Below are 242,500 nucleotides of genomic sequence, written 5' to 3'. Positions count from 1 at the left end.
ACCTAGACCATACAAACCAGAGCGCTCTGGGCCAGAGGGAGATGGGATGATAGTAACCAGACAGTGAGCTATCCTTTATAGGAATACAGGCAAATACTCATGTTTCAACGCTCAATCATGCCCGCCCCAAAGGATGGCATACCACAAGTTATTTATGGTTGCTCTATATGAATAGCATTTACATAGCTTTGATCACAAATACAGTATATGGCCTACTAATTGTGGAGGAATTTATAATAACCCTCTAGGTAGGCAGAGGATCAGTTATTCTATAGTTAAAAGAAAATATTGTTCGGTGTATAATTACATCCTGCACACCCTGGTGTGAATGTATTGATTGATTGACTTATGTAGTCGAACCATGTGGTGGCAGCACTCAGATGTATGAGATAAAGCTGTGAATGCTGGGCATAGTTGCAGTCATACTGTATGTGGATGACACTGTTTCTTATGTCCATAAATATATCCATTTTAGAGTATGGGCTTGTAAAGTACTTTGACATTGCATTCAACATTTCAATAATCAACAGAGTGGAGTTTAGCACCCAGATGTTAGAATTGATAAGTCACAGAATTTGTTCATCAACTGTTGGTACAATAGGCTTTAGTGACATTTTGAAAAGAGGCCCATGGCATGGTGGCAAAATATCAACTGGAAGCAGGTGTGAATGTAGTCTTCTCTTGGTTTTATACTGGACCATAGCCAGCTCTACAATACCTTACCCTACAGAGAACAGATCCTTGACAGACTCAATTCAAAACGCAATGGTTAATCAATACATTCGACAGAATGGCTTTGGAATAGAGCAATTTCTCCCAGGCCTGCACTACCAGGTCCTCAGAAGCAGGATTGATCAAGTGTCTATGGAGCAGCCTTAGAATAGAGAGCATAATTCATCATGCTTGATACAAGACACCCCTAATTGTGCATTGATTTTAGGCCCTTCCCCGAAACTATTTGGCTGAGCTATAATGTCAGCCGGGTAAACTGTGTATTCAGAGGCAGACAATGAAGAATTAATAATTTAGCTCTTCTTTTCAAGTCAGTCCAACAGTGAGGATTGTTTCCCCCTCCCTGCGTTGCTGGTTAATGCATGTTTACCATACCCATTTGCTGGGGTCTTACATTGCAATACACTGCATTATATTTGATTAAAATGATTGAGATGTTGGTTTTGAAAGTGTCAGTATTGATACTATGTATCTGCATCTGTCTGACACATACAGTCACTTGTTCGATGTACAGTAGAAGGCAGAAAGATAAGCCAAGGGCGAATGATGGAAATATAATAAATGAGATGGGAAGAATTTGTATTTCATTTATTTATTTTATCGTGAGAGACTATCAGCATAATATTCTGTATTCATATCATACAGTCTGTGCCAACAGGAGTTGACATGCAGAGTAACAGCTGGATTATGGCTTAAATCCCTCTTTGCCCTTTACAACATAGCCTGTTTGAGTCTTATATTTCCTAAAAATTGTTAACCCGTAATCTACAAGGACGCTCACTTCTCATGGGCAAAGTTAATGTTGTGACTCTTTTAGGCACCAGTAGTTTGCCATGTCTACAGCTAATGAGCTTATCGACAGCATGTTAGGCAGTACTGAAGCAGAATAAGGCTTTGAGAACACAAACATGCTTCACACCATTGCGCATGCTTCAGACGTCAACCGAACATGATGTTTTCCTCGGGTCAGTAAAGGATAAACCTGACATACTGTACAGGTTGGTTCATGGAGAACTATGCAGCGAGGCAGACACAGTAGGAGCTAGATAGATAGATAGATAGATACTGTAGATAGATAGATAGATAGATAGATAGATAGATAGATGGACTGATTGACGGATGGATGGATGGATTGGTTGATTTTGTTCTCACATGTCATTCATTTACTGTACATATTTAAAGCAGCAGTTTGGGAAAAGATGCAGCTTGCTTGGCTTTAGTGTGCTTTAGTCATGCCCACCTCCTTGCTGTAACCACAGATGGTGTCTTGTCAATCACTCACCCTATGAATGCAAGCGTCTGGCTAATTAGCAGTGTTGCTCAATTCACCAATTGAGCATCACAGCATGAAACAGGGTGGCATAAAAACAAGCAACACAATGGAGGAATCTCGCCCACTATGCCTCCTTTAGTCATTAAGTCGCCCACCTCACATCACCAACATAGAGAGAGCCCCATTACTTGGCCTTTCTGAATCAACAACCCACGCCTTGGTATTTTCCTTGTCAATCAAGTAGGGGGTAAATATTGGTGCTGCTGCTGAGGACTGTAAACTTGGAAAAACTTGCCTTTCGCTTGCTACAGCATCAACTAATGTTTTTTATTGTTTTATTATTTTGCATTGATTTTTTTTATCCAGGTATGAGGGGGTAGGGACTCTGTTTAGATGAAGCCACTAAGGCAGAATATAGTAAGTGTCTTATTAGCCTACTATTTTTGCAGGTTGTACTACATGGCAAGGCTGTGTGATGGGGCAAGGCTAACACGCACACATGCATTGAATGTTAATGGAAATGTCATTTTGATTAATCTGGAAATTAATAACGTATGAGTCCAATGCGCTACATTAGTGTGAGGACGTCTTAAGTCTAATTGACACTTTTGTCGCATGGTGATGTCGCTTGCCAAAAAAATATTTGGATGATTGGGTGAGCAATACCATCATGCGACAACATATAAATCAGGCTTAAATTAGGTTTCACCCACGTCTCTCTCTCTCTCTCTCTCTCTCTCTCTCTCTCTCTCTCTCTCTCTCTCTCTCTCTCTCTCTCTCTCTCTCTAGCTCTGTATCTCTCTCTCTCTCTCTTTTGCTGTTGTTAGTTCCTGCCATTCCTGTCCTTCTGCTCTTTTTTAATGGAGACAACATGCCCGAGTACATCAGTTATGCCCTGCCACTCTCCTTTATGCCAGGGTTGCCCAACAACTGTTGCAGTGTGTGTGTGTGTGTGTGTGTGTGTGTGTGTGTGTGTGTGTGTGTGTGTGTGTGTATGTGCGCGCGTGTACGTGCGTGCGTGCATGCGTGCGTGCGTCAGTGCGCGTGTGTCACTGTGTGTGTATGTTCTAGCCTACAGTGCATGTGTGTGTATGTGTATTCTGTGACATTTTCAGGGCAGTCATTTTGGTTTTGTTCAACCCCAGACCTCAGTTTCTTCTCCTTGCTACTGTATGTATTACTGTGTGTTTTAAGCATCTTGTCAATGGAACCACATACTGTAGGATATAGTCACTGAACAGATGAACTAAACATTTGTCTTCCACCCATTATGTTTTTGTTTCTTCTCTGTGCTGTCAAGTGATGATTAAGCCTCTTTTGATTAATTCAATTGCCAATCTGTCTGACATTTATTTTTTTCTCTTATTTTCTTTTTGGGAATGTGTATTTTATTTATGTCTTCTTTCTTTTATTTCTTTGTCTTTTTTCAAAATCCATTAAGTGGAGTTAAAATGATATCAAATGGAGGGAGAGAAAAAAAATAAAATAAAAAATCAATTTCGTTTTTAACTGAAGTTGTTGTGTGTGGTCTGCTGCTGTTTTCTGGAAGCTTCTTGACCTCTGTGGTTAAACCTGAGGTAGATTGCATCAGTTTGTCTTGCACTTCCTGCTGAGAAAGTTCTTGTATGCTTTTGTGGTGTTTGCAGTTTTGTCTTTGAGACGTTTTCCTTTGCACTAGACTGGCTGCTGTCTGTTTAATGCTATGTCATCAAAAATGCTACTATGCAATGTCAGGTAACACTCTAGGGTCACCACGTAATTGTTCTTTTTAAAATTATTATAAACTATTATTCTAATAATTAAGGAACAGCTAATTGCTTATTCTTCAGTTGGTGCCAGGGATTGAACATGCAAGGGTATAGGTCAGCCTCCCTACCTCTTGCCCACTGCTCATTGTTTTAACAGCGTGGGCATGGCCATGGCATCTCCAATCCAGTGGAGCTTCCTTGTCGCCTGTGTATGGTATATAACATCTAATATAAATAAAGTAAATAAATACAAACTTTTATTTCGATAGAAAATAGGAAGAATTCTACTTCTTTCATTTACCAATTAACCAATCATCATCATCATCATCATCATCATCATCATCATCATCATCATCATCATCATCACCACCACAAACATACTGTTATAGAATATTCATAAGTATGTTTTGGGAGTGGCTCAGGAGGTAGAGTGGCCGCCTGGGAAATGGATGGTCCCCTGTTCTATCCTGGGCTCCCCGAGTTAGAGTCGAAGTACCCTTGAGCAAGACACTAACTGCTCCCAATGAGCAAGTTAGTGCCTTGCATGGTTTCCTCTGCCGTTGATGTTGTGTGTGTGTGTGTGTGTGTGTGTGTGTGTGTGTGTGTGTGTGTGTGTGTGTGTGTGTGTGTGTGTGTGTGTGTGTGTGTGTGTGTGTGTGTGTGTGTGTGTGTTTTTGTGCATGCGTGCGTGCGTGTGTATACGTGTAAGGCGCATTGTAAAGCGATTTGGATAAAAGCACTATAAAAAACAAACATAGCCCCAGGCACAACAAAGGGTTAATCCTGCCCTGCCTGTACCGTTCTCTCTTGGTGTACACACCACACATGCACTCGCCCACTTGTGAAGAATATGGTGGAAGAAGACTCAACGGAGTCTCTGATTCGAAACATAACATGTTAGTATCATGTTGAGTATCATGTAATTAGGCCACCATAGTATTACCATAAGTAATCATAGTTAGTAACATAGTCAGTACTATAGTCTAGTCAGTACCATAGTCAGCACCATAATACTAACATTGTACTGACATTATACTGACATACTAGCATGATACTTTAGTATTATGTTAGTATAAGTATCGATACTGACATGACACTGATCATGATACATGATACTGACTATGATACACATGATACTGACCATGATACACATGATACTGACCATGATACTGACCGATACACATGATACTGACCATGATACTGACTATGATACTGACATGATGCTGACCTACACATGATACTGACATGATACAGACCATGATACAGACCATGATAGAGGATACAGTGTTGTACACAGTAAATAAATTGTTACCGTTGCTGTTGTTGTTGCAAATAAAGTAAATAAATATAAACGTTTATTTAGATAGAAAAGGAGAAGAATTCTACTTCTTTCATTTACCTATTTAACCAATCATCATCATCATCATCATCATCATCATCACCACAAACAGCACCATAGTCAGTACCATAGTACTGACTACAGTATGGTACACACAAATAAACAATCTGTGATGGTATTGTACACTGTACAATGTTATCAAACCCTTAACACTGATTTGCTCACAGTGGACAGTTGTCAACATTGAATATTCTTTTTAAAGCTCATAGCAGACATGTGCCTAATTATTTTATGTACGCATCTACAGTATATATGACACCCACACTCAGCCTATAGAATAATTGAAAACGCTTTTGCTTTGTGTTGCATTGCTGTTGCTGTCAGCATGCAGACATGGAACCTATTTTTCTGCCAAGGCTGTGTAGCTTTTTCACTTAACAGGCTCTGAGATTTGGGTTTGTGTTGAAGCATGACCTATTAATGAACCATCACCCCGAGCCACAGAGTGAACTTGGTGAAGAAAAAAATGTAAAAGCTGACATCAGACTTTTAAAGCAGAGAGGACTTCAATCCCCAGACGGGCTGAGAAATTATTTCATCACTCAAGCTTGATTTGAGGAACAGCACCATGACAAAATTGCTTTACCAGTGTTGCTTTCTTTTGATGGCAGGACCATTATCAGGTCAGTGTGACGTTTATTCCATCTTGTGAAGAGTTGCGTTCCAAAATTGCCCTTTTTCAACAAAGATATTAAATATTTTACACAAAGATCGTATAGTCACCATGAGCATTCATTCATTCATTCATTCAATCAATCTTTATAATGATGCCAAGATTACACTGTGGAAAATACAAACAAGATCAACAAATAATATCAATATCAATTAGATCAAATACAAATGCAAGCCAAAACAAAACAGTCAAAACAAACAAACAAACACACACAACACACACACACACACACACATATACATACATACATACATACATACATACATACAGTACATACAGTACACACACACATACACAGAGTAATCAGTATGAAACTTTGCTGTATGATGACAAGAAATAACAGTAAAACAAAAACAGTAGAGTGAGCGTACAGATTTAGTCATAACTACGGTTACCTACTGTGGCCAAAGATTGTACATTCTTTTGAATATCTACATGTATTTTCTTCTTTCTGGCCAAGAAGGACTGAGGTGTTTTAAATTTCTTCTTCAGGTCGAAAAATACTGACATTACAAAAATGAGAAATGTATTGTTGGGATGAAAGACATAGTTATTTTAGAAATGTCTATCTATATTGGGTAAAAAATATATACTACATTGTTTAACAAATTAAAGGTCTATTTTTGGGTAAGTTTTTGTCTGTAAGATTTAAAATGTTCCATGATATTGTTTCAGTGGTGACGGCTCCTGCCCCGACAGTGACCTCGGAGGGGTTGCGGGTGAGAGAGTCCCCCCCTTCCCTGAATGTGATGCGGGGTGACACAGCAACCTTGACGTGTCATTTCACAGTTGATTCCCCCAAGTACGGGGTGCAGTGGTTCAAAAAACTGGAACCGGAAAGGCCAATCTCGAACTCATCCAGACGGTTCCTTGTGGAGAAGAACCAAACTTCGTCCTTGGTTATCCATGCGGTCACACTGGAAGACGCTGGGTGGTACTACTGTCAGGTCAACGTCCTGAAGAGAGATCCAGAGATGGGGAATGGCACAGAGCTCTCAGTCCTGGGTGAGAAACAAATGACTCGGATAACAAATGAAGGCGCCGGGTGTTACGACTACATGGTTTATTGTAATTCATTAGTATCGCTCAGTGTTGTTTTTGTTTGTGGGTTGACGTTGCGCCGCTTGTAATTATCTCTCATTTGTATCCTTTGAAGAGTAGAGCAAGGATGTTTAGTGTGCTGCAATTCGATTTAAGTGCTCGTGTGGGCTATGCATCTCCATAAAGAGACTGGCTGGGCTCTAATCTATAAAAATTCAAGCCATGTGAAATTCCCTGTGAGTTCATCTTTTTGCCTGAGCAGTTTCATGACAGATCTAGGAATAATCACCCCGGTGCCATGCACTGCGGCTTGTATTGATCTTTCTCTGGGAATTGAAACTCGGCACAAAACAAGGCAGGGAGGGATGGCCAAATTATTATGTGGAAATCCCTCATGCGGAAGAGAGGCTTCCTTTTAGATGTTCTACGGTTGCTACGTTGGCTCTACCTCTAATATATAGAGATATACAGTATAGAGAAAACCATTTACATCTACAGTGTATGCAGTGCTGTAAATCATAGCACTGCCGTATATTTACATTTTCATTAACTTTCCTTTCTTGTTATTCTGTTTAATGTCATTATTTTGGCTTTGATTTATTATTTTGCTATCTACAGCCACCATTGTACATCTGATTATTAATTAATATTGTTAGTTGTTATTGTTGCTGCTGCCATTATTCACAGAGCTCTGACACTCTCTGACTGCACACACTCACTTTCTCCCTTATATACACTGCTAGCATCACCTTCAGCCCCCAGAATCTTCCTCCAGATTCCTGCTAACCCACAGGAGGATCAGTGGGCCCTCCTGTGTATCACTGGGGGATTCCACCCGAGCCAGCTGACGCTCACCTGGACCTACCAAACCGATGCAGATATCGATCACCTGTCAGTCGGCAACTGCACACTTCCATCTATCAATCATCCCATTGACCTCTTTGTGGGGCTGCTCCCAGGAGCCCCCGCTTCAGACCGGCAGGCAGCCTCTGTGCTGAACTCCACATCTCAATATCCACCCGAGTGTTTCCAGCTGATGGACAAACACAGTCAGGAAGTGTACCTTGTCAGTGTTCTGTCCCTCCCACTGAGACAGTCCCTGGATGCTGGGATCACCTTTATCTGTGGCGTACACGACCACCCAGCTCTGAACACCACGCTGTCTGCTCCCTTCACCTGGGGTGAGAATCTGAAGTAGAATATCTGTATTTGATGGGTAAATTGTGCGGGTACAGTACTGTATGTCACTGAAGCAAGCCCTGGTGTGATAGGCTCACTGACACTCCAACGAGTCACGATGAGAGCTTGTAGACCGGTTATTTTCGGCACAGCACACCATCATACAAGCAGGTATAAATCAGGCTAGAATGAGTGCATCGTGGAGGTGCAGATCACTGTGCTATCACAGAGTTCATCGTTTATGTCAATTATTATGTGCTGTTCTTTATCATACTCGGCAGAAACAATCACAAGGAACAACATTCACATTTTGTCCTTTAACGTAAAATGTATGTACAAATAAATAAATGTGTCTTTGCGATATTAGATATGGTCACACAAATCAAACTGAGACATAGTTATGCACTGAGTCTCGGCCGGCCCTCCCGCCCTCCCATTAGCCAATTTCAGTATAGGATTCATTGCGTCTGCATAATCATGATCAGTATCAGTATCATGTCAGTATCATGGTCCGTATCATGATACTGGCCATGATACTTACATGATATTGAGACACAATGACCCGTACCTTATTGACACAATGACCAGTACCATGGAGACACAATAAGTCAATGAAAAAAAGTCTAGGATGAAATCTAAAATAAATAACGCATAACGACATAACGACAAAAAACATTGACTTAAGTACAGTACTCAAGTAAATGTACTTAATTACTTTCCACCACTGAACAGGACCACATACCATGAGTCACTGGCACAGTATTTTCCCCGCTGCGTTAATGTGGGTCAGACATTGATCATTCCAAGGCAACGCATTGCCTGCAATATTGCATACTTGAGTGAATTAACGATTTCCCCCAATCGATGTTTAAACACCTCTTCTCCCTGGGAGGAAGCAAATGTCCATCAAGTAAAGCCAGTTCAACCTTCCTGATTTAATTCTGTCTCGCTCAATACAACGAGAAGTCTGTACTAATCAGTGTAATTTTGTTGTTGCTGTTGTTGTTGTTATTTGTCACCCCAAAACGCCAGATGCTTTCCCTAATGAGGTGATTGCATACCTGAATATTCTGAAGATGTGTATCTTGTCCGCAGTAACCATGGTGTTTTTACTTGAAGGTAAGCAATACATTTATCAGATCAAATCTTACACCAAGTAGTCAAGAAAAACTAAGAGAATATGTGTGATTTTGTCCTCACAGCACTCAAACATTGTTGCATGCGAAAGAAGAGGTCTCTGCTGTGTGAGTATACCCCGAGTCACGTCTACCTTTGGCAAACTTGCTCGCGCATGCACGCACACACACACGCACGCACACGCACACACGCACGCACGCACGCACGCACATGCACACGCAGATTATTTTTCTTTAAAGTCATATCTCGTTATCTCCATAACTGTTAAACAAAAAGTCAGTCAACAAAATGTTGCAATCCATATTTGACCGTCTACTGTCTTCCAGATAAGACATGAAACACATGAGACAACAAAAAGGAGGACTGCGCTGCTTTGTCTGGCTCATCTCAGCAGACCAGCCCTTGACAAACAGCATTGTACAAATTCAGATCCTGCATCACCTCCAGAGAAGAATGAGAAATGAGCACAACTACCACTTAATGTCATGTCAGACTGAGTGTGCCATCAGCTCTGTCCTATATTATCGAAGTTGCTGTCACGTTCAAAATACCCTGCTCTAAAAATGTTGCTGGTTTCACATACTGTGCTCTCTACCAAGTGACGCAATGGCAATTCTTTCCCGTACATTGTAAGTGTTTTAACTTTGTGTCATGCTGAGTGGAATCTTTGCTTGGTGAATACATAGGACCTTACAGTAGGACCTTTTTGTAATCATTTTAGCATCATTGTATAATTGTACCATTGTACTATTCTGCAAACTGTTAATAAAGTATTCAATCAATCAATCAATGAGGATTCGCTAATTGTGTGTGTGTGTGTGTGTGTGTGTGTGTGTGTGTGTGTGTGTGTGTGTGTGTGTGTGTGTGTGTGTGTGTGTGTGTGTGTGTGTGTGTGTGTGAGAGAGAGAGAGAGAGAGAGAGAGAGAGAGAGAGAGGGAGAGAGAGAAGAGAGTTGCTGGTACTATACTGTAAGTAACTGCATGAATATATTAGTCATTCACTCAGGTCCGTAGCGTACGTCAAAATGAATGCTTCATGCACGATCTGCCTGTCAAATAGATGCAGTAATCAGCTCAACCTTATAGCTGAAGTCTAATCCCCTAGATAACAGGATTAGAGGTGATGTGAGTGTTTCCTGGTGTGATAGGATTGTTTATGTTTGCGATATGTGGGGTGTGTTCTCAATTCACATATTTGATAAAGAGGGGTTTACTGTATATTTTCTCCCACTCACACTGACAACGATACACATGTAGGAACAATAACTGTACTGTATATAAATGGTTAGCACAGTATTACATTCAGGGTATGCAGATGTATAAATACATAAACAATTATTGACAGGCACTCAAAGCTGTAACCATTTATTTTGCAATAAATGTGTTTATATTTACTTACCGGCCCAGAAAGAAAGCTTTTGTTATAGGCTACATGTCTTTTTATAGGGATAACAGAAACCATATCCCGCTCAGTTCACCATGTTCTGATATCTATTGATAAAACAAACATGACTCATTTCATAAATTCATACAGTATGACGCAATGGATCTTTACTCATTACCTTCACATTTAGTTAAACCTTCTTTTTTTTTTTGCTTTAAATCTCTCTCTCACACACACACACTCACACTCACACACACACACACACACACACACACACACACACACACACACACACACACACACACACACACACACACAGACAAACAGAATTACCTTCTACATAAATACAGTACATTGGTGATATTTGTGTGAACTGCTTATCTCTTATTTCTAAGAGATGACGTTTGAAGGTGTTGCTTAAATAGTCCATTTGTTGGCCTCTAGCCAAGCTCCCGAGAATGTCTGTTTGGATAAAGGAACCATAACATTTCACCATCTTGCAAAGTCTAATTGTCATTTAAGTCATTTTTCATTTGAATCTGGCAATCCACAACATCGCCTACACATCTGTATGGGCGAAGCATAACTGAATGGCAGCATTAATGTTAATCATTTCAGGAAACTGTTGCAGCCTGTTCTTTTTTTTTGCTCCTCAGACAAAGGTCCACATATCCTGTCTCTAATCTGAGTAGGAAGTTCACCAATGGATGATCAAACATCGCAAATGACACCTTCTCACGTGTAAAGGTAGACATTTCCTGCTTCCAGGAACAGTGAAATAACAAATTAGTGAAGTCAGCCACTCACGACTCCCATTCAGTCAGGTCAGATAGCATTGATCTCCTCTTGTTTGGGTGCCTTATCTTTTGCTGTCTTGGTAACTCCCTTCCAAAGGGACTGGAGCATGTGACAAGACGTGCACATTCGACTCTTCACCCCCTTCAACACGCTTCCCACAGTCCCTCTCACAGCAGCGGAGGAGAAGTAGAAAATAAGGGGGTCCAAGCAAGCGTTAAAGGTGCTACACAGCAGGGCCTTGTCTCTCCAATCAGGACTCTTCCATGTAATAAAACCCACAACGTGGGTCATATTGTAGGGGCCGAAACACAGGGCGAAGACCACTAGCGTTCCCAGCGCCATGCCTATTGCCCGGAGACGCCTGCGTCTGCCGATGTGTTGCAGCCTTAAGAGAATCCTGATGAAGTTGATGTAGCAGAAGCTGCATATCAGGAAGGGAATACAGAAGAGCACCACGCAGAGCTCCAACCTGACAGGCAGGAGGACCTTCAGCTGTGCCTGCGTGAAATTCTCATAACACACCTCTACCGTGACGTGGTGCAGCAAGCTTTCATGGGCCGAAACATTAACCCCTCCGTTCAAAGGGGGGCTTTCAGAGCCGATTAGCGGCATGATGAAGACGATGCTCAAGTTAATGATGGAGAACATCCAGAAGAAGACGCTGGCGGCCACGGCGTACCTCGGCCGCCGCTTCAGGGTGTGCTGGATGGGGAAGGCCACGCCCAGGTAGCGCTCCACGCTGACGGCGGTGAGGAAGAAGGTGCTGGTGTAAATGCACATGTAGAAGACAAAGCCGGACATGGGGCAGAGCACGAAGGGCATGTCCCACAACATGTTGTTCATCACCTCCTGCATCTTGAAGGGCAAGAAGAGGAGGAAGAGGAGGTCGGAGATGGTCAGGTTGAGGAGTAGTATGTCGATGGGCGTGGCTTTTTGCCTCACCTTCCTGCTGAACGTGTAGAAGGCGAGGGCGTTGGCCGGGAAGCCCGTCAAGAAGGTGATGAGGTACACCGACAGGCACAGGCCGGTGTGGCACTCCTGCATGGTGGCCTTGATGCTGGACAGCCAGTCAGTGCTGAGGCGGGGATGTGTCACATCACGTCTTGGACTCACGGGGGAGATGAAAGCACTCCACCAAAGGGGGGTTGATCTGTCAGACGGTTTGAGCCTTGGGAGTCCAAAGAGTATTATAGGTTGGCGGGCCTGGAACAAACCCAGTAGACAGTGTGGGTTTCCTGTCCTCTCATCGTCTCCTCAAGGGCTTTGAACTCTGCAGATAAGGGAGAATGGGAAAAGATTAGCACGCTCACGCTGACACTTGCACTTAGAGTTCACTGCAGTCATTTATTTTTTGTATTTTTTCATAGTATTCTTAAGCAGATTTGCTGATGTTTCTTCCAAAATTTGATAGAAAAACAAACAAACAAAACGATTGAATATTTAAATTTAAATGGAATAAAACAAGACAAGTTTCAAGGTTTATTTCAGTGGCCCAATTTGATGCTTTGCCAGCAATACTGGAGACATATTAAAAAGGAACCACCAATTCCTGTTACCCAATTGATCCTCACGCACTCTGCCCTCGCATCAAGGGTTGAATTATGTTGAACTCACATGAGGAGCGCAGTGGCACTAGTAGATGTCATGTCACCACACAGAAATAAGATCCAAACAAGAGCTGATAAAACTATAAAAGCTTAAAAGCAGTTCCTGGTGAAACTGCATGGGCTCGCTCGCTAAAAGCAAGTATAAATAGCGTTTTAGAGGAATGTAGAAATTGAATTAGTGACAGAGTAAAATATTGATATAAAAGCGTGTTCAAATAAAGAGCATTTGAGTGTAATGTAACTTGCAAGGTATAAAATGTTTGAACATAATTAGTGCTTGAGTGGATACTTTATAAATATATTGAAGAAATAACGCATTTGAGATGAATTAATCTTTAAAAGTATGAAAAGTTTAACTTTTAGCAGCTTTTTTTTTTTTTTTTGGTAGGCAGTTGCTATCGTGTAACAGGTGGTTGTTAAGGCATTGATAATGCAAAACAGGTGGTTGCTTGGCTATAGCAGGCGGTTGCTAGGACAACATCAGTGAAGGACAGCACTTCACTGTGATTGGTCTAATGGTCTACTCCTTGGGAAATGGAAGATCTACGTCTGTCTGTCTGTCTGTCTGTCTGTCTGTCCATCCATACAGTACCAATGTAAATATTTTAAAAAGAAATCTGCACAGCAGTCCAGTGGTTTGCAAGATTAGCGTACGCGTACACACACGCGCACGCGCACGCGCACACGCACACACACACACACACACACACACACACACACACACACACACACACACACACTTAAGACAGAAAGCCTCTTACAGAACCACATAAGTAAAAAAATCCAAAGTAAAAAATACTATCAATTATACAATATAAAATAGAATACTACTTCAAAGACAGAATCAAGTTCAAATAATGACAAATGACGGAAATAAAGTATGTCTCTTCATTCTTCATTCATGATAGATGAAAGTTGAACTACCACAAAGGTTAACTAAATGAACATGTTCCATAAGGAAGCTGAATGTTAATTATGGCCCACCGGTCTAGCACGTTTTGTAAGCAAAGCATTATGATAGCATAGTGTTATCGCTTTCTCTGTCACAAATACAGTAAAATTATAAATGTCTTATCGTTAACCTACAACCACAAGCAAACACAGGACAGGTTGTAAAATGATGACACTCTTAAGGAAATGAGCACACATACGCACAAGCACACTCACACACAGGTCTTTTGAGGTATTTTTCTGCTGAAGCACCTACTACTGTATTATACCGGCGGTTACCAAACAGTGTGCCGAGGCACACTGGTGTGATGTGAGAGATCCAGATGTGCCTTGGAATTTTGTTACAACCACATTATTATTGTAATATATACAGTACATCTACAATAAGGGGATAACCATACTGCCCTGCCAAGCCAGTAAGTGCAGTAACTACGGGGGTGAAAATCACTGAAAATGGTGTTAAAAGTGATTCAACTGGTCAGCCAAATGAGATATCGGCATATAAGTGATATTACAATAAATGTACATCTGTTCTTGAGGTAATTGTTCATCCCCCAAAATCACGAAGGCTAATTTGACCTTTGGGATACACAAATAAGTTGGTGTGTCCAAAAACGTAGTTACTGCACTTTGGCTTGGCAGGGCAGCATAGCTGAGTGGGTAGAGAGGCCGTCTCTGAATCAGTAGGTCCCCGGTTCGCGTCCCGGCCTCTGTCTGTGTGTCCCTGAGCAAGACACCTAACCCCTAACTGCTCCCCAAACTCTGTACTAATAGTGCTCACTACTCTTAATAGTTAGGAATAGTAGAGGACAAATTTCACATATGTGCAAATATTCAGTGACACAAAATACCCCAAAGGAGCGGAGACCAAATGATTAATTATTGTTACTAAGAAGCTTTTAATTAATGTCAGTACTTTTTGCACACGTATGTCCCAATACAGAGGCAAATTCTATACCCTTAATTTCTTTTTTTTAACCAGTTCAACCTGTTGTCCCTATTTTGGGGAAGTCATTTTGGATAATTGGATTTTTTTAATATATTTTTGGTATTTAATTTCACACAGAAAATTCACAACACATCGCTCATGCATTTTGAGCTCGTAGATATACCATTTTTGCTTCTTTTTAAAAGTATAAAATAGGGCTTAAATTGGTTAAACCTTTTCATTTGAAATATAAGTAAATAAAAATAATCATTTAAAGAGTGAGGCTATTTTGCATGGATATGAATACAGGTGTGCCTTTGAGATTTTTACAGTATTTATAGCCACAATACAGTAAATCGGTAATCAAATTTATTGCAGCATTATAAAATGAGCTTGCCTTATTCCAGCCATTAAATAATCAACGCTATACGGTAAATATAATCACTGTTATAAGAACATTTAAACAAATAAATTAAAAACGACACATGCAAAGAGTACAAAATAAAGTCCTGTACCTTACCCCGTGTAGCCTACAGGCTATACTGTACCAAATAAAAGTCAACAGATAAAAAAAGAAAAAAAATCTCTTTTATTGACCTATATGACTAAATTGGGGAACTTGTCTCTACCACAGTGGTATATGATGAAACTGAAGAATAGCCAACCATTAAAAAAAGATTCCCCATCTTCACTGTTGCGGTTTTGGCGTTATGTTTATTTTACAATATTTTCTTCTCCCTCTGTTTAGTCATTCAACGGCCTATAATTGTATTTATTTATTTTTATTTCAAGAGAAGAGGGAAATTGTAGCTTACCTCATTCCTGTATTTCTTGGCACAGTTAGCTGTAGCTATTGCTCAACTGCTGTACGTGATCCCCTCTATTCTGTTGCCTTGAGCTGCTGCCTGCTGTCGACGGCACGTCCCTCTATTTACAAGATAATCTAAACATCCAGTGCAGATAATGGAAATTATTAGCAGGCAGATACCGCTGCAATTTATCTCCCACGCTCGCCAAACACAGTTTCCGTAGTAACAACTGGCCTCTCAACATGAGCAGCATGGGTGGCCATGGGCTCCACACGACTGTCTGCTCTGTGTTATTAAATCTTGGCAGTTATCTAGGCCCAGCACTTCCACATATACACCTCCTGATTATGTGGAAGGAGAGGTGGAAAGACATGGGACACAAAACGGCCCCTCCTCTCCTCTCATCTGTGATAAAGGCTATAGAGACACCTGCTCTGCTATTCAAACAGCTCTGTTGTTGATCTGCCATGCTGTCTATACTGCACCTATAATAATAACCATGATTTACAGGGGAATGTACATAGAGTGATAAGACTTAATGGGCTTACATTTCATTTTTCATTTACTACCAGGTCAGTTCATTTTGTATCCTATAGCCGGCTGCAGTGGAAAGTCCCATGGGCACTCTCTAAGACATCTAAGAGATCAATGTACTTGTAGGATTTGGGTCAAGTTTCTCTCAAGGAAGTCAAGAATTCCACGCAAGTAGTCATGATACATTTCAAAAGGTTTGAAAGAAGGGCTTTTGCAAATGTGTACAAAGAGTCCTTTTGAAGATGGCTTAATATATGTAAATTGATGTGAGACACTCTGAGCTTGGTTCTCACAGATTGCTTTTAAGTACTTAGTGAATAAGTGTTGGCATTTTTTCGTGACTTACGCCTATCTCTATTCAGTGTTTGTTCAACATGATTTTTCAGTCCTTTATTTGTCCCTTAATACACAGCACATAACCTTTCTGAGTAAAACATATTACTTATATATTATTTGTATTACATATTATAAGATTGTACTTCACTTCAGCGAGTAAAATAATTCCCTTACCGAAGTTTAGTTTACTGCCTAGGTCATCCATTTAGTTGCCCCCTCTACACATGAATTTACATGATCAGCCTGTATTATGCAAGTTTGTGGATTCTATTTTAGGTAGGACTTTTTAAAAGTGACATTGGAGAAGCAGCAGTGTTGTAGCGCGATAGATATCATTACTGCAATTGCAATAGAAAGAAATTGACATACTGTAGTTCAATATTTTCCCTCGTATAGTAGTCACAAATTTGCTTCAACACAGTAGATTTACAGTATTAACAGACAATCATAACACCACAAGAAACAAGGGCAACATACAGTGACAGTTTCAAATGTATTTATAAACAGCTCTCCTGTCCTTTTTCTCAAAACTTCTAAAAAAAAAGCACAGAAACTCACAGATTACCTCTCTTAGACACCAGTGCAGCCTTTGATCACCATATTGGTCTCACTTGTACCTTTCTAGCCTGGTTTAGAGCATATTTAACTGATAGATTTCACTTTTTTCCTTCATAATAACTGTTAATCAGACCACAATATTGTCAGTTATGGTGTACCACAGGGATCTTCACTTGGTCCTATTGTCTTTTCTATTCATATGTTGCCCCATGGTATAACTTAAGACGTCATCAACTAGATTTCTATTCCTATGCCAATCTCTATGAAGCCTGACACATGTCATCTGCTGGTTAAACTTGAACAATGTATCTTAGAAATTAAACAATGGATGTCATCAAACGTTCTACTTTTAAATGCTGGACTGCCTAAATCAACCATTAACAAATTATTAAGTACAGAACACTGCTGCCAGTATTTTAAACAGGACGAGAAAGGTTTACCATATCACCCCTGTGCTCATTTCCATACACTGGCACCCATACACACACCAGTTCCAACTTCAAGATTCTACTGTTATATAAAATAGTACACAACCGTCATAACCATGGCCACAAGTCAACCCGTATACTATTAGACCCCTATAATGACAAAAAGCTGGTCTCTTAACCATTCCCAAAATAAATAAAATATCAGAAGGTGACAGGGCATTCTTTTACCATGGCCCTCCCAATCCATATTTGACTCTAGCTCGGTTGACCTATTTAAGAGCAGACTCAACACACCTGTTCGCATCAGCATTCAATTTGATATAATCTGAACAAGGTACTACATTCCAGTTACCCGGTGTGTCAGTTTTATCTTTTGTTTACAGTGTTTTGTGTGTGCAAGTGAGTATAGTATGTGTATATGGTATGTATGCACATGTGTGAGCGTATATGTATGCAACACTCATGTTTACTTACTGTTATTACTTTATGTATGTATGTATACTTTAACTTTGCACTCCTTGGTTTTAATTATTGTTAATTATTATTATTGTTATATAGTACTAATATTGCTCAGTTTTTATGTGCCGCCCTTTGGGACATTATTTTTGTATATTGGGCTATAATAGAATTTGACTTGATTTGACATTTGACATTTCAATTCATTAAGTCCCTCTCTGAAGCCAAATGTTTTGCAATCAAAAACCAAGGACATTGCATGGAACAGAAACGTACAGAAACATTAAACCTATAAATGGAGAGTTGCCTAGTAGTACATACAGGAAAAGATCAAATCACATGACTTGTAAAAAAGGAATAACGACAACAATGAGACAAGATTATTGCAGCATAGACAATTAAAAAAACATTTTGTTGTCAAATTGTAAAACAGATGTAGACAAGGCATACAATCTGCAATACAGCAATGAATACAAGTAATAAAGCAGAATACTGTCTTCCTCTATCAAAAATCAGTTTGCGTTGTTGCGGCTATGTCCTGAGCTGGACGCACTGGGGCAGTGCGGAGTGGCAGGACAAGGAGCCTTGGCAGGACAAGGAGCCTCTCCAGTCTGCCTGATAGCGTCTTTAGAAGGACTCTAGATGCTCTCCTGAAGGCAGAGGAGGAGAAGTAGATGACAAGGGGGTCCAGGCCGGCATTCAGTGTGCTAGTGAGGAGGGCAATCTCACGCCACCGGATGCTTTCCCACTTTGCAAATCCTAAAACGTGAGACAGGTTGTATGGCACGAAACAGATGCTGAACACCACCAGTGTCGCCAAAGCGAGACCAATTGACCGGTGGAATCGCTTCTTGGTGTTGGTGTTGGACCTTCGGGAAAGTATTCGTACTAAGTTGATGTAGCAGAAACTGCATGTTAGAAATGGCACACAAAATAGAACCAGGAACGTTTCCAGGCGCACAGGCAACAAAACTGCAAGCTGCTGTGGAGAAAACTCCTCATAACAATGCTCTGCTTGATCAATGGTGCGGTTAGGATGAGAAGAGTAATGCATGACATAAGTTATAGAGGCATGTGCTGATGATATGATCCAGGAGAATAAACTGGCCACCACTGCGTACAAAGGCTGTTTATTTAATTTAGTTTTGTACTTGATAGGGTAGGCCACTCCGAGGTACCGTTCAACACTAATAGCGGTTAGAGTTAAGATGCTGTTGTAAATGGTGCTGAAGAACACGTATCTGGACAGTGGACATAGGAATTGTGGCATGTTCCACTCCATGTTGTCTACCGCCTCCTGCATTTTGAAGGGCAGGAAGAAGAGGAAGAGGAGGTCTGACATGGTCAGGCTGAGGAGCAGGACGTCAATGGGCTTGGCTTTATGCATCACCTTCTTGATGAAGATGTAGAAGGCAAAGACATTGCCCGGGAAGCCAATCACAAAGGTGACAATGTAGACAGACAGCACAAGGCTTCTGTTGAGATCAGCTCTCAGCTGCATTCTGAAAAGAGGGATGGAAATATATTAAACATTAAGTATATGTTCAACGAATTCAAGTGAAATAGCAGTGATGCAAACCCAAGCCTGTGCATTTAGTTGCTTGGCAATGTATTGCTGTGAACCATAAGCTTCCATCTATTTGTGCTGGGAAAATCTCAACACAATTGTTCCATCCTGACCCAAGGGCTCAGTTGTTGCTTACTATTTTAAAGTCATACTGTGTAACATTCATTTTAGAAGTCTTTTTGGCGACGCATTTGATCGACTCACCAAGTATGCTCTACAAGCAGTCCTCATTACCAACACCACCAAAACCAGTGATGTCCATCAACACCAACACACATGCATGCATCACCATAAATGATGAGCCGCTTGAAGTCGTTGACGACTTTGTGTACTTGTGAAGTCTGATTAGTAAGGACGATACTGCCCAAAAAGACATCCAGCACAGACTTGGGAAAGCATGCAGCACCTATACAAGACTCCATAACATCTGGAAGATCCACAGACTAAAAACCAACATCCACTTGTGGTGCGCAGGCACTTAAAATGCAGCTCATTATGGAAGCAAAAGAGATTCTACTCAATGGCTAGGTTGAACAGCAGTGACTGGCGGGATATAAAGTGACCCACTTGGAACAGGGCCATGAGACTGAGACATCACAACCATTCATGAAGGTCAAGGAAATTATAAAGTTGCTTTTGATTAAGAATGATAAATCCTATAGCCCTGGGGGAAATAACCCAGTACTAAACAAGTATAATAGAAAGCATTAAGATGTGGGTGATCAAATTACAGTAGAACTGTGTTTTGAATTTAACTAATAGAGCTATATAAGTAATCGGGATATAATAATGCAATATCTAGTAATAGTATCACAGTAATAATATCTTAGTAAGATAACTAATACTAACAGCAATATCCCAGCCCTCAAAGGAATTCATAATTGAATACAACATCAATGAATGATTGGTACATTTCAAAAACGTATTTTCATTGTAAATTCTGTACACAGAATTAATTCAACTTATTTCAATGAGAATTATAGGTAAAAGGAGAGGAAAATGCATAATTCCATACCTTATTCAGAATGGCCTTAAAGCAATAGCTCAAGTATGCCACAAATTGTTTCTCAAATGGAACAGCTTAGAGCTTACACTGCCGTTTTAGATGGCAGTGTAAGACCCGAAAACCAAGACAGGAAAACCAAAACATGATGCAAGTCGCATGACAGCGTTTATCAAGATGATGCACATTTAACTAGAAAAAGTGCTCCTCGGAGCAGAGGTCTCTGCCAGGTTAGGTAGGTTATTGCAGGCCAGAAAAGTTTGGAATTCTCCTATCAGGATGAAATATGAAAAATCGGACGGAACCGTCTTGATCACTTGACTATAGAGATAATGTGTACCGATTTGCATGATGTTTGGACAAGATTTGTAGGAATAACATAAAAAATGTTGGCGCTATAATAGGGCAATGTTAAAAGGGTGGCATTTGTTCCTCAACGTATTGCGAATATCCGTGCAAAGTTCCACCGCAATCGGACACTGCGTTCATGATTTGCGGCATTTTGTTGAAAACGGGCCACTCCTGTAAACTGTACCGATTTGCGTGCAATTTGGATAAAATCTGAAGGCTTAATATTTAAAAAAAAGTTTGACATAAGTCGGCCTCCTGGTGGCGCTATAAAAGGCAGATGTAAGAAATGCAGGAAAAGGTTTTTCCTTGGCCTCTAGGGAGTGTGCATACAAAGTTTTACACAGATCGGTGCAGTTATAGAAAAAAACACAAATCAGATAGCGCCACCATGAGGTTGATTTGAAAGCTTTCAAGTGGCATTTCTTCCTGGGCCTAATGGGAATGTGAGTGCAAAATTTCACGGAAATTGCAGCTGTGTTCATGATTTGAGGCTGAGATTTCATGTTCAAAACGGAGCACTCCTGCAAACTTTGGAAGCCAATCTTAGCCAATCAGGATTGGAATATGAAAAATCTGAAATACCCGTTTTGTTTGATGACCATAGGGATACTGTGTACCGATTTGTGGGATTTTTGGACACAATCTGTAGGAGTACTGTAAACAAATGTGTTTAGCATAAATTGGCGCTATAACAGGCCCATGTGAGAAATTTGGGGCAGAGGTTCTGAATTGGCATCCAGGGAGTGTGTGTGCACAGTTTCGCTGTGATCAAGCCAACAGTGCCGGAGATTAGCTGTACACAGACAGAATGACACACGCACTCACTCACACACACACACGGAAGGACGGACAAACAGGGTGCATACATTTGAAATACAGTTTCAAATGTATTTATAAACAGCTCTCCTGTCCTTTTTCTCAAAACTTCTCAAAAAAGCAGCAGCACAGAAACTCACTGATTACCTCTCTTAGACACCAGTGCAGCCTTTGATCACCATATTGGTCTCACTTGTACCGTTTTAGCCTGGTTTAGAGCATATTTAACTGATAGATTTCACTTTTATTACGAGCGGGCGCGGTACCGTGAAGCTTTCGCACGCGTGCTCGTTTGTGCACGCGCGCGCGGGCCGCAACAGAACCTCAACAGAACCGCTTGCCGTGTGAACGACGTTTACACATGTCATCTGCTGGTTAAACTTGAACAATGTATCTTAGAAATTAAACAATGGATGTCATCAAACTTTCTACTTTTAAATGCTGGACTGCCTAAATCAACCATTAACAAATTACAAATAGTACAGAACACTGCTGCCAGTATTTTAAACAGGACGAGAAAGGTTTACCATATGACCCCTGTGCTCATTTCCATACACTGGCTCCCAATACACACACCAGTTCCTACTTCAAGATTCTACTGTTATATAAAATAGTACCGTCATACCCATTGCCACAAGTCACACCGTATACTATTAGACCCCTATAATGACAAAAAGCTGGTCTCTTAACCATTCCCAAAATATCAGAAGGTGGCAAGGCATTCTTTTACCCTCCCAATCCATATTTGACTCTAGCTCGGTTGACCTATTTAAGAGCAGACTCAACGAGGGACAGCGAGTGCATTTTCCGGCAGCGGCAGCTTCCGCGGAGCTTCCGCGGAGCTGCCGGCGGCGCCAGCTTTGGGAGTGTGCTGCGTTTGTGTAACGCAGTCCCCACCAATATTATTTACGATTCTGTGCCTATCGGTACATAACTCGGACGGCGCTTAGTCGACTAGTAGACCATCGGCCGGTCGTCGCGGGCACTCGCGCCTGGAGGCGCTCGGGCGCGACTCCTTGGCCTCAAGGTCTACTGAGTCGGCGAGCCTCCGTCATGGTCCAAAACTATACTTTATCGGCGGAAAAAATAAGTTGACTGCGGCTCCTCCACCGGCAGTTCCGCGACTGCCGCTCCTCCACCGGCAGTTCCGCGGCAGTTCCGCTGCTCCGCCGGCAGCTGCCGCTCCACCGCCGGCAGTCACTGCCGGGAGCTGCCGCTCCTCCACCGGAAGTTCCGCGGCAGTTCCGCGGCTGCTGCCGCTGCCGGAGAATGCACTCGCTCCTTCTGGACTGAACACACCTGTTCACATCAGCATTCAACATGATGATATAATCTGAACCAGGTACTACATTCCAGTCACCCGGTCAGTTTTATCTTTTGTTTACAGTGTTTCGTGTGTGCAAGTGAGTATAGTATGTGTATATGGTATGTATATGCACGTGTGTGAGCGTATATGTATGCAACACTCATGTTAATTATCATTATTGTTATATAGTACTATATTGCTCAGTTTTTATGTGCCGCCCTTTGGGACATTATTTGTGTATATTGGTCTATAATAGAATTTGACTTGACTTGAGATTTGACATTTCAATTCTTTGGAACAGAAACGTACAAAAAATTAAATCTATAAATGCAGAGTTGCCTAGTAGTACATACGGGAAAAGATCAAATAACATGTCACATTGTAGAAAAGGAATAACAACAACAATGAGACATGATTATTGTAGCATAAACAATAAAAAAATATATTTTGTTATCAAATTGTTATTAACAAATTATTATTTGAACCAAATAGATGTAGGCAAGGCATACAATCTGCAATACAGCAATGGATGCAAGTAATAAAGCAGAATACTGTCTTACTCTATCAAAAATCAGTTTGCGTTGTTGCGGTGATGTCCTGAGCTGGACAGACTGGGCCAGTGCGGAGCCTTAGCAGCACAAGAAGCCTCTCCAGTCTGCCTGATAGCGTCTTTAAAAGGACTCTAGATGCTCTCCTGAAGGCAGAGGAGGAGAAGTAGATGACAAGGGGGTCCAGGACGGCATTCAGTGTGCTAGTGAGGAGGGAAATCTCACGCCACCGGATGCTTTTCCACTTTGCAAATCCTAAAGCGTGAGACAGGTTGTATGGCACGAAACAGATGCTGAACACCACCAGTGTTGCCAAAGCGAGACCAATTGTCCGGCGGAATCGCTTCTTGGTGTTGATGTTGGATCTTTAAATAGAACCAGGAATATTTCCAGGCGCACAGGCAACAAAACTGCAAGCTGCTGTGGAGAAAACTCCTCATAACAATGCTCTGCTTGATCAATGGTGCGGTTAGGATGAGAAGAGTAATGCATGACATAAGTTATAGAGGCATGTGCTGATGATATGATCCAGGAGAATAAACTGGCCACCACTGCGTACAAAGGCTGTTTGTTTATTTAATTTAGTTTTGTACTTGGTAGGGTAGGCCACTCCGCGGTACCGTTCAACACTAATAGCGGTTAGAGTTAAGATGCTGTTGTAAATGGTGCTGAAGAACACATATCTGGACAGTGGACATAGGAATTTTGGCATGTTCCACTCCATGTTGTCTACCGCCTCCTGCATTTTGAAGGGCAGGAAGAAGAGGAAGAGGAGGTCTGACATGGTCAGGCTGAGGAGCAGGACGTCAATGGGCTTGGCTTTATGCATCACCTTCTTGATGAAGATGTAGAAGGCAAAGACATTGCCCGGGAAGCCAATCACAAAGGTGACAATGTAGACAGACAGCACAAGGCTTCTGTTGAGATCAGCTCTCAGTTGCATTCTGAAAAGAAGGATGGAAATATAATAAACATTAAGTATAGGTTCAACGAATTCAAGTGAAATAGCAGTGATGCAAACCCAAGCCTGTGCATTTAGTTGCTTGGGAATGTATTGCTGTGAACCCTAAGCTTCCATCTATTTGTGGTGGGAAAATCTCAACACAATTGTTCCATCCTGACCCAAGGGCTCAGTTGTTGCTTACTATTTTAAAGTCATACTGTGTAACATTCATTTTATAGTCTTTTTGGCGACGCATTTGATCGACTCACCAAGTATGCTACAAGCAGTCCTCATTACCAACACCACCAAAACCAGTGATGTCCATCAACACCAACACACATGCATGCATCACCATAAGTGATGAGCCGCTTGAAGTCGTTGACGACTTTGGGTACTTGTGAAGTCTGATTAGTAAGGACAATACTGCCCAAAAAGACATCCATCCAAAGACATCCACAAGACTCCATAACATCTGGAAGTCCAACATCCACAGACTAAAAACCAAGATCCACTTGCGGCGCACAAGGGACCCTAAGTGTGGCTATGACTCTGTGGGGTCAGACATATTTTATTCCCGGTGACACCATAAAATATAACAGGAAATTATGAGCTTGTACTTTTGGCTGTCTGTTTCCTCAAGAATGAGGTCAGCCTTTCAAAGGGACTATTGGAGACTACAGTAGGCCTATAAACTATAAAGGCTAAATAGACTTTAAACCCTGGGCTCCCCTCCCACGGCAAATAAACACTTTTACATTGCTCACGTCGATGCCTTCTGCACAGCAATACCTGTATAATTCCCCCCCTGTGCCTCTCACCAATAGCAGTGTACATTTTACTCTCATTGTCTTGACACTCTAATCCAATCAATATTGTAAGCCATCAACAAGTAGTAACACTAGCTATGGCAAAGTAAAGTCTGGGCCATGTAAAATTGTTCAGAGAAATTAGATAAACTACCAAGGACGTTAGCTAAAGGAGGAGGACTTTGTTATTGATATTCGAGACCTGTCAGTGGGAATGAGGCCAAATTATACATCTGCACAATGGATCTAGTTAAGGGCTTTTATTGGCTTATCACGTGTTGCTGGGAACTCATGAAGGGGTTGTTTTTGGAGCTCATTAAGGGCTACTGCTACTCTCTCACATAAACTGAACTCTGACGCCTGAGTGTTTGAGGTTCCAATGCACATAATAATACTCTCATGAATCCTGCGTCAGCGAGAAATTGATAATATGCATAACAGGGGGGGAAAAAGCTTATTAATTGTTTACTTGTTCATCTGTGCACAGCCATTACTTGCTATTTATTGTTAAACACAATACCACAGTTAGCTTGACTGTGTATAGAATTACATCTCTGTTTAACTGTGTTGTTGGGCTTGTTGTTGTTTTTTAGTACACACGCAACTTTATTACAACAGCCCATGAAAAGATGTGGTAAAACTGCATAAAAGTACCAAGAGCTACTCCTGATCTTTACACTAGGATAAACTTTGCTGATTGAGATTCTCTTGGATCATGACCAACGCTCTGAGTAAGATCAAAAAGCATAGCACTTAAAATGCAGCTCATTATGGAAGCAAAAGAGATTCTACTCAATGGCTAGGTTGAACAACAGTGACTGGCGGGATATAAAGTGACCCACTTGGAACAGGGCCATGAGACTGAGACATCACACCCATTCATGAAGGTCAAGGGTCCAAGAGGCATGCTACTGCCCCCACTGTCTCTTGGGGGCTTAGGGTGGCTGGTGAGATGCTAGCAGCAGTTGTTGACGACACTGGGAGGCTCTCTAGGCACTGTGGGTTCTTCCACGGAACAGTACACTAAATGACCTGATGACCTATGATGATGTGTCAATGGTATTAGTTACTGGACGGGACGTCAGAGGTCAAGAAAAGGGAGTTAGAATCTCAAGAAGGGGAAATTTACCGGATTGCCTGATTGAGTCATCATTATTAGGAAATGTGCCCATATAATCGCATGTGTCTGCTCACTCATACATAAGATACACATCAGTTAACCTGAGTTTAATAGAATGTTGGATAAAGTAAGAGAATGGAAAAAGGGTAACCGTGGAATAGGAATAGATCAGTGTTTGTTTTAGCTCTGGATCACTCGTGTATTTCAGTTAAATAAAGCCTGGGCTTGATATCATTTGTTGCGTGTAGTATTGTGCAACAAATTTAAATCGGGCCTTATCATTATTTAAGGTCCAGGTCATTATTTAATTTCAGTCATTATTTAATTGTGGACCATTGGTTGAGAAACAGTGGGATGACATAGGATGCGTAGTAACTAATGTGTTCAGCCTGATCTCCCAGAACACGGTGAAATAGCACGGATTGACAATTCCTTAAATAGACAACAAGAAAACCCGAAAACGTGTGCATAGGAGCCGTGAATCCCACGGTGAAATAACATGGGTTGCAACCCGGAAGCAGAGCAGTCCCCACAACATGATTTACGATTCTGTGCATATCGGTACATAACGCGGACGGCGCTGAGTAGGCTCAAGCGAACGTCGCAACGTGCGGCACGCCAACTCGCTTGCTTTAGCTCGCTCGGTGTTGCCTTATGTGGCTCCAGTTCGCTTGAGACTGCGCGCCTCCGACATGGTCCAAAACGTAACAAAGTCAACGGAGGGGATACAAGGCTGCTATGCACAGCTTTTCGGGTTTTCTAGTCGTCTATGTACAGAATGTCAATCCGTGCTATTTCACGGTGTGAGATTGGGTTGAATGTGTTACCAAAGCACTCATATTAGCCCATATCCACACCCAACGCAACAGTGGTCCCCAGGTTGATTGTTAGTCAGGGTGGTAGTCTATTTCTAATGGTGCGTGTGACACTTATATTTTTATGATATCAAAAGTTTCTCTCGAATTATTATCAGTGGCATCAATTACCAGTATTCACTCTCAGTTTCCGGCTGTGGTTGCAAAAGACTCTTTTGCAGAATTGCAAAGAAGAGCTAAATTAGCAGAGAAAAGACACAGAGGCCAACCGGGTGCTCACTGGAGATAAAAAAAGGTGTATTGTGCTTCTAGGATCAGCGGGACATGTAAACTTTAAAAAAGGAGAAGAGATCCAAGCACTCAAAAAATGTGGAGGAGAGGAAGTAAAGTTAAAACAAATTGTATTCTATAATAAATGCCAGCATGTTTCGACCGGTTAAGGTCTTCATCAGGGCAAGAACTGATGAAGACCTTAACCGGTTGAATTTCATTTTTTATAGAATATATATTTATTTATTTTACTTCCTCTCCTCCACATTTTTTGAGTGCTCGGATCTCTTCTTCTGTTTTTAAAGAGCTAAATTAGGTTGAGGTGTTGACCTCGACTTGACTTGACCACTTGGCAAATATACTGTATATGTACAAATATATTTGATCTAGGGTCTGGCTTTTAAAACAGTCCCGTTTAACTCCCAATAGGTCTACTAATCACCATGAACAACGCTGGTGTGATTGTGTGCTCGTCTGCTCTGTCTTCACAGCCCTTTCCCAATCATAGCATAATCAACTGTGTGGTGTGGAGTGTATGATCCATCTAAAAGGTGTCATGTAAATATAAATCAAGATGATGGCAGAGCAGAGCACGCACTTTTATTTAAAGCTACACTGAAGGTGTGATGTTATGGGTGAGCCTAACCCTAACCCTAGGAGAAGTGTGAAACCAGTCCTAGCGGCAGACCACGTCAGATGGAAAGATGCAGTGGTGGAAAGTAAAGTACATTTACTCTTTATTAAGTACTGTACTTAAGTACAATTGAGTTACTTTTACTTTACTCGAGTATTTCAATTTTGTTATGCTTTATTTGTTTTTACTTCACTATACCTCTCAGAGGAAAATAATGCACTTTTTTAACTTCATTACAATTATCAGAAAGTGTGTTACTTTGCATGTTTGAATTATGAATACAAAACATACATTAACCACTTAAGCCCCATTTCATACTTCTGATATTTGAAAATAGCTTGTAGATCTGCTTTTTTTACTTTCTACTTCCTTTTACTTTTAACGGAGTTATTTTATATTGTGGTATTGCTACTTTTACTTTACGTAAATAATCAGAGTACTTCCTCCAACCATAAGAAAGATGCCTGTGGTTTAATCAGGCCTATATACTGTAGCTCAATGATCAGGCCCCTGTAGCGACGTAGCCTACGCCTCCTCCCCAGCGACATTTGTGCTGATACAGTGGGTCCTGCTCGAAATGATAGATGATGAAGCAGGGTGATTGTGTAATTAGGGCGCTCTGTTCTTTATCTACACCAATAAGTATTTGCAAACCTCGATGAACAACGTACGTGGAGCAAGACACATGTGCCATTTATCAAAACTCATCCGACTGGTTTGGCGTCCTCTTGCTGCCATGGCAACAGGGATGTACGTAGCTGTGATGCCAGATTCATCTGATTAATTTCCACTGATTATTTTTTTCCCTTCTTTTTACCTCTGTTTTTTTTTTACCTGTTATACTGCATACAGTATAACAGGAAATCAGGTTTCACACTGCATTCAATCCAATATGTGTTTGGGATTTTAGTGCTGGCAGATCCTCAATGTATATTGCAGGATCTGTCTTGAGAGATTACCTGTCTACTATTGTGTGTTCGCGTGTGAGTGTGCCCGTTCGTGCACTGTCAAGCTTTCAGACGTGGTTCTTAATCTCTACAAGACAGATCAAGACCTTGGGAGTGAGCATGTGTTGTTTGTGCGCATGTGTTTATTGTATGCAGTGACGTTCCACTAGACCTTGGAGATCTGCCATCCATCAAGTGGTTTTCTGAGGAATTGCCTCTGCCACAGCCCTGATTCCTGCTGAGCGTGGTCTAGATGTAGCCTATGTCACACAGTCATTGACTGATATGCCTTTCTTTAAACAGTGGAGCGCTAAAAAGAATCCATTCTTGATTTGCATTTTCATTTTGAAAAATGACATTGTCCCACCGAGCCTTTCTGTTGCTATTGTGAAGGCTATAGTGCTTATCAGTTAGCCTATAGGTGTAGGCTAAACAAACAGGCCAAATGCCGATCCCTTTGGCATATTGAGCGTGGAAGACAGATGTGTAATTAAAGTAGTCAACTAGATCTAATAAGTAGCCTTAATAAGTTCTCATGAAAGAACACTGCAAGGATACGGACTTGCATTCTCCCTCTTGGTTTCGTTGGTTCTTTTTTTAGAATACAGTATAGCATAGCCTATATTTGGGTCATGCATCTGTGTTTTCTACGTTTTCTATAGTCATCTTTCTTTTTTGTGCTGACACTTACCTTCGTTATGAGCAGAACTATCTGCACAGCAATTTGAGGGAACAGCTATTTCTTTGAGATGTCCTGAAAGTTTTCCATATCCTCAAAGTAGCTAACTTTCCTGCACGTGATAACTTGTGTTCAGTGTTCCTGCTTCCTTTCCAGTTGTGTGCATGTTTGCAGTGCTAAGCAGTCCCAGGGTGAATGTTTTTTCTTTATCATAGCAGTTCTCTAAGCACTTACAGTAAGCCTGGCACGTGGCGTGGTAGGATGAAAATAGCCAATCTACAAGCTCACAAGGTATTGTGATGCACATCATTTGAGGCATTGTGAGCTTGTAGATTGGCTATTTTTGTCGCACTGGTGTATGACCTGTATAAAGGGTTAACTGTATAAATTAAGCTATAGGCCCTAGGCTTTTTTTCCGCCTATGACATGCCTAAAATAGGGATGCCAGGGTTAAAGACTAAGGTGGTTAAAATGTAAAAAATACATATGACTAAATGATGTGATGAAGTGTTGGATTTTTACATTGCTTAAACGCAATTTCGGTATGGAGATAAATTATAAATCATAGGGGTCATATTTAAATACATTCAGAATATTGAATAATGCATTGCCTACATATAATGGGAACTTCAGTTCTTCAGAAAACATGTTCTGTATTGAGTTAAAACAAAAAGTTTTAGTTTAAGAGTTAAAGCTCTATATTCTGATCGAATCATTGTTATATAGAGTGTTTGTTCAGCAACAGGGGTCTTCTCATCTCTACAGCTATTTAGTAAACAGAAAATACATTTTCAGGTGGGTTTACCAATTTCATTCACAATTGGTATAGTAGGAGAGAGAACCAATTTATTAGCTTCTATTTTATTGTGTTCCAATTCAAATTCGTCTGCTCTTCTTTTTCTTTTCTTTTTTATCTATTCCAATGTCACTTGTTTATATGATTTCTCTCTCCTGATTGGATGAAACTGGTATCCTGGCCTGAAAATGTATTTTCTGTTTACTAAAGAGCACAGGAGAGATGTGAGACCCCTGTTACTGACCAAACACACTATAAGCAGTGATTGCTATGGGAATATAGAGCTATTTATTTTTGTAAAAGCCACACCACCTCTTAATAGAAACTACTCTGCACAATAAGATTTTAATTCAATCAAAGTGGTATGAGAAATAATTACAGCTCTAGGACCTGTATTGAATTTTAATCACCATATTAATCACCTCACCTGCAGTAATTCAGACGTGACCATCTTTAAATATACCCTGCTGCAAACAACACCATGCTTTTCCACGATTGTTTGACTGGTGGACTTCTGTCAAGGCTACGTTTGCCTACGGCTTGCATTTTGATTTAATGTCATTGAACAAGGAACCAAATTTAATCTACAGTACACAGATGCTGAAGGTCTGAAGGAGGGGCAGTGATCGATTGATAACCTCAAAGCTCAATCCTCTCTCTTGGCTCCCTCTAGTGGGACATAGAGGTGTGGAGTGGAGTCTCCTCCTGTGACTGCACTACATCGGTGATTCTCTACATTTTTATGCCAGTTTGATATGCATTAGGGATTAGGCCACAGAACAGCATTTGATAAGATTTTTATCTCTGGGATCCTAATCTACACTGTAAAATCCCCAGTGTTAATTTAAGCCATTAAATCCGGGAAAGCATCTGTGTGTCATTTTCGATTTTTGCGTTGGCTATTCAAAAATAGCAGATACACAAGCTCACAGATTGTTTTTAAATCGTGAAAATGTGTGCAAATCTTTGAATATATACATCTTTTAAAGCGAACATTTGCTTCTGGGGGTCCCTGGAACAAAATATTTTGAGATGGGGGTCCGCGGCCAAATGCATATCATTTTGGGGGTCCTTGACATGAAAAGGTTTGACCACCACTGATATAGACAGAAACATACGTTTTTCAGAAAACTGTTAGGATTTAGAAGACATTTGCAGAATCGGCCTCAGGTCTTAATGGGTTAAGTCTTAAGAGTGTTCAAATGGACCCGTAATGGTGCATTTGGTTCCATTTTGATACAGGCCCGCAAGGGTCCATTTGGTTCCTAACTATCAATAATTTAGCTGGGGACCCCCTGGGGTTCCCCAGACCCCACTGTGCACTACATAACACTTTAGTTTATTGCAGAAAGGGGCTAAATGGCCTTTCAGTCAAGTTTTTCCCCCACAAACCATTAGGTCACCCAGTCCAATTACTTGTAACATCTTATGCCTAGCTTATCCATGTATGCGGATCTCCAGTTTAAATCAGCGCTTATTACACCCTTAGTCAGAAGGACTGTGTATGGGGGGCAGACACATAGGCCTACACCAGGTCGGGCATTCATCAATAGGAAAATGCAGAATTTGCACACGCCACCGTTGAATTATGTTTAGCTTTAATTTATGCCTCCAAAGGGATGCGTAAACAATTACAATTAGTTGCAGCAGTCACAGTAAATCATAGTGAATCAGGGTACCAAAACAACAAGGGTGGATTTACATGCAAATTGGGTCTGGGGAAGTTGGCCGCATCAGCATTTGAGGTTTACTGTATATTCAGAAATGCACTGTGTCTTGTAATTCTTCTCTAATGGCTGTGCTTTATACAATGTAGTCCATTCACAAAGCACACAGTAGCTACTTGTAAGGCCCTGCCACACCAAAACTGGCTTGTACTTTTAAAATACTATACAGTAGTACAAGGTCTGTTAACAAAAGAGCAAAAATATGTTTTCACCTATTATTTCCAGTGAGTAACATCATATCCTTGACAGTATTAAACCCTCCAGATGCACTTGATACAACGGAGTAGCTTCAGCCAAGAAGTCTTGGCTGCTATGCCAACTCTTGTGGCAATGTGGCAACTAGTGAGAGATCTATTTTCTTGTTTGTTTTGTAATTCATATTAACAAATTATGCTTTAACCACTTACAAATCCTATAGTAGGCCCGACACATTGTGAGCTTGTAGATCTGCTAATGTTGCTGAATGTTCCCCTACCTCAGAATAGGGATGCTATAGGGTTCATGTGGTTAAATAAAGCGATACAAGTCAGTGCAGATGTTTCCAGAAGCTTTGGTAACCATTGTGATTACAGCCACAAGGTGATGAACCCAGGTAGGTAGGCTATGAGGGTGCTCTCATACACCCTCTAGGCATTAGTGCTATATACACAGAGCAGCCATTTTGTTCTTACCTCATATTCTGGGGGTATTGGGAAGTGCTTCCAGTGATAAGAGCATCTTTGGAATTGTTCATCAGGGGTGACACTCAAGTGGAAGCTGGTGATTGCCAACCGGATGGAGTGATCCAAACCCACTGGACCTCCACAGCAAGCTGGGTGAACAGATTGGGCTGAAGAGAATCAATAGCAGGCTAGCAGTACACTACATGGACAGGTGCTTCATATTTAGCACTACAGATCAAAGTAAACGAAAATATGGAATCAAGCTGGAAAAAAAGGTCTATCGATACAATTAAGGCATATATTTTCGATGGGAACTCATCAAGTAATAAGTATTTCAAATAACAAGCAAAAGAAGCAGAAATGAACTCCTTGTAAGGCATTTGAAAGAAATAAGATGTGATTTCTTCTGTCAAGGAAACTTAGAGCTTTTCCCTGAAACATTTGTTCGACCAGTGTATTATAACCTAACCCACCCATTTATGTACACGACTAATACAGTAAAAACGTTTTTTTTTATTAGAAGCAAGCATATTTGGCCCATTAACAACTTATTGCTATTGTATAATCCTGAGAAGATTCATATTTGCAGAGGTAGGCAGAGATTCAAATGTGTTTTACCAATATGGTACAGTATTAACAAATATTTTGTTTTCTTGGCCAATGAAATTAAACTTCAATTAACATAGCAAATGCAAGGTGATATCAAAGGTTTTGCTCTTTAGCATCTGAAGCGCCTGCTGTACAGTACAACTGCCCAAATCACCCCATAAGTTCCCAGTAAGTGCTAAAATATCCTATATGGACTGTAAAGGATGAGGATCAAAGGCTGTTTTGTGGTCCTCACTCCTCAGTAATGTTATCTTAACAAAAATAAGACAAACTAATCAGTTTTCATAAAACTTTTGGTTATATCAAATGATATCAAAACAATACCCACCTCTACATGTACATTCATGTGCTTAGACAAATAAAACAACCAAAATAAGGAATAACAATAAAACACAGTAAATGCATAATCTGTATGGCAACATAATAGAGCTATATGTTGTGTTATCCGTGGCATAAAGAGACCGTCTACTCCCTGAGTGAATTGTTACAATGTGATTTCGTTCAGGGGAAAGACTGGAACACCCGGCCCTTTGTGCTGTGACCTCCTTCATGCACGGGTGTGATTATTTTCCGAGTCATTTAAGTCACATAAAAGGCGCTTAATTAATAAGCGCTCATCCATTTTTAGGGGGTCCCCTTCATAGTCAGCTGAGCATTGCGGTCACGCGTCACTGAGGCAAATCCCCCTAATTGAGAACAGTCAAGAGAAGCATCTGTAAACAGGAGACGTAAAATAAATAATTCAGTATAAATACATGGCCGCTACAGTGGGTTTTCCTTCTTCCCTCATCATTTTCAGTTCCCAAGGGACATAATTCCTCCAATCTGCCGGAATCCATCGACGGCTCTTTCTCCTTTACGCTCACTGTGAAGTCTGCTCTTAACGAGCAAACAAATATATCTGTGCAAACATCTCAAACATGCGTGTGACCTTACATTCGGAGATCTGTCGGTTTCCTCAACTTCCTATGTAATCAATGTACTGCAAAAACAAACACCATTTCATATCTTGCATCTAGTTAAACATTTTCTTTTCAAAGTAAAAAAGACTATATCAAACATTGGATTGAGATAATATCACTTGGTTCGGTATTCAGCCTGTTTCAAGGTTTTTCTGAATAAAGTCACAAACATATGATCAGCTCTATTGTGACCAATTAGTCACAGTATGATATCACTGAATATCATAACATCCTCCCAAATAATGTTTCTGTCAGTGACAAGGGCACTGACAAACTGCACAGTTCGATCAATGCAAGTTTCTTTAATAAAACAGAATGCCACGCTTTTGGTGGTCAGGGCAAAGGTGCTTTGCCCATAAGGTCATCTGACCAAAAGCTTGGCATTTTTATTAAAGAAACTTGAATTGATCCAAGTGTGCAGAACCTCCTCCTATATTATATACTGTTCACTTTTTCTAGCACCATGGACCATTTTATAGTCTGCTGTGAGTGCAATGATTTTCTACTGGTAAGGCATATATAATAAAGAAAATAGATAACTTGCACGTTTCAATATATTGACACTTGTTTCCATGACATTCTAATAATATGTGAGCAGGCCTGGTGTTTCGGGCATCAACTCGCGAGTTGAAAAACAGTAGAAACTAGCTAAATAACTTTTTTTTTTTTTTGGCTGATTTTCGTTTTTTTCCATATTAACACAGTTCGAATGTTGAGGAAGCTTTCGATCCCAACAGATATCCGTTTTAGAATCATTAAGTGGTTTAAATTACATTACAAACACAGCAGTGTTTCTGTGTGTTTCTGTCGGTCTTGTGGGGGCGGAGAGTGGTTTTAACTTGCAGGGACAACATTAGCATGAGTGGTTTTGGTTGGTCGTTGGCCCATTGTTCTCCGGTTACAAGCCTAATCCCCGCCCATCAGTTTCGCTCCTCTCTGTGGTGGTGTAAAGTGACTAAGTACATTTACTCAATTACTGTACTTAAGTACAATTTTGAGGTATTTTACTTTACTGGAGTAATATCCACTGGGTGAATATTCAACCTGAGGCTGAAACTAACTTCACCACGGTGGGAAGCGGCTAGCCCTGGTCCAGAGCGTTAGTCAGTTCCCTCAAGTTCCCTCAAGAGTAGTGAAAATAAACAAAACCATTTCGCTACTCACCGAAACAAAGGCTGTTTTGTGTTGTTGAAAGTCTATTCTCGGAGGTGGGAAGCCTCTCAGCACCCCACCTACTCTGTAAAATACACTTTTTGGGCAGAAAATAAAATATGTCCACGAGACGGAAATTATTTGTATTTACTCCACAGTGCCCTCTACAGATTTGGTTAATGGTTAGTTCAAATTGTCCAGATCTGTAGAGGGCGCAGTGGAGTAAATAAAAATAATCTCACTAACGCTCTGGACCAGGGATAGGAAGCGGCCAGTATTGCGTCTTTTTCGGGACAGAATCTAGTTGTATAAACAATATAACATTGTAGCGAACACAGCAGCTACAGTAGGTGAGGGCAGCCCCAGCTAAACAACAGGCCGTTCGACGTTCGTATGGAAGTATTTCACTGAAGATGTGGCCAAAACAACAGTGGAGTAACGAGGCTAGGAGCTAGCATCGTTAGCTCGGCGCCAAGCGTCATGGCAGAACGTACACCTGCCTGGTGTTTGCATTTCTCCATTTACAACTCGTACATCTACATAAACGTTCATATTTCAAATATAAAGTGCTTATCTCATGGCCACGGGTGTTATAATTATCTACGGGCCCTCATAAGTACCCGTATCTTCCGTATTGTTCAATAAAAAGCATTTTGATCTGATTGATGGCCATCTCCGTTTTTTTTTTCAACTACGCGGCCGTATCGGTTGGGGGGTGTATTGCACTCTTGATACGTTATAACTCTATGAGAAAATGGCCGCCGATCGGATTAAAATGCTTTTTAGTGAACAATATGGAAGATACGGGTACTTAGACCCACCCGAAGTGAATGGTAACATCCGTGGTCATGAGGTAAGCACTTTATATTTGAAATCTGAACGTTTATGTAGATGTACGGGTTGTAAATGGAGTGTGCAAACACCAGGTTGGAGTTAATCCAGGACCTATAGCTGGTGCGTATCTTTATCATTAGTAGGTAAACCTCGACTATAGTCGACTACCAGTGGGTCAAATTTAGTGGTGGAAGAAGCACTTGGTGGTAGCAATACCACAATATAAAAAGTAAAAGGCCTGTGCTCAAAATGTTACGTTCAAGCAAAGTAAAAGTACAAAAGTATTGGCATCAAAATATACTTAAAGTACCTAAAGTAAAAGTACTCAAATGTTTGAAAATAGCTGATCTACAAGCTCACAACACGTTGCAATGCGCATTGTGAGCTTGTAGAGCGGCTATTTTCAAATAGCCTGTGTATAAAATACCTAAAAAAATGTACTTAAGTACAGTAGCCTACTTGAGTAAATGTACTTAGTTACTTTCCACAGTAAAAATCCGAAAATGGGGGAGTGATTAGAGGAGTGGCTAGGTTGAATAAATTACCCATTGTTCACGCCCATTACCTGGAGCTGAGAGGTGCTAGAAAGTGGAAATCCTTTAGAAGGGATTATCTCAGTTCGGACTATTATAGATGACAAGATTCAAATGATCACATCTTCTTCAAATGTGTTCCAATTTCAATGAATGATACATCATATGAAAGCTTATATTCTGTACTTCAACAATCTGTAATAAAATGAAAAATGAAAAATGCCCCGTTGCTGCCTAAAGCACTGTACCCGCTCACATATGTTTTACACTAGAACAAGTGTAATTACCTCATCCCAATGTCAGATGTTTTCTACTTGTTAAAGAGGGGGAAAAAAATATTTTAGGACTTGTGGGATATGTGGGATATTGCAAAGTCAATCTTGCTGGCTTTATAGTGAATCCAGTCTGTCAGCTGTTGCTTTTGTTAGAGGCTATAGGAAGATACAACGTGGGATGTCGACATCTCATCATTTTGGCCTCCCTCTGTGAGCCTGTTGTTAGAAAGACAGAACAAGCCCTTCATTACAGACATGTCATGCATGAGATGCCATGGTCTACTTTTAACATTGTGACAATCGTACCAACAATTCTGTAGTTCCGAAAAAATAAGACTAAATGCATTTTTATGGCAGGGGGTGGCAGAAACGACTAGCTTCACTAAAAGCTGCTGTCAAGAATCCTTCAACAAATGCACATTCGAAGACAGAAACACAATCTGCCAGAGGGCGTGTGTAGGGGTAGAAGCCTGGCAATAAAAATACACTTTCCCTCACTATGCAAGTATACGCAGGAAAGATGACAGGATATGACAAGCATAAGTGCACATCTGAGATAGAGAGCCATGTGGTGGAAATCTGCAACATCACTGAACATATGGCATGCGTTGGCTGCAATATAAAACTATCAAGCTGTGTTTCAGTCACCTGGCGTGGGTGTGCTGGGTGGGCAGGATGCCTGTGGCCAGGTGCATGGCCATGCGCGTGGGCATTTCCAGGATGGTGATGTGGGTTCACATGCATGGCAGCAGGGTGGTGGTGAGCATTCAGGTGCTGGTGCATTTGTGGGTTCCGCTGAGCCATGGGGATGTTAACAGGGGGCCTGGGGCCCCTAGTTGGGGATGTGTGCCGGGTGTGTTCCTTAGGGAGTGCCTGGAACTGGGCCATGGGGATGACCGGAGGTAGGTTTGGAGGGCGCTGGACCCCGGGGGTAGTGGCTTGAGGCTGCCGTCCAGGGTTGAGCAGGGCAGCCTGGGTCTGTTGGTTGCGATTCTGGAAGGTTTGGGCCCTCTGTGTGTGCATCTGTAGTGCAGTCGATGTGAGGTTACTAGGGCTTGCAGAAGGATATGGGACTGTAACAGTGTCTCCTTGGCGAGGTGGATTGGCACTCTGTAAGCCAGGCTGTGTCTGTGGATCCGGGCCCCGGGATGCCTTCTGTGTCTGTTGCTGTGCCATGTATGCCTGTGGGAGATGATTAGGATCAGCCAGAGCTCTTGTATCAGTGCCCTGTAACACAGGCGGTCCCTGTAGCGTAGTAGCTGCTTGTGACGCATTAGCGTGGCCTATGGAGCCCTGCAGCGCCTCGGGCCTACTGCTGTGTACATCTGCCTGCCTGGGGGCATTGTGGCTCTGAGGCATGCTTCTGAAGTCTTGCTGGGAGCTATCCCTTTGTGAACGAGGTCTTGTGTGCGCGCGATGGTCAGCCTCGCGTCGTCTCGTATCAGAGGTGTTTTGTCCCCGGAGGTTGGTTCCATGAGATTCTCTGCCCGTTGGTGGTACAGTTTGTGGGGGTGTACCTCGGCTCCCTTGGGTGGTCTGGTTTGGACGTTGAGGCCGAGTCCTGTGGGGGGTTGTTTCCTGCCGTGTGGGAGGCTGGGAAGTGTAGTCAGTACTATAGCCTGAGGTTGAGTGAGGCAATGCCTGGCCTCTGTGAGCTGCATCATTGGGATACGACGGTGTCCCTCTGAGACGATCCCATGGCATTTGCCGACGGTGGGAACCGGCACTCGCCGAGGCACCGTGGGGCAGGGAGCCGCCATCACGTGGCACCGAGCTACCATCACGTGGCATAGAGATGCCATCGCGTGATGCGGAGTTCAAATTGGGTGGAATCGTGTGTTGTGTGGTATTAGTTACTAGGTCTTGTGGGTAGGTCTGCGTGTTGGTATGTTGCTGTGCAATGTTGTGCCTGTTGATGTGCGTGTGTCCAGTAGGAATAAGGCCAGCAGGTGGTTGATGATCGGTCTGCTGGTGGTCATCAAGATATGACAGTCCGCTTTGCTCAGTCGCGATCACGTTCTGTGGGTTACCGTTTTGTGAAGCGCTATGATTGGCTACAGTGTTAAGAGGCAACAGGGTTCTGTCTTGTGGGTAATTACTGGGTGGGAGTGACTGATGTGTTGGTTGGCCATTGCTCGGATATGAATTTAAATTGACGTGAATGGTAGGCAGCTGTGCACTGCTGTTTTGCTGGGCAGTTGGTGGCAGAGAGTTAAGGTTCACATGTACCATTGGGGGCTGGGCACCGCCCTGGCCAGTGCCAGCCTGTATAAGAATATTAGAGCTCTGCTGCTGTGTGTGAGGAAGTGCGTTTGCGCTATGAGCAAATGCCTGTGTGAATGCTGGGTTATCTATGCCATTGTGCGGGTATGAATTGGCATTCTGAATGACATTGTGTGAGAGTCCATTTGCGTGAGTAAGGCCATTGTGTTGCCGTGTGCTAGAGTTATGTGGGCCGTTCATTGGTGGCGAATGTCGGTTCCCATGGCCTTCACGTGGGATTGTGTAGGGGTGGTTATGGTTCTGTATGTGTGTGTTGGAGTCATGGAGGGGTGGATGGGGACTTTGTTGCAATTCCCCTGTACCATGTGGCAGTGGATCTGGTGGCTTAATGGAAGGAGAGGAGAGACAGAGTGGAGGGGAGAGAGAGAGAGACGCACAGAAAGGTGTTATTCTGAAAAGCTCTACAGCACCATCCCATGGTCAATAGAAAATGGCAGACCAATGATGCATTGTTTGCTTGTCAACATTGCAGTGTCTTACTATAAGCCTGGGGTTTTGCCTGGACTTCAGCACTGGCAAAGAATCGCTCAACCTTCGGTTTGCTGTAATAACAGATATGACAGAAACAAATGTCACTTCAGCACCAGCAGACACAGGCAGCCATATTACTGCGAGTACACATTTACTCACACACAAAATTAATTACGTTGACAAAGCCTATGACTTAAAAAAAAAAAGAGAGAAAATTAAATGGATTTGTTGAATTTCGTCAATAAACCCAATCTGTTGTCTGCTACTGTACTTCTGAACAGCAGACCAATGTTTACATTACTATGGGAGTGGAAGCTTGTAAGCTAATGGAACAATTTTTTTAATCAATATTTTGCATCTAATTGTTCATTTTGTTCGCAAGAAGCCGTGTAATAAGCGGGATAATGTACAGTGAGGCATTCATTATTGGGAAGTAAACCTTTTCACTGCCGCAGCACCAACACTTTGTGTTGGTCCTGCGTCAACCTGTCGGGGTTCATTTCCCAATAATTACCGCCTCACTGTACATTATCCCTTACTTAACCCATTAAAACCGGGAAAGAATAATTTTAGATTTGAGCTAAAAAGCATTATTTTATACTTTGGCTATTCAAAAATAGTGAAACTTTGTGCAAATCTTAAATAATATATAAAAAATGTTCGCTTTGAAAGTATATATATATGATATCGTTGCTGTCCGGCAGGAACCAGCTAACTCAATTTTTCCACTTTTGCATTTTTTTCCATAAATCAGGGCCATTGAACACCCTTTACGTCTGTGTGTTGATTAAAACATTGAACCAATGAAAAGTATTAAAAAGTGCTTCTGACAAAACCAGCTAAATCCATTGGAACCTCAAACGTTCTGCTAAACCAGCTACTGTAAGTTCACCATAGGGGGGGTGGAGTTAGCTGGTTTAGCTGACTCCAGGCTCCACCCCCTTTTGACCTCCAAACTCATTGTGAGCTTGGATGTCCATTCAGCTGTTCTAATCAATGATGAACAAAACCTCCTAAATCCACTTTTTTTTTGTTTTTGTCATTTCCTGAAAAATGAACATTTTGGAGTTAGCTGGTTTCTGCCGGACAGCAGAGATATTCTTTTAAAGCGAACATTTTTAACTCAAAACATGAAAAGGTTTTGAGCACCAATAATATAGCAACATACGTTTTTCACAAAAGTGTTTGGAAGGCATTCGTAGAATCGGCCACAGGTCTTAATGGGTTAACAAATGGTTAGGCGGACATTAGCAGAGAAACACAGACCCAGTCATGTGTGCAAACCCACACAGGCACTTAACTGTTTCTATAGCACACCAGTAACACAATGGCCAGGATGATTAAGATCAGCGCAACCAAACAGCCAATCACGATCCCCGCCACTGCCCCTCCACTGAGACATGTGCCTAAAGAGAGGAGAGGAATTAATAACGATAATGAGTCTGGGCCTCAGACAGGCAGGAGAGGGGGGGGAAGGAATAGGACAGAAGAAAGATTCTAAAAAAGGGTTGATGAATTGATAGCGGAAAGGAAAGGACAACACAACACACAGAAATGGCGAGAGAGCGATGAAAATAAAAGTAATGTGAGCAGAGAGTCAGATTTACTAAGAGATTGAGAGGGAGAGAAGACCGAGACCAAAAATAACAGAGACCAAAAAATAACAGCAATCATTAGTGCTCACATACAGTAGGAGTTGATGTCCACTGTAACTCACCCACAATGGACAAGTCTGTCCCCTGCTCGGACGTGCCTCCGGTTATAGCGTTCCTGGCCACGCAGGTGTATCGGCCACTCTGATTGGCCGAGAAGGTCTGAACGCTGAGCACGCCGCTATCCGGCTGGCCGGAAGCCACGGGCTGCTCGTCGTGTTGCCACGAGAAGAGGGCGGGGGGAAGCGAGTCCGACGTGCAGGTGAGTCGCACGGTTTGTCCCACCACAGCATCCCCTCCCCCAACACACTCTGCCGGGCTGGCCGTGGTCAGCACAGGGATGTCTGGACCATCTGGTGTAGGGGACAGTGTGAAGACATCGGAATCAGCACCACTTTAACCACCTTCAACCTGGCATCCCGATTTTGGTCGTGTCATTATAGGCAAAAATCGACACAGTTGTATGACGAAGTATGAAATAGGGTTTAAGTGGTTATTGAGAGGGGTTGGATAAAAAGCCTCTGGGATGCTACATTTTCATCCCTGAGCATTCAGGGAATTTGGTGGAATAATTCCACTTGAGTCTCCTATGGTGTGTGACGGTGGGAGGTGACCATTTGATAACCTCCATGGACGTATTGTTCGCAATCTATTCCCTTAGCATTAAAACCAGGGGTTTACAGCAGTATTTTCTCTAAGTACTCGTTACATTAGATCAGATGTATTGCTAAATGTAAAGGCATTTATCTTGGTGCCTTTTGACAGCTAACATAAAAGCCAGAACAGGGACCTCTTGTTCAGGATTTCACCAACAACATTCTGTACGCACTGGTGGCCACTAAATGAAGTACTGTCAAATCTGTCTTTGTAACAATGTAGGCCCCAGCAAATAACATTGGAAAATTATGTTGTGTCAGAATCAGTGATGTGTTCAGGACAACATAAAAAGCAGCAAAGAAGAATCCAAAATTGAGACCTCAATGTGTGGCTTCAATAAACCATGGAAAAAGTTGACTGTTTAGAATGAAGGACGCACAACTCAGCTGCTCAGGAGCTATAGGCAATACTGTGAACCACAGGGCCAATGATATCCATCATTGGCCCTTTGGCAAAGTAATTAGAATAAGCAGTTCGTTCATCTACTGGGTCCGCATTGGCTACAGTAGTTTAGCTGACATTTGTAGGTGTTTTGATACACACTAGATAGCACTACATTTTGTATTGAACTTATCATCATGGACCAAAATGATGTATCAAAAAAGGAAAGCATTCCAGTATTAAAGTTGTCCTTTATCAGCAACCCCATCCCAGCATTTGAGAAACACCTGCACCTAACTTACAGTAGACGGTGAGGCTCTGCTTAGCAGTGCGGGCGCTGACAGGGTTGCTGACTGTGCAGCTGTACTCCCCGGCATCGCCCCGTCTGGTTGGGTTGATGACCAGTGAGCCGACCAGTGAGCCGGCTGAGATGGTGATCCTGGAGTCGGGGTTGATGGCTGATCCCCCTTTACCCCACTGCACGCTGGTATCAGTGCCAGCCGTCCACGTGCAGCTCAGAGACACGTTGCCTCCCTCCACAGCCACTGAGGGAACAGACAGACTCACCCCTGCTACTGCGTCTACAGGACAGAGAGTACAGTTGTGGAAAAAGGCTTCACTGAAGAGCGACCAAGGATGAATTACTACTCAGAAAAGGGTTAACAAATGTGACGTTATTTATACATTATCTCACATGACAGACCAAAGAGAGAATATCAAAAGTCTCGAGTGACAAACAAATGCAGGCTGTATTTCTGTGTTTTCGGCTGAGACTAATTTGGTGCAATCAAAGTAAATGAAGGTCGAGAAAGGATGCATATACAGGGCACGGGCACAGATGGCGAATAAAGGGGCAGACGGTACGAGTGGTGGCTGAGATGCCACTTTGGCTAGCAGCCTGAGACGAATAATTGGAGTGGGGGAAGGCAGTGTATGCATGGAGGAAGCTGTGACTAAAAAGAACAAGCAGCAAACGAATATATGCAGGGAACTGGCGAGCTGCACTAATAACTTTCGCAGTAAATTCTGCACCCCGCCTTTTTCTAAGACCTGTGATCCTCCCATGGTAAACATTGATGTGTGACACACACACGTACTAAATTGATTGAGGAGTGTTACTCAAAATCCAGTGAGGGCTGATGAGTTGGCCTGATATACAGTATAATGGGGGGGAAAGGCAGCTGCCCACTGGACTGATGCCACATTAGAAGTATATCTAAGGTAAATGGGTTTCCTATACATCTGAGAGTGCTAAATCTAAACTGGTTTTGTATGTCACCTTATCATGACTGAGCTTGTGGACAACTGGGAAAACCATCCAAAAGTCATATCGCTTTGTTTTGCTATTGACAACTTGTCCGACACTCTGTCTGAACTGTACTCATTCAGCAGCAAGTACCACTCAACTGGGTGCTACTGTATGTGCAGCATAAAACTAAAATGAGAACGCCATTTGACCTGAAGTCTATTGGTCAGCAGTCCTTGATCAACTCTCCTGCTCTGTGAATCTTAATTAAGCTAAGCCCAGGGAGTGAGTTAAGATGTAAAGCCTTGAATTTGCATAAAAACCTAAACCACTTGCATTAACACCCAATTTTTCATTTATTTTACCTCTCCTACAATGGGTCACTAATTTCATCATACCCTTTAACCCACACACTCCTCCTCTCTTTTCTTCAACCTCTTTCTCCCTCATGTCGTTGCTCCTCCTGAAACAGTCTCTTCTATGGAGACGCCCGTCCCCTCCCTCCTCCTTCCTAAGCCCTTCATACCGCCTTCACAAGCGATCCATCCTTTATCTCTTACCGAACACCCTCAGCTGTATCGAACGGGAGTTGGTGTCAAGTCCTGTGGTGGCCAAGGGGGCCACTACCACCGAGTAGTTCCCAGCATCTCGGAGCTGGGCATCGCCGATCCGGAGCTGGGTGGCACTGATGGTGACCCTGCCCTGGTACTGAGCCACGTTGTTAATAGCAGGCCCTCCGTTCACCCAGAGACCCAGGGGCGTGTCCCCACCCGGGGAATTCCATGTGATGGTCAGGACGTCTGACACAGTCAGCACCGTGAAGACTATCTCGGTACGGGTCTGGACCAGCACCGGGTCGATCTGAAACCCGATGGGAACTGGGTCTTGGCTCATGACAGCAGCTGGGGGACCAAAACATTTTCAAAGCGATGATGAGGAGAGAAAGCTGGAGGTTATTAAAGTGGGATTAAAGACTTACAAGAAACAGAAAGGAAGACAGTTTTCTGTGGAAGTAGGAATTATTTCTTTCAATGGGTTTTGAAAAGCCTTAGGATGGAATTATCACCAATATGTTCAATGTTGATGTTTTGTGAGCAGAGATTCTTCAAATATAACTTTGGCATGTCCATATTTTTTGCAGCAGAGATATGACAACTACAACACAAGTGGGGGAAGGAAAGTGTAGGCCTCATGTAGGGGCCATATCCAATGAGAAAATAAATATTTTAGATTATATTTATTTTTACCCACAGTTTTGAGGTATAGGTATGCATCTTGATGAGACAGACCAGCCTATGAAAATCATGACATATATTAGTATTACCATATTATATTCTGATTTAATATTCCTGAACCCCGACATAAACAGAGTTCTCTTTGAAATGCAGTTTTCAGTATAAATGTAAACCAGCATTTTACACTTTCAACACCAAAACCCCTTAAAACCGGGAAAGCATCAGTGTAATTTTAGATTTTAGCATTGGCTCTTCAAAAATAGAAGATATACAAGCTCACAGCGCATCACTTCGCAAGCTTGTACATCTGCTATTTTTCAAGGTTTCTTTTTTTTTAATCTTGAAAGTGTGAGAACTACCGATTTAGAAGGCATTTGTAGTATCGACCTCAAGTCTTAAAGGGTTAAAAAGTCAAAATGTAGCTTTTGCAACCAATTTGATTTTGAATTAAGATGTCCTCCAGTATTACAAATAAAAACTGTGTTTTGCTTACGGACCTAAGGTGTACTGTATGTTTAGGTTATATCCTTGGGGATTCCACCGAGGGGAATTTTCTGTCAACGGCACATAAACTGTGCAAGAAAGCCAACACTATAATGAATTATAGAGAATCAAATCAATATAGTCCTGATCAACCTTGCTGGAATGTGTTTACAAGGTACACGCAACGAAGAGCCGAATGACAGTGTTAACACTGAGATGGATTGCACAGCACAGGTTCTCTGCATTGATCCATGACTCTTTCAAAAAAGGTTTATTTTAGTGGGCAATACCTGATTAAAATAATCCAGAGTCTGAAATGTTTTTTCCACACGGACACTGGAGTGGAACAAAATAAAGTCCTGAGAGTCACAAATGAAACTGGTAATTTATAGAACAGCAGCACGGTGAGCAGACTGGAATGCAGTCAGGCAGGTTTAACAGCAGTTTAGGAGTGACTTTCTGCTTGTAATGTTTTGTTTTAAACTATGCATGGAATACTGTAGTACAGGTTCTCAACCAGTGGTCCGGGGACCACCAGTGGTCCTTGAGAGGTTTACAGGTGGTCCCCATGCTAAATGATGGGAGAGTTTGGTAACCAAATGTATCCTTATAGATATTTAACTCTTAAGAGTGTAACATTAAACCATTCACACTCTCAAGAGTTAAATTATTGTTAAACATCTGCATTACTTAATTAAATAATTGTTATTTTGATCAACGTTTGCTTGTTATCTCTCCACATCAATACAGCATGGAATTGTGGGCCAAATCTTATCCAAGACAACAACAAATGCCGAAAGATAATGGACCTTGATATAAAAAGGGTTGAAAACCACTGTAGCCATGGTTCACATGATGACAGTCATGTTTCAGGGCTAAAAACCACTCCTGTATATAGCTACTCTCTCGTCCGTTTCCCACAGAGGAGCCCAGAATCTCCTGGCTAAAAGGTGGCCCAAGAAAGAGTCTTTTACCTGCCAATGACAGAACGAGAGGAAGAAGAATATGTCCCTTCATCTCCTCAGTAGAGATGCAGTCTCAAAGGGACTGAATGTGGCTGGGAAAGAAAAAAGAAAATACCCCATTAGCCATATTAGTGCTGCTAAAGACATTCATTGTGTGACAAGATAATACACCATAGCATATTCAATTAGCCCACATTTAGCTAACACATTTGTGTCCCCCTAAAGCACAAAGGCTTCAGACTTACGAAAGCGTTTAGCCGCAGCCTTCATGTTGTTCATAGTGGCACCATCTCTGTTTATTTGTTTTTAAAACTAATCGTCCACTTCCTGCTCTACCTCAGTCAAGAAGAGAAGACACACCTGTTGTCTTAAAGGAGCCACAGCCCATATGTGTGATCTACTATGCATATTTAATTACAGCCTAATAATGACATACAGTAAGTTAGTAATTTTGAGGTAGCGTTTATTGTATCATAACATTTTAGGACCGCCGCGGCAGGATGCCAATCGTGGACATTAATATCCGTCGCATCACACCCCCTCCCTCCCTCCCTCCTCTTACAAAAGGCATGTACAGTACTGGTTCGCACATTTTTTAGCTGAAGACCCAAAAGAGAAATTAGACGTGTGCCTGGGACCCAAACTAGTGAAAATAACAGATCAAGCTCACAATGTGTCACTTCACGCAGCATTGTGAGCTTGTAGATCTGCTATTTTCACTACTTCTTAAAAAAAAAACTTTTATCTATGGAAATTATGTTTAAGTCTGGTTTCCTTTTATTTTTTACATCTAAATGTGCACTCTGCCAGAAAACTCCCTTGTCTAAGATAAGGATTCACAACTTCACAACAAACATTTTTTTCTTTGTTAAAAGTATTAAAACAAACTAACCATGTGTATTAATAACATAGGTGTAAGAATGTACTATTAATATCATCTTATTTTAATTGTGTTTTTTTTTGTCAATGTTTTTGCCCTTTAAAGTTGTGTCCAAGATCAACTCAGATGGACTCAAGTCAGATTTCTACAAAAACACAATTTAGTCAGGCATAAACAGGTTTAGCTATATCCTAAGGTCCCCTGTCTCACTTCCTGGTTTAAAAAAGTCGGGAAAGCTGTGGAAGCTCTGGTAAGCTTTTTATTTATTTGATAAGTGCACTAAATAACATTACTATCTGGTGTGTCCTAGCCTTAGATCAAGACTATCGTAGATGTATTTAATCGAGTCTGACTTTTACTTTCGTATCTACGAGAGTCTTAGCGACCACCCCCTAATTTGCCCTGAAATGTCACCAGCAAAGCCCGTATTTCTCCGAACATGTACAAATGCAAAATATAAGGTGCTTACCCGCGTGCCCCAAGTGTTAACTAGGTGTCCGGAGTATTTGTTTAATGTATTAGTCCATATTTTTCAATAAAGAAGTGTTTTGGCCGATTCTGTCTGAAGTTCCCAATGGGCGGTAGTGACGGAGCGCATCCGGTGAAAGCCGGAATTACACTAAATGTTTACAGGAAATAAGCTAGGGGGGGAAATGGCGTTCAGCCATAGACGGGATTAAAACACTTCTTTATTGAAAAGTAGGGACCAATACATTGCACAAATACTCCGGACACCTAGTTAACATTTGGGGAAAGCGGGTAAGCACTTTATATTTTGCATTTGTACATGTTCAAAAATGTCAAACTCGATCAAATCTACGAGAACATCTACGAGAGTCTTGATCTAAGGCTAGGTGTGTCCCAACCATAACAGTCCTTCTAAATCCAAACTAAAACTTTTTTATGTAATTCTATTAGCTTTTATAGAACTTTAAGCAACTTTGAGTTGACATCTAAACAAAAAACGGGTTATATGGTTTAATAGTCAACACTTTGATCTTTTAAAAATATATTTTCTTGGCATTATTGAAGAATATATAACAAAATAAATAATTATCAAAGGTTTGTCCCAATTCTCAAGAATGGGTGATGTGTGTGTGTGTGTGTGTGTGTGTGTGTGTGTGTGTGTGTGTGTGTGTGTGTGTGTGTGTGTGTGTGTGTGTGTGTTTATATATATATATATATATATATATATATATATATATATATATATATATAGGCTAATTGTTTTATGGAAGACACAAAAAAGGGGATATTTACTCACGAGTCGACCCATAACAATTGGTCCGCGACCCAAACATTGGTCCCGATCCACTGTTTGGGAAACTGTATATGATGATTAGGCCTACAATTCATGACAACAACTTTCTGCAGAACCCTAATTTATTTGTAACAGCATACAAAGCAGCAAACCAACTCAACACAAGGCATAGAAAGGAGGGGGGGTGCTCCCTGTAATTACCCCTCTCTATCACAGTGGTGCGACAAATACACTTATTACAGCACATAATACATGAACCCCATGACACATTAAACCCAATAAACACATTGCCTTGCACATACTTACTAAATAATAAGCACAATAAAACATAACAGACATAGAACACGCCCTGAGGCATTCTGGGAAGTCTCTCCTCAGCCACTATCAGCCCAGCTAGGACGTTACAGTATGTAATTCCCTTTTATAGAACACATTTCTCATATCTCACTATTATTTTCATTGGGGCAGAGAAAAATACTTTTAAAGTTAATAGGATGGAACTAATTATATTGGTTGCTTGTGAAATGGTGTTTAAATTCCATTTAAATTCCATTTTGAGCCATACTTCATACAAGGAACATTTTTCATTCGTCAGAGGAAATATAGTTCAGTTGTTATGTGCACGGGGTTCAGATGAGAGATGTAGAGAGGTATATGGTATCTCGACTGTAAAAAAGTTTACCTCCAAAGTGAAGCCACTGGAGTTGAGTTGGTGTTGGTGGTCAATAGACAGGGGTATCTTAACTTTAATATCAACAAAACCTCTAACACTTCAGTATCTGTGTAAAACATAGTGGTTGCAGGAGATAAATTATCTTGGATTTAATTGACTTCCAAAAATATAATTTCCCATTTGTGAACATAACGATTTAGTATTATGACAGAGTCCGACCAATGCCAGATTTTGGGATCCAATGCCGATCCTGTTTTTGGAGAGTCCTAGACCACCGATTACTGACAAATATTAAATATTTATATTTATATATATATACATATATATAATATGTGTTCTTATCAATTTTGGAAAAAAAACTTAGACTTTATAAAACTTTCTCTTTCAGAACATTTAACTAGAATTCATTTAACCACTTAGGCCCTATTGAGTAGTCTTCAAAAATAGCCGATCTACAAGCTCACAATATGCCATAACACGTTGTGACGCATTGTGATATGTTGTGATCTTGTAGATCTGCTATTTTTCAAAATGTCAAAAATATTTTTCAAAATGTTAAAAATAGGGTAAAAAAAATCTAATAATGGTCCATATAACAGACCGATATATCGGACTGTACTATGCATGCACATTAAAATACAAAACACACTACTGTATGTGCCCTGTATTGTTCCCTGTCCTATAGGCTTGTTCTTGTTATATATAAAGTCATTAAAAACGTCAACACCTGCAGAGACGGTGTCTTTGTCAAAGCTTTACTGGTGCTCTACTCATTGGTAAGCCATGTGGACTATAATGATATAGAATAAACGTTATGAATGTTGCGCCAAGGGCCAGATTTATTACCCCAAAACATTCAATGTTATCAGTCTAAGATGCATTACAAAGTTGAGGTAAGGACAAAGCATTTTTCATCTGATATATTAGTGCCACCCACTGGCCATGTCCAGCTAACAAGACCTTTTTCTAGAAGAACAACTCAAAAGAGAGAGACAACATTAGGCAATTCCCTTGTTTTATCACATGTCTGCCAGGCCGGGGGGTGGAGATTATATTTTCGCCCCTGTCCATGTGTCAGTGTGTCTGTCCATATGCCTGGCACTTTTTTAGTTGTTGATGTATTTTAATTATTACTCACTGTGTAACCAGCTAAAAAAATAAGGTCTATCACCTCGGGGAAAAAGCACTAAGAAGTTTGAGTATAAAATAATACTACAATATGCATAACAATGCATATAACCATTAACACCATATTTTTTCTGAAAGTATATTTTAAATAGATAAAAATCATTATCAGACTATCCAATCTAGAAGATAAGTTAAGAAACATTTCATGACACAACATTCTAACATTTTCAACAGCTAACCTTTAAAATAATGTAATTTTATTCCATTCCATTCTATTGTATTTATGATTCTGTTTTTATCTACAGGTCTGTTTGATAACAGTGACTCAGTATGGCTGGAATCCACATCCACACAATCAAACTTGTTGCATTGTTGTGGGAGTGTGTGCTCGGCCAAGCTGCTGATAGAGGTTGGGGATAGAAGGAAAGGAGTGTGGGGGGTTATGTGGGGTTATGGGTAGGGCTGTTATTCCACTAGAGTGTGCAACTATTTAAAACTCAGCGCGGTAGCGGTGGCAATTACTGTACAGGAAGGGGCAGAGGAAATCGCACAGCATGGAAACTAGTTGACGCCTAAGTACAGAACCTCTCACTGCATGGACCTGACACACAGACAAAAGCTCAGAGAAGCACAAGTTCCTGGGGCCTTTAGTTCTGCTCAAATGGATATTTTGTCACATGCCGTAAACATCTAGGTTTTGGCATGCTATATTCATTCTTTGGAGCTGATATCTTCAGCTATATTTTGTCCCTGGATATCTTTTGTTGACAGAATGGCAAGTACATTGAAGACCTGTCTGATATTGTTTTATTTGGGGCCATAAAACTGCAAGCAGACATTGTCCCACACCTTACCCCTGGGTAAAGTCTTTTGAATGTGGAGAGGAAATTCTCCCAAGCTCTGACTCATCTGTAGTGTGTATCTACGTGCTGGGAAGGTAGGTGAATTCCATTTTAGCAGGCTGGCTTTTACCTCCTGTGCAAATTACTGTACTGAGCTGGACAAATTGAAGTACCGTTTTCATATAACACCCTTCAAATAGAACATGACATTTCAAGTTACAGATATTTTTCTATATAACAAAGCTTTGGTCAGTGTTCCTCTACTACTGCTGGGAGTATTTTCCCTATGATTTTGTATACTGTAACAGCAGTGCTCCAATGTACCTCATTTGTTTTTGGCCCCATACACATTAGTCTCTGTTCTGGTCTAAGTTGTGGTTCTACTGCAGGTTGCAGTGCTGCAAAGTGGTGGTGTTTATAATGGAAAACATTCATTCTAAACGCTAGGAGAGTACTTAACAGGGTAACCAGCAAAAATTGAGTGTTTATTTGTAATTCTTTGTATTATTGTGTCTGGAAATGGTGTCCTTGCTGTGTTTTGCACAACACTCCCATGGTGAATATAGAGAAAAATTGTTGCAAAACAAATGTGAGGTCACAGACTAATTCCTTCAACACCTTTTCTGTCTTTCATCAGCAGGTATCATGGATCTTCATTATTTCCGATGCTGGAGAGTTGCCCTGCTTCTTCTCTTAAGTAAGGCCTTTGCAAAAAAAAAAAACTGTGTTGAGGTTTTTGATTAAATCAGGAGTGTAGCCAGGTTATTGTCTTGAAATATAATTTCCTCTATGTACTTCACCCAGTACTACCGTTCATTCAGTGCTGTAGATTGTTTAAGTTCACTGCAAGGGAAACATTGCAGAGCTCCCTCTGAGGTCATCTGAGGCTAAACCATAGGTTTCTGTCCACATGCAAGAATGTAAATCTGTTTGTAGATAATAGATGCCAGTATGTAAATGCATTGTAGATTATAGATGCAAGTATGTAAATGTATTTAGAGATTATAGGCACTTAAACAGCCTTTTACATTTGTAGCCCGAGTGCATTACTTAGCATGTCCCTGTTTCTCATGTTTCTACCAAGCCACTGCACACTGGGGACGCATTGTTAATAATTTCCCTGAGTGAATACAGACCTGGTCCACTGCAACTCTGTGAATACAGAGGGGCTTACTGTACCTGGTCCGCTGCAACTTTGACATAGATTTTAGCGTACTAATGTGGTTTGATGGATATCACATTAGGCACAGCTGTCGTGGTCCATAAATCACTAGCTGACATTGCCTGACAGAAAACAGGCATACATATTCATAAGGCTCATGCTGAGGAAAAAGTTGTGGAAATGACATCCTGGTATGCCAGTCTAAATTGACAGAACCGTGTAGATTACTTATAGCAGCTGGCAGTTTTAGTCGTCGTCTCAATGCACTTCCCTTGGGCGAACCGCCAAAAGCATATAGAATGTATGTCAACCACATAGTCAACTATTCATTTATCACTATACAAGTGCTCAAGCAGACACTCCTTAGAATGCCGTTATTAGGAAGGAGAAATAACAATGATACTCAATCTCTGTTGTCAGTGCCGTGTGGGTACCGGTGTATGTCTGTGCACATCGTGGATGAGGACCCTGTCCATGTAATCCCTGGCACCAGTCTGGTTCTCCAAGCCCAGATCAGCCACGGACCCCTGGAAGAGATCTCCATGGTTACTTGGGAACGGGAACCCGAAACTGGAGATTCCCTCAGCAAAGTGACAGTGGCCACGTGTCCTGGCAAAAACATAACGTGTGCCGATAAACTCCCAAATGCGCATGCGAGTGCAGAACTGAGTGCAGAGCAGCAGGGGACAACACTGAAGCTGGAGGGATACACCCCGGCAGACAGCGGTGTTTATGCCATAACCGTGACGGATCAAAAAGGAGTGAAAACCACGGCACAGTGCATTGTCAGAGAATATGGTATTATCAGAATCCCCTTTTCTGCACACTACAATCTCCTAGGTTTTGTTTCTGGATTATTTCGTCATGCTACGCTTATTCCTTTCCTCATGGAGGATTAGGTTTCCAGTCAGTTCTGGTTTAGCTATTTTCCTTCTTAAAGTATCCTTGCTTTCATTTTCATCAGCCTCTGCTACCTCTGTCAGTTTATCAGTTCTACTGTCCCCTTTTTATCTATCATCTCAATTTCTGTGCTTCTCCATTTCATTCCTACCCCTAACATGAAATCACACTCATCCCTTTTAGACATCCGTCTACTTTTATCTGAGGAATATGCACACTTTCTCTAGTAATAAGATATTCTCCATATCTCACCATCATCTCCACGCATTACAGTTTGATGGTCTCCAGTTTACACCAGTTTAGTTCAAAAGCAAAGTGATACAAAATGAATACACAGACAGATGTAAGCTGTTAACCTTTTTCTTTTCTTTTTTTTTAATCTAACCCCACAACATCTAAAAATTAAGATAAAAATGCAAAAATGTGACTGAACTGTGTAATAATTGCAATTGAAAGAAACTGCAACTATTACACAGGGGGGGCAGGGGTACTTGAAGGGGATCCAGGGCGTCCCCAGCAAAATTAGTTTATCATTATATCGCACTCTGAATCCATGCCTCTGATTTTCATTACCCCCCCCCCCCCACCCTCTCTGGCCATTCATGTTTAATGCTGTTTTACCCCTGCTTCTGGTCTAATACATGCATTTCCTTTTCTGATATGTTCGATATTTATATTTGGTAATATCACATGTAAAAATCTATGTATATTAGCCACATTAACCCTGGCGTCTCTATTTTGGGCAAATACATTGTTTTCTTTCTCAAAAATAACCAAAATAGATGTGACATGTTGGGAGCTTGTAGATAGGGATTAAGTGGTTCATTAAAATGTCCACCCCTCTGTCTACCCCCGCCCTCCCCAAAATCGAACTCTGCATCTATCTATCTTTTGCAGAGCCTGTGCACCACGTCTCAGTGAGCCTCAACGTCTCTCACTCCATCCTTGTCTGTGGAGAAGCCTGGGGGACGGACCCGCACTTCAGCTGGCTCTACGAGAGAGACGCCATCAGCAAATCTGTGGGGAGTGTGTCCAGAGATGGGAAGACCCTGTATGTCTCCAGCACGCCCATCTGTGGGCACTTCACCTGCATGGTTACTAACAAGCTGGGCCACAGCGTTGCCACGTACACAGCAGGTACTGTATCGCTTCAGGCTGGTTCACTGACCAGTGCCATCCATCTGCTGTTAGGTCACACGCTAGCAATGCGGTCCTTGTTATGTGCACTGGGTTCATTGCATTTTATGTTCAAATTCTGAACCGAATGTTTATTCGGTTCAAGAATAAAATGGGGGAAAACATGTGCATGTGCATGTTAATATGACACGCATCAAATCAGTTTTATAATGTTAATAGAGCTTCAGAGTCTTCTGGTGGCTGTCTGTGTAGTGTCCTAATATTGTGCAGTGTCTTAAAAGTGCTTGGTTTTGTGTATTGTATCATAGCTGTTTGTGCTATAAAGGGATTTTCCAATCTTGGCTCAGTAACATAATAATACAGGACATAAAACTGTACAACCAGAAACTGCTAATGCTAGAAGCCTACTGCTGCTACCAGCACTACTGCTGATACTGTAGCTAATGACGCTAAATAAATGCACATCTTCCCATCTGGTAAAGCAGCAGTGTCTTAGCAGCGTCACTTTCCTCTTGATGCAGTTACGGTAATTAATGAATTCAGTGACTGCAATGTGTGTTCTTTTTCTGTCTTCTGTGAGAGTGTGTGTAATGTGTAATGTGGGTGTATCTGAACTCTGTCTGAACTGTATGCGTTTTTCTGTGCCTGACACCGACAGCACCATGTGAGACAGAGGGCAAGGGCCGGGCTACGACGGCGGCCGTGGTGTGCCTTGTCATCCTCGTAGCGTGTGGAGGAGTATTGGCTTTTCTCCTGTGGAGGTACAGTGCATTTGCCTGCTGACACTGTGGGCCAGGAGTCACACTGCACAGATACACATCTCACTTCAAAGCCACTCTTATGTTAGAAGCTTAAAGCACTGCTGTGGGAAAATCTGAATGTTGCATATAGATTCTTTCCATACGGGGAAGCGATATATGAGACATGATAGTACCGTCTCTGTTAATTATTATGTTTTGTGAAGCTGGTGTCTCGCGTGCCAATTCTGCTTGATCGTGATATATATTTGGTTTTCTCTTTAGGAGGAAAAGACACAACAGCAGGGGTGAGCGGCTGCATGAATATTTGGATGACAACATCTGAAAAGATGCAGCCTACACATTTCCCCCCAGTGCCTTTGAAATTGGCAAGCTACTGTATACGTTCCGGTTTCTCAGCCCTGCTATTGGTGCCGGGGGACTGAAAATGGACCCCACTCCTTGGGAGGAACCTCCTGTCCTGTGAGCAGCATGACCTCGTGGTTGAATTTGACAAAAGTGAAGAGTGAACTGCTTGCCGGCAAATGATAGTGTTCCATCAATAGATTTGTATTATCTGACTCCTTACACTGTGCCGACATCTTGTCCTTACATGGCCTCTTGTTGAGCTACTGACATTATTATGCATGCAAATATGAAATAGGAATATTTTTTATGAAACAATATTTGTTTTTACGTACTGTGTATTGTATTAAGCTACACTGTCCTTGTAATAAAACCTTCAACAGCATGGGTATTGACTCAAATATTGATATTTGAATTAGCTTATTCAAATAGATATCTCCACAGTGGCATGGATGGGTCTGTAGTACGTTAGTCTTGTATACAGTATGTATGTATGTATCTGGAGAGCATTAACTCCATAGAAGAGTTTCCTTAGAGGGTTCTGTTCTCTTGCCTTTGGGAGTGAGATGGTTTCTTTTCCATCCCAGAATGCAACGTGTCTATTTACAGAACCCGTTACCTAAAATTCATCATAAACTCATCGTACAGTATGTACTTATTTGACTGGTGTCCCTCAGGGGTCAATACTTGGCCCTTGTTTTCCCTCTACACCAACTCACTTAGCCGAAAATAGCCGATTGACAAGATCAGGTGTTGTAATGCAACGTCGCGTGTTGTGAGCTTGTAGGTCTGCTGTTTTTGCAAATGTTATGACATGTACAGAATAGGGATGCTGGGGGTTATGTGGTTAATCCTTCCAAGTCAGCCATCCGACCCATGACCCAAAATTGCATTATAAAACAAAATGCCAGACACCAGAGGATTTTAACAAGATTAGTGCCATGTCCTAGTGCAAGGGTTCCCAAAACTTTTAAGGCTGTGACCCCCCAAACTAATCATATTTGAACTGGGGACCCCCCACCTTGACAAGCACTTGGAATTGTTGCGAGTTGAGGCATTAAATTTAGTTTGATTCGGTTCCACAGGTAAATACTGTGAAAATAGCCGAACTAGGTAATATTTGACAATTTGGCCAATGTTTGACAATTTTTATAGTATAGTTTGTTGATTACATTTGACGTAGTAATGGTCTTATTATTTATATTTATTTATTTATTATTTTAGAGGTATTAAAAAGGTCTTAAAAGTCCTTAAATTGTCACTTTAGAAATGCAGGTACCCTATACACTTATACTGTGTTGGTTTGTTTACTGTTGAGTGAAAAACAATGTTGCACATTAAGCTAATCATCTGGGGACCCGCCTGGGGGTCCCGACACCCAGAACCATTGTCCTAGTGAACATACTGAGCTACAGACGACCGCATGAAGGAAAACCTACACTTAACCAAGCAACCAAAAGTCAAATGATGGATGAGTGTGGGGGAGTTGGGATGATAGAACATCTGCCATGAAAGTTTAGGTGTTCCTCTGGGAGATTTAGCTAAAGATCTTGTCTGCTTAAATTGCTGACGTTTTGGGATCAGTCAGGGCTATATGGGGCTCCATTTGTTCCATTACAAGACCTCCATTACCAGGTCACCTTACAGGACCTTAACTCAGATCCAAGCAGAGCACACCACAATAGTGCCTGAGGAACGCATCCTGTGTGGGTAAAAAGGTGATGATGCAATATAATGAAAATAAAACTAACACTGAACAGTGCGAGGGGGCGTGTAAGACAGGAGGATTACACTCTCTTATACTGGATCAGTGTTCCGTTTCTATGGAGGTCTGCGTGTCCTTGTTCCGACTCTGATCCAGAGGCCTAGGATGGATGAGGAGAACGAAAAGAGCACAAAGTGGACACGATACATCGACTTTTGAAATCCATGTCCTGCCTGGCACAGTATGGGGAAAACTAACATGTAATTCTCCTCCCTCAAACGGCTGCTGCTGGATTGGCATTTTTGCAGACAGAGAGATGCCCAAGTTGCTCTCTATGGAAGGTGTAATTGTTCTGGGTAGTTTCTAAATGTGCGAGTGTGATTTTGTGTTTAGTACTCCCTCTCTTGCAGATATTACACTAAGTCATTACCATACAGTAAATAACATTGTGAAAACAAAAACCCCACACAGGTTTCTAGAATGGCCCATTATAATTCCTACAGCCCAATAGGTCAAGACAAATTGAAAGGTCTACTGTTACGGGTCAATATCTTATCATTATCTCAATTCTCTGACTCTTAGCCAGCCCACCAAACACAATAGATGATTCATAGTTCCTCCTTGTTTGGGGAGATGCATTGTACCTACAGGAAGCAGTAATAAAGAGCAGTCCAGTGATCCATTGCACATTCATGAGAAACATTGGCAGCCACTCTTCCCTGTGTTGAGCCCGCACTTGTTTAATGTCTCTGTGCATTCCAGCTTCTGTTCTTGTTATTGCTGCTGAACTTCCTTCTCATAACTATATGTACTCATGTTTATAGAGATGGGGACCAGTGGGGTGCCAACAAAAGGAAAATAGCTGGTGAAAATGGCTGTTTTGATTAGAGCGCAGACCGGTGGAGGAAAGTGGCATTGGACACACACAGACTGCCATGGGGGTAGTGTAGAAAACCTGATAATGTTGTATATGCTGATAAGAAATCCCTGCCTGAAGGAAGGAAGGTGTACATGTTGGGTATCTTTGATAAGGCTTTTTGTGACGGCCCTTGTGAGAACTGCATGGTTTATGTTAGTGCCAGTACGCCTGTACAGTAGGGCGTTAACAAGGGCCTAAATGTAGTTGTGCTTAAAGCTAAAACATTTGACAGAGACAGTGTATTGATTCAAACCAATTTCTCTGCAGTGACATGTACTTAACTTGATTAACCTCTTCATTAAATGTGCAATGTCCCTATAAAGGCTCCATCTCCACTTTTCAACTGTCAACAACAAAATTCAAAATGGAAACAATTATTGTAAAGATTTTTTAAACATTTTAATTATAATATAATTAAAATGACAATAGTATACTGGTCATGGCTTTCTATCTCTGGAGTCCTTAAAAACAAAAAAATACGGTCAAACTTAGATTTGCAGAATCCGTACCTTAAAACAAGACACTCAAAGCCAGACAGTGAAATTGCATGTTTACATATACTGCATATTTTGTGTAGATACGATGATGTTATGTACATGGGTGGATTCACCGATACTCCCCTCTGCTGCAACAGAGAAGGGAAATTACACCAGAATCAGAATAAGGAACTGTTTATTTGTGCAACAACATCAATGCACAAAATAGATTAGATTAGACTAACATGTCCAGCAGAGGAACAAGGAGCACAACTGCACATAACGTATACATATGAAAAGAGGGCAGCAGGGACTTAAACGCAAAGTGGTACAATATAGTGTGAATAGTGCAGTAGCTGAGGTGTATATAGAATATAGTATAGATCAAATCAGACACATTTAGATATAGAATAGGAACTTAATTTAAGGCATGCAGTAAAGTAAAATCGCTGCAGACTATGCTCAATATAGAATAAAAACAAGGCACAATACACAAGTAAACATTTTTTTGCAGCAATAGTGATGAAGTAATAAAGTGAAAGTGTATCAGGTAAGTGTGTCAGTATGTGCATGTACAGTGTGTATGTATACTGTATACAAGAATAACCAGATTTGTGTGGAGAAAAAAAAAGAAAGATTAAGTATCAATACAGAGAATTTATATAGCAGCCAGAGGAAAAATATACCGAAAATAATTATATACAGAACATAAATGGGAGAATAGATTAGCAAGCGAGATACTGTATGCATCAGAAGGGTGTCCAAAAGCATACACTGTACATAGGCCCTAGTGCAAAAGTACATTATGGGCAGGAGATATGCAGCAGAGGGCTCATCACACAATCCTTGGAGGCTCGGGTGTATCTGCCCACCACCTGGCAGTCAGGAAATATAGGATCCAGGCACACGCCGAGTTCAGTCCCAGGTTAGATGTCTTTCACAGCAATCCTGACTGAAAGAGGCGATCAACAAGCTCTCCACATGTAGCAATGTGATGCGTTGAGAGGTTGTATTTTGCCTATTTTCGTCAAATTTGTTGCAGAGGGAAAAGATTTGAGGACAAAATATAGACCCCTGGGTCTAAGGTATAGGGCTTATCCCGTTAAAACCGGGAAAGCATCTGTGTCATTTTAGATTCTAACCACTTTAACCATAATTTTATAATTTGGCTATTCAAAAATAGCAGATATCCTATACAAGCTCATAGCGCGTCACTTCGTGCCGATATCACGGTGTGAGACAGAGCAGAATGCAGGACCCAAATGCAGGAGAGACGGAGGCTGGACAGGTCAGTTCAATGGGTTTATTAACTCAAAACGAAGGTATACAAACTATTAGGAACGGAACTCAAGACTATAACACACGTGACATAGACAATGAACTGGCAAGGACGCAGTGCAAACACAGAACATGTCACGGATCGTGACAGCCGCGCTATAAGCTTGTAGATCTGCTATTTTTGAATATAAAAAAAACAAATATATATATTTAAACACATTTTTTACTCAAATCTTTGCTTCTGGAGGTCCCTGGAACTAAATGTTTTGAGATGGGGTCCACGGCCAAATACATATAACTTTGATGGGTCCTTGACATGAAAACGTTTGAGCACCACTGATATAGCAACATAGGTTTTTCAGAAAACTGTTGGGATTTAGAAGACATTTGTATACTCAGGTTAAGTGGGTAAAAGCTGATCCGAAGTTAATATAGCCTAACTTCCCCCCCAACTTGGTAAGGTTCTGGGGAGAGAGGAGCAGATGTAGCCCTTAACAAGGGTTCTTGGGCATGGAGACCCATGGAGCATGTGGGGACAACAAGATCATTTCAGGTCTTGCTGACCTGCCCGGAGATGCCATCTGGGACAGCTGCTTTCCTGGTGTCCACCCATTTCAGCACCCTATCTCTGAAATGTAAACATCAACATCCTGCGGTAAAGAGAGCACGTACACAGCTATATCGTATATACATAGTGCGCCTTTGTTTAGGGAGATGTAATATGAGGACAGGCTCCACTAAGTGGAAATCATGTCATGCAGTGACATCCATTTCCAGTCCACAGATCTCCACCCACACTTCCACACTCACTCCCTCGTGTCCTTTTATGACTCCTGCTATGTTTCAATCTCAGCCTGGATACTGATTTCCTCCAGGATTAACACAGAGCCTGTCCTCATATACACCTCCCCGCACAAGGGCACACAACGTAATGTAGCCTAGTAAGCCTACTGCTGTACTGCTGAGGCCTCGGGAGTTCCCCAGCAGCTCAGAGGCCTGTGTCTCCTCTTCAGCACAGGCCAAATTGTTCTTGGTGAAGTGCTCCTCCTCCTGGTCTGTGATGGGACTGCAGGATCAATACAACTAGAGTCTGACTGTAGTTTAGTTTTTATTTTAAAGAGGTATATTGGAGGTATGTCTGCATTGCAAGCTCATACTACCTGCTAAATGTGTTTTTCTCCACACAATCTGTTTACTTGCTTTACAATTCACTTTGGTGTTCTTAGCTAATATTAATCATTATTTCAAACGAGTGTGTATACTGTACATTATTGTACATTTAGATACATTAAATAGGCATACGTTTTTAAGAAAATCCTAACTTCTGATTTTGCATGTAGCCTACTGCATATTGATCCGGCAGAAAATATATTATAGGGTATTATGTCCTTAAGGAGGTCATTCTCCCCACTAAGTGGCACTATAGGGGTGATCGCTCTGTAAGGGACAAGGCCGATGCATACAACAATTATCGGGGTCCCAAACCAAATTTATTTAGGCTCTAGTGTATCGGCAGACAGGCTCCTACTACATGGACCATAGCGGTAGTTGGAGCCTGTCTTAAGGCTGATGCATACTACCATAGAGCTTAAATAGTTATGGTTTTACTCATATTCTTCAGGCCAGAATTGATGTGCAATTCCCACTCACACTTTGTGATTTTGAGAGTAAAAAAATCCCCATAACCACATTAAACCTGGTGTCCCCATTTTGTTTTTTCAAAACGTTTAAAAACTTTCAAATTGTATAATTACTTACTTACTTTTATAGTGAAAATAGCCGATATACAAGCTCAATGTGTGCATGGCACACAGCATAAATCAGGCTTAAGTGGTTCAACTTCCCACTCATTTAAAAAGGTGTTGTGATTTTTTTAAATTTTAAACAAAACATTTGTTTTAAAACCCTCCAGACGTAGTAAACTGGACCCTAGTTGGCTCTGTCCAGAATATGAATGCAGTGGAAAAGGTAGTTAAAGCTCTACTGTATATTCTGATTGTAATCATTGCTATAGACTCTATAAACAATGATGTAATGACAGGCAATGCCAGTCAAATATCCTGGACAAATATCTGACAGTACATCCACACTGGGTCCTTGAGTATATAGTCAATAACTGCACACCTTATTGAGGAGTAAGCCTTACATACAGTATGAACAGCTTTTTATTTTTAATATTACAAGGCCTTTGAACGCTAAATATTCTTTCATTTGATCCCTCTAAAGTATGACAGTATCACAGGGTAAAGCAAAGCTTTTTATTGCGAGTATTAGTGAAAGATACACTTCAAACTGAAGCAAAGCAACACTAAAAGGCCAACAACCTAAGAGTTATAAAACAAGATAGAGAGACATTGAACTGAAAACTGAAAAGAAATCAAAACCGTTGGTACAATGAGTCTTTGCAACATACAGAGGGACAGAGACATGGATCTCATGATGGTAAAAGGTCACTGTTCGACGCAAATCCATTTGCTGGTGCCACACTCAATGGTATCGGAGCCTACGACCTTCAGTTTGAATTGACAATGATAACCAAACGTCATGCTACATTGCATATGCCCCAAACAATCGAAGAATGGACATACAGTACAGTCACGCTTAATGTAGCATCCTTGGCCACTGAAAAACATCACCCTTCAAACCAATGGCCATATTCACATGGCAGCCCTTTTGCTCTTAGTTATGTCATATGGCTGCCATGTGAATATGGTCAATTGTGTACACGTGGGAAAAAACAGCATCAGATAGCCTAATCTCTTGAGCAATCTCTTGAGCAATATTTGGTTCATAGTCATTATTGGAATGCTAATGGACTGAAAATAAATTAACATCTGATAGCTCAGGGAAGTAAACATTAGAGTAAACATACATTAAACCACAAAAACAAAAACAAGATTTGGCTTAATGGATGGAGGCCGGGCCTATTTGCTTTTAAAGAGGATTGACAGCCCTCCAAAGCTCCATGTCTCTGATCCCGTGATGAAGAGAGAGACAACCAACAGACATCTAAATTAAAAGGAACAATTCATCATCACAACACCTTGGTTCAATATACAGGCACAGGTCTCTAATCCAGCACTTTGAGGAACACCTCTGGTTCCAGGCAGACCCAAGTCAAATAGCACTAATAGTACTTTTCATGATTTGCTCTATTTTCTGGATGCCACGTCCATGGAGGTTGCCACATGTTAGGACAATAGAATGAGTGTTTCTGTGACTGAGAAATTACCTGACGCTGTCAGAACAGTCCTGATGTGGCATACTCCACACCGGCAGCATCCATGCAGGCTTAAACAAAGACGTTTTTTAATGTAAAATACAATTTAACTGAAATGTGGTTCCTGTTTGCACAGCCATTTAAAGCATAAAGATGAGTCAAGTTTCAAAAAGCTTGCACTTTTTCATAAACTGGTTAGTGGTTAAAATGAGAGACACAACCAAGATGCCTATTGGGGGAATGAGGGCACACACAGTAGGCTTCCCAGGACAGGAATCCCAAAGTCACACATGAATCTAAAGAACCCACTTAAGGCGGAGGCATGTATTGTGGAATGAGACCTACTTCTGCTGTAAAAAGTTCTGGCACAAGAAAAGAGCTTGACAAGAGACAATTAAAGAGGACAGAAGCAACTCCTACAATAAAAAAAAAAGACCATAGTTCATATACTTCTACCGTTAAAACAGTTTTCGTTCCTTCCCGCTATTCTCTATGCTCTCCCACCAGCCCTGTACTGGCTTGGGGATTTACATGGCTAATGTACGAACTAGCAGCTTGGGATGAGAAAGTCAGCTTTTTTTTTTTTAACACTCAAGTCAGTGTGGTTCAGAAATGGTTCCCTTCGTCAACAGAGATGAGCTGCAACATGTTGGGGGTTGGCATTCTGCCTTCTCAGATGGTTAGAGAACAATGGAGGGTAAATAGTACAAAAAAAAGAGGAGGGTGAAGAACTGACCCGTTCCCTTTTCTGTGACCAAAAGTGAAACTGCTTGACACAGGGCATATTATGCCTGATAACAGGTCACCTCAACCCCCTCCTCAACTCAGACCCCTTCCATGTTGTTGTGCTTGCGTGTCTAGTAGGGAGAATAAGGCGTCAACATGGAGGGGGAGGGGCTTAAGGCCTCATCCTCCAAGCGCCGCCCCCACCATGCTGCAATGTGATGCGGAGACTCCAGCCGCTTATATGCACTCTCAATAAATACACCATAAAATATTTCGCATATATATTTCATATATATATATTTAAAGAACAACACATTTAAATAGGACAACAAAATAAAAGTCGGCTCAAGAACATGTTTTTTCGAAGTCGAATAAGTGTTAAGACAAAACAAAGAAGATATTTTACAGTTATACTTTTTTTTTGTCTCTAAAATAGTTATAAGAATATCGCAACCAGGCATTACTCAAGCATTGAACTGTCATAATAAAAGCAATATTTGCAGTATTTCTCTCATGTAGTATAACATATGCAGCATACCTAGGTAAGTGAGGTGCAGTGTTTTGAGATCTCTTGTATTAGAAAGTTTTAACCCCCTGGACTCACAAGGTACCCACAGAACGACAGACCACCCTCAGTCTGCACACTACCGCTCCAGGACAAGAGGAACTGCTGTGCTCCCGCCACCTCCCCACCCACCCCCAACCCTCTAAGGACAACATGGCAGGGCATTGCACTAGGATGAAAGAATGCCATGGGCTGTTACTAAGGCTGGGTATCGTTGAAGAATTTGATACCAATACTGGTCTGTTTAACCCCCCCCCCCTCCCATACTCGACATGTTGAGGACATGTTCCATCATGCAATAGAGTAACGTAAGTTTCACATCCGCGTATCCGATTCTCGACACTGTACTGCTTATAAGTCCTCAGAAAGATGCCCGTAAACAGGAACAAGATTTCAATTCTTTCTCTAACAATCATCCATTTTCAATGCCTTATGATGCTTTAAAAAAAAAGGGGAAAAAAGAAGCAAGACAAAATCTGTAATGACAGTAATCTTCTTTCTTAACACCCAGCCCTAGATGTTATGAATTGTGGCGTCCGTGTGAGTTGGGGGGGTACTCAATCGAGCTGTCAGTGAGGTCACATGAGCATGAGGCACACTTTTAATGACTGACTGCTTTGTTTGGTATCACCATCCCTTCGGCTCATCGTTCACATCTTTGAGTCTTTGATCCTTTCCTAACTTGAACCTAGCACGAAGGGATTGGAGGGATAGAGATCAAAGGCTCTTGGCCATGTGTCTGTGTGAGAGTGGCAGTCTATAAAGTGCTGTGCTATGTTTGTCATTCATGGGCTGGGATGCGGCACACCACACCAGTGTTACTATGCCCTCTTTTTTTTACATTTTATTTGAAATTCCCTCAATGCACATTCTACTGTACCAACGACACCATTGGTCCAAGACACTAAATGCAAACACTAAGCAAAAGCTCAACCACAATCACATACTTGGCATATAGTCTACTTATATGTACGCTTAAAGTCTTAATATTTAGGAACGCAAGTTTGCATCTTCAATTCATCTCTAGAAAATAAACTGTGTACTGTATGCGTGTGTGTGTGTGTGTGTGTGTGTGTGTGTGTGTGTGTGTGTGTGTAAATGCAGCCATTTCTGCATTGCAATGCGTTCTTGAAAAAGGTTTTTCTTTGAATTGATGTTTGTCTTTCGTTTGCAGCACCATCAAGAGGAAAGGCACTTTCAGTGGATTTTATTTTCTCACTTCTTTACTACCTTCCACACCAAATACAGAAAAACCAAAAATCTGGATTTTTTTACTCATGAAATACACCTTTACTTAAGCTTACGGTGACATTTCAAATTGTATTTGGGCTATTTTTCTTCCCCAGATGTCTGTCACATTGTGGGAAAGGTTTGTTTTCACACCCAAATGTCAAACCTTTATAACCACATGACAAGTGTTGGTGGGGAAAAAGGCCACAAAAAATGTCTAGTGTACACAACAGACCCCAAATGGTCTTTTTCATGTTAGGTCACTTCTCCACTAGCTAGCATTTGCAAAGCAGAACTGATGGTGGTTTCGGCAAGTTGTAAGCCAGGCAAACACATTTGCTATGTAAACATGTGTTCAATTGCACTCAAGAGTTTAGTTTGGACACAACTGCATCAACATCCATCAGAAACAGCAGATATTCAGTTTTAACGGCATACCAATACTCGCATATATCAAGAACCTTCAGTGGCATACAGACCAGACTTCTCCAACAAACAACATGACCAACCGCACACACTCAGAACAAACTATAATCAGCATAGATTCTGAACGAATTGCACACCGTGCTAGAAAATACCACAGAATCCATTGGATCATACACTTAGGCTCTGTGTCCACCGGCACAACTTTTCTTTAAGCAAATAGCACAAGACATATACTTGGTGGAAGCGCTCCGAGCACCAAAGACTTATAACATGCCATGCTCTCAACACTATTGGAAAAAATGCATTGTTTACATTGAAACAGTGCATTGTTTACATTGGAAACAACAAGGTCAACAATCTCAGGTACAAACTGCAAGCCAGAGCCGCGCTTCAAAGGGGAAAGGCCGAGCTCTAAAGGGGACGGGCATAGGTTCAAAGGAGGATGTATTGGCTGAATTTTCACTGACTAGGACCAATCAAGGCTAGCCTCTCTGTTCCAAATCAAATGTTGTTTTTTTACAAATGCATTGAAGCAGGTTGAGCCCACTTCAGTGAGAAGGCCCCTCTGTCAACTCAACGTCGCTAAAAATAATAAATAAATCCAAGTTGCATACCGATAGGTGGAAATAATTTATAATACATTTGGAAACAAACCTACCAGAGAGAAGTTTGCAAAGTAGGAGTGTGAATGTCGGGTATGTGTGTGCACTTGTGCCCCTGTGAAACAGAATTTAGCATTTAGTTGTTTGTTCTTATTGCAGAGGTTCTATTTCTTTCAAGAAAACATTGGCAAAGAAGATTAGACATCAGAGGAAGAAGGTTGAACCATTCTGTCTCAATGGCTGCTTCGACTTAAGTTTTCAAAAGAGTTCTCATTTGAAGAGAAAGACGAAGGATATTATGATAGTATCTTAGCCAACCTCCCCAAAGCCCCAGAATTGAGGAAGTGGTTTGAAGGCATTACTATACTATTATTAGCGTTTGGGAAATGAACAGAAAGGAGCGTATTGCCTTAAGGTTGGAAGGTATAGAGAACGAGGTACACCCATCTCTGTTGCCCAGCCTGATAGCCAACTGGCTTGAGTTATAGCTATAACGAAACTATCTCAACTTATTCTCAAACTTTAAATGGGTAAGAGCCTGAGGCCCAGCTTAATGGATTGGAGCGGGCATGGAATGTGAGTGCCCAGTCGGCCACTTTTGGTAAGCAGAACTGGTGCTGCGGGATTAACCGGTCCCAGCTTTTTTGTGTTATGGAGTACCAGTTTGAAGTGGCTAATGTGGTCTGGGAAAGGGAAGTCTGGGTTTCTCTGTTGCAGCTGTTACGGCCGTAACCCTTCTCTGGATAAGCGGACAAAGATGGATGGATGGATTGATATTATACTTGAAGAAAATAAATGAGACTAAGTTTCATACGGATAGGGTGGGAATCAGTTATAATCAATTTCAAAAGTGCACATAGTACTTGACAATAAAAGTAAACAAGACTAGATTGAGTTGACAATGTTTCACATCTAGAAATGTTGATATGAAAATGTACTTCGTGAAATACAGGCGAAATAGAGATTGACAAAGAACTTAGTTATTGCCTTCCAGTTTTTACTTTGTGCTAAGCTCTGCCCCTTTGGAGCTCGGTCCCTCCCATTTGGAACTGTTCTGAACAGCAGAACAAAGAATAATCCAGAGATGCTGCCAGGTGGACACATCACCTTACTGACCAAACCTCACTTCTGTCCTAATCTTTCCTATACATCCTACGGGATTGGATGGGACCCCACTGGCTGTGGAATGTAGTCCTCTGGCATTGGGAGTGAACAGTCAGCAGTGAATGGAACCCATGAGACAATATGAGATCATAGTCACTGCAGTTGTACTTTGTAATGCACATGGAAGTGCTCAGGTGAGGAGAGGAGGAAAACAACCAAGGTTACATGCTGACGTAACCCCACATTTTAAAATAAAAACAACAAACCCCGCCGGCGAATTATTCTTTCATCATACGTTGTCCTTGAGACGTATCAAGGAGCAGCCGAGAGCACCAGTTGATTAAAAATAATAATAACATAACATTCAAGAGCAGGAATTATGCTCTTTTAATTCAAGCTACCCCATTTATACTGTACTGTATATCATTACCATATAATCACAATAGGGAGAGGCTTGCAACAATACGTTTCAAGATTCCAATATTCCGTACCACAGACCATCTCTCTGAACACCTACAAAAAAGGGACAAACAAGAATTTAGAAGCTCACCATCTTTTGTTTTTTCTTCTTCCAACAAAAGCAACAGGTGGCCAGTCTACAACCTTACTAATAAGAGCTTAACAGTCCAGACACGCTTTACTAATAGTAATAATAACCCCATAATTGTACATAGAAATACACTATACGTTATACAGTGACACAGGAACAAGTCAACAGTCTATTGGAATAATAAAACGTCATTATACTTTTTTAACCGTAAATTATCATGATACAATTATTACTAAGATTAATAACTAAACTACATTTTTTAGAACTTTTCTGTTAGCAAAAATAAGTAGTGTGCGTTACATAATTTAAAATGTACAAATATACTTTCAATCTGGCTTTTAAAAAGGCTTTCGGACACTATAGTGAAAATCGTGAAGGCTCAAACCCCTTTGGCTTCCACAGCGGGAAGGCTAGCCTTGGAAAGGCATTCAAATGCAACAATGCAGGACAACGGGGAAATGTACCCTAATCCTACCGTTACATCTCACTGTCCAGCCAAGGGGCAGTCTTTTGCCACTGTACCATTTACAAATTTTTGTTTTTGCTGACTGTAACTGCTGAGCAAAGTCCTAAATCCAGAGTTTGTCTGCACAAACAATACCGGGAGGACCTTCTCATACACCCCTCAAAGCATTATGTTAGCTATTTTTTATCTATACGTTTTTGTACCGTGCCCACCCCCTATCCCACTCCCTCTCAACGCAGAAACTCCAAATTCAGAGTGAATAGCACCACGCCTGTGTTCAGTCTGATACACATGCTTCATTTAGTGCAGATTATCGTTATAACTCCTTAAAACACCACAAGACAAGCTTCAGACCACAAAGGGCACAGAGGAGCTATGTGGTGAGTACATCCTCCAACACAACCCTGTCATTTCATAGGAGTTCTGACAGCTGCCTCCCATTAGATAGTTAAGTTTCTTCTAGTGACGATGCAGTCAGCCACTTGGATCCTCTGTTTGGGTCTGAAGCCAGTCCTAAACCCTTACTTATTAGGGACTGGTTTCACCAGACATGGATTTCACCTAGTCTTCCAAATAGTCTTCACCTCCACTGAAATAAATGGCCTTTGGTCTTAGGCTAAGCTGAATCCATTATGTGAAACTGTCCCTTTAAGTACTAAACAGAAGATAGCAGCCGGATCCATGTCTGATGAAGATTAAACAAAAGCCAGTGCAGCTTGCTCAGCTGGAATCTGCTGCTAAGCAAAGACGACAGTTTCAACTGTTGTATAGGCAAACACTACACAAATTTGTCTTGGGACGATTAGAATGAGATGTATGGAACAGTCAGGCGATGGAATTGACTGCACAATCCAAAGCTCTTTGAGGAGAGTAAGAGGCAGTAGGAGACGCTGGCTTACTCCAAACTGAGTTACGCTGCCCATTTGTTCAGAACACAAGTTTGTTCATTTAAATAGTTTCGTTCCATAATGAAAAAACCAAAAGGGACATTTTCCATTTCAAAATTATAACACATTAAAACAATGGTATTTTGTAAAGAATTATAGGTCATTTAACTATTTAATTGATAACATGATGACACTTAAACAAACTGGATCCTCTATGTTTTAGAGATGATAAACTTCAGGTGATGTTTTCCCTAAGTGGTTGAACAGCGTTTTAGAAATGAACTCCTAATTTGTCCCTATTGAAACGGGACCCTCTAAAAAATCAGTTACACCGGTTTCAAAACACTAAACCTTTCCCTCCTTCCAGGCACTTGACTACCACCCCATTATGGCATAAATACACTGTGTATTGTTGCTACTGGGTGAAAACCTTGCATCTCCAAAATGTCAACTCAACAGGAATTAAGAAAGGCCGCCTCGTAAGGCCGCCTGCCATGCATTTGTTAATTTATACATTGGTTTTAAAGGGGCTTCATAACATCAAGGTCAGAACATTTTCTCAACCCAGAAAAGGTCCATGTAATCCTCCCATTCAAGTAAAACATGAATAATCACCAAACTAGAGTTACCGGGTTTTCACCTAACAATGTAACCATAAAAAAGAACTTCCTCCAAGGACCAATAAATAAAAGTGCCTAATATGTGGCAAACTTTGTTTTGTTTTTAAGAAAATGCGTATTTGTCAAATGAGATGTGCTACTTTTCTTTTGATCCACTACACTCCCCTAATATCTTCACCCCTCTGTTAAATGATTATTGCACTAGAGGAAACTCTCAACATGATCTGTTGAACTAATTAACCCACTGCCACAAACTCTGGAGGTTTGTGCAAGATGAAATAACAAGCACAGAGGGAATTAAAGCAGCAACGAATACCAATAGTAAAAACACAAGCTTGCCGGCTTGAGAGAATTAATAAATATTGAAAAGCCTGATTATAAAAATAATAATACAATTTAGTTTCATATAGCCATGTTACACATTATAAAGCCCCATAGATGGCTGCTATAGAGCAATTGCTATTATGCCATCATCCAATAAGATCTGTGCCACTGTTTAAATATGGCAGTTCACTGCTCAATGCGAACGGAAATGAACCCTAAATCATATAGAACAACCCCGTTAATTGGGTATTTAAACCTTGTAGCCTTAAGGTGGCACTGTACTCCAAAATAATAGCTTGTTTTGTACACATAAGTGATGGATTGACACTCTCGTGGCAAGTCCCCATGGGCTAAAACAGATTAGACACAGGAAAAGAAAACAGTGGATGTCTGGTGCACCCATCATCTAATGCACCAAACAAACAATGAGCTATAATCACCACTTTATCACCCCAGAAACTGACCTCTTCTTATTCTCTGCTTCAACCATTCAAAAAAACTAAACAAACAAAAAAAAACTCAAAACAAACAGTAAAACTGACAAGATTGCAAAAAAGTGCGGCTGCTCAAATTGACTTTAGGTAATGTAAAAGGGCATGATATTAAGGGGGGGGGTAGATTTGTGGATTTTAAGTAGTGTGCCAGGCCGCAGGCCAGCCGTTGAGGGGGGAGCAAACAAACAAGAAAGAAATATCTCCTGGACCAGAAGTGAAGTGAAGGCAGGCAAGGGAGGGAACGCGGGCGTTAGATCGAGGGGCCCTATATGAGACGAAGGGAAAAATGAAATAGTTGGCTGGTTTAATATTGCATAATAGTGCCAAGTTTCTCTGGTTTTTAAAGCAGCGTTTTGAATCCTCAGTCCAGTGTGGAGGGGACAGCCTCCTCTCCCTCCCTCCTCCCTCTGCACAGTGTCAGGTCCGGATTGACTAGGTGTATGGGTGTGTGGAAGGGGCATCTCATACCTACAAGGACTCCTTGACTGGCAGGCCAGCTGTGTTATAGGGGAGTGTGTATATCTGTGCATTTATGAGAGATGCGTGTGTGTGTGTGTGTGTGTGTGTGTGTGTGTGTGTAGGATGGCGATGTCTGGGGAGGTCTGACGTAAGCTTAGGCGAAGTACATGGTCCTCAGCGTGTCGTGGTGAATCTGAACAGCTTTGGCCAGCGCCTGAGGGTCCCGGCCGTTACTCTGACCGGATACATGGCTGCCCTCCGCGCTGAGGACAGGAGAAAATGAGAAACAGATGATCGTTAATCACACAGTCCCCAAAATAGAGAAGGGAAACGAGTGCAAACAAGGTCTCTCGAGTGCAAGCTGCACCCCCTACGATGGGAACTGAGCTATAAAGCGAGAGTGGGTGGAAGAGGAACCTAGGAGACATAAGCCATGGGTCTATTTTTAGCTCCACCTCCACTCCCATGCTACCTCCTTCACTGCCTCACCTGTCGTGCTCTTTGTCCACCAGATGGTAGCGGGCACGGAAGGCCACCAGGTGTGCGTAGTAGGCTGGCGCGGGGATGGAGACAGAGCGGGTACAGCGCACATAAGTGTGGCACAGCTGGTAAGTGAGCAGCTGGAACTCGTCAGCGGTGAAGCAGTTGTCGTCCCACAGCACATGGTAGTGGGAGGGCCGACTGGTGCCCTTGGGAGAGGCAGATCACATGTGGTTATGAAATAGAATGTAAAATAAATACTGTTGGATTGCACACAAACCCGCGCACACACACACGCGCGCAATTTATAAATATCATTATAAACTCTCATGTTGGCGGGATTTCAGCAACCAAAGAGCTTTCAATTCTTGCTGCAGTAAACCCCTATTTTCCTCTTTTATTTGCCTATGGGTTACCAGATTGCCTCAGACCAACTGTGTTCTACTCTGTGTTTTGGTTCCAGCACAAACGAGGGCTAAGATAATATAGTGGTTTTCAAATATTGTGTGCCCAAGCCAAAGCACACCAATGGGCAAGTCAAAATCTCAAGGCACACCTTGAGTATTCATAGCAAAAATAACAGAATAACAGACATGCCGTGACGCATTGTGAGAAATGTTCACTATTTTAGCTACCGGTATCTTAAAAAAAATACAAAATAATAATAATAATAAAATACATTTATTTTAATATTGGCCATGCTCAAAACAGGGACACAAGGTTAAATTGGTTAAAATATATATATATTTTAGTATAAAGAATTTGCCTCTGTATTGGACAAATATCAGCAAAATACTGATATAGTCAATACAAATATTATAACCTTTTGTATAGTGTAAATTGCGATAATAATCTGTAGTTCTCACAAAATCCAAAGGCACACCTAGACTTGTCTCACGGCAGACGGCACACCGTTTGGGAACCACTGATGTAACAGTTGCAGAAGCACAAAGCAGATGTTTGGTCTCTATTGTCTTTACATTGGCTGGTAGGCCTCCTTTTATTCTGGCGTGTTACACATTGACTAGGGACCTCTAGGTACTTTCTAATAGGAGAAGTTGGAACTGTGGCCAGTAGGTCAGGCGTGAATCCTGAAATCAGTATAATTGAGATTCCTACTTAAGACACTCAAGACACACGAGAACAGAGAGATTCAGAAACCGCAGTCCATCAATTTCATGCTCTCTGACTAAAAGCTACATAAAAGGTACTAGGCATTAGGCTACATACAACAACATAGTCTTTAATCAAAAGAGAATGTGAGGGTTCCTCTAATATAAGTCTTTACAGTATGCAAGTAATTAAGTAAGTTAAGGTAATGAATAACAAAATGGTAGTAGCATCCGCTGCCCTCACCCCTCCTTTTTCTGTAAATACACCTTTTGCTGCTACTGAGCTTTTACTGAATTGTGTTGTATAGTATGTAGTATGTACTGTAAGTCTTACTAATTGAGTACATTGGACCTGGGGCTTTTTGTGTTATCCTTTTAGCATAACTTTTGACTATACTACTTGAACTATTAACAATCTTGCAAAGTAAATACTGCTTTTAATGAAATTTCGACCAGCCATTTTTCTGCCTTTCTCAACTCATGAACGGTTTTGCAAATGTCTTACATAAAGTAACTGTATTTTTTAACACCATTTGTCAACTAGAATGCATTGCTCCACAAAAGCACAGAGCCTGCAGTCTTTCTGGCGGCTTTTAATTGGATTTCAGTGATGCACACTGCATTGCAGATCAGGTAGACGGGCTAGGGAGAGCAGATGGTGCAGCATGGCTCTACGGTACCTGTATTCCAGCGTGACTGCAGAGGTAAAAGTCAAACTCGTAGGGGTGCGTGATGTCCGTGTCAACGGTGGTGCCGGCAGGAATGTTTCCACTGCGTCCAACCTGACAGAGAGGAAGAGGAGGACTGTGCGTTAAAATCAGGGTTGCAAATCCTTTTAAATACTGGCCCCTTTCCAATGAATTTTCACAATTCTCTGTATCAAACTGAATATAACTGGGAGACTAAAATGAACATAACGCCAGAAGACTGGTCCATTTAATCATGTCTGTAAATGAACTAATTGTTTATACTGGCTGCTGTAGTAACGCTGACATCTTCATAAATGTAACTATGTTTGATTGACATGTCCTGGCGTCAGCTTAGTGACTACTTCCCAATCAAGCAATTAAAAGCCTAATTCTCTAGTGAGTGGTTTGGCCCACTGTTTGTGAGAGCCTGCACTGTAAATGAGGTTGTTAACTAAGGGGAGTCTTGCTGCGGGGACCTTAAGTGCCACTCCAGAGCTCTGGGTTTGCATTGGGCCCTAATGCTTTAATCGAATATAATTAGAGGGGTTGGGGAGGAGATCAGACCCACTGACAGGAAGGGTAATTAAGGAGGCCCATTTCCATCCATTAAAGTGCTGGTAGGGAACAGTGCCCTAACCTCAGTGGGGGCCATTTCTCTAGCCTGGAATCCAGACTGATTCGCTCCGTTCAGCTGACTTTTTTTCTCACTTGGCTTCTCAGTCTGGTAAGCCTCAAGGGGCAAGGGGCGGTCTCGGACGCCCAGGCGCCAAGGATTCTGATTGGTCTGTGAGTGGGGCGGATCGGAGCCTTCCAATGTAAAATTCAAACCACTTCCCTTCTTTCTGTGATTCGTTGAGCACTATCCAATCAGCAATGACATGCCTACGTAACAGGTAGCCTTGTTCCCAGCCTCACTCATCTGCGAAGAGAAGAGCCTGGTCACGACCTAAACCAGTGAGTGTCTCGGAAGTCCTGAGTGGACAGGATTCCCGTTGTACGCGTTTCCCCCGGAAACTATATTTTTTGACCAATCACAGCACTTGTTTCATTCACGGAGAATGTTAACAGATTTGTAAAGCATCAACGTCATTTCCATGGCCGGTACTTCCGCCAAATTCAACCATTTCCACCTAGACAACCAACAGTCCAGGTCTTGCCCAGCGTGCGTAACAGGTGACAAAAGGAAACAGGGTTGTTCTGGAGACGGAGACGGAAGCGAAGTAAAAAAAAAAAAAAAAGTTTGCTGAACGGAGCGAACCAGTCTGGATTCCAGGCTACCATTTTTGTGACATTGACATACCGGTACTCTGTGTTAGTTTGTTTGTGTGTGTGTGTTACCCTCTCGTTGCGGTCGGCACAGAAGAGGCGTGTATGGTGGCGTTTCTGCACAACGATGTAGGTGATACCTGGCTGATATTCCTTCTCCAGGGCGATACAGGCCTCACGGATGGCCAGCAGCTCATAATACAGCACCTGGAGATGAAGAGATGAATACAGTACATTTATATGTATATTACACATACCATGATTGGCTTCAAAGAAGAAAAAAAATACAAGAAAAACTTTTTAAAGACACGACCTTAGGCAGAGCCATCTAGATTCCAGAAGAGCAGAGTTTTTTCTGTACATCTCCACAATAGAGTGGTCCAGGATGACGCATTTCTTTAGTCAGAATACATTCCTTGTTATCTCAACAAAAGTCAATGCTTGTGTGTTCAGCATGATGAGGTGTTATGTCCTCGACAACGTCTGTAGTGTCATTTAGCTACAGTACTTGTCTTTTTTTGAATGAAACATAAAAGTTTTCAAAATTCAAGAGTGGGGTATTCATTTACTAATGTATTTTATGTCGTAGAACAAAACGTGACAATTCCTTAAGCCTGTGTTAAACACAGACCTTATTTCAGGCAATTAACCAAAAGAAAAAACATAAGCCAGATCCCAATACTAACATTTCTGCCTCCTCGCCTCTATTCTGGCTTACTCTGGTGTTACATAAATTGAAATGGGTGACAAATCAATCATCAATGTCCAAACATAAATCACAGCTGTTTATTAACAGAGTTAAAACTAGGCCTCGTAATGCAAGACGTCAATGTGTGTTATGTGAAGTTATCTTCCTGGCTGCGTGTCAAAGTGTCCATGAGCAAGACATTTTTTTCACCTGCGTTACAAATAAAATCTAATACTATTATTATTATTTCACTGAACTCCTAACTGCACCCTATGAGCAGGTTGGTGCCTTGCATGGTTTCCTCCACGATGATGTGTGTGAATGGGCAAATTGTAAAGTGCTTTGGAGAAAGGTGCTATATACAGAGAATGCACCATTTTACCATTTACCAAATGAGGCATACAGCCATAAACCTTGCCAAAACTAGAGAGGTGTACTGAGTAGAGCGCAAAACTCTGCCAGGCGGCATGTCCTAACAGTAATGTATGCAGTTAAATTCCCAAAGACAACCATGAAAGAGTAACACAGCATGTGATTACCAGTTATACATAGTCTCTACTGTCTATACTCTCTCCCTCATACACTGTTGTACTGTTGTTCGTCTGGCCTCACACCTGGGACAAGTTCAGCAAACAGGAAAAATTGTAAAACAGTCGATGAACATGAATGACAAAACTTTTGTAATGACTTAAGATTGGAGGTTGGCTGCGATTGGCTAATGCTGGTCCATAGTCAGACAGGACACTTATCTCATAGCCTAGAGAGGTGCAATCTCTCTGCGATTATAAATACAAAAATAATTACATACAGTACTGTAGTTGACTGATTGAAACAAAAAAAAGGAGATCCTTGGCCTGCTGTCAGACTGCACAGGAAATATGACACTGATCAGCCAAGTAGTATGCAAGATTAGATGCGGATGCGCACGCACGCACGCACGCACGCACGCACGCACGCACGCACACACGGACGCAATCTACTGGCAGAGATAATGAAAGGCTCAAGATTCTAGTCATGCTGTTGGTTAATATACTACAATCAGGTAGTCACCAGTATCAATATTTAATTCTACAGTATCTTTACAGATGTTAAATTCTTAATTTCAGGGTCAGCTACGTAAAGCCAGGCCTTTATTGGGGACAGACTGTTCACCAAAATATGAGGATATGGAACTGATGACAATATGAGTTAACTGGCTGTACAGGTGTAACAGAGTACGCAGCATTTTGACTTGAAATGGACACTTGGTGAGGTCACGGGACCTTGTGTGAGGTCACGGGACACGTTTTCATCTGTGGACATTTGGGTCAGGGTCACTCAGGGCCAGGGTCACTCAGGGCCAGGGTCACTCAGGGCCAAATCACTCTCCATCAAATTCAGTCAAGAACGGGATGTGCTGACCTGTCTGAACTGGCCTTCCGACACTCCGTCCCTGTAGAAGATGATCCTGGTGGGCTTGTAGCGGGTCGACTTGTAGAACTGGATCAGCAGCTCACGCACCATCGAAGCAAGGTCCTGGATCACCTCCTGTCTGGGCCTCTGGACCCTCACTGTGGCACAGTACCTGCTGGGGTGGGCATCCATGCTGCCTACCACCTGGAAGACAGCGGGTAGAGCGGTGCGTCTCAAACATTTTCATGTCAAGGACTACAGTACCAAATTGACCAAATTGTATTTGGCCGCAGACCCCCATTTTGTAAAGATTTTGTTCCCGGGACCCCCATAAGAGAAGATTTGTGGCCTTAAATGTTTTTTTAAATCCCCCCCCCCCCCCCCAAAAAAACGATTATGTTTCGAAAATAGCAGTGTGTCGTGATGCGACGCATTGTGAGCTTGAAGATGGGCTATTTTTTTAATAGCCAAAGAATAAAAATGGGTTAAAGTGGTTAAACAAATGTTGATGCTGTATTGATACATTTGCTGGAATCCCCTCAAGGAACCGTGGGGTAGAGACTAGAGAGTGAAATTACGATGAGAGAGATAGGGACAGACGGTGTGTAGAAGGCAGAGAGTGTCAAAGACTGGCTGAGTTAACTACCTCAAAGAGTTGTGAGGGAGCAAGAATGTTTGTGACGACGCGAAAGCTAACCCACTCACTTCAAGATGCTGCTCGCAAAATCCTCTACACTGCACTGCACTTTTTTTGTTTTTTTTAGAAAGAAAAATGTATATACTGGCAGATAAGGAGGGAGGGTAAAAAAAGGGAAGCTGAAACTTACGGCTGCGATAGAGGGCTTCTTCCCGTCTCCTGCAGGGGGATGTGTGACGTCTGCCCCGAGGAAGATAACTGGCTGGTTGAACACTGACGGCCTGTGAGACGAGACACACAGTCAGTACAAACAATATTATACTGTAGTTCTTTTTTTTTTTTTTTTACATATCTTCACTGATATAAAAAAAATTAAGAAAAAAAACCTGTGTTCCAATGTAGCTATTGACAAGCTCTTGTCAATACTTTTCATTCGTTAAATATTCATTAAACGCACAGGCAGACTTTTAACCACTTTCACACTGGCTTTCCTATTTTGGGCATATGATTATAGATAGAAAATGTTCAACATTTATCAAAACACGGCCAAAATAGCAGATCTTCAAGCTCACAACGCATCGCATCGTGTTGTGAGCTTGTAGATCGGCTATTTTCACACAACACTGTCATACAACAAAGAATAAAATAGGGCATTAATTTATTTAAAAAATAACACAAAAAGATGAAATATGGAGTACAAGATTTCTCCCCGACAGCGAGTACCATGTGCACTTATTTTTCACCGTAGATCGTCAACATATCGAATTAAACCTGCACCAAATGTCACCTACAAAACCCCTGCACACTTATGGTGCCTTTGTTATCATGGAAAACTGGCAGAAATAGACTCGTTTCGGTCCCAGGACCGAAACGTTTGCTAATTTCATTCACCCCTCACTATGAGCACAGAGCACTTTATGAGCATATCAAAATAAAAGAAATACTATTTTCTTAAGTCTCTGTCTAAGGAGTTTTCCTTAATATTTTATGCAGCGAGCGAGTCTTTTTCTGCCAGTTTTCCTTTATGTTTTTGAGACCACAGCACCTGCAGTCAACCCTGAACAAAGGACAAAGAAGGGCGCAACAGTTTTCCCTGTACATTTGTCATCATGACAGCTCTGACTTATCCAAGGCACTCTACATCACTGGTTCTCAAACTTTTTCATGTCAAGGACCCCTAAATGAATGTGTAATTGGCCGCGGACCCCCATCGGAAAAGATTTTGTGCCAAGAACCCCCCATACAAGATCTGTGGTGTTAAAAATGTCAAAAAATATTCAAACATTTTCAAAGAATGTCAAGATATTTAGAAAATAGCTGATGCATATAGGGTCCTGGGGGTCCCCGGACCCCATTTTGAGAACCCCTGCATTAGACCATGGACCACCATAACTCTGAGAGTGTACAAATTGAACCAAATGGACCCGTAAGGGTCAAATCAAATCAAATCAAACTTTATTTATATAGCACATTTACAACAGCCAGAGCCGACCAAAGTGCTGAACATGGTTAAAACAAGGTAAGTCAGACACACAGAAGCATCTACAAAAAGAAAATATATATATATATATATATATATATATATACACAGGGCAAAAACAAAAGAAAAAACAAAAAGAAACAAAACAATGCAGCATTAGGACAGAACAGGATAGCTAAATACGACTAAAAGCAATAGAGAATAGGTGAGTTTTTAGTAAAGTTTTAAAAGCCCCAATCGACTGGGCAGATCTAATGTTGAGGGGCAGCAGATTCCAGAGCCTGGGGCCAGCAGCAGCAAAAGCACGGTCACCCCTACTCCTCAAATTAGTCGTAGGAGCGACCAACAGTAGCTTGTCCGCAGACCTCAAGGCCCTGGTTGGGATATAAGGCTCAATTATGTCAGAGAGATAGGAGGGTGACAGGCCATGAATGGTTTTAAAAACAAATAAAAGAACCTTAAAATCAATTCTAAAATGAACAGGGAGCCAATGAAGAGTGGCGAGGACTGGGGTTATATGGTCCCGTTTTTTAGTGCCGGTGAGGAGGCGGGCGGCTGCATTCTGGACCAGCTGTAGACGCCTAAGTGAAGCTTGATCAATGCCAGTGTACAGTGAGTTACAGTAATCTAACCTAGAGGAGATAAATGCATGTATAACCATTTCCAGCTGTTTTTTTGGGAGATAGGTTTTGACTTTAGCTATAAGTCTAAGCTGGAAGAAACTTGTCTTGACAACAGAGCTGATGTGTTTGTCAAGTTTAAAATTATTATCAAAAATAAAACCAAGATTTTTGGCAGAGGAATGGATGTTTGAATTTAAAGTGCCCAGGGAGTTGGAGGGTGGGACAGGATGGTGTCCAAAAATTAAAATTTCGGTTTTATTTTCGTTGAGGGTGAGAAAATTGGCGTCCATCCAGGCCTTGACATCGAGGAAACAGGTGAGAAATGGCTGGAATGGATCATTGGAGTTGATTTTTAACGGAAAATAAATTTGTACATCATCTGCATAGCAGTGAAAGGGCATATTGTGTTTTGCAAAAATTGAACCAAGAGGTAATATATAAAGGAGAAATAAAATCGGACCTAGTATGGAGCCTTGAGGCACTCCACATGAGAGGGGAGTTGCAGGTGACGCAAATTCGCCTATGTGCACGGAGAAGGTTCTATCTGAGAGGTAGGACTGGAACCAAGTGAGTACAGTGCCGGAGATGCCAACAAGGTGTTCAAGGCGTGATATTAAAATATTGTGGTCAACCGTGTCAAAGGCCGCCGAAAGGTCGAGGAGCACCAGTGCAGCAGGGGAACCGTTATCAGCTGTTAAAATTAAATCATTAAAAACTCTAAGAAGGGCTGTCTATGGGTCCATTTGGTTCAATTTGTACACTCTCTGAGTTACAGCCACATGGGTCCATTTGGTAATCCTAACTATCCGTCATTTATCTGGGGACCCCCTGGAACCCCCTGGAACCCCACCTGGAACCACCGCTCTACAGCACTGGTTCTCAAGGTGGGGTCTGGGGACCCGCAGGGGTCCTTGAGGGGGTTCCAGGGGGGTCCCCAGCAAAAAATGGAACAAGTTTAAAAACTTAAGACCCATTACATTTTCAAGGATCTACAAGCGTTGAGAGCTTGTAGATCTGTTTTTTTTTGTTTTCTGTTGACACATCTTAACAAATCTTCTCTTATGGGGGTCCCTGTCACAAACTCATTTCAAATAGGGATCTACAGCCAATAACAATTTGGGAGTCCTTGACATTAAAATGTTTGAGATCCACAGCTCTACAGTAACACAAGGTACAGTTTTTTATTTTCTTTCTTAACTCATTGAGTGCCTGAATTATTTTTGGGTATTTCTGGCCAGTGCGATTTTTTTTTTTTTTTTTAAGTAAAAAAGCAAAGTGCTTATGAAGCGAGATACAGCCTTTTTCAGTTATAAGTTAAACAAGGAGTGGATGGAGCTGAAAATCTTCAGATAATGATATCTTGGGTTCTGAACAATTATTTCGTTTTTTATTTTTTAACTTTTTTTTTCAAAAACACGTGAAACATGTGATTGGCACGTTGCACCATAGCGGTAAAACATGTGAATGACACTCAATGAGTTAAGCATGGGTGGTGGTCACCTAACGCTTGGCAGTGTTAGCTCTATGCTCTACGCACTGACCTACAACACTGTACTTAGCCAACAATATGATTCTGGTGGGAAAATACAGAAAATAGCAGATTCACAAGTTCACAATGTGTCGCGAATGAGATGTGTTGTCGGTATTATTTTTGCACAACGCTGTCGTACAATGATGTAGAAAATAGGGCTAGTTTTAGTCAATTATAAAAGATCTATTGGATTCTTTACGTGTCGATTCATTCAAAAATGTTATCGATAGAATAATCGCTAAGAAAGTAATCGATAGTTGCAGCCCTAGTAGAAACGCTGATGAGAAGGAGAAGAGTGGTTTTCCTGACCGTTGATGAGGTACCAGGATGTTGTTGATGCCTCCCAGCTTGACATTGATTTTGAGGCAGAGGTTGGAGAGGGTCTGAGGGGACGTCTTCACCACATTCTTCACCTGGACGCACTGGGTGGCCATGCCCAGGAGGGTGTCTCCCACACGCTTCACCTCCGCTGTGAGTAGGAAGGAAGAAAATTAGGTTAAAGACACAAGGAAACATGAAAAACTGTACCCAAGGAATAGCTTATTTTGCACACTCTTTGATGTTCCTTTAAGTGTGTCTGGCAATAGACAACTGTGACAAATCTCCTCATTTAAAGTGTCAGGGAAGTTCAAAGTATTTCATGAGAATCAATGTTTAGTCCTTTGCATGGAGATTGAGAAAAGCACAGGCATCACTTAAGCCCTTTAAAAAAAACATATTTGTTGTCCAACGGTGTCATGCAAAAACATTTTTGGTCTATTTTTGAAAGATTTTGAAAAGATTTTGAAAATGTGTGAAAAACATTTGTAAATCTTCGCCTATGACGACATGCATTTCACAAGTGGTGAAACCCAGTAGTAATCATGGATATGAAACAAACTTCACAAGTACACACAGTTTGGGGGGAGTGAACGAAAAAGGAAGAATGTATAAATAAAAAGGGAGAAAAATATAACGTAAGTCAAAACACAAAACTACTTTCAGATACTGTTCCTACCGTAGACTGGAGTCTTTCCCGGCAGGATGACGATAATGAGCTGCAGTCCAGAGTAGGTGTTCTTCAGGTGTCTGAACATGGGCTCCACGCTGTCGGCCCCCTGGGCGTATTTACAGAAACATGGCTGGCCCTGGATCGGCATCCCAGCATCCTTAGAGATCTTACGCAGCTGGTCTGTGAAACCCCTATACGTATACGGTGCAGGGAGGAAGAGAAGATGGAACCATGTAAACAATAGGATCTCATTTAGGTAATGTGCAGTAACCAGACCCTTAAAGGCCATTCTGTGGTATTTTAAGATCGTGGGGGTTAGTAATAAATACACAAAAATACCAGGTCAATACTTGTGGGCTACAGCTAACTTGGTAGTGTCTCTCTTAATGGCCCTTAGTGTTAAGTAGTTATTTCATTCAGCCTTTAAACTGTGTAGAAGGGGGAAAACACGTGCTGTAGAAGCCATCATGACTTTAATATACTGCAACGAGCCAGTAAAAATGTCTAGTTAGATATCGGTACTGTATATCCCATTGGTGCATTGGCAAACATCTAAAGATACACAGCTAGGATGAAATGTTAAACAGAGCCAACATCATAAGTTGTGACGCAACGAGTTGCAACTTGCAACCACCTGCAATAGAATCCTAAAACTGTGGTTTGCAATGATGTCAAACTGGACAGTCCACACCCAGGCGCCAAGGCATGAACCGCCATTTCCACAGCAACGGTATTGTCACAGTACCTCTGGGATATGGTATAAAAACAACAGACTGGGCCATCCATAAACTGGACAGTGACAGACGGTGATGGACACATCAAGGCAAGGAACAGAGATAGTTTACCGTTTCCATTAATCTATTATATATATATATATATATATATATATATATATATATATATATATATATATATATATATATATATATATATATATATATATATATATATATATATATATATATATATATATATATATATATATATATATATATATATATATATAGTATACAATGTGATCAAAATATGGAATAATGATATGCTCTCTTTCCTTTCTCCCATTCGTTGCTCTATTTCTCTCTTTCCACAGGTGTGTGCGGTAAAAGAAAGAAAAAAAGAGACTCATGCTGAGAGGGAGAGAGAGAGAGAGAGAGAGGGGAGAGAGAGGAGAGAGAGGAGAGAGAGAGAGAGAATGTAACGTTACAATGGCAAATTAGTGTGAGCAACGTGTTTGTGCTCAGAAATGAGTTGCATCTTGGTGCTTGCGATTAGACAAGTTGAATCACTTGCGACTCAATGAGCCGGCATGCACCGACATTGCAAATTATTGGTGTGGACTGGGCTTCATGCACAACATACTAAAATATACAGTATATGAAAGAATGAGTTTTTATTTTTGTGTTCTCTCTTACGACCCTACACTTTGGATTATAGGACACCCTCAACAACCGCAGAGTAAATGCTTTATACAAAGAGAAGGAAACATTGAAATAATAGTTGCATCGCATGAGCCAAAATAAATGTATGACAGATAAATAGATGCAGAGAGAGATAGAGTGAGAAAGAGAGAGAGAGGCAGACGCTAATGTTATACAGCAGTGGTTCTCAAACTTTTTCATGTCAAGGATTCCCAAATTGACACTTACTAGCCCGCGGACCCACCTTTGAAAATATATGCCAAGGACCCCCATAAAAGAAGATTTTTACAGCTCTAGCAGTGATTTTCAACCATTTTGATTTCAAGGACCCCCAGTTTGACATGCATTAGGCTAGTACGGACCCCCATATAATGGAATTTCTATCTCTGGGACCCCAATTTATATTGTAAAATCAATGTTAATTTAACTCTGAGAGTGTACAAATGGAACCAAATGGACCCGTACGGTGTCCATTTGGTTCCATTTGTGCTCCCTCAAGGACCCCTGGGGGTCCCCGGACCCCACTTTGAGAACCAATGATACAGATTGCGGTTGTAAAAAAACGGGATCAGTGAGTAGTTCTCACTTGAGGATCTCTTCCCGACACTGCCTCTGCGTGGCGAAGCAGGCGATGGCCCACATCTTGATCTCCACGCCCGTGTGGAACTGTTTGCCCCTCATGTCCCACACCCCATGGCTGGGCGTGGCTACGGTGCGGTTCTGAAACAACAGCATGCCGTTGATCTGCTGCCAAGCCTCACCGGATACATGCATGACTGATATACTGTATTATGCATGATATTATATGCATACGTTCACATTCGTACCGTCCACGCACGCTCATACTATATAATGTGCTCACACAGACACGCATGCAAACACACACACACACACACACTTTTTAGCAGAATATTACACACCTTTCAGTCCTCATCAAAACATTCAAGCCCTCATTTTTATACATGCACACTCAAATATAAGACAAATGACTGATACAGATGCTACACACATACAAATCAACACTGCAGACCTAAATTTAACATGCATATTGTATGTGGATATACTAACTATTGTAACAATGTGTATATTTTGTCTTTTTTAGCCAATGCCTAAAATGTGTTTTACATGTGTATTTATTACTGAAATGCAAAGCTGGTATGATGCATGGTTTCAAAATCAGTTAAGAGTATGCACTAGAAGTACAATAGTAAAAGGTGTGTCTCCTTACACAGTGCATTTGTAACTCTCAGAGAGTACAGATGTACGTACATTTCTACACTCAGAGTTAAATGAACACTGAGGGTTTTTCTTTGTATTGTTTGTGCAAACTAGATAAGTTGAAGAAGTGAATGTTAATCCACACAGTGGATTCAGTCTCAATGAGTTGCTTCTTGATTGAGTTCCAGAAAAATAACTTGATATCAGTTCCAAGACGATTATTGGTAAATGTTTTATTTTGTCTTCTACCTCTTTTTTTTGTATACAAAGAGGTATAAAAGCAATCGAGCTGGCAAAACCGTGAAAGTTACTTGCAAAATGTAGACCCTAGCTGATAAATGAAAAAGTCAAATTTCCCACCCTGGCTGTTTTTATCCCCCAAATACATTTGAAAAAGGTTTAAGTGGACTAACAAATTAAGGCCCAAATCAAATAAATAAATAAATAAATCAAGGCTATACTTTTGAGACTCAACCACATCAATAACAATATACCAAACAGACACACAGACGGACGGACAGACGGTTGCATCAAGTCCAGACAGAAAGCAAAAGCCTGCATGTGTTAGTGTCCTCAGTGAGAGTGGAGAGAGAGAGAGGCCGCGTGGGGCCGGAGGAGGAAGAGGAGAAGCGTGTCAAACAAGACAAACAGAGAGAATGGGCGTGATTTAAAGGAAGGGTACCATAAAGTGCTCTGTGCTCACCCTGCCGCCGTATTGCAGCATGGGGGCGGGCAGCACACGGCCCGTCACGTGGGCCATCTCGTCGCGCACCTTGAACTGGAACTCCTGCACGTAGGGATCAGCCTCGTAGTTGGCACTGCGAACCTAGAGGTGATGGGGGAGAGGAGGAGGAAGGCAAAGGCAAAGTGAGGCCACAGTGTGAGTGGGAATCTGTGCATGTGTGTGCGGTGGAAAAAGTACTCAAGTTTTTTACTTAAGTAAAAGTGTGGCGACGCATTGTGAGCTTGTAGGTCGGCTAATTTCAAATGGCCGAAATGTATATAGGGCTGAAGTGGTTAATGTAAGTTTTGTAATAATAATCAAAATCTACAAAGAAACTAGTAACTAAAGTTTTCAAACAATTGTAGTGTGTCACCCTGGTCCTCCTCAGCAGGTAAAACCATATGCTATGCAATGTGTGGCAAGGCTTTAATTCCAAGCACTGCAGTTCTTGGAATGTTTTTTTGTTGGGATATTTTTTTTTCTTCCGCCCCAAAAGTATCTGTCTCTCTGGAACCTAGAGTTAGTTAGAAAACTTGGCAGACGGGCTCAAAAGTTTCATCTGCTTAACACATTTTTCTCTAATGGACTCCTTCTGTAATGATGAGTCTGATGCATATGAATGTCCATATTTGATTTTCTGCTATTTAGAATTTTGTCCAAACCGGTTTTTCACTGCTCTTCCAAATAATTTTGTCCAACCCCTCTCCAAGTTTGGTACACCTTCTCTTTCCACAGCTTTTTTATATTTGATACTATATATTCATTTTAGCTATACTTGGCTTTCAAAATCTGAACAAATGCTGTGGGGGTTGGGCCTATTTTACCAACACTGTCATAACTCACTCATGCATCATGCCATTTTAAGCAAATTGTGCAGGGATCGGCTTTGAAGTGTCATGCAAAATTGGTGTAATTTCACCAATAGATGGCGCAATAGCAACATAACTTTATCATATGTCATTGGTCAGTAAGTAGTAAGTAACAAATAACGATTCCCTTTGCATTTTTGCACAATTATCATCATCATCTTCTAAAAGTCATCTTCAGGGAGACATTTGCTGCATGTCACTCCCCAACTCTCTTGTTTCCTGTCAATCTCCACTGTGTTATCATCAAAGGCAGAAATGCCAGACAAAATAACGAAAAAAGTAATCTCAAGTCACATTGGTGTATTGTGCTTGGATCCCATTAATTGCTGCTCGCAGCTTGATCTTGTTTTTTGATCACCCATCTTCATAACATATTACACAGTATGGGGAAAAAGAGAGATAACCCATGATGTAGAAACACATTGTGAACACATGCCCGCCTGCAAGGTTTTGTGCTCATTTCATTTCTAACGCAGCTTATCTCAATGTTTTGTCCTTCACATCTCATCCACTTTCTGCAATACCATCAAGTTCAAGGAAGCACATATCTAAATGAAAACACACGCACAGTGCTGTCTCTATCGTGTTATCTTGACAGCAGGCCCAGTCTTTTCATTCCCGGGTTGGAGACGTGAGGAGAGCCTGTTTTAATAAGGTGACAATGGCCTGGATATAAGTAAACAGCACTAATCTGATGGTGGTTGGAGGCAATGTACTGTCTGTGTCAGTCCATCTCCGGACAACACACTGCAGAGACAGCGCAGTGACTTCATACACATACACATTAAATCCATTATGGCTAGGGCAATTTTCTGAGCCAGGTAACTGCTAGGGCAATTTTCTGAGCCAGGTAACTGCTGCCATCCATAATACAGCAGTGCTGGCATTTAATTGTGACAGGATGAGCAGTAAGTAACTACTGTACAAGTACAACAGTTTGACGATGTGATGTAACCACGAGTGGCGAACACCAAGAAGGACATACTGTACTGCAGTAGTATCATATACTAATGTGTTCATTTGTCATGGCTACACAGTAAAATCCTCAGTGTTCATTTAGAGTATACAAATGTACATGTGCTCATGTACAAAGGGATAAATTATCAGGAATTAATTTACTTTGTAGGGTCAACATTCAGTTGGGCATGTTAATAATGCTGCACTGCTTGAGTGTACTCCGGAAGGTGACAAGTTCTGCATACTAAATCCAGCAAGTAGTTGCATGCAACGGTTTTGCGACTAGTTGCATTGGTGTGGACTGGCCTTAACCCTAACCCTCCAAAGCATCCTACCCACCCTTACTAGTAAGAATTATTAAGTAAGACATTAATCACACTCCTTTCCATGCAGTATTTTTTGGATTATTCAAAGTTAAGCTAAAGTACAGATAAAGATTAATATAAAGTAAATCCTACTACATTTTGATATCATATTTGAGGAATACGTTTGGAGGAATTGGAGACGAGTCTATGACTACATCCATGAGGGCTAAAAGCGGGCCTCCGTCCACTTGGGGGCTCCACCACTCACCAGTCTGCTGATCTCCTCCTGCCTGTCGGGTGCAGAGCGAGCTGTGGCTTTGATCATAGTGGAGGTCTGATTATCAGTCAGCTTCTTGATGCACCGCTGACCTGCTACAATGTTACACACCTGCAGGGAGACAATGGCAACATCTTCAAAGAAGTAATAACTATTTATAACGCATTAAAATGCAACATATAATCTTGACTATGTGTATATGTAAGCCTATATTAATTAGTTTCGACTGTTTTTAGCACTGCCCTGCTTCATGTTCATACCGTTATGCACATTAACATCTTGGGAACCACCCAGTACAAAGCATACAGTAGCACAGATGTTACTCTACACATCATGGGTCTTCAACAGGGGGGCCACAGAGTTACTTAAGGGGGGCCACAAAATCTTTGTGTAATAGGATACGTTTTTATTTCAATTTCTACATGAACCACTTGAAGCCTAGCATATGTATTCCGGGGGGAACATTCACTGAAAATAGCCAATCTACAAGCTCACAACGGGTCGCAGCACGAAGCATTGTGAGCTTGTAGGCTATTTTCGTCAAGGAGGTTTGGTGTAGAGGGGAAAAAGAGCAGACCAAGTACAAAGCCAAATGTCAAGTTTATTAAGTAAACTGCAAATTAACATGAATGCAACATTCATAGAAAAGATCATGTGTAAAAAACAAAAAAAACATCAGTATCATGTCAGTATCATGTCACTATGAACTTGAAGCTATCAATGAAAAAGTTGAATGTGCAACACAATTTCATACAGTATGTAGTGGGGGTCCCTGCTTCATCTGTCTCTCAGCTAAGGGGTCCTTGACCTGAAAAGAAAAACCGTTGAAGACCCCTGCTCTACATGGATTGGACAGTTTGAGGTCATTGTTTTTCCTCACCTCCAGGGGCAGGTAGGTGTGCTTCTGTTCCTGTCCCACCTGTAGACATGGCAGGTGGGGGTATTTCAGCTGCAAGTTGTACTTCTCCTTGAAGTACTGAGCTACAGTGCGCTCTACTGTCTGACCATTCTCCAACTGCAGGGGGAACCTGTCCACAACAGAACAGAACAGAACATATTATTTAAAAATAAAACAGTGAATTAACTGTTCAGCTCATCCACCTAATTTTGTTTAAATGCTGTATATCATAGATGGCACAGACTCTTTACTGCCGTCTGTTAAGAGTATAGAGCGGAGCCTTACAAACGACATGATAGGGGAATGCATGTTTAGCTGGGACATTTGCATTTAGACCCTATGGGTACATGAAAATGAAAACGAAACAAACACTAGGCTATCATTCACAATATAACTGTTTATATACAGTCTCAACGGCCCAACCAATATGGTAAACAGACATATGATTTATTGTGATTTTATCAGAACCACCGGTTTAGCTGTCGAGATGGCCGCGTGGTGATTAAATAGTCTGCAATGAATAAATAAATAAAAATCATAATGGTGTCAAATTAGCCCTGCCTAAAATATGACACAGCAAAGAGACAAGCAGTTGCATGCAATAATTACCCATGATTTATACTTGGTTGCTCACGGTGCTAAGTAAGTTAACTTCACTAAAAGGATGACTAATGCCTGTTTTCTGGTTTGGCAATCGCATGAGTCAGCCATTATGTGGTTTTGTTGGTGAATTGGTGATCAGACCCCGTCCCACTCAAGTCACCACACACACACGCTCACACGCGCTCTCGCACACACACACACACACACACACACACACACACACACACACACAGAGCATCCTCCTCTGGCCCCTTCCCCCGCTGACTCACGTCTGATGGCTGGCTGGCCGGCGGGTCACGTTGCACACACGGTACTTCCTCCGCATGGTTCCACAGTGCGTCACCTCCACCTTCAGACCTAGTGAGTAAGAGACTGGGTTGGAGTAATGTGGGAGGCTGAGCATGAGCCACATGTTCACAGTACACAAACGCACATATGCGCCTTCATAAGCATATATAGACACTAGGGCTGTCAGTTCTCCTCTATAATCCCATTCGAATTTCAATGCTTTATTATTTTTAATATTCGAATATTTTCGAATATGTTATATAATATATAATGATATAAAATTATGCATTTTTTATGTAAATTGTGTAAATTTAATTATGTAAATTTAGTACAATAATAAACATATACGTGCACACATACAAATGCTCTAATAACAGGCTAAACAAAATAGTGAAACCAACTATATTAGTTTATAGTTATGGTTATGGCTTTAACTCTTTCAGTGCCAAGAGTATTTTCATAAAGTACTCCCAAACTGCCAGGAATTTGCGTTTTTTTAAATTTTGTAATTTTGTAATTTTTCATTCAAATAAATGATCTGATTGGGGTTTTAAACCCATAATACAGTTCTACCAGTAGAGAGCAACAAATCGACACATTGATGATCTCGCTGGCTCACTCGCCCCCTCCCAAACAGGCTCACGTCATATCCGGTCAGAACCGGATGTTGACATTTTCGATAATGTTGATCGGGCTAAATTACGATGCGATACACGACTACGATGACTGATCGTCACCCAGACCAAAGAGAGTAGACGTGGACCTCTCCGTTCGCTTTTTATACCGTGTGAAAAACCGTGACTTTCCCTATTCTGGCCGAAAATCACCGGAGAAAAACAACGTGACCCGGAAATGTTTTTTTTTTTTTTACATCCGGCTCCGGGTGAGTCTGATGTAGTCAGGAAGCGAAAGTGATCATGAAAAATATACAGAATAGCGCGACCACAGTCAAAAGTAAAAACTCGGGATTTCTCGTGCTGGCACTGAGGGTACTCGGGAAAAACTCGGGATATGTCGGGGCGTGGCACTGAGAGAGTTAATATATATATTTTTTTTATTAAATATATTTTTCTATATTCGAATGGCAATTTTAGCATTCGAATATTATAATTTTTTTCCACATTCGAATTATTTTCGAATAGTGAAATTCGTTCTGACAGCCCTAATACACACACACACACACACAAACACACACGTGCCATCATCACGCCAATGTGAACGATCAGCATGGCAGTGTTTTTCATACATTTCTCTCACCCTTTATTTCTTTGGTGAATTTGACCCGGTGTGAGTCTGTAAGGGGGCGAGGCTGCTCATCTATGTTGTGGATGTCCAGTACTTCACACATGAACTGGATCACTGGCTGGGCTTTATAGAAGGCGGTGGCAGATACTGCAGACCAGAAGATAAAAGACAACGGTCATCGACAACATCGAGTTTGATCAAGCTTTAATACAACAGTTCTACTCTAAACAACTATTTATCAAGTAATGGGATACAACCACTTATGATCCACCAACAGTTTCTTCAGCACTCCATCAACAACATAAGCAACAAATAAACAGTTAGCCCCAAATGTTAGCTAATCACCAGCTAGCAAGCAGAATAACACATAATGAATTAAACACAAAGCGTTGACCAACTCTTTTAGCATGACGAGATTCAACAAATTTGTATTTTAGCTTATAATGTTTGTCTGAGGCCACGCAAACTAATTGGTTCAGATTCTAGGAAGTCGGGCATCTCCAGTGGCCGGACATACGGCTCTGCTTGGTATTCATGCAGGAGAGAGCAAACATGGATCCAATGCTTCGTATTCATATAACATCGTATTCATAACATCATACATACGTTCAAAATGGCAATTTGCCAAGCAACAAATTCTGAAATTCTCCACTCAATAAAGTTACACAGATCCTCTCAAGTGTTCCATGAATATCAAATGAAGACAGACACAGGAATTGATTTGGTAAGCAAGCACGAATGTGCCCTGTAGCTATAATGCTATTGTTATTTAGGTACAGACAGACAGACAGACAGACAGACAGACAGACAGACAGAGAGATGCTGTTAATAACTACTAATCTACCAATCTGTGACAGCATGTGTGATGACAGTGCTCTCACACACCTACACACACTGCTAGCCTGTTTCAAAAGGTCTCACTACCATCAGGAAGCGATATCGCTCATAATTATTTCCTCGCCCACGTTTCGCGTTTTGTTTTGACAACCATTTGTTGATCTCTATGAGTCAGAGATGTAAACTTAAACTCCCAAAGGTCTCACGCCTCCCTAATCAAAGCCTTTTTTTCTACATCCTCTTTTGATTATCAGTGACACCGCTTGCGGATGATGGCATGCACAGGTGTGCAATGAAACGCAAATAGTTTCGTCGTTGGCTCCCAGTCGGGGGCCTTCTCATGAGACCAGTTTCATTGCTTGAGCACACACTGGCAAATTGAGGATGGGTTAGGAATAATTTGTAGATGTTCAGACACTTTTGGGCCTCTTGGTTAATGTTTGAATTGGGGTGGGGGGAGACCAACGGATTTCATGGTACAGTGATGGCGGGAAAACGAGACACAGAGAAAAAGAGACGGACTAAAACAGAAACAGCACTCAAGAGTATAAAACAAAAGCAAAAGAACGCTCCCCAACAGCGTCGCTGCCCTGCTAACCTTGGCACCACCCACCAGTCTCACACACGCTGCCCTCTGTCTCCATAGCAACCGCCTAGGCAGTTCCTATACAGCCAGTAGCCCACCTTCCTCCATGTTCCTCTAACTAACACATACATACATACAAACAATCACTTTCCTACACTCTCTGTGGACTTGCTTTCCAACAACCACCTGCACAGAACAGAAGGCAAGGCACATTCTCTAACATGTTTTCACCACTAATGTCACTAATGGTGATGGTTGACGGTGTCAACAAACACCAACAAACAGAATTTAATTGTACGGTTATTTCTTAAAGGTTAGTTATTTATTTGTTAATTAAAGGATCTTCTTTGCATATTTAATGTGCCAATTAACACTGGTACCCAAGCACCATCAGGATATGACCCACCCCTTACTTCATCAGATGACACAGTTCATCTCCCTACAAACACCAACTCGTGATTGGGCAGTGATAAAAAGCAGTCCACATAATAGGCACATTTCTGAAAAAACTAAACTATTTTCAACTTTAAAAAGCGCTCCGTTCCGCCACAAAAGGCGCTCTGATCAGCGCCTTCTAAAAGCAGCCGGTATGTGGTCGCATTCTGGTCATTTCGCATAGGGTTTTATGTAAAAAGGCGGTGCGCCTATTGTTTGTTTAAAGGACCATAGTCTGAACACCACCCGATGTATCCAATATCTGATTCTTAATGTCTGTTTCTAATGTCTGTCTCTTCCAGCTATACTGTCTCTACTGTGTCCAATATCTGTCTCTTCTATCCATGTTTCTAATGGGTCTAATGTCTCTTCCACATTTACTGTCTCCACTGCCTCCGATGTCTCACTGGTCATTTCAAGTGTCATATCCTCTTCTACCTCCTGGCTCCCAAGCTGTGAAATGACCTCAGTCAGGCCTGCAGACTCAATCCCACTTTTCTTCCACAGTCTGAAAAGTCACCTCTTCAGACTCTACTTATTCCTTACATCACTTCTTGTCACCGAATTTTGATTAATGCTAATTAAACTATGCAATTTTGTTGGTAACTTGTTCACATGTATGTTATTTAGATAGGTTTGAGGTTTGATGTTTACCTGGTATCTTAAAGGGATATTTCACTTTCAAAAAAACTTTGGGTCATTTTATCGTCTACTCAGGCTTTTGTGAGCACCCCAGACCGTTTTTAAGTTGCTTGATTCAGTATTTAGATATTTGATATTCATTTTATCAGACACGCCCCCTTCCTATACAAACCCATTATAACTTCAAACTCAATTTTTTACATGTTATATTTATCAAAAACACCCGACCTGGTGACTCACCCTGCCCTCCTAATACGCGAGGGGGCCGTGTTTTTTTGATAACTTTTTTCATTTATTTTTTTTATTATTTTTGGAAAAAAATTAAATACAATAAAAAAAATAAAAAATAAAGTGAAAAAAGGTATAAAAAAAACACGGCCCCCTCGTGTATTAGGAGGGCGGGGTGAGTCACCAGAACCAAGGACGGGTGTTTTTGATAAATTCAACATGGTTAAAATGGAGTTTGAAGTTATAATGGGTTTGTATAGGAAGGGGGCGTGTCTGATAAAATGAATATCAAATATCTAAATAGTGAATCAAGCAACTTAAAAACGGTCTGGGGTGCTCACAAAAGCCTGAGTAGATGATAAAATGACCCAAAGTTTTTTTGAAAGTGAAATATCCCTTTAATTACTTTGACGCACTTGATTGTTTTCTATGCACAACAGTATATTTACTTGACCATTCAACCTGCCATTTGTTGACTAGGGTTCATGCCTTTTACTTATGATCTTGAAAAGTGAAAACAAAAAGTTAACTGATTAAAGAAATTACTGTTCAACCATTACTGATCATCTTCAAATGAATTGAGGTAAACGTGATACATATATTTTCACTGTTTTACAGAATTACAAGATTCTGGATGGGCAGCTTAATTGGACTGTTAACAATGACAATTATAACTAGATCTCTTTAATCGTCATTCTGTTTGAATACTTTGTAGCCAAGATTCTGATTGGAAAGCTGTGTAACGGCCATTTTAATTGGACAACTTTGTAACAGTGATTCTAATTGGACAGCAATTTTGTTGGAATGGTTTGTGTTCTATTATGGTATTGTGATTTTTTTCTTATCAGACCTTTAGTGCCGAATTGTTGAAAACATTAAACTTCTCTTCTACAGTAAATACTGAAAAGGTAGTGTCCTACCCACTTGTTTGAAAAAATCAACATCCTCACTTAATTGTCACGACTGGCGTAATACAGTTATGGTCCATTCAAGCACACCAGCTTAGCTAGCATATCTTTACACATATGAATGAAAACTTTGGAGACACTAACTGTGACATTTGTTCAAATCTAATTGCCTGCTTTCCCTCTTCTTTCCACATGACCAATGCATCCAGTTTTTATTCAACACAGCGCTGGGGACAGGACAGGACAAGTCTGATCCTCACCATCAATGTTGAGCATCATCTTCCACATGGCCGGCCGCACAGACTGGTGGAAGCCAAACCACACCTCCCTGCCACCGCCCAGGGGATGGTCATAGCCCTCTGGAGCAGAGAAGAAGGATCGACCCACTGGAGTGTACCTGAGTGGAGAGAGACGAAAGGGATAGGGGGGACAGATGGGTGGAGGAGAGGGTGAAATAGATTGAAAAAGGAAAGGGCATTGGGGGAAGAAAAGAGGTCAAAACAAGAGCGAAGATGATCAGCAATAAATGTATAGTATGAAGGATCATGGGATGAGGGGGCAGGAAATGGGGAATTAGTATTAGTTGACACAACCTGAATTGATAATGTGGGTCAATGGCAGTTTGTAGAGTGTCACATCTAGCCGCAGTTCAATACATCCTGGAAACGCCTCAATGAAATGAGACGGTGGCGACGTCGCTCGCCTGGCTTTATCGACATCTTATCGCTCGGTACAGGAGCCACATTAATAATGGTGCATACGACCATGGGCCTCTCCGTGTGAATCCCGGGCCGGACAATCTATCATGATGCCAATGCACCCTGGCCCTCTAGGCACATGGCAAATAAGAGTCAAATGAAATCTGTCGATAATGCCCACTTTTTAATAATGGCACAACAGATTTTCATTAAAAGGGCCTCTGATATTGGCTCGGACTCTGGCGGTGATATTGTGGGGTTCAGGTACAGCATGCAATGGGATCATATTTAAGACACATTTGATTTCCACAGGGATTGCAGTATTGATATTTGGTGTGGGTCGTACGAAAAAACAAATCTTGCCCTTGGTATCAGAAAGATCAAAGCACACACAGTGTGTGTTAAACTACTGGCTTCTATTCCCACGTCTGTAGTATTAACGGCTGTTGACAAGAGGCGGGTCAGAATAACATACAAATAAATACACACTACACAGACAGTACTGTATTTCCCCTTATGTGCATATTAGGACAGTAGGCCTACATGTAGGAAGTGAGGGGTGACTGATCAAAATGGCCAAGATGGTGTTCCGGAAACAGTAAATCTTCGTCATGTTTCAGGGTTTCTACCTGGCAAGCTGGGCTCCACTTCCAACACATTTCAAAATGTTGCTGTCGGGTGGAAAGTTTAACCTTGTATGTCCAAAACCGTTCCTTATAATAAAAATAGCAGATCTACTGAACAAGCTACGCGTCACATTGTGAGCTTGTAGATCAGCTATTTTCACTACTTTTGTATGACACTCTAGTATGATTTTTTTTTTTTTTTTAACACAGTGAACATCATTCAAAGATGACAATGACAGTCAAAAAATAACTCTGAGAGCTACTGTATTTGCAGCATAAAAGCTCTGCAGGGACATCAGTGACTCACTTCATGGAGGGTAGGTGTCGTAACACCACGTCCACAGCATGCACAGGGTTGGTGCTGATTGGCTTGTCCAGCTCCAGGGGCTCAGGCATGCTGCGGCCGGTCAGCACCTCGTGCAGCATGTGCCAGCTGACCAGAGACACAAACTTGATGCTGACTTTAAAGGGCCTATCCTTCCCGCCCTCACCTGGAAGAGTAACATCCAGGTCCACCTGAAGGGGGAGAGGACAAAAGTTGGTGACATGCCAAAGATGGTACAAGCGTCATATTATGTAATGTGTGTGTATGCAAGTATGTGATATTTGATATTTCCCTGGAACTAAACATTTTGAGATGGGGGTCCGCAGCCAAATACATAATCTAAAAAATGTTTTCTAAATCCTAACAGTATGTTGCTATATCAGTGGTGCTCCAACTTTTCCATGTCAAGGACCCCCAAAATGATACGTATTTGGCCTGCGAACCCCTATCTCAAAATATGTTCTTCCAGGGACCCCCAGAAGCACAGATCGGAGTTAAAAAATGTTAGCTTTAAGAATATATATTCAAAGATTTGCGCAAATATTCCTCGATTTTTCCAAAGAGGTTTCGGGTGTTGGCAGTAGAAACAACAAGTGTGTGTGTGTTGCCTCCTCACCCCGGCGGTAGCCACGGGCAGTGGGTTGGCTGTGTACAGACTCCTCTTCCCATCGTAGACTGGCCTGCGATCCCCGAAGATGGTCACCTTGAAGTGCTGCACCATGGAGTCCACCACCTCCCTGTACAGCGGTCGAGCAAAACCCTTCATTTACAGTTCAATGTAACGTCTAAACCAGTGCTTCTCAAACTTTTTCATGTCAAGGACCCCCAAATTGATATGTATTTGGCCGCGGACCCCCATCTGAAAACGCTTTGTGCCAGAGACCCCCAGAAGAGAATAAAATCTGAATTATTCAACATTTTCCAAAAATAGAAGATGTACAAGCTGCAAGCTTATATATCTGCTATTTTTTAATAGCCAACGTATAAGTTGGCTATTCAAAATCTTACTGGGGACCCCCTCAAGGACCCCTGGGGGTCCCCGGACCCCACTCTGAGAACCAATGGTCTAAACCAGGGGGCCTTCAACGTTTTTCAGCCCAAGCTGAGAGAGAGATGGAGCAGGGACCCCCACTATATAGTGTATAAAATTGTGTTGCAGATTAAACTTTTAAATAGCTTTCATAGATAGTTTCATGGACTTGTTGGACAGCACAGTCATGTTGGATTCACGTTAATGTGTATTTTCAGACATTTAACCACTTAAACCGTCAATACTTAGTAAATTTGACCTTTCACTCTTTACTCTTTTAGTCTGCTCTTTTTTCCCCTCTACACCAAACGTCTTTGAGATCGGCTATTTTTGGCTAATGTTCCCCTCAGAATAGGAATGCTAGGGTAAAAAAGAATTATCCTATCACTAAAAAGATTAGGCGGCCCCCCAGTAGTAACTCTGAGGACGCCCTAGGGGTCCCGGACCCCCTGTTGAGGACCCCTGGTCTAAACCGTGAGTATAATTCATCACGTACTGAAGAGTTTAACAAAGTGCACCCGTTGTGCAAAATCTCAGGTCACATTTAAGTATTCTATTTTTTTAAGGTTTATTTGGTTCCTTATAGGCAAACGCAATTTTCCTCCGCCCTGCTAAATCTCTTCAGCATGGTCATTAACCGGAAAATAAGGCTATTACTCCTAAGAACTATGTTTTTTGAAGACAGTAGTGATATCTCACAATACAAAACCCCAAATATAACGGCCAAGATGAAGATACGATAGAGATGCTATTAGCTTAGAATTATTTGTGCAACAACAACATAGAAGGAATGGTGATCAAATAAATATAATAATGAAAACAGTAAGATGAGAACTAAATTAAATTAGCCACCTGTCCAGGTGAGTAAGAGGTTTATAAAAGTCCTCTCACAGCAAACAGCAAAAAATAAAGCAAGAAGCAACAACAGAATCAAGAATCTAGATGTAGATGAAGCAAGCACAGACACACTGTTACGCCATGTGTAAAGTGAACACACTAACACCACACCATGTGTAAAGTGAACACATTAACACTACACCATGTGTAAAGTGGACACACTGTAACACTATACTAGGAATGTGTAAAAGTGTACTATAAATTCTATTAATAAAGATTATTCTACACATATTTTTTTTAAATATGTATTTAATATTAAATGTTTATCCTAAAAACGATTATTGGATTATTCTGACCCATCGCTACACTATACCATGTGTAAAGTGGGCACACTGTACCTGTTGACTCGTCGTGGGCACTTCTCCGGTTTGATGTCCACCTCATAGAGGTAGACATCCATCTTGGGGATGTCCACCTGGAAGCAGTTGGCCAGCAGCTTGATGGGCTTCCCCATGGTGCCATAGCCAGGCCGTCGGGGCACGGTGAACAGGGACTGGGCCCCAACGGCTTCTGGGAGTAGAGAAAGGGAGGTGTGGAGGGGGGGGGGGGGGAGAGAAAAAGAATGAGGAGATAATAGCAAGACAGAAGAGAATAATGTTATTGCCAGGTCTGATCTATCTTTGCCACTTAAGCATAAAATCCTGTTAACCATAGTTCACTTAACCAAATCAATCCGGGAACACATCTGTGTCATTTTAGATTTTAGCTATAACCATTATTTCATACTTTCCGCGCTATGAGCTTGTATATCTGCTATTTTTTTTTTACTGATTCACTGCCAATCACGTAGATCTACGCGAACCTATTTAAAGCCACCACGTGCTAATCGCGTAGTTTAAAAAAAAATATTTATATTTTTTTCCAATTTGACCCAAAGACCAAGGAGATATGATTTTTCGAAGATCTAGACTCCTATCCACTTCCTTGTTAACTTAAAACTTAAAAATTCTGTATCTCGGCTCCAGAGTACTTTTTTTTTTTCAATGAAAAATCTCTGGCACTGGCTAAAAAAATATGAAAATACCTCTGGCAGTTAATGGGTTAATGTTGAAAATCTTATAAATATACTTTTTTTTTTTAAAGGGAACATTTGTGACTCAAATCTTTGCTTCTGGGGGTCCCTGGAACAAAATATTTTGAGATGGGGGGTCTGCGGCCAAATACATATCATTTTGGGGGTCCTTCACATGAAAAAGTTTGAGAACCACCGATATAGCAACATAGGTTTTTGCAAAAAAAATAACTGTTAGGATTTACATCCCCATCTCAAAATGTTTTCTTCCAGGGACCCCCAGAAGCAAAGATTTGCTTCTAGAAGCCAAAGAAAAAGTAAAATGACAGATATGCGTTCACGGACTGAATGGGTTAAAGATGTACGCGGCAGAGTCTTGGGAGTGGGCTGTACTGCACAAAACAGAACGCATCAGTGGCTCAGGAGCCTATAGGTAGAGCGGCTGCTTGGAGAATCGGAAGGTTCCCGGGTTTTGATCCCCGCCCGAGCTCCCTCCGCTGTGTTACTGTCCAAGTGTCCTTGAGCAAGACACTGAACACCAACAGTAAACCTCCTCCTGGTGAGCAGGTTGGTGCCTGCCTTGCATGTTATGGTTTCCTCTGCCATCGGCGTGTGAATGTAATGCACACTATAAAGCGCTTTGGATAAAAGGCACTGTATGAATGCACCATTTACCATGATGGCTGACATTTAACAACTCTTAACCTGGTGTCCCTATTTTTTTACATGACAGGCAGAAATAATACTCAACTAATTTGTTTGTTTTTCCAAAAATGTGGCACATAAACAGGCTGTTTTCTCGATTTTACAATAAGGCTTAAAAAGGAGTAGTTCACCCAAAACATTACTTATTTTCTATCAATTACACACCCCATAAAGCCTTGAATTCATGGGGATTTGGGGTTTTTTGTCGCATTTCCTAAGCCAATAATTCTATGACCAGCGGAGACTCAAAGAGTCTCCTACTGAGTCTCCTATTGACTCATCAAATTATTGTCTCAGGAATACGACAAAAACTAAAAACATCTCCATGAATTCAAGTCTCCAAGGGGTGAGTAATTGATAGAAAAAGTCATTTTGGCTCAGGACTCCTTTTATTCAATATGGAAACTATTTCAGTATAACTTGGCAGCATGCAAACATTAATGATTATACAGCCACAAAAACAAATTATTGTGTTAGGGACACATAGATTGCATAGCCTGCCAGTATTTTCCTTCAGGCACGATTTTATTTATTTATCCGTTTGTAATGTGACGTGCAATGCAATGCCAACCACAACCTAGCAAGGTAGGTTGCCACCTGGTAAAGGATAACAGTAAAGACTGAAAAATGACAAAGGATCCCTTCTTGTTACTTCAACGGGAACCCACACATTAAGAGAATATACTGAGCTGCCTACCATTTAGAGCAGGGGTTGGCAAGCACCCTTTTTTGATCTACCAGGTGATCAAATAGGGCTTTTGGGAAGATCAAATGAGTTGATCAAAAACAACCATTATTAACCATTACTGTTTGATCTGCACTCAGTTTGTTGTTTTGCACAAGGTTGAATTCAGTTTATTGTTTGATGTGCACTCAGTTCAAGCTCTCAAGCTTGTAGCGTTTTACCATTTTGACAGATAATGTACAAATATATGTCCATGTATATGCATTTCATGTTGTTAATAAAATACAATCAATCAAAAACTAAATAAATAAGACCTTTCTTGAATTACCTTTATCATTCATATTAAATGACTCTTTCTTAAATTATTGACTTATTCTTTACATGTATTATTCTAACTAGCGGCTTATAAGACATCCGTAAAAGCAAGCAACCATCCTTGGCAAACAACTAAGTGGTCATGTGCGACGAGAGTAAACACTGACACGTGCTGTGTGTGGCAGTGCATCACTCACATACGCATATGCCCCTGCATGTGCGCACGCACACACATACACACACACACACACTGACCACAGAATGTTTTAGACATGAGTCAGTTTGATCCAGAGACGCTGTTCCGTCCCAACATTTGTGCCACACACACACTCATCTCAGTGCTATTTTTGGTATGCTGACTGACGCTTGCCGTGTATTTTCATCATACTTGAGGAAACAAAAACGCTTTCACTGGGTGACTCTGTGTGTGTGTGTGTGTGTGTGTGTGTGTGTGTGTGTGTGTGTGTGTGTGTGTGTGTGTGTGTGTGTGTGTGTGTGTGTGTGTGTGTGTGTGTACTGTTTGGTTTGAACTGGAGATGCTATCAGCCGTTCTGCTATTCTTATGCAACTGAAACCAAAGCTCAGATACCAGGCATTTCAGTCGATTTGTTTATTGCACTCTCAGTGACACTTTAATTCTTTTGGTTTTGAATACACTCCCTTACCCCTACCCCCACACACAGACACAAGTTTCCCCTTCGCTCAGTGCTCTCCGGCCTCCACCAAAAGAAGAAACTGCCCAAATGTGTCATTGATAAATGAGAGTCAGTGTTGAGAGTGATTCATCACTAGTATTGACTCACAGGCTCACATGCGTGGGTGATGGTGAGGTTTTAGGGCCCCGGTGGAGAGGGGATAATTTAAAAAAAATACACATGAAAAAAGAAAAACAGTTAACACCATAACAGGACATAACAGCAGTGGTGGAAAAAGTACTCACATTTTGTAATTACGTAAAAGTACTGCAATGTAGAAATACTGTTACAAGTAAATGTCTGGAATTCAAAATGTACTTGAGTACAAAAGTATTGGTTTCAAAAATTAAAGTACCAAAAGCAGAAAGTACTCATTATGCAGAATGTCCCATTTCACAAATGTTCAAATGTATATAAATCTCTGGAAAATAGCAGATCTACAGGCTCACAATGCATCGCATCGCGACACATTGTGAGCTTGTAGATCGGCTATTTTCAAATAGCCAAAATGTATATAGGGTTCAAGTGGTTAATGTATGTTTTGTGATAATAATCTACAAAGTAACTAGTAACTTAAGTTTTCAAATAATTGTAGTGGAGTAAAAGTACAATATTCATCTCTGAGATGTAGTGGAGTAGAAGTAAAAGTACTGAAAATTGGAAATACTCCAGTAAAGTAAAAAATACCTCAAAATTGTACTTAAGTACAGTTACTTGACACCACTGCATAACAGAGATCCCTTCTTTCAGGTCACGGCAGAATGCTATGAGCCTGTGTGGCATGAGTGACTCGTGTTTATTTATGGTCACGCTTAACGAAGTGCAAGCTTTTTTGCCCTGCTCCCCGCCTTCGTGTTCCGGTGGGCCTACGGCGCAGAGGGGGTGCAATGGGGTGAAGGGTGGTCTTGATGTTTGAAAGAAACCTGCTGGAATGTAAGGACAGCAGAAGGAGAGAGAGAGAGAGAGACAGAGGCGTGTGGAATTCCAGCCACAGTTATCTCCTTTTGTATATGCACATATACACTTATGGTCCTTTCCAGTGGGATCTCAAACCGAAGCGTGAGAGATGCGGTTTAGCCGAACGAAGGGCTGGTTGATATGGACAACAATATCAAATATATCACAATATTTGAGAACAAACACCTCAATATATTTGATATTGTGACAATAATGCTGGATTGTAATGAAAATATAATATATATATTATAAAAATAAAATATAGTATAAAAGTATAAAAATATAAAAGTATTAAAAAGTGCAAAAAAGTGATTAAAACCAAGAAAAGACAACGCTTGTGCTGCGATTCCATATCACAAAATTACGATATCCAAAATCTCAAATCACGATCGATACTATGTCGATGTAATGCCCAGCCCTAGTCTAACTTCATACATATTCACACACTGAGGGACAGAGCGAGGACAAACTATGACCTAATATTTGGTTGATGATTCTTATTAGTTGTAGACGTAGGCTTACATGTAAATACACCACATTAAAATCCTGTGATTCTGTGAACCTACCAAGTTTGCTGTCTGTCAAATATGTTTTAACCACATTAACCCTAACGTCCCTATTCCGGGGCGTACAATTCCACGAAGATAGCAGATCTTCAAGCTCACGACGCGTCGCAACACTGACGCACACAGAGAAGGTTCTCTCCTGTGTTGTGGCGGTGCTGGGAGAGTGAGCTAGGGTGGAGTAGGACCATGTAGCAGGGAGTGGTGGAGTTAAGAGAGAGGGGGCAGGCCTGGGGTTTTTCATGCTTTCATCTGCCTCTCAGACAGCAGGCAGGCCTCGTACTGAACTGGCGTCCACTCAGCAATGAGTCACACAGCCAATATAAGCGAAGACACACTGACACACACAAACACACAAGCGTCCAACAGTACTTTTGGACTCAATGGACGAAGCACTACAACAACCGCTGGGGCTCCATGCAGAGTGAAAAACAAACACTATAGTGGTTTTTAAGTTTTGTTATTCCATTAACCCCCCCCCCCCCCCCACACACACACTGAATGAGTTTTTAGATAGGATGTTGTAATAAAAAGAAAACGTTTTTTATTTGCATATCATAAATAGGCTAAAAACAACACACTATATCTTGGTATTTGGCACACGTGGTCTCTGTTGTTTTCCCAAACACAGAAGCACACACACACTCTCTGACGCCGCACACACGCAACATGCTTTTTGACGTGCTCTCGGACGCAAAACCGGTTGAGTGGCGCACACCTGCGCGGCATCAATCTCCGCCATGCTGCGATGATACAAAAGAAACTCCAAGGCCGTGCCAGAATAGAAATCTAAGCATGAAAGAGAAGAGAAAATATAGGAGAGAAAAAAGGGAAGGGAGAGGAGTTACACAGCCGGCGTCATGGCAACTGTTAGAGGAAAACGCTGCGTTGCTGGTTAGACGCCAGCGGGAATACAAGACAGAATAAGAGGGATCAATAGGAAATTCAAACACAAACATCTGAGTCTCACAAGCTCCAGTCCAAAATGACAGCACCTTTTCTGGAAATTGTAAATTAGATCCTAAATTTGGACTAGATTAGGTCAACCTGTCGTGAGCTTGTAGATCGGCTATTTTTTTGTTTGAATCCTGAAAAGTACGTTTTGGACAGCGACGATATACTTTAAGAGTCACAGAATTGTGTCAAAAGCTCTGAAACCAAACCGAGGCTTCCTTTCTATCCATCAGTTATTTTGGAAGGTTAGCACTTAGAATGGATTGGTTTGCAGGTCAATAAATAAACAAACACGGATGGCGGAAGTTTATGCATTGGTTTAGACATTTTTATTTTTAGGCATTGGTTTTGTGGGATACAGTTAAGGAGGTTAAGGTAAGGTTCTGGGAAGGGGGTTACTTTCTATTGCACTTTTGTGGCTATACTCGTCATGCAATTCATGCCGAGTATCAGAATGTTAGGCTATGCATTCTAATGCAACAAAAGTGTACAAACTTAACGTATCTACTGGTCACATTGGCTGGATAATTCATACCTTACCAGTGTCTTTAACATTACACCATGCAAATGTCTCATCAGATTTGGGGAAAATAATTATCTGCTTCAGTGTTTGGTACCTATTAAAAAGGGGTGGTAGAACAGACCAACATACCAGTTACTCTCATAGCAAATGGCCGGTGGCAATATGCCAACCTGCAAACAGGCATCAAAACAAGCAAGCTGTGTGTGGGCCAAAATCAAAACCGGCTTCATCGCCACAACATTTGGCTCATAGCACTTAGCATTCCCCAGCTTCCTGTCATTAAGGAAGAACTCTGGGCTTTCTGCTCCTCACAGAGATGCTCCGAGTTCCCATCTGATATGCTGCTAAATTAACAATGTTCTTCATATAATTGGGTCTTTTTACATGCAGCTTAAGTTAAGCCAACATTTAAATGTGTATTATGTGACTTGAAAATGTAAAGTTACGGTTATACGCATTCTCTTCACCTGCCCCTAATATTATATGCATCATCCTTTAAACTAGTCCATGGCTACAGAAAACACAAAAAAAGCGCGACACATTGTGAACTTATAGATCTGCTATTTTTGGTGCGCTATACACGCACACAATTAAGTATAACTCAGGCTTTAGGTTCCTGTTACTTAACCAAGTGTGTCCTTAAATCCAGTGCCACCCTTATATGTGTATGGTATGTCTTGTCTCGTTATAATGGTCAGTAATGTCGTTATTTGAAAAAGAATGTTCTTGTGATGTTTTTGTATGTCTTGTCTAAAATATGCTTGCATCAATGCTGAAAGTACATTTTCTGTATGTTTGTCTAAAAAATAAAGTACAAATCATTTTAAAAAAAAATCCACTGCCACCCTTATAAGGTAAGCTCAGGATCAGCTGAGCTACAAGAGAGAAGCAAGCGTGCTTCATCATGTTAAACCTAATCACACTGGAGATTGATGATTCTGATCAATGGGCATATAGCCTATAATGTGACTATGCTGTTTTTAGACTATGGGGAAAGCAACAAAATGTGAATAGATCTGATTAGTGAAGCTATTTTGTGTTATGACTCAAGCACTGACCTTGATCAGAACTGTCAAAGTGGTTATTCCCAGGCTTTGCCACACAATTCTGAATCAAAACATTCAGATTACAGGCTTTAAACCTCTTTTATATGATTGTCAAACACTTTATAAACTCTGAGCTATGGAAACAAAAGTGTTGTTGTTACAGAATCAACCCACCAAATGCAGCAGGTCTCAAGCTGTGCCCACAGTGCCCAGCTTACCTGGGATACCATGACCTTGGCTCTAATGTGGGCACACAACACAGCTGGCACAAATTCTGAAAACTCTACCATAGCCCCACACAGTATTAAAGGGATAGTTCACCTCCAAAATGACATGTTTTCTATCGATTAGTCACCCCATGGAGACTTGAATTCATGGATATTTTTTTGCTTTGGTCGCATTCCTAAGCCAATAATTTGATAACCAGCAGCGGTTCCGATAGGAGACTCAAAGAGTCTCCTTTGTATCTCCTACCGGAACCGCTGCCAACCAGTCCGCTGGTCATCAAATTATTGGCTTAGGAATGCGACAAAAACAACAAAATATCCATGAATTCAAGTCTCCATGGGGTGAGTAATCGATAGAAGAAAAACATTTTGGGGTGAACTATCCCTTTAAAAGGCACTTCTAGTCTGCGTCCCCAACTGGTGAGTGTCAGTGTGCGCATGATCAGGGAAAACTCGCCCTGTTTACTGTGTGTGTGTGTGTGTGTGTGTGTGTGTGTGTGTGTGTGTGTGTGTGTGTGTGTGTGTGTGTGTGTGTGTGTGTGTGTGTGTGTGTGTGTGTGTGTGTGTGTGTGTGTGTGTGTGTGTGTGTGTGTGCACGCTTTCAGATGATTACAGGAAGGACATGGTCAATCTACAAACAGTCGGGAGACAAATAAATCTAGCCTCTGCCTTTCAATCTCTCATTTCGTGACTATTTGAACCTTACACGCACCACGCAAAGCAACGAAAAGCGAGCTATGAACGTAGCAACAACCTTATGAGACACATTGGGACACTGTATTAAGGATGTGACTCACCAAGACGACATAAGGCTGTCGTTTAGCATATGTGGCTGAAAATCTGTCGTAGAATGTGCGGTGTGTACTGTGACATCAGTGGTAGTGAGGCATCTGCGTGGGTTGGTCACCTCATTCAAATGTTGATGATTCGGTGGCAGAATGTGTAGATAGGTGTGCGTGCGACCCGTGCGTGTGTGCGTGCGAGATAGAGAGACTCACCGACTTCCAAACTATTGCTCCTGAATAAACGTATTAAACCTTGAAGGACTTTTAGCCAAATTGAAACGGTTCTGAATTCTCAGTTTTGACTTTTTGGACCATCGCATGCGGTTACTGACAGTGTATTACGTGCCACTTTAAGGCTTTGATTACGCAACAATCCTCTCAAACTATAGGTCCAATTCTACCTTAATATTCAACAAGTTGCTATTAACGAACCAATCTAACAGCATCTCTTAGGATTTTACACAGTTAAGGTTTGCTCTCTAAATGATAAGAGATATCATGATTCTTTAAAGGTAGGGTAAGTGATATTTTTGGGTTAAAACAAAAAGTATTTTTTTTAAAGGTTAAAGCACTATATTCTGATAGTAATCATTGCTATAGAGTGTTTGCTCAGTAACAGGAGTCTCCCCGTCTCTCCAGCTCTTTAATAAACAGAAAATACATTTTTTGGTAGGTGTCAAAATCTCAGCCAATCAGGAGAAAGTACCCATTTTTAAGCTTCATTTTTATAGTGTTCCAGTTCTAATTTTGCCTGCTCATTTCTTAGTGTCATCACTTCCAATTTCACTTGTTTAATCTATATCCTGATTGAGTTCTCTATCCTGATTGGATAAAATTGGAAATGAAACTGAAACGAAAATGCATTTTCTGTTTTATGAAGAGCTGGAGAGACATGGAGACTCCTTATATGGACAGGACACTCTATAGTAACGAGCACTATCAGAACATAGACCCATTTTGCAATTATTTGAATAATTGCAAATCACTTAGCCTACCTTTAACCTCCCAAGGCAAATGGTAAGAAGGGTGTGTAAAAATAGGCACTGCACTTTAGGCCTGTCACAATTTTTACATAATCGTCTAATCGCAATTATTTGAGATAGTCGCAATTATTTTGTCATAATCGTTTCCATGTTAAAAATAATTCATACATTAAAAAAAAATCAGAAATAGATGATCTACAAGTTCTGGTCCCTGCTTAACAGGTGCCTGGACCAACATAGTCGCTCCGGGGCAGTTGCTGGTTCCTGCCATCCGCTGCATACACCCTTTTCTGCTGGCTGCTTCTCAACCCGTGAACACGGCCAATTGTGTTTGTTGGAGCGGTCCGGCCAAGCCGGAGGCACCGCAGAGGAGTCAACCCCAGTCTCCAGTGGGCAGGAACTTTACCCCTGCACTACCCGGACACCCTTCTTGTTCTTATTTAAAATGACTGACGAGCACAATAAAATCAGGGCTTCTGGCTAGCACCGACCCCTATTAGATTAACTTAAAGCTGTCTTTTTTTTTTAAGTAATGAAGCCTGGTCACTAGCCAGGGGATCAAATCCATTGCACGTAATTTAGACATCTAAGAAACAACAAGTGTACAGCTGCAGTTAGGGTAGCCAAGTCAACATACTATTTGGACTTAATTACAAACTCGCGGCCAAATTCTGGAAAAGCCACCACTCCTCTTCCCACAAGTCTCAAACTTGATGGTTACTTAGCGTCAGGACCGAATGATGTCTGTTCAGGTTTTTGTGCCGCTTATTGCCCACTTATTTGAGGATAGACTTGACTGAATCCTTCCCACAACTAATGACCATGTGCATGTGGTAGCCCGGAGTCCCCAGTTCTCCATTCATTTCCCTACTAATCTTGTTCTGGAAGCACTGCAGGCCATCAATATCAGGACGAAAGATGGTGAGGATCATTGTGACCCCTTTTTCTTAAGATTATCTGCACTTTTCTTTTATCAAGGAGCACATCACATACTTAGGATACTGTGCGTGCGTGCATGCGTGCGTGCAATCAGCCCACATGGTCCCTGCACATGTATGGCAATACATCGCCCAATTTCAAAACGGTCCCATCTCTTAAAAGTAATTGAATCATTAGTGAATAAACAGCTGAAGTCATTCCTCTCAGAACATTATATCCATTCTACGTCCACATCATTCTGGTTTTAGAGCTAACTACAGCACCGCCACATCTGTCATACTGGTATTAAATGATTTGATTACTGGTTTAGACAACGTGGTGCCTTTATATGCATAGATTTACCTTGGATTGGGATGCTTGCTGCAGCTGGTTTCAGAATTACTTATGGAACAGACATCAGTGTGTGAGGATGGGGGGAGCCCAGTCTGAACTGAATTCCTACTGGTTAAAATGGGCATGCTGTCCATTCTATTCTGGGCCCTGTCCTGTTCACCAATTATATCAATGAAATTGTCTCTTCCCTGCATGGTTGCCAAATTAATCTTTATGCGGAATTGTGGATTATACTAATTTGTCATTTGCACTGTATTGCCGATTCTATCCAATTAGCCAGAGAGAATATGCAACTCTCCTTTCATGCATTGCAACACGATCATTAATCTTCAACTTATGCTTGACGTAAATGAAACGAAATTCATATTTTTCTTGAGATCCATAAAACAGACTACTGTAATTTGCATATCTCTCTACAGTCAACGTTCAAATATTGAATGGGTTAAAAATAAAATAATGTTGGCATCTGGGTTGATAATAGTCTACATTTTAATTCAAATACCACATCAGGAACATTTTGACACAAGATTGTCTCTTCATATGGAAATAAAACCAGCTTTCCTCTGATTTGATGAGGATTGTTGAAATTTCTTATCATCAGTTCTGGATTATGGCGATATAATTTACAGACATGCTGTTGCCTCAACACTTGGATGGCCCTGGATGCTGTGCTCAGTGACACCACTAGAGAAACATGTCATAGCTGCCCATTTGACCCCCATCATTTACTTAACATTAGCGGCAGCTCCGTGTTTTGTGGTTTGTTTGTTTGGGCATTTAAAGGCAACAAGAACAACGTATTTGTGTTCTTGGGTTTCAGAGTTGTCCAAGAAGGTCATTAAAATAATATATACGTTGTTGATAAATCAAACTTTTGTTGGACGGCCTTGGCAACGGGACTTTGGGTTTGACTCAGTCCCACTGTACACAGTGGGCAGTGAGCCAGGATATCTGGATAGTGAGAAGCCAGGCCCACATCCAGTCCCCACTAAACCCCCATATACAAACGCTGAACTCGTTCACTCTCTCTTCACTGCCAACAAGTGCACACGTCCATACACACACGCACACATACACAGACGCAGGCACACACACACACAAACACACTCAGGCGCGCGCGCACACACACACACACACACACACAATACAGCTGTTGTGTGTCTAATCCAGAGAGGCCTAGGCTGTGGGAACAGGGAGAGTGCTCAGTGGTGTGGCACAATGGCGTCAGTCACAGCAGGCCCAGCCCAGACACACACTCATAATGTACACACGCGCTCACACACACGGATGCATGTGTCAACGCCGTCACACAGTAACGTATGTATGCATGCACACATGCAGCATCACAGATACTGTTTCACACTGCTCATACGTTGCCACTAGGGTCGGTTTAACGATTCCGGTTCCTTAGCGATTCCCTCTTAACGGTCCGATTCCTTAACGGTTTCCTTTAACGATTCCTAAAAGGGGGTTCCAAATGAAACCTTACAGGATTTGGTTCCATTTGTACACTCTCAGAGTTATGGTGGTCCTAGAAATTAAAATGCTTGAGAACCACTGGTATAGTAATTGTATAGCAGACGTGAAGTCCACATACCAGCTCTGATTTTTTTTGTTTGTTTTTGATCCGTGCTTCTGGGGGTCACTGGAACAACACATTTTGAGATGGGGGTCCGCGGGCCAAATACATATCATTTTTAGATATATGTATTTGGCCGCGGCCCCCATCTCAAAATGTTTTGTTCCAGCAGATCTACAAGCTCAAGCTATGAGCTTGTATATCTGCTATTTTTGAATAGCCAAAGAAATCTTAAAATGGCACAGATGCGTTTCCGGATTGAATGGGTTAACTGGCTAGGAGGGATCGATGGGCATCACACACACACTGCCGATCTCTTCCCTCGTGTTTCCCTCATCCGTCTCACAGTGGCAATCCCTGTGGTGCCCATGGGAGCCACTGCCACTCTGCCACAGATAAACAGCAGCTGGCGGCCAGGTAGTGAGAGGGACTGACTGAGAGAGGGGGCCCAGTCAGTCACAACATGAGAAAATATCTAAATCCCTCTGAGGAACAGAGAGAGACACACACAGAGAGAGAGAGAGAAGAGAGAGGAGATGAGGGAGAGTGTGTGAGGAAGAGAGAAAGACAGAAAGGAGCAGTAGGAGCAATGAAAAGAAGTGGCGAGGGAATACAGAGAGAGGTGAGGAGAGAATGAGCGAGAAGATGAGAAACGAGAGAAAGGGAAACATCAGCGGAGGGGAAAACAGAGTGATCATGATGATGACGACCAGGGGAAAACGGTAGATAAATATTTCCAATCAGAAGACAAGTCAAGTCGAGTCTGAAATCGAGGCAGTGTGTGTGTGTGTGTGTGTGTGTGTGTGTGTGTGTGTGTGTGTGTGTGTGTGTGTGTGTGTGTGTGTGTGTGTGTGTGTGTGTGTGTGTGTGTGAGTCTATACAGAAAGTAGTGTTCAGTCTGTAGTAGTATAGAGACACACACACACACACAGAACATTCTAGCTCTATTAAACTGCTTGAGGATTCTGCTGGGGTAGGTTAAATGGAGCTCTCTGTCTTAGCAGGCAGGGTCAGCATGTTTGGAAGAAATTGGAACATTGGGGTGGGGGTGAGGTTAGGATGAATAAAAAGTGTATGTTTATTAATGGCCAAGGAGACCTAAAGACTGCATTTAGGAGACATGTTGTGATAGTGTTCATTCATTCGAGGCATGGGTGCATGTGCGTGTGTGTGTGTGTGTGGACATCAGCCCACATGGTCCACCCTATGCACAAATGTGGAGATGGCAGTATATTGTGTTGTGTTCTTCACCGATAGCAGAGCTCAAGTAGTAGTAGAGCTCACAAAAGAAGATATATTTGACCATATTATTATTATTATGAGAAATAAAGCACAAAAGGAAACTTTTTTTTTCTTTTTTTTTTCTGGTGATTAAAAGAGAACACACTGAAATCTGTCTACACAGTAAAATATTTATATATATGTGTTAATTTAACTCCTCAGAAAGTAGTTAATATTCTCACACTCAGAGTTCAATTAACACGTAAGAGTTAGAGTTAGTTACTGTGGAAAACAAAACAACAACGACAACAAAAAAAATGTCTGCTCGCGCTCCTTCTCTTCCTGTCTTTTAAATCCCCCCTCATACTGTGTGTGTGCCCCTCGCCGTGCCTCTAACAAACAAACCCCTGGAAGGGAAGGGAGAGATTAGCCTGGTGTGGCCTCCACACTCACTGACACATCACAGTCCATGGCCTTCCTCCTCCTCCTCTTCCACGGCTTTCCTCCCCCTCCCACAAAGCGCTTCTGTATCGCGCCCTCCCCCTCAGTCGCTGCCTTGCTTCGAAGAAGCCCACCCACATCAGCAGGCCATCAGCTCATGCACTCCAACAGCATGTGCTGAAGCCACACTGCCACAGTCAGTGCTGCCTCCGCCTTGCGCGCAAACAACGAACTGTTTTAATTAAGACTTGTTAAGGAAGATGAATAGGGACATTCCTTTCGAGGCCACAGGGTCACACTTTGTAGCCCCGTGGAGAAAACACAGCCCATCGTGGTGTTTGAATCTGAGGTGGGAAAAAAGAAAATGAGTTCTGCAATGGGTAACACTGTACACAAAGGGGTAGAAGTGAGCAGGGTGTACAAGAACAGGTTTGGGATAAAAGAGATCATAGACTAGAAAAGGACGTTCCTCAGCGCACAGGTCTTTGCCAGGCTGGGTGGCCTACCCAGGGCTGTGTCAGTTTTGGCCACAAATCTTTAGCCAATTACAGGGAAACGGTGTGGAATATCAAAACCCTGTTTGACGGCCATTGTCACATGACTAACAAGGACATTTGTACTTAATTTGGTGCAACAAACGGTGACATTTGAGGCCCCTTGACGTGTGATTACAATTTGAGTTAAATCAGACATTGCGTTCAGGATTTGTGGCATTTTAATGCTAAACTGGCCCCTCTCGCAAACTTTGAAACCAATCGTAATGGAATCTGAAAAATATGAACTTTCACATGACTCTAGAGCGAATGTGCACCAATTTGCATGTGTTTTGGACTAATTCTGTAGGAGTAGTAGCAAACATGTGCGTGCAAAGTTTCACACCGATTGGTCCACTGCCTGAGATGAGCTGTTCACAGACAGATGTGCACACAGACGTACAGGGGCAAAAAATAAACATAGTCTTCACCTCCCAGGCTGACGGCCTGGCGAAGACAAACATAGGGTTGAATGGAACCCAATAGGTTTGAAGTGAATCAAGAAAAATATCAAAAGTGATATTTTTTTGGTCAAAATAAAACGTTTTTTGTTAAAAGGTTAAAGCACTATTCTGACAGTATTCATTGCTATAGAATGTTTGTTCAATGACAGGGATCACTTACCTGTCATTGAACATTAGAATAGAAAGCAGAAGAATCTTTAATGATTAATGAGCTTTCCTCTCACTTGATTGGTATTTTGGAAAAACAGTAGAGCTATTCAAAGACTCAGTGGCGGGAAATTTGAAAACAACAATTAAATGAAGTGTGTGTGTGTGTGGGGGGGGGATAAGAGAGGTTCCCGCTTTTCTTTAAAGAAGAAAAAAAAGAAAGCAAGAAAAATGAACAGACAACTGTAGCTGTAGTCAACTCCTCACAATAAGCCCAAAGACCAACGGCAAACTGCACTCTCCATAGAAACCTGCCACAATATGCCAGAGTCTGCCTTATGGGAGGCTGGGGACTGGGGGGGGGTGGGGTGTCTATTGTCACTGGGCTGCTTGAATGAGCCAAGAATTATACGAGGAGACTGCAAATCAAGTTGTCTAAGCTCAAGGCCTTCACCACACAGAGCCACCCTACCGGAAGAACGACAGAGAAGTCAAAGTTCCCCACTGAGGCACAGACAGGGAAAGAAAAGCTTTGGAGAAAGCAAAGCGACAAGAGCAAGGGGGGGGTGCAGAGGGGGCATCTGTTAGTGAATGAAAAAGAGCGGGAAGAAACTGAGTGAGTGTGAGAATGGGATTGTGGGGGACAAGAACTGGAGTAAGACATCAGAGAGACAAAAGAGCAGAAAGGACATTCTCTACAATGTATTCATGTAAGGAGTGCCACTTGAACCTATCCCACCACCACTGCTATATTTAATTCATAGCAAGCTGACTCATCTTCAGCCACATAAATCCTACACTGTACCTGCCTGGTTAGCAAGTGTAGTGTGACAGGTTCGGGGGGGCGCCTATTATTAAGTGTCAGTGGCATTTATTCCCCCCAGTAATGCCTCTGTGTGTGTGTGTGTGGGTGTGGGTGTGGGTGTGTGTGTGTGTGTGTGTGTGTGTGTGTGTGTGTGTGTGTTAGTAACTGAGTCTAGAAGGACAGTCGTGTTCGGCCTGAAGTAGTATAGAGGAATTGTGTGTGTGTGTGTGTGTGTGTGTGTGTGTGTGTGTGTGTGTGTGTGTGTGTGTGTGTGTGTGTGTGTGTGTGACTGAGTCTAGAAGGACAGTAGTGTTCAGCCTGAAGTAGTATAGAGGAATTGTGTGTGTGTGTGTGTGTGTGTGTGTGTGTGTGTGTGTGTATTTCCAAAACATTTGCTTGATAATGCAAAGTATGTGGAGATTTTTGGCACACCTTGTGTATTAAAGCTGTACTATCTAACTTTTTTGGTGAATATTATTATTAATGTTTAGTGTTATTTTGTTCAAATGTAAACTAAAGGCCAGTCCACACCAATGCACCTCCTTGCAACAGTTTTAGAGACCATTGCAGCGGTGTGGACTGACCAGCTGCAGACTGGTGCCATTTGGGGATAACGGTTGCAAGTAGTTGCAAGGAGTTGCATTGGTGTCGACTGGACTTAATTACAGTATGTAGATACAACATAATCTACTATTGAGACATTTAGATCCTGTGTCTGGTTTGACACGACTGGTTGGCAAGTGGTACTGCTGACTGAAGGTCAAAATTCTATTTCTCCCCAGAGCAAGCAGATGGGCTCTAGAAGCTCAGTCAGCGGTAGAAATTTCAGCACTTGTGCGGGAGAGACCCGGGTTTGAATCCGGGGTTGGACATGAAAGTTACAGAGGGCAGCTTTAAATCAATCATCAGCGTCGGAACTACTTGTCAAAGTAATATAGTAATTCACAAATTTTTGGGAGAGTTGCTTCAATATTTCCCTAAATTCCCACCGCTTTACAACCCAAGTGTAGGTGCACAATGGTTGCTATACCACCAGGCAGCATATCCATTACGACAGGAAGCACCTGTCTTCATGCACTGCTGAACGTGGGTTACCCAACCAAACTGACCAGCTGGGGGAGAGGATCTCTCATTTGGGTTATCCTCATATGACCGGCATAAAATAAACTCCGGCTGGACATGAGGCCACTAAATGCCACAGTGACTGACAGAGACTGTAGATTCATGTTCACTTTCTGGCCAGGCCACGAGGCCAAACATTTATTTGATTATTAAAAAAAATGTTGTGTTAAAATGTGTGCCTTCAGTGAAGGGTAATAATAATGATAATAAAAAGGTTAAGATTTGGGCAAGGGTTTGTATAACAATAAGCTTTCTTTCTTTACATGGAAATTGTGCCCAGCAACTTGGCTAGATAACTACAAACATTCGGTATTGAGTGTTGAACTATTTGTCAGCATGAGATCCGAATACCACAGAGTTAGCACATCAAAATGGATTAGATTTGCCTATGGCTCAAAAGCCCCAACACTCATTTTATCCCTAGTGCTAATAATCTGACCAGAAGAGAAGTTTCCAATCTGCATGCATGCTGGTCAGACTGCTACTGGTATGAAGAGTGGCTGTTAGCGGGCCGTGTGATCAATTTGCATTTTCTCACGCCGCTCTCTGAAGCGCTGACTGACTTGACTGACAGAGGGCCCCCATTCAATCATTCACTCAAGGCGGTTAACTTTTGGCGGTTGGAGATGCACATTTACGTGCAAACACACACTAACACCATGACAGACTAGAGCCCAAAGTTATGCTTTGTCACATGAAGGTGTTGCTTCACTTGCTTGCTGAAAATAACAGTTTTTCAGCTAGTGACAACATCGTAAGACAAAGCACACATGTGTAATCAAATGTTAAAAGTGGCTTGAAAATGGAACACACACACACACACACACACACACACACACACACACACACACACACACACACACACACACACACACACACACACACACACACACACACACACACACACACACACACACACACACACACACACACACACACACACACACACACACACACACACACACCTTGTCCAGTCTGTTAGCCATTAGGTGCTTGGCTGATGGAAAATCCCTCCTGTTCTGTTACCAACCCTGGGAACTGTCACACCTGAGAGGGGCTCAGAGGTCACTCTGTCAGTCAGTTAGCTGGCAGAGGGGACTTTTCCGGGGAGGAGGGAAGGGTGAAGGTGAACAGTTTTGCCGTATCACATGTCGCTAGCTGTTCAGAGGTACCTGCCATCCAGTGTATGGTTGCATAAGTGGAACGCTTCCGTTAGTTCAGACAAAGCCAGGCGAGACAGTGTAACCGCCACTACAATCAACAGGGAGACACTTTTGCCGCCAGTGTGCTAGGCCCGGGCTTTTTATCTCCAGCTTCTGGAAAGGAATTTTGCCAGGGTACTTGAGGTCACTGCACTATTCAGGTGAGGTGGTGATGGTTAATGTTAAGCATCTGACTTCCAAGCCCAGTGTGGCTTGGTGGCTAGACGGACCACATAATAACAAAAATAAATGTCAAGAGGGTTTAATGCCCACAACAGCAAAACATCTGTCAATCAACTGACATATTAAATATTATTAATTTAAAGTGCACCTAAGAATGACACTAATCCTCTTACCTGCTCACTTATTATAAGCTGCTTTGAGTAGAAGCATCAGCCAGATGCCTAGAATCTGAATCATCATATGCACATAATGAGGAGGACATTCTGAAAAACCTGGCCTACAAACCTACACCATACCTGGCAACAAGCTCGGCTATATTGAGTTCAGGCTGGGGTCAATTGGTTGATTCTCATGAAATGTAATTACATACCATGGCGGCAGTAATCATTTCAACATAAAAGTTACAAATTAGTAATATAATTGTATTATGTTAAATATAAGTGTTCTCCTTCTTTCACAGAGGGTTCTTTAGATTTGAAAGTTATCGTATTTTCATGCATTTTCAGCTGAAATTCTCATTAACACTTAACAATTATCCTCAGCTACATTGTGTGTGCTCCTGTTAAGACATGAATAAAGTTGGATTAAATATCCCATTATTCATCACAACGAAGAAGCTGCTAGACGGAAACTAAGCTAGATAGTCTCTTAAAATGTTAACACTTTGAATTATGAAATGATAAATTCTCTCTTCAGCACCTGTACATGATGATATTGATTGCATTTACTTCAATATTAAATATTCCATGTTTTGACACTTTTATTATCAATATTTTATTATAAAATGCAGCTCCATCTTTGCCAGAAAACACGATTGAGCAGTCAAGAAGTAAGAAAATAAACAAATAAAACGTGTATATAAAAAAAACATGCAAAAATCTGCAACAAATTGAAAAAAATAATAATGTCCTTTCACTGTGTGTGTGTGTGTGTGTGTGTGTGTGTGTGTGTGTGTGTGTGTGTGTGTGTGTGTGTGTGTGTGTGTGTGTGTGTGTGTGTGTGTGTGTGTGTGCATGTGTGTCTGAACCTCCGCAGAGACTGAATGCACACTTAATTGTCTATAGATAGTTAAGGTTATAGCATAGCTAATATGGGGCTATATGATGCTAATATGAAGCAATATGTAAGGTCAAGCTAAGGTAACAAGCTTGTCACATTATATTGCTTTGCTTTAGCAACTGTAGCATATGTTGGTATCATTAATTTAGCTCAACGAAGACTCACTCCGTCCTCACTCACACACTGCAATCACTCAGTTTGCTCCATCAATCCAGGCAGCTACTGTATAGTAGTGTCATGTGACACTAGGGCAGCTTACTCCTCTCTCCTGTTGTCATTGCCCTATCACCTGACATTTAGGTTTTAAAATAAGTGGGATTTCATTATTATCATTACAACAATAATAGCAGCAAGAGCAAAAATAATTGTTATAAAACATATTACGATGATTTATCTATTTGATCCAGAGGGGAATCCCAGCCAAAGAGGGCTACAACTACCCCTTATGCTTGGTTGACTGAAATTAGTCAGATTGCATTTATACCATTCTACCTTGCCCGCTTGCTTGTTCTATTGCTCTATTGACTGTATAGAATTAGCCTTGCCTTAGTAGAGCAAAAGTATTAAAGAATATTTAAATAAACTCTTCAGTATTTGTTAGAATATTATGTTTATCAAACAACTTCATATTTCTTGGACAGTTCTCAAAGGAAACATGCTAATCTTATTTATTATCATTTCCAAAACAGTCAGCTTAATTTCCAAAACGTGTATCATTACTGAAAAGTGAATTTGATCATTAGAAAATAATATGTGACTTTTAAACAAATGTATTGCAGAAAACATTGTGTTAAAAATGTCTGTACAAGTCTGTACAGGATGGTTAATCAATATCCAAAAAGTTTTGAAATGTAATTTTATGGGTTTTCAAGGACATGGTTTTGAAAATGTGCATAAATAGGTAGGTAATATATTGTCTATAGTATACATGTTTTGTAATTAACTAGTCAAGAACCTCAGAGGTTGCTTTTTCATGCTGCAAAATCAATTTTTTTGATGCATGTCTTTTGAAAATGTAAATGCTGGAAATCTTTGCATTCAGGATTTCATGAGAATAACAAGCCCTCGAAGAAAGTCCTGTCTCAGACCACATCTCCTGTCAAATAATATCGTCAATGTGTGATGAAGATATTCAAATGAGCATCTGATTCTGTTTAGTTGTGGACTTAAATGACCATGAAACAAACAAACAATACCACGGTAGGTAATCGAGATGATTAAGTTCAAGTGTGACCACAGCACCAGGAGGTAGGTGTAGTAACCCACACACCAGACCTGGAGGATGCTGAGGCTATCATTAGTGGAAGAGAACTGTTTGCATGTGTATCAACTAACCAACGTTTGAGAAACAAACAAGTTAACAAAACAGCAAGAACTGTCACATATTGATGCTTGCTCAAAAGTAAACTCCCTGCTTGGTGACAGCTAAACAAAGAGCACCTGGCAGATGTCATGTCAAACACACCTGAGACAAGATGCATATTAACCCACACCTTGCCCAGAGGGACCAAATACCTGGCATGTTACAAAATAGTCAATCATAATGACAATGACAGGTTCAGTAGTTTTAACTTTTCAGTTCAAAGATAGCCTTGGATCAAGCCTATCACAGATGTGACTAGTCTTGATCCGAGGCTAGTTCAAAGACGTGATGTCAACAGTTTGCAGTTCGAGGTAAACAGACCGACAGGTCAATACATCTTTACCTGCTGTAGTTCCGATTTCCATTCATGAGGTCCCTGCCCGGTTCACTACCCGGATCACAGTTGTCAAAAGGCTGGCTGGAGGGACTCTTATCCCTGCTCGGTGTGCACCGCCTCTCCCTCTGAGAGGGCTGTCAGAAGGCCCCTTCCTCCCCTCCGTCCCCGGAGAGTCCCGTTAGGCCGGCGGGGCGGGGGGGTGGGGGGTCTTTGTGGTGTCCCCGTTTGTAAGACCCCGGTCCAGGGCAACTTAAGTATCCAATCAGGTCTCACTGCCACGGAGAAACCTCAACGATCGCTGGCTAGCCGCGTTAGCTCGCGGTACCCACTGGCTTTGGGCAAAGTGGAGACAGAGACAGTCTGTCAAGATATCATAAGAGCAGCTCCGTTTGACTTCAGATTCATCCTTAAAAAAGCAGTTTCCGAAGCCACCCCCGACGGCGAAAATGTCCACAAAAAGCAGATCAGATTGGGCTAGCTTGAGATAATTAACTAGCTTGGCTTGGGCTAAAAAAAAAAAGGGTCTGCTGGATAGTTGTAAATTCTGACAGAAGATGGCCACTTTTATCGCTATAAAAACACAGCTGTTGCAGCCGACGGATTCCTGCGACGTCGTCTTGATCGTGGTTAACGTTAGTGGTCGCGTTAGTGTCAGATTTGAGGGCTGTCAACAGTCTCCGGCTTGTTGTTTTTTTTTCCAACCAGTTAGTGTGAAGATTTGTTCAGCCCCTGGGTGACAGATCCACTGTGTAGGGGCTCCAGCAGCCTGAGCTAAATATGGTGAAGTTGCCTTTCTGACACCGGCAGGAAGAGGTGGGCTCTCAGTCACCGTACGTCACACAGGGGAACTCCGCCTCTTTTTTTTAACCACTTAAACCCCATATGGGTAACCGGAGTGCCTCAGGGCTCAATACTAGTATATTTCTGTTTTCTGTTGTCTGTTGTTGTTGTTGTGGGGAAAGCTTTCGCCGAAAATAGCCGATCGGCAAGCTCACAACGAGGCATGAAAGCTTTAACCACAATACCAATGCTGGGGTTTAAGTGGTTAATTTACTCCATCTATGATGGTGTCCTGCAAGAAAAACAGCTGATCTACAAGCTCACAACAGGAGGCATAGCATCCTCAACGAGTTGTGAGCTTGTACTGCAGTCAGATCTACGTTTTTCTTTATATAAAAGTACAAAAGTATACCCAAACAAAATCGGGCTTTCCCCAAAGGGTTACCCCACCATCGTCATCAAATCACAACCCAAAGCCACAAAGCTTCATTTTATTTATTTAACTCAATATGGTGCAATTTGGTGGTCAAGGTCAAGAAGGTCATCTGCTCCATGAGCCATGATGAGGCTCAGCCATGCACACGTCTAGGTTTGCCCTTGTTTGTCCACAAATTCATCAATTCACATAAAGTATGTTTTCAAATGTAACTCCATGATTATCTGTTCTGATACTCACATTGTCATGAAACCTTTGAAAGTAGTAATGTATAGCTCACCTGAATGAAGAAAATCGAGGTAAACACAACTCTTGGTGTACATTATAGTATATCATCGCTGTTGGGCAGAGGTGTAGGTGTCTGGATTATGGGAAGGTGTGTGTGAGTGGATGTTAATGGTGTCCACCGTTTGGTGTCATGTCCAGTGATACATATTGGAATGTGGAGAATGATCATAGCAAGGTCAAGTGCTGAATGTGGTTTCAGCTTTGCAGCACTTTAAGTGATCACAGGCTTCCATTTGCCTGCATTCAAATCTACAAAGGAGATCTGACCTTGCCTATTGCCTTTGTTGCCTTTTGTTCACGCTATGAGAGGGTGAGAGTGAGCGATTTCCAGGCAAATTGTGTCTAGCCTCAAAAGACAGGTATCCCCAGTCAGAAGTGAAACAAATAACGTAAATTAAAAAAGTGCCTCGTAATTCTTATAAGAGCTATGCATACAGAAACAAAAGATTATCTTCCTGTTTGAGTGCCCCATTTCCATTGGTTGGTATCACATTTGGCTGGTTAATAATGCTGGTTTAGGTGCATGCGGGGTGCAAGTCTGTTCTGATACTCACATTGTCATGAAACCTTTGAAAGTAGTAATGAATAGCTCACCTGAATGAAGAAAATCTAAGTAAACACAACTCTTGGTGTATAGTATATCATCGCTGTCGGGCAGAAACCAGATCTCCATTTTTCAACGTTTTAATTTTTTATAAATCAGTGCTACCCTTTACGTCTGTGTGTGGATTATACAAATATTGAACCAATGAAAAGTATTAAAAGCGCTTCTGACTAAACCTCCTAACTCCATTGGATCCTCAAACTGTCGGTCAAACCACCTAACTCCAACTTGTGGAGATAGTTGTTTTGTCCATCATTGATTAGAATGATGAAGTCAGACGGAAACAATACCTATCTCCACATTAATGGTCAAAAAGCTCCTAACTCCACTTGAGCTGTATTTGGGTAAAGTGATGACAATATAAGGACACATTCAAGTATCTGACAATGTATGAAGTCACCAAAAAAACTTTGATGAGGCAGTATTGTTGTTCTAAAAACATGTTTTTCATTTCCTGAAAAGTGAATATTTTGGACATAGCTGGTTTCTGCCCGACATACCATAGGTGTGTATGTGTGCGTGTGTGAGTGTGTGTGTCTGTGTGTGTGTGTGTGTGTGTGTGTGTGTGTGTGTATATATATTCTTGCGTCTCTTATCTTTCTTATCTGTGTTTTTATCTGTTCTTTCTAGGGTTTTTGTATGACTGCTGTAACTGCCATGGTGACTGAATTTCCCTTGTGGGATAAAGGTCTGTCGATCCATCCATCCATCCATCTATTTATCCATCTACCTACCTACCTATCTACATATACTTTAAACAACAACCAAAAACCAAAGAGTAATAAAAAACAAATTTATTTTCTTTAAAAAATAACCCTCCCCAACAGAGTCCCCATACTATTACATACACAGAGCCAAAATAAGTTGCTTCCATGTCCTTTCATTCAAATCTATTGGGAAGTGCTATGACAGGGACTGTTCTTGTTCAGTGGCTTCATATTGCTTAGTCAGTGAGGCTGGGCGGAGAGGAGCGGACTCTCCTGTGTCCACATGATGCGTTTCCAGGGTGACTCCTGTTTTGTCCCCCTTCTTTGCAAGGTGCTTGGTGGCTTCAGTGAGCGAAGAAAACTGCATCTGGATTCAGCTGTGCCGGGACTTGCCCACCAGGCTGAAATCTTAAACACAGAGTGGGGGGAGTATTGTAACACTGGCCCCAACTGTGAAAAAGGCCCCGCTACCGGTGAGCCAAAAAATACATAACAGGTTAATATATATTTATATATACAAATCACCTTGGACACAATGAAGGATCAGAAAAACGGTGTACAAAGGCATTTGATTATGCAAGTTAATAAACATGATTCAAAATCAAACTAATCTGATTTACATCATCATAGGATCCCTTTCGGTTCAAAGGGGCTCTAACCATCAGATAACATTTGAGGCGCTTTAAGGGCAACTGAGGTGGAAATCTGAGACTGTCCCCACAGTGCCCTCTTGAGGAAACACTCTGACACTAGTCACAATAATCATAATAATCATAATACAGGAAAATAAAAACAGTCTTCAACCATAACACAATCGAGGCAAAATGACTGACAGGCAGCGGTGAGCACGAGGCTCCTATCTCTAACTAAACCAAAATAAGGTGGCTCAGAATATCCAGTCATAAAAAATAGTTACATGCATTTTTTTGTTCCATAAAGCCAGAAAGTGACGAGATGTGAAGGCAGGGCATATAAAGTAGTAATAATGACCCACCCAGACTTATGCAGCAACCCCCTATCTGTGTTGCTCATGCACACAGCGCACCAATGGGGAATGTCTAGCACAGACTGGGGGGCGGGGCAAGGAATGACACAGGTAGATGACGTTAAAAGACAAGGATAGAGAGCATAGGGATAAGCTAGAAAAAAGGGGGGTATTTGTCCATATGTTTTTGGGGTTAGAGGGAGATAAGGGGCTAAGTGCATTTGAAAAGGGGGGATCTCTACATGCTAAGAGCGGAACTGAGAGGCTGACATGTTAATGTGCTCACGTTGGCGAGGCTCAGAGTAATCAGTGCCTGTAAAACACCTGCAATGGTGTAGGCGGAAGAACTTAATACGAGGTGTAGGTGTCTGGATTATGGGAAGGTGTGCGTGAGTGGATGTTAATGGTGTCCACCGTTTGGTGTCATGTCCAGTGATACATATTGGAATGTGGAGAATGATCATAGCAAGGTCAAGTGCTGAATGTGGTTTCAGCTTTGCAGCACTTCAAGTGATCACAGGCTTCCATTTGCCTGCATTCAAATCTACAAAGGAGATCTGACCTTGCCTATTGCCTTTGTTGCCTTTTGTTCACACTATGAGAGGGTGAGAGTGAGCGATTTCCAGGCAAATTGTGTCTAGCCTCATAAGACAGGTATCCCCAGTCAGAAGTGAAACAAACCATAACGTAAATTAAAAAAGTGCCTCGTAATTCTTATAAGAGCTATGCATACAGAAACAAAAGATTATCTTCCTGTTTAAGTGCCCCATTTCCATTGGTTGGTATCACATTTCATTTGGCTGGTTAATAATGCTGGTTTAGGTGCATGGGGTGCAAGTATATTTGATACACTCTATGCAAATGGTCCCTCTATCGTTACACTAAGTTTGTCTCTATTGGCTAAATGATCTAAGGGACTGGCCAACCAGCACATAGTGTGTGGCAGGAATTTACTCCTGTATCTACAATAATGCTACACCTGCTCTTCCTCTGTATTCAATATTATAAAGACCAGAAGGCTAGCCTCACACACTAACAAACTCTTGTGTGTGGGACTGGCAGCGTCTACATGCTATCGCTAAGTGCTAATGTACCATACCACTGCCTCATCAAGGCCTTAAAAAACAAACAAAAACATTATTCAAAAACATAACAAAAGCAAGAATGCAGTTCATGACAATGTTAAAATGATGATAAAAGGTGTAGTGTCCATTACCACCCCTCTGAAGGGGCCCCGTACCAAAGAGCTTGGAACACTGGCATCCGGCATTCGGATGGGTAAAGAGGCAGCATCGTGGTGGCAGTCAAAAAAGTTTCATCATCGTCTTTTTGTTGTTGTCATTTACCGCCCGTTGTCCTCCCATCCATATTGCATACTTACATACATAGGAGTGTGAAGGTAGCATACAATACAATAACAATAATATAATACCCACATTTTAAAAATTCAACATAAAAAAAGAGCAATAGTCCTGGTAAGGTAAAAACAACAAAAGGACAATAATAACAATAATATTCATAACCATTTGTGAGTGCATGAGGCTGTAGAGTCTGCCTGCGTTTTACAGGAGAAGGATTTTATGCTTTGTTTTTCCTTGGGGGGGGCTGACTTGGCTTTGTCAGACATGGGAGGTCTGTGGAGTATGTGTAGGCCGTTGCAGGGAGGAAGGGATGGGGATGAGGTGGTTGGTGCCTTACTGTGGGCTGTATGCCCACTCAGGTAGGAGTGAAGGCGGGACGATGGCCGTGGAGTGTGTGGCTCAGGCGAAGTACATGGTCCTCAGCGTGTCGTGGTGAATCTGAACAGCTTTGGCCAGCGCCTGGGGGTCCCGGCCGTTACTCTGACCGGACACGTGGCTGCCCTCCCCGCTAGATAAGATGGAAACATAGAACAGCGGTCACCATCGTGTTACAACGCATTCTTCATATTTTAAATGAGAAACAACTATTTGATCAAGAGTGTCAAAAGAATTGTCAGCTTCCACGTGATTGTGAATTCCCCATCCTATTCTGATAAATGAACCCAGCGCTTATCAAAACAAAAAGTGAACTTGTGCATTGTTAAGTGAAACCTGTCATTACCATAACATTCTACTGCTACTCTTTCCTTTAAAATTTGAATTATTTGTAGATAACATTTGACATAAATCCTTGATAAGCACACACCTGTCATGTTCCTTGTCCACCAGATGGTAGCGGGCACGAAATGCCACAAGACGGGCATAGTAGGCTGGCGCGGGGATGGAGACAGAACGGGTACAGCGCACGTAAGTGTGGCACAGCTGGTAGGTGAGGATCTGCAACTCGTCGGCGGTGAAACGATTGTCGTCCCACAGGACATAGTAATGAGAGGGCCGACTAGTACCCTGGACAAACAGAACAGGCAATCAACAGAATAAGCAAACAACTAAACATTGGTTATGTAAAACAACCTAATTAGACATGAAACGATTATGGGTCTATAACAACATCCTATTTAATTTTACCTGTATACCAGCGTGGCTGCACAGGTAGAAATCAAACTCAAAGGGATGAGTGATGCTGGTGTCCACAGTGGTCCCTGCAGGAATATTTCCACTCTTCCCAATCTAGGCATAGACAATACAGAATGGTAATTATTAAATACTACATGCCTACCCGGCGGCCACAAAAGTACAAAACTGTAAACAATAAAGCACTCAAACCAAATGAGACCAAAAATCTCCTGTTTGTTCAAGTCTTCCTACTCTTGGGAGCGCAAAATTATAATAGCATAAATCAGATTGCTCAAACAAGGGATTGCATAAGACTTTACATAAGACAGAAATAAATAATACGCTGGGGAAATGAAACAGAACTCAAACAATATCGTGACTATTCACTATTCAGCTCATATTTAACTGCTAAATCTGTCCTCGCTAGAGGCATAGAACGCTATGAACACTGGTTGTGTGTTGCTGATATTCACTTTACTTTAATACTAACAAATTCAATACTAACAAAGGCCGATGTCCTTGTGGTTAAGGCGCACACCAAAAGGCAGAAAAGCCTGCACATTCAGATTATTCAGAGCAACGCAGGGCTTGTGAAAGGAACTCACTCTTTCAGACTTGTCGGCACAGAAGAGGCGTGTGTGGTGGCGTTTCTGGACCACAATGTAGGTGATACCCGGCTGATAATCCTTCTCCAACTTGATGCACGCATCTCTGATGGCCAGAAGCTCATAGTGGAGAATCTGCACAACACAAGCCCATGACTCATTTACCAGAGTAGTAATAATGATTACCAAAAAAGGAAAGCTACGGTTCATCTCACAAAGGCACAAAGAGAGGGGGAAAAATGTTGTATTGTGTATTAATTCCCAAAACATTAACTATCGATTTAAATTTAAATTTCAACTTAAAGTTGCACATACTTGTGGCAGCTGCCCTTCTGGAACTCCATCTCTGTAGAAGATGATCCTGGTGGGCTTGAAGCGGGTTGACTTGTAGAACTGGATCAGCAGCTCACGCACCATGTAAGATAGATCTTCAATGATCTCCTGTCTGGGCCTCTGGACCCTCACTGTGGCACAGTATCTGCTGGGGTGGGCATCCATACTGCCTACCACCTGTCATAAACCAAGTGGAAGGAAGGAGATGAAAGAAGAAAATCACAACTGAACACTAAGCATAGACTCCAAACCTACATAGTTAGTGGGCACATTTTGAGTGGTGCTACTGCTAAACTGCCCTCACAGCTCACGTATTGGACGTCTACAGTAAATGCTCAGAGTGCTCATGAATATTAGTTTATAAGCATCCTCCCTCCCCCGCTAGTACTCTAAATTCATAGCTATAAAGATATTTTTATTCCACTTTGTTGACATGGTCAGATACATCAGGTTAAAAAAAGTAAATTACAGTAGGGAATTATTAATCATAGAATTCATAGAATCATAAAATCATGGAATTCACTAAAAGAACAAAACTTTTTACTGTTCCCAGTTATTCTATTGGTGTACTAGCATCCCCTACAGGCTGTGAAGGCTCAGTATAATTAAACATTTATAGTGCAGCAAAACCACCACTATACTATCATTCCTGGTTAACATGCTTCTCCTGTGTCAGCCAGTCAAACCACTCTAAACCTAACCTCTCTCTGTGACTCAAGTGTTTGTCATAATCGCTTGGCAACTGTGAAGTCAACCACAGCCAAGCCAACATAGGGATGGCGAGGCTTGCGGTGACGTAATTTCCTCTTTGGACAGTGAGTCAGGGCTGAGTCCACTCTTCTTTCCACTTATCCCTCTACTTCCTCTCTTAAGTAGTCTGTATATCTTGTTCAGCCTCATTTATGGTGAATCCGAGACACACACACATATATATATATATATATACAGATGAAACAGCATTTCGCACTGAGATCCTGACATTCCATTTAGACAGACTCACGTTGGCTGACCACATTAGACTGTCTGCTCAGCTAACTTTAATTGAAGACACCAGACAAAGAACCACATGAGAGGGGGCATAGCAGTAGCAGTTGACCAGTTAAGAGCTGCGACCACACAATCTTAACTGAGATTAAAATGAATATCTTCCTGGCTTTTGCCCACCCCATATTGCTCCTCCCCACTGCACCTGCGTGGGGAGTAAAATGGCTGTAAAATGTTGAGACTTACAGCAGTAATGGAGGGCTTCTTCCCATCTCCAGCAGGGGGATGTGTGACGTCTGCTCCCAGAAAGATAACTGGCTGCTGGAACACTGCTGACCTGGGAGCAGGAAGGGATGAGGAGATAGAATCACGCTCATTCATTACGAGGCTACTGGGTCACTTAATTTGAAGTCATCAAATTATTATTTCAGGCAGGGGTGTGGATGGGACCAGGGGAGAGGCCCAAATGTAACTGAAATGCTAAATTATTAAATCATAACCTTCCTGCACAGATAACAGCAGAGAAGAGCTATTATGTAAACCGTTATCAAATAGCTGTCTGCCATGCACCTTTTATCTACTAACTTGCCCTCAAGATGCATCAAGTACATTTTTTGATAAACTCAATAGGAAACATGATGACAGAAAACATAGCTTAATAAAACATAGGAGTGGCACTGCCTCTTTTATAGTATCACAGAGTTAAGGTTCCTACATGCTCCAAATGAATCCATCCGTCCACCAAACTCACTTATCCACCTAAAGTTCCTCCTATTGATAAGACACCATCATACTCCTTTGCTGTTCCTCTGGTTCCGAACGCACTATTGGAGAGGTGGGTGGGTGTAGAGTAAAAACAGCCATGTGTGCCGAGGTGACCAGTGATCACCTCACCGTTTATCACCACTGCTCAGTGACGTCATTTTGTAATAATCAGATTAATTTGGAGCATGTAGCTGCCTTTAGTTGGTAGGACATGGTAGGACACTACTTGTGTACTGATGACACCACTTCACCAAGATACATAAATTCATTTAGCTCGCCGACTTACCATTAGGGGTGAACCTAGCTCAAGTTATAATGATGAACAAATTAAAGTAATCTATTTTTTTGGGTGGAGTCTATCTCAGTGGAATATTGACAATCTGAAGGACAAACATCTTGATCACATGCGTACCGATTTGTGTGAGTTTTGGACAAAATCTGTAGGAGTAGTATTAAAAAGTGTTTTGAAGAAAACGCAAAATGGCCTATGTGGGTAGTTGCGCCATGAGCCAAGGTATCCAGGAAAAAAAGTTTTTGACTGTACGACCAATAAATATGGACCAAAAGGTGAACCAGGCTATAATAGCACCACCATGAGACCAATTTGAATGTTGGGGTAGAGGTTCTTATCCAACTCGGACTATGCATGCTTCATGCTGATCGGTTCAGCGTGCCGGAGATTAGCTGTTCATAGATGGACACACAAACAAACAGACACACAGACGGACATAATCTCTGGCCTTCGGCCTGGCAAAAATAAGAAAAAGAAGAAGACTAATGGACGAGTAATGTTAAACCCTGCTTTCATATTTATTTGATTAAAGCAAACTAATTTCAATGTAGTCAAATGCAGTCAGTACACTCACCGTTGATGAGGTACCAGGATGTTATTGATGCCTCCCAGCTTGACGTTGATCTTGAGGCAGAGGTTGGAGAGGGTCTGAGGGGACGTCTTCACCACATTCTTCACCTGGACGCACTGGGTGGCCATGCCCAGGAGGGTGTCTCCCACACGCTTCACCTCAGCTGATGGGGATCAACAGACTTCAGGTGTCAAGAACTACATGCAAGTAATGTAGGCTGTATTGTTTTATAAAACATCGACTGATTTGATCATCCTTCTATGGTGGTCAATATTTCAACAACCAGGCATGTTTTGAGATAGATTAATTTAATGATGGTTTGCAATCTTTTCCCCTCTCTTCTGTGTTTTAGTGTATATAAATACACAACAAATACAAAAACATTCCTCACATGGAAAAGCCCGGTCATGTACAGGTGAGATATCCTACCGTAGACTGGAGTCTTTCCCGGCAGGATGACGATAATGAGCTGCAGTCCAGAGTAGGTGTTCTTCAGGTGTCTGAACATGGGCTCCACGCTGTCTGCCCCCTGGGCGTATTTACAGAAACATGGCTGGCCCTGGATCGGCATCCCAGCATCCTTGGAGATCTTACGCAGCTGGTCTGTGAAGTTCCTGAGAGAAAAGAGGGATAGAAAATCTGGCAATTAGAAAAGAAACTCTGCAACACAAGCTACAGTAAGTATACAGCATTTAATGAATGACTGTCAATCATATGCCTGTCACTTTATACTGCAGGTGAGGTCCTGCTATTCCTGTACCATGTCAGTAGGGGCTGTGTAATCCTAAGCAAGCAAAATGTCTACACCACTGACACCAATTCCTGTACTGCAGGTACATTTATTGTACTTTGTATGTTTCTTCCTGGGTCTGTAAAGCATGAGAAATGCTAAATACCATGATGTTGAAATATAGGTGTAACTCTATTATTCAAACCCGGGTCCCAAACTTGGGAAACCAAACATCATCCACTCAGCTAAAGGGCAATCACCCTTGACCAGGGGAGATACGAGCTGGCTGGGGCTACTCCATTACATTCACTCCCCTTTCACATCGGGCAGGGCTACTCCGTTACAATAGGCTATTCCAGGAATGTTTCGGATGAATGCACATTTGCCACTGAACCAGCTACAGCAAATGCATAACAGTAATCTGATGTTTTTTAATTTAATTTAATTTTCATTTGTACAATTATGAATTAGATTTGATTTTCTTTTTTTGCATTTATTTTACGAGGTAGTGAGTTGAGCTCAAAGATCTCTTTTTAGAAAAGGACCTGACCGAAATGGCATCATTTAATTATATATTTTTTAAATCACAAATCAGTATGATGTCAAATCACACTTCTGATGCTAACTAGTACTTACTTGAGTACCTCTTCCCGGCACTGTTTCTGGGGAGCAAAGCAGGCGATCGCCCACACTTTGATCTCTATGCCATTATAAAACTGCTTCCCCCTCATGTCCCACACTCCCTGGTTGGGTGTAGCTATGGCACGGTTCTGTGGATGAAGGAACACAAGCAAGCAATATTCAAACAAAACTTCAATGAGCCAAATCCAATAGTTTTGGTACAATGAACACAATATAACAGAACAGTTAGCTGAAATGTTGCTGGTTACAGATATTTGCATTTACCACTGCCATAAGCAAATTAAAGCCTATATATTCCACTCACATTTGATCTGTTTCTTGGTAATTAAAAGCACAATCATGCAAACAGACCTCTAGATTTTGGTTTTAATCATGGATTAGATGATTAGGTTTATGTCCGTGAATTAGAATGTTAAGGAATTTCATGAAAGGTCGCAGGTTTGGGTCAGCGCAATGAAAAATATGCTGGAGGTGTATGCAGTGATGGGTGGTGATGCAGCCACATTATAGTCTGATAATCCTAGCGCAGGCAAAAAGTTTAAATATTTTTGCAGTGTGGCAAAAATGTCCACTGCACACTGTGAGGTTTGGGAAGGTGTCTAACTGAAAACAATGGGACCTTCAGGAGCAGCAGGGTTATTGCCACTATAGTGTGAAAGGGGCTTAAGTGGTATTGTATGCAAATATCAAAGCCAAGTAACATTAATCAACACAACAAGGGCCAAACAACAGATAGTGAATGACTTACCCTTCCTCCATACTGCAGGATGGGGGCAGGAAGAACCCTTCCTGTCACCTCGGCCATTTCATCCTTTACCTTGATCCCAAACTCCTGGATGTATGGATCCAGGTTGAAGTTTGCGTTCTTCATCTGTGCAGAGTAAATTGTATTTTTATTGCATGTTTAATAACTGGGATAGAAATAACTTACATTTTTAGTATGCATTAGAGCTTGCACAGTATGAGGCCCAACAATTTAAGCCTAGACTAACCAGAAACATTGGTCTAGTAGCATATTCAAACCCAAAACCCGGCCGAATTTTCCTATAGGCTATCACCCAGATTCTGCGGAGTGCAACTGAACTGTCAGCACAATATATAAATGCTGAATTTGTCAGTAGACCTATACTAACCTGCAGGCAGGACACCATAGGTCTAAAAACGAGAATAACTCACAAACTTGAGCACTGTCTGTCACTTTAATCTGCAGTCCATAAGATTTATGATCTACCCGGGATTCAAACCCTCGTCTCCCACGCGAGGGCCTACATTTATAATGCTCAACATTTACAGCTAATACAGAACGCCTGCTTATCCACGGGAGATAATGCACTTTGAGCTTCAAGCAATACTTCTTCTCAACCAGTAGTCTACCCACTACTGCACTACCACTGCAGTTGCCTTTAACATACTCTACTGAACAGATTGGTCAAAATAACACGGTATTCATTCAAATAGGTTCCGGATGGCATATGGCATCACCTAGACCAGTTTTGCTAAATTAATTTATGAGATTTATTGCAAACAAATAAAAAACTAAAAGCCTGAAAGAAAAATGTAACAAATACCGGCCCAAACCTCCAAGCCCCATCTGGTTCGGGCAGAGATAACAAACTCTATGCATATCACTGCCTTAAGTAACATTAAGCTCACTACTGTACACATGGCAACTATTACTATGCATCCGTTGTAACTTCCTTTCATTATGTCCAGTGTAATTGTTGGAACACTTGTGCAGTATTAGTAGACAGCTGTGCAGCCTCTACCCACTAGGGGGCCCCACCACTCACCAGCCTGCTTATCTCTTCCTGCCTGTCTGGTGCAGAGCGAGCTGTGGCTTTGATCATAGTGGAGGTCTGATTATCAGTCAGCTTCTTGATGCACCGCTGACCTGCTACAATGTTACACACCTGTAACAAGCAAGGTCAAAGTTAGTGGTGTGTATGACTGGTAATTGAGAAATTGGGACTACACATTCAGTAATGCCATTATGTATCATTTAAAATATTTTTTTTAAGGCCATGTTCTCATTTATGTTTGGTTGAATTCTCAATTATTACATTCATTAGAGCAGGGGTCTTCAACAGGGGGTCAGGGACCCCTAGAGGGTCCTCAGAGTTACTACAGGGGGACTGCCAAATCTTTGTGTGATAGGATTTTATTTTTTTACATTAACTACTTGAACCCTAGCATTCCTATTCTGAGGAGAACTTTAGCCAAAAATAGAGCGCGAGGCGTTGTGAGCTTGTAGATCGGCTATTTCCGGCCTAGAGGTTTGGCTGGGGGGGGAAAAGAGCAGACCAAGCACAGAGTGAAAGGTCAAGTTTACTAAGTATTGACGGTTTAAAGTGGTTAAATGTCTGAAAATACACATTAACATGAATCCAACACCGATGACAGTGCTGTCAAACAAGTCTATGAAACTATCTATGAAATCTATGAAAGCTTTTAATCTGCAACACAATTGTATACAACATGTACTGCTTCTTCTCTCTCTCAGCTAAGGGGTCCTTGGGCTGAAAAACGTTGAAGACCCCTGCTTTAGAGTGTAAATTGTAATACATCACCTGAAAAAAACAACCCTCTCAATAAACAAGTTTATTGTCACATCACAAGTTGACAAGTGATAAAAGAGTGGGTGTTATTAGTTATCATCCTTTGATGTCTTTAATGATGAATGCATTCACTGCATGTTAGGCTTCCATGTACAAGATCTTTGTCTTCTTCTCACCTCCAGGGGCAGGTAGGTGTGCTTCTGTTCCTGTCCCACCTGTAGACATGGCAGGTGGGGGTATTTCAGCTGCAAGTTGTACTTCTGCTTGAAGTACTGGGCCACTGTACATTCTACTGTCTGCCCACTCTCAAGTTGGAGGGGAAACCTGGAACAGAGCATGAGAATACAAACATTTCAATGTCTACATCCCATAAATGTGGAATAACTAAGCATTACTATTATGAATCACAAATATTATTTGGAGTGAGTATCCCACAACACTCAGTAGGCTATTAGTACTGTACATGACTTTTTGATCCCCACTTTAAGCACTGGATGATTCGTTTTTCGTATCACCACATCATGTATAATTAAGTATAATAAGCATAATCAATCATCAAGTATAATCATGTATCCCAGGCTTGCTTTCTCATAAAGAAAGCCTGGGAAACGTTGAAGTGAAAAGTGGATAAAAGGGGAGGGTGCCGCAGGCCGTTGAGAGTATGGACAGGAGCTGTTCCACAGCGGAGGAGGGGTTCGACAAGGTGCGCACATCAATATTTACAAATTAAATTACTATTCAGCGGAACAAACATGGTGACTGCAGCAAGTAACATTACGCCAACAAAAGCTGTTGATATAAATTAGTTTATATTGTGCAGTGCACAGACCTCAGGCATTGTTATAATACTTTTCTCTTCCAATTGTGCTGATGGATATACATTTTCGATAGAGTTTTGGTTCGCACCCGGTTGGAAAAACACAGACGAACTCTGTTCCTGTCACCACTCACACAGTTTACCCACAGCAAGTGAGCTGCTCGCTCATTCCATCCACTGTTTCAAAAAAACATTTTCTCCAGACCTCCATTGGGAGTGGAGCGAGATTAGAGGGCTGGCCACACGAGACTAGGGCATGTATAACCCATCTTCTCTGCATTTTGGGTATGTGACTGTGCACTTGTAAGTTTAGTTCCAAATCCTGAGGGTTTGTTACTTTGTGGGACAAATGTCATACACAAACCATATACTATCTATGTGGTTATGTGCATATAGACTATAAGAAGACATTTACGTTTGGTGGCTTGCTGGACGTCGGGTGACATTGCATACGCGGTACTTCCTTTTCATTTGACCACAGTGAGTCACCTCCACCTTCAGGCCTGAACACCAACCAAATGCAGGGTATGCACATGCACACACACACACACACACACACACACACACACACACACACACACACACACACACACACACACACACACACACACACACACACACACACACACGCACAAACAAACACACACACACACACACACACACACACACACACACGGCAAGTACAGGTTAGTGTAACAGAGCAGATCAAAGAGCTACCCAAGTCCCAGCCTAAAACAGAATATATAATTAACATAATGAACTTAGCCTAAAAATGTTATCACACCAAACTTTACAAAGAAATGTTCCTAACCAGATTCACTAAGCTGTTTTGGCCCAGATTTTGTACGTATAGGAATTTATGCAAATTCCCACGTCGCGAGTCTGATTCGTCGATCTTTTGAATTGTGAATCGTGAATTTTGCCGGAGGTCAGCTCTTTCTCAGGTCTGCTCGGAGGCAAACTTACATGCGTATGTCATAAGAATGCCTTATTATTCATGCGAAATCAATTACTATAGTGCCAAACCCCAAATAAGATATGTATGTGGCCAACATTTATCAACACATAAAATAATATATATACATATATATATATGTCAAACGATCTATGGCTTGTATGCATATTATAGACATGATGCAAATTAAACCGATTTTCTTTTCTTTTCAGCTGACACATTTAGAGCCGAATTATTAGATCCCTCGGCGTGTTTGCCGTGTGGCCACAGTTTCGCCTATTGGGCTTTCATGCCAACTCCAATGTCGCGCTATTAATTTATAATATTGACCACATCACATGAGGCAGTCTCACCATCAGATGACGATACAGTATGGATGAAATCTAGCTGTGTCCATTACTCCAATTCCAATTCCGATGTAGGACAGTGGAGGGTTCGTCCAAAGGACAGATTCCCCTCAGTAATCAATAAAGCTCTGATAAGACAATCACCGGATATTGGCGGATTCCAGCATCATCTTTTTACCTCGGCAAAGGTGAGTGAGCAATTGTTCAGTAGAAAGGGCTATTATGCCATATCCATTCCAAGTCTTATTAGCCTTTGGTCGTGAAGTTAAACTTTGTAAACTAACTCTCATTACACGTGAGAGTCGGCTATTTACTTTATTAACGTTCTCTTGTGCTGATCTACAAGTTGTCAAGTGGGTGCGACCGGTGCGTCCTGCCGCGTTGTAATCTTGTCCATTTTGAGGAGTGGTGACGTTTTTCTTCTTACATACAACATTTCCGGTTGCCTTTTATGGTCTTAGATGGGGCGTGGAGCAATGCAAATTATTCTCCATGTGAACGTTCCCCTTTCAGACAAAAATGAGGAACACCTGCGATACACACAAATCAAGGCTGTACACTCGCTTTCGTGAATCGCACGTCAGATTGTGCTTAGAGATCAATCTACACACCCCTTTGGTCACTTTATTTAGGCACTATTTACGAACAGCTTAGTGAATCAGGCCAAGTATGTTTTAAAAGTGGCGTGAAATGCAGAAATCATATGAAATGGGGACTAGAAGCTGTTGTAGACATCTGATCTCTCAAGAGGTGTGAGGTGGCAAAATAGTTTCTTACTGTTAAGTAGCCCACCTTTGATCTCCTTGGTGAAGCGGACCCGCTGGGAGTCGGTGAGGGTCTTGGGCTGCTCGTCGATGTTACGGATGTCCAGGACTTCGCACATGAACTCGATGACCGGCTGGGCTTTATAGAAGGCCGTAGCAGACACTAGAGGGGGACACAGAGCAGCAGTGAACCACTGGAGGTAGAATTCATCGAACGATTACGATTGTAATTTTATCCCTTACTTTTAAAAGGCATTTAATTCACACGTCCAGAAATACTCACAAAAGGTCTAATGAGTAGATATGCATTAAATAACCTGATATTGTTAGTATATTTTGAGTGCAATTCGGCTTTTTAATTTGGCTTGAATGTTTCTCTCTTTTTTAATCACTATTTGCATTTAGTCTTTCTGAATGAAAGGTTGCTCTGTGTAAAGTTTTCCATCTAGACATCACATTTTTATATGTTTACGGGGGTTGAGGTCATTGTCTGGTCTGCGAGATATGAGACTCCGTTCACTGATGAGTTCATCTCCACTGACTCACCGTCAATGTTGAGCATCATCTTCCACATGGCAGGACGCACCGACTGGTGGAAACCAAACCATACCTCCCTCCCCCCGCCCAGGGGGTGGTAGTAACCTTCGGGAGGGGAAAAGAAGGAACGACCCACTGGTGTGTACCTAGTTGATAGGAGAGATTGGGAGAGGGTTAAGCGTAGGTTCTACTCCATCACACGATGGTGTCACCACAAATAATGGATTTTCAAGTTATAATACGTGATACGGCGGTATAATATACATTGGGCTTTAGAAGCAATAGCATTGAAGGATGACTAGACAGTTATGACCTCAGTGTGAGTTAATGTTCCAGTAAAGCTTCTGTCCCATAGGGGACATTTCAGAAGAAAGACACACTCATCGCTGACATCAGGCACAATCTTTGTTTATACAAAATTGGCACCTGAAAATAAGAAATGCAGTCATGTCTGCATATTTTCTTCAGTGATAAAACGGGTTTTGACAGCATTTCATAAGGTATTATAATTGAATCCTTCCACACAAGTAAATCCAGGAATAAAAAAGAAATAAACACAAACAGACCCTTCCTTGACATAGTGGTTTGACTACCAGGTCAAGCGTGCAAGCAGTTAAAACTGCTTGCACGCTTATAACCGCTAAATTACATGGTATCGGATTGGTACATATAGACTTGTGTACTCGCCAATACCAGCAATCTAGGCTGTATTGGGGTATTGGAACAACTCAGCTAACAAGCATCTTTTATTTGTTGACTCAAGAGTCCTGAAGCATTGAGTCTGATCCCAATGAATGTGTAGGGAGCACCCCCCATTAACCTTGCTAGCTGGCTGATGTGGCATGTTTTAATGTAGCACACAACAAATAACCGTGGAAAAAGCATGCACAGAAAGAGAGAGGTTGAAAGTAAAATCTAGCAACTGTGCCTCCAAGCTACATAAAAGAGAAGCAGAGGGCAAAAAATGATTTATCATTTGGTTATTTTGTGCGTTTTTGTGACTGGACTGTACTATAATCATGTGAATAAATACACCTGACCACCGTTTGGGTGTGTACTGTGCGTGATGTACCTCATAGAGGCCAGGTGGCGCATGGCTACATCTAGGGCTTGGACAGAGTCCAGGGGGACCTGCAGTCGACCGCTGACCAGAGTCTCCTGGAGCAGGCGCCATGACACCTTGGCCAGAAAGCGGATGGACACCTTGAAGATACGGTCCTTGCCCTCCCCAGGGATGGTCACCTCAAAATCCACCTGGAGGGAATGTGAGGGGTGAGATAGGAGAGAAAGAGAGTGAAAACAGAAAAGACAAATGAAGCAATGATTGCATGGCATCAGTGGATGCAAATAATAAACAATACTGTACTGAAATATGGACGCTCAATTGTGTGTACACATTAGCTAATAAAAAGATGCCATACACCTACCTTCTCACTCCCGATAGGAAGTGCTAGCACCGTATAGATGTTCTTCTTGCCATCATACACTGGCTTCCTATCGCCAAACAGCTGGGGCTTGAAGTGTTGCACCATGTATTCCACCACCTCCCTGCAGGGGGCGGCATAGAAAAAGAACACTGCATTGGTATACCGACAACTACACTGCATCAGAGGCCCCAACAGATGTCCCGTGCTACAAATTAAACCCATCATCCTATCAGGATGTTCTTTTGGATAGGGGGAGGGGGGGGGGGGGGGGGGGTTGAAGGTGATAGGATATATCGATCAACAGGATACAGCTGGTGGAAGCAATATCTCATGGTCGTGGGGGAGTGGCAAGGACAAAAGAAGTAGGTGTGCGAGGGGCCCCCACCTTTCAATGCATGGTGCCTTGGCCTTCATATAAATTCTGGGGGATGAGGAGACACTTTCAATGGGAGAGGTCACGCGGGCTTTGACCTTTGCATGCCTTCTTGGACCCTTTGTCCCCCCGTGCCTAAAAGCGGGCAACTACCTCATAGGAAGAGAATGAAGTTCTATGATTCTTTTAGAGTGTTTGATAGAAAATCATGTTTCAGATTGCAACAAGCAGACTTTTTTTTTCCCTCCAGGGGCTTTAGTTGTATTTTTTAGACAAAAAACTGCCTTTAATTTCCAATGAAAAGTTTTCTCTCTCCTTTGTGTTTTCGACCACATCCATGCTCATACAGACAGACTGAAGTTCAAAGACTCTCCCTACTCCATAGAAAACTGCTCATTTGTTCAATCAAGTGGAGAGAGCTATATAAGGAGTCTGCTTCTGGGTCGTGGTTTTCTCAATAGACAGAAATAAAACATGTTGAGTTATGCCTTTCAGGGTCTCCGAAGGCTGAGGTTAATCAGTGTAAGGCAACGAGCAAAGGCAGATCAATACCTGGCCATGGAACCAATAAGGGCCTTGACTAATCTGTAAACGACGATGGCCACACAATACCATGATTCTGAAAACACAGGTCCTTTCTTGCTTTGTTAAATGTTTTTAACAAGTGATTTCAAAGAAAGCAGCAACCGAAGATATTATTCTGTGATAAGTTGGGAGACACAACTCAGGAGGTAGTTGACCAAAACTAGATGTCCACTTTTGTATCTGTATAACTGTTTGTTGTTGTTGTTTTTTTATGTTGTATATTTTATTTGAATTCATACCAAATTATCTGTCATTGTCTTTTCTTGTTTTATATTTTATAGTTGTTTATACTCTGATGTGTTTATCATGTTACTAAAGATTCCAATAAAAAAAAGTATATAAAATAAAAAAAACAGATGTCCACTTACCATTTACACCAGTAGGAAAATGTGTCTCTTAAAATCTGCCACCAAAAATAGCTCTTTTTTGTTTTCTTTTAGATATGTACATACTGTATATTCTGTTCTAGTTAAGCCAAGAACAAAATTCCTATGTTACCATTGTGAGAGCCATATTTGAAAGAATTCTGTATTAGAGTATTTTTGAGTACTTTGAGTATTTGGATTACATTGCATGATTGCTATTATTTTGTACATGCTTGTGAGTTTACAGCTAATTAAGTTCATTGAGCCAGTTGCTAGAACAGCCTTTGATTAGAAGCTTTCTGTATTAAGAGCACCTGTGTCTGGAAATGTTTGTCAGTCTAGAGTTGGAAGCCTAGGAGCAAACACAGTTTTTTGACCTGTTAAGAACCTACAAACCTGTTAAGGTAGAACCACCTTTTTGAACACTTTGGATGTATATGTCATGTATGTTTTTTCTGTGCACGTTTTTCTTCACTAAAAAGTTAAACTCATCAAGGTGTGATTTTTTGGAGTCAAGCTTATTGTTTTTTTTGGGCTTTCACTGGAATTAAGAATTGGGACCAACATTTTGTCAAAAAACTTGGCTCAAGAGAAGCAAGTATAATGGAAGACTAACTTCGCTGGAATTACCCACAAAAGAAACTCAAGAAGTTACAGTGACTGTTAATCTTGTGGAAAAAGAAGAAAAGGAAATAAGGATTGATTGCACTGGTGAGCTGAATATTGTTGATTTTGTCATTGCCGTTTTTGAAGATATATTCAAGCCTATATCTGAAGACAGTGCACTTAAGGAACAGTTTGCAACGTTTTATTGGAAGCTTTTTTGTGAAGTTTAAATATTGCACTGTATTTGCATTGAAAAAACGCAATGCCAGATGATGCAACAACCATGGCCACAGATACTCCTAGCCACCACAAGAGGGTGTCAATACCCACAGAAAAGGCTATGGAAGAGAAACTCCATAGACTGATTGGATCTAGGAGAGCAAAACTAGGGCATATAACTAACAAGGTTAACGAATTGGATATGCTGAAGAAAGATGTAAGCAATGTGGATAAAGTTGAACAAATGGTTCTGGCTGACCTTGCAAAGCTGTGTACAGAATTCAGTGGTGCTAATGATGAAGTGACAGATCTTTTACCTAAAGAAGAGGTTACTGCTGATCAGAATAATTGGTATGAACCGAAGATAGCACCAGTCAGAGATTTTGTCAGAGCAACTCAAAAATGGATTGATGGCGTGCGTGAAATAAATAAAGAAGGCCCTCTCAAAGAGGGTGAAGAGGAAGATGACATCAAGCCTGGTGACAGTGCTTCTAATGTGCAATCTTCAAGAGTATCCTCTACCACATCTTCTGCACGTAGAAAAGTAGAAGCAGAAAGGGCAGCACTGCTGGCACGGGCAGCAAAGTTAAAGGAGAAGCAAGCCCTTGAATTGGAAGAAGCCCAATTGAAAGCTAAGAAAGAACAGTTGGAGCTAGATACAGCCATTGCAGAATCTGATGCCAAGTTACAAGTACTTGAAGATTATGCAGGCACCCAGGATGGAATGAATGACTACTTAAAGTCACGTGGTGCAAAGACATCAAAAGTAGGCTCTAAGACATCGAAGACAGGACCACAAAAGGCATCTAAAGAGTCAGAGGAGCGGTCTCTAACACAACGTTTCGAAAGGAAGGTTGCCTTGGCACCTTCAGGAAGTGAGAGAGACGGCTATGAAGTGATAAGGCGTCAGAATCAGATTACAGAGATGCTCGTCGCACAGCAACAATTGTCTTATCTCCCTAAAAGAGACATACCTGTGTTCCATGGTGACCCGCTCACCTACAGGTCCTTTATTAGAGCCTTCGATCACGCCATAGACAGCAAGGCGGGGAACAGCAGAGACAAGCTGTATTATTTGGAGCAGTTTACCAGTGGAGAACCACAACATCTAGTCTGCAGCTGTGAACATATGGACCCGGACAGAGGTTACAAAGAAGCCAGGGCGCTACTTCAGAAGCATTATGGTGACGAGTTGAAGATAGCCAATGCCTACATAGAAAAGGCTCTGAAGTGGCCTCAGATGAAGTCTGAGGACGGGAAAGCAATGAACACATACGCTCTTTTCCTTATCGGATGTCGAAATACCATGGAAGATATTGAGTTCATGAATGAGATGGACAACCCCACGAATATGAGAGTTGTTATCTCAAAACTTCCTTACAAGATAAGAGAAAAGTGGAGGGTAACAGCGTTTGACATTCAAGAAAGACATGGAAAAAGAGCCAGGTTCTCAGACTTGGTGACATTTATCTCCCGACAAGCGCAGATTGCAAGTTATCCGCTGTTCGGAAATATACAAGACAGTAGCACAGCTACTGAAGGAAAACCAAAGAGCAGTTTTGATACCAAGACCCTGAAGTCTACCAAGCCAAAGGGAAGCAGTTTTGTCACAACTGTAACTTCTGCTGAAGAGGAGAAGTCACAATACTCACCTTACAAGAAGAATGTAACATCCAACACTGTAAATGCTTTCCAGAAACCCTGCTTGTTCTGCCAGAAGAGTCACGCACTGGATGTATGCAGAAATATAAGAGAAAAGCAGGGTAAAGACAGAGTTGAGTTTCTGAAGAAAAGAGGCCTCTGCTTTGGTTGTCTTACGCAGGGACACTTAAGTAAAGACTGCAAAAAGAGGATGACATGTCAAGAGTGTTCTCAGAAACATCCAAGCATCTTGCATGTCGACAAAGAAGACAGTGTTCAGTCAAAGAAGAATGAGGACAGCAACACTGAGGAAAGGAGCATCACAAACGCCCTCGTGTCACTAGAGCAAGAGACCTGTGGACGCACTGGGGCCGGAGATGAATGTATCCTTGCAATAGTACCTGTAATCGTTAAGTCCAAGAAAAGTGAGAAGACTGTGAAGACATACGCCTTCTTGGATCAGGGAAGTTCAGCCACCTTCTGTACTGAAGCACTCATGAGGCAGCTGAACATCAGAGGCAGGAAGACAGAGATCCTTCTGCGGACTATGGGCCAGGAGAAGCTGGTTCCCAGTTACATCCTGTCTGACCTGGAAGTGTGTGGACTCGAGTCAAAAGATTACATCGACCTACCAAAAGCCTTCACACATAGGGACATACCGGTGAAGAGGGAGAACATTCCCCGGCCAGAAGATGTGATGAGATGGCCCTACTTGAAAGAGGTACAAATCCCACAGCTCGAAGCAGAAGTCGGCCTGCTGATCGGGACCAACTCGCCTAAAGCTATGGAGCCATGGCAGGTGATTAATAGTGAAGAGGATGGACCCTACGCAGTTAAGACCATCCTGGGTTGGGTAGTGAATGGGCCTGTAAGAAGAGAGGATGACATCACATCAGCAGATGGTGGTCGCAGTCACACAGTCAACCGCATTTCCGTAGCAAGCATTGAAGAACTGTTAGTCCAACAGTACAATACAGACTTCCCAGAACAAAGCTGTGAAGACAAAACAGAGATGTCTGAAGAAGATCATAAGTTCATGCGGTCAGTCACTAAGTCTGCTGAGCTTGTTGATGGACATTACTGTATCGGCTTGCCATTGAGGAATGAGACTGCCAATATGCCAAACAACCGCTGTGTAGCTGAGCAGCGTACAGTTGGTCTAAAAAGAAAGCTCAGCAAGAACCCAGACTTCCATGAAGACTACAAGGGATTCATGGCAGGAGTAATAAAGAAAGGCTATGCTGTGAAAATCCCCAAAGAGGAGCTTAGCCGAGAGGATGGACGTGTATGGTATATACCTCACCATGGGGTTTACCATCCAAAGAAAAACAAGATCAGGGTAGTCTTTGACTGCACTGCAAGGTTACAAGGAACATCACTGAACGATCAGCTGCTTCAGGGACCTGATCTAACTAACACCCTCATTGGCGTCCTGACAAGGTTCAGAGAGGAGCCTGTCGCTATGATGGCCGACATAGAGGCGATGTTCTATCAGGTCAGGGTTCCAGACAAAGATGCTGATCTACTGCGTTTCCTTTGGTGGCCGGATGGTGACCTGAGTCAACCCGTAGAAGACTACCGAATGACTGTGCACCTGTTTGGAGCCACATCGTCTCCCAGTTGCGCATCATATGCCCTAAGAAGAACAACTGAAGACGGAAGGAACGAAACAACACCGGAAGTGGTGGACACAGTCCTCAAAAACTTCTATGTTGATGACTGCTTGAAGTCTGTGTCCTCAGAAGGTCAAGCTGTTGCTCTGGCAAGGGACCTCACTGCCTTATGTCACACTGGAGGATTCCGTCTGACAAAGTGGGTCAGCAACAGCAGAGTTGTCTTGTCGTCTATCCTGGAAGAAGATAGAGCTACTGAAGTCAAAAATTTGGACTTGAGTCATAACCAGCTTCCTATGGAGAGAGCTCTTGGTATCCAGTGGTGCACTGAATCAGATACGTTCCAGTTCAAGATGCAGCCACAGGATAAACCAGTCACAAGACGAGGGATTCTCTCCGTGGTCAGCTCCGTTTATGACCCCCTCGGTTTTCTGGCCCCCTTCGTTCTGCCTGCGAAGCTTCTACTAAGAGATCTGTGTAGAGAGAAGAAAGGCTGGGATGATGAAATCCAGGGGGAGCAGGCACAAAGATGGATGAAGTGGTTAGCCGACCTGACACAACTTGCAGATTTTCGCTGGGAAAGATGCCTCAAGCCTGTAGGGTTTGGATCTGCAAGTATGGCACAGCTCCATCATTTTTCAGATGCCAGTGAGAATGGCTACGGCACAGCTACCTACATCTCACTGACAAATGCACAAGGCAAGAAACACGTCTCCTTTCTGATGGGCAAGGCCAGAGTGGCACCGCTCAAGCAGGTTACTATACCTAGGATGGAATTGACGGCAGCCGTCGTCGCAGTCAAGATCGACAAGATGATGAGACAGGAGCTTCAAGTACCACTTGAACCGTCTGTCTTCTGGACGGATAGTACTACTGTACTGAAGTACATCGAGAATGATACGGCTCGCTTCAAGACTTTTGTAGCCAACCGAATCTCGATTATCCGTGAGGCTACTACCCCAACCCAGTGGAGGTATGTAAACACCTCAGTTAACCCAGCAGATCACGCTTCAAGAGGTTTGAAAGCTCAGAACTTTTGTCAATGTGAGATTTGGATTCATGGCCCGAGTTTCCTGATGAAAAATCAAAGTGAGTGGCCAGAAAGACCAGATCAGTCGAATCATGTTGAGGAAGATGACGTCGAGATCAAAAGGTCAGCTGTAGTCAGTCTTCTTACCACAGACACAAACACTGCTACACTGAGTAAGCTAATTGACCACTACTCAAGCTGGCATCAGCTGAAGAAAGCAGTGGCTTGGTTTCTCCGGCTAAGGGAGTTGCTGCTGCACCTAAGTGGCACAAGGAAAGAGCTACAAGCTACCATCAGTCACTCTGAAGATGACCCAGTCAAGCAAGAGATGCTTCTCAAGCAGCAACTGGAGAAACATAGAACAACTTTGGAAAAGAAGCCGCTCACGGTTGAAGACCTGAACGCGGCTGAACAAGAGCTAATTCTCTTCAGTCAGAAGCATTCATTCCCAGAGGAAATTGAAGCTTTGCAAAGAAGGGCACATGTCAAGAAGAGTAGCCCACTTTACAAGTTGGACCCAGTTCTGCAGGATGGAGTGTTGAGAGTAGGTGGACGGTTGAGTAGGTCTGCTATGCCAGAAGAGGCCAAGCATCCCGCCATCCTTTCAAAGCACCAAAGAGTTGCTACTCTCATCCTTCGGCACATCCATCAGGAAGTTGGGCATTGTGGTAGGAATCACATGCTCGCAAAGTTACGGCAGAAGTATTGGATTCCTAAAGCTAACTCTGCGGTGAGAATAATTGTCTCAGAATGCACTGTGTGCAGAAGATTGAATGCCAAGGTTGGAGAGCAGAAGATGGCAGATCTGCCAGAAGACCGCTTGCTGCCCGACAAACCCCCCTTCACAAATGTAGGGGTGGATTACTTCGGACCATTTGAGGTCAAACGAGGGCGCAGTATGGTCAAACGATACGGTGTAATCTTCACCTGCCTCACAATCAGAGCAGTTCATATCGAAGTAGCCCACTCTCTGGATACCGATTCTTGTATCAACGCTCTGCGTCGCTTCATCAGTAGAAGAGGACAGGTGGCTGTTATACGTTCCGATAATGGTACAAACTTTGTCGGAGCAGAGAGGGAGCTGCGTGAAGCTATTAAGGAACTTGATCAGTCCAAGATACAGGATGTGATGATGAAGAAAGGGATCAAGTGGACATTCAATCCACCAGCTGCTTCCCACCATGGAGGGGTATGGGAAAGGCAGATCCGAACAGTAAGGAAGATTCTGAATTCAGTGCTCAAGCAGCAAACCATGGATGATGAAGGTCTTCAGACCGTCTTGTGTGAGGTCGAGGCCATCATCAATGATCGTCCCATCACCAAGGTCTCAGATGATCCGAACGATCTCGAGGCACTTACTCCGAATCATTTGTTGTTGTTGAAGACACAACCAAATGTGCCTCCAGGTGTTTTCAAGATAGAAGATCTGTACGCGCGACGGAGATGGAGACAAATCCAGTACCTTGCTGACCTGTTCTGGTCAAGATGGACCCATGAGTACTTGCCGCTCCTTCAGGAACGGAAGAAATGGTCGACAGTAAGAAGGAATTTCCAACCTGGAGACGTCGTTCTGATTGTGGATGACTCCGCTCCTAGAAATTCTTGGATTATGGGAAGAATCCTCAAGACCATGCCAGATTCAAGGGGAGTTGTGCGTCGTGTCAGTGTGCAGACGAAAACCAGCACCCTTGAGAGACCAATTACGAAGCTCTGTCTGCTACAAGAGGCAGTGTGAAGAGTTCCTAACACCAGTAAAAGAACGTATTTCAGTTGATTTGTTGATATTAATATGTATGGCTCTAAGTAATGCTAAGTTGTAATTGTTATGCTTCCCGCCTAGCCAATTAGGGGCCGGAAATGTGAGAGCCATATTTGAAAGAATTCTGTATTAGAGTATTTTTGAGTACTTTGAGTATTTGGATTACATTGCATGATTGCTATTATTTTGTACATGCTTGTGAGTTTACAGCTAATTAAGTTCATTGAGCCAGTTGCTAGAACAGCCTTTGATTAGAAGCTTTCTGTATTAAGAGCACCTGTGTCTGGAAATGTTTGTCAGTCTAGAGTTGGAAGCCTAGGAGCAAACACAGTTTTTTGACCTGTTAAGAACCTACAAACCTGTTAAGGTAGAACCACCTTTTTGAACACTTTGGATGTATATGTCATGTATGTTTTTTCTGTGCACGTTTTTCTTCACTAAAAAGTTAAACTCATCAAGGTGTGATTTTTTGGAGTCAAGCTTATTGTTTTTTTGGGCTTTCACTGGAATTAAGAATTGGGACCAACAACCATTATGTAATTATTGGTTTATTTGGTAGTCATAACTAAGTAAGTCATAAATAATATCACACACATTTAATGAACAACTTTAATTTTGTTAATAATCTGTCAGATAACTGACATAATATTTCTGTTCATTAGAGTCATGCTTCATCGTGTCTCAGTTGACTGGCAAGTCAGTTCTGTTATATCAACATCCATTAGGTTATAACTCCCTAACTACATAAGCAAATCAATGACTGCATCTAGATTCTGGATGAAACATTCAAAAACATTGTGATTTTGTCTACATTTAATATATTGTCTTTTGGTCAAGAAAGTTTAACTAATGTCAAACGTAAAGTTAGTAGAAACATCTAATACAAGACACCCACAACACAGTTACAAAACATTTCGACTTGCATCGTTTCAAATGTAGGCCAAGATTCAAACATCAAACGCAGGATCCTCGACATATCAACATCAGTAAAACACTACAGGGTGAACAACAGCCAAGGTTGAAAGGTCAATGAAGTTAGGATTTACTTTCCACTCAACCATCTGTTCAGAACAATCATCATTGCAGTGTTGCCATGTCCACTTATTCTAAGCGGCTTTGGGCTTCTTTTTCTGTAAAGTTGCTTGTAAATATTGGTAGTTTTGGGCTTGTTTCTTAAATGCAGTTGCTTATTTGGGCTTGCTTCCAAATGTTTTAATTATTATTTAAACCAGTGGTTCTCAAATATTTTCATGTCATGGACCCCCAAATTGATATGCATTTGTCCCTAACCCCCATCTGGAAATGTTTTGTGCCAGGGAGCCCCGTACCAGATTTGTTATTAGAATGTTTCAAAAATCTTCCAAATATTACACATTTATTTCAAGCGCCACTTCTTTTGGGCTTGTTTTACTATGCTATTTCTCTCACAAAATCTGGCAACACTGGTGTGGAGGCTGCTGACAGAAAGGCCTGCTTAGTGACTACCAACCTGCCACTTATACTGTCTGCTTTGTGAGCGATAGCCCCAATTATAGCCTTGCTGCCACATATACCTTCATCCCTCTTAACTACTTCTACCTCCTACTCTGATCAAAAGCTAATATTAACCCTGAAGACTCATTGTCTTTGTAGTTGAAGAATTCTTGATTACTACTACCACCTAATTTTATCTGATGTTAACAGTAACCTCCAACACATTGCCTTATATTTGACATAATCAAAGTTTTAACTTGAGCACTATTCGCTATTCATGACCTATATTACTGCTGCTAAGTGAATGCACAATAAAACCTCTGTGTTCATTTAACTCTGAGACCCTAAGACAGAGTTCAATCTAATTGTAATTTAACTTGACTACAGTAAGTTGACCATTGCTTCATTGCGTAACACTGAGGAACTTACTGACAAGCACTGACAAAGGCCAAAGGGGCTGAAACACATTTGTTCCTGATACATAAAACATACTGTATGTACAAATACTGCTCTAGAAGTGTGAAAAACATATTTCTTCACTTCAGCTTGGTCTTTAAGATTTTGCTCCAAGTTTTGTGAGTTGGTCACTTCACCTGTTGACCCGCCGTGGGCACTTGTCGGGCTTGATGTCCACCTCATAGTGGAAGACATCCATCTTGGGGATCTCCACCTCGAAGTAGTTGGCCAGCAGTTTGATGGGCTTGCCCACGGTGCCCATGCCCGGCCGGCGAGGAGCCTGGAACACCTGCTGCAGTGGTGGGGGGAAGGCCCCCATGGGCACTGGAAGGATGAAGAATGGGTCCACGGGGGAAAGGTGGCCATGGGTAGGCAGAGAAGGTGCACAATGGAAGGCAAAAGACAGATTTTTTTAATTAGTGGGTGGACAGGTATAGTCATTAGAGCGGTGTACAGAGGGCAGAAACAGAGTATCAGTGCATGTATGGGTTGACCAGAAAAAGTTAAGTGTGGGATGTGGTAGAGTAAGTAGAGGATGCGGTTTTGGACAGCGGAAGATGGAGCACAGATGGGGCAGCGATGCGGGCATAAGTCCAGGAAGGAAGCGTAGGTGGCAGGGGCCAAAGGGGCATGATAGGTGGGCACGAGAAAGCCAGACGGGGACAGGAAGAGGAAGTCAGAGATGAGCAATGGATCCATGTGGGGGAAGAAAAACAGTTGAGAAGCATGGTGGGACAGTGGAGGGGAGAGATATACGTCAGAGAAGTGGTAAAAAAGTGACAAAAGAGATAGATATTGACGAGGAATAAAGAAGGGAAGGGTGAACAAAGAGATTAGGGAGGGTGTGAACAGAGGAGAGGGGTGAGGGACGATTGAATGAGAATTAAGGGGGGGGGATATATTAGAGTAACGCTTATTTTTACAATAGTACAGACATTGAAGAATGCCAACAAATCGCATTCAGTCCTTTTCAGCAACTGGTCAATGCTTTCAACAGACGTCTTTACAATTAATTGTCTCATCAATGGCATCATGGAGGATAATCTCTGTCAAGCATACTGGCCTACATCAGTGGTGTATTTTTTGGTTTCTGGATAAATCAGTTTCAAAAGACAGATTCCAGATATTCTGCATTGTCTGTTCTGGATCACACCGATGCTATTTGTATTTAGGTTGCCCAATAATATAGGCTTACACTACGTGTGCAGCTATATACCCTCAGCCTCTCAGGTAGTAGTCCATTAATAGGTTAGACTGCATTCTCATTCCTTTCCCAAAATAATATTCTATATCTCTCTTGTTAACGTCTATAATAGTGAAGTGCAGTGTCTTAACACACAGGCTTAGGCTAGCCACAGCTTGTATAGCCATGGTCTAACTAGGCAAGTTTGCATTCTTGTGATGGGTTTCCCCTTTTTTCAAAACAATTTACCGTTCATCAGTTTAACTGATAAATGACCGGCTATACGACCACAGCATCATGCATGTGCGAAAACAAGTCTGAGCCAGGAGGCCTAGCAAAGAGGGGTCTGGACCTGGCTGCTAAATGTGAGGCTAGCCGTGACTCCTGCCTGAGAGGGGCCCTGTGTCTTAACCTCTGGTCTCCCCAGAGAACAGCCCCCTCCACCACAACAAAGACCCCAGCTGCCCTGCTCCTCCATCACACACACACACACACGTATGGATGCGAGAGAGGGAGTGCCCCTGTGCTAAGGCGAAACACACACTCACATACACACAAACATAGGGGGCCCCCTCCACATTCTCAGCCTCACCATGGAGACACCACAGCAACACATCATTGTCATGGAGATCAGGAAACCTGTGTGTATGAGTGTGCACTGTGCATGTGTGTGTGTGTGTGTGTGTGTGTGTGTGTGTGTGTGTGTGTGTGTGTGTGTGTGTGTGTGTGTGTGTGTGTGTGTGTGTGTGTGTGTGTGTGTGTGTGTGTGTGTGTGTGTGTGTGTGTGTGTGTGTGTGTGTGTGTGTGCGCGCGCGCGCGTTGGGAGTATTTGTGAGATGGGGGTGCCACTGTGGTCGATTGTGCTTAAAGGGACCTTGGCCTTTTAGGTCCTCGAGTGATCTTGTTCCCACATCAAGCCAAGGCTCTCATCAAACTACTGAAGAGTGGAGGAGCTCTGCTTTACAGGCTGCTCTGGTCAAACATGGTCCCTCGGTCATGTTTACGGTCATCATGTCAGTTTTGGGGTGCCTGAAGTTTGTGATACCCGAAAACTGAGATGGAGAAAAGCATTAGACTTTTCAGAAAGGTGCTTTCCTTTTTGTTAGGCATGTGTATGTGAGTAGCTTCAAGGGATCACTTTACAAACACGGTTGACAGACATGTCCAGGCACTGGGCATGTGTTGATGACACAAAGTCTGTGGGCGTACGCATTGCACAGACACAGAGAGACACACGGACGCGCACAGTCACACGGACACACAATAACACACACGTCACCCTCGCGCCAGTGAAGGCAGATGGTGAGAAGTGGAGCCAGGGCTCACACATATCCACAGACAATAGCTGTCTTTCCCTGGCGCTGGGTGCTAAACTAAAAGATGGCTCGAGCCATGTCATCTCTGTGCTTTAATGCAGCATCCCTGGATCACATATAATATGATAATTGCATTTTTATATTGTATAATATGGGACTTACTACCTGCTCCTTTTATAATGATAGGACCGAGGGGTCCCAGGTCAATTGCCCCTTAGAGAGGAAAGACTAATTAAAAAAAAAGAGGATCTTTTCCTGTTTCAGTGCACAAACTAAATCTAAACTCATCTAAATAGGAGTCAAATTTTGCTCTGCGACCTTTGTTCAAAACCCTCTAAGAGTATATATACACCTCTACAAACAAATAATTACATCATCACGATGTTATTACATTCCATGTCCGACTAACTTGCAACCTCATTATTGCGGGGGGGGGGGGGGGGGGGGCTGAGTTTAGTCGTGGCAGTAGATCCCTAAGCAGATACTGCTGGAGGTTAAACTGATGCTGAACCTTATAGGTTGTGCTTACTTAAAGGGCAAAATGTTCACATCATTGGTGGGAGATGTTTGTAGACAATTCCCTTCTTATGCTAGAGGGAATCACAAGAGACTAACTGTAGAATGAGATGGAATAGGCCCATTTTGGCTAAACTACCTGGCTCCCCCTAGTAACTGGCTGTCCACCATGAGATAAACAGTTCATACTTCAAATACAAAAAAGCAGAACACTCCTCCATCCAAAAAAAAACCCCAACCCAAATCATTGATATTCTAGGTTCAACATAATACTGAACTGCAACTGACAGCTACTTTAAGTCAATAGGCTGTTGATAGTTATTATGACCATATAGAACTAATTCACAACAAGAACATAGCTAGCTATTTGGGGAAAAAGCAGATCATACATTTTGACCTAAAACAACTGGACTGCCATGGACAAGAGAGTTCAGCGGTGCATTAATGTAAGTGTGCAAGGGTTCAAGACTTTCCAGAATTGGTGGACTTCAGACCACTAGCTAGTTTAATAGGTCATCTGTATCTCAGCGTCATTCAAGAGACCTGACTAAATAAATAAAGTATTAATATACTTAGTTATTGCATATTAGTGGCTATAAACTTAACAATACCAATGTTATTACTAACTGCATTGTCAGCAGTCTACTCTACATGCCCAACCCAATTGCCCACTGCACACAGATGTGGATATTTCACATTGTGCTTTTTTCTTTTTTTTAAGGTTAGATATAAATAATTAACCAATCACTGCAGATGTGAGGCCTATGCTCTCATGTCTTGAAAGAGTGCATGTGAGGTATCCATGTTGTTAGACAACATGTTGTTAGACAACATGTAGGCTGCCAAAAGCCTGTGAATCACCTGGCAGGGATGGGGCTGTGTGTGTGCTGCAGGGGTCATGGTGTGTGGCGTTTTGGGGTGTGTGTGCGTGCCTGTGTGTGTGTGTGTGTGTGTGTGTGTGTGTGTGTGTGTGTGTGTGTGTGTGTGTGTGTGTGTGTGTGTGTGTGTGTGTGTGTGTGTGTGTGTGTGTGTGTGTGTGTGTGTGTGCGTGCATGCGTGTGCGTGCATCTGTGTGTGTGTGTGGAGGCTGCAGCCAGCTGCTGCTGCTGCTTGAAGGCGGGCTTTACCTCGTGCCTCCAGCCTCCTCAGTGGAGATTCCCACGACCCCCCTGCCCCCCCTGCCCCCCCTCCCTACCTCCACCCCTGGCTCAGGACATTGATGTCAACGCCACCAAAAAGACCACCGGTGCCATGAATCTTGATAAATCATTTCGTTTCGTGCAAAGTGTCGAGCATGCGTGCATGCAATAGAAACCCACCACCACCAACAGATAAGATTTACCAGCAGCAGGCAGCAGCAGCCCCCCAAATCTAACACCTCCATGATGCTATAAGGGCCACAGTGTCCTGTTTTTAACCAGGCATAATGTCTGTCTTGATGCATTTACACGTCTAGCCCAAATGAAATGACCACATGACCCCCCCCCCCCAGACAGACAGAGAGAGAGAGAGAGAAACAATGAAAGGTAGAACCTACCATCGCCAGACGGTCCCGGCTCCATCCCATTCACGTAGCCGCACAAGCTTAGCTAAGAGTCCAGGGTTAGGGTCTAGTGGCCACAACGCCGGCGGCGGCCCCTTCCTTCAGGCTGGAAGCGGCTCCTCAGAACCTCCAGCCCTCTTCTCCTCTCCTCCTTCACCTCTTCTCCTCCTCTCTCCTCCTCTCGGTGGCGTACCGTGCAGGCTGCTCCTCCTAGGGCTGCTCCTGTTCCCGCTGGCCCCCCCGCCCCCTGCAGCCCCCTATAATAGCAGGCAGCAGACAGCAGCAGAAACCCCCCCAGACCCGCAGTTAGAGCTGCCTTGTCTGTCTGTCTGTCTGTCTGTCTGTCTGGAGACCCAGGAGGAGTTGCTGTAGGAAAGGTGTGTTAAAGTGCTCCTTCCTTTCCACTGGGGGGTCTTCCTTGGTCGGATCTGTCCGCGGCCGTTGTGTGCCTCTTGGACGGCCCTCTGTCCTCCTGCCTCACCGTTTCAAAGCAGGATGATTCTCTCTCCAGTGGAACAAAAAAAAAAGGGCCAGCCCTCCCTCCCTCTCCTCACCCCCAAAAATCTGAAGCTTCTTCTACTGCCTCTCTACTCTCTGACAGACTGGAGTCATTCGCTGTAATCACGCCCCCCAGAGGAGGTTGGTGGAACATGCACCACAGATTTGTAGCTGATATACCGTTACACGCTGACAGACGTTGATGCAGTGGTGGAAGAAGTACTCTTATTTTACCGCGGTGAAGTTTCAGGTTGGCTATTCACCCAGTTGGATATTCGAAAATGTTAGGGACCGTCAATAAATTACAGATTGCAATTTTAAAAAAAATGCTATATCTCCTAGACAAAACCACCTGGACACACCAAAACACATCACAATGTTCATTGACCATGCATACAATTTAGAAAAAAAATTATGATTTTCTGAAATCTAAGAAATTGAATAACTTTTTGGTCACATGACTTTTTCAATAAAATCATTGTTCATATTGTCTGTCAGTCATGCCTACATGATGCACACCCTTTATTTTGAAAAGTTTCCTCAAAATGTATTTTTTATGAATTTCTGAAATCTAAGAAATTGAATAACTTTTTGGTCACATGACCCAAAATTAATTGTACTTATTCTAATTCACATATTTATTTGATTCGTATAGTTTTCACGGTGTTCGAATGGAGCTTCATTTATGTTGAGAAGTTTGAAATAAACACCCGTTGAGAACATCCACATCGTATTCTTTCACAAAACCGAGGGCCGCTTACAGTGAAAGAATACGATGTGGATGTTATGTTAATAGTCAGGGGATATTAAAAAAAATGTAGATTGTAAAATATTCTGCTAATATCCCCTGACTATAATGTTATGTTATTTCAAACTTCTCAACATAGATGAAGCTGCATTCGAACACCCTGAAAACGATACGAATCAAATAAATGACAATTAGAATAAGTACAATTAATTTTGTAACTTCTTCTTCTGCCAAAAATAGCAGTTCTGCAGGCTGAACCGTGCAGTCGGTTTTCGTGGGAATCTGGTAGATGGCCATGCCAAACGGTGACTATGTGAAGCCCATGACCATTGGCCAAAGGGTGGCGCTATAGCACTCAATTGAAAATTAGCACTCAATTTGAACGTGCATAGCTCATGAATCGTTTGACCGACGGCAATGAAACCTTGATACACATATGTGTCTCCTCATGCCGAAAAACTTTCGTGCTCTGACTTTTAACCTCTGACCTTTTGATTTATAATGAAAAACAGTCAAAATCTATCTCTCCCAGGATTTTTGATCAAAATACACAAAATGTTCTACACATGAACTTTGGACCTATGTGGACCAAAAATCGTAGTACATTTAAGTGAAAAAATGAAGGTTTTATGAGCCAATGAAAATTGCCGTTTTGTGAAAAATCTTCTTCTGCCCCTAAAACATACATGCAGTGTCATATGCTTATGAAACTGTACAGTATGGTAGAGGGTCATCATGCCAAATAGCACTGAAACCAGTCTTACTCCAATTGGTCAAAGCTATGTCACAAGCTATGTCACAATTACAGTCTTCTTTTTCTCAAGTTCAGTCTTCCATTTCTATGGCTTATTCTTTTTTTATCCCATGATTTTGTAACCCATTTTTCACCCCTGTGTCAATTATCTAATGTGATCCTGAGCTCTACACACCCTCTGCCAACCTAGTCCCCATACATGGGGAGAGCAACGGACTTGAACTCATGCTTCCTTCATGCCTGAGTGTGCAAGTTGCTCCTTTACACCTGCATATTGTTCTTAATGCTTATTGCCTACTGTTTTGGTCCTGCCATATTTTCAAAATAAAGGGTGTCATCATGTAGGAATTGTGACCAAAAGGTTATCAATTTATATCATTCAATTTCTTAGATTTCAGAAATTCATAAAAAATACCTTTTGAGGAAAAAAAACAAAATAAATGCTGTGCATCATGTAGGCATGACTGACAGACAGACAATATGAACAATGGTTTGGTTGAAAAGGTCATGTGACCAAAAAATTATAAAATGTCTTAGATTTCAGAAAATCATAAAAAATACATTTTGAGGAAACTTTTCAAAATAAAGGGTGTGCATCATGTAGGCATGACTGACAGACAATATGAACAATGATTTTGTTGAAAAGGTCATGTGACCAAAACGTTATTCAATTTCTTAGATTTCAGAAATTCATAAAAAATACATTTTGAGGAAACCTTTCAAAATAAAGGGTGTGCATCATGTAGGCATGACTGACAGACACTATGAACAATGGTTTTGTTGAAAAGGTCATGCGACCAAAAAGTTATTCAATTTCTTAGTTTTCAGAAAATCATAAAAAATATTTTTTTTGGAAAAATGTCAAAAATAAAGGGTGTGCATCATGTAAGCATGACTGACAGACAATATGAACAATGATTTTATTGAAAAAGTCATGTGACCAAAACGTTATTCAATTTCTTAGATTTCAGAAATTCATAAAAAATACATTTTTAGGAACATTTTCAAAATAAAGGGTGTGCATAGTGTATGCATGGTCAATGAACATTGTGATGTGTTTTGGTGTGTCCAGGTGGTTTTGTCTAGGAGATATAGATTTTTTTTTAAATTGCAATCTGTAATTTATTGACGGTCCCTAAAATTTTCGAATATCCAACTGGGTGAATATCCAACCTGAAACCAACTTCACCGCGGTCACATATTCTACTTAAGTCAAAGTATCAATACTGCAATGTAGACATGCAAAAAATAAAGTAAAATTCCGGTAAAAGTACAAAAGTATTGGCATCAAAATGTACTTAAAGTACCAAAAGTAAAAGTAATCAGTATGCAGAATGTCCCATTTCAAGTTTTCTAAATGTATAAAAACCTTTTGAAAATAGCAATCTACAAGCTCACAACGAGCTAGTAGATTGGCTAGTAGACCGAAATATATACATATAGAGTGGTTAATGTATGTTTAGTAATAATACAAATCTAAATCTTCAAAGTAACTAGTAATTAAAGTTTTAAAATAATTGTGAGGAGTAAAAGTGTGCCTCTGAGTCTCTGACTCTGAGACGTAGTGTGTAGTGAAAGTACTGAAAATTGGAAATACTCCAGTAAAGTAAAACATATATACAATTATATTATATATGTATATATACTTGTACTTAAGTACAGTACTTGAGTAAATGTACTTAGTTACTTTACACCGCAGTCTTACACAGTGACAAACGTTGCTGCGATACAAAAAATGCACGTGTGGTCCATCCGTATGACATACAGATCTACTCCGCTAACACAGGAAGTAGTCGCATACGTCACTTCACTCCAACCAGGAATTGAACGTCATCGTAAAAGCTGTGAGTTGGAAGGTCTGTACATTCAATGTGTAAAATAATAATAAACACCAATAGTCTTTATATGCGATCGAGCAATCCAGTTGTTTAAATGTAACGAATGAAACCATTGTCATGCTGTTGAAAGGTTTGGTTGTCAGTTTATGTCTGAATACAGCGTTGAGTTTCCCTTGCATCATGTCTTGTAAGCTCAGCTGACTGCTTGGAAGAAATACACATGATGTATGATCATTAGGAAAGATGTGTGTTGTTTATTTTGAGCTGCAGTGCAGAAGCTGTTCAGGTTTCAAAGGTGCAGTTTGTTTCCCGTCTTTATAGAAGCATCACTTATTACATGTATTTGCTTTTATGATCATTTAGCCATCTTGATTTCTTTGTTCTAGCCCTAGAATGGCTGTGATATTACATGTATGTGTGTGTGTGTGTGTGTGTGTGTGTGTGTGTGTGTGTGTGTGTGTGTGTGTGTGTGTGTGTGTGTGTGTGTGTGTGTGTGTGTGTGTGTGTGTGTGTGTGTGTGTGTGTGTGTGAGTGATATCATAGCCATCCTAGGGCTAGATTTGTACTAGCCCTCTAGAATAGCTGTGATATTACACACACACACACACACACACACACACACACACACACACACACACACACACACACACACACACACACACACACACACACACACGTATGTATACATACATACATACATACACACACACACACGTATACATATGATAACACACACACATACATACATACATACATACATACATACATACATACAGACTGTATGTATTGTATGTATGTATGTATGCATGTATGTATATGTATGTATGATTCATACATATACATACATGTAATATCACAATCATTCTAGGGCTAGATTTGTACTAGCCTTAGAATGTCTGTGATATTATTATATACATGCATACACACACACACACACACACACACACACACACACACACATACATACATACATACATACATACATACATACATACATACATACATACATACATACATACATACATGTAATATCACAGGCTAGAATTGTACTAGCCAAGACCGACTAGCCAAAATTGCATGCTTATTTGATCCCGTCTGTATGGTGCAGAAAACAGACGTTTAAAATGTCTAAATTGTGCATTATTTTTTTTGTTTTTGTTCAAAGGTTGAAGATGTCCTGGATTAGAGAAGGCGAGCTGAACTTCATTGAGAAACTCTCAGCCAACATACTCAAGGTAGAGGAATATCACACACTGCTTGTAAATAAAATGTTTTGCTGGTTAAAGAGTTTTTACTCTATGGTGTTTGTAATATGAAATGTAAGCTTACCATAATCACAGTAAACATTATCATGTCTTCAGTCATATTCAAGGGCTTTTTTTTTAACTAACTCCAGTCACCTTCAGTTCAGCACAGCTGAGGTGTGTGTGTGTCACTGTCCAGCTGACGCTCATTGACACTAGTTAATGTTACTAGCATCAAAGCAATTATGTTGTGTTTCTATATCAAATAGAACTACACCTAATCTAAGATTCCATCAAAGCCAAGAATTTTTACACAACCCTCTCTGGTATTATATCTTTTTTTGTTTGAGCTGTCGGAAATAACTAGGCTACACTTGGTTGTTAAAGTCAAGATGAAAAAATTATAATAATTTGGATTAAACTGATTGGGAATACGTTTTTAAAGAGAATCTTTTTATTTTATTTTATCGTTTTGAATAGAATTGTGACCCCAAGAATCGGAATCGAATCGGTAATGTGATGTCAAGTGTTTTGGAGGAGACATGTGGTTGTCTACACGCTCACTAAGACCAAAACAGTACGGGTCAGCAGCAATTACTAAATTGTGAGAGAGAGAAAATGCCATGTCTATTTGTCTCTCTTGAACAGGCTGGTCCAACACCTAAGCATGTGGCCTTTATCATGGATGGCAACCGACGATTTGCCCGTAAGAAACACGTGGAGCGACAGGAGGGACATATGCAGGGCTTCAATAAACTAGCAGAGGTAAGGAAATTACCCTCATTTTCCCTCAATGCCTTATTTCACTACTCTGCCATTCTGGAATCTAGAGATGGACCCATATAAAGAATGGACGACGTATGGGCCAATATATCCACATCTGTATTTGTTGTCAAGGACGACATGTTGCTGTGATATGTAGGACCTATATTTGACGTTACAGTTTAACACTGACAATATAACTTTTAATTTTACATTTTTATTTTATATATTCTTTCATGAAATTCTCAGTAATTTACTGATACTTAACAAACAGTACTAATGTTTGTTTGTTTATTTGTTGTATTTGTTGTTAATAATGCTAATATAATAATGTAATTACCTTTGCATAGTTACATCAGTGCACAATCCACATCGAAAAGTGTGGTTACGATGAATGATGTTCAGGGCTGGTGGATTTCAGGCTTTTCAGGATGCTGCTACCAGTGAAGAAAAAGCTTCTGTTTCTGTTTAATAATAGTGATCAAGGCCATTTGTCTGAGATCTTTTCACTTCGCTAACATATTGGTGATTTTCTTTTCCCCCCGCCAGACACTACGTTGGTGTTTGCATCTGAACATTCGTGAGGTCACAGTTTATGCCTTCAGCATTGAGAACTTCAAGCGGTCCCAAGATGAAGTGGATGGACTGATGGAGCTGGCCAAGCAAAAGTTTATTAAACTGTTAGAAGAGCAGTGAGTATCAAAAGTCATATTGATTGGATCTAAAAACCTGTCACAGCGAGAAAAGAGATCTTCCTGTACCTAACCTATATCAGTCATTTGGTCTTCTTTAGAAAATAATATTGCTTTGGCCAATAAAGTAATACTTCACCCCCAAAATGACAGTCAGTTACTCACCCCATGAAGCCTTGAATTCATGGAGTATTTTTTATTTGTGTTGCATACCTTCCACGGTGAATGAAGACAAAAGAAAATATTTGATGAATTTAAGTTTATAGGTTGCCAAGATTAACAACAGCAAAACTATACGATACGATACGATACGATAATACTTTATTGTCAGTTCACACTGAAATTTGTCTTGCGACCCAGCAGCCATGTATGCAACAATGAACAGTACACACATTTGACATGACACAAGAAAAACAAAACAAAATACATACATAAAGACATACAAAGACAAGAGCAGTGTCCACCTCTCAGCCTACCCCTGGCCTATAACTCCTGATTAAGCCTCAGTGTCGTCTGATGGACAAAGGACCTCTTCAGTTTGACCTTATTGTATGTAGGAACACTGTATCTCCTTCCTGAAGGCAGCAACCTATATTCTCCATACAAAGCATGGCTAGTGTTTGAAGTGATATTCCTTGCCAACCTTATCATACTGTCATTATACGTAGTTGTATAGAGCCTCTGAAGTGGTTGTCCAACAATCTTTGAACAAATGTTCAGTTGCTGCAGCAGTTGTGACTTTAAGGCTACGGACAGACATACATACCAGGTGGTACTACAGTACTGAAGAACACTCATAATAACAGAAGTGAAAAACAAAAGAAGAATCTGTCTGCTAGCACCAAAAGATCTCAGACAGCGAAGGAAATAGACTATTTGCTTTGTCTTCTTACCCACTGATTCAATCTGGTCTTTCCATGACAGAAGGTGGTCAATTACTACTCCTAGGTATGTATACGAACATACCTGGTTGATCTGTTCACTATGAATAGTAATGGGGGATCTGTGTATCTCTAGTGGGGCACCAAAAACAATCTCCTCTGTCTTTTTTGTGTTAATGATAAGAGCGTTGTTATCACTCCACTCCACCACCTTATTTACTCTGTGTTGGTGCAGTCCAGGATCACTGGATCTATCCAAAAGAGAAATCAAAACTGTATCATCAGAGTACTTTAGAATGTATTGGTCTGATTTGTCAGTGCGACATTCAGACAGACATTCCTCAGTACGACAGCTGTCAGTATAGAGGGTGAAAAGTACAGCTGAGCTTACACAACCTCTGTACCGCAACCTTTCTTATAAGCAAACTGACAGGGGTCGAATTTGTCTTTAGTTATACTTACAAGATGTTGCAACAGTATTCTTTCCAGTGATTTCATGATCACTGAAGTGAGAGCTATGGGTCTATAATCCTTATGTTCTTTTGGACATTGGATTTTGGGTAGTGGTTTTATGTGTGAGGTTTTCCAACACAGAGGAATTGTGTGTGTGTCTCCAGAGGTTTGAAATATTGGTTGCCACACAGGAGCCAACTCAGATGCAAAGTTTTTGAGGAGAAAAGCACTGCACTCGTCCGGCCCATTAGCTTTCCTTGTGTTAGTACACCGAAACACTTTTCTGACATCCTCTTCAGTGATGACAATTCTGTCTGAGGGGGCAGGTGTTACAGCCTTGAGTATTTCAGTGCACTTAGAGGAATCGCCTAATGATTCGAATCTGGCAAAGAAAGTATTTAGGTCATTAGAAAAGCCAAGTTCATTATCTGTCACAATAGGTTTGGTTGACTATATGAACTAGAAAAAGTACTCCTCGGAGCACAGGTCTCCGCCAGGTCATGTAGGTTATTGTGGGCCAGCAATGTTCGGAATTCGCCAATCAGGATAGAATATGAAATGATTTTCTCCTGGTGGAGAAAGAAAATCAGTTTATAAACTCTCAAACAACTCGCACAGTATTATCCAAGTGTTTTCATTCAAGTCTTCAATCGTATCGCCGTTCATTGGTATTTCCATTTCCGCTAAACACTTGGGTGTGTGAACAGTCTGATGCACAAAGGAAGAAGGCGCCTGGGCATGCGTGTGGGTTTCAACACATGCTGAGTTCGCACATGCACTCACTCACCCAGATGTGTTCCTCGTTCGTGCGTGAGACTGTTTATCCCAGAAGTAAAATTTGTGTGAGAATGTACTTCTAAATTGCAGTATTTTTGAAGTACTGAGCATAAGATTGCATACATAACATTTAGATTAATTTGTGAGAGTTGTATGGGAGATTTTTGTATTGTATTGTATACAATATTGTATTGTAAGTATTTTCCTTCTTTTTTTGATTTTTCATTCACTATGCATCACAAACAAAGATTCTCCATGAATTCAAGGGTAATTAATAGGAAAAAAATACATTTAGGGGAGGAAGTATTCCTTAAACCACTTTCAACTTGGTGTCCCTATTTTGGGCATGTAATTAAAGGTGAAAATGTAAGATTTTACTAATTGTAAAATAGTGAAAATAGCACATCTACATCGACTTTTTTCACTATTTGTCCTACGACAAAGTTTAAAAAGCTTAAGTGGTTAAAGCAGCACTATGTAACTTTCTAGCAACTATATAGCATATTATGTCCCACAAAATGATAAAGTTACATGTTTAAGCATTAACAATCATCCTGATCCTAATGAGTTTCATCCTGGTATTTGCCAAGGCACCAAGGCAGAACTGCCAGTCAAAGAGAAGACTGGCCAATCACAGCACGTCCTCGCCGGATAATGCTTGCACAGACTCTTGGGTAATGAAGTCTAAGACGTTGGCTGCCATGTTATTTGTGTCCAAAGTGGCCACTGATACCCCAAACTACATAGTGCTGCTTTAACTGAGTTGCTTCAGGGACAGCCAGTTACCATAGATATTGAGAGACTGACAAATAACTGAATAGTTGCTGGTCCAATTCTTTGTACCCACATGCAGGTTTATTACAGGTTTGACTCAGCAGCCAGACGGCGGTTTGTGTAGGTTGTCCCCCTTCCCCACCACAAGGGGAGAATTGAATACATAGGACCACAATGGAAACAAGTCCTCAGGACTTTTTTGTGTTTTACTTTTAGGTTTAATGTCTTATTGTACCACGTGCTGTTTACATTTCTGACTAATAAAGTATTCAATCAATTTAAACTAACCACCTACCCTCCTCCCCCCTCCCCAGAGAGAATCTTGAGAAGCATGGTGTTTGCGTCCGTGTATTAGGAGACTTGACACTACTGCCACTGGACCTTCAGCAACATATCGCCAAAGCTGTGGTCGCAACCAGAGCTCACGACAAGTATGCAACCTTTTGTTCTTTCTTACATGTAAAGGTACTACCCCACACACTGCTTTCATGTTACCGAGCATGATCACCTTTTATTGCATTGGGAGGGCTTTGGTGATCACATGAACACATCTATATTTCACCTATACTGCCCTACAAAGCCAAAGTGCAGTAACTAAGCGACGAATCCAACTGATAAAAAAAGGCTTTAATGTGTTTTAACTGGCCGGCCAAATGGGTTATCGGTATATTAGTGATATTGCACTAATTGCATATCTGTTCATGAGGTAACTGTCTTACGTACTTGTTATACTATACATACCATTGTGATTAGGTAATTGTTCCAGTAGGTTTTAGATGCTAAATCATGAAGATAAGTGAATATGATTCACCTGTATACACAGAATATCACATGATACACATTGTTATATTTCACAGTACTAGACCTTGTTATGCAATACCCATGTCTAAGTACCGGTTGTAACAGTCTGTCTGTCTGTCTGTGTCCCTTTGGGGTGGGGGGGGGGGGGGGGGTTCTAGTAAATCCTTGTGCCTGGTAAATGCACAGTTTGCGCTGACTGGAAAGTGGACTGACTAAGTAATCAAATGGCAGGTGTGGGGAATTTGCCAAATCAAGCTTCGGCTGGGGTTGCCATGGTAATCAATTAGCTCTTTTGGGCCAAGGCCAGAGCCTTTTCTGGCGGTTCTGGACAACCGCCTATTCGACCGAGAGTTGAAACAAAAGCAGGAGAAATGTTGTGTCCAGTCTTTATCAGGTCAGGTTGGTCACATGATTTCTCCCATTTATGGGTAATTAATATACACCAAATGAACATATACATATATACATATGATGAATAAAATGTTTTACTCTTGCAGTTTTATTTGATTATATATATTAATTATTTATCAATTTATAAAAAATAAATAAAAGGGATCCAATATAGAAATATTAAAAAAAGAAAAGAAAATACTCATCTTAAACTCTTTTTTTTATTATTGATTTAGTTGAATGTATTAGGTGCAATTCATGGCTGGGACTGACAGATTGTAATACAGCTGCTACAACTAAATCAACTGGATGTCTCGTTGTGGGGCATGGTGGTGGCGCCCTCACATGGATGTTGGTGGTTGGGACAGGGGACTTGGGACTTGCCATATTGTGCAACTCTTTTCTGTGTTGGATTCCTTAAAGTACCTGCTATTTTTATAAGAACGGTTAAAACATTTGTAATATAAATATTCATTTGCATCTAAGTATATGTTTTTTCATATTTAATATTAATTATTTATATGGGAGTACTCAGATCACCTTGACCTGATGAAGACTGTACATAACATTTCTGCTGCTTCTGTGAAATGTAACACTGTGTGTCACCTGCCAATAGCTTACATGTGCCTCTTAGACTTTGTCATCCTGAGTACAACCCTTCTCATCTGTGTCTCAGCTTTACCCTGCACCCCACCACCACCATGACCACCAACTCATCTCCTGACAAAATGGTTAACAAATGAATGAATTATTGTAAACTGTCCTGTTCAACAGATGCTTCCTGAATGTGTGCTTTGCGTACACCTCAAGACATGAAATCACCAATGCAGTCAGGGAAATGGCTTGGGGAGTGGAGCAGGGGCTTATCAAGTCAAGGTAAGCATCTGCCTCAGATACACTGACTGCTGTCTTGTGAATTCATCTTTTCAGCATCCCAGGCACATATACAGTAGTGTGTAACATGTCGTTCATGGTATTCTCATCATAATGTGTTTTGCTCTACAATACGGCGCAATGCCATAGCTCAGTGGTTCTCAAAGTGGGGTCCAGGGACCCTCAAGGAAACCTCAGGGCGTTAACTATGAGAGTAGTTACTATGAGACACTTACGGGTCCGTTTGATTTCCATTTGTACGTATACTCTCAGAGTTATGGGGATCCTCAAATAAAGTTTTAGAACCACTGCCATGGCTCATCGGTTCAAGGTTGACAACCTTAATGATAATCGCCTCTTATTTGATTTTGATCACCTGCCACCAAGATATCTGTGATTGAATGCTATGAATAGCTCATTGTGTACCATGACCATTACCATGTGTGTATGTGTGTGTGTGTGTGTGTGTGTGTGTGTGTGTGTGTGTGTGTGTGTGTGTTGTGCTCAGTGATGTGTCCGAGGCCCTGCTCAGTGAGTGTCTGTACAGCAGCAACTCCCCGAACCCAGATCTTCTCATCCGCACTTCAGGAGAAGTGCGCCTCAGTGACTTCCTCCTTTGGCAGGTGATTATGGGACTGGCCTCTTGTTAAGCCTAATTTATATACGTGGGACTACCACTGTGTCCCGCGCCAAGCTCTCTCTACAAGCTCTCGCCACATCGCAGTGCAACGCGTTGTAAGCTTTGTAGATCTTCTCTTTTTGGCAAGGGACACTGTTGCACAGTATAAACAAGCCATTAATTAAAGTAGGATTTACATGTTTTTGGAAGATTAACTACTACTCATTGCTACCCATTATTCATCTATTTTTTTCACATTTTATGCCTGATTATATCCTTTTTTATATGTTTTTTACAAGTAACTTTTTAATAAGTTTTCTAAAAAACGTTTTTATTCAAAAAATGTAGAAGAAATTCATGTTGCTATATACATAGCAACATCTAAAATGACACGGCTGCTTTCCCGGTTTTAAAGGTTTAACAACAACGTACTAAATTACTAAAGTGCTTTCCAGGTCTTAATGGGTTAAAGGAATATTTTACCCCCAAATGTCCAATTACTACTCTGTAAAACCTTCAATTCATATACAAATTTTGTTTTAACTTTAGTTTTAGTGCATTTTTCTTTTAGCAATGTAGCATTACTTGATGATGGATGAAGAATCCAAAAATTAAGAGAATACTTTGTGAATCGACAGTAAAGCAAACCAAAAAAATCAATATATAACTCTCGCTCTCAGAGTATGCCTGGGCGAACACATGCATGTGATCTCAGATGTGTTGAAGCCCCCAAGTGTTTTAATACTAATGTTTAGCAAAAATAGTTATTTTATAGCAATTAACATTATTGTCCAACACTATAAATGATTGCGTTAATGACGTGTACACAATCATTTTAATCCAGTGTTAAATGGCACCATCTTGTAAGGAATAATGGCTCATTCCTACATGCAGAATCAGGAGCAAAGGTTGTTACCATGACAACTGATCTAACTCATGTCTCAAAGTGATTTCTACGAAACGCTATTCCTTACAAAAAATATATATTTAGCACAGAATCTTAAGCATTATCCTGTCAATGGTGTCCCTAATTGGCCTTAGCAACAACTCACAGAAGACATTACAAAATAATCCATACTGCTCTCAGACACGTGTGTGTGTGTGTGTGTGTGTGTGTGTGTGTGTGTGTGTGTGTGTGTGTGTGTGTGTGTGTGTGTGTGTGTGTGTGTGTGTGTGTGTGTGTGTGTGTGTGTGTGTGTGTGTGTGTGTGTGTGTGTGTGTGTGTGTGTGTGTGTGTGTGATGTTCACATCACTTAGTTCTTCTGCATGCCTGATGTAGTGTAACAGGTATTCATTTTCATTTTCATTTTTTCCCCCATCCTGCAGACCTCTCACTCGTGCATAGTGTTCCAGTCAGTTTTGTGGCCAGAGTACTCATTCTGGAACTTGTGTGAAGCCGTCCTCCAATATCAATTCAATTACAGATCGATTCAAGTAAGTACGCTATGTTATTCAGGTGAAATTTGGTTGGTGTTGCACAATAGCATACCTGCATTGGAGGAGAGCAGGGCTTGAACAGTCCGTTCTGTGCAGAGTAAGTAGGTCGAAGTGGCTTATTGTCAGTATCAGCCGAGCAAGAAAGGCGTCTTATCCCCCTTACAAGGCTCTAGACCAGAGAGGTGGATTGATTAGGTGGAACGCCACATCTACCGTCAGCTCCCAGTACTTACTGCACGTCTTTGTTACCAAGCCGTGCTACTCATGTGCTGAGTTGGTGGTGCCTGGAATCGAACCCCGAAACTTGCATTTCAAAGGCGAGCACTCTAACCTAGCACAACCATTATCAGCAATAATATTATTTTAATGTTTCCGTTCTTGGATTCTACCCCCAACATAGTGTTTCTAAATCTTTTAGCCATTTTGTTATCTATAGTATTTCATTTATCCAGGGTAGGCTTGGTGAGTGTGAAGGCTGTTTTACAGCAACGCCCTGCTTCACTGTCATACAGTTGCACACATTCACACCTGGGACTGGGAGCTGCTAAATACAACCACAATGTTATACTGGAGCAGTTAATGTATGCAATATGCTCAAAAACACATTATTTATGTGCTACTGTTAACGCAAATAATACAATTTACATCAGGTAGGCTAAGAATACGTTACATGTCTTTAGATTTCTTCATATTTACTGTGAAAATGTTTCACTTACAAATCAAACAGTCATTGATTTACCCTCCATCACTCCGCTTTTGACCTTGCTGTAAAATAAAACTGTTGGTACTACATTAACAGATCTAGCCTAATTCAAACTTGTAGCTCTATCAAATAACCTACTAAAGATTCAAGAAGTACCAATAACAAACACACACACACACACACACACACACACACACACACACACACACACACACACACACACACACACACACACACACACACACACACACACACACAGGAGTTGAGGTCTAACTCTAGATAATTAAGCTCTTTATACAGTACATATCCCTGTATGACCCTCTTTAGAATAGAGCAGTAGTGACCTTGGATTGCATGCAAACTCAGCATACTGTACTATGAGCTCAAACAAGAATGCAATACATAGAATAAAACTATTTAAATTAAATTATTAAAACACATAAACATCTTAACATTTCTTAGATAATATTTTATCTCATTTTGATGTTCCACAAACATAAGATCCTCCTTTGGGTTATTGTAAATAGCATACAATATTTACACATTGCAAGCAAACAATAGAATATTTGAAAATCCTGAATAATGATGGGATATCCGTGGCTTCATGAAATCAAGCGTCTAGTCTATACAGGCAGCCTGGCTGCCGTACAGTCCATATTGTGTATTCAAACGTCTGAAAAGAATGTCCTCTGGAGAATTGGGAAAGACTTCAGGCATGAAAATGCATGTTGCTCTTGGAGCATGCATCGATACAATGAGGTACACTGAAACACAGATCCTTACATTTAGTTTTCGTTTCTACTTCTAGTAAATATCATTACGCAGTTCAGAGCCCTGGAGGAGAGTAAAACAAAAAAGATCAACCCCAAGGCTAATAATTCTTATCAATTGAACTTTAATTAATGTAATTTAATTAAACTACCATGTATAGTGTTATAGCTGTTGCATGACATAACTGCCCATTTACACTGGCCTATTGTCCATGTACACGCTGTGTTTGCTAAATTTGTATCAACAAAACTTTCCTGTACATTTATCAAACATGAAATGAAGTAAAGCTTTTGGCTTTATTACGTGACCATATTCACACAGCAGGCATTTTTGCTCTCATGTCATTCTGCCGTAATGACCGTATAGAAAAATGTCTGCCGTGTGAATATGGTCAATTAAACTAACCAGATCTGAGCAGTGGTGTCTGTGGCTTTGCAGAAAGCCAGAGAGCTCCACAGAGAAGAGCAGGCTCGACTGCAGCTAGAAGCAGATCGTGCCTGTACAGCAGAGTTCCTGCAGCATCATGGGAATGGGAAGCCAGCTGATGCCCAGCGGAGACAGGAACTACTGTTAAACTACACTGCCCGTCGGGAGGAACGGGCTCAGGACTTCGTAGGAGCACTGAAGCATAAGAGGAATACTTTCTTGAGTGATTTATCCAGCCAAGCTGCCATGGCATAGAGAAGCTACAAAGAATGGACCCCCATGTTGAAATGGGGCTAAACCCTCTCCCTTCCTCTTTCTTAATACGACTGCCGTCGAAAAGGGAAGAGCGAACACGAACTTGCAACAGTTTGTTTTTTGTATTATTGATTTATACAAAGATGAGAGGGTATTTTTTTTACCCCTATGGGGCTATACTGTAGGAAGTATATGGGGGAATATTTATGGCTATAGATCTAAGTCTTAAAAGGACATGTCTGGTCAAGATGTAGCTTAAAGATGTATATGTTGTATAAATTGTGTGTCAAATACATGCCACTTACTAGAATATCAGGTACTGGGCCCAGGTTTTAGATACAAATTTGAAAGCAGTTTGTGATTAAGGTCAGAGAAATATAAACCAGTACCATTGAGTGCTTTTCTTGTGGCCAAAAATGCTATCTCATTGTTAATTGTTAAATCTGTCTGTGATGTTGACAATATACAAAACTATATTTTGACCAGCTTTCTTAGTGAAAATAAAATTGTGATTATCTGTATGTTAATGCCATGTTGACTCACTTAACTCTTTATTTTTTACTATGTTGCCATTCATTAAAACAACTACAATTGGCTTGTGTGTGTGCGCGTGTGTGTGCGTGTGTGTGTGTGTGTGCGTGTGTGTGTGTGTGTGTGAGAGAGAAACCCACACCATTAGCAGTGTAATTGTAACGTAATGTAACGTACCCAAATACAAACATTATGGTTTGATTTGTCAAACTTGAGTTTGAGGTGATTGTTTTTTCTCCATAGTGGTGTTTATCATATTGGATTCTTCCATCAAACTAACAGAAGACGGCCACTAGTACTTGCACTCTATATTTTACTAAAACTTGATAACTTATTCGCTAATATGCAAAAGATATTAGTAATTATTCAGTGTTTTCCAAGTTATTGACATGTCAATTTAAGTTTGTACAGGTGGATAGTACTACGTAGTCTAATAAGGTTCAGTCTTATTCAATTCAGTTGCAGTGAGCTAGAAAACAATACAAAGACAACTTATTAGACATACTAAAACCACACATCCACGAATTAAAGTTTAAAACAAAATGTGCTGGACGTTTCCTCAGAGATCATGATGACACTTGTCTTGAGTGTGAGTTGAGCAGGCTGATGGGTGAAGGAATATGTATTTAGATATTTATATAAAACAGTTACATGTAATTTTATATAGTAGAGTAAAGGACAGCCTTTTATCAATCATACCCAAGTACACAGGTCTTGTGGTTTGTTTGGCCTGGGAGAAACATCTTACTATTAATTTGTATTTATTCCAGTCACCTCTTATTTAGGCTATTGGGAACTTGTAATTGTCTGTGTGTGGACCTATATACTGTAATCAATCTTCACAGAGAATAATATAGTAGTATGATATAGTATAATAGTATTTCCAATTTTCAGTACTTCTACTCCACTACATCTCAGAGGCAACATTTTTACTTTTACTCCATTACAGTTATTTGAAAAACTTAGTTACTAGTTACTTTGTAGATTTTGATCATTATTACAAAACATGTATTAACCACGTCAGCCATATACATTTCGGCCATTTGAAAATAACCGATCTACAAGCTCACAATGCATCGCATCTGCTATTTTCAAAAGATTTGTATACATTTTATACATTTGAAAACTTGTGAAATGGGACATTCTGCATAATGAGTACTTTCTACTTTGGTACTTTAAGTACATTTTGATACCAATACTTTTATACTTTTACTCAAGTAAATTTTGAATTCTGGACTTTTACTTGTAACAGCTAGAGTATTTCTACATTGCAGTATTGATACTTTTACTTAAGTGCAAAATGGGAGTACTTTTTCCACCACTGTCTGTACTTTTACTCACTTTTAATTAATTTAATTAATTCTTCAACTAACAATATGAGATGTAATACAAACTAACTAACGATTTGCTGAGTATAAGTATTTTCAGTCAAACAAGAAATACTGGCTGTAATACTACGCCCCCTTGTGACATAAATTCATATTTCTTTTTTTAAAACTGCCTCTTTGACGTATGGGTGGCGCTTAAAAGCACGTGACACGATGGCATCCAATGACCGACTCCAAAATATAAAACCGGTTCGAACCGGTTTCGTTCTTATATTTCAGTGTATAAAGTATTAAAACATTCAGCTTGTTATACATTCGCCATTATACCCGCTCAAACGTATAGCCGATATCTCTATTTCCTCTTGGAGGGAAAATAATTTGCAGTTTCATTTTTTTGAAATTTTCTACTCCTTTCCCGTCCTCAACATGCCCAAAAGAAAGGTAAGATTATTTTATTTGTATTTTTTTTACTTTTCTCAGTTATAGCTCATTCTGTGGCCTTAAAGCTTCTCGTGTTCTTAGATCGAGGTTAACGTTTGATTTTGATTTGTACATCAGAAGAACGTCATCACCGTTAACCCACTGACATGGCTGCTCTAGCAATGGAGACCTATTTTAGTCATTTTGATGCATCCTCTCGTGCGCCGCCTATAAAAGCTTTATACGATATTTTACAAATGCATCGTCAACACTAAAGTCAACACTAACGAATTTAACTCTATTAAATGTGCATATGTTCATGCAAAAGCACCAGAATCGTGGATCGCGCCTTGCAAAAAAAATAAAATAATTCTGGCGCCCATCTCCTCTCCTCTCCGGGGGGATGTGTGTGTTTTCTGCCAGCGTCAGATTGTGCTTTTTTAGGGCTGGTAATATTAACGTTACACGCTGTGCACGGGAATGCAATACTTGTTGTAAGTTAAAAAAAATAATACGAGTAAAATAATAAGTGATTGCAATAAGTATTCGACGTTATAAGCGGAGTGGATGTGTGGCCGGGGAGGGTTTTGGGTGTGTACATTAGTCACCTAGGAGTCAAATAAGTTCAGCTTCCAAAGTTGACGAGGACGTGGGGGGAGGGGAGGGTGTGTGTGTGTGTGTGTGTGTGTGTGTGTGTGTGTGGGAAATGCAAAATGTTAGTGGCGGGCTTACCACTTTTTAAAAAACAAATGTATTTTATTAGTTTTTGTTAAATAAAGAATGGTGGCACTTTATGTCCATGTTTCTTTTTTTTTGCTGGTTATCAATCAAAGCTTAAAACGACACTGTATTTAAACCGCATGTGAGGGAAAATGTGAGGTTTCCTTTTTTTAACTGAGGTTGTCGTCCTACTGCATGATTTAAAAGTGTTGTATTTAAATATACCGGTAGGCTATAATATATTTAAACAATAATACAAAAAATACAATACAAAAAAAAATACATTGGGGGGGAAAAAAAGTCTACTCATCAATTCTTACATTTCTTGCGGTTGATTGTATAAAAAAAATTGCTAACGTCTACGGGTTTGTTATTTGGGGCCCATATGTTGCGTGGAGATAAAGATTAGCAGCATTGTTACGGTTAATCTTATCATGTTCTTAACAGCTGTCGGGCGCGCAGACTGGTGCAAAACAAAGGAAGTGTCAAAGCCCTCATGTATGCTTCGTCGCACGACGGTGTCGCGCGCCGAAAATAGCAGACCTACAAGCTCACTGCGCGCTGCGGACGCGACGCGTTGTGAGCTCGTAGGTCTGCTGTTTTAGGCGCGCGACACCGTCGTGCAACGCAGGATAAATGGGGATTCAGCGCGCCAACGCGGTGTCATCATGACACGACGGACCAGATTTCAAATTCGAATATGCGCGGGAGGCAGCGTTGCCAGGTTTTGCGAGAGAAATAATCAATCAGGTCTAGGAAAACAGGCCCAAAAGAAGCAACTATAGGCCACATGATTGAGCACTTATATACATTGGCTATTTGAAAATAGCCAATCTACAAGCTCATAGCGACTCGTTGTGAGCTTGTAGATCTGCTATTTTCAAAAAACTCTTGCAATAAAATTGGAATATTTGGATTTTTATTTATTTATTAAACACCACAAATGCTCCCCTGGGCACAAGAAATTACTTATAATAAAGAAAACAAAAACAAGCCTAAATAAGCAACTACACAGAAAAACAAGCCCAAAGTTGCTTATAATAAGCGGACATGGCAACCCTGGCGGGAGATCCTTTGTCACAACAGCCCAACACACTAATGATGTTGTTTCTCCTCCCCTTGATAGACCGCCTATGACGCGTTACACTCAATAACCAATAATAATTGAGCGGTACATCAACTGCCACTCTGTGGCCTTTAGAAGTATTGAAGGGTTAATTTAAGATTCTCACATTGTTTGTGGAATGGTTTGCATTTTTTTTTAGAAAAGGCTTTATCGGCAATAACAATTTGTATCTGAATTAATGTGTTTCTTTTGGATTTTCTGTTGCAGGCAGCAGCAGGAGCTGAGGTGGTACGTATGTGTTAATATTGTTGTTGTAAATGATACAGTAGTCTATATAAGAATTAAACACTGAAATGTCATGTCTAGATTTTTTTTTAAAAGCCTGTCTCCCTCTTTTCTCTATAGGCTTCCCGGCGGTCTCCGCGGTTGGCAGCGGTGAGTTATATTGATGTAAACTTTGTTTGTCACATTTGTGATTACTGTTATTACTATTTTCATTTATTTATTTATTATTGTGTCATTATTTATATGACACAAGTTATATGACCTATATGCTTGTACCATGATACTGTAGATGCATGTTGTCACTCATGTAATCTTCATGGGCTAAAATCTTCTTCTTTTGTGTGCCTCCCCTGCAGAATCCAAAGCCAGCAGCAGCAGCAGCTAAGCCGAAAAAAGCTGCAGCCCCAAAAGTATGGAACAGACTGATATCAATCATTGCTTCTACCTGCATGCTTCAGCATTACGTCACACAGCATGTGAAACTAATTCATGACCTTTAGTGTTTCTCAGCTATCAAGTTTGACCTAGTTCCACGAGAAAGGGCCCTTGAGAAACAATGTAGATGGCTTGGTAGCCTTAAGTGACCTTTGAAGCATATGATGCAAAAGCAAAGATTTAAGCAATAAGCATACTAACTGGTGATATTATCTTGCTATCTTCCAGAAAGCAGCCAAAGGAAAGAAGGCCGCACCAGCTGAAAATGGGGATCCCAAGGCTGAGGTGAGTTACATACTCATAGGTTGTTCCACTGTCGATTTTGGAGACGCACACGCACACACACACACACACACACACACACACACACACACACACACACACACACACACACACACACACACACACACACACACATAAACATGCTGATAAATAATGGTCACAGTAGAAGGGGCCTGTCTATCATTGTTTAGTATAAGCCTTGAAATCTAACACTTCTCTTCTTTTTTTTGTTCCAAGGCACCAAAGGCTGAGGCCGCTGCAGATGCTAAATGAATAACAGTTCAGTTTTGCTTATTCTGTGTACTTGGTGATTGTACAGTTTTAAAATAAGTATTTTTTACCAAGTTTTATATTATAGATGTCATTTATAGTTTGTTTTGGGCTTGCACTTGTTGTATTGAAGCTGTTCCAAGAGAGTGGGGGTGGGATTTCACATTTCATATCCATTTTTATGCCATGTTGAAACGATTACCGTCCATATCCTGTAAAAGTAACATTTTTATCTTTGTCTAATCCTGATTTTTTTTTTTTAACTGCTGAATAATACAGATATTTTCCTACGTTTTGGATTTTAAATATAATTTTAAAACCCAAATAATATCATGAGGCAGCTAAAGTGTGTTACTTAAACGTTTAGGGAGTATAGGAGTTTCGCCACTATCTCCTTGTATTTTATTGTAAGGGTAATAACTAATGCAATGCTTACCAAATGTTTTGAAACACTGTACGTCAACATGAGACCCAGTCATTGGAAATACCATAGAAAAATATTCTGTAAGGAGAACTTGTATTAGGTCAACAGTTAAATACAACCAGACAACGAGTTATGTTGTGAACTCTTGTCATCTGAAAATATTCTTTTGCTTCTTAAATTATGTTCTGTAACAGTGGAAGGAAGGAAGCTTTTCTGATTCCTATGGGTTTCAATGTTCTAAATGTTATTGAATAAAACAATCCAAAATGTCAATTTGTTTGTTACTTTGCATGTTTTTTTATTCAATTAAATTCCTTCACTGACATTACCATTGTTGTAACTGCAAAAAATAAAAACATGTGCAACTCCCATTGATAAGATTATTATTAGTTAATGTGTTAAAATAATGGGAGGGGGCGGGGGGTTACGTGTTAAAGATGGGGTTTTATTGTATCTGTCGTCAATACTAGTTTACAACCTACTCAGTTTTACAGCCCCTTGCTCCTGTAGTTGTGGTCATAATTTATGTACAATGCCATTAAGACTCTTCACTGTTTTAGGACTAACAAAGGAAATACATGGATGTTTGAAACTGCAACACAAATTTTTATTATGTCCATATGATAATATATCCAATTTATATATCTAGTGTATTATAAACACCAGTATTACCACCTTTATTTGCTGTATGTTCACCTACATTTTTCACACATGGGCTTGTGAAACCCTTTGAGACAATGCACATCAATTCTTACAAAAGGACTGATGAAACCCTCTTGACTAATTCAGCTAACTCAAGATGATAACCTGTCTACAGGCAAAAGGCACATTTTGTCACTGCATAATTGTGTTGTAAACTGAACTGCATTCTTACCAGTATAAATTGCAGAATCGCATCAATTTGTATACATCCTTGAGTTAACTTTTAATTTAATGTAACCCAAATCACGTCTTTGTTATAGTCTCTTAATGTTGATGGTGTCACTTGCCTGCCTTCATTGATAGTACACAGTGAAGAGAGACAGGAAATCAGCACTCATCCAACAGTTGTTGAGGAACTAGTTGTTTCTCAGCTGGCATAACCCCCTTATCTTTTTTAACCACCTTCCACCATCATGTCCCCTGACGCTACCTCAGGTCCAGGGATGCCAACCTCCTAGAAATCCCCAGGTCTAAGTGCTGAACCTGGGGTGATGGGTCTTTTTTTCAGTTGCCAGCCCCTCTGTGGAACTCACTTCCAAGTAACTCACATCATAACAGCCTCTCTTCTAAAACTGCCCTCAAAACCCACCTCTTCAGACTTTCCTTCCCCACCTAATCCCTATCTTTGCTTCTATTTTTAACAATTTGTGAAATTTGCAGTCCCCATCTTTTTATTTTACTTTAATTAATTGTGTCTATGTTGTTTGTGAAGCGTATTTGAGTATCCCGAAAAGCAATATATACTGTAAGTCTATCATAAATGATCTGTGTGTACATACAGTACGTGTATATGACTCACTGAAAACATTGAACGTTTATTCATATTAAAACAATATTTCCAATTGTATGTCATTCTCATCCAAGAGTTAACATGGACACACATACAGTTTATAATATATACTGTACATGTATATATACTATATAGGCATGTGGGAAAAGGAATTCATAAATAAACAGATCAGGTCAGTGTTTGAAAGCACAGAAGTTTAATACAAAAATATATTTTAAAAAAGTTCACATTTACCTATAATAAGCCACAATAAAGAAAACAAGACTAAGGTCTAATAACAGTGTGGCTCCTATGAGGATCTTGGTCTTTGTCTGTGTGGTCAGTCATCTATGATGCATCTATGATATATGACATGGGAAAAGTTTCAATGGCCATTCACTTCCAATATAAAATATTTCAAGGTGGGGGAAAGGTGTGGGGTAATTGCTTGGTATAACTGTCTGGCACTGTGCACAAACATGTGGTACTGATCGGTCCAGCCGTTTGTGAGATTAGCCCCAGACACACACACACTTGTAGAATCAATGCTCAACTCCTACAGAACCCATGGCATAACAAAACTATAAATAATCATGGTCAGCAAGAGGAAGTTGGCCTGCCAAGCTGTCTCGCCGACCATGCCCACTTTGTTCCCCCCTCACCGGACGAGGTGGCGGAATAGGCACGCTGTCCTCATTCAGAATGGGCTCAAGGGTGTCTCCTGAAGTCAGGCAGATGTTATGGAGGACAGCACATGCGGTGACAACAGTGGGGACAAATGTGTGGGGCACGTCCAGAGCCTTGAGGAGCAGGCACTTCCAGCGCATCTTCATCATACCGAAGACTCGCCCAATAATCGAGTGAGCCTTGGCATGGTGGTGGTTAAAGTGACTCTGCCTCTCCTGCAGCGGCTCCCGATATGGAGTGAGGATGGCTACAGGACGGTCGATGCAGGGGTAGCCACCATCCCCTACAATGAAGTAACCTGGAGGAGGGTACAGATTCTCTTTATACATCCTGCTATTCTTCAGGACTCTGGTGTGGTGGACAGAGCCAGGACACCCCACAAAGGTGTTAAGGAGCCTTCCCTTACCATCACATACTGCTTGCAGCTGTATGGATAGGAAGAGCTTCCTGTTGAGGTAGACCTGGCTACCTGGTACAGAAGGGGTCTTGATGTGAACATGGCATGCATCTATGGCACCCACACACTTGGAGAAGGCCGAGCTGTTGGCCAACTGCTCAAAATCTTTACCAACGTGGTCAAGCTCCTGAGCAGTGGGAAGGCGAATCGCCTCATGGCGTAGGGCTGCAATCATCTCTGTTCCTCTGTGGACCAACCTGCACAAAGTGGATCTGGGAATGTGAAAAGCGTGGGACACAGCACTGTAGGACAATCCATGTGCCAGCCAGTACACCGTTACCAACACCATTATGTGCTTTCCCCAGCCATGTGTCCCCTCCTGTCCTGGCAGCAGCCTAATAAGGGCTTGAATGGAGATTCTGCTCATACGGTAGTCTGAAAGGAAGTCCTGTTCCCCATTAAAAAATTGTTGCAGCACCGGCAGAGCTCTATTGACTCTAGCATATTTCCGGGGTCCTGGAAGATTGTTGCCCTATGAAGGAAAATTACAGTGTGATTGTTGGCATATATACATTATACATCAATGAATATCAACATGGCATGTTAATGTATGCATGTCATTTGCTTTTTATCCAGATTTCGAATCTGACCTTATAAGTGCTAGGTGTAGGCTCCATGTTAGCCCTAGAATGGCTGAAATTCCATACACTGACTGCATGTATTCCATAGCCATAGAACACGCAATGCATTTTCGTGTGGGGTAATTATTAGGTTAGTGCAGTGTACTCACCTGCCAACCAGTAGTACAGTAAACATGGCAACAGGTGGAATCCCGCTTCCCCGGCCTCGACAAAATGCATTGCGTGTTCTGTGGCTGGAATAGGCTACAAGCAAGAGTAACAGGATAGGTGGGCACTATAGGGACATCTGGGCACCGGCACCTCAATGTAAAATGGGCTATTTTGTCTAAAATATAGAAAAATGGTCTTAAGTTAAGTAAAGTTCTCTGTTCCTCTGTGGACCAACATGATTAGAACTTGCTTAAACATTCGACAATTAAGGTCTAATATTTCTTCCTGTATATCCAGTCATTTTGGAGCATCAACAAGAAGTTGAAGGATAAATGTAAGTCTGATAATGATGTAGCCTACCGTGGTCCGTGCATGTTCACATCATGTATCATGTATACTTTACGTTACTCATTTCTTTCATGTTTTTATATTTTGCATTTGCATGTTTGGAGAAGTACGGGCTTTGCTTGTGACATTCCAGGGCAATCTGGGGAAGGAGGGGGAGGGGGTCGCTAAGACTCTCGTAGATATAAAAATGTCAAAATCGATAAAAAATGATCGAGTCTTGATCCAAAGCTAAGCTTTGGGTATGATTACATCCATGCATTTCCCTACCGCCTTTGATGTTTTATTTGTAATCACATGTCATGCAAGATTGGCACAGCCAATGTCTTTTAGCACAACTTATATTACTTATATTATATATATTGTGAGTGAGCTACTACCTCCTGTAGTAGGAGCAGAATGGCGCGCCGCAGCCGCGCTCTCCTGCGCGCTGAGCGCCGTTGTTCCTCCAGTATCTCCTGCCATATGCCTAGGACACACGCTATGGCGGCCGTCTTCACCACATCACGAGAGAAACCCAGACAGTACAGATGATCAGAGTCTGGAAAACGGACCATACTTTGTTGTTGATGTATGTATGACTATGAGTGACTGTGAGTGCATTCGAGAGATCCAGCTGTGTGTGTAGTACTACTACGTCATAAGCAATTGACCTAGTGTTGCCAGATTTTGAGAGAGAAATAAGCAACATATGAAAATAAGGCCAAAAGAAGCGACTAGGTTACGTCTATTTGAAAATATATTTGTATTTGTGTATTTGTATTTGTCCACAAACCAAGGACTATAGTACAGGACAAAATGCTGCTCCTCTCATGGAGGGAGAGACAGTCTGTATTTAGCCTCACCCAGCACTTTATAGTGCACACTGGTAACACCGGCCAGGTGCTCCCAATGCACCTGATTGGCACCCCACATTACTCTAGCAGGCCATGAGTGAAGACAATGTCAGACAGGGGAATACACACACACACATGCCCTAGTTGCGAACGCGGAAGGAGGTGCAGCGACCAAGTGGAGCTTACTATGTAACTCTGCCTGGGTTGTGTGTGTCTCTGTCCGTGTGTGTCTCCGTCTGTGTCTCTGTGTTCACGCTCTCATTGGCTGCATGCACCCATGTGACTCACGCTCTCATTGCCTGCCTGCCCCTGGGTGACATGACTCACATGCGTGCACTGCCTGTAAGCAGCCACCCGAGTGCGCCAGAGTGCAGGAATTTAGACAATGCTCTGACACACACACACACACACACACACACACACACACACACACACACACACACACACACACACACACACACACACACACTGTCAATGTTCTCTCTCCATCACGGTGAAATAACACGGATTACAAGTCCGTAAATACACAATATTTTCGAGCTGCGTTCGCTTCCAGCGTTCGCGCGTCTTACTTGTAGCTAGGCCAAACAAACTACAGGGTCTGTGACACTCCTCCCCCCCTACAAAGCGAGGTTCCATAAGGGACCGAGAAACTAACAGTTAATAATCAACATAACGTACTTAAACATGTGTAATTTAGTAAAGAAAGCTAGAAAATAATATTTTTGTTTTGTTTTTTTTGTTCTTTATTTACCCAGGGTAGTAGCTGAGCACAAGTGCTCATTTTCAGCAACGCCCTGCACATAGAAACACACAGACAGACAGACACATTAAAACCTGGGAGCTGACTAGTACAACCACAGGCCACTAAGCAGCTCCACTGGAGCAGTTGGGGTTCAGTGCCTTGCTCAAGGGCACTTCAGCAGTGTTGGGGAAGTGGTGAACATTCACTTCCCCACCCAGATTTTCCCCGCCGGTCTGGGGATTCGAACCGGCAACCTTCCGGCAACGAGGGCGCTCCTCTAACCTTTGGGCCACCACCCAATATTACTTTGAAAATGTGACTAAGACTACCAAAATTTGGTTGGCAGTTGTTTTTTCCGACAGAACTGAAAACATGAGCTTGCGCAGCCCCATTTATGCAAACAGCAACCAAATACAAATAAGGCAAGATACAAAATATGCTTGCTGAAGTTAAAACGTTTTAAAAGTTAGGCCGAGGGTACATCCTGACAGCTCTAGCCCTAATGCGCATCAGCATCAGCTCCTTAATTGGAGCTTACTGTGGCATGCTAAATCATCACCTATATGTTTTGACACCCCAGTCACCCACCAGGCATCTGCTGAAAATGGAGACATTACAAATTTTAAGAATCAGCAATAAAAGTGCTTTAATCAATTAATGATTTAATTATTGTTAAGGATGGGAATCTGCGCAAACTCATGACAACCATACAAACCTGCCAAACCAAAATTAACCAAACCAGTGTTAACCAAACTGACATAATTTACCTAGGATAACTATAAACTAACTTTAAGACAAGTCCCCAAATTATCTCCACTCCAGCCAGTTCCATCTGCACCCAACACACTAGGCCCTCCCTCAGCAACTAAGATTACCGGTATTCTTGAAGGATTTAAGAGGAGAAGAACAGGGACAGAAGGTAGGAACGAGACAGAATCAGGCAAGACTTGAAGATGACAAAACCCAGGTCACGTTGTCCAACATATAAGACACTCCCTCAACATTTTCTGATCCAGATATACAAAATCCAGTCATTCAGTACACTTTAATAAGGCCAACCCGAAAAAAAAAAAACATGGTGGAGGCTCCTCCCAGGCTGGCAGACTCCCAGCTCACCGGGAGTGTGCGCACAGAGCCCCACACCGATCCATCCAGCGTCGCCCGAGACCGACCATTCTGGACTGGCAAGACAAAACTCACTTCGGCATAAAACGAAATCTCCACCTCCCAGCCATCTACAGCCTGGCAGAGAGAGACAACACACTGCCTCCCAGCTGCACCGGCCTGGTGAAGACCACTCCTGACATTACTTAACCAATTATAAACTGATCTAAAGCTCCCACAGATGGAGCTCTCACAAGATTTAGGTACTGACAACAACATGTTGGACGAAACAATTAGAAAGAAAAGGGAAAACAATGCGGACAGTGACCTATTAGATTACAATTAAACAAAACAAATGCTCTCTCTCCAACCCTGCAAAGCCAGGACAGGTGAGACAGGTGCGCCTACAGGTGCGGTGTCCCCCCTACCTCAGCTGCTTAACATAAAACTAAACTGAATCACTGAACCCTGGTCTTCAGTGGCCCTCCTGAGTCCCCCTACCACAAGGCATCCCAGTGGCACCACCCCGACCCCGTCCCATCTTGTGTGGAACAGAATCTACAAAGATAAACAAACAAACAAACAAAATTTCAGGGAGTCCCACAGGGGGAAACACTGTTAATCCTACACGGGGACCACCACGCCTCAGACAAAACGCACTTGTCACACCCATCCTGACTGCTAACCACTACATTGTGCAGTGATACCAATTAAATTACAGCACAAAAGTACAGCAAACAAGACTTCAGGAAGTGACGGACCTCCTCCCGTTGTACCTGTGCTGAACCGGTGACTTAGGGGAGGCGATGAACCAGTTCTTTGTGTCTTCGCGGAAATGCCCCACCTTCCGCCTCTCGCCGTTCTATTTCCAGCTTTACCTTCACATCCTGGAGACCGGCACCACACCCGCGCTGACCGCCGAGCTGCCCACACAGGCCGCGCTGGCCGGTGCCAAGTGGGAGAGTATCGAAGGTACCGGGAGTTGTGTCGCTACCTGCGAGTCGTGTTGTGTGCTAGATCCCGGACGGCGGACGAGCCCCCATTTTGTTACGACCTGGCTCGTAATGCAAACCAAGGCCTAAACTACATAGGACAAAATGCTGCTGCTCTCATGGAAGGAGAGCGATACTGAGTGGGGCCACAGCCGCCACACCCAGCATTTTATAGTGCACACTGGGAGCACCCAATACACCGGATTGGCACCCCACATTACTCGAGCTAGCTGGACCTGAGGGGAGACAATGTCAGACAGGGGAAATACACACACACATGCCCTAGTACAGAGGTTCTCAAACTTTTTCGTGCCAACGACCCCCAAATTGATATGTATTTGGCCACTGACCCCTACCTGAAAATATGTTGTGCCAGGGACCCGGGCCCAGAAGCAAAGATTCGAGTTCAAAATGTTCTCCTTTTTTAAAAAAGATTTAAAGATTTGCACACATTTTCGCGATTTTTCAAAAATAGCAGATCTACAAGCTCATAGTGCTGCACTTGGTGCCGTGCTATGAGCTTGTATTTTTTATTAGCCAAAGTATAAAATATGGATAAAGTGGTTAAAATGATTGTGATGCTTTATTAACACATTTTAATGGGGACCCCCTGGTACCCTCCCAAGGACCCACTTTGAGAACCAATGCCCTAGTAGGCCAAACTACAGGGGCTGTGACACTTAATAAGCGGACATGGCAACACTGACAACGTCCCTTCAAATTGACGCTTCACTCGCGTCATCGGGTAGGAGGACCTAATATATACAGGGCGCTTAAGCATTGTTGCCATGTCTGCTTATTATAAGCGACTGGCTTACTCCCTAAATGTTGTTTAAACCAGTGAAACAACGTCAAACATTTTCATGTCGAGGACCCCCCAAATTGTATGTATTTGTCTGCGGACTGAAACTATTTTGTGCCACCGTGTATCAGATTTGTGTTGTTAAAATATTCCACATTTTCCAATTTTTTACCAAGATTCTTTTGAAAATAGCAGATGCAACGCGTTGTGAGCTTGCTTGTAAATCGGCTATTTTCAAATAGCCAACGTATATGGGTTTAATGTTTAAAGTGCTAATTTGGCCTAATAGTCACTTATTTTGGGCTTGTTTTCATAGACCTGGTTGCTTATTTCTCTCACAAAATCTGGCAACACTACTCTTCAGTCTCCTCTTGCCCTGGCTGCCTGCCTGAATGTTATGATTTGTATTGTGTGTTCTACCGAAAATAGCCGATCTACATGATCACAACGCGTAATTATGTCTGCGCGTTGTGAGCTTGTAGTACGGCTATTTCCCTAGCCCCATTTAGAACCTCTCCCTCCGCTATGTAAAGCGGAGGGTGAGGTTCCGATTGGAGCTACTATTTCCCCAATGTGTTACAGATTAAACAGGATGGCCTGCAGTGCTCTCGTGACGTAAAGTAATGAACAAGAATACAATACATTGGATAAACCGTAGAGGACCGTGGCAGACCACAAAACCAGTGAGATTGGAGCATGGAGACGTTAGGGGCGGGCTAGGCCAAAAGTTGTCATGTCATTTTCTACCCAGTAGAGGGCTCTCTCTTCATTCATTGCCACACAACACATAAAACTAGGTCAAAGTTACTAGAAAGATTGCTTTGGACAATGGGAAATAATTTGCCACGGTGGATGTACACATATATGTTCTTTACGTGGTTAATATCTAACCATGGTCTAATCTCAATAGCACTCAATTACTGTGTATCTGTCTGACTCTCTGTCCCATATAGATCTGAGGAGGCAGCTGTTTCTAAATGTGGGTCAAATTGGCAGTGGTGGAAAAATTACTCAAATTTTTTACTTTAGTAAAAGTATCAATACTGCAATATAGAAATACTCTGTTACAAGTGAAAGTCCGGAATTCAAAATGTACTTGAAGCACCAAAAGTAGAAAGTACTCATTGTGCAGAATGTCCCATTTCAAAAACTTTCAAAATTTGAAAATACATTTAATGTATAAAAATCTTTTGATGCAATGCATTGTGAGCTTGTAGATCGGCTATTTTCAAATGGCTGAAATGTATATAGGGCTGAAGTGGTTAATGTATGTTTTGTAATAATAATGAAATAACTAGTAACTAAAGTTTTCAAATAATTGTAGTGGAGTACAATATTTGCCTCTGAGATGTAGTGGAGTAGAAGTAAAAGTATTGCAAATTGGAAATACTCATGTAAAGTAAAGAAAATACCTCAAAATTGTACTTTAGTACTTGTGTACATTTACTTATATTTACTTTCCACCACTGCAAATTGGACAATGGGATTCTCATTTGAGAAAAGAAGACATACAGGGAAGCTCTACAAATACGGGGAAGACGTATTTTTTTTGCCATTCAAACACCTCCACTCACAAAAAGAGAACCAGTCCAGTAGTTGATACAAATATGAATATCAGACACCTTTCTGGGTATTGAAAACTTCAAAAATTAGTGTCACTATCCACACAAAGCCCATGAGTGTATATGTCACAGGGAAAATGGCATTCCAGGGAAATTGACAGGGGAGCGCTTGTTTTATAGGCACAGGGCGGTGCTGCGAGGCGGGGCTTTGATGCGAGGACGACGACCACAACAACAACATACTAACCAGGAAGCTACGCTAGGGGAACGCTGAAAATAAAATGGATAATATGAGAGAAATACTCAAGTAAAGTACGAATACCTCAAAATTGTACTTGAGTAAATCTACTTTGTTACTTTGCACCACTAGTACAAGCCTCAGTGGCGCACTTCGATAATCATTGGACTCCCCACCCACTACCACTGGAAGCCGGGGTTTGACTCCAGCTTGGGACATTACTTTTTCAAACAACCGCGGACTACTTTTTTTTCGCTGATAAAGTATAGTTTTGGACCATGACGGAAGGCGCTCCGACTTAGCAGACCTTGAGGCCGAGGAGTCGCGCCCGAGCGCCTCCAGGCGCGAGTGCCCGCGACGACCGGCCGATGGTCTGCTAGTCGACTTAAGCGCCGTCCGAGTTATGTACCGATAGGCACAGAATCGTAAATGATGTTGTGTGGGGACTGCGTTTGCCCCAAGTGCCACTCACTGCACTAACATAGCCAGCCAGGCCCGCCCCCTGGAGTGTGTGTGTGTGTGTGTGTGTGTGTGTGTATGTGTGTGTGTACACGCGCGCGTGTGCGCATGCGTGTGTGCGTGCTGGTTTGTGCATGCGTGCGTGTGTGGTGTGGGGCTCATGTCTGGCTTGCATTGCCCTCTAGCGTTGATTCTACAGAATTGCATGAGGGGCATGAAAACAAGCGTACCCCTTTCAATTTCCCTGGAATGCCATTTTCCCTGTAACATATACAGTAGAAACAGAGAGCTAAGTAGGGCAGAATGGGGAACATGTGTCCTTGATGTGGACACATCAGGACAACACAGGACATCAATCAAGGATGTCGAATGTATTTACAGTATTACATTGGCCTGAGGTGGGTGAATGCTGAGTAGAGATAACACTGTTGATTCTGTTCTTGTGAGGTCTCAGAACATCTTAAAAGACAGGTCACAGTGTTCATAGCTTATTGAAACACAGTTTGGTTGTTTGATGACTGATCTTGAGGAACTATTTCTCTCCTCACTTCCATCAGTCAGGAGGACTGCAGCTGTCCCCATCTTCTGCCTTGCCGCAGCAAAATGACTAAATGCTAGTTGTGTTATTTTAGATAGATGTTATTTCCATAGTTCTATGTTGTTGACATCCCTGCTGAAAAAGAAAGGAAAATTCACTCTGGACTGAGTCAGCTTTACCAAGCTGGTCTGGTCTGGTCAACCAGCTTGACCCGCTCAGAATCTTTACCAAGCTGGTCTGGTCTGGTCAACCAGCTTGACCAGCTCAGAACCTTTACCAAGCTGGTCTGGTCTGGTCAACCAGCTTGACCAGCTCAGAATCTTTACCAAGCTGGTCTGGTCTGGTCAACCAGCTTGACCAGCTCAGAGTCTTTACCAAGCTGGTCTGGTCTGGTCAACCAGCTTGACCCGCTCAGAATCTTTACCAAGCTGGTCTGGTCAACCAGCTTGACCAGCTCAGAATCTTTACCAAGCTGGTCTGGTCTGGTCAACCAGCTTGACCAGCTCAGAAATGTTACAAAGCTGGATTGGTCTGACCAACCAGCTTGACCAGCTCATAATCTAAGCTGGTTGTTCCAGCAAGGATATGTCAAGATAAATCACAAGTTCTATTGTTTGTTATTTTGTAGCACAAACTTTCTTTAGCGCTCTTACTTGGCACAACTCAATTGCTGCAATTACTAAGTTACTCTGGCATCTGAATGCCAGTTGTAACCTGGGTCAGGTCACTGTATACACAACATTTTGTAAGGATATGTGTTTCTGGTGACCTTTCATTGTGTAGCCTGGCTATGTCCCTGGCAACAGGCAAAATTCTAGTTTGACGAAATGTCCATCACAAGCCAGCATAGTGATTAGGCTACCCCTGCCAGGCTGCCCAACCACCACAGACCCCGGCCTGGGGTCAACCAGTTCATTCTTGCGTCCTTGAAACAAAAGTCACACGGAGGCGACCAGAGGCGTTCTAACATAAATGTGTTTTGTGCAGATTAATTACACCCCCCCCCCCCCCCCCCAACACACAACACACACACACACCTCATTATTAGCTTCAACCATCGGTGAGCTGGATGAGATCCTATCTGGAGGGGAGGGAACAAGTGGTGGAAGTAAACGGCACCCAGTCCCCTCCCTTCCCAGTGACTTGTGGTGTTCCGCAAGGAAGTATACTACGACCTTTACTGTTCCTGGTATATGTGAATGATATGTCTTCAGCTTGCGACTGCAAACTGTTCCTGTTCGCAGATGACTCGGCTCTGCTGATCTCGGACAGGGACAGGCTGCAGGTTGAGAAAACTCTCTGCTCTGAACTTGACAGGATCTGTATCTGGCTCTCCGACAACAAACTATCACTACACCTGGGTAAAACTGAATCCATCCTCTTTGGGTCCAGTTCTAACCTTAGCAAGGCTGAGAGTTTCACGATCAAAGTGGGTGATAATGTTATCACAAGAAAGGAGAAAATTACCTACCTGGGTTCCATCTTGGAGGCAAACCTCTCCGGTGACAAAATGGCCGAAAGAGTAATCAAAAAGGTCAACCAAAGAACACGCTTTTTGTATAGGATTCGCCGCCTAGTCAGTAAGGACACTCTGAAGATTCTTGCAGGGGTCCTCATACAAGGTTATTACGATTATGCATGCTCCTCATGGTATCACAACACCACCAAGGCCTTAAAAACAAGGCTCCAAACATCCCAAAACAAACTAGTAAGGCTACTTCTTGGCCTCAATCACAAAACCCATCTAACCCCTGCTCATTTTGCTAGGATTGGATGGCTCAGGGTTGAGGACAGAGTACAGCAACTTGCAATGGGCCTGGTCTTTAAGATACACCACAACATTGGGATCCCCCTGTATTTGTCAAAATACTTCCAAAACGTTAACGAAGTCCACGATCATAACACCAGAGGCAGCTCCACGAATCATGTTCAACCCAGATTTGGCTCAACAAAGGGAATGAACTCGTTCTCATGCTATTCAACAAAAATGTGGAATGCCCTACCAAAAGGAGTAAAGGAGTGTAAAACCCTACTCACTTTCAAAACTGCCCTAAAGATACACCTTCAGGAGGCTGCAATTCGAAAATGGCCCCTGTCTAAGTCTTAACCTACCCCCCCCAACCCCCCCCTCCCCTTTTTTTCCCTTCTCTTGTACATATTTTTCAGTCTTCATACCAGTAACCTGTAAGCTGATTGTATGACGTTCTGTATAGTAGTGTGTATATCTGTCTCTTATATGTCATCATGATTTGTGTGCATGGGGATCTCATCTTAAACAAGCTCAGTGCTTAATGAGTCTTCCAGTTTAGTAGACCTTGTATTGTGAATTTGTACTTCCATGTACTGTTGTTCTCATGTCTTACTAAATAAAGTACATCAATCAATCAACCAACATAGTGATGTAGGCTGTATCTCAGTCGTGCAAAATGACAACGTATAGGCAACTTTTCCAAGAAGGCCCAATTTAAGCCAAATGTTTTAAACATTGAACCCCCAGCTGAGTTTTTTAGCAAAACTAAACAATAAAAGCCTGGAGATCGAGGCTACCAGCTGAGAGGATGAGTGTAAATTCCTCAGGGGCGCACACTGTATTCAATATTGCCAGGTTGTGTGAGAGAAATAAGCGACCAGGTCTAGGAAAACAAGCCCAAAAGAAGCGACGTAATAGCCTAGGGAGGCCACATGAGCACTCTAAACCTGTACATACATCTGCTATTTGAAAATAGCTGATCTACAAGCTCACAACGCATCATGATGCAACGCTTTGTGGGCTTGTAGATATGCTATTCATTATTTTTAAATCCAAATTCCAAAGATTTGGAAGATTGTTGAAACATTCTAACAACACAAATCTGGTACGGGGCTCCCTGGCAAAAACATTTTCAGATGTGGGTTAGGGACAAATTGACAAATACATACTTTGGGGGTCCATGACATGAAAATATGTGAGAACCACTGGTTCAAAAAATAATTACAAAAACTCTACACTTTAGAAACAAGCCCAAAAAAACGCAACCACCAATATTTACAAGCAAACTTTACAGAAAAAGAAGCCCAAAGTCGCTTATAATAAGCCGACATGGCAACACTGACTGTATCGCATGCCATTCACATGTGCTTTGCCTGGTGCTGCAGCAGAGCCCCACCCCCATCATGAACATATAGGCTGGCCCATGTAGCTTCCAGTTCCTATATAGTTTGCATTTTGCACTGTGTGAACATTGTGTGCTTATCCTCTCCACAGGCTGCTGCGTGCCTCAAACTGCTCCAAACAAGCCCAGCTGCAGGTAAGCACAATCTACACACGTGTTAACATTATAATTCTGTGCAAAAGTCTTCAGTTTAGGGAAGAGATGTTCAATGTTTCAGGAACTGCCTGGTTTGTAGCGCGTTGGTGAATTTGGTTACATGACACACAGGCAATGAGCGTTCTTCTGATATTTTTGCTTTTTTGCTTTAATAGGCACAGCAAACTTACACTAAATGCTGTAAAGTTTACGGAGTTATCTTTCATTTTTAATTTGCAGTAAAAAATCAACAGAGAAAAATTACTCTCCGTCCTGTCAATTTCATCTGCTTAACATCACTGGTAGTTGAATTGGCTCACCAATTTTAAACTTTAAGCTCTTTACGGGTCATATGTTTGCTTTTTCTTTTTATAAGTCAAAACATTGCAGTTGCTGCTTGTAGGTTTATTGCTTGGCTTATTGGGAAACTTAAGACTTTAGTGTATATTTGTATTGCAAAGGCAATTTGGCTCAATGTAGGCTAATTAATAGTAGTTCAATTATGTGATTTGATTAATTGTCAAATCATAAATTGTAGGTTGAAGTGAGGGTTTGTGTGTGTGTGTACTGGATTATTTAGGGCAAAAGTGATTTGTATTATGTATTTTTTATTTTATCGGCTATTATAAATAGTTATAGAGATTGACATGTAAAGTAGCCTACTCTGCTTGTGTAATATAAACATACATTGGCTTATTGAGTTATTTGCGCTTCTTTTGTCTGTTTGTATGCTGATCAACATGGGTGAGAAGAATCATCTGTACATTTTGTACCCACCGCTGCAGTTAAACAGCTGACCATTGTCTGCAGGGATACTACCAGTGTTGCCTGGTCTGCTTATTATAAGCGACTTGGGCTTGTTTTCCTGTAAAGTTGCTTGTAAGTAGGCCTACTGGTGGTTGCGCGGGTTGTGTTTTTTTTGGCTTGTTTCTAGTGTAGTTGCTTATTTGGGCTTGCTTCCTAATGTTGTTTAAACCAGTGGTTCTCAAACGTTTTCATGTACCCACTTAACTTGGCCACAGATCTGAAAATATTTTGTGCCAGGGACCCCCATTTGTGTATTTAAAATGATTCACAAACATTATTTGTCAGATTTGTCTTTGAAAATATCAGATCTACAAGCTCAAAACGCTTCGAGCTTGTAGATATGCTATTTTCAAAATGCTGACAGTGTTCCTGTGGCCTGCTTCTTTTGGCCTTGTTTTCATAGACCTGGTTGCTTATTTCTCTCGCAAAATCTGGCAACACTGGATACTATTGGTAGCGCTGGTTGTGGGGTTTAAGTAAAGTTGTAGCTTTTGTTGAAAGATCCACCAGTGGCAGTGACTGAAATGGCATTGAAATTATGAATATAGGTTGATGGTAACTGTAATTTAGTTCCTGCAGTGTAATACATTCAGCCAAATTTGAACCATCAAATTATGGCAGAATTTTCTAGGCCAATAATCTCAAGGACCCCTATAACTCTTGAGTGTGGCAGCATTTTGTAGGCCAATAATTTCAAGGACCCTCATAACTCTTGAGTGTACAAATGGAACCAAATGAACCTTTGTTCCAGTTTCCATTTGTACACTCTCAGAGTTACAGACCTGTAACCAGGGTCCTTTTGGTTCCATTTGTACACTGTCAGAGTTAAGGGGAGACCTTGAAATGTAAAATATTGAGAACCACTGCTCTACACTAGTGTAGTTTTTAATTGATTGAAAATTTTATTAGGCAAAAGAATGTAAAACAACACAGTTACATTTATAATACTTTTGTCTAAAAGGTCAGACCAAAACAGTCCTTGCGGACTTGTTTCCGTTGGGGTCCTGTACATGTCTGTCTCGTGCTGAAAACGAATTGTACTTCGTCCTCAAAACATCTACACAGACATCATGCACACCTCTTGCTCTCTGACTCCTAGACTGTGCATCATGACTGATGCTCAGTTACTCTCTAGCCTCGGAAACCCATGCCTTTTTTTTTGTTACTTACTCTCTGACTCCTGGGCTGTACAAGACTACATTTAACACTTAGGACTGTTTGGAAATACAGGTTTACTAAAGTTAAACATGGAGATGAAGGCAAATGTCCTCGCTATTGTGACTTTTCCTTGGATCATTGCGGGGAATCCCCCTTATTCTTTTCTATGTGACCTCTGCCCATGAAGACTCAATTGTAAGCTCTCGGTCGAAGACATATCTCTTCATCATGTGAGCAAATCACAATAGCTGAAATGAAACTACTCTTGATTTCAAGCAGAGGCGCCTGCTGCTGGCATGTTCAGTATGAGGAAACCATGGAAACAGCTGCACGTGTTCACACTATGGTCATGTGTGTGGAGGAGGAGGGTCTTAGTCTGGCTGGGGCAGGGTTGCACAGCTCCACTGTCAATCAAGGTCAATGGTGATGTAATCTTTACTCCGCTCACTGTGATGCTATCGGATGAGGGATATTTTTTATAGATTTAGTGTTAAGACAATAGTCCTACCACAGTAGCTGCTCATGCTATTTAATTTTTCTCTTACCCTGCCATTGTTCACAATTGAGCCCTCATTCTGTTGAGACTACTCTGTTCGTATTGATTTGGGTTGAGAGTGACAGTGAGGAGGTGGGATTAAGAGAGGAAACCTAAAGGGTTTTCATTGGCTGTGAGCACTGGGACATTGTGTACCCGATATATGTATTTTATTAGCCTGGTGCAGAATTATGAATCTAATCTGTATTTTTTTTTTGGTGCCATCTCTGTGCGATTATGTGAATTTTGTGTCCGTCTCCACTCCACTGTGTTTTCACAGGCGTTCTGTTCAGTGTCTGCTGGTCTGAGAGCGAGGCTTAGTGCATTGTTTTTTCCTGGCTTTGCTGGCGTCAGTTTCATCCACAGTTTGGAACCTGGAAAGGACAGACAAAATGCTTGTGTGTCCCAATAGAACTGTGTCCTATGTTGAGACTTCTCAGAGACACACTTCATCTCAGTGAAATCGAGAGCCTGAGGTATTAGGATTTCAAAATCATGCTCTTGAAATATGAGCTCCTCCTTCCTACAGAAAGTAAATGCCAGACAGCCGAGTGATGACTGCATATGTTTGCTACATGTGTGAGCATAGCTTCCTTGAAAGCCATTTGTTGCGCTTGTTCCCAATGTTTGGGAATGTGACCACAAAGCCACACCAAATCGCTAACACCCTTGATGCCTTAGTATACAGTATCTGCATAGTTGACAGGTGATTCACCTAGGTCCATGCTCAAGCATGAGAATAGTAATGATTATTTACATACTTGTCAGGTAATGCCTACCCAAGCTTAATAGCGTATGGTATGCTATTCAAATTGTTAATTTGCCTTGCGCATGGATAAGCATTTGCCTCTCCACTATTGTCCAACTGTATTGATTTATACTGTTCTCCATGTCTCTGTAATCCTGAAGCTAATTTTTTGTTGTTGTAACTTAAATTCTGCCAGCAGAGGGTGGTAAAACATCATTTTCAATTGCTTGGAACCATTTGCCCTTTTTATATAAACTTTATTGGCAATCGTGTTTTTCTCCATCTAATGAAACTAAAATTGCATTAAAATGCTTGAATGAAAGGCCTCTCCATTGTTACATAATCAGAGGAAGATCAGTTTATTTAGCCTTGTTTTTCCAAGTTGCCGGCAATTAGTATTGGTATGCATGCAGTATTGCTAAAGTAATCTGTCATCGTGTTTAGTAAATGTATGGCTAGTACCTACCTGCAGTGCTGATGCAGTCAACTGCTGTGACCTGTGATAGAAAATAAATCTACACAAGGTGAAAACATGTTTATTTCTAGAAGAGGAAACACAAATCCTTTAAGAGCTCCTCTCACTTTCCCTTGACCAACCAAAAGTCCCTCAAACCTCCATCTAATCTCAGATGTTCAGGGCCATACCTTAATGGGGTATATATGCCGTCCGGGAAACGGAAGGCTCCTGATTTGCCCCCCCAGCCCTGACTTTGTGTTAAAAGTGTCCCTGAGCAAGACAACCCTTAACCCTAAATGCCCCCTAAATCAGATCAATCTAAAAGCTATCCCTGTGTCTGCCAGCTTTGTCAACATGGGTTGCATTCCACAGCGGGGGGCTACAAGATAAGGGATGGTGAGGAGACAATGCAAAAGGAAGGCCAGAACATTCCAATGGAGGGACAGGAGGAGACCTTTGTTAATCTTGCGCGGGAAACTGCTTCACCCAGCTGATTGCTGCTCAGATGGTATTGATGAGCACTCGGGTAGACGTGTCACACGTTTGCCTCCTAGCCTGAGTGTCCCTGAGCAAGACACTTAACCCTAACTGCCCCCTAACTTCAATCAGCTCAATAAAAAAAGCTATCCCTGTGTCTGCCAGCTTTTGTCAACATGGGGTGCATTCCACAGCGGGGGGCTGCAAGATAAGGGATGGTGAGGAGACAATGCAAAGAGCAAATGGGGAGGCCAGAACATTCCAGAGGAGACCTTTGTTAATCTTGCACGGGAAATTCTGCTTAACCCATCTGATGGCTGCTCAGATGGTATTGGTGAGCGCTCGGGTGGACACTTTGACACGTAGACAAGAAGACATGCATATGTGCGTGCTGGGAGGTGAACCAGTGGCCTTCTGATTACCAGACGGCATCTACCCACTCAGCTACTGTACGGTCACCCCATAATGTTGTGTGGCATGCTTTCTAATATAGGAAATCACGCATATTGGCATATTTCCCTTACCACCAACTTTGAATATTGCATTATTCATTGAAAGTAAAAAAAATATGGAGAACTGTTTTATGTCTGAATGTCGCAATCCTTACACTCCAATAAAAAGATCTATAAAAAATAGAAGTGAGATCTTTTGGGAGAATCTGCAACTCTGCAGTCAAATGATTATATAACACCAAACCAAGCTATGAAATCCCAAATCTTTCACCAAAACACTAATTGCTATTGTGACTAAAGCTCATTGTTCTCAGGTTTTTCAATAGCACGTGTGCAAATTTCTGATATTTTGTTTCTGTTAAGATTAAAGGGATAGGTCTGAGCTGCTGCATCAGATAATCCTTGGCTCTGGCATGCATCCATTTAAGCATGCGCATATTACTGACCTAATTTGTTTAATTTACACCATGTGTTGACTGGAGCGAATTTCTAACGATCATTCAGTGTCATGGAAGGTGTGGTTTTGTGTTTTGAGAAAGCAAACCACGTGAGGAGTGGTGTATTTTGATAGCTATGTGTATTTGACAGTGGGCGTGAGCATTGAGACAGCCTGGAAATCTGGTTGGGCGAGAGCAGGGCTGTATAAAGGGCGGAGTGTAGTGTTGAATATCTCAGTACTTGATCTTCATCACTCTGGTGGGCAGGGCATTTTGGTGTTGCTGTGGAATAGAGAGTTTGGCTGGCCACTTGAAACCATCAGTTTTACCATCAGCAAACTTTTTGGAATGAGAAGATCCTGCTGCAATTAGCCTACTACTTTTCCACATGCGAGATCAACTTTCTACCCAGGAGCAACTTTTTAACCGGATTACTTTTTGTCGTTGCTTCCTGTTAACAACGGGATCTATTTGCAACCAGGTTGGCAGAGTAATCCCTCACACATGTTTTACCTTCCCTCCACATACCTTTCTCCTCCGTTCCCTAGATTTTTTTGCACCCGTGTCAGACACACCAAATAGCCGATCTACAAGCTCACAACGCCTCACTGCGCCATGCGTTGTGAGCTTGTAGATCTGCTCTTTTCGGTATGCGATCACCAGCGCACAACTAAGTATAACAGGGCTTTAACTGATGCAGCCCTTATAGTTTGGTATTGGGAGCTTAAAGCTTGTCCCTGCCATGACATGTTTGGTCCCATCTACCTGACATGTTGACGCGCTGATATGTCACCTTACACCAGATGGTTGAAAGAACAGAGGTTAACCGATTTGAACAGTTCACAGAAAACATGGATCACAGCCCGTTGGGTACATTTGATCTTAATTGTGTATCATGAGTGTCCATTTAAGTTTTGGGCTTAGTTTTTCTCATCTGGCACCTAAACCCCCTCGTTAAGGGGATTATCTCTGGTGGTGATTGACCAAATTTGTCATTTTTCCTGCTTCATGACGCAGCATGAATAGAGGTACTGTTGTTCTCGTCAGTCAGAACCAGTTCAGACATGGCAATTAAATAAAGGGAGACATTCTTAGCAGTAGGGGGTGGACAGAAACCATGCCAATACATCACATCTAAAATTTTGTCCAGATGTATGAGTTCCGCTACTGGCATTTACGGAAATGAACTGGGCAGGGCGATGATCAAATTGGCCTTGACTGCTATGCAGAGACATGGCTTTGTTTGTGCTATAGCTTCAGGCTAGAGGTGTTCCTTCCTCGTGCAGAGCTCTGATGGTGCTGGTCTACATTAGCAAGCAACGGCTTTTAGCTTGTTTTCCATTGTCTGAGAGACAAGTCTGTTGTATCTGTCACAAAGATCAGTTTGAAAGTTTTGATTTACAACTGGCAAGTCAGCAGTGAAGTTACAGTATGTCTCATTCAAAACGGATGGGAACTGTTCTTGTGACAGTCATTTCCAGGCATTTTGAACGCCATCTTTCATAGAAATTACAGTTCCATTCAACTATATTTTTGTGTTCCTGATCACATGCAGTTGGTAATTTTAAACTGAAGTTCCTCTCTCTCTCTCTCTCTCTCTGCAGGTGTTGAACTGCTCCAGCAGACCAGAGCCTTTCCCAGATCTCCGCATCACCACAGACAAACATGATCATCAGACTAGGCAGACTGACACCTGGATATTTCCGTCTCCTTCAGGTACTGTAGACACCATGACTTACAATCTAGGGCAACTGTGAACTTGACAATGAATTAACACTCAGCTTCATGAAATTACTTAAATCGGTAGTGTTGCACAGGTCCAATTCAACCTTAGTTGGTTTGGCGAATGGTGGCAGTTAAAACATGATGATCTAATGGCTTGCACAATAATAGAATGCATGAGACATGTAAGGTAAATAGGGCATTGTTTCTGATGGTAAAATAGGACATAAAACGTGTCCCATTTCTACATGTGACCCCAACCCATCAACTTATCTATCTAGGTCATAGTTCTTGAGGTTTCTTTTTGCCCTACAATGCTCTCTTTGATAACTTATCAGATTTTTACATTGCAAATTTGCATTGACTTTTGTCTTTATTACTTTGACTGGAAGACCTACCTGGAATTTGCATAGCTGCTTGTTGTCCCTGCAGGTAAAAGAAAGACATTTTCTTTCTGCTACTGCAAACAGTGCGATTGTAGTGTTACCAGTCTGTCAGAGATTAGCATTGTCTTCACTCCTCGGTTACAGCATAGTTCTAGGATGTGCTTTGGGCCATGAAGCTCTTCTTGAGGCCCCCCCAACAGCGACGCACAATGCGCTTTCATCACCAAGCTAGTTATACGATTAGTTTTGCCAATCATATGATGTCATTTCCTCCGTTTAATCTGCTGCCATGATGTGCAATCATACTCAAGTGTACAGAGTGACTGGCCGTATGGCATGTCCCTTGCATGTTCATGTTTTTGTTTTGCTATTCGCACTAATTGGAAGACAAAGGTAGCCTGTCCCCTTGTAAAGCGTGTTGTGAACACAAATGCTTAACAGACCATAGGTAATTGAGTTATGTCAAATTTGATACACTGGCTCTTCTATTGTATATTCTAACCTCTAAAAGCTATAAATACCAAGGACTTTATCTCAAAGATTTTTACTTTCTCATCCAAGTCTAATAATGGCTCTTGCTTTTGGAGGTAGATGGGAAAACAAGTATTTAGAGGTGGTTATCCCCAGATGCATGAGAACAAAATGGCGGAATTCCAGTCTCACTGACCAAGCTGTGCAGGATCATGGAAGGCAATGAGGGAGCTGACCATTCTATATTGTTCTCGCTGGTCTCATTTTGTACCTTTTTGCTTAAAATCCAATATAATTAATATAATTTTTTTTAACTTAAAGGAAGAAACTTCTTGGCATGTAAATGGTCGTTTGTATCATACCTTTTGTCTTAATCATCTTTTATTGGGAACAGCTCATTATTTCTACTGTTGGCATAACCTCTGACCTTTTATGCTTATATCCTCATATCTCCACAGAGACAAGTGTCTGGTGAGGTGCAAACCCATCCACATGACCGTGCGGTCAACCAGATAGCCATGATGCTGGCCATCATGGGCCTCAGCCTGTCCTACTACAGTGCCAAACAGATGACGGAAACGGTGCGGACTGTAAAGCCTGGTCCCTGAGGAGATGCCTGCTGCTCCGGTCGGCTTTGAATCCGGAGAAAACATGATGAGCCAATGAGAAGTTGTGGAAGTTGAGTGGAGATGTTCTCGGTTCAGAACATTTTCCTCACCTTACAGTCACATTCAAACTCAGACACTGACTTTACTGGGTTCCATCAATGATCATGCATTGAGAGTTTGGGGCAGTCATATTCTTTTGATGCCAGGACCGTGAGGAGGTTTTATGGTGTTTGCTCACTCAAGGTGTTGGTGTCATGATATGGCTGGCTTTGTGGTCTATTCTGGGTGGGAAACCAAACCCAACAGTCAGGCTGGGGCTGGATTTTAATTGTTAGGGTACATTTCTGCAAGAACTTTGTTTCTGAGCTCTGTTACGGGGGAAGAGCTTGTAGAATTAAGAAGTAACTGTGAATCAAGTCAGTCCTTAAAAATATGCTTTTGAGGCTATACAATATATATTTAATGCCCTTCTTAAATCGAAGACTCTTTGCATTTGAAATGTACCTGGTAAAGTAAAATCCGGCCCAGAGTATGACTGAGAAGAGGGCGAAGATGAGCACACAATTCTTAGGTTTTTGGAATTTCTTTAGTTTTTTTTCAATGGAAAACCCAGCAGAGCCTTGTGTCACGAAGGTGGAGCTGTGATTATAAATGGGGTTAAAAAATGTATACATGTTCAATATTTTTGTCAAAGATGATAGTTTTAATATTTGCACAGTAACGGTGAAATAAAGTTGTTTGAATATTTTAAGGACCCTGCTAAAGCAGGTCAGAAAAGGGATAATCCTACTCACTACATTTAAAAAAAATGTTTTTCTGAGCTTTCACGGTGTTAAATCAATGCTTTGTTTAAAGACCTGGCTTTCTGTCTACCATCTACTAAATGTTAATACAAAAAACTTCTGAATGTTGCATGAGTGAGCAGCATTCATGTAAAGTCATGCGTTTTTAATGATAACTGAATGTACTGTATGTTTTCTTATTCTGTTTTGTAAGATTTAATAAAGCTGTGAATTTTGAACAAGATAATTTAGTAATTTAATTTAGTAAATGAGGAATTATCAAAAAGTTATATTGATGATTGCAAATCTGCTAGGTGAAACTGCTGCAACTAATCTAGTTTGATCAATACATTATTGGCATTGTAACCTGGTGCTTTGCAGCCACTTCCTGTATCAAAGGTATTGTGGTGTCGACAGAAGCGTGCTGTCTACACACAACAGGAAGTGGGCAGGCGGGCGTCTTTCCTCTAACTGGCATCGAGGCCTGTCTCTGCCAGTATGTCCCTAAACACTGTTGGAACACAGTCAATTAGTAGTGAATTGGAAAAAATAGCGTAACTGATGGAAAGTATTTGGAGGGACTTGAATCTGCCATTTTGTTCATTTCTTCTTTAGAAGTAATTTAAAGTCTTCTTGTGAGAGGTACAGTTGCTCGTGGGAAGCTGGTTGTTAAGTACACAGTGGCCATCTTGTCACCCCTCCTGATCTCTCCCTTGTTATCTTAGTAGCCGTTATCTATAGCTTGGTGAACTATATAGAGGCTGCTATATATGTGCTTTAGGGCCAGTATCTAAACGAGGAACGCATGTTCAAACAGGAATGTTGACTACTTGTGCTGAGAGCAACTGCTGGCGAGCAGTTTTAATTTGATGGCTGTTGCTAATGGTCAGAATTGTCTTTTAATTGGTATGTGTTTTCCAATTAATGTTGCTCTCTTGCACAATAGTAATTCATTGCTTGTCGTCCCATTAATAGAAACATGAGGGTGATTGCATGAAATGAGGAATTCCAAGTTGTAGGCTGTAAGGATGTTTAAAAACGGTTACCAAGTGACACTGCACCTGCATTGTCACATGGTTGTCTGTTGGTTAACCTGCCTACTTTTAGGTAAGGTGTATGTATGAGATGTTTATGATAAGAAGGTACAGGAAGTGTTATGTGGAATTGCTTTCATGTTTAGTGTTTATATCTGTTTATATCTTATATCCATTGTCTCAAGATTCAGCATCTCCCTGAATAGAAACAAAACGGCTTTGATTAGAAGGCAGATTGGAGCATTTGCTCCTGCACATTTCCCCTTTATGTAAGGCCAGAGGCTAGGGAAGGACGCCTGCTCACTCACTGGTAGATGTGATGCCTTATGACAGGCAAAGACCCCGTTGGACGCCACGTGCCCCCGCCATCCGCCGCCCATGCTCCTCCCCTCTACCCCTCCTTTGTGCTCCGCCTTGCACGTCACTCGGCAAAAAGACCACTTTTGGTATCTCAGTAATGTTAACCGAGGACACAACCACAAATGAAAAAAGCTCATTGGCTAACCGGTGATGCGTCACCAACATCAGCCCAATTCTGAGCCGCAGAGACAAAAGGATGGGGATCTGGTTGGTGGGGGACTTTGCGTGTGTGAAGGGGGGGGGGGGGGGGGGGGGTCTGGCTGCAAGGGAAGGCTTTCACTGTCCACATTGTTTTTGGTCCAACCATTAAAATTTTACTTATAAGTGGCCTTAATAATTAATGGCATGTACTAGGTTGTTGACTCACAATTATACAGGAAAATAGGCCTACATAATAGTGGTGTGTGTGAAGCTACTGTCAAATCTAGATCATAAAGATGATGTTTAAGGCTCATTCTCCAAGGATAATAATGTAATATTATTTAAGAATAACATTATATGACCTAAAATGTGTGTGAATATCTTTGTACTGTATATCAGATTTGCTCTTGTAATAGTATTCTAATGAGACTTTGTGAATAATGAAGGGAAAACTATGTTGCTATCCATGTGATTGTTATGTTTTTGTACCGCCAACACTGTGAAACCTCTCCATGAGGGGGTCTACTGGCCTTGTCCATGGGCCTGTGCAGCTTATGAAGTAGCATGCTGTTAGCCCAGACTCCATGGCATCATTCTACAAGCATGCACCCCTTCAGCTCTACACCCATTCTCATGGGTTTTGTGTATTGAAGTAAATGCTGTATAATAATTACTACAGTAGTACTACATTCAGTAAATGCTGGCATGGCCTTATGGGGTGTCATTGTGGGACCGTCCACCCCCGCTCCTTATACCAAGATGATGATGCTGTTGTGTTGCTGCTTCATATTCAAAATAAAGGATATTAAATCTGAGTCTTTGGCATCTGTGATCATTGCCTCTTTTTCCATGAGAATGTTGCAGAAAATATGGGGGATTTCCAGTACATTCAGAATACAGAATGAATGTATAATTATGAAACAATATTATGTTTAATTAAGTTTCAAGTTCTGCACAGTAGTACAAGGTCAAGGATTTAACCCAAAGACGAGACTGGAGGAAATACTCATTTTGACATTGCTATCTTCATGAAGACACACTACTAGACAAACATTTGGTCCAGTCCCTTCTTTGGGCTAATTCATTAATATTTTACCTAGGGACACTGTACAACATAAAACAGTTTGTCTTATTGACAATAATAATTTCGACTATACTGTATTGACAGCTTTACAGAATTTCTTAGTACCTACTGCTACAACAAGACCTCACACAGTGTAACCGAACAAGGAAGAGTAGCCTAACTGGGACAGTTGCATGTGGTAAACCTAAACTGCCCTCAGAAATACACCTTTAAACTCCATAATGTATGTCATGTAGTCTGTAAAGTATATAGTCCTTTATAGCTCCAAAGATCACAGACTGCAGACAGTCGGGGTGCACGTGCTTGGCAGTGTGCCAGTTGGAGGTCGCAACTGGGTCATTCTGCTCACGGGGATGCTACTGTTTTGGCTGGCATCTGACTCTGTCTAGAGAGAACAGAGTGAACCTGCTGCAAGACCACCTTTAAAAAGTACATGAATGAATGACATTAAAATATCATTTTTTTGGTATTATACACAGCAAAATCCCCAGTGTTGTTTTATTCAGAGTTAAATTAACACTGTGTAGATGTTACTGCTTATTATGTATTTTGTTATAGTATTTTCTTTTTAATGTTTTCCAAGTCACTCTACACCTGACGTTGTCAAAAGTGGAATAAGGTTTTGCTGTCATATCTATCTGAACCTGGCTGGAGATGTAGGCCATTATGTACTGTCTAATCTCCCTCTGGTTTTTCTATCTCTACATCTCCACATGGCTCCCTTTTTAGTAGGATTTTCCGAAAAGCTGCTTATCTGTGGAGTCAAAGGTTGCTTGCTTTTGTCTATTTGTAGGCGAGAAAGTTATTTTCCAGTTTATGATCACTTTGCTTTATTGTATTTGCTAGCTGACGATGACATGTGCCTAAGACACACATGTGCCTAACACAGACACGTGCATACTGCCTTTAAGTTATCTTTGCCCAGGGCAAATTCCTCAGTAAGTCAAATATAGGATCATAAAAGAAAGTTTCAACCTAATTCCTTCTATTACTGTGTCAGTAGGCTCGATCATCTGGCTACACGAGACAATTGTATAAGTCTTGTTGGCCATTCCTTGACTAAGTTCCACATTACACTCAAATACTAAATAATTACAAATGAAATTACAAACTGAAAACTCTTGAAATGAAGTGAGGTTGTTCTCCTTTGTCTGTGACCCTCTTTTCCCCCGTTTGCCAAGCTGCACTATGCATAATACGTTTTACTAACACTTTTTTCTCAACAGAACTATTTCTGGCCAACTGGTTCCTCTGTCTATTCTTCCCATATTGGAACTATAGAGTTGAACCTTCTCAGATTATCAGCTACTACAGACATTTCATCACTGATTTCAAATCATGACATGAGAGAAAGCACAAGGGGACTAAACTTTGTGTAGGAACTGGTGTAAAACCCAAGTAGGAAGAGGCAGTGACACAGACCACAACAGCCTGACACTGTTGCACATAAGAAAGTAGAATATGTATTTGTATGTGTTTCATACAACTAACAAGGCTTGTGTCAAATACTATTCCTTAAAATATCAACTAATAAACCATTTGCCGCAGTACTAAAGATATTTGGTAACAGAGCAAAAATGTACCATCCATTATTCATATAATATACTGTATGTCAAAGCCAGCATTGACAACAGTAAAAGTACACCTGAGTCAAGTGTGGTAATTTCTGTGTTTTCTAGTTTGTGCTCACACCTTTTGGGCCCTATTATTTGTTCACTGACTGAGATCAAAATAACTTGAGAACAGACGGGGGAATTCTCATGAAACTTGGTAGGAGTGATTCTCAGGAAGGGGGAGCCATATGCCCAATTGATGCTCCATCGTATGACGGTGTTGCGCACCGAAAATTGCAGGTCTACAAGCTCACAGCCTGTCATATCTGCAATGCATTGTGAGCCTACAGATCAGCTATATTTGGAGAGCAACATTGTTATACAATGAAGTGTAAGTGATGTTGGTGCAGAGGAGGGTGTGCACCCCAATGTATAGGCTTTTAAATTCTTTCTGTAACTAAAGTTGACAACCTCAGAAAACGTGAAAGGTCCTGTGCATGGTTTATGTGTACGTGGCCTACGCCCATTTCAGGCATTGTATAGAAGAGAGAGCTTACAGTGGTTGGCTCTCTGCCCAGATTTTGGGGTGAATTGTGGTGGGGAAAGACAGCGGTTTGGCAATGATACGTTCCACGGAAATGTAAGACCAACTGAGGATAGAGGCCAACTAGTCCCGCCATGATTGTGGTCTTCTCAGATCTATTTGTGTCACAACGAATGTATTTCAAGATAAAGTGACTATACTGTCTCTCTCTTTTGTCAAATGTGTGTCTCTGTACCAGGTTACAAACAAGCCTCTTCCATTGGTTTCAAATGGGAAAGTTGCACCTCTCCCAAGGAATTGTTTGTGCTTTGTGTAAAGTAATTTAATGTGTTTACATACTTACAAATAAACGGTAGAGTTTTTTCTATTCTTTTTTTCTGCAATCTTTTCTGGATTTATTTCATCCCTCAATGTCCCTTCAGCTGCAGGTGTTCCATACAGTAGCGATCCAGATAAATATCAAACATGTTTGAAAATGGTCGGAGCGGCCCTGACCGTCCTGTGAGCAACTCGGGAGGGTTCAGATTGGATCTTTGAACCCCCACACTAGACGATATTTATGCCCGAGATTTGCCCCCGATCTAGGCTTGGGTAGGGCACACCCCCCCGCCTATACTTGGGAGGGTTGTTTTTTAGCCCGATTATCTTGTAGTGTAATGCCACCTTAAAGCACAAACATGATTAAGAAATGTCACTTTCCTTCTTCTACGTTCCGTCTTTCTTCTCAGTAGTGAACCGGCTGAATCCAATGACGAGACGTCAGCCTCTCAAATGTTGAAACAGATCAGTATCTTCCCTGTTCTTTCATGTCACTGTCAACATCACTGTCAGCATTTTGACCTCTTTGGTATGCCCTTCGGAAAAATTACCAACTTTTCATGTGTAAACACAATCTAGGTTATACCTGTCCTACTTCACATAATGCATTTCCATTGCTCTATGGACCACACCCTATAGAGCGTCGCAGTTCCCGCCCACTTCCTGTTTTTTTTGGTGCCGGAAGAAAAAACTCAATGCATTTTTCCATTGACATTTCCAAAAATATTTATATCTATTAATTTAAGCCTCGAATCAAGCCATCACGAGATGACATGAATCATGACCATAAAACGTTTTTTTCTGTGATTTTTTTTTATTTTATATTTAATTATATGATATACTATATTTAATAAATACCCTTTGTTTTGCCGTTTTCAACAAAAAAAAATCACAGAATCAAACGTTTTATGGTCATGATTCATGTCATGTCATGATGGCTTGATTCGAGGCTTAAATTAATAGATATAAATATTTTTGGAAATGTCAATGGAAAAATGCATTGAGTTTTTTCTTCCGGCACCAAAAAAAACAGGAAGTGGGCGGGAACTGCGACGCTCTATAGATGGGTTTCCGCGCGACGTCATCACAGAGCAGAGTGCGCAATCTGCGCATGCGCGGGGGAGAACGAACCGGAAGCGCCATTCACTCTATTGTTATTTTCGGGATTTAGATAGGCATAATGCTGCTATTATAGGCATAATAGGCATAATGCTGCTATTATATACAAACAGATCCAACTTCCGACAAATCATTTTTATTGAGTAAAGAAGATATTACAAACTGCATCATTTAATCTACTTTCATTAAACCTGGTGAAGACCATTTATTTTAATGAATGTACAATGGCCAGAGATGCTGCGGGTAATAGCGCCCTCTACAGGCTCATCCCGCCACTGCGCGCGCATCATCCTCTCATGTTTACAAACAGGAAACCCATCTATACTTCAAAGGCCCTGTCTCTGCAATAGAAGGAGAGAGTTAGTATTGCCAAACAATATTCCAGAGAGAAACGGCAGCTCTTTTTCATCAATACCCCCTACTCCACATAATTATATACAATAAGGCTAAACAACTCTCAATTTGGCCAAGCTCACAGACATTGCTTAATTACTACTGCACATGCTTGTACACATATTAAACATACATCCTTTCCTGAAAACTGCAAATGATGGGAGCTTGTACGACAAAGAAATTCATCGCCTTTTTTACACCTGTAAACCTGTGATGTGACAATAAAGTTGAAGTTGAAGTATCTCCCATCTCCCATTGCCGCTCTATCCCTGACCACATTCCACACACCCCATATCTGATTCTGTTGCTGCCCTATTTAAACTCATCTGGCACCTGATCCATTTCCATTGACACGAGTTGTTTTCAACAACTTAAGAAATGACTGGGATGAACAGTTGATCTATACTGTCAAACCCCTCATCTCATCTCTCCATCTGGTTGAAACCGCCCCCATTAATCTCTTTTTGACAAACGCGTCTGATATCGTATGCCACAGGCCAGCTCACTCGGCACACATGCATAACCTGGCTCGACGTCCATATGCGGAATTAGTTTCAAGTCAAGCCAAGGAGACAGCATGTATGCTTATTTGTCACCGGGACACTATTTCTTTAAACCTACAGCTGGGACTGTGTTCGCATGGAGCAGTCAAGGCAGGATCATCATGAGTTAAACACAGAAACTTTTACAACCACTCATAAACATTGTTGTGGCTCCCCATTGGTCAAATGGACAGATAGTTGCTCCAAGATTGGCTAGGATCGAGAGAGGCGGGTGGTGTCCGTCATAGTAACGATAGACATTGGCTGAGGCTGAGGGGTGTGTCTCAGTTCTGCAATGGAAACATGATTTACATGGCACTGCCAGGTAAAACACAGTGGTTGACAAACACGTGGTTGTACCATACACGTGTTCATGTATGAGTCAACATTCAACAATGCTGATTGAAAGGAGGAGTCCAGATTATTTTAGCACAGTTTTTTTTTGTATAGCATGAGTGCTGTTGTGTTCATATATGAACACATGCAAATATGTATGCATGAAATATACAATATGTGAAATGTTCAGCGCCTTGCGTACAGTGATTGTTCAATGAAAGTTTCAAGTTTATTTGTTAAATGTAGTAGTTGCAGTGAAATGTATACCTGCAGGGATCAACTTGTATGTAACATGTAAAGGAACACCACTTGCTATGCGTGTTGTGTGTTCCAGCAACAATGGCTTATGTTTGTTCTATCTGTGGCTATTGGCTATAAGACATTTACATATACAATATGGTGAATGTGCACATTGGCATGCATGTTTTTGAGTTTGCATGTACGTATAACGTGTTTCTGTTCATTCATGGGAATGAGAGTTGGTGCTTGCTGGTGGAAACAGCAAGCCAGTTGTTGGGGGAGTTGGCTCCAACCCTGCAGTGAAAAACTTCTTGGAACCACTCCTCAGCCGGTTTGAACAGGTTAGCCTGTAAAAAATATTTAAGAGGCACAACACATGCATGCATGCACGCACACGCACGCACGCACACACACGCGCATGCGAGCGCACACGCATGCACGCACGCACACACACACACAGACACACACAAATGCATGCACACACGATGCCATTAAACTACTCTTGGCCGTGGCTTCCATGTGTCCTTAAGTGATCTGCACCAGACAGCTCCATATGTTATGGTACATTTTCTGAATCAGCTTGGTGCAGATGTGAGAACATCTGCCTTCTTGCTTTGTTAAATGTGGGCCAGTAAAGCTTTTAGATGAGATATAATCATTGACATAATCACTGAACAGTGATTAAGAGCCATACAAATACATTTAAGGTGAGTTGATGAAGCTTATGAAAGGAAGTCTACATACCAGACCTCAAACAGGACTGCTCAATTTCCTGCGACCAAATTCAATCCAAGTGAATGCATATGTACCCAGACCCAATGTACACACTCATACCCACTTCCCACATTCATATCCTGTAGCAAGCTGGCAAACTGCTGCAGATTCTTCCTCGCTTACTTGGGAACACGTGTCCTTGATACCCGATACCAAAATATGATGCACAACACTTTTATGAGACTATCTTGGCACCTTGATCCAGATGGTATCCTGGCATATGACCTATCGTATCTGACATCTTCCTGTAAACAGACCTGTCATTTTATTTTGAATCATGAATAGTTTTTCCACCACAGGGAAACATTTGGCCCCGTTGATAGCGTATTACAATAGAGAAAGGTTTCATTATATCCTCAAAACGCACGAAACATCACAATCATATTGATTTATACATACGTAGCCTATACAGGGGTACACCCCCGCATTCCTAAACCCCCCCCACTCCTACACACCCCCATTCCGAAACCCCCCCCCCCCACTCCTACACCCCCCCATTCCGAATTTTTTTCGGAATGGGGGGGTGTAGGAGTGGGGGGGTTTTGAAAACTTGGAATAAACCCTGCCATTTCGAAAAATAGATATAAATCCTATCTTTTTTTCTTTCTTTTTTTTTGTGGGGGGGGTGCATATGGGGCACCCCCCCCCCCCCTGCAAAAAAGTTAACATTTTGTTTTTTAAAGTTTTTTTTATTTATTATTATTATTAAAAAATAATTTGTGGACTGAAAAAAAAAAAATTAAAAAAAAAGGTTTTTTAAAGTTTTTTTTATTTTTATTAAAAAATCATTTGTGGACTGAAGTTGGTTTGCTTCCACAATCCATAATGATGCAGAGATATACATCTTATCTATCTAACTTTTTTTTTTTTTGTGGGGGGGTGCATATGGGGCACCCCCCCCCCTGCAAAAATAAATAAAATAAAAAAGTAAAAAAAAAAAAAATGTTAACGTTTTTTTATTTTTATTTTTTTTATTAAAAAATAATTTGTGGACTGAAAAAAAAAAAAAGTTAAAAAATAATAAAAATAAATAAATAAAAATAAAATAAAGTAAAAAAATTTTTTTTTAAACTTTTTTTATTTATTTTTTTTATTCAAAAATAATTTGTGGACTGAAGTTGGTTTGCTTCCACAATCCATAATGATGCATTTTCGAACTAAATTAATTAGGCTATCTGCACTTCCACCATGGACAGACAGCTAAAACAACTCACTCACATGATTCACTTGAGCTGAGCCCTGATTCAATCAGATCTACATCCTCTTCTTGCATGAAATTCTTGGACGTCGGCCAGCCAGAGGCGGGCCCCGGACTGGGATGCAAGTCAAAAAATATTTTAAAAAAAAACAAATAATAATAATTTTTTTTTTTTTATTCAAAAAAAATGTTTTTCACCGTTTCAATTGAAACGGGTGAAACATAGGAAAGGCCGCCACTCTATCTATCAGTCATGAATTAATTTTCTCCCCCATACCGACGTAGTCGATCCTTCATGGCACCAACGTCAATTTCCGATCCATCGACCATATCTGCAGTCTTCTGGCGCGGCTGTTCTAAATCTATCTAGATATCTATCTATCTTTCTATCAAACTATCTATCCCCAGCAATGTACCGCTCAGCAACATAATAGCAAATAGCAGATCTACAAGCTCACAACAATTGTTATTGTGAGCTTGTAGATCTGCTATTTTCAAATAATGTATGCGTTTGTATAAAATATGTCTGAATTGGTTAGTGATTCATATATATCTGCGATGTGTAGGATTATTATAATTATTATTATCATATTACAATTAAAGTAAGCGCATCGGGAGTGTGATTGAGTGCGCTTCCACGGCCTGGGTCTGTCTGTCTGTCTGTCTGTCTGTCTGTCTGTCTGTCTATGTATGTATCTATGTATGTATCTTGTAGATCGATCTGTCTACAAGCTCGGTTATTGTGAGCTTGTAGATCTACTATTTTCAAATAGCGTATGCATAAAATAGGTCTGAAGTGGTTAGTGTATGGTTCATAATATAATAATTTATATCAGACAGACAGACACACAGACACAGACAGACAGACAGACTGGTTCAGTCCATTAATGTTGTATTCAGAATAATAAAACTAATATTATTATTATTACCCTTATTATTATTACCCTTATTATTATAATTATTACCCATATTATTATTATTACTACAACTACTATTACGCTATTGTTATTATTATGCTATTATTATTATTATTATTATTATTATTATTATTATTACTACTACTATTACGCTATTATGATTATTATGATTATGATTATGATTATGATTATTAATATTATTATTATTACATTAATGTTGATGTTCTGTCACAGCTCACTTTTGCGCACACGTTGATTGACGGGTCAGTAATCACGTAGGCCTACTCAGAGACACTCACATGCTCAGGTTTCTCAGATGTTTTCTCGCTAATTAACCCACTTGTCACATCTCACATGAATAGTATACGCATCAGTGGTGGAAAAATTACTCAAATGTTTTACTAAAGTAAAAGTACCAATACTGCAATGTAGAAATAGGCCTACTCTGTAACATGTAAAAGTCAAGAATTCAAATTTGAGTAAAAGTATCCTACAAAGCCCAAGTATTGGTATCAAAATGTTCTTAAAATACCAAAAGTAAAAGTACTCGTTATGCAGAAGGTCCCATTTCACAAGTTTTCAAATGTATAAAAATCCTTTGAATAGCAGATCTACAAGCTCACACAATACAATTATTTATTTGATATGAGAGAGAGAGAGAGAGAGAGAGAGAGAGAATGTACAGTACACGTTGTGGAAGTGCAGATAGCCTAATTAATTTAGTTCGAAAATGCATCATTATGGATTGTGGAAGCAAACCAACTTCAGTCCTCAAATTATTTTTTAATAAAAAAAATTAAATAAAAAAAACTTTTTAAAAAAATGATTTTTTATTTTATTTTTTTCCGGGGGGGTGCCCCATATGCACCCCCCCCCCGCAAAAAAAAAAAGTTAGATAGATAGGATTTATATCTATGCATCATTATGGATTGTGGAAGCAAACACACTTCAGTCCACAAATTATTTTTTAATAAAAAAAAACTTTAAAAAAAACTTTTTTTTTTTTTTTTTTTTTTTTTGCGGGGGGGTGCCCCATATATACCATCCCGCAAAAAAAAAATAAAAAAAAATAAATAGGATTTATATCTATTTTTCGGAATGGCAGGGTTTATTCCAAGTTTTCAAAAACCCCCCACTCCTACACCCCCCCATTCCGAAAAAAAAATTCGGAATGGGGGGGTGTAGGAGTGGGGGGGGGGGGGTTTCGGAATGGGGGTGTGTAGGAGTGGGGGGGTTTAGGAATGCGGGGGTGTACCCCCTATACAGCCTCATTGAGACTGCTACAATACGTATGCATAAAACCAAGACTTCAGTGGGTTGTATAGCTGTCACCATGCTTCAATTAATGACAAAATTAATGTTTCATCACGGTAGTGGAATGTTGTTCATGTAAAGTCTCAGTATAACTAGATGATCAATGTTTGCAGTCTTCAAAAGAGCTTCTCAGTAGTTTTTGTATTGTCTTGGCAATGGACATCTTGGGGTTTGAATGATGCATGCAGGATACATGCGTAGCACCTAGCATCCCTATTCTGGGGTGAACATTAGGAGAAAATGGCAGTTACAAGCTCACAACGTTACGACGTGTTGTAAGCTCATAGATTGGCTATGTTTGCTGAAGAGATTTGGTGTTTGGTGTTTGGTGTAGAGGGAAAGAAGGAGAGGACCAATGATAGACCCCTGGGGAACCCCAGTCAACAAAGGGTTTTAAGAGCTAAGGTCATTGCATGCCTCATGGATATGTCAACTATGCATTCCTCTTATGTCACACACATGCATCTCAAGTTTGACTGAGATGCACTTTCCTCAAGGAGAGGAAAGTGTGACCGCTTAGTTGCGCAACAAGTGTGCAGAAGGTTAACTACCTCAGCCCCCACAGTGGTCCTGTGTATATTTACAGTGCCCTCTAGTCTACAGACCAGGAGTCTGCAGGACACAGTAGATCCTGCAGCCTGCTGTGTGTGGTTACAATATACTAGAGGTTCGGGCCACTTGTCTGAGTGTCTGTTTCTGTCTGTCGACCTGTGTCGCCTTTTATGCCCAAGCCCATATATGGGGATCTCTGTATCTGTCAGTCCAGTCCGGTCCTCCCTTAAAGGGCCATTTCACCCCTGGAAGAAGTTTTCGGTCTTTTAATGAAGTTTAGGAGTCAAGAAACAAGATCCTGGGTTTTTTTTGTGAATAATCTGTGTTTTTAGATATCTAGTAATCTTCGCAATATTCGTGACGTTATTTGCATCATGAGAGATTGGTCTCATTCCTTTCCGCACTACATGTCTCGGCGTGTCTCAGTCAGACCATCTCAAAAGACAGCCCCAATGGGGTGTCCGTAACACTTTGTTCAACCTTCTTTCGCCACTCGGCCACTCCCATTAGCTGCGGCCAGCGGCCCTTGCAGAGTGAGGCATTACTTTACCTGAGTTATCTTCTGATAGTTGTACTTGAATGTTGACATGAAATAATAATCCTGTGTAGTGTTTCATAAGCGCAAGCTTGAAAAAAAAAATACAGCGTGGAGTAGCAGCGCTGGTAAACAAACACCGTCACGAAAGGCTAGGATCATAATACCAAGGATGTGACAGTGATGTCAATACTATGCGACACGGAAGTGAAACTGCATGAAGATACTTATATGTCCCAGTGATATGACATCACTAACGAATCCTTGGACATAATATGTAACTAGATGAACGTTTGCGAGGACAGCCAGTGTTGCCAGATATTGTGAGAGAAATAAGCAGCCAGGTCTATGAAAACAAGCCCAAAAGAAAAATAACTATGCCAAGAGCACTTTACCTAGACATGGGATATTATATATTTGAAAATTGCTGATCTACAAGCTCACAACGCTTCGCAACCCATTGTGAGCTTGTAGATCTGCTATTTACAAAAAAATCTTGAGGGGGAAAAAGTCCAAAATGTGGATTTTTTGCAAAATATTTTTATTTGCTTTTCAAAATGTGGAATATTTTTGACACATATTTGTTAGGGGCTCCCTGCCACAAATTATAATTTCAGATGGGGGTCTGTGGAAAAATACATGAACATGTTTGAGAACCACTGGTTTAAACAGCAATCAAAACATTTGGAAACAAGCCCAAATATCAACTACATTTTAGAAAGAAGCCGCTTATAATAAGCAGACATGGCGACACTGGCATGCTGTTTGGACGTTATTGTTGGAGATCACACCCACATGGAACCTCCCCTGCCACAAGGCACCAAAGCATTCTGGGAGTTGAAGTTATAGGCAGTGATACGCTGTGGTCCCCCCTGTGGTCCCCCCTGTGGTCACCCCTGGAACTTCTTCCAGGGGTGAAATGCTCCTTTAAGCCAATTTTAATATAGGATAGGGACAAAAGGTTGCTGGTATTTTGAACATTTTGGGACTCCTCAGTGTCAAGGTTAACCTCTCAGCTCAGAAGATTTATGTCTAGTGAGTTGTGAGTGAGTGAGTGAGTGAGTGAGTGAGTGAGTGAGTGAGTGAGTGAGTTGTGAGTGAGTGAGTGAGTGAGTGAGTGAGTGAGTGAGTGAGTGAGTGAGTGAGTGAGTGAGTTGTGAGTGAGTGAGTGAGTGAGTGAGTGAGTGAGTGAGTGAGTGAGTGAGTGAGTGAGTGAGTGAGTGAGTGAGTGAGTGTGTGTGTGTGTGTGTGTGTGTGTGTGTGTGTGTGTGTGTGTGTGTGTGTGTGTGTGGTCAGGAAATACATAGAGATCTTTGAAGCTACAGTTCCCGCCAGGAACTTCGTTTGGTGGCTATGTTGTTATTTTGGTGTTGGAACACTTAAAATACTTTTGACAAGAGAGTCTACAGAGTCTCGCAGGATGCTCATTTAGGAATGTTTACCCTGACTGTTGGCTGCTACTTTAATACCAGTGTGTGACAATATATTTGCCTAAAGGTATGAGAATGCAACTGCACATATATTGTGGATTCTCTACTCTGCATCTCCATATAGCTAGTATACTTATTAATTAATTATTCAGAGAAGAACAAAAAAAGGTTTAAGTGAAGTGAAATATACCTACATTTGCCCATCTTGGTCAGTGGCCACAGGGGGAGATATTTATCTTCAGAGTCCATTCTGCATGGGAGAAGTACATCTTTGCAACTTTAGGGCCTGTATAAAGAAGGTTTACTCCATACATACTTAATCCACACATACTGAGAACTGTTACTATTGATGTTCTCTCCATGCATGATATCAAATAAATCCCAAAGTGTGCTATGATTACTGTACATAGTTGGCTATTACTTTACCATACTCCTTTCTCATTATTCTTTAATTATTTATTTAGTTATTGTGGCTACAGTGTTGAGGGACCAAAACCAAGTAATGTGACTTACTAAATCTTGATGAGATTTAGACTCTCAGACCCAAGACTCTCTTAAATGTATGCAAACCCAATGTTTTAATGATGAAACAGGGAGAATTGGTAGAATTCCTCCAAAATATGAGGCCAATGTAGCCTACATTCCTGGATGTCTGTTTGCATGTGCATGTGTGCTAATTTGTGCTCACCAGTGACAATGGACAGACATGCATGTTTAATAGCAAGCTTTTGCATAATACATGTGTGTTGTTTCTGTACACAGTTCCCCGCATTTACAAGTCCTTGTCAACTAGCTGCGGTGAACTTATTCCTGGCTAGCACATATACAATAAAATGCCCATGCCCTTCTCATGTTGGCATCAAAAACAACAGGCTTCCTTTGATGTAATTTCTCCGTCATCATCTTCGCTTAAGACAATGGTTAAAGACCCCAGCTAGGATTATACTCAGTTGTATTTTCCTTTTCTTTTCATAACACCTGGGACATACAACCCTTCCTGTGGGAAGCTGACTGAGACTGACTTTCGTTTGTTTAAAGAGAGGCAGCCGTTTTTAAATAAAGTGATGTTGGTGCATTTTAAGCATTTATTTGATAGAGACAGGAAATGACAGGAAACAGATGGGGAAGGAAACTCAGGTTGTATTCACAGGCCCGCTGCGGCAAAGACCCTTCCTTGATATACCAAGATAGCCAATCCCACGCCTTGCCACTAGTACGAAATGGTACAGATTTCCGGTCTCCTAAGTGAGCATGGTCATCTTAGGGTCAGGGTTAGGTCTCACGAACATCCTACAGTATGATCATTGTTGCTAGAGAGTGTGTTGGTGACACAGACAGATCTTGAACAGAGATGATTTCCTCCTGATTTGTCTGAAAAAGACAACTTTAATGTCAAAATGTTCTGAACATATGTGGTTTGTGAAGAATGGGTCCAATATTTACTTCAGTGACCATGGGGCAAAATAATCCGTCATAATATGTGTTCACGTTCTTTTCTCTCATTGGAATTAATCGACTCACAACCTACTTCTGATCTCCTAAAGGGCACCCATGTCACACAGTTAACGGAAATCGGGCAAAGTTTGTGAGTCTTGCGTTCCCATTGTATTGTCTTTGGCTATGGCAAGGACTTAGCGTTGTCATGGTACGTGTTCCACAACAAGGTAAGTCGCTGGGGTGCGCCAGCCTTATCTGTTGCCGGTCCATGGACCTGTGTGGAGTTGGAGGGTCATCCCTCTGGGACGGGAACACCTGGGCATGGCTGTTTCGAGGCCTTAGAAAGCTGCCTACTTCCTGACAACAGACACAGAGTCCCTCTCCTCCACGCACCTGGTCGATTGGTTGATCAGTTATGACTTCACTGATCGACACACCGCAGTACCTTTCAGTTATTATTTTGTTCACAACCAAGTCTTTATATTAAAGGAGTTTATTTTACATTTAAAAAAAAGATCATAAACACAACACCAACCACAGGCAAAGGCAGAATAAGATGGGCATTAGAGACACAGTAAAAGTTAGCTGGTATTAACCTGAAAACTTCAGTTGCAGTTGACCCAAACTTTCAACAACATAATATATGGACTGCTCTCCCAAGCCCATATTGGACTACAGTAAGTAGGGCAGCATTCAGAGTCCATATGACACGCCTCCCGCCACCCCTTGTGTACTGTATATACATTACATGGCTCCATACTATATGTGGCATGCATGGCTGTGGACGGGGGATGTGCCAACCTGCATTCTTGCAGGGTCATCTTGGCCCTCTCTTGCCATAAGGGGTCTATTTTGGTAAGAGGAACATTTTGTCCAGCCAGCAATACTGTACATACATTATCCTATATCAAACTCAACCAGTGGTAGTCACATCACGTGGCAGAATGTTTTTCTCTCGTCCAAGTCACAACATGGGGTTGAACACCAGGTCCTTAATAGGATGGATACAATATCAGGGTTGGGGTGTAACGGGAGAGATGGAGAGGAAGTGGAATTTGGGGTCAAAGAAGGACAGGCAGAGATGTGCGTTGCAATCTGCAATGGTTCTCTATAATGACTGCCATGGTATATGGAAGAAAGTTGTAATGTGATGAATTAATTACATTGAATTCTGCTCCACAAACAGAGTGTACTAATGCGTCATGTGTGTAACTGTGTATCCATGTGCTTTTTCTGAGCCTTTATTTGATAGGTATGGAAAGATCCAGGACAAAATAAGAGAGATTAGGGGAGAGATATGCAGCAAATGGTCCGTCCAGCTGGGAATCGGACCGGGTACTCGCTATAGAGCTCATGTGGTATACGCCCTAACTGCTCTGCAATATTTCTACACATGAACATTTGAAACTGACTGACTGATATCTGATGCCATTTTGTATTATTATACATTTGTGATCGCAAGCTTGCATTACATTCATCAACGGTGGAGGCAACCATGCAAGAAATCATCGTCATGCAGGAGCAGTTAGGGGTTCAGTGTCTTGCTCAAGAACAATTGGACATGAAGCCAGGAGGGGCCGGGGATCGAACCAGAAACCTTCTGGCTCCCAGATGGCCACCCTGCCTCCTGAGCCACTGTGTAGGAATTATCTTTTCCCATCCTTAATAGATGGCTGAAAATAAGCTCTAAAATCCACCCTGAACAGACCCCATGCCATACTGTTCAAGACCCAAATGAGTTATTCAACAGCCCACCCTATGCAGTATGTTTACATTCAAACGATCATATGGGTTGAGAATGGTGTACATTATCAACATTCCGCAAAAGAGACATGTGCCAAGATGAGGGGTGCACTGCACTGTGCCGGTCTCTCAGATGACATTTCACGCACACGCACACTATACACTGTGGCACGTGTCGTGTGTCTGGAGGAGGAACTTGTGTTCTCTGTACATTGTGTTCCTCATCTCCAGCAGTGGATCATAAGCAGTGCACAGCTGTGTTGGATTGGCTTATCATCCCCACCTGGTGGCAGCAAAAGGGAAAGCTGTATGAGAGGCAAGTTTATTGATGGATAAACTGCATACATGCCCTAGACTTGTGCATATTAACCCATTAAGACTCAGTCCGATTCAAATGCCTTCTAAGTCAGTTGTTCTCACACTCTCAAGATCTTAAAAATAAAATAAAATAAAAAATAGCAGATGTACAAGCTCGCAGCATGGCACTAATAAATGGTGACGTGCTGTGAGCTTGTAGGCTATATCTGCTATTTTTGTACTTACTGAACGCTAAAATGACACAGATGCTTTCCCGGTTTTAAATGAGCCTTTCAACATATACAGCTGAGCTGTGTCTTCAGTGTAACTGTTTTTCTAAGAAATATTTTCATTCATCAGAAATGTTGATATAATGATTTATTTTGATCTGAATTCGGGGGTGGGGAGGTGTCACTGCATATACTATAGTATCACCATACACCACACCACACCACACCACACCACACCACACAGACATAATCCTTGTTACAGAATTGTTCAGCAGTTATTATACCCAAACTGTCAAATAAAGAATTTGCAAACATTTCCTGTGTTTGCTATCGTGATCGAGGGTTAAAAAGCAATGGACAAAAAAAACGACCCTTGTGGAACCACACAGAAAATGTTAAGTTGAGATTAAAATTTGCCAAGGGACAGATAAAGTCACATTGGCTTGGTGTGTCCCCACATTTAGGGATGAAAACCAGGTTACATGGCCAGATGGCAACAGTATCGAAAGTCACACTCAGATCTAACAACACTAAAAATAAAACCAGATTGGTACACATCAAACATATTGTGAACTTTGTGAAGTGATAGGTAATTGGAGATTGGACTATAGACATAGTTGCTTGTTACAGATGCAGGGTTTCTTCCACTGACTTCTTCCTAATTCACATGCAAGCTGAGTAAATGCCTAACAAAAAAATCTGTGCCAATTCAGATTTTAAGCACACAGCAAACTGTTGATAGAATATATCCAGTCAGTAGCAATTTGAAATTATGTCAATACATTCATGTTCATGTTTACTATAGACCTCTTGTGTCACCTAGTGGTGATGTAAAGTAATGAACAAAAGACTGACAAGCCTGTGTTTGCTGTGTAGGCCTATTTAGTGTGGTTGCCCTAACAGGGCAACCAGACTATTGCCCAAATATGGAGTTTGTTGTCAAACCTCAATATGTCATCATGGCATCAGACGCAAACAAATCAGTCAGCTCCATTATGGGCATATACTGTTGACATCAGGGATCTCCTATATGGGCATAAGTGGGACAAGGACTGATATAATATACAGAGATCTCCATATATATCGGTTGGATCTGTGGTGTGAGGGCCGAACCTCTAATTTCATTGATAGTTTCAGTATTGTTGATCATTTTGCCCATATTCTTCATTTTATCATTTGTCGATTCAACACATAATTGAATAATTTGTCTACAATTATTGTTGCTTGTTGTTGTCTTATTTCTGGACTATTATCTGTCTTGTCTGTATTATTTAAAAGGTATTTTTAGTGATCCTCGAGGGGAACTTACTTCTCTGCATTGACTCAGCAGTGGCTAGCTCAGAATGATCACACAGGGGAACATTTGGGGTTAAGTGTCTTTCACAGGGACACTTAAACAGGTGCAGGAGAGAGGAACCTGGGAGCCAAACCTGGGACCTTCTGACTCTCAGACAGCTGCTCTACCTCCTGAGGTACTTCCGGCTCAATATGTTTAAATAAGAATCACCAATCTATTTACAGCACAGCCTTGTGGAGAGGTATACCTCTCTGGTAACTTAATATGGACTAATTGGAGCCAGCCCTGGCCTGCACACCTGCTACCTGTGTTACCTATACTGTGACCTACATGTGTGTATTTTGGGACTGTTTTGCACTGACTGGTGAATACTTGACAGGTCAAAAAGTTAACTTTTGGCACCTATTGGTGCTTAACATACTTTTTTATGTTAAATGTCACTCCCTGCGTTTTGTGATTCTTTGCCAATTCTTATCCAAATAGTCCAGTAGCTTAACCCTATTGTTGTGGTCAATTGTGGTACATTTTGCATGAGGCTTCTTTAGGATGGAGTCTAGTCTTGGGACCCAAACTTTATTTCGAAAATTATCCATATCAATATCCATAAAAAAAACGTTTTGGCCTATAACTCTTGAACCGTAGGTCATAGCATCAAAAATCTTTTTTTCCCTGGACTCCTTGGATCATGACGCAACTTCCCACATACTGTAGGTCCCGCCCATGTCCGATTTCAAGATTCTTCAAAACACATATTTTGCTATTACTCCTACAAATTTTGTCCAAAACTCACACAAATCGGCACACACTCTTTGTCTTTGGTCATGTGATCGAGATGTATCAGTCAGATTTTTCATATTCCCTTCGGATTGGCTACAATTGGCTTCTGAAATTTGTGGGAGGGTCCGTTTGGCAAAACATTGCAAAAATCATGAACACAGCGTCCTATCTGTCCCATATATTTATCATTGAGGGGCCACAAAAAAACACAGAGCCTTCCACCTATGGGGCAGCAATTTTCTTTTTACAAATGTCACAGCTTTTGTACCAAATTAAGTAAAAATGGTCTTGTGAGTCATGTGACAATAACGGTCCTACAGGCATTTGATATTCCATACTGTTTGCCTATAATTGGCTTCATAGAAAAAACATTTGACGAGTATGACGTTTTCATCCCTTATATCTGCTGAAGCAGCTGCAGGAAACCAAGCGTTGGATGTTGTATGGGACACATATATCCCAGATAGTTTGAAGGAGTCCACCCGCGAAAAGAGAGGACAAGGCATTTGCAAGAAAGTGTCAGGTCAGACAAGCTACCAGGCAATTGGATGGATTTTCTTCGTGACCCAACAAATAAGAAGGAGCTGTTTGCCTTTATGACTTAGGACTGAAAAGTTGAACTGGCCACCATCCAAAGCTGTGTATGTCACATCAGGGCAAGCCTCATGGACAATGTGGCGCTTTTATGCGCTTTGTATCGGTAATTTTGCTAAGCTACCCCACTAAAAAGCAGTGATGTGAAATCAAATCCAATTTCCTACCAGTCCAATATTATTACACAGAACAGAGGCAGAGACGGTAAAGAGCTGAGGGGCAGAGGGGATGACCTGTGACAGAGGTCATGAGCTGGACTCAAAATCATGATGTCATGGGCATTTTCATATACCAGGGGACTTCAACTTTCAAGCCAAGGACTACTTAAGTGATACATAGTATAGATGAAGCAGGGACCCCCTTCTACATAATATTGTATAATTTGTTCCAACATCTGATCTTTTTATTTTTTTAGAAAGCCTTCTATTCTGTCATACAGCTGTATGGTATGTGTATTGTCGTGTCCTTGCATAGAATTGTCAACTTTGTTCATCTCAGAAACTAATTGTGCAAGTTATGTGAATGTTGTGACCCAGGCATGGTCACTGAAATTAACAGCAAGCTCTGCACAATTTTAGAAAATAGATGTGCAGGGGTGTTTCTACGTGGTTGTCAAACCAAATGAATAAATAACAGGACAGGTTTGAGGCAGGTTTGCACGAGTTAGTGTCGAAGTGTCCTTGAGCAAGACACTGAACCCCTATTGCTCCTGATGAGCAGGTTGGTGCCTTGCATGGTTTCCTCCGCCCTCGGTGTGTGAATGTGTGTGTGAATGGGTGAATGTAATGCACATTGTAAAGCGTTTTGGATGAATGCACCATTTACCATTTTACAAGTGCTCCTCCTATGCCATCCCTCTCAGCTTCCCTATCGTCTTATTAAATGACATTCCCACTAGGCCGAGGAATAAATGCCCCCCTTTTCACATTGGCCTGTTATAGCGCCACCAGCAGGTCTAATTTAGCAAAACACATTTCTGGAACAAAATGCCTCAAATCATGAATGCAGTGCCTGCTTGCCCTGAAAGGCCTAAGAAGAAATGGCACCCTTTTCACATTGGCCTATTATAGCGCCACCAGGAGGCCACAATAACCTACCTGACCTGGCGGAGACCTGTGCTCCGAGGAACACTTTTTCTTGTCTTTTTATCTTTTCTTTTCTCTTCTGCACTGTAACTGTATCTGTCCATTTTTACTTATTTTGTTGTATGTATCCTAATGTAATTTAATAATTGTCTCCGCCAGGCCGAAAGGCATGGCGAGAGAGTATGTTTTACCCTCCGTCCGTGTGTCCGTGTGTCCGTCCGTCCGTCCGTCCGTCCGTCTGTCACCAGCTAATCTCCGCCACCGTTGGCTTGATCGCAGCAAAACTGTGCACACACACTCCCTGGATGCCAATTCCGAACTTCTGCCCCAAATTTTTCACATGGGCCTTTTATAGCGCCACCAGGAGGCCGATTTGTGCAAAACATATTTTTTGACAGTACTCCTACAGATTTTGTCCAAAAATCTCACAAATCGGTACACAGTATCTCTATAGTCATTAAACAAAACCTGTCTTTCAGATTTTTCATATTCCATCCTGATTGGCTAAAACTGGCTTCCAAAGTTTGCAGGAGTGCTCCATTTTCAACAAAATGCCTCAAATCATGAACACAGCATGCAATTTCGGTGACATTTTGCACGCATATTTCCACTATGCCGAGGAAGAAATGCCACTTGAACATTTTCAAATCAGCCTCATGGTGGCGCTATAACAGGCCGATTCATGTTTTTACCTATAACTGCACCGATCTGTGTAAAACTTTGTATGCGCACTCCCTAGAGGTCAAGGAAAAACCTTTGCCCTGCATTTTTCCCATCTGCCTTTTATAGCGCCACCAGGAGGCCGACTTATGTAAAACACATTTCTTTATATTACTCCTTCCGATTTTATCCAAATTTCACGCAAATCGGTACACATGATCTCCATAGTCATGTGATCAAGACGGATGTGTTTGATTTTTCATATTCCATCCTCATTGGCTAAGATTGACATCTAAAGTTTGCAGTAGTGGCTTGTTTTGAACAAAATGCACATTCAACACACAACAACACGCACATTCACTCTATGTTGAGGAAAAAATGCCACCCTTTTAACATTGGCCTGTTATAGCGCCACCAGCAGGTCTAATTTAGCAAAAAAATATGTTGCACAAAATGCCTCAAACCATGAATGCAGTGTCCGATTGCCGTGCAAGGCCTAAGAACAAATGGTACCCTTTAAACATTGGCCTATTATAGCGCCACCAGGAGGCCACAATAACCTACCTGACCTGGCGGAGACCTGTGCTCCGAGGAGCACTTTTTCTAGTTGTGTTTTGTTTGCTTGATGTTCTGTGTAAAGCACATTGAATTGCCTTGTTGAATTATGATTTACAAATAAAACTGCCTTTCCTTGCCTTGCCTTACAATGTGTCCTGCAAATTTCAATTTTAATTTATCCTTACATATCAGGTGGGCACTTGAATATAATTACCACATAATTATTAGGACAGGTAAAAAAAGAGTGAGCAATCCATAGAGGCAATGGAAGGATCAGATATATTGATGGCTGTGTTTCAGTAATGGCATTGTAATAGTATAACTTACTATAATTGTTAGAGAAGGGACAATCTCAGAGGAAATTGCCAGACCTCTCCCATCAAAGTGCCTTTGACACAGGCTACAGACACTTCATCCAACAGTAGCCTACTGATGAAAAAACTAAAAGGTCTGGAGAGCTCTGGAAAAAAAGTGTAATGAAGGTGGTTGGGGATCCAAAAGGTACAACAAAGGGGGAGAAAAACCAAGGCACTCTTCTGGTGAAGTAGTTTTAAAAGCCTTTATTAGATGCCTATTTCATGATAGAAATTAATAATTAAAAAACAGGGTAGCACTTTAAACGAACATCCTATTAACAAACATTAATTAACCGTTAATAAGATACTTATAAGTCCTTACTTATAAGTAAGTAAGATGCTTATTAACCTTATTATTTGTCAATAAAAGCTATGTTATTGTTTATAATTGCATTAATTAACAGTTAATAAGATGTGTATTAACATTATTATTCGTTAATAAGGCGATTAGCGTAAGTGTTAATAATGGCATTGTAAAACATTTTTTTGTTACATTATAAAGCCATAATAAGCATTTAATTTGTAGTTAATAAGGCAGTTATGAAGTTCTTATAAGCTGCTTATTAACCTTATTATGTGTTATGAATGCCATACAAGTCTTGATAATGGCATAGTTAATATTTTTTTGTTGGATTATAAGACATTTGTAAGCGGTTATAAGACACTTGTTAACAGTTTCTCTTTTCTCATTTCACTTTCAAACACTTGGGGTAATTTTAATGGCTACTTTGGCTTTTGTGTGCACCCCAGGCAGTTTTTAAGTTTCTTGGTTCAGTGTTTTGATATTTGATATTCATTTTATCTTCCTTTATAAACCCATTGTGACTTCAAACTCCATTTTAACCATGTTAGATTCATTGAAAACACACATCCTTGGTTCTGGTGACTGATATTGTACTTCTAATGCATGTTTTTTGTTTTTGTTTTTCATTTTCAAAACAAATAAATTATATAAAAATAAATGTAAAAAGGACGTCCTAATATCAGTCACCAGAACCAGGAATATGTATTAAAATGTAGTTACAATGGGTTTATATAGGGGGCGTGTCTGATAAAATGAATAAATTGAATCAAGCAACTTGAAAACTGTCTGGGGTGCACACAAAAGCCACAGTAGACGTTAAAATGACCCCAGAAGTTAAATACCCCAAGAGCATACACAATAAAATCCTTAAATGGATGTTTCACTTACAAACACATTTTGGGTCATTTTATCATCTACTCTGGCTTTTGGGAGCACCCTGGACAGTTTTTAAGTTGCTTGATTCAATATTTAGATATTTGATATTCATTTTATCAGACACACCCCCTTCCCATTGTAACTTCAAACTCCATCTAACCATGTGAGATTCATCGTAAACACCCGTCCTTGTTTCTGGTGACAAAAAAAAACATTACGTTAACTAGAAAAAGTGCTCCTCGGAGCACAGGTCTCCGCCAGGTCAGGTAGGTTATTGTGGCCTCCTGGTGGCGCTATAATGTTTAAAGGGTGCCATTTGTTCTTAGGCCTTGCACGGCAATCGGACACTCCATTCATGGTTTGAGGAATTTTGTGCAACATCTTTTTTTGCTAAATTAGACCTGCTGGTGGCGCTATAACAGGCCAATGTTAAAAGGGTGGCATTTGTTCCTCAACATAGTGTGAATGTGCGTGCAAAGTTTGACCGCAATCGGACGGTGCGATTTGCAGAATTTTGTTCAAAACAAGCCACTACTGCAAACTTTAGATGTCAATCTTAGCCAATGAGGATGGAATATGAAAAATCAAACACATCCGACTTGATCACATGACTATGGAGATCATGTGTACCGATTTGCATCGGTACACATCGGAAGGAGTAATATAAAGAAATGTGTTTTACATAAGTCGGCCTCCTGGTGGCGCTATAAAAGGCAGATGGGAAAAATGCAGGGCAAAGGTTTTTCCTTGACCTCTAGGGAGTGCGCATACAAAGTTTTACACAGATCGGCGCAGTTATAGGTAAAAACATGAATCGGCCTGTTATAGCGCCACCATGAGGCTGATTTGAAAATTTTCAAGTGGCATTTCTTCCTCGGCATAGTGGAAATACGCGTGCAAAAATGCTGTGTTCATGATTTGAGGCATTTTGTTGAAAATGGAGCACTCCTGCAAATTTTGGAAGCCATTTTTAGCCAATCAGGATGGAATATGAAAAATCTGAAAGAAGAGTTTTGTTTAATGACTATAGAGATACTGTGTACCGATTTGCGAGATTTTTGGACAAAATCTGTAGGAGTACTGTCAAAAAATATGTTTTGTACAAATCGGCCTCCTGCAGCGGCGGACTGGCCATTTGGCGTACCGTGCAAATGCCCGGTGGGCCGCGGGGCCAGTGGGTCGCTGGGCCAAAAAAAAAAAAAAAAATTAAAAAAAAAAAAACAATTTTCGCTCCCGTTTTCAGATTATTACGGCCATTTCCGGGTCGCGCGGCCCAATTATTAGTTACGTTAATGTGTGGGCTGGGATGCTTTCCAGCAGGGGCCTCCGTGCGGCTGCAGAGTTCATGTGCAGGGCTGGGCTGAAACAGTGAAACGCTCCGCCCGCCCCCCCCCCCGTTGACAAACGGGGGGGGGGGGGGGGGGTGGGCCGGTCCGGACCAAAATGCCAGGGCTGAATTTTGGTCCCAGTCCGGCCCTGGCCTCCTGGTGGCGCTATAAAAGGCCCATGTGAAAAATTTGGGGCAGAAGTTCGGAATTGGCATCCAGGGAGTGTGTGTGCACAGTTTCGCTGCGATCAAGCCAACGGTGGCGGAGATTAGCTGGTGACAGACGGACACACACACACACACACGGACACACGGACACACATACGGACGGACCGACAGAGGGTAAAACATACTCTCTCGCCATGCCTTTCGGCCTGGCGGAGACAATAACGTTAATAAATAACTATACTGTTAATAAATATGCACTTATTAACAGTTAACTATGCATTTTGCATCTACCTCGTCTAGTGTGGGAACAATGGCTTATTAAGGTTACAAATACTTTCTAGGCTCTGTGCTTAACTGTAGGGTTGTTAGGCTTGTAGAGGTGTCATGCCTGTTTCCTGTTTTGGGTCATTTCCCATAGCTTCATTTGATTGGCTGATTTCATTGGTTCATTTGATTGATTGCAGCTGAGCCAATCATACAAGCTATGGGAAAATAAACCGGAACAGGAAATGCATATTTTAATAAAGTATTTATGAACCGTAATAAAGCATTGTTCCCACTTTACACCAGGTAGATGCAAAATGCATAGTTAACTGTTAATAAGTGCATAATAAAGGATTCGTTAATAAAGTATTTCTTAACCTTAATAAAGCATTGTTCCCACTTTAGACCAGGTAGATGCAAAATGCATAGTTAACTGTTAATAAGTGCATAATAAAAGATTTGTTAACCTTAATAAAGCATACTTGCAACTTTAGACCAGGTAGATGCAAAAAGAATATTGTAGTTAACTGTCAAGAAGCGCATAATAGGCTCTGCAGGTTTCCAGAAGCTGGCATATCCATTTCCTGTTCCAATTCATTTCCCCATAGCTCCATATGATTGACTCGGCTGCAATCTATCAAATGAACCAATTAAATCAGCCAATGAAACAAAGCTATGGGAAAATTTACAGGAACAGGAAATGGGAATGCCACCTTCCAGAAACCCAGGACTACAGTTATGCGCAGGGCCTGTAAAGGATTTATTAACCTTAATAAGGCATTGTTCCCACTTTAGACGAGGTAGATGCAAATATGTTAGTTAAACTGTTAATAAGTGCATAGTTAACCACTAATAAATTCATAATAAACTATGTTTTAATGTTAATAAAGCAACAACACAGCTTAGTAAAGGTTGAACACTGAGATAAATGATAAGTTAGTGAGACTGAATAAATGTGTTAGTTAATTCTATATAAACAACTTTTAGAGACTTAAGGCTTTTATTGTGCATGCTCTTGGGGTATTTAACTTCTGGGGTCATTTTAACGTCTACTGTGGCTTTTGTGTGCACCCCAGACAGTTTTTAAGTTGCTTGATTCAATATTTAGATATTCATTTTATCAGACACGCCCCCTATATAAACCCATTGTAACTCCATTTTATTACATATCCCTGGTTCTGGTGACTGATATTAGGGTGTACTTTATATATTTGTTTTGAAAATGAAAAAACACAGCCCTCTCACGCATTAGAAGGACAATATCAGTAACCAGAACCAAGGATGTTTTCAATGAATTTAACATGGTTAAAATGTAGTTTGAAGTCACAATGGGTTTATAAAGGAAGATAAAATTAATATCAAATATCAAAACACTGAACCAAGAAACTTAAAAACTGCCTGGGGTGCACACAAAAGCCAGAGTAGCCATTAAAATTACCCCAAGTGTTTGAAAGTGAAATATCCCTTTAAGCAGTCTAGAAACTGTTAACAAGTGTCTTATAACCGCTTACAAATGTCTTATAATCTAAAAAAGATTTTAACTATGCTATTATCAAGACTTGTATAGCATTCACAACACATAATAAGGTTAATAAGCAGCTTATAAGAACCTTAATTAATACGTATAAGGGTCTAATAATATACCATAAGTGTATTAATAATGCTATTATAAACAATAACATAGCTTTTACAAATAATAAGGTTAATAAGCATCTTACTTACTTACAAGAAAGGACTTATAAGTATCTTATTAACGGTTAATTAATGTTTGTTAATAGGATGTTCGTTTAAAGTGCTACCCAGAAAGTCAACAGTACTCCTGATGCTACATCATAACAATGGTACGATTGTTAGTGATACGCATCATAAAAGTTACACAAGTGAGCTTGTGAAGTCGTGACTGGAAAGAAATGGCCAGTATGAACTGCAATCCATCTGAGATTAGGAAAAGGAAATGTCAATGTTACCTCTCCTTCCTTGCAAGAACTACTGTTAACTTCAAGTGGAGGTTTCAGGTGCACATTTGTATAACTGAAAGAATGTAAAGAAATGTTTGCCCTCACGACCTGTCTTTAAAATAAAATAGAAGAGACTTTAATTGTATCCAGAGGGGAAAAAGTGAGTCCTAATTAAGTCTATTTTCTTTGTTTTCTTTTGTAATTTTTGGTTCATTTACATTTTTGCATTCTTAACATTTTTGACTTTTAGTTGATTTGTTTAATAGAGAATGTCTCTCCATGTTTTAAATGTGTAAGTCATATTGTGGTATAACATAAGCCCTAAGTGCGGGTTTCTTACCTCACATGCCCAACCACTTTCTAAATGTTTTAATTTTAAATGATTTTATGTGTGCAAATCAAATCAAATACATTTGAAACAACATCTATGAGAAACGGATCCGAAGATTTCCCAGTGGCTCACCTGATAGAGAGCATAATTATCATTAAGGCTCAGTCCTTGCTAGTCTTAGCTGAAAGTCCCTTCCCCATCTTTCTCTCCTTGTTTCCTGTCTTTGTAACTGAATAAAGCATGAAAATGTTAAAAAGAAAGGGATCTGAAAGAGAAAATAAACGCTTATGAAGGCCGATAAGGTAAAAAATTTAGCATCTTATATAACACATGCCTAATGTACTTCATTGAAAAGGATTTTGTTTCACAGAGCATACATACATTCATTGTGCTGAGTTGTGGTGAAGCTGTGGTCAAAAAGGAAAATTGTGACCTCTAGTGACGGGAGAGATCATTCACTAGCCCCAAACAAATATGAATTGATTTATAGTCTCTACGGAGACGACATGTAGTGTCCTCAATGCACTTCCAAAAGTATGTCACCGTCATGTCATGTCTTTTGATTGGCGCTCGAATTATGCACGGTCATTAGGTCTATTCTTTGTAAACGACATTTACAAATCCAATTGCATTCCTTAATTATTTCCTGAATCTCGTTTTTCTTTTCAGTACAACTGTGTCTTTGTACACGAGATGAAGAAGAATGAACTACTAAATGGATACATGTACTGTATGCCATAGTGCTTGAATGAACAATGTTGGTGAGCGCTGAATGTTGGTTCAATTACTGTCAAGACTCATTATTTGGCTGTCCCTTGAAGTACTCAGTAGAAATCTGTAAGTTCTTAGTATGTCTGCACAATATGTAGCCAGCAGAAATACATTGACTGTCAATTAAAGAAACTCTAGGCCTTGTTGTTATTAAAAATGGTACTGTATGTACAGTAGGTCTGTAATGATGTTGATGCCTGTACCTCAGAGGTGATACTGCTATGGTACTGGTTATGCCTGATTCCTGGGTAACAGGGAAACATCTGGGTGTGTCCATCTCACTGTGAAATGTGAGCCGTATCAGCCATCTTTGAACTGGCTGCTCTTCAAATAAGCACCATCCATCAGTCTGCGTGTGTGTCGAAGTCACTTCCATAGAAGCCCATTCATTATTCATGTTTATCTTATGGGTATACCCGGCCTTTACGGCCCATTAAGACTGAACTCTATGGTAATCAAAACCAGGAACATGAGAGCAATGGGAAGATTACATTACTGTGCTGTATAATCAAGTATCATCAGGATTCCAATGGACAGCCTTGCCTTCATGTACATGTATGGTGTCTAGGCAGTTATTTAGTTACTATATTCATATCTCAGGGAAACTGGGACACTTGTTAGACTTCTTGGCATTCTGTATTTACTGCACCAATAACACAGGATGATAACAAATACTTGTAGATACCATTTTACTGTCATTTGTAATCAGATAATAATAAAATAAACATCACCACACCTTTCAATGCAAAATAGAGGAACTATTTCCCCCTGCATTGCTGTGGGTAACCAGTGAAACCCAATCAGTCATCAAAGCTTTATATGTCTGTCTACATCTACATTACATTGTCCAGCCTCAGGTAGCCATGGAAACCAGTTGTTGTTGGGCTGTCCATGATTGGTGAGTGAAATCCTGTAGCAACCAATGGCAGAATTGAAAGGAAGTGCAGGTAAACAATGGACGTTGAGTGGGCAGTGTTGTGAAATGTTATAAGTCTGGGTCATGCTATTTGCATGATCACAATGACGAACCTGAATAAGAGATTTATTTATCCATAAACATTTGTGTTTATTAACAGACTTCACCACAAATGTGTGCACAAATGGTTAATAGGTTCTGACTTAATTTATTACATTGATTGAAGTCCAGAGCACTTTGCTGCAACGTTTTACCTCATTCAAACAGTGTCATGGTACATAATGAAGTGAATGACTACAAATGAGCATAAACACTAAGCCTTGCACAGAATATGAGGCGACATTTCGAAACTATCCAAATGGGCTTTCCATCGTAAAGGGCATCTAAACATGACATTGGTGTTTGTGTGTGTATGTGTGTGTGTGTGTGTGTGTGTGTGTGTGTGTGTGTGTGTGTGTGTGTGTGTGTGTGTGTGTGTGTGTGTGTGTGTGTGTGTGTGTGTGTGTGTGTGTGTGTGTGTGTGTGTGTGTGTGTGTGTGTGTGTGTGTGTGTGTACGTGCATGTGTGCGTGCGTGCGCAAATCTGCATGCGTGTGTACACTAGGGTTACAAGAGCCAGTCTACCAGCACCCATCAACAATGGAACTCAGGCACTGGAATAGAGACCCTTTGAAATATTCATGAGGAAACCCACACCTGTTTCCAGGTAACCGATGCAGGGATCCTGAACCGTAACGTTTTGTGTGTGTGTGTGTGTGTGTGTGTGTGTGTGTGTGTGTGTGTGTGTGTGTGTGTGTGTGTGTGTGTGTGTGTGTGTGTGTGTGTGTGTGTGTGTGTGTGTGTGTGTGTGTGTGTGTGTGTGTGTGTGTGTGTGTGTGTGTGTGTGTGTGTGTGTGTGTGCGTGCGTGCAGGTGCGCGTGAGCACTGACTGCAGGTTCTGTGCTCTACCTACTCAGATTCTCTGTGGGGACGAAAGGAACTGTCATCTCATCCTCTTGACAATACTGACATACTCAGATCCAAGCAGGTACAACAAGAATACTATGAAACAACAGGGGCCTGCAAGACTGTAGACTCTCTTGGGCCATGAAATAAGTTCCCTTCGGTTGATTTGTTTCTGCGGGCTGAAACCTATACGAATGGAAATCGGACGTAGGCTCAACTGAGGAGAGCCAGCAACTGGACGAGGGTACTCGGAGGAAAGGTGGACCACGCAGAGGTCTTAACAGGTCGTGCTCTCAGTGCAGAGTGGTCGTGCAAGTATGAATCCTATGTGGAAAGTATATAAGAGCAAGGTGCTGAAGACTCTTAACGCCGAACATGAGGAGGACGCAGCGGAAGAGGTACTCAATTTGCAACTTTCTCCTCCGTTACTCCGTCCATTGTTTCCCTCCTTTTTGGATTTTAGGCAGAATGTAAATTCCCTTCAGGTTAGCATCTGAGCAACAAATTATAGTCAGTGTTTATTTACCTATCATTTCTTATTCATCACATGGTGAAACGTACTTGAGGTTCATGTTTCTTTTGCTTCTTCCAAAGCAATTGGGACTTTGAAAGCAGAAGTAAGGCCAACACAATGATTCCTCTTGTCTGCTGCGGCAGATTTAGCCTTGCCAGCAGAGATATTTAACTGTTCACTGTGATGTAGTACTTCCCTACTGTTTGTCCATGCAGAAATTGGATTTCCCAAGCACCTCTATCTAGTGGCACAAGTATTCACAGCTTCAACTGACAGACCAGCATCAAGTGCTGCTGGTATTTACTAGTACATCAAAGTAGTATCTCAAGGCATCTTTGGTTATTTTACTAGGTAATGGCCTCAGGGCATTCAAGCTGCCAATTCCACTCCTGTCCTGCAACACCTGTGGTCTGTCTATCCAGGGGTTGGTACCAGAGTGAAAACAGAAAGCACTGCATGACCCAGATCTCTGCAGCGCTGTGGAAATCCGATCCTGCACGGGAGCTCAACAAACGGATTAGTTGGCATTCCATGGGTGGACAGGGGGAATGAGACTGAGAGCCAGGCCAGGCCCTGGGGTAGGCCCTGGGGTGTGTTTAGATCTACCGACCACCACCTTCAAACTCTGGCCCTGCAATGCGAGGACGAGCTATATGAGGGATGACAGGGAATATGTCGGCAGAGAAACAGGGTTTCCATCATGATTTGAGGGCATTTGGTTGTCATCGATGCTATTTAAGAGACGTTCGTTACATGCATGTTTGTGAAGTGTGACCTGAAATTTTATACATACCTGTGATGTGTGACTCAATCACCTTTGCTCCTGACAGCTATCCTGCTATCCTGAAGTTCATGATTAAATGTGGAATGTGGAAATACCATTTACATTTAGTAGAACTTGATTCACTGGAAGCACACCACATGGTTAATTCATAATGTTATGATAATTTTTAAGAGAAAGTTCTGTCTCAGCAAACTTTTCTATGTACAATCTACAGGTGGTTGTTGGCTGTTGTAGTATCCAGTGAAATGCACTAGAGGGTGATCAGTGTCTACAAAGTTTTCACCACTGCTGGTCTAAAACCTGACACTACCAAATACACACTTGCACATGATGCACTTTTATTTTGCTGTTTTAGGTCCACGATGAGGAGAATGATGTGAGTCCAATACAAGAGGATGAGGGGCCCACTGCTGTTTCTCAGATGGCCAAGAAAGTAAGTGAACAATGATAGCATGTACAGTATGGTACTCTAATTTGCATTATATATTAAATTACTATCTCTTTCAAGAGTAAAATAAATATAGGTTAAACAATGAAGTTTAGCTACAGAATGTTACACTAATGTTTGCATTTTTGCATAAATTCGGTCCATCATTGTGGAGGTCATTAAGAATGTAACCTTTGACCTGTGTGTGTGTGTGTGTGTGTGTGTGTGTGTGTGTGTGTGTGTGTGTGTGTGTGTGTGTGTGTGTGTGTGTGTGTGTGTGTGTGTGTGTGTGTGTGTGCGTGCGCGCGCGTGTGTGTGTGTGTGTGTGTGTGTGTGTGTGTGTGTGCGCGTGCGTGCGTGCGTGCGTGCGTGTCTCCAGATGCAGATGCAGATGCAGGGGGGCGCGGTGAAAGGTTGGAACAAGATGTCATCTCTGTTCAACAAAGATGATGAACACCAGCTTCTAGAGGAGACTGAGAGCCCACCAGTACCGGACCAGTAAGTGAAGCTTTCCATGGCCTTTCTCTTCCTCAGGCTCATTTCCCCCCCTCATATGGTGTTATTGGGCTTTGCATAGGCACTACGTAGTGATGGATTATGGACAGCATGGTCCAAGAGTTCATCAGTGTAACAAAAACCAGAGCAACTTGCAATTCAAGTTTGAAATATTAGACAGAGAGTGTGGCTGTCCCAGGCAATTCAAAATGATGCTGCTGAAAAATGATCCTTTTTAAACTATTGGTTTACCATGCGTTGCAAAGATTTTCTGTTTATCTCACTGATTCTCCATCTGCACTCGTTTCCCACTATGACAAATTCAGCATTTTAATGAGCTGGTTTTAGTCCCACTGTTTCTTTCTTTCCCCAGCCCGCTAGCGGTGAGGCCCGAGGAGCCTCCGCGACCCAGTAAGGGTCGTGGAGGATTCTGGGACAGCTTTGTCACCAACATTGCCGCCAAGAAGCAGGCAGAAGCTGCCGCTGCCGCCGCGGCCGCCGCGAACGGGGCAGGGACGATGGAGAGCATGGAGGAGGGGGCAAGCCAAGCCGGAGGAGAGGAGGTGCCGCAGGATGTGCAGAACGCAGAGGGGGTGGAGAATGAAGGAAGAGGAGGGGGCATCCCCAACAGCTTCTCCAAGTACATGACGCTGGGAGGAGGAGGGAACACGGAAGCCTCATTCAAGTGGAACTTTGTCACCAGCAAGATGGCTGACTTGAAGAACAAGGGCATGGCCAAGAGCGAATAGCTGGCTATAATGAGACCATGCGGGGGCACATATACAGTACATGTGGGTGTGCATGGGAATGGGGTTGGGGCTCAGAATTACAAATGGATAAAGTAACACTGTGTAAATGTATTTCACTGTGTACATACCATCTAATATAAGTAATATACCTGTGTATACCACTATAGTACTGGTTGGGTGTGGGGTGAGGTTGCAATGTTCCAGGATGCCTTACCGTAGTTCCTTGTTGGCTTACATACCAGTCTGTTACAATGAGTTAAAACCAGGCTGGCATTGTAGAATCTGAGCATAGTCCTCCAAGTCGTCTTCTCTGTATTGTTCTAGGTAGGCCCGCAACTGAATATTATCTGTCATCTAGCAATAACTAGATTAGGAGATTAAAGTCAGTGATAGCTGGATTAGTTGAGGATTATCTCAGATGATTTACACTGCTAAGAGAGCAGGGGATTTCCGTGAAGAGATCTGGTGATGCTACATACCGTGGCGTAACTGTCACATAATGTACGCATTCATAAAATATGTTTGTCTCCCTCAATTGTGAATGGAAGAAATAAGATATATACTGTAACTGTAAAATATGAATGTGTGTGATTGGTCACACCGTATCAGGGTATTATGTTTGATTTACTGGGTCCTTGCAAACTGGTGCAACAATGTGATAACTTACGTAAGTCACTTTTTTCCATTGTGTCTGAGAATGGTATGTGCAAAGTGTGAACTTTTATCATTTCCAATTTTGTGATTTGAAAACTATGACTTAATTTGTTATTATTCTGTCTATGTTTTAGTTTTTCTTACTTGCTGAATGTTTAATTCTGTTGTGTTTCCTCTTGGTATGCTCTAATAAAGAATATTGCAATTTGGTTTGTTTGGGGGCATTTTTATGCTTAGATAGGAAAGTGTAGAGACAGGAAACAAAGGGCAGGGGGCGCTGATAGCCAAGTGGTTGAGGTGCGTACCACATAGGGCTCTCTGATGCCTAACAGCGAGTCCGGGGTTCGATTCCCAAGCCCGGTAGACCTTTGCTGCATGACACTCCCTGACTCTGTCTCTCTTCACTGTGGACTGTTAATAAAGCCAGAAAGATTCCCCCAAAAAGATACCAAGGGCACAGAGAGGACAAGACCGGGACTCGCATTCAAATTCATGTCCTCATTTTCTATAAAATAGGTTGTCTAAATTAATTGCAGTAGCCGAATACCCACCCATTGAAACAGAAGCATAGTCTTATGGAATTGTATAGAACAAGCGGATATAGATAACTAAGACTGCCAGAAGCCACGGGTAACAGAGGTGGTCATATTTGAGCCGTTGTGACGAGTCCGACCCTCACCTACCCTGCTTGATGTTTGCTGCTGCTCTGGCTGATTGGCAGGGTGGAGGATCTTCTGGTAGATTGGGGCACACCTGTGCTTGGTGTGTCCAGGATATAAAACATGTGCCTCTCACCGCATTCACTCTCTCTCCTCTTCCCCTCCAGGATGCTTCAGTTCATGTGCTAGTGTTTTTGGTTTACACCTTACAACATTCATGTTGCACATACCATTCCATCCACACTCTGCTGACATACTGATCATCAACTATATTGACCGATCTTCAAATTCACCACACACGTTGAGACGACCCGAGGGAGTGCAGTGCCCGGCATCGAGTTGGTCGGATAGGCGGTTGTCAAGAACTGCCAGAAAAATTCCCCACACCTGTCGAATTCCCCACTCATTTGATTACATTAGTTGGTCTACTTCCCACAGTCAGTTTGCACTCTTCAGACATTCTCCACACATTCTCCACAGACGTTTACCAGTAAACAAGGACTTTCCAGAACCACTGATCCCCCCCATATGCATATACTAATAACATGGATCTCCATATATGGCCATACAAGGGGTAAGGACAGAGAGCTTTATATATGGACATAAAAGGGACACAGGCAGACAGACATATCTCCATGTATGGGAAAGGGACACAGGGACACAGACGGTTACAACGGGTAGGCCTAGTGCGGGTATTGCAGGGTGCGGCATGTATTCCCAACTTGCATCGTTCCCAAGTAGGCCGTAGTTAGCTGTAGTTACTTTAATAAAGATCATTTGGTGATTATTTCACTTGTGCCTGAATCTCCCCTTTGTTACAAATGTGAGCCAGTTGTAACTCTGTGTGGCCCCTAACCAGATGACCATGATGGATAGTCAATACGTTATGTATGGTATGATGTTAACATTAATCAATAATTGACCTTTTTGAACTTTGACTTCCCAATTGCACCATGTGTCAGATGTAGAGTTAGAGCAGCGGTTCCCAACCTGTTCTGGATCAGGGCCCACTTGAAAATTTTAAATGCATTCACGGCCCACCCATTCATAATGAATTGAGTACAAAGGACCCCAATGGAAACAAGCCAGTGGCTTTCTTGGTTTTTTTATTAGCTGACCTTGTATTGAACTGTACTTTCTTGTGTTTTTTTCTGCAAACTTATAATAAAGTATTCAATCAATCATCTGACCATTCTGGCTGCTGTGTTAAGTGGTCAAATGGGTGGGCCGCATGGCGCATGCATTTTCAGAGGATGTTTGTTTTAATAATCAAACAATTGTGTTCCGCCTTGGATCAATGGAACTAATGTAGCATACTTTAAGTTCCTATTTATTAGTATCACAATGGAAACTCATTTTTCAATGTTTTAAAGAAAAAATACGATAACATCTTTTCCACAGGTTTGAAATCACTCTAAATTTGTGGATTTGAGGATTATACAATGTATTGATTGATTGCAGCCAGAGTTACATGCATACTGTAGTATATAGATAGACAACCTCAATACAATAGTTTTGCAATCACTTTGCAGCTGAACTAAAAAACGACGAATTCTAAAGATTTCTGATCTAGCCTCTGATGATGAGTCAGTTGCATCATGCAGTAAAAGGAAGCTTCCTCCTCCAACCTACAGAGGGCACCCTTGAACTTGTTCGTACACCCAACTCTCTTATCATTGGGAGTACCAACATTGTGATGAATTAATCCACATCCTTCCAAAATATCTATCTTGATTTATGCTATGCTCTTGTTTTTATTGGGCGCGCGCGCGCGCACACACACACACACACACACACACACACACACACACACACACACACACACACACACACACACACACACACACACACACACACACACACACACACACACACACACACACACACACACACACACACACACACACACACACACACACACACACACACACCTTTCCAGCAGTAAATTGTGCTAGATAGCTATAGAACTAAAATGAATCTGTTCCTATTTCCTGCCGTACAGACAGGTTTATGGTCATTTATATAGCACACCTCCTCCCATCCTTTCTGATCTACCTTTTCTTCCTGCTTCATATCCTTTCTCCCTATTCTTTGTCCATTGAGCTCTTTCTGTATGATGTACACTGTACAGTACGCCCATTTCCTGTCAATCTGTTCCTCACTTCCTCCTAATGTTCAGTTTTTTATTTCCATTTGAACTCAACATCAACCCCATTTATCATGAATGATAAAACTAGATGAACTTCAACATCCAAACGGGTGACTGATTTGTTTAGGCCTACTGTATGTCATTTGGCGTCCATTTATTGGATGTATTTTACAGAGAATAATTGCCCTCTGATTACTGCGCTAATTACAGTTTCATGTAATAACTGCCATTTCCCTCTTTATCCTGACAATCAACATTCAAGCTGTCCTCACTGATTGTTTCACATTCAGTTACTGTAATTAGTTATAGTCAGCCAGTCAGTCTCAGTCAGTCAAATACAAACTAGTTAGTTGTAAAACATACTGTAATTATCAACCTCAGTATGAAACCCCCCCCACCCCCCACACCCCCCAACACACACACACGCACACACGCACACACGCACGCACGCACGCACGCACGCACGCACGCACACACACACACACACACACACACACACACACACACACACACACACACACACACACACACACACACACACACACACACACACACCACCACCACACTCTCCACAGAAACATTCTCAGCTTTTGGGAAATATTTATGTAACTCCTCCAGCTTCTGTGTCAAAAAAACATCAAACAGCCAGGGTGGAAAACGTTTTACAAAATGCAAAACTTCGCAAAAAGCTAAATTTGGGAGTGACGTGATTGTGAAAATGGCCACTTCTGTGAATGCTGAAGGGATGGTGCTGCTGAATATTTAATGCTAGCATGCATGGCCTTGTGTTCTTGTGCATTGTGCAGTTTTATGACAGTGACACCAAGAGAAAAGTGTTCAGTGGAAGTGGATTTTGTAGAGTGTGAATGAAACAACAAGGATCCAATGACAGTTGGCAGTTTGCACTGGGGAAGCATGAGCTCAGACTGTATTTGGACACAATGGGGTTGATGGGAAGACTCTGTTTTGGGGAGGTTGTTGAATGTTCTAGCTTGAGCATGAATGTGTGCCGTAGGTCAAGAGCTGGTTATGTCCTTGAGGAGAAGAAGGCATTTTGTGATAAAGTGAAGAAAGAGACTATGGAGGGGGGTGTAGATAATAGTACATAATTAGCAAGTCATAATATTTCCAGTCCAAATCACAATGTTTAGGCGTGAGTAAGGGATACTCTCTCAATCCTTCTTTTGTACAAAATACACATCTTCTTCGTTGCACATGGTGTTCTAGTAGTGCTTTGAGTTACTGTAACTCAAAACTGGACGGCCTTTTCACGTTTCACATCCCTTTCTCACTCAGTGAGTGAACTGAAGACACATGAAGCATGCACTTAAACATACACTCTCTCTCTCTCTCTCTCTCTCTCTCTCTCTCTCTCTCTCTCTCTCTCTCTCTCTCTCTCTCTCTCTTTTTTTCTCTCTCTCTGGTAACCTGACCTCGAGTGTGCCTCTGGCCTTCACCATATTATGCTTATGCATGTCTCCCATGTTCCTCTGTCTCGTCTTTAGCTGATGCTTCATGTTCCTCTGTGTCCAGCTCAGGTGTGTCCCCGCCCTTCCTCCTCCATTACATTCCGAGACATCATTAAGAGACAGCAGCTTCTCTTTCTGTTGGAAAACAATGATGACTAAACCTTTTACTACTACAACCCCTAGGCTGTGTCACAAACAGTTGAGTTTCTCATGGCAACACTTTTTCTTCACTCTCTCCTGGTCTGGGTGGATGTATGTTTAGAAAAGATAACAAGTAGACTTATTAGGATATTGCCTTTGTAACTATGCTGACATTTACTAGTCTAATTATGCGTCACAACGGAGGAAAAAGTGTAATGGCCTTTTGATTGGTGTTACCATAGCTCATTTTTCAGTTCAGCACTTGGGATAAGATTCTGCAAAGCAAATGAAAAATGTAATTTAGTGTAGAAATGTGTTTCCCGACTTTCTCTGTCAATGTTTTGTGTGCTCAAAGACAGCTTATGAGGTTAGTAGGCTAGTTTGTCTAAGACCATTTTAGAGATCTATTACAGTATACTATGGGTCAAGCTGTTGCAGTATGTGATTATGTTGTAAGTTGAAGTTGCATTTCCAACAGCTGGCCGCCAAACATCCAGTCCATTTATAACTATTCTTGGCTGGTCTAAGTCATGAATTAAGCCCCCATTTTCTAGATTTGGACGACCTTGCCTTCAAAATTGCAGCTACGTTTTAAGCTGGTATGTTTTGTGCAATAGCGGTGCATCGGGGTGGCATGGAGGTAAAACTCACGCCCATCACCAGCAGCAGTGCCTCCAGCCTAGCCTGACGCTCCAACGAACACAATTGCCATTGTTTGTGGGTAGGAAGCCGTTGCTGCACTTGTGACTCTTACTGGTGCTTCAGTATGGAGGGGAAGCGGGGAAGATAGCACGAACCTCCATGCACATTACATACTTATACCACAGATGACTTCCTTGGCACTTTTTCTTTTACAAAGCCATCACAGCTGCTCCATATTCACAGAATTTGGGAGGATGGTTTTTCGTTTTTATCTTCCATGCTTGTGGAATCAGCTCCAGAATCAAACTGGAGCAACTCCATGGTACTGTACATGGGTGGAGGCATGTGAATCTGGAGGCCTGAATCTGCTGTACAGTATATGGAATAATACTGTGAAGTTGTTTACACAAAGTTAGGTGGCAGCTACTTGAAGAAAATGCTGTTGGATGTACATTTGATGATGCACTCTCTTTCTTTTCTTTAAATCTTTTTATGATTTCTATCATTATTCTGTTGTTGTTATTACCTATGCTGTTGCATTGTCTGAAGGAAGCCAAACCAAAATAAGTTTTACTCCTATGTACCTGTACACAAGATGTAACAATAAAACCTTGAACCTTGATGTGGTTATGGTGAAAAGTCAAAGGCTCCCAATCTCGAAACTGTATCAGGTGCATGGTTGTGTCAAATATCAAAACAAACAGAATACCACTCACAAATCAATAGTCTTCTATAATTGAGGGCAATAACGAATGCATTTCAGCAAAAAGCCATCAGCAGCATCGTCTACTACACCCTCCCCAGGCCAACCGTTTTGGGTGTCAGCAACAGGGACTGCAGTACACATGGGGGAAACTGATAAATGTCTAAACGTTGAAAAAAAAATCATAAACAATGTTAAAAGAAAAAAGTATGAGTCACTCAAAGACATGAAAAATGGCCCTTAAGTGGTGGTGTCTCATTCGCAAGTCTGCATGCCTTCTTTGTCCCTGACATCAGAAAGTGTCTACAGGTGAAATTATGGTATAGCGGCCATAAAAACAAACCCTAAACCATGTTTTACTTACAACCCCCCACACACACGCACACTCACATTTCATTTTCTGAAAGCTTTTCCTTCCCTTTGCAGACAGACATGTCTAGTGGCACCCAGGTATGACAGAGCTGAGGTGAGCGTCTCAACAGCCACGGTGACTCACACACTCCGCCAGCAGTGCCATCTGGAAATTAACCTACGTGAACAAAATAGTTACACACACAGACACACACAGACGCAAGAGCGCACGTGCTCGCACACATGTGCACGTGCACGCGCGCACGCGCACTCGCACACACACACACGCACACACACACACACACACACACACACACACACACACACACACACACACACACACACACACACACACACACACACACACACACACACACACGTGCGCGTGCATGCGCGCACGCGCATGCGCATGCAAAGCACACACACCACAGCCACACTTGCCTGAAGCAAGGATCGGAGTGGGGGGCTGGGATATTCACCACCATGATAATTAGACAGTACGTATGCACACATAAACACACATGTACATACTGTATGTACTACCCTCCACACTCTGACTGACTTTTCACAAACGCACACATCCTCATGCATGCGCACCAACATGCAACACACCATAAAGCAATGCTTCCATAGCAGTAAGGGAAACAGATGTGAGTGAGAGGTGTGTCATTGGACTCCCATTGGGGGTTTTCCCCTGTGCATATTATTTACCTGTCCTCTGTACTCTATACGGACCAACTGGGACCTTTACTAAGGTGTGGACAGACATTCAAGCAGTTCACATTAGGTGACTCTGCCTTTAGGCAATGACCAAGTAATTATACAAAGACGTAAATGGATTTACATCTCAGCTGTTACTCAATCATTATGCGATTTTGACGTATAACATTGAATGGAGCCATGTGAACTCAGAATCACATCCCTTTGTTACAACACACACACACACACACACACACACACACACACACACACACACACACACACACACACACACACACACACACACACACACACACACACACACACACACACACACACACACACACACACACACACACACACACACACACACCAAATCCTCTGTGTTAGTTTAACCTTCAGAGTTAAATTTAATATTCCATATTTGACTGTGCAGGATGAAGGAACCAGACAAGACTGATTGTCTTATCAGTGAGAACGTACGAGATCCCCCAAATAAATCTGAAGCCAAAGCAGCATTCATAATCTCCAGTGTTTGCTGTGTCTGTAGAGATGAGAGGCAAATGTTTTGATTTACCAAGTACCGAAAGGTCTGACTGACTTTCTACAGCGACCCCCTTTGAAGTATCTGTATAAAGTATACTTGTTATGTTTCAAGTGAGAGTGAGTAAATCCCAGTGGAAGTATAAATATAACAAAACCACAGGCAGGAATTTCGCAAAAGGTTTGGCAGTAGTAACAGAAGCTGGAGGCTGCTACAGTGGCGATATAAATGTAATACAAATCCTTAGTAATATTAAGATTGTTAAATGTCAAATGAAAGGTATTAACAAGTTCAAACAATCCTTTTTTCCAATAAAGCCACATCCAGTACGTACAAATAAAAAATAAACGTTGTGAACTTGGACCGTGACCCAATTATTTAATCGGGTTATGTAGGTACATTGCCCATCTTATCTGAAAAGTTTCATCATTCCATGCAACCATTTTAGCCTTTACATGGTAAAGGTAATTCTCAAGACTAGAGCTACAGAAAATGTGCAGTAATATATAAGACTAATGGAGTGTACATTGCCTTATGTCAGCAGCACTGTAGTTGTTAATCGACTAGTTTGAGAAACAAAACTCAACAGTTAGCAGCAGGGGAAAGGCTTGGGTAGGCCTACATACCTCATTTGAAGATGAAGCTCCTTCTCCTCCCTCTGTACAAATGTGTCAATACTCTCAATACTCTTCCACGGAACAGAACAACTTTGATTCAGCCACACTTAAAAAGAGTACCATTATTTTCAAAAACTCCGTTTCTGCCAACTAATATGGTGCAAGTTCAGGTTCGCGAGCAAGAAAAAGTGATTAAACAGCACTAGATTAATTCAGAAATAAAGCTCCATGTCTCCCCCATAGGATCCCTACTACTGTGCCTCAGTTTGTGCTCGCTTATGGGCAGTACAACCGTCTCCAGGGGACAGACAATCAGCAACGTGAAAGTGTTAATTGTGGGAGATGAGGAGGGAATAACTGACAACATTTAAGGACCTGCTCTGTCTATAGTCATTCATTCAAACATGTTTGTAATAACTTTGTTTTGATAATTAAATACAATTTCATATTATTATTTAATTCATTCAAAGGTGATGGGTACAGTTGGGAAGAGGCCCGGCACTGTCGGTATGTGGGGGCCTTTAAGTAGGTATAGGAGCCAAACGCCCGAAGGGTGCTTTTTGGGACTAGTCATTTTACCCACACAATGTTCACTTATGCAAGTGCATGCATCCAACAACATAAATACTTTTTGGGTTGATGCAATGCCACACATCATATCTTGCCATGGTCACATTCTGCCTCTTACACAGCAGTTGGTACAGTTGGTAAGCCTGGTGGAGATATGCGCTCCAAAGACTTCTGTTAAGAAGATTCCCCCAACCCTAAGTTTAGTAGTATTGTTTCAGTTTTTTCCTCTAAAATGGACCCTTTGTTTTCACTTCAATGTGTGCTGAGTGCACAGCAGTTGATTGGTCATTTAGTTGCACCTGCTGCTGATTTGATTGGTAATCCCATGCACCTTTAAAAAGAAATGTTTGGTCAGTGTGTCAGGCCTGGTGCAGAGAGCAGCAGCAGAGGCTGTAGTGTGTGCGTTCAAAAAACCACACAACTAAAGCTGCATACCCTGTAACCCCCTGCACAGTGTGAGAAATAAAACAAACAAACAAAAGAAAAGAAGTGCGTCGTAATTTGCGCACCACTGTGATCACACCTACCAACCTACACCTTCCACTATTGAAAATTTTTTACAAGTTCCTTTATAGTTTTAGATATTTTGTTGTTTGAAGAGGAAAGTTGCAGTCCAGTAGGGGGTAAATCATTTAAACACAATCATTCTGTTCCCTAACTCACACGGTAGTGAAGGAGGTTCTCATAGGAACTGGTGGCTGACCTTTTATCCCTGTAATCCACAGGCTCAATCTCCTCCTTCTGTAAACTCCTGGCTCTTTGGGAATGGATTTGAGACCCCCTAAAGAGGGAAACTCTCCTCCAGCCTGAACTATCTACCCCCTGTCTCTCCCAGAAGAGGGGTAATCTCTCAGTTAATTCAACCCCTTTGGCCACTACAAATGCATGGCACATACACGCGCACGCACGCTTGCACGCACGCACGCACGCAAGCGCACACAAACCAAGCATACAATATTATAATGAATGCACAGAACACATGCATACCTTTCACTATACATTTACCCATTCATACCCATCACCCAGGGCCACTCAATCTGTCTCTCTTTATCTATCTCCGTCTCTTTCCATTTTTTCCATACCTGTGCAATCTGATCCTTCAAGTCCAGACGC

At 41.5% G+C, this 242,500-nt stretch overlaps 10 protein-coding genes, 1 long non-coding RNA gene and 1 pseudogene across 19 annotated transcripts; 5 read left to right on the top strand and 7 right to left on the bottom strand.

The window, feature by feature from the left end:
• Nucleotides 1-11,390: 11,390 nt before the first annotated feature.
• LOC308084716 (free fatty acid receptor 2-like) lies at nucleotides 11,391-12,407 on the bottom strand (the record flags this gene model as incomplete). The annotated part of the gene is made up of 1 exon (XM_080427547.1): nucleotides 11,391-12,407. One exon carries the CDS (start codon nucleotides 12,405-12,407, stop codon nucleotides 11,391-11,393), a length of 1,017 nt encoding a protein of 338 aa, XP_080283673.1.
• Nucleotides 12,408-18,475: 6,068 nt separating this feature from the next.
• Nucleotides 18,476-19,471, bottom strand: LOC308083535 (free fatty acid receptor 3-like; the record flags this gene model as incomplete). The annotated part of the gene is made up of 1 exon (XM_080425849.1): nucleotides 18,476-19,471. The coding sequence occupies one exon, from the start codon at nucleotides 19,469-19,471 to the stop codon at nucleotides 18,476-18,478; it is 996 nt and encodes a 331-aa protein (XP_080281975.1).
• A 4,106-nt stretch (nucleotides 19,472-23,577) lies between these two features.
• On the bottom strand, nucleotides 23,578-33,040 carry LOC308083534 (free fatty acid receptor 3-like; annotated as a pseudogene). Its single transcript has 2 exons — nucleotides 32,970-33,040; nucleotides 23,578-24,505 (listed from the first exon to the last, which is right to left on the bottom strand). The product of its transcript is annotated as a free fatty acid receptor 3-like (transcript).
• Nucleotides 33,041-37,287: 4,247 nt separating this feature from the next.
• LOC308084710 (uncharacterized protein) lies at nucleotides 37,288-47,083 on the bottom strand. 2 transcript variants are annotated; one of them, XM_080427535.1, is made up of 9 exons: nucleotides 46,944-47,082; nucleotides 46,708-46,790; nucleotides 44,576-44,917; nucleotides 43,072-43,350; nucleotides 41,797-42,084; nucleotides 41,381-41,485; nucleotides 40,089-40,150; nucleotides 37,974-39,932; nucleotides 37,289-37,541 (listed from the first exon to the last, which is right to left on the bottom strand). In XM_080427535.1, exons 2-9 carry the CDS (start codon nucleotides 46,748-46,750, stop codon nucleotides 37,518-37,520), a joined length of 3,102 nt encoding a protein of 1,033 aa, XP_080283661.1. In that variant the 5' UTR covers nucleotides 46,751-46,790; nucleotides 46,944-47,082; the 3' UTR covers nucleotides 37,289-37,517. The 2 variants fall into 2 exon arrangements, with proteins under 2 accessions (XP_080283662.1, XP_080283661.1); XM_080427536.1 differs by lacking the exon at nucleotides 41,381-41,485 and having other exon boundaries at nucleotides 37,288-37,541; nucleotides 46,944-47,083.
• Nucleotides 47,084-47,804: 721 nt separating this feature from the next.
• LOC308084652 (uncharacterized protein) lies at nucleotides 47,805-56,169 on the top strand. The gene is made up of 6 exons (XM_080427435.1): nucleotides 47,805-47,828; nucleotides 52,120-52,179; nucleotides 53,065-53,442; nucleotides 54,442-54,681; nucleotides 55,340-55,442; nucleotides 55,704-56,169. The coding sequence occupies exons 2-6, from the start codon at nucleotides 52,128-52,130 to the stop codon at nucleotides 55,762-55,764; spliced, it is 834 nt and encodes a 277-aa protein (XP_080283561.1). The 5' UTR covers nucleotides 47,805-47,828; nucleotides 52,120-52,127; the 3' UTR covers nucleotides 55,765-56,169.
• Nucleotides 56,170-66,837: 10,668 nt separating this feature from the next.
• ago3a (argonaute RISC catalytic component 3a) lies at nucleotides 66,838-120,671 on the bottom strand. 5 transcript variants are annotated; one of them, XM_080425488.1, is made up of 19 exons: nucleotides 119,923-120,671; nucleotides 99,077-99,248; nucleotides 97,428-97,548; nucleotides 96,794-97,002; nucleotides 95,423-95,559; nucleotides 91,539-91,673; nucleotides 90,263-90,365; nucleotides 89,373-89,520; nucleotides 88,484-88,603; nucleotides 86,043-86,186; nucleotides 84,729-84,862; nucleotides 82,731-82,915; nucleotides 82,043-82,202; nucleotides 78,290-78,380; nucleotides 77,472-77,666; nucleotides 75,455-75,589; nucleotides 74,108-74,209; nucleotides 72,325-72,524; nucleotides 66,838-72,098 (listed from the first exon to the last, which is right to left on the bottom strand). In XM_080425488.1, exons 1-19 carry the CDS (start codon nucleotides 119,942-119,944, stop codon nucleotides 71,990-71,992), a joined length of 2,622 nt encoding a protein of 873 aa, XP_080281614.1. In that variant the 5' UTR covers nucleotides 119,945-120,671; the 3' UTR covers nucleotides 66,838-71,989. The 5 variants fall into 5 exon arrangements, with proteins under 5 accessions (XP_080281614.1, XP_080281617.1, XP_080281616.1 ...); XM_080425491.1 differs by having other exon boundaries at nucleotides 86,064-86,186; XM_080425490.1 differs by having other exon boundaries at nucleotides 90,263-90,350.
• Nucleotides 120,672-122,801: 2,130 nt separating this feature from the next.
• ago1 (argonaute RISC component 1) lies at nucleotides 122,802-153,345 on the bottom strand. 2 transcript variants are annotated; one of them, XM_080427050.1, is made up of 19 exons: nucleotides 153,187-153,345; nucleotides 148,772-148,958; nucleotides 138,515-138,635; nucleotides 138,160-138,341; nucleotides 137,097-137,233; nucleotides 136,564-136,713; nucleotides 134,900-134,987; nucleotides 133,844-133,991; nucleotides 132,903-133,022; nucleotides 131,861-131,983; nucleotides 131,107-131,240; nucleotides 130,170-130,354; nucleotides 129,744-129,903; nucleotides 128,359-128,449; nucleotides 127,111-127,305; nucleotides 126,796-126,930; nucleotides 126,203-126,304; nucleotides 125,883-126,082; nucleotides 122,802-125,585 (listed from the first exon to the last, which is right to left on the bottom strand). In XM_080427050.1, the coding sequence occupies exons 1-19, from the start codon at nucleotides 153,209-153,211 to the stop codon at nucleotides 125,477-125,479; spliced, it is 2,592 nt and encodes an 863-aa protein (XP_080283176.1). In that variant the 5' UTR covers nucleotides 153,212-153,345; the 3' UTR covers nucleotides 122,802-125,476. The 2 variants fall into 2 exon arrangements, with proteins under 2 accessions (XP_080283176.1, XP_080283177.1); XM_080427051.1 differs by having other exon boundaries at nucleotides 136,579-136,713.
• Nucleotides 153,346-157,009: 3,664 nt separating this feature from the next.
• Nucleotides 157,010-169,533, top strand: dhdds (dehydrodolichyl diphosphate synthase). 2 transcript variants are annotated; one of them, XM_080426461.1, is made up of 9 exons: nucleotides 157,010-157,036; nucleotides 158,196-158,265; nucleotides 158,923-159,039; nucleotides 159,586-159,728; nucleotides 162,928-163,044; nucleotides 164,579-164,680; nucleotides 165,186-165,300; nucleotides 166,623-166,730; nucleotides 168,646-169,533. In XM_080426461.1, exons 2-9 carry the CDS (start codon nucleotides 158,203-158,205, stop codon nucleotides 168,886-168,888), a joined length of 1,008 nt encoding a protein of 335 aa, XP_080282587.1. In that variant the 5' UTR covers nucleotides 157,010-157,036; nucleotides 158,196-158,202; the 3' UTR covers nucleotides 168,889-169,533. The 2 variants fall into 2 exon arrangements, with proteins under 2 accessions (XP_080282587.1, XP_080282586.1); XM_080426460.1 differs by having other exon boundaries at nucleotides 157,010-157,048.
• Nucleotides 169,534-171,030: 1,497 nt separating this feature from the next.
• Nucleotides 171,031-175,020, top strand: LOC308084140. The gene is made up of 6 exons (XR_013933048.1): nucleotides 171,031-171,188; nucleotides 173,221-173,241; nucleotides 173,359-173,388; nucleotides 173,595-173,648; nucleotides 173,902-173,958; nucleotides 174,193-175,020. It is a non-coding gene; the product is annotated as an uncharacterized lncRNA (long non-coding RNA).
• Nucleotides 175,021-176,390: 1,370 nt separating this feature from the next.
• LOC308084259 (putative nuclease HARBI1) lies at nucleotides 176,391-178,961 on the bottom strand. The gene is made up of 2 exons (XM_080426816.1): nucleotides 178,721-178,961; nucleotides 176,391-177,736 (listed from the first exon to the last, which is right to left on the bottom strand). The coding sequence occupies exons 1-2, from the start codon at nucleotides 178,895-178,897 to the stop codon at nucleotides 176,702-176,704; spliced, it is 1,212 nt and encodes a 403-aa protein (XP_080282942.1). The 5' UTR covers nucleotides 178,898-178,961; the 3' UTR covers nucleotides 176,391-176,701.
• Nucleotides 178,962-194,243: 15,282 nt separating this feature from the next.
• LOC308083918 (putative transmembrane protein ZNF593OS) lies at nucleotides 194,244-198,174 on the top strand. The gene is made up of 3 exons (XM_080426338.1): nucleotides 194,244-194,455; nucleotides 195,579-195,690; nucleotides 197,012-198,174. Exons 2-3 carry the CDS (start codon nucleotides 195,640-195,642, stop codon nucleotides 197,159-197,161), a joined length of 201 nt encoding a protein of 66 aa, XP_080282464.1. The 5' UTR covers nucleotides 194,244-194,455; nucleotides 195,579-195,639; the 3' UTR covers nucleotides 197,162-198,174.
• A 31,363-nt stretch (nucleotides 198,175-229,537) lies between these two features.
• Nucleotides 229,538-232,189, top strand: LOC308083532 (uncharacterized protein C1orf232; the record flags this gene model as incomplete). Its single annotated transcript, XM_080425847.1, has 4 exons — nucleotides 229,538-229,618; nucleotides 230,874-230,951; nucleotides 231,337-231,443; nucleotides 231,814-232,189. 4 exons carry the CDS (start codon nucleotides 229,538-229,540, stop codon nucleotides 232,187-232,189), a joined length of 642 nt encoding a protein of 213 aa, XP_080281973.1.
• Between the last annotated feature and the right edge of the window lie 10,311 nt (nucleotides 232,190-242,500).

The sequence above is a fragment of the Gymnoscopelus braueri genome (assembly GCF_963280865.1).
Source record: "Gymnoscopelus braueri genome assembly, chromosome: 4".
Classification (NCBI taxonomy): domain Eukaryota; kingdom Metazoa; phylum Chordata; class Actinopteri; order Myctophiformes; family Myctophidae; genus Gymnoscopelus; species Gymnoscopelus braueri.
The sequence above is the reverse complement of the archived record's forward strand: the minus strand, read 5'-3'. Positions and strand labels throughout refer to the sequence as shown.

Bases quoted from the DNA above. Each gene is read 5' to 3' on its own strand.
- LOC308084652 (XM_080427435.1), top strand. From the start codon at position 52,128: ATGGATCTTCATTATTTCCGATGCTGGAGAGTTGCCCTGCTTCTTCTC. The intron at 52,180-53,064 runs GTAAGGCCTTTG...CTCTGTTGTCAG, and splicing joins TGCCCTGCTTCTTCTCTTAA to TGCCGTGTGGGTACCGGTGT. The intron at 54,682-55,339 runs GTACTGTATCGC...TGACACCGACAG, and splicing joins CGTTGCCACGTACACAGCAG to CACCATGTGAGACAGAGGGC.
- LOC308083918 (XM_080426338.1), top strand. From the start codon at position 195,640: ATGATCATCAGACTAGGCAGACTGACACCTGGATATTTCCGTCTCCTT. The intron at 195,691-197,011 runs GTACTGTAGACA...ATATCTCCACAG, and splicing joins GATATTTCCGTCTCCTTCAG to AGACAAGTGTCTGGTGAGGT.
- ago3a (XM_080425488.1), bottom strand. From the start codon at position 119,944: ATGGAAATCGGAACTACAGCAG. The intron at 95,560-96,793 runs GTGAGTCACTGA...CTCTCCACTCAG, and splicing joins CGACACCTACCCTCCATGAA to GTACACTCCAGTGGGTCGAT. The intron at 75,590-77,471 runs GTCAGCACATCC...CTTCATCTCCAG, and splicing joins CGGAAGGCCAGTTCAGACAG to GTGCTGTATTATGAGCTGCT.
- dhdds (XM_080426461.1), top strand. From the start codon at position 158,203: ATGTCCTGGATTAGAGAAGGCGAGCTGAACTTCATTGAGAAACTCTCA. The intron at 159,040-159,585 runs GTAAGGAAATTA...TCCCCCCGCCAG, and splicing joins GCTTCAATAAACTAGCAGAG to ACACTACGTTGGTGTTTGCA. The intron at 159,729-162,927 runs GTGAGTATCAAA...CCCCCTCCCCAG, and splicing joins ATTAAACTGTTAGAAGAGCA to AGAGAATCTTGAGAAGCATG.
- LOC308084259 (XM_080426816.1), bottom strand. From the start codon at position 178,897: ATGGTCCGTTTTCCAGACTCTGATCATCTGTACTGTCTGGGTTTCTCT. The intron at 177,737-178,720 runs GTAGTAGCTCAC...TTTCCTTCATAG, and splicing joins TTCTGCTCCTACTACAGGAG to GGCAACAATCTTCCAGGACC.
- ago1 (XM_080427050.1), bottom strand. From the start codon at position 153,211: ATGGAGCCGGGACCGTCTGGCGATG. The intron at 133,992-134,899 runs GTAAATGTCTTC...GCTCTGTTCCAG, and splicing joins CGTCCAGCAAGCCACCAAAC to GTTTCCCCTCCAACTTGAGA. The intron at 127,306-128,358 runs GTAAGTCTCAAC...GGTTTATGACAG, and splicing joins AGAAGCCCTCCATTACTGCT to GTGGTAGGCAGTATGGATGC.
- LOC308084710 (XM_080427535.1), bottom strand. From the start codon at position 46,750: ATGAAGGGACATATTCTTCTTCCTCTCGTTCTGTCATTGGCAG. The intron at 42,085-43,071 runs GTAAGTTAGGTG...CCCCTACACCAG, and splicing joins GCAGAGCCTCACCGTCTACT to ATGGTCCAGACATCCCTGTG. The intron at 37,542-37,973 runs GTGACTGAAACA...TTCTAACAACAG, and splicing joins ACCCAGCACACCCACGCCAG to GCTCACAGAGGGAGGCCAAA.